Here is a 257,462-nt window from a genome sequence, read left to right as displayed (position 1 = left end):
TCGCTGAACACTGAATTTGACTCTGCTACACATCCATTAACAAAGGCCCATAATGGTCATAAATTTAGCGATTCCTGATTTCCCTGTTGCACGCTGATCAAATGGTAAGTGAGTTTCTCATTAAGATGGTCCGATTTACACTTAAAACCTGAAACCAGCTGTGCACACAGTTTCAGAGCTACTATTCCTCACTGCCCCCCAAAGGCAAACTACAGGCTCATTTTACGCTTTATTATGGACGTTAAAACTAACCGTACTCCTGCACGGTGTGCTGCTGAAACATAAAGAATAAAGGGATGCTTTGGGGCATTTTTAATGAGACCAATTACAATGACTTTCTTCTTTATAATGCCCTATATTGTTGGTAGCACGGCTGGTGAATGACTATAAAGAGACTAATATGATTAAATTCTTGATTATGGTGTCAATCAAAAGTGACATTTTAGACAAGTATAATTTGTACGTCTCTGCAGCAAATAAGAGGCGTACAAATTTAAAATAGAATTTATTATCATATTAAGACAGAGAAATTGCTAGCTCATAAGTTTATATTTTATAACTGATGCATATTTTTCATCTCTGTTTTTAGTGCTTTCCCTTTCCTTAATGTACAAAAGATTTAGTATCATGCCTGAAAGCTGTATTTTCCAGTGACAGCACAGTGTCTATGTTGGACTCCATTGTTTTCCCCCTCCAAACTCTTCCTCTCCGAAAGTATTATTCCTTGTCTGTCACGGATGACTTGCGATGTCAACAGCACACGGTGGATTTCCTGCCAAGGGTTCTGGATTTCGCGTCTGGCAACAAGATGACCCTGTTGGTTTACACTAAGAGGTCACTCCTGTTGTGCTTTTGATTGTTATCCTAAGTCCCCGGGCTTGCGTCCCTCTGTCACTGATTGATATCTGGGCTGAAGTCCCAAAAGTAAAAGGCTTCTAATGTAAATATGAAGAGTTTATTATGTCGGTAATTAAATTTGTAAGTATTAACAGTCCTCTCATTACAAGATATTTATTTTCCTAAAATGGGCTTTCCAAAGATTATAGAGACGGAATCGTATTTGTGCACCAAAGTGTACCTTTTAAGTGCTTTTTCTCCTTCATTTACATGCATGTCCACTCTTCAAACCCCTACTGTCCCTCTTCTCATCTAATGCTTACCCTCGCATTCCTCACCGCACCAGATGAAGAAGATATAGTTTCATGGAAGTACTCTTTAAAGCACTGCCAGTTTTAGATTACCAAAGAATACATTCTCCACATGGATGACGCTTTGTGCCCATGGACAAATACGCTGTCCACCACTGAGAAAGTCTTTTTGTTGTTGTTTGTTTGCTTTGTGCACAGATGTTTCAAACAATCCAACAGGCACACACTTATTGGGAAGGAAGAACAGCTCTGTGGGTTGGGGTTGGAAGAAACTGCATTTTGAGCTTCATCTGGCAACAAAGAACAAGAATAAGACCACCAAGAAATTGTTGAGGTTTTGTTTTATTCCCACGTCTCCTGCTTTTTAGCTCCTTTGTGTCATTTTAAAGGTTGTTACTTTGACTCGGGGGCTCAAGAGAGACATCTGTAACCACCCCAGTCCCAAATGAACTTCCTACCCTTTCATTTAAATTTCAAACACCTCATAAAGGCATTTGTTTGGCAAGAGCTCAAAACCCAATCACAACTGCTGCCATAAATATCTTGTGATACTTACAAGGCACCAGAGGATCTCATTTGGGAGAAGCTGAAATTGATATGTTTAGCATATCTTGTTCTTTCCTACAGAATTTGTGTTGTTTTTTTTTAACCGCCGCATTTTTTATTCATAAAGGCTATACCCTGAGGGTCAGCAGTCAACTGCATGCAACTGCCTACGTTCTTGTGCTTTCTTTTTCTTTTTAAAGATATTAGATTACGATGAACGAGATTAGAGTAAAAGTATGGCTTTCTTTCATGGTGTTTAAGTAGTTCTCATGGCTCACGGTTTAAATATACGGACAAAAAGATGGCTTTTATTAAATAACAAATCATTGTAAATACTGACATGATCTGGTTTTAATTAACAGTTCTGATTTCTCATCACAGTCATTACTATATGGATTCTAGAAAAATCCTTTCCCTTTAAGCTTCCGAAGGTCCCGTTTGTGTTGGTAACAGATTTTTTCTAAATGTTTTAGCTGAAATTTGTTAGATTTCGTGTGTAATGTTTGCTTTGAAATCCAGGTGTGGCCTAACAGCAGCCAACTTTACATGATCTATGGTCCAGCACAAAATGGTGGTCTGTGGTTCACGCCAAGTCGAGCTGCGTTTTCCAGATGACTGCACAAGTTCTCTCTATGACTGTCCTTCGCGAGAATGTGTTGCGTAAGAATTACAGTAGGTAGGGAGGTGACTTGAAATCTGGAATACAGACGATATTACGCCATAAATGGTCATTTCTCATCATTTCTATGGAATCAAAAATGTTTTGCACAATTGACTTCGGGTGTGATTTCTAGAAGCTGATGAAGCTGTAAGCACACTGGAGAACATCATAAAAGTTGAAACAACTATGAATAGTTTTAATTTTTCAGTTTTAACTATTTATTCATGCACTTACGTGCCCCTGTGGCCTGAATGCATGAAAATAAGGAGTCCTGTTTCTACTCTCAGGCATTTGTCACCTGTGTCACTAATTCTGTTTATAAATGTGTGTGAATGTGTGTGTGAATGGGTGGATGACAGGTTGTGTAAAGCGCTTTGGGGTCCTTAGGGACTAGAAAAGCGCTATACAAATACAGGCCATTTACCATTTACCATATAACTTTAATGAACAGAAGTCCTTGGTGTAGCAAAAGGGTGGAAGCTTTCTGGTTCAGTGGTTTCTTGCAAATATGTGGTTCTTCTTGCTTCGCTGAGCATTGACTTTCAGCTCATGCCAAGGCAGTTTGCAGCTGAGGATGAAACAGGAGATGAAAATTAGCACCTTGAAATCCGAGACTGAGGTTCTCAGACGGATGACATTTAAATGTTATTTGCGGAGGAGCCGCTGCTGCAAGTGGATGGGTTCAAGTTTCTTGCGTTTTTGTGGCGGAGGAGAGTGGAGCAGAAGATTGACAGGTGGATTGGTTCACCGTTTGCAGTAAATGTGAACGCTGCTGAATAACTTGAGAATCGAACCCAGTAAGGTCACAAATATAAGCAGTGTAAATGAGCTTTCTTCTGAAGGGTGTTGGGGCTCAGACTTTGAATTAGGATCGAGATTGGTGATTGATGATTTGAGATTAGAGACTAGAGTTGCTCCCCCATGTTGAAAGTAGACCGCTGAGGTGGTTTGGGCTTCTGTCTATGATGCTTCCTGGGTGCCTCCTAGGTGAAGTGTTTTAAGGCCTTGGGGTGGACCTGAGGCCTCCCGGAGGGATCATATCTTTCAGCACACGTGCAAACATCTCAATATCCCTCTTGAAGACCTGGAGGACGTGGCTGACATGTACCAGGTTGGTTGAAGATCTAAAGCAGCCAAATGAGCAAAGAAATTATCAGAATAAATAAAAATCTTTTTTTTTTTTTTTTTTTAACAAACAACCTATAAGAACACAAATAAACCAAAATAAACAGATAATCAAAAATAAACAAACGGGTGTACCATCTAGTGTGTATATACACACACACACACATACACATACACATCCATATACTTAGACATACATACACATACCTACATACATATTTATTCGCCTATACCCTCATACATACTGACATATACATATATACACATAACAATTCAGAAATGTGGCATACATAATTACAGAGATTCAAACAAAATCGGGTCTCCTTGACAAAATGTAATGTTTCCATTTAACCCAAATATCACTAAATATGTCATATTGGAGTCTATTAATGAAGGTAATTCTTTCCATTTTAAACATCCCATAAACAATCTCATACCAGTCATTTAGTGATGGAATTTTTGCACTAAGCCATTTCTTGGTAATAGTCTTACGGGCAGCCAGACTCAGAATACCATACAACAGCTTGGACGTTTTATCTACATTCATTGAGTATAAATATCCAAACAAAAGTTCATCCCAATTAAAGGGAAGTTGCATACTAAAAATGGTCTGTAACTCAGAATGAATCGATACCCAAAAAGTGTTGATCAATGGGCAGGACCAAAACAAGTGGAAGTGTTTTATTCCTTGGGCCCCACAGTTTCTCCAGCAGCTAGTGATTAGAATAATGTTTACTTTGTGCAGGAGTATTAAAAAACCCACAGAGACTCTTCCTACCAAAACATCTCCATATATTAGAACTAGAAATTCTCCACTGAAAAGCACACTGCTGATACCAAATGTCATTTGAAATTGCTGTATTTGTTTCCCTTTCCCATTTTTTTTTTAATGTAGGTAGTATTCCGCTTCTTAACCTCTTGTATACCCTTATACAGTCTAGAAATCACCTTGAGGCCGGGATCTGCCTGGTAAGCCTTGACAAATATATTCAAAACAGGTAGAGAGAAAAGATCTGTTCTCTTAGGTATAAAGTTATGTAGGTGATGCCTAATTTGAAGAAACCTAAAAAAATCCATTTTGCTTAACTGGTATTGATCTTTTACTGATTGGAAGTCCATAAGAATTCCCTTATCGTAAAACATACAATATGCCATTAAGCCTTGTCCTGCCCATTTTTTATATCTTACATCTAACTTATTGGGTAAAAAATCAAAATCAAAAGCGCACCATCTTAAAATCCTGGCCTCTTCATTCCAATCATTCTTATTAAGAAATTGTAACCAAAGTTTTAAAGGCAAGTTAGTCCATTGGTTTCCTTGATTAATTTGTTTTTTAATGAGTGTCACATCCCCTAAGCTTGCCTGAATTGGAAAACCTCTTAAGGCCACTGTTTCTGTTTCTATTTCTTTCCATCTCGCTTGGTAGTCTACATTACACCAACACACTAATATCCTCAATTGAGCTGAAATATAATAATCTTTCAAACATGGGAACCCCAACCCCCCTTTGTCTTTAGCCAACTGGATAGTTTGGTACTTAATCCGTGGTTTTTTCCCCTGCCATATGAACCTAGAGATTATTTTGTCCCATTCCTGAAATTGTTTATCAGTTATTTCAACTGGGAGTGTTTGGAACAAATAAAGCATCCTGGGCAAGATATTCATTTTATCTGTATCAATACGTGATTCAAAATTTTAAAATGCTAATAAGTTCCATCTTTTAGTATCCTCATTTATTTTATAACACAAAGGATTAAAATTTGCATTATATATCTTAGAGAGATCTTTAGTAATATTTACTCCAAGATACTTCATCTGCTCCGACTCCCAGTTCAAATTGACTTTAGACTTAATTTCCTGATTTGGCTTATAATTAAAAGTTAATATGTGAGTCTTCGATATATTTAGTTTATAACCTGATAGTGAGCTAAAGGTCTCCAGAAGTGATAACAGCTTGGGGAAAGTAATGTTTGGATTTGTCAAGTAAATCAAAATATCATCAGCAAACAAGGAAATCTTATGCTCTCGACCCATGATCTTGACTCCAGTAATATTATTGCTTTGTATAACACTTTGACTCAGGGCCTCTATGAAAAGAGCAAAGAGTGAGGGACTTAAAGGGCAACCCTGACGTGTCCCTCTCTGTAAATTAAAAACATTAGAAAGCACCCCGTTAACTTTAATTCTTGCCCTTGGTGATTTATATAGTGCTTGAATAATCCTGATAAACGATTGATGAAATCCAAACTTGCCCATGACTTTATATAGAAATTCCCAATTAACCCGATCGAAGGCCTTTTCAGCATCTAAGCTCATAAGGACCATCTGAATTTTATTTTTTCCAACATAATCAATAACATGTAATGTTCGGCGAACATTATCTTGCGTTTGTCTCTGCTTAATAAAACCAGTCTGATCCAAGCTAATTATCTGAACAAAAATATTTTCAATTCTTTTGGCAAGGATGTATGTGAATATCTTATAGTCCTGGTTAAGAACACTAATAGGGCGGTAATTTTCACAATCAAGCCTGTCCTTTCCTTCTTTAGCTATTAAGGAAATAGAAGCCTCATTCCAAGATGGGGGAATTACTCCCATCTTTAAAATATAATTGAATGATGTTCTCATCAAGGGAATCAATAACTCTTTCATTTCCTTATACCAATCTGATGGGAATCCATCCGGGCCTGGGAATTTATTAGGTTTTAATTTTGAAATAGCTTTTTTAATTTCAATTTCAGATATGTCCTTGATTAAGATTATATTCTGGTTTTCATTCAGCTTTGGTAAGCAAAGTGAGTCCAAGAAAGATATCATACCTTTAACATCCAGATTGTGTGTATAGTTCTTTGTAAAATTTTAGAAAAGCTAACGGAATGTCTTCCAATTTATACACAATGTTATTTGTTTGAGGATCCTTTATTTCATGTATTATATTTTCTGATTGTTGTTTTTTTAATTTATAGGCCAGTAATTTTGCAGATTTGCCTCCTACCTCATAGTATCTTTGTTGTAAAAAAAAAAGCCATATTTTTTTGTATTTCACTTGAAAAAATTTCATCAATTTCATTTTTCTTCTTTTGTATTTCTAATTTCAAATTTATATTTGTGCTTATTTTATGGGCATCTTCAAGATATTGTAGTTGCGCCTGGAGTTTTCTTAAATGCTCATTTCTCTTCTTTTTTAAGTTAGTACTGTAGCCTATAAGTTTTCCTCGTATAACCGCTTTTAGGGCATCCCATAAAATACTCGGAGAGACTTCTTCATTGTCATTTTCCGCTACATAATCTATTATATCTTGGCTAATTTGCTCTTTCAACGGACATAGAGTACTTGTATTTAATCTCCAAGATGTAACTCTTCTTTCGTGTCCAAGCACTACTTACAGATACAGTGGGGCATGATCCGATAAATCCATCACTCCTATCCTGCAATTGACCACACTGTTAAAGTCTTTTTGACACATAAAGAAATAATCCAATCTAGAATAAAATGAATGTGGGTGAGAAAAAAAGGTATAGTCCTTCTTGATGAGGTTTAATTCTCTCCATACATCTATAAGCCCTAAATACTTTAAAATTAATTTAATATTTTTGGTTATTTTATTTAATCCCGGGGCGTGTGGGTTTGATGAGTCCATAGACGGATTGAGTCGAACATTCCAATCTCCTCCCAAAATTAGAGTACCTTGTGCCTCTACAACAATCATTTCAAAAACCTGTTTAAAAATTTTTAACTCTGATCCTGGGGGAGCATTTATAAGAGTAGTCAGTGTACCCTCCAGATACCCCTTAACTAACACAAACCTCCCCTCCTTATCACCGATTTCTTGAATGCATTCAAAATTTAACCTACTCGAAATTAAAATTACCACACCCCTTTTTGAACTCTGAGGACAGGAAGAAGAATACTGGTTCAATTTCCATTTCTTTAGTTTTTCATGCTCAAACTTCGGTAGGTGAGATTCCTGTAGAAAGGCAACTTCTATTCCTTCTCTTTTTATTTTTGACATAATTTTACTTCTTTTAATATGACTCCCCAAACCATTTACATTAAATGACACTACTTTATTTACCTTACAAGGCATTGTTATACGACCTTATATGATTTTAATCTCTGCACATAGCCAAAAATCGAAAAGTACATCCCGAGTCAGAATAAATAAAATAAAAATCAATAAAATAATAATAATAATCACCCTCTCTTTAGCATTAAGCATTAACTGAGGGGTTTCTAGTTAAATCAACCAACCAAATCTTATCCTGGTGGAGAAAAGAATATATACTTTTGGCAGTACACATAAATCCTATAGACTCCCATTCAAAAAATAAAACAATTAAAATTTAAATTACAGTCATTACAGATATCAGAAGCCACAGTTATAGGCTTAACATTACTTTCAGCAATCATACAAACCAGATACATAGTCATTCAAAGCTTGAACCAAATGAGGTTCCTAAATAAAAACAGAGGTTTACATAATTGGCTTGGCAATGTTCTAGCCTTACCCCGGCATATCCAAAACAGCTTAAATTCCAAATATCCTCCACCTGCTTCGTTGTCTCTGCACTGCCTCGGATCCACGTTGGGAGTTCTGTTACTTTGTGACTCATCTGCTGGTTATTAAAGTACTCACTTTGTTGTAAATGCTGTCTGGTAACATTGGCTTTTCATGTTCCTTTCATGTGTTTTTTTGGCCACAGAGAAAGTGAGGCTAAAGCAGAGGCCCCAGCTGTATCAGGAAACCAGAAACATAACGAGTACAGATGTGGGATGCTCTTCCTCAGCGGGCTATACAGTGACCAATACCAGAGGTCTGATGTGGTTTTTGAATCACCAGCAACACCCACAGTTTTGTATCAGCTGTCTTTGACTGGAAATATGAGTGGTGTTTATCTCAGGGGAGAAAAGAGCAGGAGAGGAGAGAAAACAGAAGAGCACTTACAAAGATTTGCGCACAGCTTGGAGGTGAAAAAGAAACAAGCTGTCAAAACGTTGCCTTTAAATGATGGTGCCAGGGATAAGACAAATAAATGTTCAGCTGCTCTTGAAGACGGAAAATACATTGCACATTCCCGGCCATCGAGAGTCGTAAAAAATATTTCTTTATGTATTACAGATTTTGCAGATAGAAACCTGTGTGGGTTAGCCTGTTCTGGTCAAAATCATTAGGATAGAAAGTTTTATAAATTGTTACTATCATTCACAAAGACAAATAAAATAAAATAAAATATACAGCTGTCAGATGGTTACATACATTTATAATGGGCATGAATATCACAGTTTTAATCATTTCTTTGAAGTGTTTTCTAAGATGGAATGATTGTACAAGCGTATATGTGTGTAACACCTCAACCAGGTGTTTTTGCTATCCCTCAGCAAGCTTCTGGCATAATTCTTCTATGCATAATTGTTTGGTTTCCTGGTGTAGCTTTTAAAGATAGTCCAAAAATTTCAATAGGGGCATTGGGAGAGCAAAAAACTTGACGTTAGCCTGCTTTATCCATTCCAAAACCAGGTTTTGTGCTTTTGATATAATTCCTGTTTCAAGCATTTAGCTGTTTATTTGAGGTAAAGTTGAAGAATCTGGAGGTAGTCGTCCTTCTTCATTATTCCAGTATCATTAGCAGCAGAACAGCTCCAGAGCATAATGTTACTACCACCGTACCTAATGGCTGCTATCCGGTTGTGAAGTCTGACGTCACTAGCCGTGTCTGGGCCTAAACTCCGCTGCAGGTCCATATATCAAACGATCACTATGGCATTACTGAGAGTTGAAAAACTGTCTAAAGTCTTTCGTCTTTAATAAAATGATCAGCGTTCTGCTCCAGGTGTAACAATTGAGTTTAACATCCAGGCATCCATGAAAACGGAATTTATGACATTTAACGGAGTTAGAAGTTAGCAGGAAGTTAGCTCGCTAGCTTCTATCTAAATACAATATAGCATGTCCTGACTGCGGGGTTTTGGAAACAAATTAAAACGTACAGCTCTGTTATCACTTCCAACATAAATGAAGACAGAAAACTAAACAGCAGTGACGTTTGTAGGGTTACTGAAGTTTGGCTAGCTGGTATATAATGATGTGCTACGTGACCGCTAGCGACACAGGTATGTTAGCATAATATAAACAAGCTAACTTTTTTCCCACTCGATAAAAGTTAACGTGAGTTTTCTCGGTGGTCAGGAACAAATGCAATCGCATGGCTGGATGCTGTAAAAGGACCAAACTTCAGCCAGGAGAACAACTGAGATAATCCATCCACAATACGAGGTTAGTCATTCATATACTGCTGCATGGGCTGGGCTGTAGTTACATCCTAAGGTTTTAAAAACTGAGCTTAAATAAATGATTAGCAGTAATAAAAGCCGAGGGAGGTCAACAGTGATCACTGACTGTTTTAGGAGCTTTTTGAGATTAAATAGAAGAAAATACATAACATTAAACACGTTAACAACACAAAAGCCATATTAAACGCAGACTACTTTAGGCCCGGAAGTAGGATCCGTCACGTCATCACTTAACGACCGGATAGTGTTCTTGGGTTTGACCTTTACTCCTCCAAACATACCTCTTGTCATTGTGGCCAAATAGCTTGATCTCTGTCAGGTCTCCAGCAACCATTTGGCTTGTCCATGTGTAACTTTAATTTCAGTCAACCTTAAAGGAATCCATTTTAAAACAATGGCTACTTTTTAGGTTGGATGGTGATGTAAATCTCACTTTACTGTGGACAGTGAGGTAAGTGTCAAAGCAGTTTTCTGGATAGACAGACTGACACCAAACAGAGAAAGACAGAGAACTTAAATACACAGGGAAAGTGAAACTAAATACAGTGAACATGGAGACACCTGACTCTGACTGTGGCTACATTCACACTGCAGGAGAAAGCGCATCAAATCCAACTTTTTTGACCCTATGCGACCCATATCCGATCATGGTATGACAGTTTGAAAAGCACAAATCCAATATTTTCAAATCTGACCTAGGTCACTTTCGTATGTGGTACTGAATCCAATAAATATCTGATGTTTTAGAAAGCGACTGCTGTTTGAATGGTCATGTCGCATTAAATCCGTCTTTTACATCATTGACACAAGACGGACGCCAATTATCAGCGCCGGAGAAGACAAACCTCTGCACAGAGGTAGCAGCCACTGCTCCAAACAAAGCCATTGTTAAAGCACGGGCTCTCTTTTTTCTCAGTGTCCTTCTTTCTCTAATTAATTTGTCAAAATTCTGTCGATTACGACTATGCAGAAATTGATAGACTGCTGCAACAACACCTACTAGCTCTGTGGCCGTCATTTTTACTTCCATAAACAGAGAGCGTTGTGTGTGATGTCGTCTTTTGCACATGCGGGTTGCTTTGAAGGCCATGAACCGTTCACTCTAGAGCGGGTTTGGTGTCACATTTTATTTGTAGTGTGAACAACCAGACAAAAAAAAAATCGGATTCGATCAAAAAAATCGGAATTAAGCATTAAGACCTGCAGTGTGAACGTAGCTTAAGATGTGGATTTAAAATGGTGGACTGACGAGGAGCGTGAACATTGTAGAAACATACAGAGGGGGAAAGGAACTGGAGATATGAACATAACTAAGAGAGGAACACAGGGTGAAAACACAAGGGGAACTAAATCAAAAAGCAACTAACATGGCAAACTAGACAGAAGAGAAAGAGCTTTAAATAACTACATGACTTGAGCATAAACAATGAATGTCAAAATACAAGAAACTCAAATCACTGGGTCACACAACACAGGACCGTGACAGTTTCCAGTTCATGGCAGGCTTGATTCTTGGTGGTTCCTGGGTTGTTCCTAAACATCCTAACTAATTTTCTCTCATATAAAGGTGATAGTGTGAGCCTTCTACTAGACCACAGCAAAAGTGCTGACACAGCCAAACAACTTGTACTTATTTACAGTTGTTTGAAATGATCTTTGAATCTGCAATTAGTTGTTTAGAAATGGCTCCAAAAGGCCTCCCCAACTCATGCAAATCTACAATTCTCCTTCTTGGCTTATCACTGAGTTCTTTGGACTTTCCCATTGTTCTGAGTATCGATCAATCCAACGAGTCTAGTCAAATAAATCTTTTTTTTAATCCTGTCAAAGAGAAAATACCAGACGTACTTAATCATGATCACTAACAAGTAGTTAATATGGTTAAAATACATTGTAGAAAGTGAATGCATGCATATTTCTGAACCTCTGAAGTCATTAAAGATACAGGGAGTGCAGAATTATTAGGCAAATGAGTATTTTGTCCACATCATCCTCTTCATGCATGTTGTCTTACTCCAAGCTGTATAGGCTCGAAAGCCTACTACCAATTAAGCATATTAGGTGATGTGCATCTCTGTAATGAGAAGGGGTGTGGTCTAATGACATCAACACCCTATATCAGGTGTGCATAATTATTAGGCAACGTCCTTTCCTTTGGCAAAATGGGTCAAAAGAAGGACTTGACAGGCTCAGAAAAGTCAAAAATAGTGAGATATCTTGCAGAGGGATGCAGCAGTCTCAACATTGCAAAGCTTCTGAAGCGTGATCATCGAACAATCAAGCGTTTCATTCAAAATAGTCAACAGGGTCGCAAGAAGCGTGTGGAAAAACCAAGGTGCAAAATAACTGCCCATGAACTGAGAAAAGTCAAGCGTGCAGCTGCCAAGATGCCACTTGCCACCAGTTTGGCCATATTTCAGAGCTGCAACATCACTGGAGTGCCCAAAAGCACAAGGTGTGCAATACTCAGAGACATGGCCAAGGTAAGAAAGGCTGAAAGACGACCACCACTGAACAAGACACACAAGCTGAAACATCAAGACTGGGCCAAGAAATATCTCAAGACTGATTTTTCTAAGGTTTTATGGACTGATGAAATGAGAGTGAGTCTTGATGGGCCAGATGGATGGGCCCGTGGCTGGATTGGTAAAGGGCAGAGAGCTCCAGTCCGACTCCGACGCCAGCAAGGTGGAGGTGGAGTACTGGTTTGGGCTGGTATCATCAAAGATGAGCTTGTGGGGCCCTTTTCGGGTTGAGGATGGAGTCAAGCTCAACTCCCAGTCCTACTGCCAGTTTCTGGAAGACACTTCTTCAAGCAGTGGTACAGGAAGAAGTCTGCATCCTTCAAGAAAAACATGACTTTCATGCAGGACAATGCTCCATCACACGCGTCCAAGTACTCCACAGCGTGGCTGGCAAGAAAGGGTATAAAAGAAGAAAAACTAATGACATGGCCACCTTGTTCACCTGATCTGAACCCCATTGAGAACCTGTGGTCCATCATCAAATGTGAGATTTACAAGGAGGGAAAACAGTACACCTCTCTGAACAGTGTCTGGGAGGCTGTGGTTGCTGCTGCACGCAATGTTGATGGTGAACAGATCAAAACACTGACAGAATCCATGGATGGCAGGCTTTTGAGTGTCCTTGCAAAGAAAGGTGGCTATAATGGTCGCTGATTTGTTTTTGTTTTGTTTTTGAATGTCAGAAATGTATATTTGTGAATGTGGAGATGTTATATTGGTGTCACTGGTAAAAATAAATAATTGAAATGGGTATATATTTGTTTTTTGTTAAGTTGCCTAATAATTATGCACAGTAATAGTCACCTGCACACACAGATATCCCCCTAAAATAGCTAAAACTAAAAACAAACTAAAAACTACTTCCAAAAACATTCAGCTTTGATATTAATGAGTTTTTTGGGTTCATTGAGAACATGGTTGTTGTTCAATAATAAAATTATTCCTCAAAAATACAACTTGCCTAATAATTCTGCACTCCCTGTATATGCTGAACAATCAAGACACCCTAGAAGAATAATGCTTCAAAGAAATAATTGACAGCCCTAAATTACCTTGATATGAATCCCTATGATAACTGTGTGTAATCATCTGATCACAAATGTATCTACCTTAACAGGAATAAAGGTAAGTGAGCAACCAGTTTTAGTGTGAACCAGCTCACCAGAAGATTGTTTATTTAAAGATAAGAGCAATTTCCTGGCAAACTGGTGATGCAGCATAAGTCAGTTGTGCGTTCTGAGAAAATTGTGAAAGTAAATCAGATTGTTTATGATTGTGTGACTATCTGGATTTGTCTTGCTATAACTGTTGTTCAACTGGTTGTCTAACTGCCTTAGTGACTGACAGTCCAAACGGACAAATTCCTCCTCAGAGTCACAAACAATGAGTCACTCTACTAAGCTAGCACTTCTGATGACTTATAGGTTTTCTCCTTACTAAGGCACATATCAGATACATCAGCTGCATCTCAGTTACATAACCCAGACATATAGTCAGACCAGACATTTTTGTTGTTAGACCGTGAGTTATTTCCTCCAGTGTGCGAGCCCCAGGTGTCTGATCACAATAGCGAGTCAGCATATCAACTGTGTGTCATAACACAGCGTAATTAACCGCCAGAGTCTGGCACACACAGAAAGTCGACTCTCTTAAAGATCTTCTGACACGCCAAGCCCTCCAACTACTGTGGCTAAATTAACCTACAGCTGGATCTCACAGCTGGAACTATATGCAGATGCTCCCATTTCTCCAGGCATACACACAAGCACACACAGACACATTAATACACAAAAGCTGTGCAAAAGATAAACAACCTTCTCCGTCTTTACACATACTTGAAAGCAAAAACAAAACACACGACTTTCCAAAACGCAGGTGACTCCTCTTACTCATTTGCAAACCGCCGTGGAGCACTCACGCAAACATCCATGCCACCCACATTCATAGTTCGAAGAAAAAATTAGAAGCATTCAAGACGAGAAAGTGAAAAGCTCGCATGTGGGAACTTGCAGGAAGTCCATTAGATGCTGAGTAAGTGAAAAAATGGCGTTAATAAATAATTAGTGCAATGAAAGTGCGTGAGCAGCTCAGGGCAGTGTAAGTGTTATTGGGGTTTTTTTGTTTTTAGAAATAGATATAAGCTAATATTGTTGATATGGAGTGAGGATAGATGAACTACTATTCTTTCCTTGAATTTCTTGTTGCATCGCATCTGTCTGTGCAAAGCATGAAGCGGTCCAGCGTACTGTTGCAACCAGCTCAGCCTGTTCTCATTCCCAGGGTGTCATACATGTCTTTTGGCATATCAGAATTCCACACAAGTTGTCCTTTGACATCTGTGTCATGACTCACCAGGTGTATGGCAGTTGTGAAGTGGGTCTTTCAAATGCGTAAAATCGCAAAGGTCCACTTGTCTTGATATTTAAACAGACTCGTCCAGGGTTTATGTTGCGAGGAGGCATATTTAAAGTAAACAGCAATTTTTTCCTAAACCAAAAGGAGAAAACAGAGCAAACAAAGTGGGAAAAGGAAGCTCCCAAATGTCTCCTGGATGACAAACTTTTCCCAGTCATCCCGGTCAACTATTTTACACACACTTTCACCTCTTCAAAAGAGGATTACTACCTCTCTGCTACCGTGTTCCCCCCTTTTACCTGTTTTAAAACTTCATGTAATGCATGGCTGTTGTTGTCATCCCACCTCTTTAAGAACTACAACATTGTCGTTTGCTGTTTTTATCAGCTTTAACACGATATAAATGAACTTTCTTTCTCATGCTTGTAGATTATACTTCCAAACCTTAACTTTGTTTGATTGGAAAGAGTCAGGTGTCAGGTCCCGATGAACTTTACAGATAACTACTTTGGGCTGCTCCCTTGTTCTCAAAGGTAGCTTCACATGTTGATTTTGGCAGATCAAATGCTTTTCCTGATGCAACTTCAAGGAATTTGTGTCACCTCCCAGAAAGCTTGTCTTATGCAAATGTTTAAACTGCTTCTGATTAACTTTACAGATACTGAATAATTATTCAGGTGTCTTAGCAGCCTTAAACTAAAACTCTGACATGATATGCAGCAGACCAACCAAGCCGCCTCATGTTTTGATGTTTTATGTTATCCTGATTATTTTACATTAGTTTTCGCATTCTGATATATTTTAGAATTTATTTATGTATTTAATGTAATTACTCTTAGTCTTGGGTGTTGTTTATGTTTCTGCAGCACTATTGTGCTGAAGAAATTAGTAGTTTAACATCTAGCTCACTAGTGTTGACAAAATGAGTCCCGTTTCTTAGGGTTTGCTGCGGTGAAATGCATGTATTCTTCTTACAGGCCCACTCCCTGGGGGGCCTTGAAAAGCAAGGGAACCCTATGTACTTTTGGCTGCTCCCTTTGTTCCTAAAGAGATTGCCACAGTGGCTTGCATGTTTGATTTGGTACAGATATTAGGGTGGATGCCCTTCTTGGAACAACCCTTCCTTTTAGCAAGGACTGGGAGTGGCACTAGGAGTACACTATTGTGACTCCCCTGAGGCTTGAATTGTGACTCCACCCGGCCTTGAACCGGGTTCTTTTTCATCTAAGGCGAATGAATGACATTGAACCACTGAAAAGACAATTGACATTTTTGGCATTTAAAGTGGAGACATGCTTCTCATGTAGGTGTCAAATAGGGACAAAATATATAGCATACAACAACAAGTTGACAATATCAAGGATTTGTACAGTTAAAACAAAGGTGATAGAATCTAACAGTCAAAGACTACGGTGAGTAAGTAACTGCCTTCTGTTAATCGGGATTATTACCAGGACAAATACGATGTTAAAGACAAAAGATTCTATCTTCTGAGTCCATCTCAGTATTATTCATCACTGTCCATGTGGCTAAAACTGTATTGTCACATTAAATAAGTACCAAAAACTGTTTTATTTTACTCAGCGGATTTGGTATGGACCAGATCCACTGAGTAAAATCCCTTGGACCTTATCCCCTTTTCTATTCTTTTGTTTTTAGCTAACCTTCCCAGCTCTTTGACGTAGCGTAGCTCTACCTGTTCTTCATCTGGCTCTTATGTTCTCTTGTGTATCGGAACAACAGCTAATCTGTTCTCTTACTTTTCCATATTTTTGTTTAGCTTAGGCATTTATAAGCATAGAAGTATCAAACACACAACTGTTACTCTGTTTCCATCTTCCAAAAGTTAGTGCAACAAGATTAGGAGCATTTTTTTAACTTTGGACATAGTGAGGACATGCTGTTCCTTCCTGCATCTCATGTTAATTACAAGCTAGCTGCGATTCCAGCTGCAGACACGACAGTGACATTAATTCTCGCGTCTAACGTTTGGAACCATACCAAATGAGCGCATTTCTCAAAGCTTTTGAACTATTTTGACTTTATAAATGAACATAAATATGAATTTGTAAGGCCACGTCAACACTGAGGATGTATGTTAGCAGATCTAACAGTGGGTGTGTGCACACATGTCTGTCCCCTCTTGGTAAGTGTGTATCACAGGCATGCGTCTGGGGATCTGTGTTGAAGGGAGGTCAAACCTCGGTCCGGGTAATTTGCCACAGATGAAACTTGATTCCAGTCCAGGGGACGAGTGCAAGTAAACGTTTCAAAGCTGCAGGAAATCTATTAGCACCTGGTGGGACTCTCCGCACACCCTACTCCATCCCTGCTCCCCCTCCCTACCTCCTTCTATCCCTTACTCTGCCGCCTCACCTCTCCACTCTCCACCCTAGTTAATAAAGCCACACAAGACCACCACACTCCTGCTGTGCCACTAAAGCCAGGGGATTAGTGAGTGTGTGCTTGTGCACATGTGTCTGTCTGTGGCGTGTGGCAAAGCATGCATTTAATGCCTGTAATATGTGGACCTCAAAAAGAGCATGTAATGTATCTGGACCTGTCTTTTTTACACACGTGGAGCCAGTTAGCAGGGAATGAGGTGCCAGACAAGCATGCAGCAGCTGCCACATGAGAAACAATAGCTCATGATGCAGGCACAGTAGGTTGCTGTCACTGCTGAATGCTGACTCTAGGTCAGATAAGATGTCCTGCTAAACCTGGTGGGACGATGTTCGTAGTGTCCGGGGAAAGAGAATTATGGTCAGCTTCACCACAAATATACAGCTAGATGCTCAAAGGAGGAGAAAAAAATGTCACACTGTTTTTTCATAACAACTGGATTTCACATTAAACATTTAGATGAGAAGATATGGAAATATTTATGATACTCATGCCAAATCTTCTTCTGCACTCAAGCAATTCCAACAGAACTTGTTAGATATTCTTACAAACCCATCGGTTAGACCTAATCCTAATGATCAGAGCCATGCAACGCATTTCCATCTATTTCACGATCCACTCCAGAGACAAATACCCGTTCACACTTTTTATTTATTTCTCTGGACTGTGGGAGGAAGTCAGAGTACCCAGGCACCATTTAACTTAACATGCATGTTGGGCAGAACATGCACACTCCACACAGGAAGGCACTCCGGACCCTTCATTACCTGAAAATCAATTTCTTTTTGGGGGGAAACACTCAACATACATCACATAGTGTAAATAATGAGTGCACGGTTCATTAAATACATTTTCACTAGTAAATTTTCAACTGTTTTCAGTATGAACTGCATTGTCACGTGTTAAAATGGAACGCTTGAAAACTAGGGAAGACTGAGTCATCCATTGGGAAATGTTTGTGCTCGTGTCTGAGTCAGACTTTGCACCTGCAACATGCCAATAAGCAAGCACACCTCGCTTAAATACATAAACAAGGCATTTGTGAGTTAACTTTAATTAATAAAGGTGTTATCTTTTCAGTTATACCGAATGCCAGTCACTCAAAACTGTTTCACTTATTGTAATCACTAAGGTATGTGTCTGTCACTTTGTACTCACATGGCTCATAACGTTTTCTAAGATGAAGCCTCAGATGAGGGTCAAATGAAAAAGATTTTTCTGCCTAATGCTGGGCAGACACTGTGCGATTTTTTTCAGTTGCGCGATTCAGCTCCTACTCAAACTGTACGGTTGACTCGCAGGGGTTAGATGTTCATAGGTCATGATGCAGGGTCTCACACTATACGGCCCGATGCTCTGATGTGACCTAAGTGCTCACACTGTGCGTCCATAAAATGAAGGTTATAACAGAAATTCTGTCGCTCGCTCTCCCTCTCTGTCTTTCAATCACACAGACACGCACACCACCACCATCAACTTTGCTAAATTGCTAATGAAAAACATTGATCAGGCAGCTGTGATTGAGCAGCAGTGTAGATCCAACTATTTTCACGGTTGTTGTGGTCGTGATAATTTTGTGAGGCCACATCGAAAAGGCTCGGATGAGCTTTCCAAAGTTCTACAAGATGTGCCTCCATCGCTTGTGTCCAGATCACACGCTGCACTGCCGTGCTGCTCCGTCTTTTTCGCTGACATTTGTGTTTGCGCGTGCGCAGTGTGACAAACTGCGGTGACACCCTCACGACGGTCGCAACGGTCGTGACACCCTCACGACCAAGTGATTGATGATCGGGAGCTGGTCGTGGGATGTTAATCGCATCTCGTTACCCCACGTATACTATACGATGCACGACGCACGATGAAGGCCAAAATCGGGCCGATCGCCAAAACGGTCGCACGACTCAAAAATCGGCTCAAAATGGGCCAAAAATCGCACAGTGTAAGCCCAGCATTAAGATATTTTGGCATAGAGATCCCATAATTATAATTGTGCATTTTATCCTGGGGCAAGTAATCTGGGTGGTGTTTCCAACTGCTGATACAACTTGTGACAGTTTGGGTGTGCTTTCAAAATGTTTTTGTTAAATGCAATTGCTGATATTTTCCGCGTAAATTTTCTCTCTCTGTTGCTAAATGCTGACTCCAGGTCAGATAATGTGTCCTGCTGAAGCTGCTGGGATGATGTTGGTAGTCCACAGGCAAAACTAGGTACACAAACACAGCCCTAACCCTGATTAGACCTCATCCGAATGAGAATACCTTTATGTTAAAACATAACATTTCAAAGGAACACAGGATCCTCTTGCTGTGAGGCACTTTTGATTTTTTGCTCAAGGGCACCTGTTACTGCCTCTTCTTCTTTGGGAAATCTCTACATACTGTAGGTAGTATGATATATACAATAAGCATGTAGTTCATTAGATAAATATTCACTGGTAAATTTGTAACTATTTTCAGTTTGAATTTCACTGTCTTGTGCTAGAATGGAAAGAATGAACTCGAGGGAACACTGAGTCAGTGGGAAATACTTGTGCTGATGTCTGAGTGACAGTTTGAAATAATGCCTGCAGCATGCAAACAAGCAAGGTATTCATCATTTACGTTGCGAGCGCTTAAAGCTATTTATCTTTCTGTGATCAGGAAGATATATGTCTTCCACTTATGCAATTTTTTTTTATTGCACGTCGGCCTGAGTTTTAAGATCAAAGCGTGCTATGTTGTTAGATCCAATCAGTAATTTTTTTTTCTCATACATGTCGTTCTCCATGGTGGCTTAACTGGTTTTATGTTTTGTTTTGATTTGTTTTTTCTTGGTTATTTTGAACCACCTAGATAACGAAAAACCTGACAGCAGATACTGAGCCGTCAGAGCTTATTAATCGACCCATTTTTATAAAAGCAGACAAACTGAAAAAAATTTGTTTGAAAAGAATTGGAAAATTCTGCATTAGAACACTGGCTAACTCAAACGTAGTCTTTAAGCATAATTAACTCTACAGCTTCTTTTTTCCTGCAGTGAAAAAATCAGATAATTTAAGTCAACTGAGTCTGTGGAGAGTTTGGGCGGTCGTGAGCACGCTCGCCTGCTCACCAGCTAGCTCGTGTTCAGGGTCCGACCTAATTGGGTTTATGTGCGGGAATGTTTTCCAAAGCCACACTTGTGAAATACCTCCACATCTGCTGCCCATTAGCGGTGGACATAACACACAACAGAGAGAGGAAAGCCCCCAACCCATTGATTCATTGGACCGCAGCCCGACTTTTATTGCAGCAGAGAAAAAAAGGTTCGCTGCAACACAACGAACGCTGCATTACCCATCTCTATTTCTTCCTCCCCAGTTCTCTATTTCATCTGGTTTTTTGTTCATTTATTTATTCATTTTTATTTTGGACATTTAATCTTTCTATCTATTTGCTATTCCCATGAACAACATCTTGCTCTCTTTATCTTGAAATTAGAGTTCCTGCACCAGTCTTTTCTCCTCAGGTGCAGCCAACCATCAACTTTTCACACCTATATTGTCTTCCTATTTTCATCAAACAGCTCTTATTTCCCACACCCGCTTCCCAACTCTGTGAGCTTCAGTGTCTAGTTTTTCGATAGCTATTTATCTATGTCGACATTACTTCCATCTCTTTCTTCTTGTCACTCCCCAGGGCAAGGACGTCCTTCTGTTTAATCCCATGGTGAGCATGAGGAGAAACTAGCAAGGGGGTCTGACAGCCCCCTGACCCCTCATCTGTCATCTGCAAGGGGAAAAGCACCCTCCTAATTGGGGAAAAGCGTTGAGGGGTTGTGGGGCTGGTATGGAGGTTGTTATTCTAGTGTTGGCGGGGTCAGAGGTGAAAAGGGGGTGATCACACCGGTGATTAGCCTCCTTCATGTGCAGGAATGGAGGGAAGCATGGACAGGGGGAGTGTTTGTTGAGCAGCTGGGGTGTAAAGTAATTAGAGAGAAATGGGTAAAGCCCTGCAATAAGCATGGCCAGTGCAGCAAATGATACCGCCCTGGTTCAGGGCACGGGGTTGTAAATAACAGAGGTGATGGCTGATGAGGCTCAACGCTGATAAGTTGAGTCCAGGTACAGATAAAAGCAAGAATAATCCAAGCCAAACTATGAACACCAAATATTTGCATGCATATGTACACATATGATCAAAGTGTGCATCACTGAGCACTTTATTCCCACTAAAAACTTTAACACTGTGAGATTTCATGTAGCAGTTCACTGAAAAAGGGTTATTAATATTGCTATTGTAGCCCTTTGAACTACTTCCTCCCAAATGCTCAGAATATCAGTAATCAGAGACCTGGAGCTTCCAGCTGGATAAGCAAATTAGCTGTGTTTAAAAAGCATTTATCTTAGACAGCAGTGTGCTGGCATTATGCTGCAAGCAGTCGAATGAGTCTCCTTTTAACGAATGCAGTGTGAGCAGACAATTTGAAAAAGCACCTTTCCTCCCTGAATCCACTTGATGAGCAACGCTACCAATCTCTGAAGGTCTCTCTGCTCTGCACTTCCCCTGTCCACACCTCTTTACTTGACTCAGCAGGCCATTAAATGGATGTGTGTTTATGTAGGCATAAATGGAGAGAGCAAGAGTAAAAAACAAAAAAGACAGCCGTATATACTCACACGTGATATGTAAATAATATGTAACATGTAAGAAAACTACGTCTTTGATACCTAAGTGGTATAATTTTCACTATATGCATCTATGTGTATGGCGATGTTTAACTCTGCAAAAATTAGAATTAACAAATGAAAAATTTATTTACAGACAAAAATGAATCAATTTCTGTCACATTATATAAAGGCATCTGTGCCTAAATAAATTTTAATTTCAATTACGCTCAGTTTAATGAAAGATGAGTTTATTTATTAAGTAATTTTCTAACTTTCCCCCCTTTTTTGATTTGACACGTTCAATCCTCCATATAGGAAAATAAAAATAAAATTTTACCATTTCAACCTCAGCGTTTGATCGGGAAAATAAGCCCATTTGGTGTTTGGGGTTTTTTTTTTTAAACAAAAGTAGAGATTGAGATCTAATAGGAAGAAGAAAATTGTTTCAATCAATAATCACATTTGTTTCTTTTCTGCCTGGAAGCGTATTTTCTTAATGTGGCAGAACCAAAGGACTCGAGAAAGATCAAGGTTGCAATTATTATCGTTATCTCCCCTGGATGACATTGGCGTGCTGGAATTTAAGGGCGATCTCACATCAGCTTGAAGTCATCTGAGAATTATCTTGCTATCAGATAAAAAAAAAGTAGCTTGTGAACACGCTGTCATGAACTGGGCCATGTAGTTTCTGGCAGTTGTGAAGTTTATGTCAGTTACACTGATTGCGTCTTAAACTTGTATTTAAATAAAACGATCATATACATCATACATAACATCTCCTGCTCTCATTAACAGTGCTGCAGAATGACTGACATCTTGGATTCCTCAGCACCAGGCCTGGAGTGAAAAAAATAAATTGTGGAAGGCAATACTCCCATTGCTTTGGTCTGTTATGAAAGCGCACTCCAACTTCCAACATCTCCTCCCTCGATGCATAATCAGCTGTCAAACCTAACTTATTCACGCAAGGCTTGTGAAGCACATGGGACAGGGCGCGCTGTAATTCAAAAGGTACCAATCTACAGAAATTTCCTCCAAGACAGATTTCGAGTGTCTGGATTTCTTCTTTGCTCTACCACTGATTGACAGGTTGTGTGCATGCTGAACAGCGCACCTACACGCCTGCTGCCAGGGCCTACAGAGTTCCAGTTTGAAGCCCCCTGAGCGCACGCATACACACACCTCTACACCTGCTGGTACACTTTTGTACCACATACGCATACGAAAGGCAAGCAAAGGGACCAAAGAGAAATAAAATGACCTGCACGCGTCTTAATGAGGGAGGGCTGGGCGTCTGGCATTTACCTCAAACCATTTCTTCCCCCTCCTGCTCTCTCTGGAGGGCTTTAAGTCTGCCGCCTGTTAACGGCTGAAGTGTGGATTTCCTGTCAAATAAGGGTTAGAGCCCAACAAAAGTTCTGTACTCTAGTACCTAAATAGGATCACTTCCAGCTGCCCCACCTAAACACACACATTTCATGTCTTATAACGTCCCTATAGGGATTTATACTGTTCCTGTGGTGCTCAGTGTTGTCTTTATAGTGACCTTATTGTACCTTTATGGCACTTTTAAACTCCAGTGATCAGTGCAACAATAATAAAGATAGAGAACATTAGAAAGTTCTATGCTGCATTTTGCTCCAGCCAATCGTATCCCTTTATAAAGCAAATAATATAGTTGTTAGGACTGTGTAAGGTCACTTTACAATGTGCTATTACCATACGCCATGACTCTTGGAACTGTTTTCACCTCATATATATTTTTATCCTGTCTGATTCGCTCAGTCCCTGACAGATATTTTTCATTTTTGTAATTTGACTTCCCTGAGAACAATTGACCCTGTATGCCTTTGAAAGAAGATGCTCTCCCGTGATGGCGAGTCCGTGCAAATTTGGTGGCATGTTTGTCACTGTGAGGAGCACATTCATCATAGAGACAGTTATGATACGGACATGCACTGACACGCTGAATGACTGAAGAAACTCAGTGTTTTTGTATCAATTGGCTGGAGTTCAGAGATAAAGTATTTGCTGCAGTTTCAGTGTCTTGCTTCAGGGAATTTAAGTGAACTATTTCTTCCTTGTTTTATGTATTCTTTTATGTCTGTGCACTGTGTCTGGTACATTAGGTATTTTGCAACTGGCTAATCCACAGAGGATGCAATCAATACCTTGTGCCAAGATCTCTTTGACGCAACATGTAAAGAATCCCATCTGCCTTTTTGGCTGAGCCACACTGAGGCAAGTGAGGAGGGACAGAAAAGGGGATCTTTCAAGAAAAAGCTCTTGCCTCATGATCACCAGACCAATAAAGGTCCTTTAATTATTTTTGCATGGCCTCAAGACAACACACTATGGCCACTTCAGCCTCAGTGCTCCACTGATGTAAAAGGGTGAACAGCTTCTACCAAGTAGCACTGGAGCCCCCCAGGGGTGTGTTCTGAGCCCCCTGCTGTACTCTCTGTACACATATGACTGTGTGGCCACTACCAGCTCCACCACCATCATCAAGTTTGCTGACGACACCGTCGTGGTGGGCCTGATCTCTGATAACAACGAGACGGCCTACCTGAAGGAGATTAGGAATCTGGAGAACTGGTGCCAGAGGAACAACCTCCTTCTAAACGTCAGTAAGACAAAGGAGCTGATAGTGGACTTCAGCACTAAGCAGGAGAGGAACTACCAGACCCCCGTCATCAACGAGTGCCCAGTGGAGAGAGTGGACAGCTTCAAATACCTCGGAGTTCACATCACGCAGGACCTGTCATGGTCCTGTCACATCAACACCGTGGTGAAAAAGGCCCGACAGCGTCTCTACCACCTCAGACGCTTGAGAGACTTCCAACTGCCCTCCAAGGTGCTCAGGAACTTTTACTCGTGCACCATAGAGAGCATCCTGGCGGGAAACATCTTAACCTGGTTCGGGAACAGCACCATGCAGGACAGACGAGCTCTACAGAGGGTTGTGCGGTCAGCTGAGCGCACCATCCGCTCCGAGCTCCCTGACCTGCACTCAATCTACAGCAGGCGGTGCTGGACCAAGGCCAGGAAGATCGTGAAGGACCTCAGCCATCCCAACAACAGACTGTTCTCTCTGCTGAGGTCAGGAAAGCGATTCCGCTCCCTGAAGACCAACACAGAGAGACTGAGGAGGAGCTTCTTCCCGCAGGCGATACGGTCTCTCAATCACACCACCACACAGTACTGACCCACACATACAGTTCTTACACACACACTGGACTTTCTGGACTTTGTTTTTGCACAACACTGGTCACTATATTCTTCATTTCCGGTTAATACTTGTACAGCTGCTGTTATTGTGTATATATTTATTTATATTTAGATTTCTTCATACATTCTTATATAGTTCTATATTGTGTATTGTGTATTTTGTTGTACAGTTATTTTATTTTCAACTTTAATTTATATATTTATCTTTATCTTATTCTTCCCAGTTAAATTTACCCTTCATTCTAATTTGTGTTGTACAGTTATTTCATTTTTAACCGTAATTTATATTTTATTCCTTCCTAGTTAAATTTACCCTTTTTAATTTTTCATGTTTATTTCCTATCTTATTCATAGCCTTTTCCTTTTTTGTTTTCTTTAGGTCACGAGCAGTTGTCCAAGCATTTCACTACATATCGTACTGTGTATGACTGTGTACGTGACAAATAAAATTTGAATTTGAATTTGAATTTGAATTTGTATCATTTTATCTTTTACCTTAATCACAACAATTTAGCCATAGATCATGAATAAAGGTCCTCACCTTGGCCATGCAGAGTAGTGTTAGATCATAATTAGTTGCAGTCACGGATTTCTCAGCAGCAGATGGTCCAAGTGCAAAAGTTAGTGAGTTGTCTGTTTTTGGAAATGATGCATAAAGTATTTTTAAATGTAGCTACTAAAAAATTGTTAATAAATGAGTTTAATGTAGTCGAGTAATAAGTAGTTTATATGAACTTATAAATAAATAAAAATAGACTGCATCCTGCATGTCGATGGCAGATTAACAGCAGATCTATAAAGCAATATTAAGTTATTTCTTTACAATTTATAAACTTCTTTTTAAAGTTAAAGGTTAAATTCTACACAGCAACCACCAAATGAGTTGCCAAAAACGGATTATATGTAACATTAATTCGTTTTTCTTTTCCTTATTTATTGGTTGACAGTAGAATGAATGTAATCCATTGCTTCCGTTTAAAATTGGAAATTAAAAAAAGAACGGCATCTGGTTTTAATTTGAAATGATTAACCGGAAGTCGTGCTATTTGCCCTGCTGCGCTTGACAGCAGAGAGACGCTGATAGTACAAACTTGAGAAAAAGGGGGTTGACCCGAGGACGTGTGGGTTTTTGGGAAGGTGACATCTGTGTGAGGAAGCTAAGTCTTCTGCTCACCATCAGCCACTCAGAACTTCAAACAAGCTCCGAGTGCGTCGCTCTCTTAATCCGGATTCTAACTTGCACCCAAATCTTTAACCATGAGGACATACGTTTGGATTTATCAGGCTTTGCTCTGTGTTCTGCTCACTATTGTGGATACAGGTAGGACTTGAACGGTTCCAGTGGATGATAAATATCTGCACGAACTGGCTGAAATCTGATTGTTTTCCGTCTCTGCTTTTCATGCTTTCAAGTGAGAAATGAATAGAGAAATTGAGAATTAATTAGTGAGAGTGAAGAAACTTGCAGGGGAAAAATTAAAAGTTGGAAATGGGAAAGGTGGAGAAATTCTGTGTTATTTTTTTTAAAAGGGGGATTCTGACAGTCGTGATTTTTGCTTGAAGTTTGTAGCTGCACTTCGTTTTGTACAAATAATCAGTTTTTAATTGCACACCATGACACTTCGTGCTATTGAATGACCTTGATCACAGACCTCCTTCAGAAAAGTTCCTGAGAAAATAATAATGACTTACGTTGTTGTTTTTTGGTTTGTTTATTTGTTGTTGTTGTTGGTTTTTAGAAGGAATCAACTTTTTATAACCTTTGCGCTCTTTAAGACTTTGAATGAAATCATCACTCTTTTCACTTTACCTGCTGCTCTAACAGCAAATAGCTCAAGAGTTCACATTGGTGTGATTAAAGTTTCTGTAATTAAGACGGGATCTACAAGTTTCTGCCTCCACATTGAGGACGTGCACGGTTCTAAATTCCAGCTTCAAACCCGTTCCAGCGCACTTTTTTGGAATGACTCTGCTTCTTTGTCATGAAAATCTTTCATTGGTCGTGGTCCTTTTAGTAATAGACACTCCTGTGTCTGTTGGGCTTATGCCAGCTATAGAGAGGATGCCAGACAGCCTGGGGTTCACACACGGCAACCGGTCTTGTAAACGAGCACCGTGCGGGCTGCTCCTATGTTCACCAAGCGCTGATTATCTGGGGGCTGTCCAGAGTCACATCCGCCCCGCTGACATCTGACCACTGAATCCGTAGTTACCACCTCCAGGGGTGCCGACCCTGACATCTGACCGGCCCGGAGGTGAGGGGAAAGTAATGCGCGGCCCGGACTTTGGCTGGCCCTTTCGTGCGTTTCTAGAGAGAGAGATGGAAAAGGTGTGTGTGCGTATATGTGTGAGGGAGGGGAGGTGTGTGTGTGTGTGTGTGTGTGTGTGGAGGGTTTAACATCTGGCTGCTGAGCCCACTACCACATTTTGCGCTCTCTGAAGCAGATGTAATGTCTGCGTAATTCCCAGACAGAGGCGCACCTTTAACCTGTTACTTTCCTGTTGTTCATGTAATACAGATTTTCGTCTGCACTGTCCTAACATTTATATTCTTTATAATGATTATTATTATTACAAAGTGAGGTATTGTTACATAGGAAAGCGTGACTAAAACGCTTATCCAGCTGAGAGTTAAATTCTTTGCTCAAGGGCACCTAAGTGGAAGTTTCTGAGGTCAGAGTGTCGGCATTTCACCTTAGCTATCTGCATTTTTCAAGCTCAGCTAGATACTCCGAGCTGTTCCTCTAACCTGCAGCTGCCTCTTCTTATTAAATCTGATGTCTTTCACTCACTGAGCACCTTTTATTATAATCTTCAACCTCAGCAAATGTTTAGGATTTGGAGATAGCAGAAAGCTGAGTGCAAGGAGAGGAAGAGACTAAGTGAAATCTAATTGAGCAGCTTGGCCAGACATCAGGGCTGAAACAACACTGTGATGCGTGCCAGATGTGGTCCAGTGGAGCCCAAAAACATTAATAACACGTCCTCCCCGAAAACCATTTTCAACCACGAGGAGCCTCTAAACGCTCCACAGTTTACAATATCCTAAGTACACACACAGCGCCATGTGTCGGATCTTGGCACAGGAGCGTGTAGCTGTAATTCAGTAGCATAAGATCTTCCGGTGTGATTTATGTTGCACTTGCTCTTAATTGTAAACTCGAAACTATTGTGAGCAGACACACAACCCATCTAAAGATGTTCAGAAGCGTCTTTTACAGAAAGGTTTCATACCGCTGAAAGACGGGATCTTAACTTTTTCCAGTCCGTAAAAATGAATGATTTGCATCACTAGGGGGATTTAGGCTTTAAAATATGGTTTTGTCCTGCTTTTGAACCCAGTTGGAGCTCATATGCATCATGCCACATTGTTCCGATAGTAGAATTTCCTTTTGATGTACTTCTTTCTAGGAAAAAGCTCTCAACAAATGCCTATAAATAAAGCAAGAATGAATTGTGTATTTGAAGCGTTTCCATTTTTCCACATGAGCATCCAGCCAATTGCCAATAGCTGAGAGACTATGCATAAAATTTGATACATAAAATTTTACTATATTGTAGAAATTATGAGTGATGTTAAAGTTTTCCTATGAAACAAGATCTGCCCCACCCCCCGTTGGTTTTGTTTTTTTGGCTGCCCAATCTGCTCATTTAAAGCACCTCAGACTGATGCAGGGCTTTGCTTCCGGCCACTTTTCATACTGATTTTTTATCCTGAAACATAACCTGACTTACCTGTTACTTCAGCTGAGGCTGCACATTGTATCTAAAGAATTGCAGAACAGCTGAGCTTGGAACAGCTCCGGACTTGCACAAAACACTTCAGTGTGTGGATGCTGACGTGCCAGCAAACACAAGGCTTGAAGCAAACTATATTTGAAGGATGTTTTCATCATCAGCTGGCCACCCAGTTTACTGGATGATGGGGAAATAATTTCATCTTTTCTCCCTGTTTGATGCCAACTCGCTGAAACCAGCCGTCACGCTGCCTGATAACCTCAATGGTGACACCATGAGAAAACTTTAGTTCTTGGCAGTAGTCCTTAATAACAGCACTAATATTAGAGCAGTGCATGACTAAGGTTTTATACTTTGTTAATGAAGATGCAGTATAGAAACCAAGATCCCTGGCCCACATCAAGAACAGTGGTTACAAATTGGCATACACAATTTGTGATCCATCCGATTACCAGAACGGCCCAAATGCTATTAATACCCCTGAGTGGAGTGAGGCTTTAAATGCTAATGGCTTCAAAGAACAATGCCACCTCAATGTCTTATAAGCAGCTTTCACAGAGCTGAACATTGTGCATTCTCATACGAAGATATCTGTGACCAGTCTTCAGGTGCAGAACAAAATATGTGGTGCTAGAAGCTTTGTGTTTTCTGCTTGTAGTCCAAGCAGTACTGAGCATCACCTTTAAGTGGACCTTGGTTACAGGCAGGTAAATATTCAATGTAGACAACAAAAGAGGGATTACATTTGCCAGCCCTAAAATAGTATTATCCCCAGGGGTCATCGGACTGATGACTCCTGATGATGGGCTGATGGGTTCCCAGACTGACCACTGATTAAATCAGTCCTTGCCAGCCAGCACTTATACAGTGTTCACAAGGACGCCAATGTTTAAGGCTTACGTGCAGTCATATTAGAAGACCCTGAAAAAAATCTCTGGGGCAAAAGTAGTTGCCAGCTATATATTATCAAAGTCCAACAATAAAACAAAATTGGTTTACAAGTTAGATATGCAACTTTTATGGCGATATTAATGATATTTAACCTCTTAAAATCCAAAAGATGAGCAGTGATTTCATCTAGGGTTAAGGATAAGGTTTCAGCCAGATGCTAAACTATGAAATGTTGTCATTGTAAATTAAAAGCCTTGGCTTTTAATCGAGGATGCTTAAAAAGATGTTAAAAACCAGAGAGCAACTCCCATATGAGGTGATCCTTGGTGTAAACAGGCTTATTATCTGATCTAATGGATGTTTTAACATGTGCAGATCTCATGTTGTGTCCTTGTGTTTTGCAGGTTGCTGCAGAAAGTCTCGTCAGTTATTACAGAGGTATGAAAAGACTGAAAGCCACATGCTGGTTTGCACAGACTGTCCTCAGCTCCCATTGATACGAACCAGCAACTCAGAGGAACGCTGTGCCCGGAAATGCAAAGTGAAGAAAAACTTCAACTGCAGGTGAATTATATTTTGTTCCTGTGTTTATCTGATTTCCCGCACATGGTTTTTTTTTATAACCAGGTTTCCTCAATCCTCTTGTTGTCCTTCTGGTATTTACACATTTTTCTTGTTTTATCAGTTGTTTATCTCTCAACTACTTCCTGGGTGTTTTTCAGAGCCTTTAACTTTCAGCGGCACAGCAAGAAATGCCACTTGCTTCCTTTTGACCGTTTCACCAACAATGTGCAGAAGCAGGCCAGCATCAACTTTACTTTATACGAAAAAAAAGGTAAATGGCAAAGCCCCAAAAATAATTCGATGTAATTCGCTTTTGTTTTTTTGTTTTTTTCTCATGAGAACATTCAGGTGCGGGGAGGTATTTACACGGGCAAAATGTGTAATTGCTGATTGCTCCTCAGTTTTTTAAGTCTTTGGTTTCTCTGTTGATGGAATAAAAGGAACCGAGCCACCTCTCCCCCCCACTGTTTAATCACCCCAGCGGGGAAAGTCGCATGCAAAAGCACGTCAAAGACCTAAGTGGAATATAAACAACAAAAAATCATTGCTTACAGTCAGAGCGCAAAGCTCTCTCAAGAGTCAGCTATGGAATCTAGCACTTTAGACTGCGCTACAGAATTTACAAAAGCTCCCCCCGGTGACATTTAATGAACTTTAGGGAGTCGTCTGTTTAGGGAATAACACACAAGCTGGGATCTACTAAATGCTGGCTGTGAAAAAACAAAAATACAAAATGTACCATATATGGGAAAATAAATTCCAGGAGGTCAAGGCTGTAAAGGCAAATTAACTTTTAATTGCAGGAATTATATCTGAATTAACACATATACTTTTTTATGCCTTTGCTGTTATTTAGATTACATAAGGGAGTGTATCACTGGCACCATGGACAACTACAGAGGAAGGAGGTCATGGACAAAGTCAAATATCACTTGCCAAGCTTGGTCAGATAATAACATCAATGAGCACACGTAAGTCATCTCTCTTTTTTTAAATTTATGCCTTTATTGGTGAGCAATCACAGATACAGAGAAGGAAATGCAACTGAAAGGGAGCAGCGCAGCCCCATCTGGAACCTACCATTTCGGCTGATGTGATTTACGCTATAATTGGGATGCTCCGAGTCCCGTCTTTTACACAGGGAAGTCAATAGCAAGTGCATTTTTCCATTCAGATCGTGTTCGAGGAAGAAGAGTTACTTGTGATGCCTTACTCAGCTGTACACCAGAGGGTTTTTTTAAGGAAGAGAACATGTTAATCATTCACTTCCCCTTACCAGATTCTTGTAGATTTGAAACAACAGGCTTCAAAGCTTGCGTCTCTAATCTCCATGCTTCCACCACCTTCCTGGATGCTCCTTCTCTGTGTCTGACACTGAACAGGCCTCGGAAGCTGATTTATTGATGTTCAGTTCATCCCCTTGCACCTCTGGGGTTAAGGGAAGGCGGAGGCTCAGAGACAGTTGAACGTTTATCCAGAGTTAAGTCAGATTTCTTTCAACACATGTAGCCACCTCCTCCCCGGTGGGGCTGTTTATTTTTTTTGGAGCACTCCAGACCATCAGGTGTATCCCCGAAGATGTTTTCTCCCAGGCACAGCAAGGCAAAATCAGTGAATTTGCAAAGATGGTTCTGTGCCAGGGCCTCATTAGTGGTGCTCGTTAGTTATAAGATATTTTAACTGCAGCTAAGGCGGCGGGGTGGGGGTAATAATAACCGTTTGAAGAAGTGCAGTGTGAAAAAAAGTAGAATGGAGGTAAAAATGAAAGAAAGAAGGTGCAAAGACTTATAGACTGAAGTCATGTTCTGTCTGATGTCCAGCTGAGCTCACAAAGCCACAATATTACTGAGAGAAAATACAAGGTCAGTAATACAATCAAGAGAATGAAATGTTGATCCATTTTTACCCCCCTTCTTCCACATTCCCCTTAAGTCCTATTTTCATTTCAAGAAGCAGTTATTCACATTCTGAATCCTTTGTCATTGTTTATTTGGCACATGGTCCCAGTCTCCTTCTCAGTTAGAAGGGGACTTCTACCGTTTTGACTTTCGGAGGGTCACAGGGAGCTTACTTAAGGAAGATTTAGTGGGTTACCTAACATGGGACTATCCCGCTGTGTGAGAATTACCACCATAATGAACCACGCACCATTTGAGTTTCAGGTAACTATTATTTTCACGCTTGACTGATCAGTGTGGGGCAGGGGTGATTTCTCAGGAGGTTCCCTTCCCGGAAAGGGACTTCCACCTGTTATCTATATTTAGTGTTTGAACCAAGGCTCCGAAAGAAATGTGCACTGATGTCCAGCCAAGCGTGGAGAATGGAATATTTTTCTTCGTATTAATAATAATAGATAATATTGTAATCATTTATCTGTACCCCTAGGGACTTTCTTTTGTTTTTCTACTAATTTTTCCAATGGGATGTCAGTGAATGCTCTCAGCTACAGGCACACGCATAGTTACAGCTTTGATTTATGATTTTCTTGAATGGAAAATATTTAGCATCTTAGTAGTTTAACCTTTGAAAGTTTAACCTTTCAAAACATAGGGAAAAAGAGATTAGCAACACGCTGCACAGAGATTAATTATTCTAAAAAACAGGGAACTATTTTTCTGTTTTCGAAAACATTTATTTAACCTCCTAGGACCTGGCATCCATAAATGTGGACATCACATTTTGGGTTGTCTAGACCAAAATACTAAATTTTGCTCTACAAGGGCCTCATATCCACTTACGAGGACATTATACTGCCACTGTTCTACTGAAATTTTAAACAAATATCCTCATATGTGGATCTCATTTTTCTCAGAAACAAAAATCGGGTAAAAAAAAAATTTGGTAATTCTTTGTTTTTACATTCATCGGGTCCCAATATGTCCAAATATCAAAGAGAAATTAAAAATGCATGCCATGGAAGAGTTCAGGTCTTAGGAGGTTATCAGTGCGGTAGCTAAAATTGTTAGCTAATCATTTGGCAGCTAAAATTGTTAGCTAATCATATGGAAACTGATAAAACCAGTGAGAGTAAAAAATAGTCTTTGGCTGAAATAGATAAAAGTATGCATTAGTAGTTGGCTAACAGTAGACCTATCCACGAAGTAAAAATTAATAGGCCTCAGTTAGAATGCTAAATGATACATTTCATGATAGTGCTATTATTAAAGAAAGACTGAACAAGTATGGCTAGCAGCTAAAATTGTTAGCTAATAATATGGAAACCGATTAAACCAGTGAGAGTACAAAATAGTCTTTGGTTGAAATGGATAAAAGTATGCATTAGTAGTTGGCTAACAGTAGACCTATCCACAAAGTAAAAATTAATAGGCGTCAGTTAGAATGTTAAATTATACATTTCATGATAGTGCTATTACAGAAAGACTGAACAAGTATGGCTAGCAGCTAAAATTGTTAGCTAATCATATGGAAACCGCAGTGGTTTTGCAAAGGGGTATCTGAACAAACAACAAGACTTCTTAAAAGGCATCTGAGACCAAAGAGGAGACTTTGTCCAAAATGCAAGCTAGCAAGAAACTAGCAACAAAACCTCATACTGATTGTCAAGCAAAATGGTGGTGATGATGGGGGCTCTTGAAGCCACAGCACCTAGGCACCTTGCAGGCTGCGACTCAACTATGAACTTCTCAGTATATCAATTAATTCAAGAGTCAAATATGAGACCATCTGTATGACAGCCAATGCTTGTCTGAAACAACAACAACAATCTGAAGCATAGCAGCAAATCTACAACAGAAAAGCTGAAAAAGAAAAAAAAATCAAGGTGTTACCATGGCCCAGTCAAAGTCCAGATCTCAACCTGAGTGAAATGCTGTGGCGAGTCCTTAAGAGAGCTGTACATAAACTGCAAAACTCAATGAAGTGAAGCAACACTGTAAAGAAGGGTGAGCCAAAATTCCTCCACAACAATATGAGAGACTGATAAAGTTATACAGAGTTGTTGTTGCTAAAGGTGGTTCTGCAAGCTACTTAATGGTGGAGTGTAGTTAGTTTTTCACAAGACTGCATAGATTCTTGTGACTACAGTGAGTTTGCTTACCATACAAATTGGAAACAGAAAAATACAGCTGTGCATGGTTGATTTAATTATTAATTAATGAGCAATGCTGTAGGCGTAGATGTGCTGGTTCACAGATGTTGTCACATTTGGATAGCGTCAGGCCAAGCCAGACTAAGCTGTAGCCATATTTAAAAGATGAGACTGAGTTCTCATACCCTCTCTGAAGTAGCAAATTTCTTTAATTTTATATCATTTCCTTTCGGCACAGAGTTTCCCATTGCACCTTGCTTCCAGAAGTAATTATTTATGCACAAAGATAAATTGTGTCTTGGTCTGCTTGCTTTAATCTCCGACTGCTTTATTCTTCGGATGCTCTAGTACTAAATCACAGCATTGTTCCACCAGGTGTGGGTATTGATAGACATTTTGCAGCAGTTACTTCAGGTCTAGATTTCATCTTGAGTGTTATCCCAAATCCAGCCAATATGTTTAGTCGTCCCCGAGAATGAAGCATGTGCACATAGTGTCTGCCTGTGCTCCGCTGGGAACAGATTTTGGCAAGGAGATGAATAGCTGGTCAACATCTGTTAGCACAACATCATTATGACTAACTTGCTCCCATGCTGGGTCCTTTTTACGGCGCTTCAGCAGATGCAGACTTTTCTTTCTTTTTGCAAAGTGAGTAACCTTGTAATTCCATTTATAAATTAAGGATGTTGTATTATGATCGAGATACAGTCTATTGAGCTTTTGATTTACACTCAGCAGATGTGAGTTTTGGCCCGTGGAAACTGCTGCTTTGGAGGGGAACAAGTGTTTTTGTTTTAGTTTGGGCTACATGCATAAGTGAGAACTTGGTGTATGGCCTGTTATATTTTGACACATGTAGGTAAAACTATGCATTTTAATGGTCCTCCCTTTCGTTCTCCTTTGCACTCAGCTTCTCTTGACCAAGTCAGATGCCTGTGATTTCTCCCACCTCTGGGCTGACTGATGTTGTACATTATTAGAGAAATCTTGCATAAGCCTCTGGGCACAAAGGGGAAAGCAGAGCAGACTCCCTTAAGAGTCATTGCCTGAGGTAGTTTTTAGACAAGCTGCTAAAGGGAGGGTGGCCTCTACCTCTTTTACTTTTTTTAATTGTTCCTGCAAGTTGTTTCTTACGTCATTAGTTAAACAATGAACTTATTCCCTTTTGCTCACTCCATTAAGATTTTTGTGTGTACTGGAATCAGTCTCTTCACTTGTTTCTTTTCACCTTTTCTTCTGCCTTGCTTCAATGTCTCCCTGGGTGGGAGGGGGGATAGTGGTCGGCATGTATCAGGGAGTTGCTGACATACCGGCTTTTGGTCGCCTTGCCATGAAAGAAGACAAATTTCCCACACTGTCGATTTAGTATGGGAATCCCCGGACTGTACAGACTTGCTTGGACGGTCCGGGTTCTGTTTCTTAAAGTCTTGTTCACTACATGGAGCCATTGGGGATTAGGTTTAAACATGTTCACAGGGCAGCCAGCAAAAGACCTGCATGGGATGCTCCAAGTGGTGCATAACGGTGTTCTGTGCTATTGGAGATTGCTGTGCTGTGACAGTTTCGCTGCTTCATACTTGAAGGAGGGGAGATGTGGTTGGAGTCACTAAGGTGATTGTGCAGGAGGTGCAAATCTGGCTAAAGCAGGCATATTGATGCCTTATTTGCATAAGATTGCTGCGAGAGGATGTAAAATGTAACCCGGTCTTGCTATCGTATTTCACAGAGCGGAGGCATACGCCGTAATGTAAATGCCTTTTGAATTTATTTGGGTTGTTACTGAGAGCACTAGCGTGCAGGTGTGGTACTGTAAACAAAACCAGAGCAGTCAAGTGTGCAAGTACTCCCAGAAATGTATTTATACAGCTTACAGTATCAGGTAACACTTTCAGTTATGTGTGTCTACACCCCTGTAGGTTTTATCCAGATAGGTACCCAACGCAAGACCTGAGGCACAACTTCTGTCGGAATCCTAACAACGATCCCGGTGGTCCGTGGTGCTACACCACAGATCCCAATGTACGAGCTGAGGAGTGTGGCATACCACAGTGTTCAGAAGGTGAGACCCATGAAGTATTAGCACTAGAAAATAAGATTTAAACAAATAAAACCAAAGGAGATTTATCCGTTGCGTGGTTCATTTTTTTCTAAAAGACACGATTCTTTTTCGATTTCCTTCATAGGCAAAAGAACATTTTGATAACTGTTGCTTCTTTGTTGACAGATGTCTGCATGACATGTAACGGGGAGGATTACCGGGGCAAAATGGACCATACAGAGAGTGGCAAAGAGTGCCAGAGATGGGACTCGGCAAGGCCTCACAAACACCCCTTCCAGCCCAAGAAGTAAGCTGCAGATCACATAGTAATCTTTCTCACAGATAACAACAGCACACATCCATGACACAGGCTTAAAAAAGAGAGGTAAATCTCATGATTTGTTATGGCTTACTTAAATCCACCTTCTTTTTTTAACATTCTCTGTCCCTCTTTTCAGGTATCGGGACAAAGATTTAAAGGACAACTACTGTAGGAACCCGAATAACCGCCTCCGTCCTTGGTGTTACACCATGGATCCCAAAACTCCATGGGAGTACTGTAACATCACTGTGTGTGGTAAGAGACTGTGCACTGTATATACTCCAAATCTGAGGCTAGGGCTTTGAGGACAAAGTCTTCAAACAAACTGAGAGCAACAAATTATTGTTTTACTCGGATTTATGACTTTATATTGGTTCAAAATGCATTACCCTTGCAGCATTTATGTGTCACACATGTAAGAATGTAATACAGGATTCAGAAGTGAACATATGATTGAGCAAGCTTTGGTTTTTGGATTTGGTTTTTACCACAAGCAAGTTGTTTAAATGTTCAACAGGGAATCGATACATACAAGTTTTGGTGTCTTTGGAGCAGTTGTGGTCAACTGAGCTAAAAAAAAAAAATGGTCCCCTTCTCCCCAGCAAAGTCTCAGGAGACTTTTGTTTATCCGGATGGTGTTTTCATGTGGGCGTTTGCTCCAAGTCATTCTACCTCAGCAAGGGACATTAAATAGGCTGTTTGCAAGAGGGCAGTTATAACTTCACAAAGCTTGAAGTGTTTTACTGAAGCCATTTAGGGCTATAAAGTGGAGGACTACAATAGAGGCTGTTATGCCAAAATACCGCACATTGCAATCGGAAAGTCTAAAAGTTGTTTCAGTGGTGTAAACATTGATTGCAAAATGATGCAATTTTATAGAGAAATTAGAGAAAAGACCTGAAATAATGCACAAAGAGCAAAACAGTTGCATATGCTTCCTTACAGGGCATGTTGGGTAAAGGGATGATTTGTTGAACAGGAGAATGATGGATGTGAATTATATTGCGTGGCCATAAAAGTAACACTTTTTTGGTGGGCTCTTATTTTGATGCCTTAACTTTCACATTATGGCTGTTGCCATCTGCCGTGATTTCCCACAATCCAAGATTAGACAAGAGATCGTAGTTTTACGCTAGCAAAGCACATTCGTATGAGTGCATCTAACAGACAGTAGTATCTTTGTTCTTGGTGGTAAATACAATATACTTAGAACAGACTTCTTGTACAGTCTTTTAGTACAAGTAAGAACACTCTGAAACATATTTGTTGTCAGATATTTGCATAAAGATTATGTTAAAAAAAAAAGGTCCTCCCAAACTCTAGCAGACAGATAGAAGTGTACTTGGCACCTGTTTGTGGCTTACATCGGCCAAGCCCCTTGTAATGCATAACCTTGAGCCTTTATACAATTTAAACAGATGAGCAGCACGGTGGAATCGTTGCCTCACAGCAAGAAGGTCCTTCCACCGTCAGGAGTTTGCATGTTTTTCTCATGTTTGCATGGTCTTCTCTCCGGGTACTCTGGCTTCCTGCCTCAGTCCAACGACATGCAGTTAGTGGGGTTAGGTTAATTAGTAACTCTAAATAGCCCATAGGTGTGAATGTGAGTGCAAATTGTTGTCTGTCTATGTTAGCCCTGCAGCACTGGCGACCTGTCCAGGGTGTACACTGCCTCTCGCCCTAAGACAAGTGGGACAGGCTCCCCCCCATCCCCTCGGCGAGCCAAAGAGAATGGATGGATGAATGGAGTTATATTTTTAAAAAAAGGCCCATATATTTGTCACAAAGGGGAAAATTATATATATAAAGTTTGTTTTTGTTTTTTTACACCAGGCAGTAAACATGACGTTAAGCATGTTAACATGTGTGCCTTTGACTGATTCATTTTTGGACCCAGGAATTGCAGTTTTTGGCATCTTTGCGTTGCCTCCAGAAGTTGGATCTAAAATGTTAAACAGTGAGCTTAAGAGGTGCTAGTAGAGATATTTGCTTTGACAGTTCCTACTGATTCCAGGTTTTGCACTAAGGAAACCCTTCTGGGGTCATTCTCTGATCAAAAATGACTGTCCTGGAAGATGGAGAAGGTGGAAATCTGAGTGATACTAGGTATGAATGTGCATTTTATAACAGACAGGTATAGCTAACTGGGTTGTGCAGATGAACCATTTGCCCAAAGTCTTCTCCAGGGGCCTGGGTTATAGTCCACGCTGGACCCTTTATTGCACGTTGTTCCACCCACTCTCTCTCCCTATAAATATATGTATATATAATTCAGTAATTAAAGTATGTGTCTGTTATACACTGTTGTATTCTGGATGTTAGTTAAACTTTTTTTTTTTAGTTTTGTCCCATACGGGGACAAGTATATATAACATGTTGCCTTTATATATAATTGAAAAGACAGAGGGAAAATGAAATCAATGGAAATTAGAAAAGATGTTGCGAAATTGGAGAATTTGCATTGAAATATTCCCATATGCACACCCACAACCTCACAGAGCATCTCTCTTTGTCTCTGTCAGACACATACACGCATTGACTTTACTGTACAGGTTATGATTTACAGCGAGCATCTGCATTTGTCCAGATGTGTGTATCCCTCAATGCCTGCCCTTAGAAAGATAAAAACCACTGACCTGTGCTACACTGTGCACACAGATACTGGCATGCATTACATCAAGCCAAAGAATCCTTTTGCACACGCCTTCTCGTTTCAACCTCGAAACATTCCCTCGCCTCCTCCATCTTCCCCCATCCCATTTGTCAAAGGCTAAAGAAACAAAGACAGAAATCTGGAAATTGCTCACTGTGTAGTGCTACCCCTGCACTGCTATGCGGAACACCAGAATTCCATCTAAAGATGTTTGGAATAGTCTGCCAGTGGATAATATCGACCAAATCAGACTGGGTTTGTTGCCATTTTCTTTAGTTGGCCTGCAATAGAGAAATTCACAGGAATCATAATGTCAGTGTTTAATTTTGAAGCAAAGGTATAAATAAGATCAGGCTTCGAGCTCTGCGACTTGTTCTGTCAGCAAGTTAACCAACTTCTCATTGTTGTGGATGTCCATACGTGAAAGAATGTCAGGCACCACTGGTATGAACACACAGTAAGTTTCTATTACTATACAAGCAGGGGGAAGGGCTACTGTTTTTGATCATCTGCCTCTAGGTTAAACATGACACATTCTTGTAGGGATTAATATTCTCCTCCTTCTCTTCCTCCCTCATTCCTGACTACAGTTTGCTTTTTCAGTGACTTTCTCTTTTTTTGCATGCTTCCACCTTACAATGACATTTATCTGTTTCAGGTTCAGACCCTACCGAGGACTCCGATGTTGAAGTAACAACTTCCTGTGTCCAGGGAAAGGGCACAGACTACCAAGGCACAATGAATGTCACCCCGGAAGGTGTGACATGCCAGCGCTGGGATTCCCAGTTCCCACATAGCCACTCATTTCTTCCGCAGAACTACAAATGCAAGTGAGTAACAGCTGCTTCATAGCTGCTGACAACATGGATTCACTTCTCTCAGGAATGTCAAGAAGAGTACTTGATCATTGGCATCATCATTTAAATTGTAGTTTGTGTGTGTGTTATAGAGACCTCAGAGAGAATTACTGTCGCAATCCTGATGGTGCAGATTACCCATGGTGCTTCACTACAAACCCTAATCAGAGGATAGCCAATTGCACCCACATCCCCAGATGTGGTGCAGAGGCTACACAAAAAGCAGGTAAATTCTATGAAAATTAATTTCTGAGAATTGCTCAGTGTTTTGGGGAATGCAGTTGTTTGCTTTGTATAAAAAAGGGAGTAACAGCAAGCACAGCCAATCGTGTTTATTTAGTGTTTTAAAAAATGTATTGTAAAAACAACTTAGAGTCTTGTCATCACTTTTGAGTAAAGGTTATGGCTCAAAGCCCGGTTCATTTGACATAAAGCCAAAATCGGCTTTGTTAAATCTTTTTTTGTTATATCAGTTTAAAGAAATACATTCTAAAGTGTTCAATGTTGTTGCTTTTAGACAGGGCCAGATTGCTTTCTTCAGTCTTTAATTTTGAGAATATATATTTGCAAAAGTGTCGATCTTTTCTTCTAAAATTACTAGAATATTTTAAAAGTAAATAACAAAGTACATTCAATCAATTACTAGGAAATTTCCATGTTGAATTCCAAACTACAGATGTTTTAAAAGAGATGTCATGCTTTTGTAAAGTAGAAGAATACTGCTCTCATAAGACTGAGCCACTTGGCAAAGGGCTGCCCAACGAATTCCATTTCATGCAAGAATAACAACACCAGACTTTGGCAATAGCTGCTCGTTGTCATTTCCCATGTTTCTCTGCTTTGCATTTTGTAGAACACACACGTCTCAAAGCAGCCAGTCAGTTTGCAACTAAAGACCCTTCTCTGATTCTATTTAAGACCAGAAATAATGAGATTTGGGAGACACCGTTTACACAGAGACCCATAATATTAAATGGTCCAAACCACAAAGACAAGCATAGACCCAAATTCTTTCTCTGTCTCTGCAAGTACATGAATTTGTGTTTGTGAGTATTCCACCAACATGAAGAGGTGTTTAACCAGCTGTTGGGCTCACTAAGCTTCAGCGCTTTAACAAAGTCATCTGAATAATTTTATCCTGTTCTATCTCAGAGTGTTATGAAGAGAATGGAGAGACTTATCGGGGCACTTTATCCATAACTCGATCGGGGATTCCCTGTGCAGACTGGTCACATCACATAAACAGGTAATGAAATAATTTGTTCTGCAAAGACTTTTGTTGCATTTCTGTTGTTGGCTCCCAGTGCAACTCCAGCCGTACCGAGCAACCCTGCAACTGTTTCCTAGAGAGATTGACATTCTTTTCAGCTCACTTGATGAGTGTTTGTTGATAACTTAGCTCCCATTGCCTTGTGAAAATCCCTTTCAAATGAATGAGGCTAAGCACTGAAAACAAACAGCAAGAGGAAATCAGGGGTTCCACAGGGGTCAATACCAGGTCCAATTATTATTCATCTAGCTGACGAGAGGAAACCCGAGGGTGCTCTCAAAGTGACCCATACTGGGGGAAAGACTGCCCGCTCCAAGGCCGTTACTTCACGCTGAAGTCAGCCTGTTGGAATTACTTAATTTACAGGAATTTTAAAAGCCAAAATGGCACAGACAGATGGACATGTTCCAGAGCCGACCCTTGACCCCAGGAAGTGCTTTCTTAGGAAAGTAGATCAAAGCCAATCAGCTCCCTCCCGTAGAATGCAGCCAGCGAGTCTACTCTGTTCAAGGCTCAGGGTCATACTAGGAAACATGCTCAGAGCTACAACATTGTTTAACATTCTCCTGGGAAGTAGAATTGTCTTCACCCCCTTACAAATTATCAGTTGATTAGAATCCTTTTTGTGTGCGCGTGTCTGAACTCTTACCAAGTAACTGTTTTTTTACGGGTATTGTGGATGGCTTAGATGACACACAATTAGATATAAATTCCTACAAATCAGAAGCAAAACTGCATCATTCCATAGAGGATGTGGTTCCTGCTGGTCTGAACCCTGCTGAACGCTTAGACTGCATACTTTTGAACTCCCATGAGCACTCTTCGCAAAACTCTGCGTTTCCTTCTACAGGCTAAGCAGCAAATGTTGAGGATTCATTGCATTATAGGAGAGCCAGAGTCAGAATTTTCTAGGCATTCCATGGTTACTTTCGTGTGTATGTAATATATGTGCCTGACAGCATTTGTGCAACTCCGTGTACACATGTGCCCACCTTTATGAGATATGACCCAGTATTAGTTTTTGTCTTTCTGCAAAATAACACATGGGATATGATAATCTGTATTTGTGTGTTTTACAGTGGGGATTCTCACTCTACGGTGTCCCATGTAGGGCTGGAGAAGAACTACTGCAGGAACCCAGATCGCGACAGACACGGCGCTTGGTGTTACACCAGTCCAAATAACCGCCTGGCCTGGGATTACTGTAAACTAAAACACTGTGAGTTCCTTAAATAAACATTTACCCTATGTAAGTTTCGGTAAGTAGATAATATCTGTGTTTACCCAAGTAGAATGAGAATGAAAGATATCTGTGTATGTGTGTATGTAAATGTGTAGTCAGTGCCAATATATAAGCTTTGAGAGCCAAAGACCAACAGGACCACAACTCATCCATACTAATACTAAATACTCACACATACTAAACAAGTGTGATATAACTGTTGACTTTCCAGAACAGATGGATGTTTATTATATCATCCGGTGGTTTGGAGGCCACAGCTTTGAAGCCACAAATATTTAATTTTGCCATATTGGGCTTTTTGATGTTGGATGTGATGATATTTGGATGAGAAGGCAGACCTGCAGAGCTGCCAGCTAACACTAGCTTGGTTTGTAATTGGTTCTGTAATTCACTATATTAAATGAGATGCTATTATTTGGCTAATGACAACAAGCTTAAAGTAAAAACTATGTACCCGAGTGACTTTAACTGCAGCCAAACCCAAACATAGCAAAACAGCATCATTTCTGGCAGCCAACTCCTTCCTAATGCTTACATTTAAGTCATAAATTTGATGTTTATAACTTGGGTAATATATAAAAAGAAACACCGCCATACAGTCAGTGTAAATGTTAGCTATTAGCCATCAAATCATTTTCATTCTTTGCTGTAAATGTGTTTATTTTAGCTTCAAAGTTGGGCATTTAACATGGGAGTGTATGCATGCACAATGTAATAGATGGATCACTTTTGAAACCTCAAGATGAGTGATCACCATCTTGGTTATGAAAAAAGATGTGATTATAAAGGGTGGGTCTGACTTAAACCACAAGCTTATTGGCTAAAAAGTTTTAGCTAATGACTTTCTGTACTGGGTTCATTTTTCATACCCAGAAGCTACATCCATGTTTTGTACCCTCTTTGGCCTTTGCGGATTGATTGGCTTTCTGAACCTGTCTTAAGTGGCCATTAGAGCAACTGCAGTTTTTGGCACTTGGGCATTACCTTCTTTTAAAAGCTTTAAAGGCTGCTTAGGAATATATGTCCCTATTTAATTTTGTGCTAAGCTAACCAGCAAGGCTGTGTTAGGTAGCCTGTAACACCCAGGAGAGAAGCATTGCTCGCAAATCAATAACATGGCTGTCTTTAAAGGCAGAGAAGCTTGTTATGAAACTGAGGGGTACTAAATGTGCTTCCTTTTTATCAAACAAAGAAGAAGTTTTCAGAGCCTTTGGGACTGTTTAAATGGGACATCTGAAAGAACATGTAATGACATTTAGAACAGAAGAAGTGCTGATATGTGGGTGTAGTACATTGAAATAACACAAGTGATTTAGCTTCGTAGCGTTTACTGACTTCAACCAAAATATCATAATTGTTTTCTTGCACAGCTTTCTGGGCAGCTTACGTAATCTGTTCGCTGTGGTTTAGTCCAATTGGCAGAGAATACACGATGCTCAAACAGCAAACAGATGCGAAAGTCTGTTGCCATTTCATTTGAGAAAACACACACTTGGGCCACTGGACCCTGCATGTTCTTCGGCTGGTTTCAGTGAAGCTGCATTGAATATTTTCCATAATGTAAAACACGTCTTCCGTGAAGTTTTAAGGTCTCGAGCAAATCTATTTGTTGCGGTTGCTGACTAATATAGCCTCCAGCAATTATTTAGATCCAGAGATAAGCCTTTATAAAGTATAAAAGGCTGTCATATTTACTCAGGTTTCATGTTTTGTATGTTCCCTGCTGCTGTGGGGTGTATGTTCATATTGTACTTTGCTTTACTTACATCAGGTGATTCAGCTACAAAGGCTCCTCAGACAAATAGTGAGTATGTCTTTTTCTTTCTTTTTACCAAAAATGGTCCTCCTTCTCATGTGCTTATCTCTGATCTCCTTCCTTTCCTCTGTAACTCTCTCTCTCTCTGTAGATCAAGTCAGTCTGTTGATATTTGCCTAACTGAACAAATAGTTTCCTTTTGAAGTTTTGATAAATATTTTCCAATGGAAATGTTAAAAAAACTACATCTGTCTAACACACAGTATCAATTATATCTCCTTGCTTAGTTCAAACGAGGCCCAAGATATCATGCTTTGTGCACATAAACACCAGAATAGTTGGAGGACATCAAGTGCGAGGTACAGATGGCAGCTGGGTTGTAAGCATCCAAAGACAGTAAGTGTTTTCCAGTCTTTGTTCTTTAGAAGCCTAGACCTTCATCCATGTTTATGCTGTGTACTGTGATTGATCCATTTTTCCTTCTTACCTTTTCCTAGGAAGGTCCATTTGTGTGGTGGCTCACTAATCAGAGAGAACTGGGTTTTGACAGACCAGCAGTGCTTCACCTCCTGGTAATTTCTCTCCCTTTTCAGACTTTACTTTACTTTCTTTCTTTAAAAATGCTTCCATTGCTGCTTCTATCTATAATTGCTTAAAGGCTGCACAGCGTACTGCCAGACAGACTTGACCTGAGATAGGGACCGCATGTTTTGGACTGCTGTTTAACCTGCAGTTGCTTATGTCAGAACTAATCATATTGTCCTTTTGCAATGTCTCTGTCATGTGTAGTACTGGCTTTGATTTAAAAAAAAAAAGATCCCTTTTTTCTGTAGTAATCTGCAATGCTGCAAGTAATACATATGGTGTAGATCAGCAGCTTTTAGCAGATATTTTGATTTAGCGGGGAGCCTCGAGGTGCTTGAGGCCTTGCCTTTTTTTTGGCTTTTTTCTCTATGAAAAAAATACACATTTGCCATTCAGGAAATGTTATTTTAAGAAAGTAAGTGTATTTTTGAAAAATATCAAGAGCTAGTGGAATGTGTTAACTAAAAAAAAAAGTAGTATTTGTAAAGACAGTTTTGTGAGATTTGTTTAAAAGAGAGGCTGCTCTAGATCTGGGCAGGATTTCCTATTGAATCCGGTCAGTTGAATCATCGTTTGGCTGTAATCCACTGTAAGACTCAAAAAAACTGTATGACTCTGTCTTACACTGACTCTTGTAATCATCAGCGTTCCAGATCTCCGGGATTACAGTGTGCAGGTCGGTCTGCATCACCTCGATGAGTCTAAAAACCGACCGCGACTACGAGTCTCTCGCCTGATCTGTGGCCCAGACGGCTCCAACCTAGTAATGTTGAAGCTAGCAGAGTAAGTGCTCAGTTAGTGGCTAGTGTCAGCTGATTTATGCTTCTAGTTAAAGAAAAAGACAGTGATAGAAAATACTGTGAGTGCTTTAAATTTAAAAAGAAAGGTCGTGCAACTTGCTTTGGCTTTTATTTGTGATGATTTCTGTTGGTTCTAGTCCTGCCCCTGTGTCTGAAGGTGCATCCACCATTCATCTTCCCGTGAAAGACTGTCGCATCCCTGAAGGCACCAACTGCACCATGTATGGATGGGGGGAAACCAAAAGTACTGCCTTCTTTCAACCACATGCTGTTTTCCATGTTATTTTTTAATGACAAAAAAACCCACTGTTCCTTTTACAAATTGCTTATTGTGTTTTTTGTATCCTTCTCTGTGCAGATACTGGACACGATGAAGCCCTTAACTCTGTAATCATGCCGATGGTGGACAACGACATGTGCTCGCACATCAAAGAAGACGCCGGGGAAAGCAGAATATGTGCTGGCGGGAAAAGGGGAGAAGGCGTGTGTGATGTAAGGATCTCAAATCGCCAAATGCATCCTGAAGCAAAACAACATGGATGTGAACTGAATGCTCGGTGCTTAAAGGATCATTTCACCACAATTGTGTAACAAACACCATTTATTGGAACTACTTTCTACTGAAGAAATAGTTCCCTTTGTTGAGCAGCAGGTGTTTTAAAGAGCCAAATAACACCTAAGCCTTTTGAAGCCAGTAAGGCTTAAATGGAAAAATATGTTTGTTTTGTGGGTGAACTGATATTTTAAGCATTATATTATTATCATTATTATTATTATTATTACTATAGACTTGCTTTGGTGTAATTATTGCTAATCCACAGTCTGTCTTTATTTTGTTCTTGCAGAGGGACTACGGTGGCCCACTGGTTTGCCAGGAACATGAGCGCAAAGTCATAATTGGTGTGAGCATCCAAAGGACAAAATGTGCCTCATCACAGCCAGCACTTTTTGTTAATGTTGCTTTCTACTCAGAGTGGATATACAAAGTCTTCAGACTTTACCCGAATGTGTAAAGAAACTAATGGAGTGGTGTGAAAAGCAACCCACAGGGGACTACCATAGCTTGCAAGAGCTGACAGAGGAACTTGGGCCACAAATCTCCAACATGGATTATTGGGTGGCATACAGAAAACGACTGTATGATAGTGACAAGTTTGGATTTTATGGTGGAATCTGTCGCCATCTGTAGATGACATAAACTAGAAATTGGAGACTGGATGCATCTAATTGGTTCTCACCCATTCTTCGATTTTGCAAATGAGGAGATCTCGGCATTTTCGAAATCAAAGTCTTGTGCACATAAACGGAGTGCAAATTGTTTTTTTTGACATGTTCAGAATTTCTGAAGCCATGCAAACAATGACAGTGAGGAGGACACTTGTGATTCAGTATTATCTCCTGGAATATACTTGAACCCAACTCTTTGGTGGTTATCACTTTAGGTAGCCTTCATTGACTGGGACCTTTTCTTTTTTTTAGATGAAGAAGAAGAATTTTTTTAAGTGTCGAGCTGGTCTTTTTACCTTAAACACAAGCGATGTGGATTGACATAAATGTGGCCTTCATGACATAAAAAGGTACTTATCTGGTATTAAGGTGATTATCACAGCAACTAAAGGTGTCCATGTCCCAGAAAAGAAAATATATGCGTGAAAATGTCATTACAATCTGCCTATTATGTTCCCTTTGTGAAAATAGCCTTTCAGCCTGGCAGTGCTAATTGTGTGCAGTAGCTGAACTACCTTTTCCCCAGTTAGCTGTAACTATTAGTTTTCCCCATGAGAGGGTCTAAGTAAGACTGAGCAAACTGCTCCAAATCTTATGCTAATATTTGTAGCATGAGAGAAAGAAGAGCCATGCCAAATATAACATGGCTATTTGGTCTCCAGTTTGGAGGGAACTGTGGCCCCTGGCGGGCTGTGTGTGGTCAGTAGGATATTTTATAGGTTTTGGGGTTTTTTTGTTTCATGGAAAGCGACTCTGTATGTGGATACCTGCAGATTTGTTTTGTTTCTGCTGTGCTGTATAAATTTATAGGTCTTATAGATCTGGAATATTTTTGGGTCACTCGGTAATGTCAGATTGGCTTATTTGTGCTTAAGTATGTTTAATATTTAAAGAGACTGGTTGCTTCTAAGTAATGTATATTTATTTTTCTAAATGAAAAAAACTGTTCCAAAACGAATTTGTAATTCCACATGATATTTTGATGATAATTTCTTGTTTCGAAGAATTACAGACTTTTAAATAACTGTGGCGTAAACCTGACATTTAAATAACACAGACCAGAGCAGAATATTAGGTACAATATGCCTCATATGGCCAAACTTTAAAATCAAGGATCTTTGTTTCATGGTATTATTTTGCCCACAGGTAAATTTTGAATCTAGGAGGATGGGGGATATTTTCTTAAGGCAGTGATAGTTGAAATGGGGTGAAGGAGACAGACTACAATTTAAGTTCACATTCACTCCTACAGCCAATTTAGCATCTCCAGTTAACCTAATATGGAGGAAGAGGAAGCTGGAGCACACGGCGAAAACCTACTCAGGTACAGGCTGGCTGGTTGATTTGAACCTGGGATGTTCTTGCTGTAGCACAACTACTGCAACCACTCTTCTATACTTTATTTTAGCTCATAAAAGGACCTGACAAGAGACAAGAGTTGCCGATTAATCCAGTTTTCGCTCATATTAATAAAGCTTCTTTGGGCTGATCCCCACTACAGCGGATGGATATGCATATCTGATTTGACACATTTTCCTGCACCCTCTGAGGGATTTGTGTGTCCTCTCAAGCTCAAACCAGTGATCTTTTGTCTGTTAGGTGAATATGTTAGTCACATTTTTTTCTTTAACATTGATATTAGTTATTAATGGTGTTCCACGCAAAGGGATAAACAAGATGAACAAAATCATCAGGGGAGGGGAAAATCCCTACATGAAAAATCAGAGCATAATTGACTTTTGACACTTTCAACTTAGCATTACACAGATTAGAAAAAATAAATATGTGGTTTGCTTACAAGACTCTCATTCCCACAACTTTAGAATAACCAGAACCTAACCTAATGATGCCCCAAGTGGCCTTGTGTTTCTCAGCTATCAGCAGCAAAGTAGCTGTGGGGATGTTTGTGCATGTCGCAACAGCATTTAAAACCTAAAATTCTAACTCTCAGTTCTAAGATAACTGCTGTAAATATCATGTTGGAAATGTTACAGTAGAGTCACAAAAAATGATATATTTGGCTGTAAGTCAATGGGTTTTATGTTCTAACCAGTGAGTAAGTCATTTGGCCAGGATTCACAGGAATTCTTGTAAAGAAACAAACGGTATTCAGTATCATTGTATGAATGCAAGCCTTTAATAGTCTCACACAGGTTTCCAATCAAAGTGAAGGTCTGTAAAGTGGCTAATTTATGGAAAGGTAACTTCCTGAAAGGCTGATTAAACAGCTAAAACCAATACTCATGTGGCAGATCATGAACCACAACGAATGCTCTTAAGGTGCCGTTGCTGTTATTTAATTTTCCCTAATATAAAAAGCCTCATACAAATTGTAATTTTTGTAAATATCATACTTGAGTATTTTTATTCCTTGATCATTCTGTTCAAATGTTTGTATACTGTAAAATATAACAGCTGCTATTTTGTGTTAGTGATTTGTTTCATATTGGTGATCTTTCCCAAAATTTGTAACCCTTTGTAATTTTCCTATTTTAATAAACACCTTAACATTACACTAAGCTGTATCCGTCTTAGCGCTTGACATATTCCTTTGCGGAATATGTTGCGAGGAACATGCCAGAAACACCATCTCTGAGTCTGTTTACTCCATCTTTTGGCAGTTTGGTCCTTATATCAGTCAGAGAAGCAAATTCTAGTGTATAATAAATACTCTTAAGTGGCTAAAGCAACGGGGGTCATACATACAACAAGGGAAGGAGATAAATAATAACATGTCAGGAACATTTGGATAACAAATTTGGACATCCCAGACTAGAGTGAGGTTCAGTTGAACTTGGATGTGCTTTTCAGCAATTCCTAAAGTTTTAGTTGCTCAATATGAGATAAGATACAGCGAATCCTCCAGATGTAAGATTAATATTTCTGTCAAATTAGTATATGAAGGCTTTTAAAGTAGTGCACTAAGTATTCAGGTTTATTGCTTAAGAAAAAGAAAGCAGTACAACAGATAAAACTACCACATGAAAGCCTTGTAACAAGAATTGGGCATGCCCGCTGCTGTAGACTTTACATACTATTCACTTTGTAATACTGTAGGAGGTCAGAATGGATTTAGTTTTATTTTTCATTAAATATCAGTAGATAAGTAATCTATGAGATCCTGAATTCATGGATACATTTCTCCATCCAGAAAAGGTTAAAACAGCTGAAGAGTTTAGAAGAGGAAATGCTAGCAACCAAAAATATTGGGAAGCACAAGGGCACAATGGGTGCAATCCATATAAAAATGTATCTTGTAAGAAAACCATAGGATATTTTACTATATAAGCACAAACTGTAAAGAAATCACTGGAGCTGAAAAAAAAAAAAACTCTTATAAAAGGTCAAATACTGATCTCTGAAATGTGTCATAAATTAGCATAAAAACACTTGAAAACTGCATGTAAATTAAATACATGTGTTCAGTACCTGCTGTTAAAAATTCATATGCAGTCATCCTAAAACTTGCCTCAATTTATGCAAGATTGGTGGATGTTTCAGAAACAGTCACAACACAAACGTGGAGATATCATTTGACTATCTGGCTTCGTGATGTTATATTCCAGTGGGGGTCATTTCGCCAGTAGGCCACTTCCATGCTGCTGACCAAGCTTTTTGTATTCTGAACCCAATCTTTCCCCTGCTGACCAATTATCAGGAAACTCAGAGACTTACTGTCTCCTCACTGTAGTAAAGGGATATAAAGGAACTCAATGCCTCTGCCCTGTTGCAGTCGTAAAAAGTGATACCGAGCGGAGCAGATATCAGGTCGCATTTAAACTTTAGGGTTTTTTTTAGGGATTCTCCCACCGGCTTTTCCTGGACTGAAATCTTGGAAGTGTTCCTTACGCTCCTACACTGACACAAATGTCAAGCCTAACAATATAAAGGAGATCACGTCCATATCATCGTGTGGTAACCTTAAATGATCCATGGAGCAATCGTTTATGTAGGAGTCAAGAAGTCTTTAAAACTGATATATAACTGAGGAGCACAGCAAAGTATTCATTAAAGATTATACTCAGAGATTAAAATGTATCTCTTAATAATCTCTGTCAGTACTAAACTCTACCTTCTTTAACTTGAACCTAACTTTATTGTCCTTGTTGCCCAGCAACAAGAACAATAAAGCTTTCTTCCAAGAAAAAGTTTATTATCATCCTCATCTTATCTATTTTCTCATCCCTTCTGGTGCTATAAAGTCACATTAAGTTTGCTTCATTGCAAATGGGTTTAGTGAATTAATTTAATTATCTTACCAATCAAAAATTACATTGCATGCTAACAGCACAGACCTAAGGAAAAGTGATGAGTCGAGCTGCAGTGCAATTAAGAGGCAAAGGGTGGAAAGGACAACATTGTTGGGTCCATACTTTGTCTCCCTCTACTGGTTGAAAAGTGTCCCTTCAGTCGAGCAATTAAGCAGCAGTCAAAAGCTCTTCCCGCTGATCCACTGGTCTCATTATCAGTCCATGTAGAGATGCTGATTCACATCCGGGACCAACAGAAACTGCTCATTTGTTTGAAACTGACTCCAGGTAAACGGCATTCCCTGCTGGTTCCACTGTTGAATCACAGGGCAGTCTGCCCCCCCTGTCTTTGTTGCCAAAGGGCAGGTTCTCCTCATGTCTGTGTGGTGGGGAACCAGTGGAAAACTGTATCCATCTCTGTGGAGATCCAGAGGAGTTTTGTCTATGTTTTGCATGTCACTCGGCAGATGGGGAAATGAGGATGTCGGACATTCAGAATTCCTCACGGCTGTACGTCAAGGGGGAAAAGATTATTTTCTTTAATTTCTGAAAAGTTATTGCATAGAAATTAAGATAGTACAGTATGTACTTAGGAACAATTGAGAGTAGTGATTTTAAGTGATATTGTGATCCAACAGGCAGGCTTTACCCTACACCTACCCTATTGTTCATATTTAAACGAATAAACACATAAATAGTGAATAGAGTTTACCATCCCTACAAATCCCAAATGACTTGTGAAATCGACATAAATTTATTACATGTTTAACGTATGGCTTCATAGATAGGCAACTTTATATGATGACCAACAGACAGGTAGGAGGGAAAATATTAGAATAATACCTTTTTTGTGCAACCTTAAATTAGTTCATAATCAGGATCATTGGATTCTTAATAGATTTTTAGCAGTTTAGTAAATTCAAACCCAAGCCCATCACAGGGAATGAAACTTTTTATAACATGTACTCTCATCACTGACCTTTATATCATATTCAGCTAAACTACAATCAAGCTAATCTCCAGCTTCTTTAACATCATTCTTAAATACTCTCTATCAATATGAATAAAAATTAAATTGAATGAAAATCCTCATAATCAAACAGAGAGAAAGATTATTAAAGACAGTGATTTGGTCAAAGACAGTTTTCCTGGTTCTCACCTGTTTCTGTTGGGAAGAAGCAGCAATTTTGCAGCTTCCTTGCAACAGTGCTGTACGAGGAGCTGTCCGCATTGATTTTTGCCATTCCAGTAGCCTTGGAAACCGCATAAACAAAGTTTAAATACCACAATGTCACCAGACGTTTGTTAAAAACACAGAAATCTCATTTGGAAATTGCCTAGCATTGCCTAGAAATTGCCTAGAAAACTATGCTCGGAAAAACATTCACAGCGGCATGTTTTAAGGGCTCTAAAGTAGATATCACTGGTTTGCACAGTACCTGTTGAGATGTGAAGCTGTATGTCATTGTTGGATTCACAGGAACAAAGTCACTTTGCTTTTCAAAGTCTTCAGCTGCTACAAAGAAACACATTTTAACATCTATGAGGCAAGAATCGATGTGTTCAGGAGGACTTTCCATTACCAGTGTGTTCAGCTCCATTTATTATTGTCCAGTGGTCAAATTATACACATTCTTAACACATCCTTGCCACCCACACTCAGCTCCCAAGTATGTGTGCATCACACACAGACACACACTCACACTTACTCTGCGTACTACCTCTCTGCTTGGCTTCTCTTCTCCATTTAGCACGTCTGTTAGAAAACCAGACCTTTGAGGGACAGAAGCCACACCTCAGGAACAGACAGCTTAAATGTATATGAATTTCGTGATGCTAAAATTGATGAAAAGTCTACCTTGATGGTGTCCTCGGGAAGTTTAATTTCAGCAGATAGCTTCTCTCTTGTGTACATGTCAGCATACTGGCTGCGAGAGAATTCTGATTCAACACAGAGAAATAGATCTTTAACTATTACTGAGTCTAAAAATTATGCATTGTGTTAGTTTGAAATAGCTGTAGAGGTTTTAAGTCACCTTGCTCAAGTGCTCTGCTCTGCTCTGGCGTAAAGGTGGTGCGGATTCTGTGCTGCACACCTTTGGATTTCTGTTTTTTACTGCACTCTGTCTCAAACTTCTCAAACTTCTTTGCTTCTTCTTGAGCCAGAGAATACAAATCTGCACATATGGAAACACACAGACTACATGCAGTTAATATTTATACATTTATGTGTTAAATTGTCATGTTCAGTGATAAAAAATTCTGATCAAACTCGATAGTCTTCCTAAACCGTTATAAATGACTTCTCCAAGGACCAAGTTACTTACCCTGCTCAACCCTGACATCAGCGTTGAGGTCCATCCACGATGGTCCGCGGTCCAAGTGGATCTTTCTTAAAATCCTATTTATGGACGACACCTTGCAGAACACAGTGTGCACAAAACACCATCAAGTGCTGGAATCGTTTCAGTGTAGTTAAAGTACATTTGAATTTGAATCTTACTTACGCTGGGGACGTTGGAGGCCTTGCATATCCGCGCCGCTGCGAGACGTTTTCGGATTTCCCAAGCAAAAATAGTCGGATTTTCCCTTTTGCACTGGATGATCGTGGAGATGACACCGGGGGTGAGAAGTCGGGGGCGGCTCCCACCGATGGTCTTGGGTTCCAGGAGTCCTGTGCGCCGGTAGCGGCTCAGGATCTTACTGACGCACCCGTTGGACACCTAAAGATGCAAGTGAGCTCCACTGTGTTAAACAAGAATAATCCGTTGATGCTGCATTTAACATAACATCGCAAAAGCTTATTTTTTCGAAATCCAAAGTTGTTGTTTTTTTTTTGTTGTTGTTTTTGTTTATCACTATTCAGGTTACCGTACCCTGAGTATCCTGGAGATCTGGCTTGGACGGACTCCCTCCAAGGCCAGCTGAATCATTTTTCGTCTCTTGGGTTGTGGGAGCGGTCTTCCGTTGAGAAACATTCCTCCTAACTGGTTGACATTTCCACCACCTTATCACAACACATACTAAATTGGTTATTTTTTCTAATTAACCGAATACAACGAGTCCACTAAAATGTCTTACTGTCGTTCATATATAAAATCCATATTCACTGATTTGTAACGAATATAAATAAGTGGTTAAAAAATGAAAATGAACCTTTATTTTCCAGATCAGTGTTCGTTCCGCACATCTCTCCTTGCTCCCAGCCTTGATGATGAAACTGAAGTCAAAACTATAAGAACTTTTTTCCAGAGAGGGGGGGAGACCTTGGACTGCAATGTGAAGAATGCGATAAATTAGAATTAACGAAATTGTCGCGGTAACTCCACTCCAGTCTGGTGAACGAATTACAGTGAGAGGAATCCCACCCTTCAGCAGCAATTTATAGACCTGCACACCTCAACATGACGTGGTGATCCGATTCCTGAAATGTAAATAGTCTACTGCTTTGAAAGAGAATGTGCGTGTTAAAGGCTGGACATGTGCTTCAAGTTGGTGCGTTTAAGCGGCCAGAATCTTCGGACATAGAACAATATCCTAGCTTTAAAACCACCTGTATTCTGATCCTTTTCGGCGATTCACAAAGCACGTTTCAAGTAGCCTATTTTAAAAGCAAATGCAGACGGGGGAAGACCAAGTGAGTGATAGGAATGTATTTTGTAGAAGAATTTCCCACAAAGCGTTCCGGCAAGCCAAAATTAGAGCTCGGTTTTTGTTGTTATAATAACATCTAGACATGTCATAGTGTGAAACATCCAATCAGATATAACCTACCCCCACATCATGTCAGCATCTTTGCACCATCTACTAGTGGGATATTACACACTGCACACTTGGGCAAAGCTGATGCCACCTGAGCGCACTTTACTAAATTTCTTGGCAATGTCTGATCATCTAAAGCGTCACAAACAAATAGATTAAGTCTGTTTTTAACGTCTAGTAGCCCGTGCACTGCTCCAGCAGCTGACACACAAAAGAGTAATATCCGAGCTTGGGAACTCAAAGAGCTTCCTTTTGCGCAGTAGCTGGTTGCAGTCTTAATTAGACAATGCAGTTTTCAGCGCAGCACACTTCAGTCCTTCTCTTTTCTGCTTTGGCTCTTCTTAATGTAACGAAAATACATACCTAACCGTCTTGTTTCAAAGAAACTACATGGTCAACATCAGTGTGTTTCTCATACTTTAGTGGGTCACGTGACTTGAACATCCTCTCCTAGGTTAAGTGGCTCAGATTAAAATGATCTCTGGTCTCCTTTCATAAAACAAACATTTGGAAATCTGCTCCTATGACGACTGCCATATGGTAAAGTGCTTTTGATAAATCATAAATCCATCACAAAGTCTCTTTATTACATTTTCTTTCAAAACGTGAACAAATAGACTCCTATATGGGCGCAAGGAAAGGGCCAATTGGGGGACCTCTTTTTATGCAGAAGAGGGAGGCTAAAACAACCCTCACAGATGTTCCTTGGGCAGCCAGCAGATAAAAATACGTTGTAAACGTTTCAAAGGGAAATATTTGACGAGCAAATATTAGCCTATGTGAAAACCCACACGAGGCTCGTCTTTTGGTCTGTTTAATGACTAATTGAATCATTAGTTGGGTCCACACAGATCGAAGTGCCACCGAAATAAAGGCTTAGATTTTAAAATGCCATATGGCCCAAATTATACATTAACCACGAGTTAGAGGATAATAATACTGTGTGTACAATCAGCCAGGTTGGATAGAGGACAGCCATTTTTGGACACCATCATCTCCTTGCCAACCGACACAAAGAACGACCAGGGCGACGGTTTCTATTTATTACCAGCGAGTCAGCGTGGTCATTGATTTATAGTACTTTACTGCACATACAGTGTGTGCCAAACGAGAATAATTAAAGAACTTATGCTGTGTTGTTAAGACAGCAACACGTTTTCGTTGTGCGTAAATTTTAGTATGTGCTCGCCAGGGGAAGGGGTGAGTTTCAGCGCTTAAATAGTGCCACGGACAATATATACGTTGTAGTTATATGCCATAGATCTTTGTCTTGTGTATAAAAACTTGCGTATTGGTGCTTTACTGCTTTACTGTGTCCTAAAGCGTTTAGAACTGTGAAAAACTCAGCCGCGTAAAAAGGTTACCACAACCTCTCCAAAGCGCACCGAGTAGCTGTGTGCGCAACGAACTCGTTTTCATGGTCAGTTTCCTCCATCCTGTTACGAGATGGCAACGCGATTCAAGGAATGTTGACCTTTTTGAATTTTAAGATCGTAAATGTTCCCGCATTCTGTGAATGGAGGTGATTGTTTTAGTTTTTAATCATTGTTAGATATCCTACATGCGGTTGCATGGCCGCAGATAGCAGGATAAAAGACGGAAACAGTCTGTCTTAACATGGCATTAAGTGTAAATGTGACTTAAATGCTTATTTTTATTTGATTTGATTTTTTACTTGACGGAACTAAAAAAAACTAATGCTGATTATATTTTTAACAGCTTAAATTTGGAAAATACACGCGTTATTCACACATTTTATGCAAGGTAAGTCATTCTTGCAATGCTTCATGTTCCACATGACCAGGTTTCCCAACATTTAGTCGCAACCTAACCCCCCCACTTTTTAATCATTAGGATTTGATTTATTTATTTTTTTTACATTTTCATAGATCCCCAAACCAAACTTTATGCAAACGAAAATAAATCACTATTTATCCTTTTTTAAACACGTTTTAATATAAATATACATTTTGCGCTTTGTTTCTTCTGTGTTCTGCAGCACGGACACAGAAAATGATAAATATATTTTTATCTGGATTTCCCCCTTAAACCTTGTGCAGCTTTGCCATATCAAAGCATGCTCAATAACATTTGATTTTTTTTTTTTTAATTGTAATATACCTAAACGATTAAAAATAACAACAAAAATACAAGCATTTTTAGATCGTCAATTCTATGATTTGATTTAGTTCAAAGGGTTTGATTTCACAATGGTTTAAAGCATCAAAAGTTTTATTAGCAGCTCCAATTTAACGGTCACCAGCTGCCCAAGAACACAGTGTTCTGGCGCTGGCCTGCCTTTGTTTTGTTCTGTTTTGTCAATAAACCAGTTGAACCTTTATATGTTCTATGCTTGGGTGAGCTCGTGTGTGTGTGTTGGACAATATTTAGCTGTCAACAAGCTAGTAAAAACTTCCCTTGCAATCACTGATTGACTGACCTGAACATACAGACTACCAGGTTTAAGACTTGGTGATACTATTTATAGGACGTAAAATGAACGTGAAATGTGTATATATGTACACACAACATACAAGAAGATGAATACAAATTGAAATCAGATATACATGAATCAAACACAGCATTAAAACTACTGATAGGGGAAGTAAGCACTGACCTATTTTGAGGCAATGTTAGGTTAGTAAATATTAGTTTCTCCCATTCATGTGGATTTTACATTAATATCACCACACACTACTTACACTACTTACCTAAACAATGCTGACTTTGGACCACTGTCTATCTATCTATCTATCTATCTATGGAGAAGGATGACTGTCCTGCCAACTTGAATACTAACTAGAGTTTTAAAAAGCCCATAACGGAGATTAACCTTTACATGAAATATATAAATATACGTAAATGCATGAATTATAATTATAGTGAAAAGTGAGAATAATGGGGTAATTGTCCAAGTTTCTAGCAATACCTTGAAAACTGTTAAAAACTTATCTTCAAGACATTTTTTTACTCTGCTGCACATCCTGCAGACTGCTGACAGTATTTTAAATAATGGAGTCAGCATCGCTGTTGGGGAGATTATCATTTCTAAATTACCCCGTATGTTTTTTCAAATAATACTCCTTTATTTATTTAAAAAGGACGTCATGTCAGTATAACTCAGTCTACATATACACCAATGCATCAGCATAGCCCAGTATTCATGTTACTTAGAGGGAAAATCCAGCTGTGGTCACCCACACTCATCATGAGCATGAATGTCATGGTAATTCTGGGCTTTAAATGGTTTCTTTGAACTGCTTTTTTCCAGCATGAAATGTTTGCTCAGCTTACATCTTTAACATTAGAAAGCAAGAATGTGGTGTACAAGTTTGACTATTTGACTATATTTTAGATTTTCACTAATCCACAGTATACATATAGTTCTTTACAGTAAAATTATACATGCGGGCTTAAATATGTACATACCTCAAACAAGCTAATGGCAACATTCTGGCTGGATATTTGACTACCCTTCTTGTCTAAATTGGTCAAGTTCATTCAAATTGGTTGGTTTCCTGACATGGACTTAACTTTTAAGCACAGATTTTCAGTTGTGCTGAAGCTGGAGCTTTGAGACATCCATTCCAGAAATGTAATGCTAGACTGCATTACTTATTTCAAAACCAGTTTTGATGTGTTGTTGGAACACCCAAATGTGTTCAAGTTTCACCCATCTAGATTTTGAATTGAGGTAAAGTTAAAGAATCTGGGGGTAGTCCTCCTTCTTCATTACTCCATCCACTTTGTGCAATGTACCAGTAAAACTTTTCTCTAAAAGGCATTTGGCTTGTCCACATGTGCAGCTGCAACATTCAGTCAAGCTTGGCGGTGTTGATTTTAGACCAGAGTCTCCTTTCTTGGTCGATACAGCCCATGGAAAACTTGCTTCAGTGTGGACAGTGACCCTAGTGTTCCAGCAGTTTCCAGTTCATGGCAGCCTTGAGCTCTGATTGTTTGTGGGATGTTCCCGAACATCCTAACAAATGCCCTTCCATCTAAGGGTGAGAGTCCAGGTCTTCCTCCAGACTTTGACAAAGTGGTGAAACAACCAACTAACTTGTACTTATGTACAGCTGTTTGAACTGATGATCTTCAAATCTACAGTTGTTTAGAATTAGCTCCAAGAAACCTTTCCAATGTCTAAACGAAACACCCAATTCTTATTTTAGTCATAAAACATGTTTGCTGTACAATCATTCCCCTCTGAAAAAAAGAACAGTTCAAACAGTTAAAGCCCAAAACTATCATGATAGTGATGAAAATGAAGAGTGTTTACAAATGGAAAAGCACTCTCTAGATCTGCATAATCAGTCATTAAAGTATGCAATTTCATAACTGCCTATATCACACTGCTCATATACAGAACACAGGTGACAAACCGAAGTGAAAAAAACAAAACCTTTATGCTTGGCATTCTGTTGGAGACATTTTAGCAGCATAGTTTGATTCCACTTCTTCCCTCCCTACTGCAAATCAGTACAAGGAATTTCTGAGAGATTGTGTTTATTCATTGATGTAATTGAAGGATGTGATATATTCAGATATTCTGATGGTTTCTTCCAGTATGATTAAACTGGAGAATCAATACAGGCAGTTTGGCCTTTTATTTGAAATATCACTTACACAGACCACTATCACACCAAGACTAAGCATGTCCTTCACGACATCCACAAACCTTCTCTTTGGTTTTCCTCTGTTCCTCCTGCCTGTCAGCTTCATATTCAATATCTCCAGTATATCCACTATCCTTCCTCTGCAAATGCCCAAACCTTCTCAGTCTTGCCACTCTAAAGCTAAAATTTGTGAATATATCTGCGTTATTTCACTGTTATTATTGTTTATAATACATATTCTTTGTTTCCATCGACCAACCTTTAATGTATTTTATTTGTCACTTTGGAGGTGTGTGACGAAATTGACGTTTTTCCGACACGGCTTGAAGGCAGCGTTATCTGGGGTAACACTGTGCTGACGTGTCGTACCTCTTGCACCGGAAGTCTTTATTTCAAGTCGCTTACGCGGTCAAAAAGCATCTCCATTAACTTCCATTGACGCTGGTCTCCAGACCCGGAAGTATTTTCACGTGCGTGGCAAAGTGTGTTTCCGGTATAACGTGTGTGTTGATCGGTGTTCAGCCTTTTTCTCTTGGCTTTCATTAGAACAGTCACTCACCTCAGAGTCCCAGCTCACTTGCCTGGTTACCCGTTAACGGCGTTGAATCTCAAACCGGTGGACATGGCATCTGTTTCGGGACCAGCTCAGACAGCCTCTGCTTCGGCTCCTCCTCTGCAAAGAGGAATCGTGAAGATGGTAAAGAGCCTAACGTGGATATGTGTACACACTGCGTGAGTGTAGGGAGGCAGCTAGTTAGCTCAGGGACCCAAGGGCTAATAAAGGCTCATAAAACTCATATAGCCTTAAGTGATCTTATTTGACGTTACAAATAATACGATCTGTTGAATGCATCTGTTGACAATGTGGTGCTGACAAGTTTAAATAACTATCTTAGGCGATTCGCCACTAAATCTGTTAGCCTGCTAGTAAGCAGAAGGAAACATTAGCATGGTCGCTATCTTGATAGTTAGCTGGAAACTATTTGGTTAGAAATTCAAAGTTTATTGGAATTGAGTTGTTTTAAAAACCCACTGACTGGTTTGAGTCACATTTTCTTGTAGACGAATTACCTAGGAACTACTGCATTTTAGTAACGTGGGAGCTGTAACGACACCAGATGTTTAGTTTCTCAGCTAACGGCTATGCTAGCCAATAGCTAACTTATATTTACTTTAACGCAACTGGTTACTTATATGAACAAAGTTCGTTGTGTCTGTAAACACTGTCCACTTTGTGTTGAGCAGTAGCGCAGACTAAACCAGTTTAATCAATGCTTCCCAGACTAGCGTATAAACTAAGTTGAGAAACTCCTGTCCTCTAGTTGCCGTTTCGCGTTTTGTCACGGTTTCCTGCGGGTTCCGCTGAAACATCTTCTAGCTTCAAAGTGTCTGTTAATAACGGCGGGGCTCCAGACATTGTAAGATAGTAGCTGGCTGATGTGTCCCGTCAGCTGAAGCCACAGACGAGGGATTTTCTCGGTGTGCTGGTTAAAACCAGCCAGAGAAAACTGACACGTAGCTGCAGTTTTCTTGCCCCCTATAATCTGCCATTCATCTCGGTTGTGTGTAACCTATGTTTGTCCATATGTTGCTTAGGGTTGAGTCATGGGAAACTTTATTCAGTGTCAGTTTTTTTTCTCGTGTATTTTCAGTTTCAGCCTGGGCACTTCTGCTATCTTACTTTGTTTAAAACAATTTTCATATATATAATTGGTACATACAGATCCGTTTAAGCACCTCTCATGATGACAGTTTCATGGTGTGTTTCAATTAAGTCATTTAACATTTGAATGAGCTGACAAAATTAATAAGTTAGTGTTGTTGTTTGTTTGTTTTTTCAACTGCCCTTTGTGGCCCATACAGACCTCCGTACTTGAAACAAACAGACAAAAAACTACTGTCCAATTTCTGCACTCTATTAAAGAACGATGCTTCCCAGTCTTTTAATTTATTTAAATAGGACCAAATCACAACAACAGCCTTTGAAAACACTGAAAGAAGTTGATGCATTATGGTGCATGACAAGAAGTCTGAACAACTGTTTTTTTGTTATGAAGGAGTTTGTATTTGAGAAAGGTGATCAGTGAGTCAGGCAGAAAATTCAGGGTGTAACTGTCTGTTACTCGTTACAGCTACACCTCTGTTTTGCCTTTACTTGTAGGGAGTGGAGTCGGTTAGTGGGAGCACCTTTGATTTGATTTATCTAGAGCAGATCTTAGATCAACAACACCCAGTGATGCTTCCTGCAGACACCCTGGGGAGTTAGCAGATAAAGGTTGTTTGCTCAGATTTGTGTAAATGCCATGGTTGTCAAACCCGACAGGAGGTTATCTTTATTTAAAAAATATATCGTCTGTGCCATCACATGGGCTGATCTCGCCTTGCATTTGAATGACAGTCACCATAGTAACGTAGTACGAAGCTCCTTTCCAGTCAATTGTACAGGCACATTAGCATCCACACTGTTGATTTCCTCTTTTGCTGACTAATTGTATTTAATGTCACACCAATTTAAATAATTCCACAGCTTTTATTCACATCTGTGTGTGTGTGAAATTATTATGGTTTAAGAGCAGAATCTGTGGTGTTTTTAACCAATATTCGTACTTTTGCTTCTGTCGTACCGAACTGACCATTTATATTGTCTTCTTTGCCAGGTCTTGTCAGGCTGTGCCATCATAGTTCGGGGTCAGCCTCGAGGTGGCCCACCCCCAGAGCGTCAGATCAATCTCAGCAATATCCGAGCTGGGGCCTTGGCCCGCCGAGCCGCACAGGGCCAGCCCGACAGCAAGGACACCCCTGATGAGGTGAGTGGTTCTGTTGGTTTGTGTTTATATTTATGTTTGACACATATCAGTGTCAGTATGTTACCAATAATGGTGTGTCGTGGAAAAATCAGAGTCAGTGTGTTAAAGAGTAAGTGCAGGTCATATGCTTAATGAAATTTAAAGGACCTGCATTTGTTGATTTGGCTGGTTTCTCACATAAAGGAAATGTGCACACTTGCTGAGACATTGACCAAATGAATCAAGTCATTTGCATGTGCATCAGGGACATAGCATTAGTACACAATTTTAATTGTTTCAGTGACATATTTAAGAAGGGGCCAGCATTAGTGTGGCTATTTTCATGTCAATACAACACACCTTTATGCTGGTCTTGTGGCTGTGAACCTTGGAGGCTAAAGGAAGTTTAAGCTGTAGGTGGTTCCCCAACATGTTTTATCCAAAAGAAAGGATTGGATTTGTACCTGAGCCAGTATGTCTTTACTATTTGTTTACATCTACTGATACTGACATCTACTGATGAGTCAAATGTCACCTTTTCTTGTCTGCAATGTAGCCATGGGCCTTCCAAGCCAGAGAGTTCCTGCGGAAGAAGCTAATCGGCAAAGAAGTGTGCTTCACAGTGGAATACAAGAATATGCACAGGGAATACGGCATGGTCTACCTGGGGAAAGGTGTAGTGCCATTTCTTAAACTACAATTATGCTTCTTTTTAAAATTGTAACTTTAGTTTGTATTTCTATTATAAAGCCATGTCATTATGTGGAAAACATAGGTTGCTTGCAATTTTCTGATGGTACATTGCGGTAGACTAGTGATGGTAATACATTTTCTTTGTCTTTCTTTTTATTTTAGACACAACAGGTGAAAACATTGCTGAGTCCTTAGTGTCCGAAGGCCTTGCCACAGTCCGCAGGGAAGGATTCAGAGGGAACAAGTAAGATTTTTGGTTCTATTCTTTCTGTTATGTATTAGTGTTTGTTTTAAGAGTTTCATTTTTTATGATTTTTGGAATCTTAAACATAGTTGTTTTTTTTAACCAGTTGGGAGACTTTTTTTTTTTTTTTTTTGCATGTAGCTTCTGTGTATGTTTTAATTATGTTGAGAAAAAAAAGGCACCATAGCATTGCAGCTGTGTAAAAGTAATTGTCATAAAAGTATGTAAGTATGTAGTTGAGATCACAGGCATGGCTGACACATGATTAGACAGTACTCGTGAATACTTCTCGTGGGACACAGTGTCAACACGTTTAGGTGTTGCTGCCCATCCGATCCCATTGCATTGTGGCTGATGCAGAATTTATAATAAGAGTTTAAAAAGTACACTTACTGGATAATATATGTATTTTTTTTAAATCAGAATATTTGAAAAACAAATCGCCCATAATGAGTAATAAACTTTTCTGTTATTGTTTAAAAAGTGCAGTATGTAAGTGAGTGAGGGAAGACACACCTGCAGAAATAAGATTCAAGAAAACTATCCACTCACAATGAGTTCTTCGACTGCTTTCAAGAATGTTTTGTTTATACAACATATGTTTGGGATGTGATATGGTTAAAATGTCAGGGTGATGGTAGCAGGAGTTACTCGAGTCTGTCAAGGTCAGTGCAGACGGCCTATTCAGAAAGACCAGATAGAAATGTACCTGATACATCCTTCTTCTGTGCTCAAATTGTTTTGAGGCTTGTTTTGTCTTGTCTTGTCTGGTTATTGATTATAATTGTTGTATCAATGAGTGCTCTACATCTCTAAACCCTATGTTACGTCTATGAAAGCTTTAGCTTGGTAGTGAAAGCAAAAGTAAATAATTACTCAGAATCTTCTCCAGCCAGATGACAGCACAGCAGGTCTAGACCTGATCCAAGTTGGTAATTTCACAATTCTAATGAATGGTTTTGTTTTTTTCAAAGACATGGTCTAATTTGATCTGGATGGATATAAGATATCCTTTATAAGATAAAGATGTCATCTATGTGCAGAGACTAAAACTAGGAACTAGAAACTAAAATGAGGATGTTTTAAAAATAATGTGGCCATTTGTTTTATTAACTGAGAGAAACATTACTGGCATCATCAGTCTGCTAACATGACAGCATTGTCATTCAGACTGGGTCACTTTTAGTCCTTTCAGCTTCATTGCTTACATGCAAATGATCCGTGGCAACATGCATTATATAACACTGGCTCCAGTAAAGAGTAGACAGACTTTCAAACATTAGGTCTTTATGGCTTTGTCATCAAGACAAAACGAAAGTGTGTATGTTTATACAACAGCGCTTTAAGACAGGGAAATCAGAAGCATACAAGAGATGAATGTTTTTATCTAAATGACGAGGTAGAACGTTAGGGTGTACATGCTTTTGCCACTTAGGGTGTTCTCCAAGGTGGTTGGCATCTCAAAGATACACGAGAGACATGTTCAGTCCCAGTCTTGTGCATTTTATCTGCTGCTGTGACTGCAGGCGGTTTAGATGTTTGCTGTGCTGAAAGTGACTGAGCACCCTGGTAACTTTGCCATAACAGTAGCATAGACTATCCTATGATGTCAGATGTAGTAACATTTTTGCATACATGAAGCTTTCAGGTGGCATCTGCATAGAGTGCGTGCTATGTACAATTTTAGTTGGTTGTATTTTATGTGTTAGGGTGCCATAATCAAATATGTTGGCACAACAAACCATAAGTGGGTCATTATATATGTAACTGATATTGTAGATTTGTTCCACTTAAAGATTGCTGGCTCAGTCAGTGCTATTAAAGTAATTTTGATGTCAGAGAGTTTAATTTGCATCTAAACACTTCGCACTTGGAACAGGGAGGAAATCACTTTTGGCAACATGAGGTAATCTTCTTGCTAAGGATTATCGCAGTACAAAACTGGAAAATCCGTAGGGAGATATACATAAGTCCTCAACTAGTTAGACTGTAGAGAATTGAGATGGAGCCAAAGTATCCCAGATGGTGGCAGCATTACCCTGCTGCTATATCAGTGTCCCTCTGAAACTCTTTTCTGCCACATTGCCCTTAGGCAGTAATTCTCTAAATACACTTGCACATGCAGAGCTATAGGACAGAGTGCTGTATATCCCCCCCAGTGGCAGTATTTGCACATTACACACATTACAAGCAATTTGACTCACGCTGCTACATTTATATCTTCCAATATGAACAGAGATGATGTGACTATTTTGCAACTAATGACCTATTTCAAGCATTCTGCGCAATGGCCTAGAACAAGCACTAATGTAAATTATGCTTAAAGTGTAAGCTGGCATCATTTGGCCAAAGGGGGAACCCATTATTCAGGAAGGACTCGAGGCCTCAGTTTTTTGCGAGTGCACTAACCAACAGTATCATTGCTCTTCATGACTGGCTACATTGATCATACAAACTATGGTGTGATAATTATGGAGCTGATGATAATGATGATGGCTTTGGACAGTGCAGTTAAACATGTGCTCAGAAACTGAAGCTGCAGCTTAGCCTGTTCACAAATTTGGTGCACAGCAGTACACCATGTTAGGATGGTACTGTATTTAATGACACTTTTTGTAATGCTACCAGCGCCATTTATAAGAAAACTATGACTATTCTGTTTTTTTTCCTTTCTTTTTCTCCTTTAGAAGTTAGAATTGAAATATGTGTTTAGCTTTCATATCGAAGCTAACAGATTCATCATTTGAATGATTTTTGCTTTGACTTGATCAGTCGTAGAAAATGCTGTCTGTAGTGCTTAACCATAAGGGGACTGTATTGAGTTCAGTCATCAGTCTCGTCTTTTTAGTGTTGCATCTTAGCCTCTGTCACTATGTCTGCCTGCTTTTTCTTTGTAAATTGGTAATCTGTTTACAAAGAAAAGCTAGACCCTGAAAATTGGTTAGATTCCAGTGTGTTGCACTTTCCTTGTGAAATATTAAAGCCACAGGATGAAGGGGGAGCTCGACTTATTGGTTTATAAAGCCCACCCATCAGAGCCCCCCCCCCGTTGCTTCTTTTTAACTGGAGCCCCAGAGGAGTACTGGTTGAGGGGTGTAACTGTCTGAGGGATAAGCTGTTTTTCTTCTAGGTCTCACTATTCACAGGGAGTGGAACCCTTCCAGTCAAGTACACCAGGGAACACGACTTACTATAACCTCTTCGAACTGTATGAAGACTAGAGGGAACCGTTTACTAAAGTTCCGCATTTTTGTATCTGTTTATGGTATTTTGGGTTGCACAAGGGAGACATGAGGTGATGAAAGATTTAGCCTACAGCATGTTCAAATATAAGGGAATTGGAAAGCTTCTTGGCCCTTGTTTCTCCAGCAGTCTTGCTCAGTATTTCGCTCTCTCACCCGTCAATATCTGTTTTGATTTGAAGTAGTGTTGGTTGGAAGAGTTGCTGACCTAAAAAGAAAGCGGTCTATTTGGAGACATGGATAAGTTTGCTATCGTCTTCCTCCACACATGAAGTTATTTCTATATCTTAACCAATCTCTGCTTATGAGTTGCTCTCCTTTTATTTTGTGGCTTTATTATTTTTCTTCAGTCTGCATTCCTTGATTGCATTCTTAGTTTCTCTTTCTGTATCTTTGTAGGTTTCTGTTCCCGTCTGGTTCTTAAATACTAAGTAGCTTAAACAAAATGGACTTCTTACAGAAAAGTTTCACCATTGTTGCTCAGTAAGCAAGAAACTGTTTCAATTCAATCTGAAGTTTGTAGCTAAATCAGTGTAGAGGGGAAAGTGAACTTGACTGCATTTTGGGCGCATGGCCAAAAGCCCAATTAAGTGCACACAGCTGGAGATGGGGGGGGGGGGGGGGGATATTGTGTGTCCGTATGTGTGTGGCATTTTAAATGCGAGCCACTTTGTTGGCTCTGCAAAGTGAAGCAAGATGCGAAAAATTTCAATTTCTCTGTTTATTTTTAAAAACCTCTTGTCACAGACCGCAACTCCCAGTCGGTCGGCCTTTGCTTCTTGGAAAAACAAAAACCCGCCGGCCAATTGAAGTTCTGAATAATTAAAGTTGTGCGAGGCCTCTCAAATGGCATTAGGCTGCACAATTTAGGAAGCCAGCATGGAATTAATTATGGCGTTTGTAGCCAGCTGCGTGGCTGCTTTTGAAGGAGCTGTTAAACACTGTTATTGTCGCTTCACAAAATGCTCAGATACATTTTTAAGCAGTTGTAATCTGGTCATCAGCTGGTTGCCAATAATACAAGAGTGCAGTTTTTTTTGGAACCGGCACTTAATTTAACAAAGCTAAAAACCATTGCAAGCACGTACGGTCCTTTTCTTTTTTTTAATTATCACTTTTGCATAGCTTGTGACAGTTTTGTTGTGTGGGAATAAAAAACCTCCAGTTGGGGCTGTAGTTCTGTGAATTTGCGATGAAGCCAACATGACAGAAGTCAGTTGTTGTAATTGTAGTTATTGTTATGGTAATTTTTTGGCCTACTGGTATAGAGCTTTGAATCGACAGCCGGCATAAGAGAAGCATGTTGAACTTAACAAGGGTAGCGACTCTACAATCAAAACCTTTTCCTGCTTGTTAAATACAATGTGTGTGTGTCTCTCTAACCAGTGTGAAATTAATTGCAGCTTGTTAACACGCTGAGCCAGTGGTGGTTGTCAGAACGGTTTTATGGTGCTCAAAGACCCGCTAATCTTTGTAGGTGCTGTTTGTAACATGTAACAATATTTAACTCAAGCTGTTACAGCTTTAATGCACCTGTGTTCTTTAACAGAAATCATTTAAATTTCAAGGTTGGTGAGAAGCCACATATAAAGTAGTGCCGCAGTGGCAAGGTTTCATGCTGCATTGCGTTTTCACCGAAGGGAATCTTTTATAGTTGCCATGGAGTTTTTCGTTTTGGTCTCGCGGTTTGTTAAAATTAGAGAAACTCAACTGCCCCTGCAGTGATGAGCCCACACACTGCGGCTGCATTCAAGTTCTCATAGAATAGAGGGCTTGTCAATTGGCAAAATATCTCTCCCATAGTTTTCCACATATTTAAAATTGCATCACAAAGCTCATATAGAGAAAAGTTAGCGATGTTATTTCTTGCATATACATTTAGCACCATACAGATTTTACAGCTTTAAGAGCGCTCAAAATTTTGAAAAGTGTTTTTTGTGGGTGTTCATTTTTTGGTTTTGGTTTTTTCAGTCCAGAGCAGGCCAGACTGTGTGACTTGGAGGACCAGTCAAAGGCCTCTAAGAAGGGTTTGTGGAGCGAGGGTGGTGGCGCGCAGACTATCCGCAACATCAAGTACACCATAGAGAATCCCCGCAACTTTGTCGACTCCTTGCACCAGAAACCTATCAATGGTAAGGAATATTAGATGGACTTTTACCTCACTCTTGAAAAATGAATGTTTGGCCTATGAAGAAAAACAATACATGAAAATGTAAAAAGAGATTACATACATAACCTCTGTTTGTTTATTTGGATCATGGGCCTCATGAGCACTACATGTTGAATTGTACTAAATAACTTTAGAGCAGGAAAGTTTGGGCAGTGCTGTTTTTTCCCTTTAATATTGTGATCTGTAAGATTCTTCAGAAAAACTGATCTTATTTAAAGTTAAGACTCTTAGATCATATCTTTATAAGGCAGCAGAAATCAGTTGATGTGGGCTTGGATGTTTTGTCCTGAATATCCACTTCATGGCATGTAAGGGCACACACTGTCTCGCTCTTCACCAGCTCATTCCTTTGGCCCTCATCTCGACCTATTCGAGGTGTAATGTGCCACTCTATTTCGAGAAGAGTGCCGGTAACAGTGGTTAAGCTCATTTCACCACCCTTCTGCGGAATAGAAAAATGAACAAGGGGCACTTTTTCTTTCTTTCATTTCTTATTCTTGCCATTTATGAGAATCTCAGGGCTATTTTAAAATTGGAGGCAGCAATCCAGTTGAAGTATTCTACACACAAAAAATAGCTGTTTAAAAATGGGTATGCCAGTTTCTCTCATCTGCTCATGCTACTCCCTGTTCCCATTGACATGCATGTAACACCTGTACATTCACATGTTCTATAGAGAGAAACCTTTAAGACACTGAGTGAGCCGATCGCAGAAGATTATTTAGGTGTGAAATTCCTTTTTTTAACAGTTACCTAAAAACCTGTCTAGATTAAATGCCCCTGCATTGAAGTCTGTTGTAATGCATATAAATTGGTTGTTTTTTTTCCCCCCACACAAAGAATTATGAAAGAAGTATGTACTGGGAAATTATGAAGCATACATTCAAGCTGACCACAGTCAAAGTGCTTTATTCATGTAGTGTCAGTTCAACAACAAAAGTGATCTCAAGGGAGTTTAAATTAGAGGTGGGAATCACCATACATCCCACGATACGATATTATCACAATACTTAATGCACGATACGATATTATTGCAATTTTTTAAAAATATTTTGCGATATTCAGATTCTGTACATAAAGGTAAACTTTATCAATATTCATTTTATCTAATAACAAAGTCTCACACTCAGTCTTTCTCTCATTTCAGTCAGTTTTATTGTTGACAAACTGAACGGTTTGTATTACAGTCTAGTCCAACTTAACTGAATGCAACCATCTGGTACAATTAAATGGTAAATGGCCTGTATTTATATAGCGCTTTTCTAGTCCCTAAGGACCCCAAAGCGCTTTACATATCCAGTCATCCACCCATTCACGCACACATTCACACACTGGTGATAGCAAGCTACATTGTAGCCACAAGCACCCTGGGGCGCACTGACAGAGGCGAGGCTGCCGGACACTGGCGCCACCGGGCCATCTGACCACCACCAGTAGGCAACGGGTGAAGTGTCTTGCCCAAGGACACAACGACCGAGACTGTCCAAGCCGGGGCTCGAACCGGCAACCTTCCGATTACAAGGCGAACTCCCAACTCTTGAGCCACGAACCACGAACGATTATAGCTATTCTGAACTATGCAATTTGTGAAAACTATGCAGCCCCTTCAGCAACTGAAGAATTTGAAAGTAAATTAAAACAAAATATAATTTTACATTTTACATAATGTAAAGTTACATAATTTTACATTAAATAAAAAAGTTTTAAACTAAAATATCGATTTCTGCTGTACCTGTATCGATACATTATTAGCAAACAAAGTATCACGATACTACACAGTATCGATTTTTTTCCCCCACCCCTAGTTTAAATTATAAGGTAAAAACACCAATCATCAGACAGTCCCCCATGAAGTGACATGTGGTGACAGTGGAGAAGAAGAACTCTTAACAAGGAAGAGCAGACAGACAGAACAGGCTCTCATTTTTTGCAAATACTCGAAATAAAGAGGATTAAAAAACAGACTGCGAGAGACAGTGGATTAAAGCTGGTTAATTATAACTTTAGTATTATTATTATCATTGTTATTATTTCAAGCAGTTTTGTATTCTTGATTATTTACATGACTCTTCATTAGCTTATCATACATTTATTAAACAAAAGTGTGTTTTATAAGATAATTTGTTGGCATTTTTGCCTTTGTTGGATAGTGAAACAGTGAAGATAGACAGGAAGATGAGGAAAGAGGGGTGCAAGACATGCTGCAAAGGGCCACGGGCGGGACTCAAACCTGGGCCGCTGCTCTCTGAGCTAAATGGGCGCCTAACAAAAGTGTCTTTTAAAGGGTTTAGTTCATTCATACACAACTTAGAGAAAAGGTAAATAATACAGAACACATAATTAAAAAAAAAAAAGCGAATTAATTGCTCTATTACCACACTATGGCGTGAAGGAGAGGTGAATGAGACGTCCCTCTGCAGCCTGAACTTACAGCGCTTTCTAAATTCAAGATTGTTCAGAGTCACCTGACCTAGCCCCTAACTTCAAGGTTTATAAAAGAAAAAAGTTTTAAGGTTAGTGCGTCTGTCTCCTGAGCTCACATGAGAAGCTGTTTCCAAAGGTTAGGTTTGTGATGAGAAAAGCTCTTAAATTCAGTTCTCAATTTAACATTAGAAGAGATGGTAATATGGGAGAAATGTGATCTCCTTTTTCCGGTTAGTACTTTTTGTACAGCATGTTGAGTCAACTAAAGATTTTTAGGACAACCAGATGACTGGGAATTACAGCAGTGAAAATAAGTAATGATAGAGTAGTTTTTCAGCGTCCCTCCGAAACAGGATGTTCCTAATTTTGACAGCATTGCACAGATGAAAGAAGGTATTTCTAGTGATTTGTTAAATGTGTGTATCGGGGAACATATGCTGGTCAAACTTGACTCCAAGATTCCACAAAGTTGTCATATCATGTTAATTATATTTTTTGCAAAATCATTCGAAGCAGCAGTTTATGAACACGATGTTACTTTTAAGGGTGTGAAAAGTATTCCAGTTCATTTTAACCAACATGAGCTCAAACTGATCACAGCCTTTTGATGTCAAAAAGAAGGAAGTGTTCTTCCTTTAAATCTAGAGTAGTGGGTTTTGGATGAAATGTGACTTTGATGTGGAGTTCAGTCTGTGACTTTCTCCTCTCAGAGGACAACTCTTTTCAGTCACACTGTTCATTAAATCATTGGGTTGTGTGTGCCTGGTTCCTGTTTTGAGTTCAATAACAATCACTCATTGAGCTTTCTAAAAGCAATTGGATTGCACCCTGGATCACTAATAATTCACTCCTAGATTTCCATCTTTTAAACTCTACATTTTCCTAAGCCAGCAGTTGCGTGATTTAGTTTTGTGTAGTTCACAACAGTTACATTTAACTTTAAGAACTTGAGGTATTTAAGCACATCATAATTTGACACACAATCTTTGATTTTACATTATGTTGTCTCTTCTCCCTTTAGCCATCATCGAGCACGTGCGGGATGGAAGCGTTGTTCGTGCCTTGCTGCTCCCAGACTACTATCTGGTCACTGTTATGCTGTCTGGTATTAAGGTAACCACCACTTATTTGCTGCACATACAATTACATGTTACATAGTGTGGTTTTATTTGCTTTAAACAATTAAGTCTCTGCAGTTTCTGCAAGGAGATTGAAGTAACAGCATGTAGTTAAATAAAAGCCACCCAGCTATTTTTTTTGGTGGTTTTTGACGGTTCCTTCCAAAACCCCCACCCTTTTTTATTTCTTTTTTTTTTTTTACATAAGTAATGTCTCTTTCTGTCACTTCCTTTAGTCTGTTTATTCTAGCAGTGGTGTTCTTGCACATTTGCCCATTAGTCTCTTTCATCAAGTCCAGCTTTGCCAATAGATCACTTAAGATAAATAATGTTTTTCATCCCCCACTTGAAGACATTTCATTCATTTCAAGGTGTTCTTCGCCTCATTGTTCAAAGACTTGTCTGCTTGTGTCGCCCATGGCGCTTATATTTGTCTGGTATTTTGCCACGCTTCAGACATGATTAGAGATAACATGCACATCAAGGTGACAACAGTTAAGAAGACGGCAGGCACAGTGAAAAGAGTTTCTTGCAAAGTGTATTTAATCAGTTATACATTTTAATGCACAAATACTTGGAAAACATACACTGATTAGTGCATGGGTAATCTATATTTCTTTTTCCGTTTCTCTTCCTCTCAGTGTCCCACATTCAAGAGGGAAGGAGATGGTACAGAAACGCCAGAGCCATTCGCAGCAGAGGCCAGATTCTTCACTGAATCCCGTCTTCTTCAGCGAGACGTTCAAATCATCCTGGAGAGCTGCCCCAACCAGATCATACTGGGCACCATCCTTCACCCGGTAAAACACCGGAATCAGTACCTAGTGGTGACATTGTTAATTCTTGGCTTTTCGTTTTATTCCTTTTGGGTTTTTTTTGACCGTGCTCATTTGATTTTGTCTCAGAATGGTAACATCACAGAACTCCTGCTGAAAGAAGGGTTTGCACGCTGTGTGGACTGGTCCATGGCTGTTTACACCCAGGGAGCTGAAAAACTCAGAGCTGCTGAACGGTACGCAACAGAAAATACATTTTGACACAAGCCAAATTCGATTTAATCACCTGTTTTTAGTGTTTTCCAGCCAACTGGATATTTCTAGTCACTTGATTAAATCATATCTCCTGATATCTGACTAATGATGAGTATTTTATATTTTTATTTGAAATTTTATTTGTTGTTGTCTTTCCAGATCTGCTAAAGAGCGCAAGGTTCGGATCTGGAAAGACTATGTGGCGCCGACAGCCAACTTGGATCAGAAGGACAGGCAATTTGTAGCTAAGGTGAGGACTTAAAGTGGTAATTTGTAGTCTTATTAAGAAGGGGCTTGTTATGAGGATCATTTTGCTTCATCGGGGGGGGAGCGAGAGCATGTGTAGAGTGTAAATCTTTGTGCATGACATGAAGGCATTGTTAAGTATGTGTAAGACTTAAATTTGGTTGTAAAAGGAAGCGAGAAAGGCAGCTTCACTTGGATTCACAAGTTGATGCCTTCTGCTGCATTTCCAATTTTCTCTCGGTATCGCAGCAAAAGCACGAGCACTCTGATGCTTGTAATGAATTATCTCTTCCTGACACTTCTTGCTTTCACGTTTACACACCCCAATGAATATATAGGGAGAAAAGATCCCCTCAGTAAAGGTACAAGGAATGCTTAACAGCAACCTTGAAGCAATCCCCAGGCAAATTAGTGCCAAATTGCTGGCGTGTGCTGTAGCAGCGGCACAGAACGACCCCAAAAGCCAACAACTAGAGATATTAGCTTTGGAGGTTATTGGCCCGGCCCTCGGGAGAAAAGAAACATCCATAATATCAAGTACAGTGGGAGTGCAGTCCATCCTAAATGTCAGCACATACCGGTTCAAACCAAATAAGATTGACTCCTTGATACATTTGGTAATATAGCTTAACCTTGTTGTCACAATGAGATAACACATTACAGGGCACTTTAATGCAGTAAAGCAACTCTAGCCTTAAAGCGTCAGCTTTAAATGTGGCCCCTTCTGAGCATTTTGGCTAGTTGCCCCCATACCTTCCCCTTAGTAAATATATATATTTTTCTCTCTGGAAACGCTTAATAAAAAGAAAAAAGTTGAGCCTTTTGGAAGTTTCTTTTGTCTGCATTTGCTCCCTCCAGACCCCAAACTTTTAAGACCCTTAAAAATTCATACCCGGCCTAAGGGTTACATAAAAGGTGTTGCTTTGGCAATCTGCTTACAGAATGAATTTGATAAACTGCACAAGCATATAGAAGGCACCAAAAGAAAACTATGAGCATGTATATTTTTTTTCCTGAGTCAGAGGGAAGAGGATTGAGAGAGGATAAAACATTTATATTATCGGTGCGAGCTGCGTTTAGATCTCTGTGAACCCCCTCAGTAAAAGAGGGCTGAATGTGGGCAGTGTGCAAGTGAGGGAACATTTGGTGGTGAGCTCAGGGGAGTGTATGAAAAGCAGGCACAGAGAATATAAAAAAGTGAGAGGTAGAGGGTTAAAGAAGACACTGAAAGGGTAGGTTTGTGTGGATGTGTATAGGATGAAAAGGAAATGAGTAGTCAGTCTTTTTTTCTTTTTATTTATTTATTTATTTTGGCCTCCTGCAGTGCACTGCTCATGCCCCCAGTTAAACTTTGATGCACTTTTGAATTTTTTCTCAGGATGTTTCTTTGTCCTTTACTTACCTTGCAGCTTAAGCTTGCTCAGTGTCAGCTGCTGCTATGTTAGCCAGTTTATTTGGGCATTAGTTTAGATATCGTACTTTGTGGATGTGGTGACTCGTCTGGGTGATCTCCTTTAAAGTGCAACTTCTTTCTATAACTTAAATGCTGTCTGTTATAGCTTGCAAAGTAATTCCAGTGAGTGATAAGCCTCTGAGATGGCAGGAGGACCACGCAGGTCTAAAAATGTTCCCTTAAAAATTGATTTGATGGAAAGTGTCTTGTTGACCCTGCAGCTAGTTGAACTGTTTTAACCCTAAGTACATACCGGGCAGGCTAAAGTTACGCAGGCCCGTCACTCCCCTTCTGCACTCGTCCCTGTTACTTTTGTCGGCACCTAATGCTGCAGTGCAGCCACTCTCACAAGGACACTTTTATCCATCAATCCCATCATCATACACTCCTCCCCTCTCCTCATCCACTCTGCTTTTCACTTCTTATTACCTGAGTGATGGATAGAGTGGAGAGACGCAGCGGTTCCAATCCCCACAAGTCAATCCTGCTGACGCATCTTCCTTTTTGACTGTCTCGACTCTTTCTCCCCCTCCTCTGCTGGGACTAAAGAATAGGAATGTAGGCCATGTCCCAATAGTACCCCCTTTCTCCCCCAGGTAACCATTGACTTGCAAGGTGATAGACAAAGGGTGACGTACTGTAAAGCCCTTTGCCAAGCTCATCAGCGGCTTGTCAGGAAGACTGCTGGTGATGAGCTCATCCAAATCCATAAGAATCATATGTATAAGGTATCTGGATTTACTGCTCTCCAGCTGGGAGTTTTAGTAGTTGCATAAAGATTTTCTGATCGGTGTTGGGAGTAAAAAGGCTTATGCGTGTGCTGTTAAATGTAATGAGGCATAGGTGCAAAATACAATTAGTAAGTATGGCTTAATACTGTGTGTAAGACAGAAAGGTGACATGTGCACTGCCTTTAAACCAAGTCAGACAAACTGGGCTTAATATCTGACAGCTTCTTAAAATAACAAAACAAAATGACACATTTGGAGAGAAAGGCTTGCAGGTTAAACTCTAAAGTTGAGCAGCAGTAAAGTAAGAAAACAAAAAAACATCCCTGCTAGAGCAGGGGTGGGCAATCTCAGTCCACGAGGGCCGGTGTCTCTACAGGTTTTAGATGTGTCCTCGAACCAACACAGCTGATTTAAATGGCTACATTAGCTCCTCAACATGTCCTGAAGTTCTCCAGAGGCCTGGTAACGAACTAATCATGTGATTCAGGTGTGTTGACCCAAGGTGAGATCTAAAACCTGCAGGGACACCGGCCCTCGTGGACTGAGATTGCACACCCCTGGGCTAGAGTCCCTCTAAAGCAGGGGTTGGGAACTCCAGGCCTCGAGAGCCGGTGTCCTGCAGGTTTTAGATCTCACCCTGGGTCAACACACCTGAATCACATGATTAGTTCGTTACCAGGCCTCTGGAGAACTTCAAGACATGTTGAGGAGGTCGTTTAGCCACTTAAATCAGCTGTTTTGGATGAAGGACACATCTAAGGACACCGGCCCTCGAGGCCTGGAGTTCCCTACCCCTGCTGTTTAGTGTTTTTGTTTAACAGCATTGTGCAAATTAAGTGCTTGTCATATCTATGTGATATGCTTGTTATCCCTATATGCAGCTTTGATGGCATTTAAACCTTTATGTTAAACCATGGCATTTGGATCAAATCCACTGGTGTCCACATGGAACACAGTGCATTGGTGATGTGAGGCAAGTAATGACCAAGTCCTGGCTAAGCCCACATGTGGCCATGTGGTTAAAACCAACTGAATAAACGTGAGAGTCAACCAGCACTTTCCCCGATAGTAGCCAAGATTCTCCTTGCGCTATGACTGATCTTGACCACTGCAGATGTCATGTCATTACTAGGCAGAGGGTGGCAGTAGATCCCCACCGTTCGAGTAGCAGAATAGACCAGTGAGTCATGCTGCCAGCCTGTTTGTCTCTTCTGCCTGCTCGCTCAACCCTCGTGGCAGCTAACTTTCCAAAGAGTTTTTGCTCTATTTTTCGATCTATTCTCCATCTTTTCCTCTGTCTCTGTTCCTGTGATATTTGCTGTGAGATTACACTCTATCTCCCTGGCTCGCTCCAGCTTTCTGTTCGTCTATCTTGGTGTGTGTTGATCTGTCCTCCTTCGCCTCGCTCCTCTCACCTCCTCCAGCTGATAATTAGCCAGTAAATGCTGAGCCATTTTTATTCTGCTCCCGCCACGTTCTCTCTCTTGCACTTTATTTACTTGGGCAGGCCACAAAATGACCTTGTTACAGTGTGAATGCATGTAGGCTGGTATGTGTGCGCGCGCGTCTATGTGCACGCACGCGTCCCCTCGCACTTACTCATTACACCTCTCCCCTTCTCCGTCTCTCTCCCTCCTGCTCCCTAAGTCTCTGTATCTCTCCCACTCAGCTCAGTGATTAGTGTATGATGTATTTTGGCTGCTTTTGCAGGCAGCCTATTTAGCATGTGGGCTGGTCTAATTTCTGTTCTCTGGTGGCAAAATGCAACGGCAGTCTGATTTGTTTTCATGGAATAATGAATCTCCCAATGAGCCTAATATACCTGGATTTGTGTCTGCAGTATCGACATAAAGTTTCAACTTTTTCTCAGTTTTTGGTTGGTTTGTTTTTCTACCACAGCTGCAGCCACACAAACACCCACGCAGTCCAAATTGTGGTTGATACATCGCTCAGACCTGCATCTCTCATTTTGAGGACTTTTGTGCCCGGCCTACATATGAACTCCACTTTGAGTGATGATGAGGCCATTTAATGCATGTGTGGGTGGCTACATGTGTAGGGCGATTGATTTCTCAGTCTGTTGCAAGTGGCCTACTTAAAGGCTCTGGGTTTGGATGCCTTCTCCGTCTAAATCACATTATACCCTCAATCTGTCTTCCAACTAAAGTGAGCACATTGGACGCCACATATATAGACTGTGCTGTGTTAGAAATATTTGCTTCACCCTTCATTTTTAATGACTTGACATGAGTACACATTTCTCTGAGATTCATAATTTATCATCTATGTCAGTAGATTTCAGATTTCCCTCTGAAGTTCTGAGTGCTTTTGTGATGTTCTGTCATTGGGAAGAAATGCTGTAGTTCTAAGCTATCACTTTTGAACATCCACACATACTTCTGAACTGTACTTCCCTAAACTCCCATTGGAACAGAGAGAAATAACATTTAAATGCCAGACATAAATTAGTCTGTGTATTTAGTTACACTTCTAAAGGTCTGCAGAACAAAATGCTGCCAGCCAGTAGTCGAGTAGACAACTGCGTAATGCTCTGCCAGTCTATCTTAAACACGATGTTTGTGGTTTAGAGCTTTTTTTCCACACGCACTCTTGTCTCCCTCCTCTACCCTCCCTCCTTGCCTGCTGTCAATCCCCCAGATTGCAGAACGTCCTCGCCCTGTCCTCCAAACCTAGCTGGCCTACTGGGATGCCTTAGCTTGCTAACTTACTCATTCACTCAAGGATCGCTCTTTCTTACCTCCCTCTTGTTGCCTCCTGCTCATGACAGCACACAGTGTGCTCTGTCACTCTCTCTCTGCCTTTGAACAGATCTCTTCCTCTCCATTTATCCTTTACCTGCTCCTTCACTTCCCATCTTTCTGTCAGTCTATCTGCTTACTCACTCAACAAAATGCAATGCCATTCTTTTTCTTACTCCAGCACCCCCACTGCCCTGCACATAGGTTTGTAATTACCCCAAGGTTTTAAGTCTTTGGACCCTTAAATTGATTTCTAATTGAGTTTCATGTTCTTATTTTTGTGCTGTATGCTCACCTAATCACATTCCCGAAGTTTTTTTTTTTTTTGGGTGGTTGTTTTTATTTTAATCGTTCCCGCTCCTCTGTTCTTCTATTCCTTGTAGGTGATGCAGGTGGTCAACGCTGACGCCATGGTGGTCAAGCTCAACTCTGGCGAATACAAGACCATCCACCTGTCCAGCATTCGGCCCCCAAGGAATGAGGGAGAGGTACAAAAAAAAAAAAATCTATCTGCTTTTAAAGTTTGCACAGCTTTGCTTGCAATGAGGAGCTACTTGAAATTGAAGGAGTGAGTGAATGTAGTTGAATGAGTGAGAGCTTTGTGGTCAGCCAGCATCTGGTGTCAAGGTATTTTCCACCTAAGCTTAGTTACTTAAAAGCTGCACAACTATAAATATCTGTCCGCCTCTTTGTGTTCTCGTGGCCTCTCTTCTTTTCTTGCACGTCAGTCTAAATTCTTTCCAAAAGACTGTGGATTTAAGTCTGACCACTTGGTGGCGCCCCTGCAGTTGGGGCATAAGCAGATACAGTGAAACAGTAGTACACACCCAGTGGTTGCAGCACTGCAGAGAGTGAGGCAGATCGATTTTTTTTCTTTTTTCTTTTTCCCCTTCCACACTCGCTTTCCTCAGAATCACTTCAAGACTGAAAACACACAAGTACATGCTTACACACGTATATTTGGGGACACCTGGGAAAAATACTAATTGATACAATATATGGTGTCCTTAAAAGACGAAACAAAACAAAGACTGCAATGACCTGGAGTCTGTTGTGCTCGATGTCTCTCATTCCTTACCTCCTGAGCACTCATCAGGGAAATTAGTGTTGGAGATGAAATCTTTTGCATTACTGTGCAACAAAAACATGCATTGCTTATATTTCCAGGTGACTGACGTGCATTTATTTTTGAGAAAGAACCAATCAAAGCATTTTATTTGACTGCGCTTACTTATCACAGGTTTGACCATCGTGCTTTCAGTCAGCACACCGTTTCGTGTCATATCCTTTTATATAAGCTTGTATTACATTTTCCTCCTCTAAAGGTACGAGGCAAAGGGGGTGTGGCGCTTTTGTCTAGGCAGCGGTTGTAAAAGTCAGCTTACAGACTATCTGCAATAACCCTTTTGTTTTTCTTCTGTTTTGGTTGTTTTGGTTTTTATTGACTCCCTCTTTGTGCATTCTGTCTGTTTTATGGCGTGCGCTTTCCTGTCTTTTCCCTTTTTATTGTCTTCTAAGTTTGGTTTTTATTCTCTGTCCTCGTCCTATTCTCGCAACTCGCTCTCTCTCCCCACCCCTGGCATTGTTGGTGCCTCCCATCATTAAGACACTAGTACTTTGTGTCTTCCCTCCCTCCCGTCTTCCTTCTGCTCTCTTCTCCCTCTTCTCCACAGTCACTTTCTGCTGTCCTTTCCCTCCGGGTGTGCTCAGTGTGGTCAGATTGTTGACCTGTGCCGTTGCCCTTCGTGTGTATTTATTCTCCTTAGTTATCTGTGGTTGTAACAAGCTTGTGGGCAAAAGCTTCTCCATTTTGTCTCTCTCCTCTTCTCTCGTTTCCTGCATTACACAGCATTTGCTCCTAACTTTTCTCAGTGTCTCTCTTTACTCTTGTCTGTCGCTCTTTTTTTCCTCTTTTTTTGCCTGCACCAGATGCTTCAACAGTATGTGTTTTGTGCTTCATTACACTGTCGTATGTTACAGGGAGCCTGGGAGAGTGAGCCCAGATGTGAACGTTTGTGTGCATTGTATTGGTGTTACATCGGCACAGTGCTGTATTGCTTTTATCGCACTTCATGCATGTTTAATTGTGTGGTCGTGTGTCAGATTATTGTGCAAATACCCATATTCATCAAAATTTGTTTGGTTTGGGTCTTGCCTCACTGAGCTACTAGAGTGAAATTTGTAGCAGGCTGGATAAAATTTGACTGAGTATAATGTACTAGCTCAGAGTACTTGTTATTACCCATTAGATTATTGTCTCCTGTTGTTTATAGAAGGATTATATAATAACACAATAATTACACTTAAACTTAGTCTTCCTAATCTAAACAATAAAGTAAGAACTACCTAAAAATTCCTTTCCATGTTAAAAACATGGAGATTTTTTTTAATTGAATTGTATATGTCAGAGTTGTTTTGTCACACACGAAGCCGTCTATGTGGAAAAGTCGGACCATATTCTCAGTTTTGATGTTGTTGCATGTAAACTGCTGCTATGTTTTAGTTTTAAATGAGGGTAGTTTGCGGTGCTGCTGCTGGTGTCATTTGTTAGGTTGTTATTTCTGTCTGTGAGCTAAAGAGCTGCCTGCATGTCTCTAATGCTGTTGACTTAGCTTTGAATGTTGTCGCTATGGCAGCAATACAGAGTTTTGATAGGTTTGCAGAGACTTTGATGAGCCCTTTGACTTTAAGGTAGAATATAGCAAGTAAGGGAAAAAAAATGCCTGTGCATGCAATAGGGAATTTTATGTCCTGTCTCATTTGCAAACTGGCCCCTGTGTCTGACCACTAAATTAGGCAAGTAAGCTGTTATCTTAAGTGAGCAGGAGAACTTAATTTCATGCCCTGTCCACACACCTTTACAGACGCAGATGTAGCAGTTCCCCTTCACTTATTAGAAGCCATTCTGGACATTGTAATTTTACATTCATTACTGTTGCTTGAATGATTTAGAAAGCCCCAAAAATATTGTTTGACACCTCAGAATACCGGTGCTCATCTGTATTCTCAAGCTCATAGCTAAAAGTTGCCAGGAGGATGGATCCACACTGAAAAAGCCTAATTTTGTCAACTTCTTACCTGTGGAGGTGATTCTTAGCTTTAGATTTGTAAAGGGAGACGTCAGGGCAGGTATGTCTCAATCAGGTCCACGCACACTGACATCATGTTGGCTAACATCACCAGTGAACTGTCTTCTTGCTTACAGTGCAGCAGGCAGTCATAAAGACATTGCCACAGTTTGAGGTGCAGCTTCAAAACACACACACAAACAGACATGCTTGGTTAAGCTGCATTAGCCTATGTCAGGAAACATCTTGGAAATTGGCGTCAGAGTGTCTGCAAACTGATTATAATAAGAAGTGATATATATGGCTGTGTTAGCACTGCAGTCTGCAAGCTTCAAGGAAACAAACTCAGCAGTTACACTCATACATTGTAACTTAAATGTCACATTATTCATTACTATATAATGTTGACATGATATTGTATCTAAACCGACGAGTAGGATATTTGCTTATAGGTTCTTTAGATTTATTACAGTCGTTCTCAAATCGTGACCATGGCCTATATTTACCTGGCAGAACAATTCATTGTGAGTGAACATGCTTTAAATTTAGCTTGCTTTTCATTACTTTGATGTTGTTTTTCTTCTTAAGTACTTACGATGTCATCCCATATTACCAAACTAAAATTTTTTTGAAGAGATTTACTATTAGATTCAAGCGTGCTTGGCCCAGCCCGAGTTTTCACATTTTTCTTCCTTAGGAACTCTTGTGTGATTTTGGCAGTGTGCTTTGGATCGTTATTATGCTGGAATATTTCTCTTCAGCCAAGCTTCTGGAGACTGAGAGTCATCTCATCACCCAGTTTTTCACTATATCCACAGGCATTCATCCCACCATTTTTAAATGTAATTTCCCTAGCACCTTTTGCACTTCTGCAGCCTCTTGTCATCACGATCCCATCTCCAAGCTCTCCATGTTCAGATCAGACTATGATAAAAGTCATGCTACCAATTGTTATCGGCTTCTTTTCATGTTCTTATTTTACTGTTGATGTCATCCAAAGAGATTTGCACCTTTGAGTGCAAAGAATCTTTTGGAGCTAGATTGTGCAGGCATTTTTCTGCTGGTCATTTTAGATAAGTGAGAATATTCAAAGGTTAGTATATAACCATGTCTATGCAGATGGCATGATGGGAAATTGTGTTTAAATGATCAGTTTTCTTCTCTCTTTTTTCAGTGCTCACAGATACACTTTAGTTGCATTCACTTACTACTTTGCGACCTGTATTTTCACTGTAGTCATTCTGAAATGTTTGTTTTTGATTTCTCATAACAGGAAATCTGCAACAACTTAGAAATAATACAGTTATTAAGAGGTGATACGGTTTGAATCATTTGGCATTTAAGTGATGTTGCACAGGGATGTGCTTGTTTTTGTCGTTCATACACCGTATGAGTGTTGTGTTCTGTAGAGGTCTGTCGGGATTGTGTCGTGCCAGTTGTCATTATTATCTTTGTCTGTCTGGATGTGTATGTGCCCTGTTGAACTTGGTATTCTGCAACAATGCCATTTATGTTTGTGTGTCAGGTTGTGTGTACTTTATTGGAGTATGGAGACCAGATGCGATGTACCAGTGCACTGATGAACTGTGACAGTTCCTGCCAAGTCCCTCTCCTCCTCCCATCTTCTGTGGGTCGCTTTAGTGTCCTAATGCCACATCTCCCCCTGTCCTCTCTGATGACTATGCTAATTGTGCTCAGACTGACAGATTAGTTGACCAATGGCGTCTGTTTGCAGAAAAAAATAGGATACAGAGTTCCTCACTTGTTTTTTTTTTTTTCTTCTTTTCTTTCTTTGTTTGATTTTGGTTCCTTTCCTCCCCAGTGTTATTTTGAGCTTGGGAGTTGGAGTCAGCTTTTTCTTCTCTCTATTTTCCTCTCTCCTTTCTCTTTCCTTTTTTTGGCTTTCTTTCTCCATTTCCTTTCATGTGCAGTAGGACAAACCCAGTGTAAACACGAGTGGGGAGATACGTCTATACCACAGAGTGACTCACTGTTACGCCCACTCACTCACACTCATTGTGTTTGGATGTGTTTGTGTGTTTCTGCTTCGATGATACGTGCATCAAGTCTCAAATGTTTGCGTATGCGTGTCTCTTTGTTCATTTTAATGTATCTGTGTGCTTATGCAGTTTAAGTAGGGTTAAGGACGGTGTTGACGGAGCACAGAGAGCAGTTAACTCACTGTTCTTATACTGTATACAGCAGCATGATGAATATGGCTCTTACATACCGCTCTCCCTACTTGTCCAACCTCTCCGCAGTTCACCTCAGCCAGATTGTTCAAACCTGTGGTGAAACCGCCATATTTACCAAAGTGCTAATCACTGTGGCTTGTTTCTCTAAAAATTCAGTACATGCAAAACATGTGGGCAGAATATGACCTTTGAAGTACTTGGAAGTCACAGTTATAGTCAGAGTTATTTGACGTACTATTTTTGAACAATACTTAGAAGGCAGAGTGGTTTACCACTGATTGACATGACAATGACAGTCAGAATGTCGAGGTCTTTTTAAAAAAAAAATGTTACAGTTGTTAAACTAATTACCAATTGTAGCATAATGATTGTTCAATAAAAAAAAGACACAATTTCAAAGGAAGCTTGAGAATTCAATTAATTATTCAAAGTGTATGTGGAGATGAGGCCTATATGGGAGTGTTTGTTGATTTTCATTGGTTTTCCAGAACCGCACATAATTTTTGAAAATTAGATACAGATTCTTTAAAAAAAAGTCATGCTCGTACAGATTTTGTAAAGAATTACAGAGATACAGCTGTATAATTACCAAATCTTTCAGCATAAAGGCTCATTTGCTGTTGGCTGTGTTTTTGTGTTCGACACTTTATCTTCTCCCACTCGGCTCATTGTTTTGGTTTCCTCCCTCTCTCCCTCCTCCTGACTTCTGTCCTCATCCTCAAAATCTTGTGTCAAGCAGTGTGTGCGCTCGGAGCGTGCCTAAAAGCCTAGCAAGAAATGCTTTGACCTCAAGATTGGTAGCATGATGACAAGGGAGGAGGGTCACCCCACCCGTGATTCACTTATGCGCCACTGGCTGGGTGAGGCACACCGGGAACTGCTAGTACCCTTCTTCTCTTTTATTATTTATTTAATTATTTATTTATTTTGCTTTTCCTACTTTTTAGATGTCTGTACTTTAAAAGTAGAGGCTTAGCTTCCTTTTGTTTCTGTGTGAGCACAAGAGGGGCCGATATTTAAAAAGCTGCATTAGAAGATTATCTGAAAGATGTAGGTTAAAGTACTGATTTGCACCTCTTGAACAGGATTTGTTTAGATAAGAGTCATTTATAAGCTTTGTGGGGCTTTCTCTTTGAGATAGGTGCAGTGTTATCTGGCGCTGAACTTTTAGAAGTTGAATGACTTTGGCTTTATTGGCTTAAAAAAAAAGTGGAAAAAAGACATGGAGAGCTCCAGCTACTCAGTCTGTCCATCACTCTGTCCGTCTGCAGGGCAAGTTCGACCGTCTGCTTCAGAAGCTTTTTTTTTTTTTTTTTTTTTAAACAAAAGCACATTAAGTTGCAGTGTAGCTCTCTTATTCAGGCAGCAAGTGTGATGATTTAAGTTGTTAAGTTGCAGTTGGTGTTTGACATTCTTATTAATAGCAGAACAATCTGAACATGGGCTGAAACCTGTCCCAGCTGTCCCAGTATATTTACCCGTGTGGTAGCAGCTAATCATGAGTCGAGAGGCTGTTTGTTTTGGTGGCGCTGCGGGTAATTTCACTGTGAAATACAGGTTTGTTTGTTGTGTCTGTTGTGAAATCAATTCAAGTCTGTTTAGCAATGACTTATTCATATCCTGCATGAATTTTGGATTGTACACTATAACGAGCAATAATTTTTCTTTCTCTCTCTCTCTCTCTTTTTTTTTTTGTAGTGCTATCTCTCCACCCCAGCCTACCTCAGCAATTTATTGTTTATGCATGCATATTTTAGTAATGTTAATGGGCATACAATATTAAATGCTGACTGTTTGTCTAAGCCTCCCTGTGCAGAGCTTAATAAAAAAAACAGTGCCCATCTTGTCTGGGACACACATGCAAACCCCCAAAAACTAAGCCCCAGAGATCACGTACAAAAGATTTTTAAAACAGCGATCTGAAAACAAACTAAATAATCCCTCCCACATAAGAGAACCCGTAAACAAAATTGAAGTGCTGTCAAGAGCCTGCCAAACCAACAGGCGGCGATATAATCTAAACCCTAAAGCCATGTTGGCCAATCAGAAGCCTGTCAACATGTCAATGCTGCAGAGTTTCTGATTATCTTAACCCCGGAAGGAGTTATCCAAAAGGTCTGTTTTCAGTGACCTAAAATTGTTTTGGCGTGTGGAAAAAAGGCCAAAATGCAGGGGAGGGAAAAAAGAGAAACAATGGTGTTATAAAAACACACAAAACCCAGAAAAAAAAACCAAGTGTTCATGAAGAAAGGGCCCCAAGCCCAATACTGTACACTTCCCCCAACACCAAAGCCAAGCATCACAAAGTGTGACATGCTCCTGAGTCATGATTTCACCCCAGAAGCTGCAGATGCTCCCAGCACGAGCATCCACACATTTGCAGCCCAGTACTCTGCAGCCCTGTGACACTGTACAAGTCAGCCAGAGCCATGCCTCTGCAATCGTCAGACACGATTCCTGAGCTGTAGCGGGTAATTTAGAATGAAGGGAATTTACCCCAAATAGAACAAAACTCCCCCCGAGGACACTGAGAGCAAACTGTTCTTAGTGGGTTATGGCTGAGACAAAGCAGTGACACTCTCCTCTCTCTGCAACCTTCCTGCAGCTGCATAATAGCGGTTTATGGTAGAGTCTGACCAGTAGTGGACTTTTGAGGCCAATACAGTATTTATGGGGAATAAAAACAGTACTGTGTAGATGCCACCACTGTCTACATATTGCACTTTCAATATATGGGATATTGAAAATACATTTTGTGAACTTTTATTAAAGCAACTTTACCCACTAAGGCAGTGCTTCATTCCACACCACTTTATTTTCAGTTGACAGCTGAATGTGCTGTGGGCAGCACTGAGAATGTTGGTGTAGTAGCTGCTCGATTGGAAAATCTATGAGATCACGCATTTTCCAAATTAATCTGGGAATGACAGCTGGGATGGGCTCTGGCCCAGTTGGATAAGTGGGAGAAAGATGGATGGATATACTTTTTTTTTTTTTTTTTTTTTTAATAGTTAAGCATCGTCTTCTGTGAATAACTGCATAAATGATTAAATAAATGTTTCTGTATTTGAGTTGTATTTATGAAGACACCTGTATCTCTGTAGCCTGCTATTGTTATCATTTGAATATCAAATGATAATATTAGATTGTTTGGGTGTGGGTGATGTCGGTTTCTCCACTCCAAAGTTGAAGACTTGTACTCATCAAGGCAAATAGCTTTATGTTATGCTTGTTTGGCAGGGAGAGACATTTATTTTGAAAATCTTTGAATTGCGCTAAAATTGTCCACAAAGTTGTTAGGCCTTGTTGTGCAGCATAGCACAAGTTAGACTGCAGTAACGTTGGGCCGCACTGATAATACTGGGCAGTTGTTGCAGTCATTAGGCATTAGCGCTTCCTTGTCTCACTAAAGCGCTGGCTGTTTTTGTTTAAGAAATAGCTTTCCCCTTCAATTTCTCGCTTAGCATGGTGGTGACAAGAATACTATCAGCCAAGGTGAGTTTTAAGGCAAGGTTAAAGTTGTCCAGTGGATAATGCCGGACATGGGCATTGGTTTGGAGAATGATTGCCTGTGTGTTCTTCACTACCGCCTGTTTGTGGTTTTTTTTTTTAGTTGTAACATTTCCTCTGATTGTCTCATCTTCTTGTTTTCCGACTCTTTCACCTTTCCACATTCCACTCAGTCTAGCTCTGTTCCCCGTAGACGTTCTAAAAGATGCAGGAGAAGTACCTTTTGTCCTCTTGGTCTACTTCTTCAGTCCTTGTGCCTAATTGGCATAGAGTGCTGACATTTACACTCTTGGCCCTCAGTGACATGGCTACCTTTACACCGTGAAACAGCTTATTAGTTAGAAATGAGTCTTCCTCCTTTCTCACTCTTCTCAAGCCCATTCTTTGCTCTTCTCCATTGAAGTTATCTTGTTGTTTTGTATCCGTCTCTATCAGAATCCCAGTGTAAACACCATTATCTTGGAACTGTCTTAATGTTGAGTTAATGTGGCGTGATATGACATTAAGGAAAATATGCTCCAAATGATTTATTTCACCCCAGCAACGTCAGTCATTCTCATCCCCAGAAGTTGGATGACTGTGTCTGCAGCTCAGGCACTAAATGCAGGAGGCTTGGCTGGCAATGGTCCTAAGAGGCCCCATTATCCCAGTGCAACTGACTTGGTAGGGATGAAATTCCCAGGCGATTTGCCCCGACTGACACAAAATGAAAGACATTGGCTCCTGTCTGAGTGGTAAAGGGATTTCCACTTGGAATACTTGAGATTAGCCCTGAAGTTTGATCCTGCACAGACTCCACTAGTGAAAGTAGAAGGGAAGGAAGCAACAAATATTGAAATTCCATTATGGTTAAAGAAAGGCTATTTGAAGGTAGATTAGGTTATTCCCATTATGTGCCAGGGCAGTTGAGCGTATTTCTTTTGAGGACGTTTTGATTTTTTTCTTCCTTTTCACCAGTAAAGTTTGCCCCACCCTCTAACAAGACTAGTTTTAAACCGTAATGCCTTAGTGCCATAGGCATGCACGCATTCTCATACATCCTTTGCTCCCCATGTGTCTCATTCCACATCCATCTGCCCAGCTGTGTGCCACACCTGGCAGCTCGGAACAACTGGAGAGTCATTAAAAATGAATGAACCCCATTGAAGACAGACGGAAATGAGGAATTAATCCAAGCCTGTGTGCTCATTTGAAGGAGACTCAGTTCTGTTTGTATGACAGATAATGATGGCGCTCATAGAAGAGCGTGGGAGGGGCAGGGGTGGCGAGCACACTGGTATTGTCATTCATAGCCTCCTTTCTCCTGTTAGTGTCTGTCGTACTTTCCCACTGCATCATTGTCATTTTGTGCATTCAGTTTTTTCCCTCTTCTTTTTCTCATACCCTCACAAAAACTACACCTGTCACTCTGCGTTTGTGCGTCCGTTTCTATTACACACGTGCATTTATTCACTCTGGGAGCAACACAAAACCTCAGCCTCCTTTGAAAATGCAAATGGGTTCTATTTGTGGCCGGCTGCTGTCACAGAGTGGGCGATCGTGTTGAGGGAAGTTTTTGTCTGCAGCTGTGTGTGTGTAAGTGTGTTTGCAAGAATTGGGCTCCATTGGTCAAAATATCTTTGTGTGAATGCGCAAATGATTAAAAGACCACCTTATTAGAATACTTTTTTTATCTGAGTAAAAAGCATGTGGTCATTGTTTTGATAGGGTTTGAAGAATCAGTATTTCTAAAGTGTAATAAACAAAAAACAAATATTCTGAACATTCATTTACCTTTAAAAAGGTGCGAATAATGTTTTATTTTTAACAAGTAACAGGTGTTTTTACCTGTGGTGCCCAAACTTTTGCAAGTTCGTGTAAATGAAAATGTTCCAGCTCACCTCTGAACATGTTTCTCTTTGCCTTGGTACTTTCGTGTCTTTTTACTTTGATAATGCTACATTTGATTATTTCTTTGTGTAATGTGTCAGCACTGAAAGTAGCAGATGCTTTTGTCAAGAGGAAGATGTGCAACACTCTTAATTTTTCCATTAGTTCCGGGGACTGTAATGGAAAGTGAAAAAGAGACAAATAAGTTGAAAAAATGTTTTCTCTCTGTCTGTATGCTTGAGATCAGAGTTGGTGCATGTTCTTTTATGAGAGGTTGTAGAAAGTGCAATATGAATAACTTTCTCCTTCCCCATCCTTCTTTCTCTTTTCATTTTCTCCTGTCCTCCCCTCATCTTGATCCTGACCTCCTTCATCACTTATCAATCTCTTCAGGAGAAGAACAAGGACAAAGACAAACGCTTCCGCCCGCTCTATGACATCCCCTACATGTTTGAGGCCCGGGAGTTCCTGAGGAAGAAGCTCATTGGTAAAAAGGTAAGAACCACTGAGAGTCACACAAACACACCTGCATTCACCAGTTTTGCCTTGTGTATGTGTGTGTGTGTGAGATATTGTGTGAATCAAAATGAATACCTCTTATCAGCTTTAAGAAATTAAACAATAGTTGTAATGTAGCTGCTCCAACACCCTTTCCCTCCCAGTGATATCCAAATACATTTCAAGTTAGATAGCTATTTCTCTCAATCTCTTAGTGTGAATACCAAATACTCCTGGTAGATGCCCTAGGGCTTGGTGTTGCTCCATTTAAACAAGCAATGTTGATTTCCCCCTCTTGTGTCTATTGATCCACCGGGTCTGTACACCCTGGGGGAGGGAGCTGGGGCTGCTATGATTTACACACATCTGACCCAGCAGAAACCAGCAGTGAACTGAAGAGCACTCCAGAGAACGCACCATCGCTTGAGCATTTTATCTAGTTTATTAAAGTGAAATTGAGCTGATAAATGAAAGATGGTTTTGTGAATCTTACCAAAACGACATTTTTATCCGTCTCATACGTACAGGTTAGTTTTTGGAGATGGGTCCCCTAAGTAAAACCGATTAATTAGATCTATGAAGCGTAATATACCTGCTCAAGACTCCACGCAACACCCAAAACCTTCCAGTGAATGAAGAGGTTTATTCAAAGTACCTATCAAGAAAGAAAGAAAGCGTATTAAATGGAGATATTGCCAGCCTCAGAACTGACAAACAAATGAATGCTTGAGGTTCAAATGGCACACGGGCGCTTTTAATAATGATGAAAGGGAAGATGTTGGATTTAATTATCAGTCTATCGATAAATAGCGACTGAGCGGGGAGCTAATAAACGTCTGTAAGACTTAATTAATTCTAACCGGGACACATTCAGACTAATTCACAGCAATTCAGAGTACCAGCGACATCAACTGCGATCCTAAGGCATCTGATTTTTCTTTTTTTTCTTTTTTTTTTTTGTCGGCTCGTCTCAGTTAGAGTCAACACGGCTCTGCTGCGCCCCAGCACAAGCTGCTATTTTGGGGTGTTACCCTACTTTTCAGGTGATCTGCCAGCAACGTCGAAGCACGTTCAGACGGGTAGAGTCAGTTATTAGTGATGCAGTTATGCAGTTAGAGGTCATCAAGAAAAAAAAAAGACTTTTATTGTTCCCTGGGCAGCTTTAAATGTTGTTGATTAAAGTCATTAACTTAATATGGCTTAAGAATCTGTGTAGCGCATCTTTTAACTTTTTCAAAATAAAGAACTAATTCATCTGCCCTTTTTTTCACTCTGTCACATTTAATTTTCACAAACTTAATGAAAAGCAAACATTTGTGAACATGTACAGGGCTTGCCGGGACATCCTCTTAGGTGTGGTTAAGGACTTTTGTGCTGGTCTCCTCTCAACTCCTTTGTATAAAGCTTATACTTTACTCTTTTAGACACACAAGTCCATCTCAATTAATGAATTAAACACCATAAAGATGGCAGTTATTGTCTTGGACACTCTCAGGAACCAGATTATGACTTTTTTAAAAATGCAAATAATTAAATGACATTATTCATACATCAAATTCCACAAACAATTGCATTGAACTTATCAATTTTGGAAGCTTGAGCATATTTCTGAATGAGCTTTACTACAGCTGCGCCTCAGAGGACTTGTATAAAGAGGTGTATAGTAGACTCCAAGCTGAGCTGTATTTACATCAACTTTACACGCGAAGTTTGCATGCCAGCAATTTGCTTGTGGAACTCTAACTTTCTTCTCTGGCGATGATTAGTTTTTTTTTTTTTGTTTTTTTTTTTATTGGACGCATGAGCCACATTCTTCATTTTCACCATGATGAAATGCAAATAAAATGATTCCAAGAATAGCACAAAAAAGTTCTTATGTGTAGACAGAGAAGATTGAAATTGTGTTGCAACATAAATAACATTTCAGAGATTTTCAGTGCTTCAGTCTGTTTGACCATTGCAACGTCATGGTTACCATATCAGGAGACGGAATAGTGATTTGATTATTAAACTCAAGAAGCAAAGACCAGAAGGGTGAGGGATTAGATAAAGCGTGGAAACAAGGATGACCAAAGAATCATTCATCTTCCTAATTGCCGATTTCTTTAGACATTAATGTCACTAACAAATGCAGTTCTTTTCAGGACTTGCATTTTACATTTAACCAAAAATCTGTGACCTGGATGTCCTTCACAGTCCATCCTAATTCCTTCATGATTCAGATTCACAGCCTTCTCGCATCTGCCTTTTTTACTTATGTAATTAAAACACTAGGTTAGTTTTATGTCTTTATGCTAAATGATTGGTCTGTAAGATTGGAATTGTTCTCCATTTTTGCCTTTTAGTGTATAACTCTGCATCTTTCATATGTACGCTACACCTACATTGTTTTCATTGTGCTACAGTGGCAATTTTCCCACCTCCAGTGGCAGTAATGCATGGAGAGAAGGCGGCAGACCCAGAGCTTTTGTCCATTGCCTGAGCCAAATAATGGTTTATGTTTTCCCATAAAGATAAGTTTAAAACTTGTCAGATGCACAGGGGCCGTATAATAATAGGGCCATGATGGAAAAGATTGCAGAAATTTACATGGAAATGCAGTTGCGAGCACAGATTGATGGAAACTGTCATTATGCGCAATCACCCTGACAAAATGACTTCCCCAGATAGAAGTTAACTCATAAATTCAATACTGTTTTGCAATTGACTTCCAAAATTTTGGAGCTTAGACCTCAACAAATCCATCCTTTGTGTGCTTTGTGAAGTCTCAGCATGTATTTCCAGTGGTACGAGAATGTACCAAACAATTGTAGCGATTTAATGGGGCCAAACTACAACAGCCTTACAATAAATGGAGCCAACATGTCACCCACACCTTCATACTTGTTCAACTGAGTTAAAAAATAAAATAAAAAATGGCAGTGCAGGCTGATAAACACAAAAACACGCACCCACTCAAAGCCAAAAGCCAATAGAGTTACTTTTGGCATTCCGTGTGAGAGTGAGATTCATATCTCTGTCCCAGCCTCTCATCACAGTCATTTTAATCATACTCATTAATGTTGTTGTTGTTTTTTTTTTTTTTTTTTTAATGACAGAAAATTCAGCCGTAAGCCGGCTTCTGCGACTGAAGTGCGAATAATGATCGCGCTGTTTATTTGTGGTGTTTGTGTTTGGAAAGATGAGCGTGCGGGTAGGGGGAATAAAAAGATGTGACAGTGTTGTGATAAATATGCACGTGTCACCTAATGTCATGTTGACTATAAAGGCTTGTCTGTAGGGCGTGTCTACCAAACAGTAGCTCATGTGTTTATGGTGCATGGACATGCATATAGATGATGTCACAATACATATACACTTAATTTAGAGCTTATGACGTATATGTAAACATGCATCAGAACCCTCACTCGTGCGCTGTAGCCTTTAACTGTTTAGTCATGCAAGTACAAATGGCATGCAACTCAGAACATGTGACATTACTCATATCAGTCTGCACTGTCTTTATACTAAGTTTGATTTCACGGTGTTTCTTGCTTAGACCCACGGGTGTTTCAAAAGTCAACTCAGCTAAAGCCTTACTGTTTCTCTCTAAGCCTCTGGCAAATCGCTATTTTGTAGTATTTATCGCAGAGGAAAGTACGCATGATTGTGTGTGCGTCAAAAGGAGTTAGTGTCTTAAGTGTGTTGACTATGCATGTTTTCACAGGATTGAATCACTGGCTCTGTTTGCCCAGTGTATTCAAATGAATCCTGGCTGATCCAATCACATGTACACAGCTCTAAATGCAGGTGGAAGCACCGCTTCATGACACGTTGAAAGATTTGATCACTCAAGGTATAGCTGGAAGTGGTGGCCATTAAGGATCTGTTTGTCTGCATGCAAAATCAACCTTGACCACTTAATCAGTGCTATAATATGTGCAGGGCGCAAAGAACTCCCACAGAACATTTAATACCCGAGGCAAATTACCATCTCTCTTGCTACAGTATCATCCAATAGCTTTCGCTACATGGCATTTCTCTTAAGATCTGCCCTCGTGCTTCCCTTCTCTGTTAAGTTGAAGATCATTTCAAAGAGTTAACTTCATAGAAAGTGCAGTTAAGTGACATATTCTTAGTTAGCGTATTGTCTGTCTTGTCTTAATGTTGGTTTATGTTGGTTTATAATGGAGCACTGTAACAAAAAAATAATTTCCCCCAGGGATCAATAAAGTATTCTGATTCTGATCTGATTGCTGTCAAAACAGTTTGACTCAAACTGTATTTTTTTTCTTTTTTAAAAGAACTTTGTACAGTTCTGCTGCTTTAGGCTATGGTTCATTTAATCAAAGACTGACTCTAGAGTGGTGGCTTAATTAGTAAAAATTTAAACAAGAGAACAAAAATGATGACTGACTAGCTTAAAACTGAGAAACACTATAAATTAAGCATAATCTATGTGATGAGAGTAAACACTATCCATATAAATATTGCATGTCTCTTTAAAAGCTACTTGTAATTGTTAACTATCTTCTTCAACACTCAAAATGTACATTTTGCTTGAAATCTGTGGCAGTTTGCAAACATATAGTGCCAGATTAGCTTGTACATTGTGACTAATGCTAGCAGTACTAACACCAGTAGCCTTGTTTCTTAGCAGGTGCAGAATGTGGTTACGCATTGCTGCAGCTGAGTGGTTGAATGTCTGCTGACATAGCCTACATAAAAGCTTTTACTTCTATATTAGAGTACTGAAGAGATTCAGAGACCAGGGTAGACAACTGCCATCGTGCCTTAATAAAATATATAATAAATTGGATAAATATGCTAAAATGGATGTATGGAGTATGAATAATTACTTTAACCGACTTATATTTCCGTTGCCTAGACAACTAATCATGCACGTCCCTACTCTGAAGACATCCCTTTATGACTTTGACTGCATGTTTTTCATACTGCTGAATGAATTTAGAACTGTATATATAGCATATGCCACCATATTCCTCACCATTTGATTAGTATTGACGTTAGATTCCCCCAAGTGTGTACTTATAGGCTCTTTGAAGTGAGTTAGGTTTAAGTGGAGAGCTCTAGCCCATTTGCCAGCACTACAGCTTCCTCTCTCCTCACTAGTGAATCAATAACAGAGCAACTCTGGAATGTTGCCTTCCTCCTGTTTCTTTATTGTTCCAAAGACACAAGGTTAAACCGTTTGTCACATTGTATCATTTTTAGAAATAGTTACTCAGCCGTACCTGACTTTTGAAGGAACAAGAGTTGTTCTTTACCTGCTGTGTTGAACCCCCCAAAAATGATGATGGGGGAATATTTTTGAGCACAAATCCAACCCACGAGGCTTTAATGTTAATCAATGTTACCCTGGCCTACTTGTGGTGTCAAGTTGGATGCAGGTATGCAAGTGTGCAGATGCATGCTGCGATCCAGCAAGGAGAGGAGTTTAGTCGACCCACTTATTGTCATCCTGTCTCAGAACAATGAGCTCCAAGGAGACAGATTTGGAGCAGACTCCAAGACCACAGTTTCCCTTGAAATTTTGCTTGAGAAAGCCCCACGTTTATCCTGTCTTCCTTTTGCTTTCTGACACAAATGCAGACAAAGATTTGACCTCAATATTGTTGGGGGGTAAATTGGAAGTTCCTGCTTCATGTCTTCCCTGAAAGAAGCAGAGGATGTGATTCCCTCTAACTGCAGATCTGTCAGATAACAGTAGGTGTATTTCAGCATCATCTCGAACAGGTGTTGACCAACGCTAATGGTCCCTTCCAGTCACAAGGTTGAACTATCATATCGACCTCTGCTTCTCCTTTAAGCCCAAGAGCGCAATACATTACGGGAATTGGAAAACAAGCAGATTTCCCTGTGACTAAACCTGCTAGAACGTGACTAAGCATTAACCAGCAGTCTCAGTGTGCTCAGCTCAATACCCTAATGCCAGCGCTCTGGTTTAGGAGAATAAAGCTATATTAAATGCTTTTTTTCCCCCTTCTTTCTGTTAAACCCCTATTCCTCATCTCTATAAGGAGAGCGTGGGGCTTTTGATCTTTTATAAAGCATATCTAATATCCATATTCAAAAGACTGCTTTTTTCCCTTCTTTTTTTTTTGCCCAAGCAGAGGCTATAACTCTCTGAGGCAAAAATGAATTGGTTCAATACCTTTTGAGCAGCTCCTGCAACTAGACATTTTTGAGTTTCATATTGACACATGCTAATTTCCTTTAATTTTAATCATGTTTACATTAAGACTTTGAAACTAAAACTTGATGATTTTTGTTTTTTAAATGTGACAAATAGTAGAAGGTGTTGGAATTTTTCAGTAACTCCTTCTATCTCATATCCAAGAACTTCTTCTGAGCTATCCCTTTATGGTAGGCTATAAATACACTAAGGCATTTTCTTTTTCTCCTTTCTTGATGTCACTCTACGTCTTTCTGACTGACTGTCTTGGTCTTTCTCATTTATATCGCCACCCCCATTGAAATGGCAGTGCTTGCATGGTGACATAATCCCAAAAAGCTTGATGTGGCTAACTTTATAAGTAGTGCTTCTTGTGCGCCTGGGTCTCAGCCTCAGCAGAAAAAAAGTAGAATGGAAATGTTGCATTAAGCCACTTATCAGGGTTGAGCACATTCGGATAATCCTGCGTGCTCAAAGTGGCTCCTGTTATGCAGCTGCTTGTGTAGTACTGTTAGCGACAGAGTTTCCCCCTCTTATTGGTGTGCACATCAGTGTGTGAATGAATTGAGAATGTTGTGTGTGTGTGTGTGTGCGCAATGTGGTATTTGATGCAGTGTGTGTAAGTGAATGTGAAAGTTGGTTTGGGAAAAGCTTGAGGTATGTGTGTTCAAGCAGACGCAAAGCAGGTAGTCAAAGCGTCATCAGGTCCCATGGCTGAAAACCCAGATGGGGCTCCCTCTTCCTCTTCCTTTACTCCCCCCTCGTCCTCTCTGTATTGTGCTGTCCCAGTATTTTCTTTCTTTCTTTTTTTTTCAGCACAGCTCACTTCATTAAATGATAGCCAGCTGTGATTATAGCCTGCTAAAACACAGCAGCAACCTAAGCAACTCTCTTGCACACAAACGGTTGTTCACTCACCCACACAGTCTCCCTTCTCTTACAGTACCTTCATACCTCATTTTTTTCCGTATTGCACTAATTTTCTTAATTATCCCTCTTTCTTTCTCCTCCATTTTTTTTCTCTTCGAAGCTTAAAAATGTCCAGTCTTTTATATACGATAGTCTCTTGTGTGTTGCCAACATCCAGGTGCAGGTGAGGCTGTTCTAACACCTGTGTGTATTCCTGCATGTCGAACAACCCCACACCCACCGCTTTCTTTTTTTATCACCTTGGTATGCATGCTGCAACAACTGAACTGTGAAATTTCCACTAAAAGCTTTAGCACTGTTAAATGCAGTCTTTGATTACAAATGAATCTTTACAAGTTTTTAAGTGTGTATTTGTTGCCATGTCCATTTTAAATAGTTGCAAAAAGAACAAGCTGTGAGGAGCTGGGTAGATAGACCGTGCAAGCAACGACATGTTTTTTTCTTTTCTTTTCTTTTTTTAGCTAGAGCAAAAATTAATCACCTACATGCTATTGGGATAAGCTGCCTGTCACTGTGCTCCTGTCTGGAAACCCCATCATGCAGAACCCATACTGGGCTTCTCACAACATGGTACCTTTCCCATATCACAGCTTAGCATAAGTTATCTGTAATAGCCTTTCACTTAAGACCATCGCAAATGGAGCTCATTCTAGGAAGCTCGACAACCCCACAGTCACGAGCCTGTCATTATGTTGCGTTATTGGCAAAGGTTGTTTGCACTGAATGCTAATTCGACTTAGTCTTCATGCATCCGTGCTGGTAACAGTCATGGCATAAGGCATTATTTTTTATTATTTGCACAAAGATCCATTTGGGCAGATGAAATCATTAGATTCAGGTATTTAAGGTTAAGTTCACTGAGCTGGTCAAAACTTACCAATTCATATGCTTATGATAGATAATAGGATTTATCATTTCATCCTATGTCCTTAAAATCAATAAAATGTCTTAAATTCACTTGGATATGAGTCTTGAATATTTTAGTCATGACCCCACAAGATTTTACAGCACACAGTGCTGCTATTTTAGCCATCTCTATACATTTAGCTTACACAATGACTGCATTAATAACTGCTTGCTTGCTACTTCAACTTAATCGGTCACAGTGGGTTTTTTTTTTTTTTTTTTTTTAAATGTTTATGAAAATGTATAAAGGGAAAAATACAGTAAACGGTAACAGCAAGATGATAAGATAAAGGACATTGCTAACTTAACAGTTGTAGCTTACCCGTTTAAAAAAATATTAGAATTACAGAAATTCTCAGCAGGCCTGGTTTAGGCCCAGTGGGCCACCAGGCTTACAGCACACTGGTGTAAAGCTCAGTCTAAGATGCAAGTTTAAAGATAAATAGCTCGAGAATAAGAATTTCTCTTGGTGGTTAAAGTCGATGCCTGGAAATCCTTAGAAAACAAACTGCTTTGTATGCCAAAGTTTTTCCAAACTTCTTCACTGTCGACATCTCTCCATTGAAAATTTGGCATTATATTAAAATTAAAGTGGTATTAAAAAGACCTTTCTTATACCCTTAGACACAGAATGAAGCTGTGACATTTGATCATTGTGAATTCCGAATGTTCTTTAAGCCCACTGTGTTGGCCATTATTCAACATCGTAACTCAGAAGCAGAAAGGAAGATTTGATTTTTCGTACTGAACTAGTGACCCGTCTTTAGACTTAGGGGATTGCGGTGTAGTTTTTCTGTGCCGCAAGGTTGAAGATGCAAAATTTTTGCAGCAACATCCATTTTTCCCCTCTCTCTTGTGGCTACAGCCTTACGTTGTTTCAGAATGACCTCATTGGCTAGGCATGTGAACACAGAACTCACATTTGATAAGCCAATTTTTTTTTTTTTTTTTACTGCAGAATACAAATTTGCAAAAAACAAAAAAACAACAACTATTACTCGAAGTCTTTTTGAAATCCTCTTCACGCTAAACCCTTTGCCAGTATACACGCAGAAACGCCAGTATATAGTAAAAAGAAAAACAAGTATTTTGTTCCTTTGGCAGAGTTGACTGAATATTCCCATGTTGCTTGTCGCCTCTGCAGAACAAACGCATTTTGTCTCTCACTTCTCCTACTGTCCTTATCACTCCCCCACTTTCTAATCCATCCACTGCCTCTCCCCCTCTGTTTCACTCTCCTCTGGGGGGTTCTTATAGATGGCTCTGCCTTATCAGAAGATCTGGTAGATGGCCTGTGGAGAATAGGCCTGGAACTCCTCTAATCTAACATTGCTGGTCAGAGTTATAATCTGTCACCTTGCTTAATGGGGAACCACTGGAATTTCAGATACAGAGCTTATAGCATCCAGCATTACATTTTGCTTGGATGTTGAAATCTCCCCCAGTCTCCTCTTTCTGTGTTGGATTTCTCCTTTTTACTATTTCCTGTTTCTTCTGATTCCTGCACTCGGGGTCTTGTGTCACATTGCTTTGGCTTTTATTCTTCTTCTCCCACGCCTAACCATGGATATGGGCATGGTCATTAAGAACAATTTCACACAAAACCAGTACAAAATTTTTATTTTCTATTTTTTTTTATTTTATTATTTTTTTATTTTCTCCTTTCTGAAATTACAGTTGCAGTTACTGTTGAACAGCACGGCACTCTTCTTTTCCCCTGTTCACGTCGCTACATACTCGTTCTGTCCATCTAACGACAGGCCAACGTTGTTCTTTCATGTCCCTGTAATAGGCCTGCCTCCATTGTCTGTTGGACTCATGTCTATGCTTTGGCGCTGTGATGCAAAGTCAAATTCCCACATTCTTTTTTCCTTTTTTTAATATTCCTCCGTCTTATCACACTTGTCTGACAAGGTTGAGACGTAGCTCTTAAACTACCGATGGTGTATACTGGTATGGCTGCATCCCTGCTGTTACTGCTGTCTGCCTGTGTCTAGCCCGCAAAGCAGGCTTTCCCTGTCTCCTGCCTGCACATGCACGCAGCTGAGTGACAAAATTGTATCTTCGGGGTGGGTGGATTGGAGTCTATCCCCAGGGAGCTGTGTTGAGAACACACAGTGTGGGGTCATTTGGGTTCTATCACTGTTGTGTGTGTGTGTGTGTGTGTGTGTGTGTGTGCGCGCGCGCGTGTGTGCGTGTTGTCCCAAACACCCACTGTGTGTTAATACTCCTCCTCTGGGGAGATCTGCAGTACTTGCTGATGTGATTCACACTGACTAGGGGTGACCTTGAGAACTGGGACAAATGAAAAGACCCTGATACACATACATAAGCCAGAACACACTTCTCACACTAATTATTACCATAACCGTTGTTGCCATCACTTTGTCTCTCTACTCTTGGTATATTGTTTGACCTCTGCCTTATGTTCCCCCTTTCAGGTCAACGTGACAGTGGACTACATCAGAGCAGCTACTGGTCCAGGAGAAGGCACGCCTGCCTTCCCAGAGCGTACCTGTGCTACAGTCACAATTGGCGGCATGTAAGTCATGCACCACACTGAGTCGCCTGCTTTATATTCTTTTCTACCGTTTTAATCCCCTTTTCCATTAATACCTACTCGGGTCGGCTCGCCACGGTTTTCAGGGTTTTCCATTAGGTGATAGTACCTGGTACCAGGTACCTTCTCCCCTGGGGTTCCAAGCGATCTGAGGCGATCACCAGAGTATGCCACCAATTGGCTAGTCAGTGTCATCACTCGATGAATCATGGCTTCACATGGAAATGGATACACAGAAACAACACTGTGGTCTCAGAGTCTCAGGAAAAGCCACAGTATGAGAGGTATATTGATGTCTCGACGTCCACCTTTTGGATGTGGCGTTCGCGTTGTGTACTAATTATGTCATAGGACACACTCGGCTGCGTTACTATAACAAACCCACACACATTAGGTGGTACTCAATTGCAATGGAAAACGAGTTGAGGCGAGCCGTGCCGCATCGAGTCACGCCGAATCAATCCGAGTTGGTACTGATGGAGAATGGCTCGAGATAATCCAGCAATATGAAACAAGAAAGGCTAAGTAAAACATGGAAGTATAGAAAAACTGCAAATCAAAATACTTTAGGTTTGTTCGGTTGTCTTTAGTGTGCAGTAGGAGACCACTGAGCCAACCTTATTGGGAGATCACACAGCACGTAATTTATCAGTGTAAATTATTTCACTAACACATTTCTATTTTGTTAGTACAGCTGCTTCCCTATTAAACCCTTTAAAAGTCAGGTTAATCTGTTGTAAAATGACACAAAATATTCATTTTTAAATCCATATTACTCGTAATCTCACCATCAATCATAAAGTAACCTGAAAGTGTTTCTTTGTCTTTTAAGTTCATATTAAAAAAAAGAAGAAAAAGGTCACCTCAGTGCAAGCAATTATTTTCTATCTACAAACTCTGCTTTGAAGGAATTCGGGTCATCCGTCTGAAACATGTATTTTACACAGTACCAAAGATATGAGGACACATACCTACTACTACAACTGTTCAGAGGTTCAAATTTAATCAGAGAGGCGCTTTAATGCCGCAGTGCTTGAAATGAAACGTCAGAAGCCTGTTCTCACTCAAAAAAAATAAATAATAAAAAAAAAAGTTAAAAGCCACACTTATCTTCTGGTTCCCTCTGTTTATATCACTCAACACATCAAGCACATGCGCACATGGAGACGTAGATGCCTTCTTTTCATCAAACCAGCCGTCCTGTGTTTGGTAGTGCATGTCCGTACAGAGGTCAGGTCAAACCAGAACCAGCAACTCTGCTTCAGATGGAACAGTTGGTGAGGCTCCCCATGAGGCCTGAGGTCAGGGCCTGATTTGGTCAGCAGGGCAGAGGATTTTGACCTTGTATGAGCTATTCTTGTGGTAATGGACTCGAGACTCGGTAGCTTGTTTACGAAGAATTGCGTTTTGCTGGAAACTTAGCGGGTGGCTATTTGTTCGAAATCACTCCACGAGACACTCATGCACAGTACACTTAAGATCTAATAGTCTTGGAGAACTTTTGGAGTCTTGTGCGAGTTAAGATTGTCTAAAGTGCTTCCATCGTTTCACGTCATCCAATATCAATTCGATTATAAGACCATCTGTTGAGGGACCTTTTGTTCCCTTTGTCCATGAAAATGTTTTTCTGTGGCTTTGTTTCTTGTGTCGCTATTGCTTGCAGAAAGTAAAATGGGGATCAAATGCCTAAAACCTTTTCATACATAGTTTAAAGACGATTGCTTTCAGGCTATTGCCCATTTAGCGGCATTATTTCCAACAGAAGAATTTTAAAATATAGAAAAGGAACCGTTTAACTGGCATCAACAAGGGCTGAATGATTGCGTCAGTCTCCATGCCTGCACCATGTTGACAAATACTCTGAAGAGTTTCTTTCTGTCCCTTCATTTCTTTCTCCCATGGTTTAGCTAGAACACTGATGTCCAAGGGCTAGCAACTAAGTGCTACATTAAGCAGCACAATGTCCCCGTCTTTCTGCCTTCAATCCTCTCTTCCCTACATCAGTATCACACGGTAGAAGGGGTTAGTCAAGTGTGCATTGTCAACATTTAAGTGACCTTTGTTTGTAAGCAAACCCCCCCCCGTTGAGCTAGCTCCCTTTAGAGCTCCTTTGTGAAGCCGAGGGGTTTTGCTTGTTTTTTTGTTTTTAATTAAACTAATCTTTCTTTCTCTGTTCTGTTCCCCAGCAACATAGCAGAGGCTCTCGTAAGTAAAGGCCTTGCCACAGTCATCAGATACAGACAAGATGATGACCAGCGCTCCTCCCACTATGACGAACTGCTTGCCGCAGAGGCACGGTGAGGAACACACGCTCCTTCACACAAAGCACTCTCCGTCTACCTTTTACTTGAACTTAACGCTGCTGTGCACGTGGCATGAAGGGGGGCTGGGGGGTCTTTGAAATGATTAATTCTCAGAAATACACATTTTTTGCTTCAAACGAAACATGCTTGTGACGCACATGTGTGCACTCTCTCTTTTGACCTTGAGAGATTTTGCTTTTGTGAAATGTAGGAGACTAAAAAAAATGACCTTGAGGCTTTTTTCCTCCTTCAGTTTTCTTTTGAATTTGCTGTTAAATGCTGCACTGCAAAGGTGAAGTAATTCAATTTCTCAGAGTGTATTTTAGCGTCACCACCGTCATAAGTTCCAGCGTGTCACAGCTATTGCTGCTTTTTCCTGCAGAAACATGTCATTACCCTCACATATTGAATCATGCATGCATATTTGCCCTTTCCTTTTTTATTTTACATGCCAAGGGACATAAACACACGTCTTCCCATGTGCTAGACATTAAATCAGAGGCTCTTTACACAGGGCCTAAGAATAATTATATGGAGATGCTGAGGAGAGATTTAGTACAGGCTTTATTACTCTGCCACAGATTAGGATCTGCTTGCTATAGGTAGAGCAAATGCAGCCACAGCCTCTTGGTTTAACTCTTTCTCCTCTTTCTTTCGTGTGTCACTGCCCAGTTGCCCTGTTTTTCTCCTTTCTCACCTGATTCCCGCTTTCCTTCTTCCTTTGCGCATTTTGTCCTTAGTTCTGCACCTTAGCTAGTTTTGTCCTTCTTTGGTCTAGCTCTCCTCTTTTCCCATTTCCTTTTCTCTCTACCCCTTCTCTTTTTCTTCTTCTCTCCCTTTCTCTCTGTCCCTGGTGGGGTTCTATTAGAGTTGATGGGAGGTTTCTTTCTGTGGCCTTGACTTTATTTTTAGTTTCCACTGCACAAGGCTAGTGGCCCAGAGCCTTCAAAGGAACCTCCTCCTGGCTGTTAAATGCACATGTATACATGCTCATATGAATGTACACAGTCAATCCTTAAAGGCAGTGCTTTTGCATCCCAGTGACCCAGTTGTGGCATGTTCGCCCCCACTTCGCAGTTGCAGCCTCAGGCCATCTTCATTTTATTTGTCCCTGGAGCTGTGGTAACCATCACTAAAAACTGCTAGCTGACTCTCTATAAAAGCATCTCTCAATTTCTCCTCATTTTCGCTGGTATAACTGTAATTTTTCTTCCATTATTATTCTTCTGCCATCATTTTGACTTTTCATCTCAAACATATAGATTATCTGGCTGAGAGGAGGAAAAAAATCCTCCCACTAGTGCTTTCAGTTGTGCTGTAATGGCAGTTCAGGGAAAGAAAACTGAATGAATTTATATTCTACTTCTACAAATCCACAGTAGCTCTCCATGTATCTACAGTGATGACAAAGAAAGAGCTTTTGTTTCTCCAGGTCTAATAAACCTCCAGTCTTATGCTTTTTCCATCTAATAAAGCCATTGAGCTATGCTTGAGAGACATGTGTTTATAGCTTAACCCTTTTACTGCAGGGCCATCAAAAATGGGAAAGGGCTGCACAGCAAGAAGGAGGTTCCCATCCACAGAGTGGCTGACATCTCTGGGGTGAGTATGTTTTTGTGTATAAATGGATACAGATTGGCAGATTCTGTGTAAAGCGGAATAAAAATGTATGTACGCTGATTAACATGTAGTCATGCAGACTCATTTGCATACAACCTGAAGATACATCAGGCCAGTGATTCTCAGAAGACGCTCTCTAATCCTTGACTCACCCCTATAAGTGTCCTCTAAAAATATGCAGCATCATTAATAGAATCATCAGCGAGACTTGGTCCTAGCTTGTTTACGTGTGCCCAGGGGCTTGATAGAGGCATCGTTTGGCTAATGAAGCCTGATTGAGAGTGCTTACCAAATGAGCATCAGTGTGAGGAAAAGTATTTCAGTAACAAGTGATGGGTGATTGGTGCACTTTCCCCCCCTGTTTTTCTTTTCTTTTTAAAAATCATGCATTTTTCCTCGCAGTTTTTCAAATTTTTATCATCACGTCTTTCTGTCTTCTGTTCACCCTGTCGTCGCTGTCGCGCTCACTTTAATATAAAAATAGATTTTTTGTATTTTATTCATTAAAGATATGTAGTTTTATTTATGTGGAGTTTATGGCAATCATCCTTTCATTTATGATTGTGTTTGTCCGATTGCTTTTAAGTACAGGATTCAGACTGTGCAAAAATGGCTGTAATTGAAAGGGTTAATTCTTCTTTTTGTTAAACCCTTTTAATTAAAGCTGAAAGCAATCACATTTTGATTGCCTCATTTGAAACCCATTGTGTGTATAGAAGCAAAATTCTTAACACTGTGCTTGTCGACTCCCCGTCTCTTATAGATTTTGACAAGACACTTAACAAGTGGAAACTGAACTTCAGAAACATTAACACCTCATTGTCTCTCTCACTATTGTAGTACTCTTGTTTGCTCCGGAGAGACATTTTGTTAAATTAATTAGTCTGTATTTCTTTTCTTTTTTTTCTTACTCATAGATTCTGTATTTTTATTCGTGGACTCTAGAGTAGCTTTGCATGATTCACAGTTCAAAATCATGCCTATTTATCTTATAATGGGCTGTGATGCAGTTACCCAGTTTATTCTGTATCTGCAGACAACTGTGTTTATATAGATTTGGCCAGACACACTCATTGGACACTTCAAGTTCACTTGCTAATGCCCGGTTGTATCCTTCTTTATCTTCAGAACTACCTTCACTCTTTGGCGCAGATTCAACAAGATGTTAGAAGCGTTCCTCTGAAATTTTGGTTCATTTTCACATGATGGAATATCACAGTTGGTGCAGATTTGTTCGCCACATCCTGGAGGTTCTCTCTTGGTGGCTGTGGAGGTCATTATCATGTTCAAGAAACCAGTTTGAGATGATTTGAGCCTTGTCGCTTGATCCATTATCTTGCTGGGAGCAGCCACCAGGAGATGGGAACACTGTAGTCATAAAAGATAATAAAGGGACCAAAGTGTGCCCAAAATTCTATTCATAGAATAGCAGCCTGAACCACTGATACAGGGTAGGAGGGATCTATGCTTTCATGTTGTTTACACCAAATTCTCCCCTCCTGTTGCCTGAATCGCACAATAGGCAATCAAGACTTACCGAGCCAAGTAACTTTTCACCCCCCCAATCTTCTGTTTAGTGAGCCAGTGCAAATTGTAGCTTCAGTTACCTGTTCATAGCTGTCAGGAGCTGCCAGTGTGGTCGTCTGCTGCTGTAGCCCAACTGCTTGTATTGTCTCTTCAGATATTCTCTTCTGCATACCTTAAATTAACGTTGGCTATTTAAATTACTGCTTTCACATGGAAGCTTTTTAAACCCCAAAGGTAGCTGTGCAGTAAAATCCCAGTAGATCAGAAGTTCTTGAATTACGCACACCAGCCCGTCTCGTGACTTACATCAACTTTCATCCCCATTCAGTCACCTTCTCCTTGTTTACATAGCTAAATGAATTAAGTTGCCGCCATGTGATTGGCTGATTTAGATATTTGTGGCAACGAGCAGTAGTTAAAAAGCTATACCTAACCAAGTGGCCAGTGAGGGTATAAGCTCTGCTCTAATGATGCATTTGAAGGAATCATTAAAGCTCTTTAACGCCAACTGGACTTCAGAGTCTGGCTAATAAGTCATTAATATGTGGCTGTGTATAAGTGCTCTCAGATGTTTTGCTCTTCTACGTTGTCATCATTGTAGGCTCATTGTGTCAGCAGCACAAATAAATTACCGGCAGTCCCTGTAAAAATAATTATGACAGGGAATTGTTGTGCTGACTGAGCAGCTCTTATATTTCATCTGGGAGGTTTAATGCAATTCCTGCTTATAAACCTCCACCCAACTTAACTGGCTAAACTGACCACATTTAATATGTGGCAATGACTTGGAAGTGGTTGCACGGGGAGGTGCTCAATAATTAACTATAACAGTAGTAAGAAAATTATTATAGGCCACACAGAGAATTGCACATCACACTCGTTAAATTCTGTCCCATTAAGCCCACAAAGGTCGGAGCCGTCCTTGCATTTTTAGCGCGATTGTGCTCCATCATGTGTTTATGTGTGACATGCACATGAGTGCTGTGCAGAGCCCCTCTATAGCATTTCTGTCACTTTCAAATAAGAGATGCATGATTTGCAGCACCAGCTAGGATTGATGCCAGTGGGCGTGAGCGCACGCGCGTGCATGCACATGCACAGTTGTTGTTTGGCTAGGCTAATGTAATGAGCATTCTAATAAAAGGACCAAAATAGCAACATTGCAACTCCACACCTCAGCATCCATCCACTTTCTTCACGCTGTTTTTTTTCTTTTTTTCTTTTTAATTTGGTATACGCCTACATGCAACTGCGGACATACACGGGCACCCTCACACACACAAGCACTCACACACTTCTTACATGCTTCTATACGTCAGCATCCTTTGGTGGTACAGGTTTACTGAAAGGGATTATGTACATTGAGTGGGATGCAGTCACAAATAGAGCAAGGATGGGTTTATAAATGTATTGTGTAGGAGATGTACAGAGGTAGTGGGAGGAGAGTAGATACAGCACTTGACTCACCTCATGCCTTTAAAGGTTGCATAATGAGGTCCTCTCCTTTCCCATGTCTCTTCATTTCTTTCTTTCTTTTTCGGAACCAAGTTAGACTGCACAGCCCACACACTGCAGGTGCTGTAAATGTGTGTACGAGCAAGCGTGCAGTTCTGACGTCTCCCACCGAGGGGGTTATTTTGGATTGCAGTGGGTGCAGTTCAGGTGGTACATCTTATGACTGAAGCACATACCCTTTACTCGAATACTCAAAAACCCTGGTGACGCGCGTTGCATGGTTTTTCTCGTCCGTCTTTTCTGTTGCTGCTTTATGTCTAGTGTAGCATTCTCTAAAAAAGGAACGGGATTATTGATATTTGTGGTTTTGAACCGCTCTGACCCTCGCATAAACTCGCAATAACAGTGGGAGAACACGTTTTCGCTCTGACTTTACTCGTTTTAGCTCCGTCCTTTCCTCTGAGGCTTCGTGCCTACTCCCATGTCCACACTGCCACACACTGGGCAGTGACTCACTGGTCTGTTGTGCCTACATGCTCATGCCTGGAGTAGACGCATATTAAATTATTTTTTTTTATCGTTTACAAATCTTCCGCCGCCACTACATCACTGAACCGGCTTCAATACACATGATTTGGCTCTGCTTGTAATTTTGGCCCAAGCACACCACTAAGCTAGTGACTCACCCTTGAAAACAGAGACTGAAACGGGAAAAGAGAGTATTTTTTATTTATTTATCTTTTTAATTGGGTGGATCTGATCGACGTGTAAAAATATCTGAATTAAGCACACACATTATGTTGTCTATTAACCTATTTACGCTGTGTCTTGTCTACATAGCTATTTCAAATTTGAAATGTTTTGGTTTTTTTATTCCTTCTCAAAAAGTCCAGCTGTGACTTAAATTGACGATGCCATTTCTCTTTCTTTCTTTGCTGGTCAGGAGACACAGAAAGCCAAGCAGTTCCTGCCCTTCCTGCAGAGGGCTGGCCGGTCAGAGGCTGTGGTAGAATACGTCTTCAGCGGCTCGCGCTTAAAGCTGTACATGCCAAAAGAAACCTGCCTCATCACATTCCTCCTTGCCGGTGGGTATCTTTTACCTTTCTGCCGTGAAGGTCATTTAATTTTGTGTCATCTAATTGAGTCACATCTGGGTCTTGGTGGGTATTAGTTTCTTCTATGATAAAATTCCTCACCATGTCTTTCAGTAACAGAGAAGAATTATTTTCATTTAGATTGCAGCCAGTGCAGATAGTCAGCGTCACATAAGGACACCGGATGATGCAGGGGGCAAAGGTTTAGGCTCTTCCCACTCCTCTCAGCAGCCAACCTTGAGAGGGCACAGAGGTAGCTGGGTGTGTTCCAGCCCCAGCCCACCATCTTTCAGAACACCAGTGTTGGCGTGAAACATGTGCCCCCTTTAGCCTCGCCTCCCCCCTTCTGGTGTTCTGCCAAGTTTGAAATGGACTCCCTCTCTGCTCTCCACTTGGTAGTAATCTTCATTAGAAACTGGCTACTGTTTCAAGATGAAGTGAGGTTTAAACTCCAGGTTTTTAGTGCTACACTTTATAATTTCTTCCGTGCTTCAAGTACAAAACACGCCTTTTTGTCATCCTCTTTTACCTTAAGTATGTGGCAAGGTATGTTGTGAAAACTGCAGTATATGTTCACAGTTAGAAAAGAAGAAGAAGTGGTAAACGAAGAATAAACTAACCTGAAAAGCAGCAACACAGAGAAGAATCGAAAATAAATAAACTGCTGCTGCAGTTGCTTCATTGACTGATTAATCCCAATATATGAAACTAAACTATATACAGAAGAGTGACCAAGGGGAGAAAAACAGAGAATTTTGCTGGTTCTTTCTGCTAACATGTAAGGATGTGGCGGATTTCTTTGCAAATATCACAAATCTTTTGGCGTCTCAGATAATAAAAGTAAAAATACATGTGAAAAATATCCCACAGCTATCCCACAAATATCGCTATTGTTTGACATTTTATAGAGAATAAAATTCAGAGATTAATCTCACGTGTCCTACCTTTTGTAGACCTTTATATTATTTTCAGTGAGAACAGCAGATGCAGATGGGATGAAATAGGGACTGCTTGATAGCAGGTCCAGTCATTTATTTCAGTTCCCCGACGGTGTTGACAGTTGGTGCTAGTAATAAAAACACAGAGACTGTATCTCTAGCAGCCACCAATGATTTGTGCATCCTTCCAGATCATGGGTGGTAGCAAGAAGGCTTACCCTTTACACAGATAATGCTCTTTTTGCAATCAAACTGTGTTTCAGTCCATCTTCATTTCAGGCAGACATTTACTCGCTAAACAGTTCCTCTTCATTTCCAGTAGAACAAACACAATATATTTCTGTCAAGACAGCCAGATTCAGTTTAATTATGCGTGGCTGACTTGTTGATGCATTCATTAATTTTGTAATTTTGTGTCTGATTGTCTTGCGATCCACTGATGGCTTTTTAAATTGCATTGTTCTGTCCACTGCCTGCACCAGGATACATGTAAATGACCCCATCAAAAGAAGCCATCTGTACACAGGACCGTGTGTTTGTTGTTTTGGTCTTGCTTTTCTCGCTAGCTAAATGCCCATAATGTAAACTCAGACTGATGTTTACATGGTATACTTTTGAAATGATTTTATTCAATCAAAGATTATTAGAAAATCTTAGGAACTGCATTAGTGCTGATGGGCACTGAGCTGACTTGATTAAAGCTGTTCCCAGAAGATGACCCATGATGTCTTTAATACACACATTTGGTTGGATTAACCCTGATTGATAAAAATGATTCATTTCCCTGCCTAGTTAATGTATTTAGCTTCTCTTTCATTTAGTCCTCTGCATGAATTCAAGAGCTTACATGTGCACTTATTCTTGTTGTCTCATTTCTATTCTGTTTCTTCTATTTCATATTATTTTTCTCCTCATCTTTAATGGTGGGCACCAGTTCCTTTCATCTATGTTGTGCATGGTTTTCTTTATGCGATAACAAATTTTAAACAGTTAGCCATACATGAAATGAAGCCCCACAGCACAAAGGACACCTTATTATCGCAGTACCTTTTAATCTCCAAGTGCGTCATATCTCTTTCCTCTTTCTCTTTCCTGTCAAAGTTATCTTGCAATGTTTTATTCGCACATCTGCACCAAGGGCTGTGGAAAATGACACGCACAATAAATTGGCTGCCCTCAAGCCTGTCGTGTTTATCTGTGTATGAAACTGCAGGGGCCCTTTGGACCTTTTTTCTTCAGGCTATTGCATATTTGTGACGGAAAATAAAATTTTCAGAGGAAATCTTTATTCATTTTTCCAATATGTTCAGCTAGTTTGAAAGGACTTACCGTTAATGTATGTCACGTAAGAGTCGGTCATAAAAGGAGATAATTGTATACATGACAAAAGCCTTTCTGGCACTAATTTGTGCAGATTTAATATTTATATTTTAAAGCTGTGCGATTGGAAGTTGTAACTTGATATCGAAATTTAAGCTCCTATTTATGCTGCATGGTACATATGTGATGTGTCGGAACAGTTACTCTAAGCCTTTATAGTCTATTATGTCTCATTACCATAACCATAAAGTTTTACAGCTGTGTCATTTTATGCTTTCGTAGGGTTAAGTATCATCATTACTCATCACCCCATTAATTATGGATAAAAGGTTAAAGTATGTTTTCTATATGCAGAGTCCCCTTGTTTAGTAATTTGCTCCGAGTGCTATGTAAATATTCACTACATGCAAATAAAAAGGAAATCATTCAAAGGATGCTGCTTTTAAAACCTGCCCTGCATTAGTCATCTGTTTCATTAGCTGCATTTTCTTCATACTGTATTCATCAAGGCCAAATTTTTATTCTTTAACAGTGTTGTGGGAGGGCATTTAAGAACAAAGTGTTTACAGTAGCACTGCAAATGAAATCATCCCAAGGCAGTAAGTGATGTAACGCCGCAATTCAATATTACAATACCAAAACACAATTTAAGATCTCCCGGCCTGCTTAGCCAGCAGCATTTTTATTCTTTTGTTTTAGCCATACTTATTTGTCCCGGTTTAACACGGAACCCTGCTGACTACTGCAAGGAAATTGGTTCTCCAGCGAGGTGCCTCAAAAGGCCCGGTGTCTCCTTCCTTTTCCAGAGTTTTCCTTGATGTAGAAAGACAGTTGAGCAAAGAAAGTACAGCAGCAAGTGAAGCCCATGCTTCAAACAAGACCGGAGGTGTGCTTCAGGGGTAGTTCCCCTTTAGTCTCCTGAAGCACTTTGCCTTACTTTTCTTCTTCTTTCACTCTCTGGCTGGGCACTGTCACTCCAATATGTAAGTTTGATAAAGGGTAAAGGAGTCATCCAGTTTCTAAGAGATGGGGGTACTGTATAGGAAAGGGATTTAAGGGTGTGGTGAGGGGGTCTCGATGGATGATGAAAGGAAGAGCAGAAGTAAGATGTGGAGGCTGGAAGGACATGGAGGTTAACAAAAAGGGGATACGGTAAAAAGGAGACATAAAAAAGCAATTCATGTAAGGTGAATGGGAGTAAAAGATGGTTTAAACAAAGGTGGACAAAGTGGTGAAAAGGATGTAAAAGTTCATTGTCTTCAGTGGATTTCAGAGTTTGAGTTCAGAGCAGGTGAAGTGCACTTCCAGAGTTACTTGTTGTAAAGTTATGAGCAGCAGACTGTCAAAAAGATGAACCAGCGATCAGACGGGCACAAAGATTTCCAGTGTCAGCAAGGAACATTAGCCATCACACAGTGTTTGGTTTAGTGCAGACAAAGACTGCCCTAAACACCCGTGTGTTGGTGGTACACTTTAGGCATTGTCTGAGGGCAGATTTATAAAAATAAATAAAAACAGAAAAATAAATGAGGTAGAAAATTTCAAGACACACTATCTTAAAATGTGAAAAAAAAAAAGAAACATAATCCCAACATAGTCAGGAGAGTATGCACAATAAAATGCTGTTGTGCCCTTCAGTAGAACCCAACCGATATATTGGCTAATATTAGCTACTTGCCAGTATGTTGGTATCAGCATTTCTAGCGACACATAAATTAAAAAGGAAAAAACCAAAGAAGATATGGAAGAAACACTCTTTAACCTGGTTATCAGCATGAAACAGTGATTTTCCTGATGTTGCATCACATGCTTGAAATATCACAAAAGCAACAGCATTGTCACATCATCTTAGTAAGATTCATGAAAAGCTATAACATTTTAGTGAAACCAATTTGTATATCTGATAAGGAAAGAAAAGATCAGCTAATATGTCTATATATTTTTAAATCACCAAATATTGGTATCAATTTTAACAATGCAGCAGTGATCAGGCTTTACTATGGATCAGGTAGATGGCTGCCCTTCCCTGAGCCTGGTTCTGCAGGAGGTTTCTTCTTATTAAAAGGGAGTTTTTTTCCTTCCAACTGTTGCTAAATGCTTGCTCAGAGGGGGTTGTTTGATTGTAGGGCTGTTCTCTGTACTAAGGTAGGGTCTCCACCTTACAATATAAAGCATCTTGAGGCGACTGCTATTGTGAATCAGCGCTTTATAAATAGAACTGTATTGATCTGAAGGCCCCGAAAACACAGATAAAGACACTTGCTGCTATGGAAGCACGGTGGTGCAAACATGCTATGAAGAAGACCCTCTGCCTGTAAATGGAGGGACAACATTGTTTATTGTACACAAACAAATATAAAATATAATTATACATACTAAATTTCCTAAATCCTAACTGATCCATGCAAAATGCAATGTGTGCTCTAGAGGAACGGCTCTAACACTGCCTAAGCTTTGTCTGAGGTAATGAGGCCTTACATTTGAAAGCCGTGGTGAGGCGGAAAGACGGATTCAGAGGATGAAAGAGAGTCAAACAATCCAAAGATTTTCCCTAATAGCACGCTCTCGTGATCTTACCATCAGCTGCCTGCACTCTGTGGCTTGGCCACCTGTGTGTTTACCCTCAGGTAAACTTTGGCTTGGCTTTTTTGCATTAATGGAAGTGAAGGATGAGGTGGACATATTCAAATAGGAGAATTTTACCTTATAGTTGCACACGGGGACGGACAGCAAGGATTAATGAGATGATAAAAGGGGTTATTGAGGAAAGGATTTTAGAGCTAAATTCACACACACGCTTAGGCATGAACCTCCTAGTTGTTTGTTTGCCTGTTGCAAGGCTACAGTGGGGCAAAAAAGTATTTAGTCAGCCACCGATTGTGCAAGTTCCCCCACCTAAAATGATGACAGAGGTCAGTAATTTGCACCAGAGGTACACTTCAACTGTGAGAGACAGAATGTGGGAAAAAAAAATCCATGAATCCACATGGTAGGATTTGTAAAGAATTTATTCGTAAATCAGGGTGGAAAATAAGTATTTGGTCAATAACAAAAATACAACTCAATACTTTGTAACATAACCTTTGTTGGCAATAACAGAGGTCAAACGTTTACTATAGGTCTTTACCAGGTTTGCACACACAGTAGCTGGTATTTTGGCCCATTCCTCCATGCAGATCTTCTCGAGAGCAGTGATGTTCTGGGGCTGTCGCCGAGCAACACGGACTTTCAACTCCCGCCACAGATTTTCTATGGGGTTGAGGTCTGGAGACTGGCTAGGCCACTCCAGGACTTTCAAATGCTTCTTACGGAGCCACTCCTTTGTTGCCCGGGCGGTGTGTTTTGGATCATTGTCATGTTGGAAGACCCAGCCTCGTTTCATCTTCAAAGTTCTCACTGATGGAAGGAGGTTTTGGCTCAAAATCTCACGATACATGGCCCCATTCATTCTGTCCTTAACACGGATCAGTCGTCCTGTCCCCTTGGCAGAAAAACAGCCCCATAGCATGATGTTTCCACCCCCATGCTTCACAGTAGGTATGGTGTTCTTGGGATGCAACTCAGTATTCTTCTTCCTCCAAACACGACGAGTTGAGTTTATACCAAAAAGTTCTACTTTGGTTTCATCTGACCACATGGCATTCTCCCAATCCTCTGCTGTATCATCCATGTGCTCTCTGGCAAACTTCAGACGGGCCTGGACATGCACTGGCTTCAGCAGCGGAACACGTCTGGCACTGCGGGATTTGATTCCCTGCCGTTGTAGTGTGTTACTGATGGTGACCTTTGTTACTTTGGTCCCAGCTCTCTGCAGGTCATTCACCAGGTCCCCCCGTGTGGTTCTGGGATCTTTGCTCACCGTTCTCATGATCATTTTGACCCCACGGGATGAGATCTTGCGTGGAGCCCCAGATCGAGGGAGATTATCAGTGGTCTTGTATGTCTTCCATTTTCTGATGATTGCTCCCACAGTTGATTTTTTCACACCAAGCTGCTTGCCTATTGTAGATTCACTCTTCCCAGTCTGGTGCAGGTCTACAATACTTTTCCTGGTGTCCTTCGAAAGCTCTTTGGTCTTGACCATGGCGGAGTTTGGAGTCTGACTGTTTGAGGCTGTGGACAGGTGTCTTTTATACAGATGATGAGTTCAAACAGGTGCCATTCATACAGGTAACAAGTGGGGGACAGAAAAGCGTCTTACAGAAGACGTTACAGGTCTGTGAGAGCCAGAGATTTTCCTTGTTTGAGGTGACCAAATACTTATTTTCCACCCTAATTTACGAATAAATTCTTTACAAATCCTACCATGTGAATTCATGGATTTTTTTTTTCACATTCTGTCTCTCACAGTTGAAGTGTACCTCTGGTGCAAATTACTGACCTCTGTCATCATTTTAAGTGGGGGAACTTGCACAATCGGTGGCTGACTAAATACTTTTTTGCCCCACTGTAATTATAACCTGCCAAGAGCCTGTCAAAAATTAAGAATTAGTGACTTCATAAAATAAAACGATAGACAGTAATAGCATTCATACTGAGCTGCCTTTATCTTTTAAGCATCCATTTATACCTGCAGACATGCCAAAAACAGTACATCTGGCAGGGTATGTGTAAAAAGTCGAAGGCTAATCAGCATGCCGGTTACCAGCTTAGGGATTTGTGGCGTGTTATTTGTTTGCATAAACTGCATGATGACACTAGTGCATGACAGCCACGAGAGGCACATGTCTTTAGGAAGATACTTGTCATTTTTCATCATTACCAGTGGAAGAGAAGTTGATCCACCACTGTGATCTCTAGTCACCTGAAAGCTCACCGAATTCCACAGTAAAGTTTTTGGGAGGAATTTTAACTAGGTTACTAGATGCTGGCAGTGTACATAATATTTGTCACTTATATATCCAGATTGGTTCTTTTAGGTGAACTGTAATGATTTGGAAATAATAATTATTCTTTTAAGTGTTCATATTAAACAAATACGCAGCTAAAGTTTGACATTTTTGAAATTACGTTAATCTTGTTGTTGTTGTACGCTGTACGACAGGATCACTATTACCTTCATGTCTTCCTGTGAAGAATGAGATTGGTTCAAGGTCGTTAGCTTGGTTTATAACAAAGATTTAAAGCAGGGTAAATGCTTAGCTTTATATAAAAGATAGATGTAGCCACTGTGACCCTCACATTTGTTTTTATCCTGTTTTTGAGTCTTTAAGTGTGACATTTTGACAGTGTTCAGCTTGTTTGTTTGTTTTTTTTTTTAGCATGACAATGAGCAAGGTTTGGATGTGAAGCAAAGGAAACTGATCACTCATAAGTTATTTTAATCCTTTACAAAGCTGCCAAATCCATTTTGCTGTAGTTAGGATAATAGTTTTTTTTTTTTAAGTAAGTTATTCTATAGTGAATATGAATTTAAACTAGAGACTGAGACTATAAACTCAGTAGGGTGGGTTTTTACTGAGGTAATGCATCAGGAGAGAAGTAGTCATTTTCTCTGTACTGTGCAAAAGTCTTGAGCCTCACGTCATTTCTTTGTATTTTGCTAGGAAAATGGAAAAGAGATAGAAATAAAGTATAGAAGTATAAGTTCTAACAAACTGGAAAGTCAATATTTGGTAAGACCACCTTGACATCTTAAAGTCTCTTAGGCAGGCTTTCTTGTAATTTAAGTAGTCTTTAGGACGGATTTACAAGGCTTTTTGAAGGATATGCAACTCTTCTTTGGATGTTTGCTGCCTTTTGATTCCACACTGCTTTAACATTGTTAAGGTCCAGGGTGGGGAGGTCAATCCATGACTATTACATTGTCCAGGTTTGCTTTCACTGCATCGGCAGCAAGTTAAAAATTTGAAAATTAAATCATTGCCAATTAGGCCCTTTCCAGACATTTGACTGAACTTTTATGCATTCCTAATTCTATTCTAAGCCCCAAACCGCGACAGAGCCTCCACCATGTTTACCAGATGGCATTTGACCCTCACTTTTGTACTTCTCTCCTGATATTGTCCATACTTACTGATAGCTATTTGGACCAAAAATGTTTACATTTGGATTAATCACTCCACAAGATCGATTGCCACCGATTTTCAGTTCCGTCCTTGTGTAATTTGGCACTCCTCAGCCTTTTTTCCTCCCTGCTTTCTTTCGTTGAGATTGGCTTCTTGACAGACACCCTTCAGAACATTTCTGATGATGCTTCAACAAACAGCAGATAAACAGACAGGTCCTGTGTCAGGTTTTTTCCCTGTTTCTTAAAGCCATGACTTTCAGATGCTGCTCATCTGCTGTAAAGCCTGGAGAACTGTTGCTCAAAACCACTTTACAAAATACACAAAAGTCTGTTTACAGTTTATTTTGCTTTTAATGATTCGATCTAAACCATAAACAATCTGCCTTTAATTCAAGGTCTATCTTTAATCTGGCTATTTTAAACTAGTGCAGCGGCCCCTTGGAAAGAATACAGGTTCAAAGCACTTGAGCAGTGGATTCATTTTTCAGATCTACAGTCTGTGGTTGTATTTTGTTTAGTATGCACAGCCCACACAGCAACACAAACATATGTTGAAGTTTTAATATCTTGGCTTTAATGTAAGCGACTCGTGATTTTTATTTTTATTTTTTCTTCTTCTTCTTCTTCTCTGAAATGACAGTGGGCACAGAGAGTACTGTTAATGCTTAAACGAATGAGATTGTCATCTTTCTTGGTTGTACGACAAACAGTTGTCAAGAGAAAGCTGAAGTGGTTTAGCTTGCGTGTGTACGTTTCTGCCACAAGGTTAGAAGATTGACTTTGGTTCCATACATCTTATGTGCGAGCCCTTTTTATCGATTTATAGCAGAACGTATAGAAACAGTTGCGCCTCGTGTGGAGAATGATTGTGGCAGAGAATGATGGAGAATTTGTGAGGACTTGTCTGGATGGAGGGATAGTGTTTTGGTGCGAGGCAAAGGAGCTTAAAGCGTGTGTGTGTGTGTGTGTGTGTGTGTATATATATGACTAAGCAGGAAAGGTGTTTTTAGCTAAGGGGGCAGGCAGTATTTCATCAGTCATGTTGCTCACCCCAAATCACAGATTAAAAACATCTTCACCACAGGGCCACCCCACCCGTCTCTGAGCCTGAGCTCTGCAGAAGGGAAGGAGGAGGAAGCGAGGCGGGGGGTGGGGTGGGCAGGGATTGGGGGTGATACAAAACCACAGCATTACTAAATGAAACTGCTGATAGCTTGTCATCTTTTACGAGTCGAGTTGCAGCATTTGGAAACGACAAATAAATTCTTTAATCTGCTCATTCGATTGTGCGTTAATTTGTTCCAAAATGAACCAGTCATTCATTACTAACAGTCCTTCCAGATCTGTCTCTAAAGTCTGGCTGAGACATTTAAAAATGCAAAATCCAATGCCCGTGTCTTACACATCAAATCTAATGATTGATGGTGGATTGACAAGTAGGCAGGCACTGCAGGCAATAATGAGGAGCAGCTGTACAGCAGAATCTGTGTGTGTGTGTGTTGTTGTTTTTTTTTTTGCTTTCGTATATAGTGTGATGTCAGGACGATCAGTGTATGTCTTGTTTGTCTCGGAGATAAGATGGATATCCTGCAGTTTGACCTAGATGTTTATCGGGGTGTCAGGCGTGAGTTATGTATCGTGGCGCAGGTTAAAATTGGCTATGCTAAGTGACTCCCTGGTTCGGTCTAAATGCTGCAGGGAGGAGACTACAGTATGTGTGAGTAAGTCGCAGGATATTGAGTGCAGTTAGGTCATTTGAGGGGACAATGCAGTGTGTATTTGTTTGCAGATACGTCTGACTCGATTAGGGGGACTTCTCATTCAGGATGCATGATTAGTGTTTAAGAAATTCTAGCTACTTGTTAGAGGTTTGCTTTTCTTTGAGTATTAATGTTTTTTAAGCTCTTTAGTTGGTTTGAAATCGTCTTCCCTGCATGCCTGGAAATTCCTTGTACTTTGTGTACTTATACAATTAAACCAGACTTCTTTGTCTGTTACATTAATGTGTCGTCTTTTCTGTGGATTATGCTAGGGGGGTGGGGGTAAAACCCTACATTTCCAGCCCTTATCATAGCTTCGGCCAATTCGAGCAGAAACTCAAATATCTCTCCCTCTCCAATTATTTCATATACCAATTTTTGCTAACGGCTTGCAGTATTTGCAAGCTGTTAACAACCTTTCCTCTTGTCTTTTTCTCCCCCCCCCCCCTCGGCATCCCTTACCTCTCCTCCTGTCTTTGTTCAGGCAGTGTTGTAGCTACAGTGTCCCTTGTGGAAGTCCTGTCCTGGTCCACTTCTATAAATACTTTCAAATGATCTTGGCCATCAGTGTCTCCTCCTCCTACTCCTTCTCTCTGTTTTACTGGAGGCTTTATTTTCTTTATGTTCTTGTTAATGTTTGAAAATAGACAAATACTTTGGAGAATATGCACAACAACTATGATACTACTGAACTATTGTATGCTATAATTTAAAAAAAACCCAGATGTTTCTTAATTTTAAATATATTTATTGTTAGTCTTTGGCATTTCATAGCTTTAAACTGTCTGACAGTCAAGTATATTGTAATTTAAACATCATGACCTTGAATTACTCAGGAACATGATATTTGAGCTGCAGTGAAACGATGCAAACTTCACTGTAAAAGAGAAATTCTCACGTGTCTGTTTGGCTTTAAAGCTAGCTGTTGGACACTTTAAGTCTTGCAGAAGGTTGACTCAACAGTTCTTCGTAACCCTTGGGTGCTGACTGTCCTGTGGCCTCATTTTTGCCTTTCCTGGGCCATTTTCCCTTCCCTGCCAGTGTGAATGCGCTGATGTCTTCTGTTCTTGTTCTCATAAATGGGACATGGTCACACAGGGAACAGAAAGTACTAAACAAAAAGATGAGATTAAAAAAAAGTCAGTTGGTCCTTCAGTCCAGTCTTTTTCTACTTCTATACATGAACAGTAATGTTAATCTTTTGGCAGTTAGAAAGTTTATAATGACTTCTTAGAAAGGACAAATAAATAAAATAACCTTATAAACTGCAGTAGCCAGTGTTTACACACTTTATAGGTTCATAGTGTCTTAGATTAATGACCCTGTAAACTAGGGATGGGCATTTCAAGTAACATCATTATTCTTTGAAGACTTAACACCCCTCTAATATAATTGGCCATAGTTGCGATAGACTTGCAGCATGCTATCTTAAGCTGGTGGAGTTCACGCTGGATGTAATTTTGTTCATTTTAAAAGCTGTTAAATGGCTCTCGCTGTGGCCCACACGTTTTATTGGTCTGGGGTCTGGTAGTTAGCAGAGAAACACATTCTTCTTTTTTTATTGTTAAACAGTAGTCCAAAAACAGCTTCTCTATGTGTTACCGCCACCTTTAAGTGGTAGAGGTAGGAAAAATATAAACTCACTGACCACTTTATTAGATAGAACTTTCTACCAGGTTGGATAATGTGAGCTTTGTGACGTGCTATGTTCAGGGTGTGTTGTGGTCTTAAAGGGATGGACATTATCAGCAACAATACTCATGCAGACCTTTACACCACCACCCTCAGTGGGAACTGATACAACACTAGATGGATTCATACGTTCATGTTGTTTATGCTTAATTCTGACCATCTGAATACTGCAGCAGAAATTAAGACTTACCAGACAAGCCAACATTTTTCCAATCTTGGTGAGACTGTTCTTATTCAGGAGTGGTCTTCTGCTGCTGCTGCAACAAGCTGGTCTTCTGCCTACCTTGGCTGTAACAAGTAGTTATTGCACTTACTTTTATTTTCGTATAAGCTCAAAGCTATCCGTTGAAATACTCATACAAGCTAATCTGGCACCAACAACCATGTCACGTTCAAAGTCACTTAAATCCCCTTTCTTGACCGTGTCTGCATCAAGAAATACGTTAACTGCATATTTATATTAACTAGCTTTTAAGCAGGTATACCTAATAAAGTAGCTGCTGATTGCATATTTAAAAACAAATAGTCTCTGAAATAATGCATTTTTGTATATATGAATTTGAAAACATTTATAAAAAAATGGATATAATAAATCTTTAAATTTGAAGGCTTTATTCACCGTATGCAATTCCTCCCTTAATCTAACACACATGAGCTTTTCTGTTCCATACACACTTTCCCCCCCTTCAGTTTTGCACACAATCTCAGCAGCATATACCTCTGCGAATCTCAAATGCCTCTTATAGAAATACATCATCATTCAGAAGTTCTCCAAGGGAACACAAGGAGACCATAAATAATACTTATGAGGACGAGGAGTGAGATTCAAATCCCAGGATAGTATTAGAGGGAGATGGCCAACGCTGAGCACTAAGTCACCAGGATTCCCTAGCACATCTGATTTTACTCTTCTGTCATGTATTTGTGAGTCCATCCTGAGGCAGTATATCTGTCACTCGAGTGAAGCTCATTAAATTAAACCTTGAGTCAAAGAGGGAAGAAAAGACCGTAGGAGAGAGCTGTTGCTTTATTAGCACAGCGCTCGAGGGTTGAACTCCCAACCGAATCTATCATTAGGCTACTCTGCATAAAACAATAGAGCACCAACCTGCTTGTTTTAGTGGTTAAGTGACACTAATTGCTTATTAATTGAAGTATTTGGAGAAAACTGGATGCAAACGAATACGAAAATAAATAAATAAAGCTGTTGTGTTTTTATATTCACCGTTTCCATTTGAATCTTCATCTGAAAGAGATTCCATGAGCGTTCACATCATCATGTATGAAAGGGAATAAAAGGAGGAGGAGGCGTCTCAGTCAATGAAACATATCTTCTCCAGTACAGGTTATACATGTATAATTCAGTATGTGAACCGAGCCTTTTTTTTTTTTTTTTTTTTTTTTTTTTTTTTTTATAAGACTAAGATCCTCGCATACTCATGAACTGAAGGCCGTTTCTGGGGCACCTTTAAATACATAAATTCTCTGTTGCATGCATACATATCTTTTTAGTTTCATACTGGTTGATGTAGATATTCTACAGTACAAGCACCTTTATACCTGCTCTTTCCCTTCACCTCTGCTCTCAGGCTTATTCGTTCCCTTCTCTCTTCTATTTAAAAAAACAACAACAAAGAAGCCTTTGGAAATATAGTAAAGTTCATGTCATAGGATCCAAAGACAAAAATTTATTAGTGTAAATGTTTTTCTACAGAAGTGCTTCATGCACTCAGGTATGACCTCTGACAACCAATTATCCATTTAGCGCAGATCATAGTGCCGCTGGTTAATCTCTGTTTTTCCTCTGACATGCATTTGTACAATTGAGCAGCCAAACAATTTTTGACCTTTTTAAGAGGGACGAGGAACGTGCTTAATGTGGTCTAAGCTGTCAGGAGCGGCTGGAAAATGTGGATGTAATTTGATGGGTTTTTCCTTCTTTTTTCCTCCAAATGATAATTTGACTCAGTCATGCCTTTTTAAAAAAATTTTATTTTATTGTTCTGGCTCTGCGAACCAAATAATGTTAAACCAATTTTTGGCATCTTGCTGTTCTTTTGAGTAGCAGCTGTGCTCACCTTTAACTCCTGCAACTGTTTTGTCTTTGGCCAGGTATTGAATGTCCACGCAGTTCCCGGAATACGCCCGGAGGCGTGCAGGTGGCTGAACCCTTTAGTGACGAGGCCATGCTGTTCACCAAAGAGCTGGTGCTGCAAAGGGAGGTAAGCAATGAAGTGGAACATTTTGGCCCCAGTTCTTATTGTTTCAAAGCCCAGCTCCATGTTGGGCACTTTTGATATTCTGCTGTTCTGGCGCTTAACTTCCTCTGTTTCGCTCTCTTATTCACAGTCTGAGTTTCAGTATCCACTTTGCAGCATTTTAGTTTCACACTCACACTTTAGTTTTACTTTACTTTGAACATAAGATCATTTTGGTTCAGAGATGTGAGAAGAATGTGTGTTGTGCTTTAAACAGCAGATGGGAGAGCAGCTCTTTTAGCTGAATTCTGCTATCGAAAAATCCAAGTTTTTCCTTCCTTCTGTCAAACCTAATATGAAGGCAGTTTGTCCATAGATAGGGCCACTAGCTTTAATAAGCTGATTAAATTGTTTACTCCCAAATGAGCTTTATTACAGGTGCATTAAAGTGTTGGCAAATCTCAACAAGAATTTTGACAGAAGTGGACACAATCCCAATCCACTACCCTCAAAAGCACCTACACACACACACACACACACACACCATCCTCCAGTGCTTATTCCAGTTTACGGAAAACTCACCTGATAGTGGATCAGTGCTCCTGGGCTTTAGAAAACTCCATCCACTGTGTGCCTCTTCATTCACATGCTAATAGGTTTTTATAGGAGGCAGTGAACGGACCAAAGCCATGATGGAACTAGCTATAATCCTGCCACCACTTATCCAGAACACACACACACACACACACACACACACACACACACACACACACACACACACACACACACACACACACACACACACACACACACACACACACACAGTCTCTCCTCTCTCTCTTTTTTTTTTAAACTACTCCTCTCTATTCTTATCTCAGTCTTAAAGGTTTTTTTTTTTTTGCGTAGGGTGGCTAACGCCACTGTCCTCTGATGTTTAATTGTAATGAAAATGGAGCCAGTAGCCACCGTCACAGGTGGACCCGTGTGTGTGTTTGTATGCGTTTGAGAAACCTAGATTTTTCAGAATGCCTGGACTGTTGAAAAAGTGATGCAAACAACTGGGGAATTTGGTAACAGAAGCGCAGAAGTCGAGGAGCAAGTATATGATCTGAATTTTTATTGTTTTTTACAGATGCATGTATGATTAAATCTACAAGAGGCACACTGTCTTCGGAGATTACGTTTTCTTTACAGATTAAATTAAAGTCCCCCTGGAATGAAAATAGAGTTTTTAACCTCGTTCACATATCCATATCCCCCCCCCCCCCCTTTTTTTTTTTAAACTCCCCACATCTGAACATTTTTACCATCAAGCTGCAGTGCAGGTGTGCTGTTTTGGTGCTTTCCTGCACTCTCTGTCCAACCGTGTGTGTGTGTGTGTGTGTGTGTGTGCGCGCGCGCGCATCTGGTTCATTGACACCGTGGACATTTGTATGCCCAAATGATGCCAAAGTCAGCTGCCTATCAAAGCTGTTTTAAGACATGAAATGCTTATTTTGGTTGGGGAAGAAAAATTGACTTTGAGGATTTGCCATCATGTACATAACCTCATCCATCCATACATACAAGCTCGTGCACACACTCTGACACACATTTTCTCCCTTGCCAGTCATTGGTGGTGTCAGCAAGTTTTTCACAGGTAGGTGGGAGTTAGCAGGAAAGACCGAGCCATATAATGAGTCTCGAGCCCAGTGTGGGGGCCGGCTGTTTGGCTGGCTGCACCGACCTCCTGTTTGGGCTAACATGAACACAAACCCAGTCAAACTCTTGAGAGGGACACATTCAATTAGCTAACAATAGAGTTAAGCATTCACACATACGAAAGCTGTCACTTATTAGAAAGAAAGTTAGTAGATGATGAATCACTGAGTAGAAAAGTATTTTAATGACGCAGTCTCATGATGTCTCTTGAATACCTTGAGGGGAAAAAAATCGTTACATTTCGGTGAACAAATTGGCTCAAGTGCACATCTAGCTGTTAGAGAACACATGTGAGAGAAAGCTGGAATGAAGAGGTGACAGGAAATGGAGTCGCTTTATTGAGGCAAGTGAGTAGCTACAGAATTAAACCGATGATAGACAGAACGAAGAACTGGTCCTTGCCCTTGAATCCATCTTTTTCTCCATCTTTCCCATCCCTGCAGATCGCAGCGAGTCTAAATGAAACTGGTTATTAAGGTGTGTCTCACTCCAACGTGAATGTGGATCATTTGATTTCATTAGCATGAGATTCTGCTGTTGGTTCATCTCTGAATAGCATCTGATTGCAGCGGCTTTTGAGGCTCCTCCTAAGGTGGCCTCACGTGAATACCATTTGATTTTGGGTCTCGGTGGCGCAGTCATTTGCATTCATAAAATATTTTTCCTGCTTACGCTGCTCGACAGCCAATTTTAGTTTTCTAGGGCTTTGTTGAGCTAACGATATGTTGACTCAGTGGCCACTACGTTCTCTCACTCCGACACCTCCGTTTTTTGCTCTAATTAGCTATTTCTTTCTCTTTGTGGCCTTGAAATTGAGTTTGGTTGCTGGAATGAGCACGCAGTGCTCTCTGTCTCTTTTTTTCTGTTGTACCACTCTTCTGGTCCCCTTTCAAGAAATAAAATAAATCCTTTCTTGTCTTCAGCGTCCAGTTTGAAATCTTTGCCTGACATTTGCTCCCAGCTTTTTCTCTGCTTAACGCCCATTTCCCTCTACCCCCTCCTTTCCTCAATTTATCTTTAAACTGCTACACGGCTATGTTTTAATTTCTCTTGATACAGACATGCATAATTAATGTGGCACCCAGTGAGGGGAGAGGCCTTGGCTTCCATCTTAGTCTATTTACCCCCTCACCACTACAACTACCGCTGCCACCATCGTCACAGATTTGCCTCTGTGTCTCTCAGTTGTTTTCTTTAAAAAAAAGAAAAAGATTTCTTGCGCTTTCTGATTCCCCTTGTTTAAAAAATAAAAATAAAAAGAAGACTTTTGTGTTTATCAGCTCTGTCTTCCTTTATCCCTCTCCCTTCCTCATACTCTGTGTAGTGTTAATCTCTGACAGACACTGCTCCCGTTCCCAGCGTGGGACCAAAACAGCAGCATAGAATTCTGGGCAAAAAAAAAAAAATGCATCGGTAAACAGCACTCCCCAGACATTTCCTTTTTCTTTTCTGATGTCTTCCATTTAATTTGTCTCACCTCCCACCTTCCATTGACAAAAAAAAGGGAAAAAAGTCAATTCACGAGTCGCTGATTTTTCTTTGTTGTTTTTGCGTGGCATCTTCAAAAGCTCAACCTAACCAGGAGGCAGGGGAACGGAAGAATTTTACTGCATTGACGTTGGTTTTCTGGGATGACTCAGCTAGTCTTGGGATATATTTAGAGTTGTAGTGTTAATAAACAAGATATTAGTTAGTGAAATAATATTTGAACCATCTCGGTGGCTCATTAAAATGCTGCAGGCCCAGTGATCATTCCAGTGAGATGGCTGCCGTGTGATCATCTGCTTGATACATTAGATGATGCATTGTATTTTAAGGCTACTAGCTCTTAGGCTCTGAGGATTGAACCATTTGTTTCTGTTAAAACGCATCTACTTGTGTTCTTTTTTTCTTCTTCTTTTTATTTTATCTTTCAGTGTGTTTGGAGTAATCAACACAGAAAGGATCCCTGATTGGAACTGTTGGTGTTGCATAACTGCCTCACCAGGTGGGAGAGGAGGCAAGAATAAGACGGGAGGGGGGTGCAGGGATGGCGTGTTTGAGCAGGGATAAGAGCAGGCTAAGTGGACAGTAATATGTGATGCTCTCTTCTGCCTACGTATACTGTCACTTCTATTGACCTCATTCAGTCTGGGTGTTCTCATCTAGTGTATACCGCTGACTGCCTACTCAATAACACTTACCTCTGTTTTGCATACATTTTAATAGCCTTTTCTCACATATATCAAGTTGAGAAAAACATGCACATTGACATAAAAAAGGTCCCTATCGTAGTGTGTAACCTCTCTGCCAAAAAAAAAAAAAAATCATACTCTAGATTAACCTGAGGTGAATAAGGAAACACACACCCAATATCAGTGGTCACAACCATGTGTATTGCCAGAGCCAAAGCCTGGAGAAAAGCGAGGGTTGTGCCAGGCAGGGCGTCCCACATAACGTCTGTGCCATCCTCCCTGGCGACTTCTTGGGAAACCAAAGTACCTACCATAGTTTCAGTAACCATCCACAATAGATACAGCATTCAAATACTACAGTTTTATTCACTCGGATGAATTGCCTTCTGTTTGACTAAACCTGAAATAACACACAGTAAAAGCTACACATCATTATTCCAAGTGATTGCACATCTTCTTTCTTCTGAGCTTGAATTACTAGATACTTTGCAGTTTAAGAGAAGCCTTATTTTCATCTTGTACTTGAGCTGTATTTGACAATAAAAAATAGCTGAAAACATAGGAAGATATCAGTAATTTTAGCAAAAGAAATTTGAAAAATGAACCAGCTCTTTAACATCCAAAGTGCTCACACACACACAGACACACACACACAGAGCACTTACTTCAGTTTCTGTGTAGGGGTTCATTCCCTTGGTTTCACGTGGTGTCGCATGCGGTCCTAAACGTGGCCCCCTCGTGCCTAAAAGAGGTCCCCCAAACCCCCCACCCGCATTTTCCACCTTGTGACACGAGCACTGTGTGCATCAGGCTGCCATGGGTGGGGGTTGGCAAAGGCTGCCTTCAGACCTGCAGGAGGTTGTGTTGTGGAGCGTTGATGAGTCACTGTGCCAGCGTGGCAGCACAGATGCCTTGCTAATGCCTGCCTGTGCAGATCTCTCTGCTTTAATAACTGTTCTTGGTGAGCATTTTGATTAAATGCTAATAAACCCAATGCCTTTGTAATATCAAGAGGATTTTTGCCTTCTGCTCGCGTATAAAGGCACACTGTGGCAATTGGTTTATTGAAGTGTTTCTTAGTGTGCCTTTTCTATTTGTCCCTGTACATCTGTGATCATTGCAACTGTGACCACTTAATTTAGCATTCCTCACACATACAACCCCTTCGTGGATCTGACCCCATTTTTATATGTCCTATTTTGCCACACAGCGCCGCAGGACACCATCGAATTTCTTCACGTCTTCCATGCTCTCACATTGATTTCCGATCAAGCTTGAATTATTTTGGCGAGAGGTCGATTACACAAGTGCTGGATCTCACAGCCTTTGACCATGTCTGCTCCTCTCTTGTGCTCTCTCACACACAACTGCCCCCCCACAACTGTTCTGTTGTTTATATTGGCCTTGCCTTTGCTATCTATTTTTGACTCGAGTTTCTTTGTCATACTTCGGCATACTCGTGCTGCGTGTGCGCGTGAGAGATGGAGAAGAAGTATACACGATGAATAATTCATGGTGTGGTTTCCTGGTCAGCGAGACAGACGGTGGGGACGGTGAACTGGCCCTCAGGTCCTTTTTCCCCATCACATGCTGTAGTTAAACAAACCATGATTGCAGAAGGCAGCCCCATATCCAGATTACTGCTGCTTCATAACCACAGACAGGATCTGTCCCCATCCATTCATAACTCTGGCACTAGCCTAGCAGCATGACCAGTTTGGACTATATCCATACAAGAAATATTTAATGCTTCTCCTATCATATGGTAGCTTGTTGCCAAAAGCGGTTGCACACGAGTGTGTTTTATTAGCAAAGAGTAGCGAACGACCCATATGGCGTTTTTAATGGTTTTCATTTAAGAGATGACAGTAAAATAAATCTGAAAGGAAGCACAAAGTGTTAATGTTGTATTTAAATTTGACATAGATATTTAAAACCAATCCGATCTCAGTGCGATTATTTTGTTTCGGTTCTGATAGCAGATAAGTTTCTTACTTGAAAAAACAAACAAACCAATAGCTCTAGCTGCATGACCTCTGCAAACCATGCAAGTTTGCAATTCCCAAAAAAAAAAAAAAGAGGAAAAGTTCAAGCTTGAATCCCACATTATGAGCATAATGCTATTATTCTTGGTTTTAGTTAACTTCTGACCATAAATTTTGTTGCCCACAAAAGCTTGTCTGCATTATATTGGACTAATTGGTGTCACAGGCAGAGTCCAGCTTTTACTTTTGCAGCAGTTTGGAATTTAAGTACCGCTCTGCCTCTTTGTTCCCTGAAAGTAGTGAATTACGGTGCATTCGCGCCATCGCAGACGGGGAGATAAATGGGCTTGAATGGAGATGGAGAGAGAGGTAGAAACCTTCTCTCTGCTTTATGGTCACAACTCGTTTACAAGGGCGACCTTGTGTTTAGTGTGTGTGTGCGAGTCAGTGTGATGAAATTGCAACTTCATCGTCCACCCTGATAAGTATAACGTGCAAACTGTGCTAAGACTGCAACACGGTGCACACAGGGACCCACTGAATCCTCTTAGCCTATCCCCTACATGAAGGGCACTGCAGTGCTCTTCCACGTCAGTGAGGGCAATGGTATAATGCACTCTCTTATTGTCTTTCTCTACACTCCACTTCTTTTTATTCCCACACTACATTTTGCTGCTTCTGGATTTTTAAACATAGAGTTGGGCAAAATGAAGGTATAGGACATGGAGTATCAGTGTGAGTGCTCACATTCATAGACACATTCCTTGAATTATTACTGAACCTAAGGACAGAAGACTGGATGTGTTTCATAAGGAATAGAAGCAGCAGGAAAAGGAAGGGGGGGGGGGGAGGCTTCGGTTGTCTTTGTCGTGTCTTTATTTGCCCTTTCTCTACTTGTACTGGTCCATCTCACTTAAAAGGAAAATAGCCAAACTACATATTGGATTTTGGTCTGGCTGTGAATACCCGAGGCAACCAGCCAGATAGCCAGCGGCTGTGTCAATAAACACGTCACTACTCGTCTTATTGTTTGGCTTCATTTATTCCGCCTTCCAGCTTGTTTGAATTTGTTATTATATCCCACCTGTCTATGCAGCGCTGTCAGGGATATTCAGAGATGGCAAATAAAGAAAATGATAATAAGAGCAGACTGACTGATTGAAATTCAAAAATAGGGCTTGCTGTTTAAAACTCAGAACAGAGCTGATGAAATATATGAATACCTTTTGATCTTTCTTGGATGCTGGTAATCAAAGCAATAGACAAAAGTGCGAAACTTAAACATGATCCTGAGATGATATTTGTAAGGTGAAGTGATAGGCGTGGCATCTCTGGGTCATTTTAAGAAGGTTAATAGGGTTTTGTTTTAATGCTGCTAGTTTCATTCGCTCACTTTGAACACACACAAACGCCCAAATCCTCATGCTGCATTGCCTTCTGAGCTGCTGGGTTGCTAGGCGCTTACCTAAACGCGAACATTGGTTGACACTGTAGCAAAAATGACACGCAGTTGGCATCGGAGGCAAAATTAATAGTGTCACATTTCTTATCAGCAAATATATTATGCTCACAGTTGGGAGAATTCTGAAGCCATTTCCTTCTGAAGCACTCCTGAAATAAATGTCTTATTGACATTTGCACCTGGAATAATACTATAATTTGTTTGGGTCGTCTTGCAGTTTTCTGTGCTGCAGTTTGCTCTTGATAGTGTACAGTTCTAAAAATGGTTTATACTCCGTGTCCTTCACCGTGTGTCAGATGAATCACAGATGAGCCTGCCTGAGGAAATGGCTTCGGGTGCCTATGGTTTATTGATGGTCAGATTGATCCTATTCTGTTGATTCATAACATATTAACAGGTTGAGAGACGGATGCGTATTTATCTTTGTTTCTCCGCCATACATACATCAAATATATAGACTAGTAGTGCATGTATCAACTCTTGCAGCGTTTTGCAATCCATGCCATGTGTAGGGGTTTTGACAAGGAATCATTTGCGTAGAAAATGCCCATAAATCACCAAGATCAATGCAGTTTTTGTGTGCGTGCGACTCTGGTCTCTGTGCTAATGGTTCCCTTGACAACACAGCAGTTGCTACACATCGACATCATCCTGGCTTTAGGTTTAACCACAAGGACGTACAGGCGCAGAAATCAGCAGCCATTATAAAAAGAGACATTCAGTCCTTGTGAGACTTCGAAACTGGAAGAGCTGAGCACTTACTGACATTCACACACACATACAATCCGCTTGTAACCTTCCACACGCCATTAGTATTTTTGTGTCAGCGGTTCATGCCAGTTGTATGTTGCTTGCTTCCTTTAAAAAGTTTCTAAACACCTGTCTCCTGCTTCATTGAGGTCATACGTATCTCGACCAACCGTTTCCTCTTTTCTTTTCCCTCTGGCCTTTTCCTCTGCCTTCACAAAGCTACCATTTATCTGTGCGTGTGTCTGTGTACCCTGGCATGAGAAGGAAGGTAGCTCCAAATGATCTGAATAAGTAAACGGCAAATAAAGGCCATAAAGAGGAGAGACTTGAAGAAGTAATCCTTCACCAGCTTACCCCAGCATAATGTCGGCACACCTGCACCTTTATCCCCATCTCAGCATCGCCTTGCATCTACCTCTCCTCTCATTCCATTTCTTTATATCCCTTACCAACAACAGAGAGGCTATCTCAGTGGCTGTGTCAGCGATCAGCATCTCTTCCCTCCCCCTCCCTTTCCCTCTTTTTCTATGTTTCCCAGAGGACAGTCGGGGGCATAAAGGGAAGAACAAGCCTTGCAAAATCTATTCAAAATCCGAACGGAGATTGGGCTCTCAGCTTTAAATTCAGCCAGATAAAGCTAATGGTAGAAGTGGGCGGCAGGCAGGAGGCTGTGTGTATAAGCATACTTCGATTGAGGCCAACTATAGAAATGTAGTTTCTTTAAACCCCTTTTCTGGCTGAATCTCTCTCTCTCTGAATGTGCAGGGGTGTATGCAGAGTAAGTTCCCAGAAAGGCTGGCGATAGCGCTGCAGTTTCTTAAAATGCTCCCTTTTCCAGCAGAATTTCCCTTAAAGAGAGAGTATTTGCTGATGCTTGTACTGCTTCCAAAGCCTATGGTAATTTATCTTTTTGTGACATTCATTAAGTCATTTTATTAATCTTAGTGGTGGCCGGATGTATACCAGATGTACAGTTAGACAGAGGTTGGGAGTCAGAAATTGAATTAGGAAGACATGGAGTGCTTATATTCCTCTTATTCCCTGATGAAGTCCCGCCTCTCCCAGGTTATCTTCTGTTCTACTGATTTTCAGTTCTCAGTGTGTTTTCCCAAAAGGTTTCTTTCATTGCACATTATCAACAGCTGGGTTCCCTGTTCATACTCCAGAAAAACAAACAAACGAAAAAAAAAAACTAGATTGAAATAGGTTTAGCATTCTCCTACTATGTAATGTTTTGTTAGCCTTTGGTAGTTCTGCATCTGAGACTAATGAAGGCTGTAGTTGTTAGGGAGCTGTGGTCTTGTTAGCGCAGTGGCCTCTGGTGTTTCTACACTGCTGACATTTAGCACCACTATTACAGTGGCCCCTCAAATAATGCCTGTTTGGAACGGGCAGATTGCATGCTTGCTTTGACATGACTACGGCTGTGATAACATGGACTATAGGGGTAGTTTATAGTTACAAACATAGCATACAGTTTGATCTCAATTAGACAAAATGTCAAATGCAGTGAGCGTTTAGCGTTTGCTAACAATCTGATGTGCGATCCTTTAGTGGTGTTGTCGTGCCCAAATTTCAATGCCGAGTTCCCCACAGGTTTTGAATTTACCTGCGGCGGTGGTGGTTGTGGTGATGGTGGTGGGCGGCAGCACAGAGTATGACTGATGTCCACAGAGTCATGCAGTTTACCGAGGGTGTAAGTAACCCCGCATGCAGGCGGTCATTAGTAGAGAAAAGCTAACAGTAAACAGCTTTTACCCAAAGTGTGACGATGGCACTACACATGCTAAGTAGCTCAGAGGAACAATTGAGAAAAGCAGGCACATCTACAGAGACTCCTTCATTTATTAGCCTGACACACCCACAGACAAACGCTTATTTCCACATACATGTTATACTGCCACTCCATATTGTTAATTTGTCACCTCATCACAACTTGTTAGCCACTTTTGGCTGAGAATTGACATCCAGGAACACATAGAACACACACAATCACACACACAGTTATTATCTCCTGGAACAATACTAATAGATGCATGTACTGCTGTGAGCAAACAGTTTGTGCCTCTGCTGCCAACAGAGTAGGATGGTGAATAGTTGCCAAATCTCCTCTACCCTGAGCCTCCTCTATTTCTCCTCTCCCCAACAAAAACCCTAACCTTTCTGTGCCTCCCATTTCTGTTTTAATCTTTACTTTAATCATTTTCCTCTTCTCACTCTGTATATTCTTCCCATGGGCTGAACCACATCCTCTTTTTTTCTTCTTCTCAAATCCCCTTTGCACATTACCACTCTGTGATTTTTCAGTTTTTTTCCCTTTCCTGGGCTCACCAGGCTCTGATGTTTACACTCTTCGAGCACAAACTTGGTTTGAAGTTGTTTTTGTTGCGATAACAACAAAACTATAATTGATGGACAAACACAAGCCTGTCTGCACATATACGCCTTTGATGTGTCCGGTCATGTTTAATTAGCTGGAGTTAGTGGCGAGGGGGAAAGAGAAATATAACTCCCTCGCTAATTATTGGCTCCCCCGTCGGGCAGGAACTCTCATATCAGCCGGGCTGTCGAGGTCACGTACAGCTTCGGGCCACATTGCCCTCGATTCACCTGCTCTCGAAAACATCTTTGATCTGAAGTGCTTTAGAAGTCCCTGAAAAAAGAATCACTGTTCAAGGTATCTGCAGTGCTGACAATCTGGTTGTTCAGTGATGACGCGACGAATCCTACTTCCGGGTCTAAATAGTCTGCGTTTAATATGGCTTTTGTGTTGTTAACATGTTTAATGTTATGTATTTTCTTCTATTTGATCTCAAAAAGCTCCTAAAACAGTCAGTGATCACTGTTGACCTCCCTTGGCTTTTATTACCGCTAATCATTTATTTAAGCTCAGTTTTTAAAACCTTAGGATGTAACTACAGCCCAGCCCATGCAGCAGTATATGAATGACTAACCTCGTATTGTGGATGGATTATCTCAGTTGTTCTCCTGGCTGAAGTTTGGTCCTTTTACAGCATCCTGCCATGCGATTACATTTGTTTCTGACCACCGAGAAAACTCACGTTAACTTTTATCGAGTGGAAAAAAAGTTAGCTTGTTTATATTATGCTAACATACCTGTGTCGCTAGCAGTCACGTAGCACATCATTATATACCAGCTAGCCCAACTTCAGTAACCCTACAAACGTCACTGCTGTTTAGTTTTCTGTCTTCATTTATGCTGGAAGTGATAACAGAGCTGTACTTTTTAATTTGTTTCCAAAACCCCGCAGTCAGGACATGCTATATTGTATTTAGATAGAAGCTAGCGAGCTAACTCCCTGCTAACTTCTAACTCCGTTAAATGTCATAAATTCCGTTTTCATGGATGCCTGGATGTTAAGCTCAATTGTTACACCTGGTAGAGCAGAACACTGATCATTTTATTAAAGATGTTATTTCTTAAACATCAAAATGTTAAAAATTACATTGATTTTTTTTCACCTTCCGCTGACGTTCACTTAGGCTGGTCCCACTGCAGAAGATCTTACAAACTTAAGTTTTTGTGTGTCTTCTGACTTCAATAAACTGCCACTGGGTCTTTTTGCCTGTTTTCTGAGATGACATATGCTTTGATCAGTTTTTATGTGGAGGTGGCATAGTTAGACTGCCACAGGTTCACTCCTACAATCACTCCTACACAAGCACTTTCACATAGACAAACATGCTGTCACGCATCTGTGTTTCAGTTGTTACAGGGAGCCAAATTCAGCCCTAAGATAAGAGAGCAAAAACACACTGGACATCACAGCTTTGCAGAACACGTCACTGCTCTTTTCCCTCTTTAGACCGAACGCTAAACAGATTTATTTGAAATCCGAATTAAAGGGGAGAGAGAGATGTTTGCAAAAATATGGCATTGTTTCCCTGCCACATCAGATCTGCCATTAGATATTTTTTTTCTTCAAAGTAAGGGCTGCATTTTAAGTAGGCATGCTTGGAGATGATGTTTATTTGGGCTGCATTAAATCTTTTGGATGGCATTAGTGCCTGAATCCACTTCCCCATGAAAACAGCTTGCGAGCTTATTCCCCCCCCCTTTCTTTTTTTGAGTATACAGGAGCTGCATTTACATTTTATTCCACTTAGATTAAGTTCTTAGCAAAGTCTGACAATTTTTCAAATACCCCCTACTAAATGTTAAAAACTCAAGTGAGGGGGGAGGGGTGGGTTGGACGCCACTTTGTACAGTGCAGTGGGGCTTAAGCTATAGACTGCAAACAGAGACTGGCTATTGATTAGTTTGATCTTTAAAGATCACTGCTGACCCAACCGCACACACACACTTAAACACATGCTGTATTTTGCTGCAGCGACTGAATAATTTTGGCTCCACGTGAAAGCTGTGTTTCAGCCCCGTTGTTGCACGACGCAGCTTGTCAGTGCTTTCCTCTTGACGTTGCTTTCCTTTGCCATTCTGTGCTCAGCGGTGCACATTTTCTCAGCAAGTCTTTCACATTAGCACACTGCTTGTCATCTTGAAGTCCAGATCAGAGTAAATGCATGAGCCTACAGTTACTACACAGTGAACTCTGAGCTCTTCTTTAAAGTACACAATAGGGGCACAATAGGGGCTTCTTATTTATTGCAATCACATTGTAAATTCTCCTTTCAGCTTCATTGCTCTGTGTTCTTATCCCGCCCCTCTGTCTGCCTCTTTTTCACACTCCTTTTCTTCTTCTTCCCCTACGTTCCTTCTTACATACGACGCTGCTGTCCTCTGACATGCCAAATTGGAGTGTCATAGATAATTTGGATTTTTTGCCCTCACCGTTGAGCTCAGTTCATTCTCTCTCCCTTGTCCGTTGTTGTTGTTTTGTTTTCTTCCCCCCTCCTCAGTTTCTTCTTTTTCTTGTTCAGTACAGGGCACCATTTTCTAACCCCGCTCCCACCCCTCCACGATCACCAAAATGTCTATGCTCAGATACACACATTGTCACCCTTGAAAAGATGAAGTCCCAGAATACTCTCCATAAACTCCATGCACTGCTAGTTGCATTGAGTATCAGTCTTCTGGTTTGCAAGAAAAGCTTCCTTTGTCCTCATTTCTTCCCATGCAGCATAAAAGCAGAGATTTTCTCAGTAACACTTTGTGTATGGGCTTCTTCTGGTCTTTCATGGACTCTTTTGCGTGGAAACGTACAAAGATGGAGGGCAAAAACACAAATGCAGTTCTGAAAAGTCACATTGGTGTTCTAGTTGTGTGGTCCACACATGACAGCATGAATCTAAATGAATGCCTAAATGGCTAAGAAAATTAGAAGAAGTGAAGGACGTCTCACTGCAGTCACTTCACAACACATCTATGCTACAGTATACATGTGGTGTTCTCTTTGGCTTGATAATAAAAGTGTCAAAGTAGTACAAACGTCATTTTCAGAAGATCAAGAATATTGATTATAAAGGAGGTCAGCGGTCAGAACATTTGCTTGGCAGCTTGTGCATATTTCAGCGCTAAACGGGGAGCCGGAGCTCGTTAATACATTTCAGGGTAAACATATCAAAGCAGTCCAGTAAAGATGACATAAAGGCATCTGAACCGCGTGGCTTTGGCTGCTCTTGTGCGTTTCTGTATAAACGTGTTTGTGTGGGTGAGTGAATGAGGTTTGATCCTGAGTGCAGTCTCCTTGGTGATACTGTGCCTGTGATGATGATTTCTCTCCAGGGCGTAAATCTCAACAAGCAGTGAAATTAATGGTCAGTGGCTTCATTCTTTTTTTTTTTCTACCCCCCTCTCTTTGGTGTCTATGTGTGCACGCGTGTGTGTATTTATGTCTTTATTTGTGTTTAGTGTGCGCACAAACACCTCAGCATACCCCACCTCACATATGTCTCAGTCCCCTGTTTGTTGCTCTCAGTGGACATGATTTAGTACACACACAAAAACACACACACACACACCTAAGACTCAACTGTTGGATGGGATCATAAAAGTAAGGCTTCATCGTCTCTTGCTGTTAAGAAAACAGGGATGTTTTTCACCCACCAAAAGGGCAATAAACTCTGTCTCACAGGGAGTAACACACTTGAGCGGTTAGCTCGTGGGGGGAGGAGGAAAAAAAAAAAAGCAGCCCACCTGTCATTCACTCTCGGTTACGGCAGCAAAATCTGTGGGAATTCGACCACGGTGTATGTCAGTCTATTGGCATACACCTATTCAACATTACAGCCTCAACTGCACTAGGCACATTGCCAGCAGGATACTGCGATGAAATTTCTTCTTCTGCCTCTGTTGACCTCAGTAACAACAAATCATATCACCAGCTGGTCACTGAATATGGCTATTTGCATCCATTTTCACACAGCTGAAGCAGATGCACCGGCACGCATCCACTTGCCTTTCCTCTAATCCACATGCACAACTGTCACCATTACCTTCCTTAAACGTTCCTTGATTTTTCAAAATGAATATCTGCAAAGCTCGTAAAATGTATTCTCAGTGTAGCATGCATTCTTCGTGTAGTAATGTTATTAGTAAGGATAATGCAGTAAAGCCAAATGATTAACACAGAGTAAGTTAATAATCCAACTCCCTTAAACCATCAAAATTTTGTCATAATAAGCACGTCCCTGCTTTATTCTTCTGTCTTTGTGCTGTGGTTTGCCGTTTCCACCTTTGACTCTGCTCTCTGTTACAGTCTCTCTATTTGACATTAGGACCCAACAACTCTTTGGCCCTGACTCATGTTGACTCACAAGGCAGCACGCTCACAGGCCTGCTTAGAATATCCTCTCCTCTGCTCCACTAGCACAGTGGCTAGTGTTCACACAGAAATCCTAGAGTATGCACCGTGCAGCACACATCCTTCGCTTCAACCGGGGATTCAAGGCAGTTTGCATACTCGGTTATTAACAGGAGTATATTTTTTAGTACTAACTAATCCATAAAAGAAAAATGCATGGTTAAATGTTGCGCTTATGGATATGCAAATTATGGAGTTATCACAAAAAACAACACTTGAACGTTAAGAAGCAACACCTTTGGATTTTTTGTTGTTGTTGTTTTTTGGGAGACATTTTGCAGATATGTTTTTGAGGAGTTGGCTTTTGCATGGCTGATGCTGTTGATTACAATGGCTGTAGGTGTAGGTTAAAATTAAAGAAATACTTTTACTCGTCCCAGCTTCTATACTGCACGGTAATTAACATGAGGAAAAAAACCTAATTAAAAGATTGCATCAAAATAATTGGGTTTTTGAAATGTCCTGCAATCCCCTTTTAGTTTAAAATGAACTCCTTTAGTCTTTTTTTTTTTAATTGAATAGAGGAGCGAGTATGTTTACTTTCCAGCAGGTTTAAGTACTTTGACCTTTGACACTGAAAGCATACACACCTCGTCCCTGCTATTCCATTTCATTCCTTTCTGCTTTTATATTCCTGAGTATCTCTTACTCAAGCACAGTGGTCCATTTCTTGTATCAGCACTTCTCATCTGCTGCACTCTGCTACGTAACCCACCCCCCCTCCTCACACACACATACTCTCCTTGTGGTGCAGATCAGGCCATTCACCAATCATGCGAGAGCCATGACGGCCAAGTTATATATCCCCTATTCCATCTGTAGCTGGCACTCTTGCATCACATTTGCTCTGTTTCCTCTTCCCCAAGTGCCTTTGCTTTTGCTTTCTTTCACTCTTCCTGAATTCCTTTCCCCTCTTTTGGTAGCTCCATTTCCATCTTTTCCTCATTTTCAGGTTAGTTTTTTTTTCAATTGCTTTTCCTCCATTTTTTTTCCTTTCTCCCACCATGCTTATCTTTCTTTGTGTCTTTTAATTAACCTCTTCTCATCACTTCCATGTTGTCTTCTGTATTTCTTTTAGTCTCCCACCACATCGAGTTCTGCCACATTTTTCTGCGTACTTATTTTCTGTGATTGCTTTCTGCTCTTTGCTTATTATACTTGTCTGTTTATCAATTTTTACCAAATTTCCACCTTCCCAATAACTTATTTTAAGTAATCTGTCACGAAATCTCACTTAAAATGTCTTTGATATATCTTAGTTTCTATATCATTACCTCTTCTTTGTCCTCTAAGTCATCTCCCTCCCTGCCCTACAGGCTCGGTGAGCTGTGGTTAAATAGGTTCATCTTACCCTGCTTCCTCTTTCAAATGGCTTCATGATTGCTAATGAAGCTCATAAACAGGAAAAGGAAAAACATGATGTGGAGGAGGAAGGGATGTGGAGAAGTGTTTTCCATGGAGACGGGCTCTTCACCGACTGGCAAGCTGATTGGCTGATTGATGACCCTGTAGCCATTTTGACCGATTAGCATGATGGAGCCTTTTATAGCACAGTGCAGCCTAATATGTGATCACATTGCACAGCATACTTTCTCTTTCTACTTCTGGGTTGAACAGTGTGATGAAGCATAAGCCCCATCCTGCTATACCTCACTGGGGCAAAGGAGGTGTAATATAGCACTGCCAAGCATATGATAGACTGTCATAACAGAGCTAAATGCGTAATATGGTGCTTACATCTGTCCAGTTAGTTACAATCCATCTAATCCCACAACATTATCTATTTAAAAAGAGCGTGCTGATCCTGCTTTCTTACACTTGTTTGAACATTCCTCTCACACGTGTCCCATTAGAGACAATCGGGAGCTCATTGTCTGGATTTGCATAGTTATCAAAACAATTACAAGTAAACAAAAGATGTGGGAGACAACGGCATGCAAACTGAGATATGAGAATTAGCTAGAAATGGTCAGTACAAGATGAAGTGGTCACATTAACTCTTCAATTTAAATAATTCAACTTGCTATCTTTTCTTTCTGTTGCATTTCTATACGTATCCCAGCACACTACAAAATGAATATATGGCAGAAAAAGCAGGGTAGGATAGCAAGAACTGTTGCTGATTTGATCTCATTTTTGTCCAGGTGGCCTGTCTGGACAGCCCTGGATGCACTGCAGTAGGTTAGTTTTTCTCAAGTTAGTCATATCGGAACATAAAATCTATTCTTTTGCATTGTGTATCAGGAGATTCTTTCCTTTTGGGCTGCCTCTAAATATTTCCAGCTCTCATCGTTTTTGTCTTGTTTTATTTTTTTTCTCCAGATGTCTCTTTTCATTGGGATGGTTATATCATACCCCTGTAATGTACAATGTTAGACCTCTAAATTATACATGCTCCTATTCTACAACAATTTGATGTTTCCAAGCACAAGACATCTGCTAAAACATTTGTAAAAAGGTGTGCTTTGCTGTGTCCTTCAGCAGTCTTTTTTGACCTCCATTTCTTACACCAGCACACTTCATCTCCATCTTGTCCGTTTCAAATTTTTAGGAACTGGACTTTTTACCCCTTCAAATAAACATCAGTCTGCTCTTCTGTTAGCCTCTATTGCATATTGAGCTGATATGCTCTCAGCTTTTGTCACACTCCTTTTTTTTGTTTAATATTTAACCTCTGTCGCTATACTTCCTGTGACACAAAGTTTGAAATGTCACATTGTCGAAGAGAGAAGTTCAGATATTTTAGGTGCTCACCTCACAAGTACTACTTTTAACCAGCTTTTTATTTGCCACGCTTACTTATTATGTAAACAGGTGTTGTGAACTTCACTACCAGCCATAAGCTTCGCTCCCAGTACACATCTGTGACTGTGGATCTTTTCACGTCTTCGTTCTAATAATGTTTTGATTAGCTAAGGAGTATCTATGCTGGTTGTGATGATTATGATCAACACAACTCCCACGGAGATCTTTTGTAGTATTCTCTTGGTCATCTCTCACCCACATGTTGCCCACTCCAAGCATGGTATGTTGCTGTTTACTGAAATGTTCTCCCAGTGTACTGCACACCACCTTCTCTTTTACATTTTAACAAACAGAGCTCGAGACACAGTATTGTCATTAAATAAGAGGAAAAAGAAACATTCACAGAAAATGTTGGCGGGTCTTTAATGCCCCTCGGCCGAATTCCAGAAAGACAAAATACGTGGTTTACCTGTCTCACAATACTACAGGCGGTGTTTCCTATCCACGGTGTATCATTTTTTGTTCGAACTGTGTGGCTTTATTATGATTGAGAGGGGTGATATTGTTGAAGATGAAAAATGCACAGTTAACAGTGAGACCCAAATGCATTTGTCACCATAAAAAGACCCCATACTGATTGATGAAGCCCCAACAGCTGGAAATGTAATGAAAAGAGATATGAAGATCTATATTTTTTGGCAAAGTGCACCTTTTTCACTCATTACGTTTGTGATTAATAAGACTACCTTGCAATAGAGAAAATGAGGTAGGTAACACAGATTGGATTCTTGAAGCATTATATCATGAGCATTTCAATTAAAGTATTTGTAATGGCACTGCTGTATGTCTCTTTGACTAGACCATCAGTTCTTTTTAACCTGTTAACATGTTTGTTGAACTTAAACTTTCATCAAATGCGTGCTTTGATCAGCCACAGGCTGATAAAAGCATCATGACAGTCACTCATGTAAAAGTAAGCGAAAAATAAAAAAAAGCAGATTGTTGCTGTAAATAATATAATGGGACGTTTGGAGGGATATTTTAAAAAAACCCATCCACTTGTGCACCATGATTCATTCTGCCTGACTCATTCAGCACACTTAGAGTTAAAGTATAGCTGCAGCATCTTACTGCAGTGTCTAAAGCATTTGGCTGATTGTTACAGTATACGCCAGGAAAAGAAGAGAAAGGGGGGGGAAAAACATCTCTTTCTAATACTTTTTTTTTTCTTCCAAAAATCCTTTTTATTGCATTTATAACATTTGGCACAGTACAAATTCTTGGTGCTTTTACAAGATAAACCTGTAAAGATCAACACTGACCTTTTTTTTTTTTTCCCCGGATTTTGTTAAAGAAAGTCTTCTCTGTATAAATATTCTTTTTTCTTATCACTGCATTCTCTGTAGCATGGTGTAAAAATCACACAGAATGCCCTCTGTTAAAACAAGACTACCCTCATTTTTCAAAGTCAAGACAGCATCTTAAACAACTCATTATTTTAAATAGAAGTTACAAGTTAGAAAATAGTTTCAATTTCTTTTTAATATACGTTTCTCTATCACCAACCCATGGTAATTTTAGTTCGTCCATATATATATATTTATTTATAAGCATGTACAACAAGAAATCATCAGTCTTTTAAGTTTTGCACTCTGTACAAAAGTATGTCCTGTCCTTTTTTCGTTGTGCATTCTATTGCATGATTTTAAATGAGGAAAGGACAAGGGGCGTGTGAAAGAGGGGTGAGTAGGAGCTAGGAAACTGGGAAAAGGGGTGAGATCCTTTTGGAGGGGCCTTTTTAAATCTGAGTCTCCTGTACCTTCTCCTTGTTGTGAGTTTTTACGACATAGGGCTCAGCCATTGCTGTGATGGCACTGGGCAAGGTTCGCGGCAAAGAGTTCCCAACATTGTTGTCTGTCCATTTAGCCCCATGGCCAGTCGGTTTATAGGTATTATATTTGGGCTTTAGAGTGCTGTAGTCCACCATATGAGAGCTGTAGTCCAGTTTATGTGGACTGTAATCCAGTTTAGGTCTCTGAGTTTGTGGACTGAAGTCAGACTTGAAGGCGCTGTAATCCACTTTGTGGGGGCTGAAGTCAGTCTTGAAGGCGCTGTAATCTGTTGCAGTTTTATGTGGGGTGTAGTGGTCCTTAGCTTTGTAGGTACTGTCTGTTTTAGATCTCTGGGCACTGTACTCTGTTTTGGATTTAGGCTGAGTGCTGTAGTCGGGTTTAAATGGGCTGTAATCAGGTTTAGGTCTTGGGTGTGTACCAAAATCAGGTTTGAATGGACTATATTCAGTTTTAGGTCTATGTTGTGTGTTGTAGTCTGATTTTAATGGGCTGTAGTCATGTTTAGGTTTCGGCTGAGTGCTATAGTCCCGTTTGAATGGACTGAAGTCACTCTTCTGCCTGGGATGAGTGCTATAATCTAGTTTGAATGGGCTGTAGTCTGATTTAGTTTTTGGATGAGTACCAAAGTCTGGCTTGAAAGGGCTGTATTCTGCTTTAGGTTTGTGGGTGCTATATTCTGGTCTAAATGGGCTGCAGTCAGGCTTTGGTCTGTGAAGGCTAAAATCCGGCGTAGATTTGTGTGTGTTGTAATCTGTGATGGTTTTGTGGCTGCTAAAGTCCATATTTGGCTTATATGTGGTATACTCAGCCTTTGGCTTGTGAAGTGTGAAATCAGGCTGGGGTTTGTATTCAGCCTTGGGTTTGTGAAAGCTGTAGTCAGTCTTGTGGCTGATAAAGTCCAACTTGTGTATGCTGTTATGGTCTCGGATTTCAGGCAATGTGAGAGCTGACTCTTGGGCTGCAGATGCTGGTGGTGGAAGGTCCTCCTCATCCACCTGAATAATCTCAACAGTGCGGGCAGCTGCCACAGTGCTCCTCTGCTGGTGGCGCTTTCTCAATTTGTAGAAGGCAATGAGCATGACAGCAGCCAATAGTGTCACTGCCACAAAGCAGCCTATTATAATCTTAGTAGTCTTCATCACTTCATCAAGGCTAGGCCCAGACTTGCCTGGTTTGTTAGTCGATTGAATTCCTGGCAACACAGATGGTTTAGCTGCCCCTGGTGGACTGTCGGTGTTTTGTAACAGTACAGTTGGGGTGGAGATGAAGACTGGTTGAAAGACAGAAGGAGAGGCAGTTGTAGTTGTTGTCCCTAGGCCTACTCCTCCCCCAGCAACACCAGCGCCTGCAGCAGCTGCAGTGGTTGTTGTAGTTTTAGGTTTGGGCATCTCAGTGGTTGGCCCCAAGACCTCCACGGTCACTGTGGTAAAGTAACTTAAGTTGGATGTATTAAGCTCAGCTGCACTCACATTGAGGTAGGCTGAGGCATTAGAGTTCCCAGCTGCATTGGAGACCATGCAGGTATAGGTGCCTGTGTCTACTGCAAGGACATTTGAGAAATTAAGGGTACCATCATTGAGGACTGATATTCTCGGGTGACTAGAGGCATGTGTCAGTATAGTGCCGTTGGGTAGGAGCCAGCGCACTGAAGACATTGGAGCTGTGCGGCATCGAAGCTCAGCCACTCGCCCTGCTGAGATGTTCAAGTCCCTTGGTGCATCAGCAATGAATGGTGCAGAACACTGGACTGCAGCACCCTCACCTCGGTCCACGTCCACCAGCTGTCGACCTCTCATGCTCGCAGGGGAGTGACAACGTCCACAGCAAGTTGAATTAGTAGGGATGTACTCCCTTAGCCAGCGTGCTAACCATACAGCCTCACAACCACAGTTCCAAGGGTTATGGTGGAGGTGGAGCTCCACCAGGTACCTGAGCGGGGAGAACAAATCATGTGGCACAGCGCTCAGATTGTTATGGGCAAGATTAAGCTCCACCAGTGAAGATAGGTCATCGAAAGCATTGCGCTCTATTACTGTGATTTGAGAGTTCATCACCCATAGCTTTTTCAATGAGCGCAGACCTTTGAAAGAGCCTGGTTTTATCATTGGAAAGAGATTTTCAGAAATCTCTAGCTCCTCGAGGCCTTTGAGGGGACTTAGGTTTGGCATATCACCCCTTATGTTGCACATTCCCAGGTTGAGGTACTTGAGATTTTGTAGGCCCTCAAAAGCTCCTTCTGAGATGTACTCCAGTTTCCTTAACTCTCCCAGGTCCAGTCGCATGAGTGAGGGTACCCGGTTGAAGGCATAGGAAGGAATACTTTCAATGGGGTTGTTCCTCAACCATAGTTCTCTTAGTTTGGATAGGTATTCAAAGGCCCCACTGGGCACCACCGTCAACCGGTTGTCAAACAGCTCCAGTGTGTTGAGGCTGGTGAGTCCATTAAACGCGCCCACCTCAATCTGCCGAATGGCATTTCGCCCAAGCTGGAGCACCTCAAGGTGGTGCAGATGGCGGAAGGAGTCAGCCTGCACCGCCTCAATGGCGTTTTCCATTAGATTGAGGTGTCGCGTGTTGGCAGGAATCCCAGGGGGGACACGGGTGAGGCCACGACGGGTGCAAACCACTTTCCCCTGCTGATTACTACAAGAACACTGCGGTGGACAGCCCTGGGGTCCTTGAGACACCGCCGCCCCCGCCAAGGCCAGGGAGGCGCTGCTCCACGCTTGCACCATCAGGAAGACTACACAGAGCAGGGCGGCTTTCCTGGCACGATGCACAGCTACCCGCCCCAGGAGACTCATGATGTGGCACGTTCATAATTCAGCATCATCTGGGGGGGAGGATGGGGATGTTTGGGGCTGGTGTTTTGGGGGTGTGGGTGCAAGGAAATTAGCTGTTTGGCTAGCAGTACTGTTTATGGGGCCAAAGTAATAAGGTTAAGGGAACTGATGTGGGCAAGGGGAGAGCAAGGGTTTAGGTGGTTGCTAAGGGGCAAGAGGACTTGACCTGTCCTCAGTTAAGGGGTGATTTTATTTCCATGAACTGTGCTCAGGGGCAGAAAGAAATGGGGTGGTGGAGAGGACTGGCTTTTCTGAAATATGTGTATGAGAAGAACATGATGGCAAATTAAGCAACCAAAAACCGTATTACAAGACAGAGGGGAGGGGAGGGTGTTACAAATTGATGCAGAGAGGGTTTGAAACACTAGACACCTACCTCAAGTTATTATTACAGGTCCTTGAACTGAGATATATAGCTTCCCTCCTTTTTGCAATCAGAAAGAGCTGATGTATTCGCATCAGATGTATTTATATCCAAGAGCAGCAAAGAAAACCTTTTATGTTTGCCCTGTCAAAACGGGCATCAGTGCCAAAGAGCTTAAACAAGATGAGCCCTTTTGTAAATCCATACATCCAAAGAGAAAGGTTCGAAGGCCCTTTTGTGAATGTTTTTCTTCCTTTACGTGCCGATTACCAAGAAAAAAAAAAAAGGAGGGGGGAAACGACTGTAGCTAGGAATCCAGTCAGGCTCCCAAAGCAGCAGTGCTCCCTTGCTCGCTCTTCGCTGTCGGCTCCTCTTCTCTTGCTTGTCCTTGGAATCCGACAGTTGATCCCCCCGTTAAACACCTTAGCCAGGTCTCCATAGTCCAGGCAACCACAGAGATGCACACGCACTATTGTTTTTTGTTTTGTGCAACAAAACCCAAGGCAGGAAACAACAAAAGGAGGGAGGGAGGTAGAAGAAATTACAATTACAGAAGGATAAAAAAAAACAAAAAAAAATCCAGTCCTTTCCAGTGTTCTATGTTTTTTGTTTGTAGTGGAAAGGAGGGGTTAAAAAAACAGGAAAAAAAACAGTCCTCCTTATCTGTATTCCTCTTTTCACTTTTTAGTAGTCAATCAGTTGGTCGGTTGGTCAGTCTGACAGCCCTTCTCCCTCTCTTGCACTCTTTTCTTTGCTCCCCTTTTCAACGCAGTGTCATGTCCACTTGATTCTTCTTTATTTTATTTTTTCTCTCCTTTCCTCCTGGGGAGCTCTTGGCAGCAGTTGAAAAGGCTAGGCGACACACACAGCCTTCATTATCTTCTTTCTCCTCTTAACTAGCCACATGCTCCAGCCTCAGCAGCCGCGGTGGCGACAGCAGCAATTGCGAACGCACACACACCATCCCCACGAAGCATACAGCAGCAGTAGCGAGCACACACACAGCAGCAGCTGCAGCCTGCCTCCCGTGCACTTCCCAATAATCCGTCAGTTTCTTCAGAGGGGGAGTGGGGTGGGGGATGGAAGGGGGTGCTGGGAGGAGTGGGGGTATTGTAGCTGGGTTGATCGAGGTGGGTTAGAGGGAGGAGGGATGGCGCGCAGTTTCTCCTTCCTCTCTCTGGGTTGTTTCTTTTTTCTTCTTGTTTCCAGTTCTTTTCTTTCTTTTTTTTTCTCCCCCTCCTTTTCTTGTGGTGATCAGCACCCCCTCGCAAATGCAGCGTCCAACTGGGAGAGGAGCAAGGCAGAGAAGGCAAGCGCTGGGCAAGCGCGGCTTACAGGCGTGACGTTAACAGCAGCGTCGATGTGGAAAGGATCCGTTGTAGCAGCGAAAGAGAGAGCGTGCACCGTCTCTCTATCTCCCACTCTCTCTCTCTTTCTCTCACACACACCCTCTCTTGCTCTCCCTCACACCCTCTTTCTCTCCCTGCCTCCCTCACACTCTCTGCAGTGTCCTGAGGTATTTGGGTGAGCTCAAAGCACTCAGACCTTTTTAGAGATCTACCTCTTCAAAAACCAGTTTGCTCCTGCTGTCCTTCGCTCTCCTTTTTTTTTTTTTTTTTTTTTTTTTTTTTTTTTAATGCTCATAGTCTCTTGTTCTGTGGCTTTCTGTGGCTTTTGTGGCTTAGGGGAATGGACAGGCTGTCCAAGCACAAGTCAGAGATGGACAGTGGCATCCCCACAGCAACCATATTTTAACCCCCTCGTACCCAGCAGTACTCCAAACATTCCAACGACTCTGGCAAAGCTTTCCAGTTTTGCTTTGGTGGTAAGGAAAGGCTGATGGGTCACCGCTTCTCTCACTTTCTAGTTTCCTCTCTTTTATCATGCTCTCTCTCTCTCTATCTTTTCTCAGCCCCCTCACTCTTTATCTTTGTTTTCCTTTCACTTGAGCTCTCTTTGCTCTCACTCTTTTTGCCTCGTCCTTTCGTGAAAAATAGAGGAACATGAATGGACTGCTGACGCATCCTGCTTGGAGCGGTGCTTGGGTTTGATGCAGTGTGTTATGTGCATTAACTCCCTCCACCCACTCCACCCTCACCCTCCTCACTATCTTTCCCACTTTGCTCACTCCTGATCTGTCATTGTGTCACTCTTCTGGCTGGCTATTTTTTTTTTTACATGAAGCCTCTTAGAAGTTCAAGTTTACACAACTTTTTTGGTCACCAAATTCCATCTTTAGTTTTGTTTCACAGGTTGGAATGAAGTATAATCCCCATTTCTTGCTTCAGCTCCAGGAAATTAAAAGTTTACTTTGTTAAATCCATAATCAGATACTTTTACTCAACTCGGGACTGCAGTAGGACTTCAGAAGTGACTCTAAAATCAAAGAATTTCTTTAAAAGAATACTGGAAAATAAATACTGGAAAGTGAAGTACATTGTATATAATGGAGACTCTCCATCCTCTTCCACGTCATACGCCTCTGAAGGTAGTTAGAGCACTTTAAACAGGCAGGCCTTAACCCTCAATTTGAGCACAAACTGTCGCCCCGGAAAGCACACAGCCATAAAGGTCATGTTAAAAGAGGCACAATAGAGAAAACAAGACAAGCTTTACCTTCCTGATGAAAGTGGGAGAGGTAGAACAAATGAAGCAGACTGTCCTGTAACCCTCTACCTCAAATGATTTGCACCAGCCTCATGCCCATTAAACAAGGTAGCAGTGTGGGTAATTTATGCTTGGTAAAGCTAGCTGTGACACTGCTGCTAGGTGTGTGCATTCGTGTCCAAGGTAGAGAGTAAGCGTGTGAAAAAAGAGAGACAAAAAGAGGGAGGAGAGAAGGCACACGAGCTAGAAAAGGTCACACTGCCTGTAGCGCAGTACGTTATTCCCACTGGCACAGGAGTATAGAGCCAACTCCTATATTATACACACACAGACTTTCTCCTTGACTTCACTGCAGTTGAATATGAACAGGCTTCAATGAAGCACATGTAACAGCGAGGTGGCAGCCACAGGAGTATAGGGGAGATTTTCCAGTATTATGAAAGAAAAGCTATTTCGTCTCCTTTCCTCTGGGATTGCATAGCATCGCAGGCTTGCAGAGCATGATATCGCAGGTGTACTGCAGCTTCTTTAGTGCATTCTCCAAGCAACTGATAATGTGAGATAATGCACTTGCATTTAAACAAGCATGCTGGAGCAGTAAGCTGGACATGGAAGCTCGCAGATGTGATTTTTAGGTACAGAAGTTAAATTTACTACTGTGTACATAACGGCACTCCTTTGTTTGTGTCGGGTGCTGCCTCTGCACTGTTCTTAAGTGTGGTGTACCACTGTTTCATGAGCAAGTGACCCAGAATGGGTTCAGGTTGCGTTTAACCCACCCAGGACAGTACTTCTTGGACTAATGTCTAACCAAAATCATCCACTGACCCGTAGAGTGACCACCACTGCAAGGGCAGCTCTCGCCTCTTGGCCCTTATCTTGTCCATTTCTCTCTTAGCTGTCTTTTAAAAAAAGTTCCTGCTCAATTTTTGTCTTTCCGTGGATATGCCGCTTTCTCAGTACTGATGGAGCCTGGGTCATGCCCTGCCAAATGCTGTAATGCTCCACTGACCAAAAGCGGGCAGCCTTTTGCGTTATAGTTTGATTCTGCCCCAGAATGGCCAAAACAGCCTGATAGCCGGCCAAGCTCTGCAATCACTGCAAGGTTTTCCCCAAGTCCCCCCCCCCCCCCCCGAAAAAACAATCTATATGTGTATTTTTCTCAAGCTGAATCGAGTTTAGTAGTATACTTGAATCTAAATCAGTTGTTTGGTGGTGCAAGCCAATGTTGAAATTGCAAAACTCTCTTTTTGCGGTTCAGATTATGCCAGGATATCCATGGTGGATAGTAGCTAACATCCAGGTCATATAGTGGTCTCATATGTTCACAGTTTAACATGCACTGACTTGACAAGATGGGTGTTGTCAGGCCTCACCTTCTGGACTTGCCGAACGATTACATTTTGATGAGCTGTCAGATACGTGGGACCTTCACGCTGTCATGCCAGGCCCAATCGCCTAGTGTGCGACCCCTGCCCTAACTGCTTCACACAAAGCTCTATGGAGCCAAGCGCTGCACCAGGCCAGGAGGGCACTGGTTGTAGTTTAGGGTGCTGCACGACCTACTTTGGTGCAGTTTGTCCGCCAGCATATTCAAGGGGTATATGTAATCAGTACAGAACCCATCCCCTGGGGTTAGTGCTAGCAAATCTGGGCTACGGCCAGTCACATGTAGGTCGGCAGCCTGTCTGTTAGCGTGCGTGCGTGCGTGCGTGCGTGCGTGTGTGTGTGTGTGTGTCAACCCTGTTTGGATGAATGACCTGCAGTATGGTGTAGCAACAATCACAATGGGATTAAAGGTTGATTGATAGATCTAATGACAATAGCATTGCCTGTGTCATTGCTGGGATCAACAATTCACAGCCCTTTGTAATCCACATATGTTTTTCTGTCAGCACGTGTAAGTCAGAAAACATTTCTCAAGGAGACAAGGGGCACACTGTTTTTACAATTTGCTTTGTGCTTGAGAGCTATTATAAATTTTATTCATTTATTTCTCTGTGTTTATGAATGGGCATGTCCTCTGAGTATTGAGTAATGTCCCAGTGATCTATATCATAGTAGTGACCACCCTAACATAGTATTAGTTTTAAGTCAGTTTATTCTAGGCCATCATCCTGTACCTTAGTATGTGCTCATAAGGACACCCTAAACTCTGTGATGCTGACCTTGAGATAAAGGCCCTATTATTGGGCAGTTTGTTTTCCATTTTCATTTTAATTTCTAGGAATTAATTCTGCTAGAGATTACGTGCAATACACTTGCACTCTCTCTCTCTCACACGCACACACACACATGCAGTGCTATCAGTGTCCCAGTGAAGGCTTAAACTGCTTGGTGGGGATTTTTTTTTTCTTTTCAGTTTATTGGTTTTCTCATCACAAAGAGACACACACAAATCATATGCCAGCGTATCAAGAGATTATAATAGGCAGTAGGGTTTATTAGTGGCTTCCTCTTCCATCTGTTCAGGTCGTTGTTTCATCGCAGTACCTGATCTGTCTTGCTAATTTGCTTTCACTGACCTTGTGTGGCCTCCAGTCAATACAGCATAGGAATATTGATCACCTTGTGCTGTATCCCACATATTAACACTGTTGCATTTTCATGGAATATGGTTTGGTGGCATATTTCTTTGAAACGGTTTAAGCAGGCAGGGAACTTAATCAAGCAAAGAAAAGTGGTTGAACATTTTTTTCTTAGTAACTATTTTGCTTTTACTTTAAGACATTAGACTTTTACTGTTTTTGACTTTTCTGGCTACTTTTAATCACTCTTTTCTTTCTACCTGTCCTGCTTCTCATTTTCTTTGTTACTTTTAACACTGCTTTTGTTCTTTTTATGTTTCCTGGAAGTCTTATTTCTCCCTGTTTTGCTTTTGCTCTCACTCTCCTACTCTAAATGAATACAGTTTACAGTGTTTTTCACGACTGGTATTTGCAGGCTTGTCTCACATTAATTGTGTTTGCTCATTCATTTTATGCTCTATATGTGTCTGTGACATTGTGGGTGCTCTCTCAAGCGAGGGCAATATCAGGTCATAGCAACTGAAGGCACAGAGTAAAAGATGGGCTTTTTTATGATCCAGTGTTTTTCAGCATTTGAGCTTTGCTAGCAGCCATTGTCTCCAGACTAATGGGCTTCATTATGGTTAGCTGTGTTCGTACTGGCTGCCAGAGCAGGGATTAGCCCTAGTGCTGTGATAGCTGGAAGCAGAAGAGAAGATATTGTTAGGTTAGCACTGGTAACCCAATCAGCGTGAGCCAAGATAGCTATAGGATAGATAGCAGGAGATGCTTCATGCACATTTGGATAAGACTGTTGAACCTTTTTAATTTTGATTTTTCATTTCATTTTACCGGTTAAAGCCATATTCACTCAGAATAGAATTTTTAATTAAGTGCTAATTATAAATACTGATATTCCATATTAAACTTGTCTTAGTATAATGTGCCAAGCATGAGCTAAAATGCCCTTGGTTCCCCATGTTTTCCTCACCATATGCTAATGCCCTCCATGACCCGCCTTGGCCACGTCATTAGTCAGCTGGCCCCATTAGGATTCATAGAGCATCCCTGTATGCGCGTTCATCACAGTGTTGCCTTGCCAACTGCCAGGTGAAAGAAATTGATTTCTCTGAGCAATGTGAAGGTAAAAAACATACTAATTCACCACAGAGAGATGAGCTTAATATCCTATAATATTTTACTTCTAAAGACCCTGAGATCCACCTCCCTCTCCTCCATTACTTAGGTCAAAACAGAAACAGTGTTGTAAGATGTTATTGTGAAACATTACATTCTCCTATTTTGGATTTTGAATTAGTTGTTGTTCATTAAATTGTTTTGGTTTTAAAATCAAATTAGAGCTATACCAGGAATTATGCACTGTATTTATAGCATATAACATACTGAAAATAGTTTGCCTTTAAATGCACATATCTCTCTATATGATCGAAATAAATCCATTACTAACATGTAATGTGGTCATGAACGACTATGCCATCATCTGAGTCATACTTTATTAAAATTTCATCTCCAATTACAAAGTAGCTGCATTTGTTTTCTGCGGTGCCCCTCTTCTTAAAATCATAGTAGCTGCTGCTGTCTTTGATGTTGATCTACGACAGGGGTAATCACAAGGATCTGTGTAGCGCTCTAAGGGAGAATTACAGGCAGTTTATGTTCACCATTGTCATCATAGTGCACAGCATCATGCCCCAAAATAAACTCGCCACTGCCGCCTTGTCGTTTTTCTGCCAATTTTTGGAATCTTACGTTTGCAGTGTAGCTGGCGGGGTCAGGGTGGAGGCACACGTGTGCAAACAGGTCAGTCTCTGTAGGCGTCTTCATGATACATCAATGCCAGAAGCACAGGTAGCCCTTCATGGTGCAGAGGGAATTTTGATGCAAGACTCGGGTAAGATCAGTTGTGCAGAAAACTTGGGAAAAACTTCCACGGTCACTCTTTTCGACTTCCTGCTTCAGTGGTGAAGCAGTGGTTTTTCTGAGCAGGAGGAACAGCACGTATTGTTTGCAAGGCGGCTGCAGTGTGCTTCAAGCGGATGATGTGGACACGGTGCCATGATGACCATAACAATTGCTTTTATTCCTACTAAAGTCTGTTACAGTACAGACCGAGTGATGGCAAAAAAACAAACAAGTTTTCATTTATCCAGCAGATAAAAGGTGTCCATGTTGAGGCCAGTATTCCTTTTTCCCCCAATGGTTTTCTAGTTCTGTGTTTGTGTTTACAAACCTTTTCATTTTGCCCCACACCAGATATCTTGGTGCAGACTACACATGATATTAAAGGCTGCTTTTCAGTGGCTTTCCAGCGATGGAAAGCAGATGATAGGTAGGTAGGGAGTAAACACAGTCTGTTTCTAATATGCATCCAATTTGGATTTCATTACCGATAGTTGCCATTCTACTTTATCTGTGTTCAAATGAACCCTGATCTGCCATGTGAACATAATGAGAATCACACACTTTATATATTTAAGTATACTTTAAGGAGCTCTGAGGTCATTGTTGTGAGGGAGTCATTTTACTTGTAGAAAAGAAAAGTGGTATGTTAGAATGAGTGTGTGTACAGGAGATGATTTTTGTGTGTTGTCTTGAATGTTGACAACTCGCCACCAAGCCAAGTATTTTTCCCGTGGAGCATTCTGTCTCTCTGCCCTCTTTTTTTTTTTTTTTTTTTCTTTGCATTTTTTTCCTCTTGGTACGGAGGATTTGAGAAGCCTAGCTAAGTGTGTCTAATCTATGAGTGCATCCAGCACAGCATCAAATGCTTGGTGTACCTGCGGCATCCAACAATACTTAAGCAGCTGTTTGCCCAAGCAGGTTGGAGACAATGCTGGATGGGAAGGGCTGAAAATTGAGAAAGGGACACCTGAGTGGACGTTAACATTATTGCTAAATGAGCGTGGAAGCATTAGAGAGAAAAAGTAATGAGAGGAAAAGCAAATATTTGGGATGAAAGAAAGAACGCTGGGGGAAAAAATGGAAAGGAATACTGTTTCAAGGAAAAACCACATCCAGCTCATACACACTGTACAAATGGACTTGGTCCCATCTAAACTCCCGTTCCCGTGGCATTGCTTAAATTTGTTTTCTTTAGCAATGCAATCAGGGACTTCCCCCAAAGGTAAGCTGGGGTGGTGGTAGTGGTGGTGGTGGTGAGGGGTCTTGGCTATGAAAATAGGGAGGGAGGAAGCATCAGGCAGCACTTTCTAAATTGAAGTCAATAACACAACAGTCAGTTCTGTCAGAACCAGGTCCTCCCACACAGTCCACTTACAGCCAGTAAGAAGAGCTGAGGTTAGGATGCCAATTTGAGTGCTTGAAATTACCACAACCCATGGCAACATGTGTTTATATAGGTAAAAGCAAGTGAGGAAATGTTGGTGTGCACGTCAGAAATTTGATGTCCAAGAAAACAAAATCTCAATCTCCCACTCAGGTTTGACATTTTTTCAACAGTACTTGAATCTTAAGTAGCGTTGTGGTCTTGAGTAAGAAGAAAATCTGCAGAACTTGGAAACATTGGGAAAAATTAACAAGCTCAACCAAATGCTCAAGCCTTCTACACGCAAGTGATTTCACTCTACATCTGGCCCTCGTACGAAATCTTGCTAATGCAGCCATATTTGAGACACATGCACACACAGCTTTATTTTGCCTTTAATCCCTTTTCACATGTTAGCACTTCTACATAGCTTTAGGGGATTAAAACGGGTATGGCTAGCTTTCCCTGAGCATGTGTAGGAAAGCGAAATGGGTGACTGGTAAATGGTAGACATCTGGCTGACATGACGTGCCAGTGTGTCGATGCAAGTGTGCTAAGCTTACATGCTTATGAATCTGATGACGGCTACGTAATGTTACTGACATATTTGCACAGCATGGAACGAGCACGATTTGTTTGGGAGCTAGCACTTTTTGTTCACTTTTGCTGAGCAGAACGCTAAAAAAGAGTCGGTTAACAGCAGTTTTAATACCCTGTGTTCCCATTAGTGTGCTGAAGTGCATATGTGCGTTTTGCAGGCCAATTTTCAGTTTCTGGTATGTCAGAATTTTAAGTGCATGCATATAAATACTGCTTGTTTGAGGGTTATTTTATTTTATTTCATCCTTGTGTGACAGAATGTGTTGTTAGCTAAAGGTTATCCGTGTGGTGGATTCTGTCTCAAACACAATCACATACAGTGATGCAATGAGATGTTTAAATTTCGCATGATAGCGGGGGAATAGGCTTACTGAAGAGTGAGGCTTTTCTTTAACCATGGGGATTTTGACTTTTTAAGCATGCTGAGAATTGCCTTTGGATGTTACCATTGCACATGTAAAGCTGTCATGCTTACTATGTCATACTAGCGTGCATACCATTATCTCGTGCTTTTGTCTCTTGTAGTTCTTGGGGGGTTTGGTTTGTTTTTGCTCTTTTTAAACATCCAGATATATTATAGATCCACGTTGTACACGGGCCACTGCCTACTAGTCCCCCTACCAGGTTGCATTCTGTCTGCTCTGTCAGGCCTTTGAATGATAGCATCAGTCTAGGTCACTCACACCCTGGTTGTGTTTATTGGTGAGTGGCCCTGTTATTCTCTCTCTCTCCCCCCCACCCCCCCACCCCACCCCTCCCCACCACACCCACAAACACACACACACACACACACACACACACACACACACACACACACACACTACACTAACATAGAGACCTGGTTTGACACATGGATGAACAGTGGTAATTTCCCAAGGTGGACATTGATTTAACTTTCATTTTCTCGTCTCTCTTTGTTTGGCATCTCGCTGAAAGTTATCATTTTGAATTGAAAAATTTACCTCATTCCAAGCAGGCCTTTTTCTATTATTTTAATTTACTGTATAATATGAAAGATCTGAATTTCATATAGTGATAAGGGCAAAAAAAATTGTAGTGATTAGAAATGCTACAGGGGTTCTCAGTAAGTTTCTGCTTTTGAGATGCGTAATGTCATTATCACAGTCCATAAAGGAACACGTGCACATGCCACTGACCTCTCTTACATCTAACTGGCTATAAAATGTTAACTCAGATGTATGTATGTAAGTTTTAAATGAGGGGCCTGCAGATGTTTTTTTGTTTTTTTTTCCACACATGGCTTTGCTGACACTCGAACTGCTCTAGTTTCCTGACACTTTTCTGCCATCCATTAGTTTGTTGCTCAGCTTTACTCAGGAATAAATTACTGAGTAAATAAAATGAATAAAGCCACTAAGATGCCGAAGTTCTAATTTTCTTAGGAGAAAATATTTGATCTCACCACTTTTGTTCCCCCCATCAATTAAAAATAACATAAACCAAACGCCTATGTACATGGGGTCTTCTTAAAATGTAGCTCAACCAGTAAGTCTGGGAAGCATGAGTGTTGACCTGGCCACAAAATTGCCTAAATAGCTTGTGATCAGTGTTGGGGAGTAACCGAATACATGGACTGGCGTTACGTATTTAAAATACGAAATATGAGTAACTGTATTCTGTTACAGTTACTGTTTAAAAAGGTGGTATTCAGAATACAGTTACTTTGTTGAAATAAATGGATTACACGGCGGTCTTTTCCTGTTTCATATGTTAGGCTATGCCCTCTCTATTTTTGGTAACACGCCGGTGGAAACCCAAACAAAACACGCATTAAGAGGCTCTAATGCCTGGGTCTCAATCTCACAGCCCATGTCAAGAGCAAGCATGTAAATATAATAATAACCACTGCAGCCAAAAAGAGTGCCTGATGAGTCCAGTTGTAAGTAAGCTATTAAGACTCGATTGTATACTATGTTCGTGTTTTCCTCCGAAACAATAAGTTCGGTTGGAGCAGCCTTTCAACGCCTCTCTCTCTCTTGCTAGCAAAGTTGACCCAGACAACAAAGTAAAGCTAGTTTTTGGCTACGAGCCTGACCCGAGTTATCAGCCAGAGGTCCCTTTACTACAGTTCGGAGCTGCGGACCTGTTTTATATATGCGCGAGAAAAGTGCAGCCTTACCTAATGTCCACCCCACTGTTACTCATATTATAGTAAGATTTAAAAATCTAGTTGGTATTGGTATGGCAAGTAACCTTCAGTAATAGTAATAAATTACACAGCAAGAGTACATTCATGTAGTTGTAAAAAGCATGATAATATATTAAGTAATCCGAAGTATTCAGAATACGTTACTCTCATTGAGTAATGTAACGGAATATGTTACAAAATACATTTTGAGGTATGTATTCTGTAATCTGGAGTGAAATACATTTTAAAAGTAACCATCCCAACACTGCTTGTGACTCTGACACTGTGGAATGGTAGTTTGGTGTCTGCTTTTGCCTGTGGCCGCATTGTTGAAATTGAATTTGAAGAGTGTGTGCACTACTGTCTGTTTTGAATCAAGTGTTATCCATCCTGTTTGGAAGCATAATTGTAATATCACACACCTGGTGGTGTTAAAAGCACTTCTGCTGGAAATGGTACCTTGTAAGCCAAGTGTTTCAAAGTGCATAATTGTGTGCTGTTCGTATTGTTTTCTGCAGAGTTTAATAGATTTTTACTATAAATAATGGATTTTTTTTTTTTTAAACATACAGTTGCAGTCAGAAGTTTACATACACTTATCATGGACATGGATGTGATGGTAATTTTCAGCTTTTAATCACTTCTTTGAACTGTTGTTCTTCCAGGGTGAAATGACAGTACAGCATACATTTTTATGGAATTACAAGTTGAAATTTGTTTTCGATTTCCTCTAATCTACACAGGGCGAAAGTATACATACAGGCTCAGACGTTTACATACACCCACACTAATATTTGGTTAAGTGTCCGTTAACGCTTAGTGCACCTCAACTGGATGCTTTTAGTTGCCAAGCTTGTTCAGGGTGGAGATTTTTGCCTCTTTTTATGGTAGAATTGGTTAGTTTGTAGCACCGGTCTGGCTTCTAAGTGTTTTCCAGTAGGGTTCAGGTCTGGGTTGTTTGCCACTGTAGTGCGTTATTGTGGTTGTTTTAAAATCAAAAAGTTTCCCTATTCTTGCCTAATATAAAATTTCCGCTTCAGAAATGAGGACAGCTTTTATTAATAATAATAATAATAATAATAATAATAATAATAATAATAATAATAATAATAATAATAATTTTTTACACTATTATTTTTCTGATACCTAACAGCTGTATATTAAACTGAACTATGTGCAGTCCATAAACTCATGCTATATATTACTAATAAGGCAAGGCAAGGCAAGGCAAGTTTATTTGTATAGCACAATTCAACAACAAGGTGATTCAAAGTGCTTTACAGAGACATTAGAAACAAGAACAAATAAAAAGCATGATTTAAAATTGATTAATAATTAATAATAGTAATATTACTGATACTCTGGTATATACTTTAAGTCAAATCAGCTAGGGCCTGGCCATATTATACCGTTCACGGTAATACCGATATAATGTAAGGCAATGATAAAAAAAAAAAAAAGAAATATCGCGAAAGAATATGGAATAGGGGAGACCGGGGATAGTTGTAACATTTTTGACATTTCTGTCTGTAAATTGAAGCTCTTTTAAGGTAGTGGATTCAAAGTGTAATGCAAAGTATTTACATGTCTCTGCTATTAAATGGTGCAGCTATTTTCTCTGCAACACAATTACCCATTGCATGGTATGGTCTCAAACACAAAGAGTGAAATGTTACAATTAACCCCATAGTCTGGGTTAGTTGTAACATATCCTGGGGTGAAATGTAACACAATGAAATAAGGGTACTAACAAAACATTAACATGTAATCTTTGTTTATTCAACACATGAATGCACTTACATCCATTTATGTAGCTCTGTGTGTGTGTGTGTGTGACAGAATGCAGAAATCTAGCTTTTGAACATATTCCATATATACATATTAGTCTTCCTTGAGTTTGGCCTCTTTGGCTCAGTGGGCATTATAACCTACAACTCTTGCACCAATTTTGAGCATAACAATGAAGCTGAAAAAATGTAGTTGTTCACCAGCATCGCAATTCCATTACTTTTTATCATGGCTTACCTTGGTGTGGTTTGCAGAGTGCTTCAGAAAGATGAGGAAATCTGTTTCTTGCACCCATCCTGATTTATTTCCATTACCAGTACTTCCTACTGGTCCATCTCTGACACAGAGGTCTGCATAATGTATGTGTGGGAACACAAACAGTGGAGGAATTGTCTTGCCAATGGCATTAACCGCATATACAAATGCGACCAGTGAACCTCTCTCTGCTGATGTCGTTGCCCCAACTTGTTTAATAGAAGTTAAAGTAATAGTGTGGTACGTTTTAACATCTGCGTTATTGTTACAACTGACCCAGACTCCTATAGCCATGAACTAGCTAACATTACAGCCAATGGCTAAAACATTAGCACTAAAGACCTACACAGAATATATCCCCATAGACATACAAATAACATAATTTAAGTTTGATGAGTTTAGCTGCAAAGCAGATAATGCTATTACAAATTGAAATAAAGTAGAAAAACTTACTTTTTGGCATACAAATTACTTTTTTTTTCATGTTAAATTGTCTGTGTTTGACAAAATGTGCTGATTTTTCACATGTGATAGCAGAACTGAGTTGGGCATGCACAGGATGAGTCACATCATTTGAAACTTAGCCCTGATTGGAGAAATTGGAAGTGTTACAACTGACCCATGTTACAACTATCCCCAGTCTCCCCTATTGCAGTTTAAAAAAAAAAAAAAATGAGGAAAGTGATGATTGGACAAAAGTCACAGCAATAAAATGATGTCAGCCTGAAACTTACCTTAAATATTAAGAATCGCCCGGAGAAGCTAAATTGTCTTTCTGTGGATATAGTTGCTATAGTTGCATAGTTCCCTATGCAGTGTGTTCGGGAGTGCAGGCGGTAAGCAGTTGTAACGGGTTCAAACTCAAATTGGCGATTTAAAAAAAAAAAAAAAAAAAAAAAAAAAGCACTGTTGTCCAAGAATTTGTGCTTTTCCAAGTATGGCCCAAATATTTACTATATGTGCTAACTCAATATGAGCAAAGTTACTAGCATGAGACAACCTAACCTTCCATTTAGCTGATCTGTCTTTGAGTACTGTGTACCTAAAGGTGGAACTGCTAATGAAGTCCAGGTGCAAGGGTGGCTCTTATCTCATTTATTTGACACACGCTGATTAGATAAACTCCTGTGTGCAGGGTACTAGTCAGACTGGTCAAACCGCACAGCTGAAGATGGAAAATTGAGAACAAATTATATTTGCCAATGAATCATCGTTTGCAGGCCAGCAACAGACTAACTGCATGGCTCATAAGTAAGCATGACTTGATTCAATCTGTCCTACCCCCTCCATCTTGCGCTCACACACAATCACACACCAACACCCACCTCAATTCCCTATCTAATTTGTTTGATCGTCACTTGCCATTTATGTGATTGAATATGCGACGAGCTTGAATTGGATTGGCAAAACTGACGGATGATTATGCAATGATTTGTCTCAAGAGGTGCTCTCTTTTATGCGGCTGAATGGCGTCATATCATTTCCGATTTTATATATGTGATCTCTGGCTACCTGTTTCCACGAAAGATTCATTTTAACTGGCTTTAATGTGATCTCTAATAGTTGCCACACTGCAGTCTTGTGTATAATTTTCCACTTAAACCTGACTGTGCTTTTATGGCAGCCCTTTAGAAATGACATGTGAATCTAGAATAAACGTGTTCAGAGCAGGAGCGTCTTCCTTCTGCCCAACTCCTGGTGGCCTCCAACCTGTAATATCGACTCTTTAATGCAACACTAGTCTATAGCAAACAGGAGTACCTCTTCAGCAGCTCATCGCTACCACTCTTCTCGCACTCAAACTTCAACCTCTGCCTAACAACTCTCCAACCAGCCCCGCAACTAGGCACTGCCTCTCCATTTGACAAGCACACAGAAATTGACAAAAAGCCATGTTGAAAAATCCTCTGTCGGCGCTTTTCCTCCCCTTTTTCTCACTCTCGTTCTTATACTCTGTCAGCACAAGCATGGTCTGGGAGGACAGAAATGGCTTTTTGAGTGACACAGGCTGGCTATGCCATTTGCCTTGTCAACTAGTGAAAGAGGATAGAAAAAGAGGTAGAGACAAATGATGATGGCCTGGCCGTGATTGCCCCGTGCCCCATCTCTCTGTCACTTGCCATCTCTTCCCCCCTGAGGTCATTGAGCCATAATAACGTCGCCACTATGCCGGTAGGTGTAGAAGTGTTTGTCTCAGTGCCTTGGAAGTTTTTTTTTTTGTTGTTGTTGTTGGGTTTTTTCCCCCTCCCTTCTTCACTCGCAATATAACTTTGTATTAAAGATTTTTTGTCGGTACGCTGAACACTTTTTCAGTTATTACTTGGAAATTATATCTCTCTTGAAGTGAGAGGAAATTCAAGTAGGTACTTTGGGCCAGTCATAAATAATGAACCAAACCGCCTCACAATTTCTTTCTGTTGATCACCATGTCTAAGTGTTGCCTGGTCTCGTGGGGATGTTGCTATTGCTGTCAGTCTGCACTCTTTTTCTGTCTTCCATCTAGCCTCCGTTCATCTGTTCTTTAAGGCTGTCGTCGTCTACAACTGGCAGTGCTTTAAGATGTCCAGTAACACCACTGTTTTCCTGACAGATCACTATCATTGCACTCTGTTGCAGTTGGGTCACTGCAGCCACAGAATCATAAATATTTAAAATTCCATTATGAAATCTTAAATTGATTCATAAAGCTGCTGCAAGTGGAGTGAAGAAACAGCTGCTCGTGTGATGGATATTACTGCAGAGTATCACTGTAGAGATGTTTCATAAGTCATTGTCTTTTACTTTTACATGTATGTCATCGCCCATAGTGATAAGCCGCATTGGGTGGAAATAGTAAATGGGATTGAGTGTTGTTAATGAGTCATCTACCCCATAGAGTACATCACGCTTATAAATCGAGCCAGTGCTGAGGCTTTTTCTTTTATGGTGGGGGGTAGGGGGGTTCTTCCCCCATGAGAATGTATCCACTGTTAACGACACTGGGGAGAAAAAAACATAGTTTTGTAATGTAGTGGAGGAAAGAGTGGTTTTTTTTTTTGTTTTTTTTTCATTGTAAAGCGAGCAGCTTTACAATTGTGTGTTTGAAAGCTGAAAAAAAAAGAAAAACCTCCATGTGATTAAATTACAGTTGCATTAAATCATTTTCATGATTAGAGCCGTTACCTGCAGTTTATATTATACAATGAGCTGCACTGGTCAGCTGAACAATATGAGCTACCACTTTAGCGTTTACCTTTTATTCTCCTTGTTATTGTTATAGGTTTTTTTGAACCTCCTATATTTCTTTGTTGCTATACTGTTCATTGCTCATTGATTGCAGAATAGTGGCTTTACTTCATTGGTTATGCAGTCAAAGGTGTACGTGTGAATGGATCTGGAAAAACCACGCTGTCATTTTCTGAGGTAATGTGGCTTAATGTGGTCTCCAATCATTTCGACCACCCCTGAATGTGCTCAATGCGGCTTGACTGCTCCCGCCAAGCTTTTCACTGCTTTAGGCAGCGACTTGAAGATTTGAACTGCTGTGGGTTTCCTGTACCCTTGGGTCTTGACAAGCTGAGCATCTCAACACACAGCACAGTGTAGCTCTGGGAACTAAGTGAAAAATGCTTAAAAACAAAAGGACAATATCCAGTGTTGGCAGAGAGGCTCTTTTTTTTTTGTAAAACCCCTTTGTATCTATTCACAGCTATGGTAGCTACATCATGGTGTTATATTGACAGAAAAGAAAATTGTTGTAAACTAATGATTTTCACAGATGTGTGTGTGTGTGTGTGTGTGTGTGCTTTTAACAACCATTCAATAACTTAGAGCTCAGTTCAATTTGTTTCCCCACCTGTACCCTCACGACACCCAGTTAAGGGGAATTATATGATATTAGCAATTTTACAAATGTAGCTCAATATTCATCGACCCGAATGCCATGTCCCCCCTTCCTTAAAAATGAGATGGATTGTAGTTATTGCTGTTATTGATTTTAATAACCAGGCTGTTAGGGCCAGTGTGGAGCTTTGCTCTTTCTCAGCTATGTCTTGTGCTATGCAAGGACTGTGCTGTTCTTTCATCTGGATAACAAATAATCTATAAACTAATTTAGCTACAGGTTTAGCATGATTAGTTTTCCTGACCCTTGCAGTGTTACCTTTTTATCTTCAAGCCCTCTTTGAAGCTGTCGCTTTTATCATATATACTTTGTTAACCCTTTTTTCCCGTTACACACAATTCAAAAAAGCAACCCTTCCATTCAAAAATGTAATGAATTTCATAGCAAAATGGGGTTTTTTTTGTTATAAGTAATGCAATATTCATTTGTAACTGTTTCAGATTGTGGATTTTGAAAGATTTGTTTGTTACTCAAGGGATCAACCATCCTGACAACATTACTGAGCTATCAGACCAGATTTGGCAACATACACTGATGCTGCACCTTCTTGGGTCATCATTACTCTGGCAAAGGTTTTATGCTGCACAGTATTGCTGACCCTTTGATTGTATTGGGGCCACGGGTTCTGTGATTTGTAACTGTTGCACATGTATTGGCTTTGAGGTGAAATCAAAGAAAAACCATCACAAAGATCAACGAGCATCATGAAGGCCTGCAGGGTCCAACCAGGCTGCATTTCAATTTCATGCAGTTTACTACAACCTTTTCATGAATCTGATTAATGTTACAAAAGGCACTATTCGGTCTTAGATTCACTAAATTCAATGGTAAGATCTACTACTTGTTGAAGGGCTCTTTATGGCAAAGTAGCTGCCACCATGATAGAGTGATTCAAGTCATTCTTTGGTTTCTCATGTGAAGTCGCTGGAAAAAAGATGGATTTGTTTTTGATAATACTTCAGTTAAAATGCTATGTGTAGTCAGCAATACACAGTATGATAGTCTACAGTAGATTGTTTTGGAGGACAGCAGCAGATTCTGCCCTGATCGATTCCTTGTTGACCTTTGATTTCTTTCTCTCAGTCTTTACTCTGACACGTTTTCTATGAACTCTTAGTTTTTCAAAGCCGTTCTCTAAAAAGAAAAGCTGTTCTTCTTATAATTAACTTTGTCAGTGCAGCCAGTCACTTAGACTGTGAACAGAACTCTGGCTTTAATCCTTTTCTCCCCACTTTTTTTTCCCCTTTCGAGATGCACGACAGACAGAACCATCTGCATTTAAACTGGGGTATAGTAGACAAAACAAAGACAATAATGCGGTCTGTATGCATTGTTTGTGAAATTCATGCAAAGGCAGAATTGCTCTGACCCTTTGGGGCATTGACATTGGACCTCTGGGAGCATCCTGTATTGTTGGGTGCCAAGACATTAACAGTTTGCTCTGGTGACGTCCACTGTGGGTTAGGCTTGTTCTAGCATATCCTACGTATGCTCAGTTGGATTGGGATCTGGGGATTGTAGAGGGTAGATGTTTCTGAGCAGTTCTTGGTGTATGATGGGGCACGTTGTCCATCTGGGGGAGGCTGACACTGCCTGTGTTTGGAGAAGTGTGGAACATGTTAAAGTTAGATCCACATTAAAGTTGGATCAAGGTTTACATTGATTACATTTTCAATGTTTAACATGTTATCTGTCAGTGGTTTTTATATTGTGGCTAATCAAATCATTTCCTACCACTTATTCGTATCTAGGTGGTAGGGGGCAGGAGTCTAAGTTGAGATGCCTCCAGCTCTTCAGGGGAAAGTGAGGCAAGCTGAGAGATATAATCTCTTCAACATACCCTGGGTCTGCTCCTTCTTCTCTTCTCAGTTGGCTGTATCTACTATATTTCCACGAGGCTTTATAGTTACAATCCAGAACCACCTTATTAAATGACTACTTATGAAATAGGTTAAAACTGTGTTCTTGTTTTTCTCCATTTTCAACAAATACCACATGATGTGAAGAGAGTTGATCTGTGCTTGAAAGGCAAGTGATGCCAGGGCCTAATAACAGACTCATTAAAAAATAACATGTAAGACTTCTATGTTATCGTTTCTCCCATCTTTTTTACCTGAATAGTATTAGTATCACGTGGCTTACTATTCCCATGTTTCTGTTTCTCCTATTCAACTCTTTCCACCAGCTTTCCTTCATTCACGTCTACCATTAGAGTAGTGATGCATGGGAAATGTCAGTTATCTATTGATGAAAGGAAAACTCTTTAATTGGCATCAGGCAGGTTTTAATGATGGGGATCATGCTTGCTTGCTTGACTGTTAATGGCTCTGGCCATTTGAAAAACTGTTTGACTTTTCCCCAACCACCTCACCGATAGACAGCAGCCTGCCACTGACAGTGATGCATGGGACCCCCTGAGTCACATTGATCACCCTTGGGAGAGTCAACACACTCACAAAGACGCACACAAACACATTCCTGTCCAGCTGGTATGTTATAGCTCGATGCAAGCAACACCAGCCGTTGCAGAAATAGGTCACAACTCCCAAAGAACAAATGTTAACCTTTATTTCTACAGGATGCTGAGTTTGTACATTGACATTGTAAAGCAGCATAAAGCCCTTTTCAGACATGTACCTCACTTGTCTGTTAAAATGACAGCATTCTTCTACGGTAATGACTTCACGGTTTAATTCAGATATACGCAGTAGATGAGGAAGAGAGCCATGCAAAAATATGCATTTTTCTCATACTTGCCTCTCTGTGAACCCTGTCTTCACAGTCCCAGTTCGGCCGAATGATAAAATCTCTGTCCAAGTCAGCCAAAAGGCTGCAAAGGTCCTCTGAAGTCTGCTGATGCCTGGCCTTTTTTCTTAGTCTTTTCTTTCACCGGGGAGTCGTAATCGTGTCCTTTTATGCTTCAGAATCTGGCATCACAAGTTCACCCGCTTCTCCTTAGATTTGAAAGAAATTGACTGTTTGCTTCAGGAACAGGATGTCAGGCCAGGGTGAAGCACTCAAATCTGAAAGACCGGAGCGTACGCTAGTTGATTTCCTGTAGTGCCAGTAAAAGATTTGTTTTCCTCAAAGCAGCTATGTCTATAACTGTAGATGCTGGGCATGTAAGGAAGTAGAGTGAGTGAGTCCCCAAAGTCCTTCTGGCACCAAATTGTTTAGACAGCCAGATTGAGACTCACTCGAGCTCTGCAGTGAGCACTCTGGACAGCAATATCCTGCCAGGGTGAAGCCAATCCTCACCTTACACCATACAGCAAATTGACTGTTTCTTTCTTTCTTTTAACATTTCCACCTATTTGAAGTTCTTGCACAGAAACAAGTCATTTATAGCTGTACAAACAAGCCCTTCCTTTTTTGATCCCTTTATACTACAGATATGTTTACATATTTAAACAATTAATAATACAGAATCGTTTTTCTGTCATGCTCCTCTTACCCATTTATCCTGACCCTGTGATCTGACAATTATTGAACTAACCTAGTTTGGAATTTGTTGGTGCCAGAGCTTTAGCTGTACAGTCAATAACCCACAGCCATAGGCATCCCACATCAGAAAATGTTTGTTGTTTTCAGGCTACCATTGTCTGTATTACAGCCGTGGATATGTTAAAAAATAATAAACAGAGTAAGTTTAGAAAAAATGTAGCCTATTAATATTTGCAGATATTAATAAAAGAACAGAAGTAACATCAATATGTTTCCGACATTTGATGGTTGGAGACCTATTTTACCCACTCTTCCTCTCATTACATTTTTTTTATGAAGTGTGGACTACATAAATCATCACTTTGGTCACTCACCTGTGTTTGAAATTGGCTGATGTTCTTTCCATGTGAAGATTATTTATTTATTTATTTTTAATTATAGGCCCCCGTTAACAAAGTATTTAGATCTCTGCCTGATCGGTGCCATTAAGCAATCAATAGTGGTTTGTTTAATTCATTCATTTATTCTTGTCTGTCTTTCTTGCTCTCTCTCTCTCTTTCTCTCTCTCTGGCTGTCGTTCTTTTAAAGGTGATCTATATTTATAGATTTCTCCTGGAACCAGTTAGCTTTTTCCTCTCCTGATTCCACCACAGTAACCCGCTAACATACATAACCTGTTTTAAACTCAGGGAACCTTTGTTTTCACCAGTGGATAGGTTTTAAACACTAAAAAGAGGTGGCTTTTCTTAAAATTGCCTCATTTATCTGTAAGGAACTGTAGTAGGATTGCCTGCCCAAAAAAAAGAATTTAATTTGAGGGTTTTGCAAATTCCCCTGTTTCCCAGGCATGCTGTGTTACTGTTTCCCATTAACAGCAGTTTAGGGACCTCCATTACTGTACTAACAGTAATGGACTAAGGAATAATTTTTTACAGGTTGACGGTGGCCACAACACTAGAGACATGATGCTAGCACATCCTAGCACGTTTACAGCTTATCCACACTAAAATACTAATCCCAGGTGTCTCATACTTACTTGCGCTCGCACATGTTAAAGTTCCCTTTTACATGCTGTTGCTTTAGTAAGTAATCACAACTATAAAACATATTATGTATAATTTAACTTAGTAGCAGCTTTTTCTTTATTTGTCGACAGCTGGGTTCAGTTAGCAGTTTTGATAAATGACCTGCTCAAACTGTATACCTTTATGAAACTTTAATTGAGGTGTAAATCTGAACAAATTTCTGTGTGTATGTCTGGCTTGGCCGTGCACATGTGCCATATAAGCTCCTTGTGCCCTCTTAGAAAAATGATCAATATAAGCGGGAATGCGTGGGGAATTATTGAGAGATGATGGACTTTTGTTGGATTGGGGTGCTCTACCCACAAATGGAGTCTTCACGCAAGAGTGGGCTCGGAGCACTGAAGCTGACCAATTCAAAGCTTGGCTTTTTCTCCTTAAATCCTCATGTGTCCATGAAAAGGACAGTTTGTCCTTTTCATGTGACATTCATGACTCTGAATTAAGTGTCTGAAGGCTGTGATTTCTTTTAAGTGAATAGGGAAGGTTTGGAATATGAAATAAGGTATAGGGATTATCTGATTACTCCTTTCCCCCCCTGCCCACTTTGCACCTCAATGTAGGGCTTAGGACAACTCATTGCTCTAAGAAGGTTTGATGTTTTTGCCCCTGCACACAAAGGAGAACACACATACGTGCGCATTACACACCTCCGCATCACTTCTTCAATCTTCACCAAGGCTCAGTTTGATAGATGGCTTATTCTGCTGGATGAGCAAAGGGTATGTGGGAGTGACTTAAGCGTTCCTTTTTGTTTCTAACACAGATTCTATCCATTTGCTTGCCTCATTCTTTCTGAGTCAAGGTCACGAGGGACATTAAAAGATATGTGGACAAAAAGTGATGCTATTAATCAACGTTACAGTAGAATTGCTACTTAAGAACTATTGATTGTTTTTTTGTTTTTTCTCTGGTTGGTTGTTTTTTTGTTTTTTTAACTCCCCCCCCCCCCCACCCCCCCAATGAATATATTTTATAGATACAGACACTCAGAGACTTGAGTCTGCAGCTAAGTGGTAGAGTACTACCACTATAAAAGCAACCACCTTCTAGTGGCTCAATGAAAATAAAGAAAGACATTCCTAAATGTCTGCCAGTTTGGTTTTCCGGTGTTCTGTGCATTACAGAGCCCTCTTTGATAAACAGACTTTTTGACTCATTTTCCTCTCTGGCAGCCGCTCACACACAGCAGCGGCGGCCTAGAGTACACTCTGAACATACACTATATTTGTTAGTGACAAAGCCTCGGGCTTTAAACTTTTATGACCAAAACTGGTCATTTCACTCATAAATGTAAATCTCTATGGTGATAACTGTGATCTCAGTAATTGGATCATGCACTAAAACTGAGATGTAAGTTGTGACAGAGCTGCTGTCAGTGATGATTGAAAGCTCTGATTAGTAGATTATTCTCTTGTGTGCCTTGCATAAATGCCTACAGGAAGCTGTTTTGGATGCATAGCACATAATGCATTGCTAAAACAAGCTTTTTACCCGCCACGTTCGACCTCATAGGGTCTAAAACGGCTCACAGAGAAATGGGCACACCCTGTTCTCTGTACCTTGTGCTTATTTAGCCACTGGCGTTTTTCCCTCCAGGTGTTTAAAACATCTTTTGTTTGGATCCCTTTGCATGCCAGGTTTTACACTGCCAGCCCACTGTATTCCTTCATTTTCTTTTTAGTGTGGGTTTGGCCCTGACATGATGTGTCACCAACTGCGGTTTAGTTTTGTTGTTTTTTTTCTCCTCACTTTCAAACAGCTAAGTGAATTCAATCTTCTGCAGTTTTAAAACATGCCCTTGGGCCATGGTTTCACTTCAGTTGTACCAAATGGCTTTGTGTTTTGTACTGGTCAACGAGTGCACATGTGTATTTACTTGCACACACACACACGCACACACACGCTTAGCTTTGTGCGTATGCGTAGTTTGCTTTTTCTTTTCTGTCCACTGTGTCGACACAATCCCAGCGTTTATGAGATTACCAGAGCCCATTTGTGTTCCGACGGGAGCCATCTTGGCTCAGATGAGGCCTCCGCTGGGAACCATCTGGGCTCTACTCAAAGCAGTTTCCACTCCGCCTCCCCTGTCCTCTGCACATTGTGACCAAAGCTATTTACTTTGAAGGAAAGAAGAACTTTGAATTCTGTCTGTGTCTTTGTGAAACTCTTGATGCTTTAGATCTGCCTGGTGAAATGTCAGTTCAGTTTTACATATGCTTTCATGTTTTTGTGGTCACTCAATATACGCATTTGTTGTTTATTTTGACTTCAGTCAGGGAATAACATTCTTAATAATCATTTTCTATTGATTGACTAATTAAAGTTGAACTGTCCGGGTATAGTCCTTTTGATTATGACAGGCTGGCGTGTGTGATTGTAGCCTGCTGTCTTTGCTGGTGCTTTCCATTCAGCTCATGTATCCTGTAATATTACTGACATTTCTCAGTAGGTCTGTTTGGTGGTTATTAATGCTATGTGCTGTTACAGCATCCCTGTAGGCAAAGACAAGAGTCATCTTGTCGTCATCAGCTCAGGCAGGCTCATTTTCTTTGCATAAGGTTGGCAGTATGTGGTAAATGAAGTTTCCCATGTAAGTGGTCCAGGAAAGCACACAGACGAATTTGTTGTTGTGACTGAAAAAGTGTTTTCTTAGGATCACTTTGTTTTCCTTTTGCTTTTTTTTTTTTTTAACATCAGTTCTCGTTACAGATGGTTGATCCGACTTACTCGACTGCGTATTTTCTCCTCACGTTGGTGATATTCATCACATTTAATAGTTTCTACACGGCCTGGAGAATTATATTTTCCTCCAAAATATGATAATTAGAGAATAATTGTGGATTATGATTCTCTGAGGCAATAGAACATTCCAGTGTATAATTCCCCCCGTGGAAATATTATTCCATCTCTTAGTGTGCCTGTCTTTATAGCTCAGATCGAGATATTTTTTTTTCATAACTGAATGTTTGCTAGAATCTCCTGCCAAGTAAAGGACCGGTCAGAGTTAAAGAAAAATGGGTAGCCAAAAGGCTTTCATTCATTCTGTTGAGCACACTAGAGTTGCCCTTGTATCTCCTGGTTTGTGCTTTTTGTTTTTTTTGCCCCCCACAGCGAGCATAAACACTTTTTGCTTTGGAGCTTTGCGTGCTCCGATCATAACTTCTAGACAACTTCTAGTCGAGTTTCTATTTTTCCTTCAAATTGGATTTTTTCCCAGCTATGAGTGTTGCTTTTAGTTGTCAGCATTGTTTTATTTTTGTTTTTGCATTTGCTGCGTTAATGGAAGCTGGTAACAGTTAAGTTGGCTCTTTTCTTCCAGCACTCGCCCACTTCCCCATTTGACATTTGGATACTCAGAGGACCGGTGCTGCTCTTATAGCCTAGTTATGTAACTGCTTCTCCACTTAGAGGAGGAAAAAAAAAGATAAAATGGGGTTAGTATCTGAGATGGCAGCGAGGAAGACAGAAAGACAGTAATGAAGATTTTACAGAGGCGGATGAGGTACGAGTGAATTTAGACTCCATTGCTGTCCTGGGAGGGCAGGCCAATGTTTTAGCTGCTTGTTTTACATGTTAAAAACAAGTACTGCTGTGTTTTTATTAGTTGGTAGGAAACAGGTTGTTTTCTGTAAATATGAAATTGTTCAGCATAGTTTGCCAAGTTTGAAAACAAGAGCCTCATTGATATGCCACTGTACCAAGTAGAGATGGACCGATCCGATATTACGTATCGGTATCGGTCCGATACTGACCTAAATTACTGGATCGGATATCGGAGAAAAATAAAAAATGTAATCCGATCCATTAAATATCACGAAAGCACCTCACAAAACTTGCAACACGCCGTAACTCACCTCAGAACGTTAGCACGTCGGAGCAGTATGCATCACGTGATAGAGCGGCTGTGGCATGCGGGACCTGTCGGTGGTCTGGATAGCATGTGGAGCTTCGCTAGCAACCTGGCATTTCATCTCCGACAAAGTTATCCCCGAGAGAAGTAAAGCAAGTGTGTAAGTCCATCTCTGAATGTTTGTAAAGCATTCCTGCGTTAAGCTTAACAAGCGATATATGGAGCGACTGCCTCTTCTTGCTGCTACTTCAATCATGAAACTGCTTAATGATCAGTTGATCGGCTTTTCTGTCGCGAGTCCGTCTCTCTTGTTTGTTTTTGGCCCACTTTGCACCAGAAAGAGTAAACCAGCGGCTGAGCAACAGCAGCACGTTTAAGCTTGATAAGCTGTTGTTAGAATTTATTTAATATTACTTTCTACTCCAGGATCTTTTTCTACGTAGCTGACGGCTGGTAACTGTGCAGGGGCGGATCTAGTAAAGTTTAGCCAGGGGGGCCGATAGGGCATTAACAGGGAAAAGGGGGCACAAAGACATACTTTTCTTTCTTATTCTCATTTAAAATGTCTAGCTTTTAATAAATAATTATCCAAATCTTACACCCAAAGTTTTAATTTGATGTAAAATGAATAGAAGTCAATTACTGTATATAGTAACTATTAAGTCTAATATACCCTAGTAAGCTATAGTACTTTTTCCTTTGGGAAGGTACCATCTGTGCAGTCTGCAATTTTGTTGAAGAAAGATGTTGAATCTATTTAATATTTCTTGAAAAATAATTGGTCCAAAGACATGCAGCTTGTGGGGATAGGTTAATTGGATAATCCAAATTGTCACTAGGTGTGAATGTGCGAATGAATGTGAGTGTGAATGGTTGTCTGTCCCTGTGTGTTAGCCCTGTGACAGACTGGCGACCTGTCCAGGGTGTACCCCGCCTCTCGCCCTATGACAGCTGGGATAGGCTCCAGCGCCCCCCGCGACCCTGAAAAAGGATAAGCGGAAGCGAATGGATGGATGGATGGATGAAAAATAATTGATTTCTGTGCATTTTTTTTCACACTGCATCAAATTAAGGTTGATTACGTCGATTATATCTGCCGATACCGATATCTGCCGATATCGGTATCGGCAGATATCCAAATTTATGATATCGGTATCGGACATAAAAAAGTGGTATCGTGCCATCTCTAGTACCAAGTGGTGTTACATTACATTATATCGCTTTTGAACAAACCCTTGATGAAAACGCTTTATCCAAATATAACTGGATCCAGAAAGTGGAAATATGTGTCCCACTGTTATATGAATGCTTGTCAATTTTATGCTTAATAAAAGAACAGATTATACATTCAGTAATAAAAGCTTCTTTTTTTAACTTCAGCTGAGAACAAGGCAGAGCAGTTTACAAACTTAATTCCCCTCAGATTTCCCTTGTGAGTGCAGGGCTAAGCAGTCCAAGTCTTAATCGCTTGACTACGTCCTATCTCCTCAGCACACCTGCCCTCTCACTTTCTCGCTGACTTTAGGCTTTAGAGTAAAGAAAAATGCTATTGATTTTTTCTTTGTCCTTTTTCTTTCGCCTCCTGGTCGTCCATCATTTATGAAACAAAAAGTAATGAATAGATAATTAGCCTGAATAGGCAGAATTTGGTTATAGTCCATCACGGGCAATGTTGTGAAATCTTTCCTACTTTGTCAGCAGGGTTAGCTAATTTGGGTGCCCTCATTTGTTTACTTAAGGGAATGGCAACTTAGCTGTCACTAATTGAAAATGATTTGCGTTGTTTAAAAAAAAAAATAGGATGAAGAAATGTGGGCTCTTAATTAAGGTTGAAGTGCATATGCAACACTAATTTAAAGCCTCTAATAGCCTCCACTGTTTGTGCAGGCCAATCACAGGCCCAGTGATTTCTAAATAGACACGTTATTGAAAGCTGACAGTCATGCTTAATTGAAAATGTCAAACACTCAAGTTATTCTGAAAGTGTACTTAGACGAGCAGTCGCTGCTGGTGCGGGCGGGGCTTTCTCTGGTTATAAAAGTACTGACCAAGACCAGATTCATTGGGAAGTCCACAACAGTGGAATGAAACAGGATCTGCATATGTGTGTGTGTGTGTGGTACTGAATCAATAGAAAGCTCACAGGTCTTCATTCATGTTTCTATTTAAGAACAGTGATGTCTCCTCAGGGGGACCCCCTTCCTCCTATTGCTGTAAACGAATCTCAAACTTAATCTTGATACAGAACATTAACTGAGCCTCTTTTCTTTCTCTCGTTCCTCCCTCCCTCCCCCCTTCTCCTCTTGTGGTTTTCCAGGTGGAAGTTGAAGTGGAAAGCATGGACAAAGCAGGGAACTTCATTGGCTGGCTGCACATTGAAGGTGTGAATCTGTCTGTGGCACTGGTAGAAAATGCTCTGTCCAAGGTGCACTTCACAGCGGAGCGCAGTGCCTACTACAAAACCCTGGTTGCAGCAGAGGAGGGGTGCCGACAGAGGAAAGAGAAGGTAGGTTTGATTTAGATGCTACAAGAGCTCTACTGCACAACCTACAAAACAATGAGTCCCAAATGGCATTAAACTGGCCCTCAAAAAGCTTTCAAATGTTAATTGCACAGTAAACTTCATTTAACCAAAGCTAGCTATCTTTAGGTTCAAAATTGCTGATGGAAGTAAATCTCAAGATGTCATCTGGCTTAGCAGCAGCATCAGTGCTTGATTTACTGGCTTTCCCATCTCTGAGCCATAGTGACTTAGGGTCTGCCTGCCTGTGGCCATATTGTCCTGTGTCCATGTGTGGGCTATTTCTTCCATCGCAGATCCAGCAGCTCTTTTTTCCGCCTTCAACATCAGTGCCAGTAATACATTTATTAGTAGAGGTGCTGTCTGGAGAAATGATAATCCTTCAGAAGTGAGTGGAGAAAAATAAAAAGCTTTTTGTTCAAATAATGCTGAGAAATTGCACTAAGTCACCCCGGTGGCAATATAAATGTGACTAAAGTGCATTAATAAGATGCAGTGCTAAAAGTTAAAGTTACAGTGTTCTGAAAATACTCCGTCTGCTTCTGCAAATAGCCACATATTTGCAGTTATCATTGAAGCTGTCTTTTCTCAGTGGGAAATCTGTGATGGATAGAGGCCTCTCTCACAGTGATCCTGATCTCGCCCTGCATTTTCATTATGGCTCCGCGACTCACCCCTGGCAGATGCACGAGGTGCCCAGCCAGCTGTCATCATTGTCCTCTTTCTCTCTATCTGTGTAACTTATTTCTTTTGCTCATGCCTCTCCTCCTCTCGCTCTTCCACTTGCGTCCACCCATTTGGGTCCTTGAGGAGACACAAATGCATCTTCTCCCCATATAAATGTGATGTAGTGCCGGAGCCAAGAAGGGGTTGCGTTCTTTTTCCCCTCCTCTGAATCTATCATGTTCACAGTGAGTGTGTTCCTACTCTTGTGTCTTCCCTGCTCTCAGCTCTCCTCTTTTTCTTCCAATTACTCTCTGTCTAGGTCTTCCATTTCTCACAACTCTGAATAGAGTGGTGCGCAGGTGAACCTTTTGTCTGACATTAAAAAAAAAAAAGAAAAAAAAAGAGGCAAAAAAAAAGGAAAAACATCTTGCCAGTGATGTGAGCACACAGACGCTGCCATGTTAAATCTAACTGCAGCATGAAGGCGCATTCCTGACACCTCCGATAACAATTTCACTACCGGTTTCCAAACCCCCTTGCAGTGTTGAGACAGATTGACTTTCACCACAAGGTTTTGACTTGAGCTAACCTGAGCGCGGACAGGGCCGTGAGGAAAGGCAACAGAATGGGGCCTGAATTGACCAGACAGACGGTGATTATGTTTGATGTTAGTTTGCCAAAGGCACCGGTGGACAAATCAACCTCAGCCTGATTTGTTTGTGCATGTGTGTAGTGGAAAGTGTGTTGTGTTAGCAGGGCACGGGGCAGTTAGTTGTATTTGTGTGTGAATGCATACTATGCAACTTGAAGGCAGATAAGGTGGGACTTGTGTTCTAATTAACCCATAGAGACCATCTTGAGGGAAAAAAAAGCTAAGAGCATGCATTTTTTTCCCCGCCTTTCTTTCTCTTTTGAAGTTAAGGTGGTTGGTCTTTGTGTGTAGGCTGAGGCTCAGTATTGTAGCTTGTATCCCTTCCCATCGCCCTCCCTCTTTTCCTCTTTTCTCATTGCCCTCTCTTTATTGTCCCTGCGGCAGTAGATATGGAAGACATCATTGGTACTGCTGCGTCAGGCGTCTCTCTGAGAAAACAAGGTTGTCATAATGAAGAGGGTCCCATGTGTGCGTGTATGCATGCACACACTCATTAAGAAAAGCGTCGGTGGTCCAGCAGGACATCGAGGGGGAGGGACTCAGGCTTGCTGCAGTAGCATCCTGAACCAAAACTGCTTAGTTCGAGTGACTTAAGCGAATATGAGATTTTGCTACAATGAGGCCATTGGGACAAAGTGATTGTCTTCTAAATGAAGCCTTCCAAAGGGTTTGGAGAAGACTCCTTTTCTCAGAGCTCAGCGCATTTTGATCTTGCACATCAGCATCTCTTGGAACAATATCTGGAGCAGTCCTGGGAGCAAATCCATCTCACACAACATGCAGAAGGCTTAAGTTGTAGACCTGGAATTGCTCCAAAGCCTGTTTCCCCATTACATTTATCTGTGCCTCGACTATTGTTTACATAAATCTCTAAAGTGTGTCCCCCTGTAAGAATGATCATCACGCTATCAGCACTAACATTCCTATAATTCAGTGAAAAAGACCGACCCAGGGACACAGTATAAACTTATCTTGTGGTGTTTTAACAATGATTTGATCGCTGCCAAGCCGTGGTCACGCCCCCTCCTTAAATCTCCTCTGTGGTTTAACAAAGTAGTCTGGTGTATATTCAAAATCTCCTTTGGTTATAAAAACAAACTCTCGCTCAGCAGTCATCTGTGTAAACAAGACTCATTGCAAAGAGGGTGCATTTTGTCTTTGTAATAAGACAGATCTCTTTGCAGCTAGTCATATTATGTTCCACGACTATCTTTCTGCAGCTCAGAGAAATGAATTGTACAAAATGGTAGTTTGGCTCGGTGGATTGGTAACAGCAGAGTCTTTGACAGGGGAAATGTTGGCTGTAGCTTTCATTGAAGTTCCCTAAAGACTGAACAGGTGTGGGAGCCGGCTCGTCGATATGTAGTTGTGCCTCGGGACTTTCCGATTTCAGAAACAGAAAAATGAAATAAAATACTTAGAAATTAAGAGATGGGTTCACGAGAGGGGAAATCAATTTAGACTCCCAGAAGCTCTTGGCTGTGCTCTGCTAGTCAGAGCTCTTCGCAGATGTGCAGTGTTATTTTTTGTGTGTGTATTTATTTGTGAATATTCTATTAAGGCCTACCTTTACTTAAAAAAAAAAAAAAAGAAAAAAAAAAAGGCAACCAAGTAGCTATAAATTGGACGAGGACAGAAACATGTTCGTAATTGGAGTGGCCTCATTATGAAAAGATGAATCAACAATCGGTGCTCACAAAACAGAAGTGTGCTTTCTGTTGGGCAAGCGTTTTCCCCCCCCCCCCCTTTTCTTTGCTGCTATAATTACCCAACCTTGAAGGAGATTCATACACTCCGATGGCTCTCAGAGTGGGTAAAAGAAGATGGAAAAGAAAAGGCATGGAAAAAAGGGCAAAAGAGGATATGACAAACCCTGTTAAAGATATTTCATGTCATAGGAATCTTCTCCTTTCATCACTACCCGCCCCTTTCCTTCAGTCCTACTTGGCCCTCTTCACAGACCACTCTCCTTCTTTTAATCTCTTCTGTTTTCTCACATCCTTACCCTTCCTTCTGCTTTATTTTTCTCGTCTCTGTCCTTCAACTAATAATCAAATTCCAGTCATGCCCCTGGCATCTTTAGATGCTTTACAGTTTTTGGATCATGCGGGACAGTTCCTTGGCCTGGACTCTGTTCAGAATGAATCAGGACCTGCAGCAGTTGTACCCTTTTCGAAGGGGGGGGGAGGGACCTTTGGAAACATAAACCCAGGATCTGGTGCTGCCGTTCCTAATACTTCACCCGTCCATCAACAGCATCCGTCAAAAGCACTTGAAGCGGCATCATTCTGACAGTGAGCCAGGTGACGTGTCCTTGGAGCAGCCTGATTGACGTACATAAACTTGTTTCAGCATTCTTTTCTTTTTTTCTTTTTTTACCCCAAGTGGTCCCCAGACTTGGAAGTCCAGCCGACTTAGCTGTCACTTTGCCAAAGGCCCTGTTCACAAGTATAGATTACCACATGACCCAGGTCATCCGTTTTTACTGTGCAAAGCAGATCACAGAACTCGAGTTTGCTGCTATTGGCTGACTAACATTGTTTGCATGTCTGATTATATTGGTACAGTGCAATTTTCTAGATCTTTATTTTGGTTCAGTTGCTTCTTGCTTACTCTGAAAGGTCAGTTGGTAGCTCACAGTGGAAGCCAAACATCTCAGTGTGCTTTTTTTATGAGTTGTTTTTTTTCTCCTGTTTTCAAAGACGGTGCAAAAACCTGTCCCTGTCTTGCTTTCTAAGCTGTGTCTTCTCTGCAGTCAGCACATCACACACCTGGCTAAACAGGAACACACTGTGGATGAATCAAGATAATTGGGCTTTTAGCAAAGCTAATTAGCTTTTGTCCCTGAGTTCATGCTGTAGGAAGTTTACCTCTAGTCGGCTGAATTCACTCAAAGGATTTATATGGTTAGCGTTCTCTCGTTTGTTTGCATAAAATTCTAGATGTTGTTGTATATTTCCCCTTCAGTGAAATTAGATAAAATGTGTGCATTTAAAAAAAAAAAAATTGCTGTAGTGTGAAGGATTTTTTATCACCTATGTACCATAATAATTCTCAGTCTTCTGTTAATAATCTACATAAAATTTCATACTGCCGCCTTTGTTTGGTTTCCATGGATGACAGTCCCTATTCTATTAATACCACGCTCAGTGCTTTCTTAAGCCCTGAAGCCACTGAAATCCTTCCAGGGTTGAATTTTTTTTTATTTCCTCTATCCTTTCACATTTTCTTGGCCTCTCATAGTGAAATAACCTATGGCAGCCACCAGGCAATATAATGGAAAAACGCTGGGGATTAACATTAAAGTAAGGTCATCTGTAGAGTCTTGAAGTGAAATAAATTTGGTTCTTTCTATGACTGACTCTAAAATTGTTTCTCAAATTTGGGTCTTTTTTTTTTTTGCCAAATCCCTTTGCTGCTCTCGCAAATTATTTCCTCTTAACTTGAGCCATTTTTGGTCCGAGTCCCTGGCTGTCATGTCTCTGCAAAGAGAGTTTTTGGCTAATGTGAAATAATTAGTGCCGTTACATTCCTCTCACAAGTTGCATTAGAGTGTGTAAAGAATTAAAATATAATGGCATTTGGAGGCACACGGAATGATTGCACAACTGTATTACCGTTCCAGGCATACCTCTCGAATATCTCTCCAATGTATTGCTTATTGCTGTCATTGTTGCCTTGTGATTTAACAAATGAAGGCTGTGTGGCGTCGAGACGGGAACAATGACCATGACATGGGCAATCACAGAAAGTGATACTTCCTTAATGACTGGGCTCGACACCTGTCCAGACCACTTGAGAGGGAACGAGAATGGCAGCCGAGGAAACTGCTTCTCGGGCCTGGTTAGAAATGACATACCTGTGTTTCAGGGAAGTCATTCTTACCGGGCTGACGTTTTAAGTTTTTCTCGCCACTTTTTTTGAGTCTCTTCTTTTTAGTGTAGTCCACTATCTTGCCTGTTTCTTAATTATGTTAAAATCCATACTCTTTGTTGTCTCGGTGGATGGAATTTTCTTCTTTTCTAAATGTCTCCTGTAATCCCACAAAGGTTTGTTTTATTAAAGATTATACCTGAAGACTTTAGTCCGTACCATATGGATTTGCATTTCTTCTTCTCTGATTTCTTGTCTTCTTTGTGTGCAGTATACTTTGTGCCTCGAGACTGCGATATGATAATGAAATAATTTAAAATCTTTACTTATGTAGCGCTGTGTAATATATCTTTGCAGCTTGTGGGATATGGTGAAGGTCATGAGCGCATACAGCTTGTTTGCATTTCCTCGGCTGCTTTTGGAACGATTTCAGAAGAGTCCATTACGAGAATTTCAATGGGTGAACTTGAATGAAAGGCACTTTGTCTGGTCGTATGCCGCAAATGCCAGAAAACATCCTCATCTTAATTTGAGACATTTTTACCTCAGGCAGTGTTGGTTACGAGGCAGTTACACCCCCCCCCCCCCCCCCCCCTCTTTTTATTGTTTCTGCTTTTTTTTTTAACTCTATTTAAAGGCCTCAGATTTATACTAAAGACTTTGAGGAACGCATTGTATACAATGTGCAGCTCATGCATAATGCAGGTGTTTAAAGACCTGCGTGAGCACCCAGACATGTTATGTACCAGTAAATCACAGAGGCGAACAGTACATTTTCAATCTGCAGTGCTGTTTGAATGTGAGCATGGGATGTCGCGTACAAGCAATCAGAATGCAGGGATTTACAAATCATTTAAAATCTATATACAGTTGCCTGGTGAGTATTGTTTTCTATTTATATGATACATGAAGCAATGTACAGAGGCTCTTTTAATCACCCCCAAAAATAAAATAAAAAATAATGGAAAAATGAAAGGGGGGGGAAGTGGTGACATCGCAATGATAGAGGGCCAGGAAACCATTATGTCACAGGCAATTTGCATTTTTTTGCTCTTTAAGAGATGAGTAGCTAAAACTGTGCCAAAAGTCACAGTGCATCATCTCACCCGTGGGCAAACTATCGATGCAAGTCTAGCTTGTGCTGGTAATATATCGTCCACAGAATTAGAAAGTCCAGCACAACAGCGCTCCCTTGTCTGATAACTGCTATACCCCAAGGACCCTGCTTCCCTCACCATCACGTCCGTTGCTTGGAACACAGTGTCGTAGCTGCAAGTAGCAATGACCAAGTTAGTACAGTTTGATGACTCATGGTGCAGCAGTCCTCAGCCTACTGTGGGCAAATCACCTTTTGTGTCTTCATTCAGGAATTCAGATGTGTTTTGTGCTCCATTCACAAAAGGTGTTCATGTTTATTATACACCACAATGTATCTGTACTAAAAACTAACCAAGTGTGTGCTTGGATAATAACTGGAATCATATAAACAGGCCTCAGAGCAGGGGTGTCAAACCCCCTTTTAGTTCATGGTCCACTTGCAGCCTAATTTGATCTTAAGTAGACCAGACCAGTAAAACTATTTTCTAATTTATAAAACTCAAGATAAACAGGCTGAGATATTTCTTTTGGAAAGGGAAAACATCTCAGTGTTTTCGCATTACAAAGAAATCCTGCTGTAATCAGTCAAAGAAGCCGTCATCACTGCTTCCTGGGATTAACCACTCTCTAAGAAATAAATCTGTAAAACTACATTTAAAAGTACTGGCAGCTCATTACTGTGAATTTGTGCCATAATTTAAAAATGTAGAGTGAGTGGTGGGGGAGGCAAACTTGTGATGTTTAATGCTTTTAATTAAAACTTATTTATTTGTATTATGTTATCAATTTCTTTGGTGTAGTGTGGGTGATGTGTTTATCTGTAGGAAGGCTGTAAAACCTACAATTATTCAGACCACTGATTCAAATAGAAGTAACTGTTTAGACTCTTGTGATGTGATTCATTTTTAAGGTCAGAGTACTGTGGAAAAATCCAGTATTTGCACTTTACTCTTAGAATTTTCACATTTCAGGTGGGCTAGATTGGATCCTGTGGTGATCTTGTTCTGGACCCCGAGCTATTAGTTTGACATCTCTGTGTTAGTTTGCATAAATCTAACTGAGCACTAAAAAATGTGTTTGTAATAAGTCAAGTCAAAGTTAATTTTATAGCATGTTTTAAACAACCTCTGTCGGCAGATTCTTAACTATATACTGTACTCAACTGTAATAAGTGTTTTATGTTAATTACTTATTATATCATTTCACATACTGGAAATGATTGGGCAGTATAGAAGCAAACTGAAGGTTGAAGGCTTTGGTGGCATGTGTGAAAGGACAGTAAGATCACAGCAGGGGGGACATCATTCCCTGCAGGGTGGTTACTATGGGAGTAGTGACCCATTTGAGACCTCCCATCTTTGGATAAGATGGAGCGAACCTTGCATTCTATTATCTACTACAGATTCCCAGGCATCCGTCTCTGTCTGCATTGTGCCTTCACATTCATACGTGCACAATGTGTGCAGATGTGCGTTTTGAATGTGACTGCATACCATTTCCTTTTTGTTTGTTTACTACTGTAAGCCAGTGTGTATGCCCGTGTGAGTGCACGGCTGCCTTCATCCTCCCTCTCCGCACTATACGCACAAAATGAACCACCTACCACACAAAAGCAAAGAGCTGACAGAGCCTTTTTTTTCTTTCTTTCTTTCTTTTTTTTTTGTATAGCTAAGAGATTACATAATATGATTGAGTGTGCTGTGTACACATCTGCACACATACACACAAACTTTGTTGCAGATGGAGGGAGGTGCCACACGTGCACGCACCATACTCTCACCGTCTCTTTCCTGCTTAGTCAAACACACTTTGAGCCCGTGCAGACAGACGGTGCACGCACAGATGTACACATGCACGCTCTCTCCGGAGACACCACCCCCACTTTAGTCGGCAAGCTGGACCCTCGGTGCCCTGAGGCAGAGACAGACAGACAGAAGAAGAGATCAGTGGACCCAGTGATGTGTGTGTTATTTACACCCCAACTCCCAGTTTTCTCTCTCTCTCTCTCTAACTCTCTTTCTCATTTTCCCGGTCTTCATCTTCCTTTTCCCCAATTCAAAGCTGCAAATTCAGCACTCTGTCAGCTCTGCTCGCAGTCTTGTGAAATCACATACTAACATTCTTTCCATCTTTATTTGCTTCATTCTCCATTTGACACAAAGGCTGCACCCCGTGCTCACATTCTTCTTTTTCTTCTTTTTTTTTTCTCCTCGCGTTTTTTTTAATGAGCAAGAAGCTACCCCAGTGACATCTGAGCAGTCCCACCTTCTGCTTGGCGAATTATATATTTACGTGAGTTGCAGGATAACACGCAGTCTTTGAAAATGTCATCTGAAAAATGCATCCAGGACATCAGGCCAATCCTAAGGAGCCCACACCCTCATATGAAATATTCTACTTGATGAAGCATATAAACAGGAAGTGGGCCTTTTTTGTTTCGCACAACATTTTCTATGTGTATTTGTGCAACTGTGTTCCAGCAGCCTGCACGTGATTTCATTAGTTTGCATCTTTTCTTCAACTGTGTTCGTGATGATTATTTTGCATGTAATCCTATACATTTGTTTATGTACGTCTGTCTCTGTGTCATTGGCCACACGATTTCTTTCTCCAGTCATGCACAAGATACTTATGCCCTCCTAGCGGAGGACCTCGCAGGCAGGTTTGCGGCTCCCTCTGCTTCATCAGTGTAGAAATGACTCAGGCGCCCAGCCTCCCATCACTTCGCTCTAGTCTTAGGATGAAGGTTTGAGGCCATGAGATCACAGAGGGTTGCTCAAAAGGGAGAGTGGAGGTGATGCACTGACAGAGAGCATAACATGATATGACACAGTGCGTTGCATTATGGCTGATTAACACATGCTCAGCTCTGTCACCCGCAATAGAAAAACACAAAGGTCTACCCATCTGCCTCTCTGCACTCTCCCTGCCTCTTATATCTTGGGGCTTCCCTTCTTTTTTTCCCCTCTCCTTTGCCCCAGTTACTCCGCCATCTTTGCTGATTAAAGTAAGTGTGAAGGACATGCACTGACTTCAGTTGGGCTACTGAATTATTTGCTGTCTTTTTTTTTTTTTTTTTGGGGGGGGGGGGGGGGTTAGTCCCTCCTGGGACACTGTAAGGAGACACTTTTCCACTTGATTTGCCGAGCACTACTTGTGGCTGACTGCCTTCTACCTTCACCAGAATGAGTGCATGCAATAAGAGCAATGAGCCTTGAATTTTAACGCAGACATATTTGACCTTAGACTGGAGAGCATTGATTGGTCAGTTGTGCTTAATGCAGTATTATGAGTGTTTCCTTAACTGTTACGCATTTACTTCAAACTACCCGTGTGAAAAACTATGCCTTTTTATAGAACCCTTTAAATATCTTCTTTGAGAAACTTTAGGCTTTAAATACTTTGAATAGTTTAGAGGACTGGATTCAGTTAGATGATAACCGAAGTGAGCATGGATTTGCTGTGCCTTGTACAAACCACTCTTATCGTGTTTTTTGATAATGCCATTCGTTTGAACGTCCATTAGCAGCACTGGCATTTTCTCCGTAGATGACTGACATTTATGTATTTTTGGGAGTCATCAGGCAGATTAATCAGAAAGATTTACGCTGCACATTTTTTTGCCCCGCTTCAGGTGTCCTCTCTAATCGTCCTTATTTAATCAGGAAAAAGAGCAAAACAGGGTGGGCTATTTACGATCGCACTAAAAATAAGACATGCAAGTAATAGTCATTTACACACACTTTGACATTTTTTAGGGCCCCTGCTCGCAGCCACACTTAACTCTATTTACTATGGGTCGGCAGAGAAACACCCCTCCCTTACGTTTCCCCCCGCCTGCCTCTCTGCTTCCCTTGCTTTTTTCTGTTGTCTAATGAAATGCTAAATATTTGTTTCTTGAGGGTAGCATTTAAATGCTGGTCCTGCGCTGGTTGGGATCTGCATATCCTGTTCCACTTAATGAGTTCCAGTTATATTAGTTTCCAAGCATTAAGATGAGACTTTTTGACATTTCCCTGCTGGCCTTGTTGTCACACAAACAGGTTATGACATGTACTTGTCCCCTTTGACACCTCTGACTTGCTGAATTTGCATTTCTATTTACACATATTAGCCACAACAAGAACACCTGCCTAAATACTTCCCTTGTTCCACCAGAGGAGTTCTTGCCCGTCCTGTCGTGTCTTGCAGGAGGCAGATCCTTCTGGGTATGTGAGTTGTGCTGGTTTCAGTGCACTCCACAGATGTTTGATAAGTTGGGGATCTGGGGAGTTTGGGGTCAGGGTCAGTGCCTTGAGCTCTTTCTTTTTCCTTAGCTGTTTTTGTGTCACAGGTTTCACACAAATGCTAGGACTAGGGTTTTGCAGCAAAAAATTGCAATGTAATAAGAATATCGGTGTTATACGTGTTGCTTGTCGGTATTTTCGATGTTGTGGCTGATCAGTGTTTGATTACTGCGTTGCTGCTGTTGTCATGCCAATATGCAAAGTGTTCCTTTAGCATCTTCTCGGATGAGACGGATCAGAGCCGTCTTTGTTTTGTTTTTTTCAGCCACAAATGGAGAGAAGCAGCTTACTGTATAGCCGCTGTGGAAGCAAACGCCTCATCAGTTCTCCTTATTACCTGCACACAGACACGGAGTCCTCTACACATTGGCATACTCCCCTTGGTTGAGCAGCCAATTCTGTTCCTAAATGAATTTGCTTATTCTTTTTCTCCATTTGCCTCATGACCGCCTCCCCAGTTCTATATTTCTCTCACTTTATCCCCCTCTTCTACTCCTTTTCTGTTGCACTGATTCATTTCCAGCGACAACAGCACAGCTGATTTTACTGTCAATTTCTGAGCCTGTCTTTGTGACCAAATATGGTCTTACAGGCACCTACTTTACTGGGAATTACTGCTCTTTTGGCATTTGCTTAATGCAGTACAGTCAGTACTGTGCAAGATGACCAGAAAACTTTTCAGGTGTGTAACTGAGATCAAAGGAGTTGGAAGAACTCACTGGCTTTGCAGCTAACGTGTTCCGCTCACAGTACAGTCTGTAGTTTCCTCTTGCCTCAGTGCCTACACACTATCATCCCCATCTTTCTCATCTTTAATTCAACCTGTTTGTCTTTGACTTCCTTCTTCCCCTTTTGACTTTTTGCAGTCTAGGCTCTGAATTAGATATCTTATTTGTCATTTCTCCCTTACTTTACCCGTACTCTAACAAAGTACATTATTACTATTATTTTTAATTGATTTAATTTCTTGATGTGTGATGATTTCTAACAATATTATTTTTGATCCCTACACTTCCCAGGTTACAGTTTCTCTAACTGCCATTGTATGTTGACTTCCTGTATGTTTTGTCACTTGTGCTGTATCAGTACAGGGCCAATTTGAGCTACATTTCTGCCGCTACCAGCTCTAAGACTGTCTGAATGAATACTGATTGTCATTGTGCAACCAATTATAGGAAGGGAAGTTGAAGGTTGTGGACCTTAAGGTTATCAGACCAGGTATTGTGTGCATTTTGCTCTCATCAGTGGCTTCAGATTGACTCCTAACATAATCGTTCCGTTGCTCTCGCCTTTCATAAATTTTTGTAGTCATTATTTCTCTGCACCCTCTTTTCTGTCACTTGTGAGCAACTTTTTTTAAACCCATGTGTTACATTTTTGATAGACCCATCCATGTCACCACCATAATTATTCAAATGACTGTCAAGAGCATGAATGTTGCCATATTTTCTATGCATTTACACGTAGTTATTCTTTGACTGACCCTTAGGGGCATGACTGGCATATTATGCTTCATCAGTTAAACTAGGCGTGGGATTGGAGCGTGTGCAAGGTGCCTGAAATAACTTTATTCCCACCTTGCTTTGCTGCCTGATTTTACAGACTTGACACCTTTTTTTTTTTTTTTGAGACCCAGGTTGGAAATAATTTTTGATTCATTCCAGGACATTCTTTTTAATTATTATAATTCTCAGTAGTCTTCCTTTGTAATTTAGGCCTGTCCACTTCTACTGTGTTCAGAATCCTTGCTTGCCAGCCTGCAGGAAAACCCCTCTAAATCTAGAGAATGGGAACACTCTGCTAGTTTTGGGAGTGAGTTTTTGTGCATTTTACGGACCCGCTGTTTGTTTGTGTGTGTGTGTGTGTGTGTGTGTGTGTGTGTGTGTGTGTGTGTGTGTGTGTGTGTTTTTTTCCTTCTCTCCTCTCTTGCCTTAGGGAGAGACTGTTACATAAACAGGCTCTCGTCATCCCCACATTTTGATTCCCGCTGTTGTACCAGCCTCTTTTCATACTGCATTTTTCTCTCTCTCTCCCGTTTTCAATTATTTAATGACTTTTCACCATATGTCTCCACACACTATGTGTTTATTTCCTACTTCCTCAGTGTGCCAGTAAGGGTCACCCTGAAGCTCTTTGCATGGTTCAAAAGTATACTTGGAATTCAGACATACAGCTGCTGAGAAAGCGTACACTTTATATTACTGTAATATGGGAATGATCTCTGTAGCTTGAGCACAAACTGAGAAATGTTTCATGATGTTTTAAAATTGTATTTTGCTGCAGCCATGTCAGCTTTAGGTGTAGCATTTAGTTTTCCTGCCAAATTCTTCAAATGAACAGTTTTCTCCAAAAGAGCAGACAACGCACAGGATAGATTTTCAGCTGTTATGCACAGGCTTTGTTTGTATTAGGCAAAAACCCTGTCGTGTAGTACAAGATAAAGTGTTTAGCAACCACTTTTTCATTCACTTAGTATTTTACTGGTGATGTGTTCTGCAAGCCATCAGGCCAAGCCACTCGGGTTCTTTTTCTCCACTGCTATAAATGCAGTCAAGGAATTTACAACAGAATCTATTTGACCAATCTCCTAATCACTAAGCGTTCCCGTTTAAAATGTGAGGAGATATGGGGGGGGGGGGGGGGGGGGTCTGTGAATGTTGTGTATTATGCCTTTTTTACCACTTTGTCAGCTTGGAGATTTGCTCTGGCACGTGCAGATGACAATGCCTGCCATGGCGCTGCTGATAGAAGTGCTCATAATCTCACTTTTGTAAATGGAACATCAGATATTCAGGGGAACAACATCAGAACAGTTATTCAGAGACATTTACGTTTTTTACCTCTGATTTCACTCAAATCTGAATGTTATGCCCTTAATATCCTCCCCCTTTCAATTTATTTCTCTCCTGTCTAGTTCTTACTTCTCTTTTTGCTTTCCATTGCTGTTCCTCACCGCGCCGCCTCTCCGTCTCTACTCTACATTACTCCTGTTCCCTTATTTCTCACTAACAATGATCAGGATTCTTCTACAGAGAAAAACAGACTAGGGAGGATGTTGCCACCCTGTGTAAAGGCAGTTGTCATGGCAACACTTTGGCAATCCAGGACGGCCTAGCCTGTTAATTAAAAAGTTGATTAATTGTCTTTTAATTGCATACTTGTACACTGTAAAACCAAAGTAGTCCTTTTTCTTAATCACTCTATACTTGTCTTTCCTTATTCTCTTCTTGCTCTTGTTCCTTTAAGCTTTTCTATAGTTTCCAGTGATCAGGCAGAGAGCATGCTCTCACGGACAGTAATCCAGTTGAGCTTATAAACATCTTATGGAGGAGGCTTGAAAGACAGAGCAGGGAGAGGGGATGAGCTGAAAGGATGTGCAGTCACTGTTAATTTCAACCCCCACCCCCCACCTTTTTTTTTTCCTGCACACAGAAGCACCATGCAGGTAATGCTATAGAAAGTAAACTTGACACATTTGGCCTCAAGGTCATACCAAGGACAGTTACTAGGGAAATCAACACAGAGAGGTGAAAGCTGTGTGCCCTGGGAGGGCTGGCCAGAAGAGATATTAGAGATATATAATATATTAGAAAATATTATTTTATATTACTAAGTATTCATAATTATGTAGCTATAGCACTGCGTGTTCAATGTAGGGAAAGGAAAGCAAACACTTTGCGTTTTGGTTGGTAATACGTTAATTTATAAATTTGGTATAAGCTCAAGTGTTAGTGTTAACAGATGCATTAAGTAAAGGTTTGTTATAATTTGAAAATAAAATTAATTTTCCATCGTTAAGTTGATTATCTCTACATCCAACACTATGCCCATTTTGCTGGTGCCTCATTAAGGCACTACCAGCAGCTTCACATGGCACAGTGCTGGCACTGTTACATTGTCTTCACAACAGTTTCTTTTTCATGTGTTTCTTTTATCTGGTCCTCCTCGTGGTAACTTTGTCCTTGTTTGTTTCTTTCTTGCCCACTCCGTAACCCTGATGCTGTTATACTCGTGTGGTGTTTGTGCAAATTGCCAACCTGAAAATACCAGTCTTTGACTAACAAATACCATTACTCATTATTTCCTTATTGTTATTGAAGGAATTTTTTGTTTTGTTTTGTTTTTCATTATAATTAACAAGACTATTTTATAGAGCCAACATTAAGGATACAGGGCAGCTGTGGAGGATGCAGAGTTCATTTGGCAAACAATTGCAAAATTAGTGCATGATTCATGGTTCAGGCAACTTACTGAACCAAAACCTCAGAATTTGTAATTGTGGCCCTCTTTTCCAGCAGCACTTCTTCCTTTTTTAAATCAAAGTTATCATGAAATAGTGAGACAAAGTGTTTGTCTTTCTCACAACTTAATTACTGTATCACTCCCTTTTTTCTGTCCCTTCTCGCTCTTTGTCTAAACCTTTGAAGATTTTTCTGTATCATGTTCTTGGAGCTCGTTGACTTTAATTGCATGCCTGTTCCCCAGCGATGCCTTTGTTTGCTCTGATCTTGTGCGGCTTGATCATCTTTTAATGGCCTCCGAAAGACACAGAAACTGCTCGAGTTAAAGAAACAGCCCACTTGACATAAGGCTCCATATACTAGAGGGACTACCTCCAGGGACCATGGGTTTGTTGATGTTGTCGTCTCGTGTGTGTGTGTGTGTGTGTGCGTGTGTGCGAACACGCTTCTGTGAATGTCATCTGTAAACAACGCCTGGATCGATCTCGCAGCTGTCTGTCTTTTCATACATGGTGAGTAGGGTGGCACCCGTGTGCAGGGTAGCTCAGGTGTAGGTTTTTGTGCGTGCACGCAGATCGCTCTTGATTTCATATGCACCCACATTCTCTGTTTCTATGGTAACGCCATGCCCCCCTTCAGTTTACATGCTCATACCACCAATCTCTGTCAGGTGTAACTTGGTGTTTGTTGCTAATAGTACTTTGTCAGCGGTCTGACAGACCTACTCCCACCACCCACCCGAACACACACGCACACGTCTAAGTGGATCAATTTGTGTCAATTTAAAAAGTGTAACAAGTTGCCACCATGATAGCCTTAGGTCGTCTCCAAGCCCTTGACTGCTGTTTGCACGTCCGTGCACACGTATGTGTATGTGTGGGGGTCATATTAGCCGTGTAAAGCTGGGGTTGAGTAGCCTTGCCGCCTGCCTGCTGCCTCTTTGATGGGAGAACATCTGTTGGCTGTGATATGAAGCTTGGGAGTATCTCTTTCTCTCTCCCTCTCTCCTTCACTTGCTCTTCCGTTTCTGTTATGAATTCCCCAGCTGCTCGGCTCCCTCCCTTCACGTAAAAAACCCTGTCCCAGACCACCTGTGCAGTTTTAATGCATAATTTATCTGCTAAGTAACCACATCCGAGAGACTCATCTCTCCATCCGTCTCATCCTTTCCCTCTATGCCCTCATTGAGGTTTGGCTTGGGATGTCGACGTGGACCCCGGTTTCCTAATATTCCCGTTAAAGCAGATTAGGATTGATTAGGTTTCATTGGTGGGCAGTGTATCCAAGTGTTGAAATCAGCAGCCAGTAGTGTCAGCTCGAGTCAAGAAGAATTTTGGAACTTCAGTTTAACAAGACTTCAGTTTCACCTCTGGCAGCAGAACAAGAAGCCACGCAACACCTATTTTGACCTCTTTATTGGCAAGCATCAACTAGACGATCGATTTACATATCTTATTGATTATTCTTCAACCTTTGCAAGAGGTGCCATGTCGAATCCTAAGGCAGAATACTTTTGTTGGACTCCTATACTTTTATACTATTGTATATTAAGATATGTCTCCAATCTTAATATACTGGTGCTGTATGACTCCAGTTTTTACAGCTTGTCATACGCCTGTATGCAGCTGACATGTTTTGTTACCATACCCACTTACGTGGCCTTGCAGGCCCAAAAGCAGTCGTATTGCATTAGCCCATTGTGACAGAAACGGTGTTGTTACCACATTGTAGCTTAACCTGGACCAATTTTTCCCAGGGCTACAGTCATGTATTATGTCTGAGTATGGCAAGGAAGAAATGACAAGGAATATTGCAAAGCAAGTCCCTCAACCTCTAAATCAGTTTTTTATTCTCCTGTCCTGCTTACTTAGACCACCAAGACAAGGTGAGCCATGAAGGTTAATGTACCATCAACAACCCCTCTTAACCTTGAACACTGTCTTTTTTTATGCTCCATGTGATGTATTGGGTTAGTGTCTTTTTAGTTTAGTGTTCAAGAGCAATTGAGCTTTCGCAGCACCTGTCAGTCAAGTAGCTGTCCAGTCAAGATCAATAATGACATTTTTCATGTGGAGGCTACTCCATTTGAATTGGAAGTTGTCAGAGACACAGCAGTGACCCTGAACTTGTAGTGTTGCCTTACATTATGATCATTGCACTACAAATGAACTCTTAAACAGTCAGTAAATCAAAGTGGTGGAGTCTGGTAGAATGCCCGTCAGTCGAGCTGTTTTCTACCTTGATCAGCTCCGAGTATCTCCTTGTTAGACATTGTTCTGAAAAGAGAAGTGAAAAAAGTTTGCACTTTCACCATTTCAGTGATACCAAAAATAAATTGCTCTCCTTGAATAATCGTAAAATGAGTCAAGTCTTTTGTACAAGTTTTGGGGGAGTCGCCCTAAAATAAGATCAATATTAAACAAGAGTTTTCTTAATTTGGAGATTGCATTTGATAAAGCAGAGGGTTGTCAGATTCCTGAGAACTATAAAATTTACCCTACTTTATGCAGAATGTGCTGAAATGTTTGTGGTCTTGTGCTGTGAGGCTAGCCCAGTATTTAAAGTTCCCTTTTGTTTAAAGTGGGTGTTTCACAGTTAATCAGCCCTAAGAGTGTTAGGCAGCCCAGTTCAAACTGCTGGACTTTCTGAAAGTCTGTTTCCGCTGCCACATAGGAAAGAAATTTGTGACAAATGAGAACGAGTTCATAGCATCTCCCAACCACAGAAAATCTGTCGAACAGCCAAGAATTACAGCTGTCACAGATGATGAGCTCAAGATGACTGCGTCAGCTGTCAGCAAAATGATTCTCAGAGTGTGAGTAAAGTCGTCTTTTTAAAAACAGCTGCTGGGAAAGAAGTCGGGGTGACACATATTCAAGATCATTTTAAAGTCCTCCAACTGGCATTAGATTGTTATAACTATAGTAGACCATCACTTCACCTTTTGTATTAAACATGATTATTATTATTATCATTATCCATGCATCCACTTTCTTAACTGCGTGTGCAGGTCAGGGTCATGGAGGAGGATTCTGTCATAGAGGTAAAAGTGGGACTGGCAGTGAGCTGAACACATTGCCAGTCCCTCACAAGGCTGACACAGAGACTGACAACCACGCACATTCATGTGCAGATTTACTCTGATTTAGGGTCACCAGTTATACTACAGCTATACTAATTACCCAGTGAACAAAAGGACAGGGAGAGCATGCAAACTGCTGACCACTGCACCACCATGCGAGTTTGTTGCTCTTGATTTACTTCTATAAGTGCAACAACAACAAACTTGGGTTAAAACTACACGTTTTATGCTTATAAACTAGATACTTTTGAAAATTCACTTCTCTCTTTTGGAGGATTCTGTTTAGTTATGGCAGATGCGACGAGGCAGCTTGTATCTCGGTTGCCCCCATATCATGCTGTACTTCAGCTGCGAAGACCCCCTCATTGCAGCGCCTTTGCTCGTGCACAAATGATGCCGGCATAATGCCGCCGCAGTCCTAAGATGGCATGCCAGCATGACATTGTAACTCAACAGTGTTGGTGTCTAGTGTGGCGTGTCCTGCCATGCTGGCTTTCCCTTTCACACAGACAATGATTCTGCTTTGTGACTGCCTCTGCTGCTAGCTTTAAGGCGCAACAAAAAGCACCCTTCCCAATCCCATCCCAGTACCTTTTACACAGAAGCGGCGAGGTGGAGGAAGAACAGCCCCACCTTGAATAGGCTAGTGGCGGCTGTCCATCTTGTTGGTCATTCTCCAGCTCTAATGACTTTGTCAATATAGAAACATTGTTAAAGAACAGAAAATCCAGGCCTGTCCACCTTTCTGCCAACCTGACCCAGTCATTAACATAAGACTGTTGCTGATTTCTAATGAGCTCTTTCTCACTTTTTATGCAAATCAGATTCCTCTCTGCTCCTAATTTAGGAGCAAGCTTTTAGAGTTTTAAGGCAACATCTTGTCAACACAATCTAGCTCTTCGTTTTAATACAGTATCCAGTAACAACCATCCACGTATTATTGTTTGACAGTCTTAAGAAATGAAAATGAATCTTAAAGCAAAACTGTTTTCTTATGTGCAGCATAAAGGCTTTTGATGTGAAAGAGAAAAAACGTGCCCTCCAATTGAGTTAATGAACCTTTGTCGCTAAAGGGAGATTCATCAGGGATATAATGGGGCTAAATTGATTCACAAAGTGCACTTGCATGAACAACGTGCTCCTATTGATTTCAATTGTTCTTCAAGTCTGATTGGGTAATGAATAAATAATGAAACTTTGTAAAACACATGTAATAAGATAGACCACCAAGATTTTATTATCTTAATCACATTAGCCCTAGCTTCAGCTAGTTTGCAGCATTCTTTCCGAGGGACGCCTGTTTGCTCCAGGTTGCGTGGGCTGAGCCCTCTAGTCTCCTGAAGTGTGTTAGACTCAGATGGCAGTGCTTCCTCTGAGTGTCATGTATTTGTGAGTGCCATATATGAGGGCAAGACTTGTAAAGCTACTGAATTTGTTGCACAGATAATATTCTTTTCGAATGTGATTGCATTTATGCCTCAAATAAGTGTGATGTTCTCAATTTGGTGGAGAAAGTGAGTTGTATGAAATGAAACACTTTTTTTCTCTTAGAGATTTGTTTCCAAGCAATTTGCATCTAAATGAGGCATATTTGAGATGTTTACTTTTTAATGTTACTGCACTGTTTTCTTCTAACATCTGGAGGTGAGGCCTTGTTTTTTTTCTTTGCTTCTCAATCTTGTATTTGCATTTGTCTGGCGTATTAGACCCTTGCTATGATAAAAATTTGGGGTGTTTGTTTGCGTAAAAAAAGTGTACACTTTGTAGCAATGGTGATTTTAGTCTTAACAGACCATACACAATCACATACACACACACACACACTCTACTACAATTGACACACTGCCACATTTAATCAGTGTTCAAACCAGCCCTCACACCCTCGTTCTGGCACTACGTGTGTGTTCAGTCATCCATCTGTCTGTGTATTCATCCACCTGTGCTTGAATGTGTGAATCTATGAATGTTGCACCATTGCTTAGTCTTTCTGGACTGCGGCAGTCTTCTTCAGATTAGAAATATTCAGATAAATTGACTCTAAGCTAATCAGCAGACCTCTTAATTATCCAGAGCAGAGCTGCACTTAACTGTCAAAGAGGTACTCTTCAGCCAGAGAGGTGTCTTGGGTGCCAGGCTTAGAAAATAAGGCTTGCCACTATTGCACTGCTGTAAAAACCTGGCCATGACAGCTCATTTTTCTTCGGAGCTGTTGGGGTTTCGTTTTGGGTTTTTCTTTTTGTTATTATTATTTTTTTTTATACAGCCTTTCGCTACTTAATCAGCATTTGGCAATTAAACATTACACTGGCTAATGCCAAAGCTTCTCAGCTCGATAAGCAGAATTTCTTTATTTTTTTGGTCAGTTTTATCATGTGCGGTTAAAGTGATTAGAAAAATAAAAGAGTTGGCATATTCGTTTGTAGCCAAAACCAAGGAAGCAGGATAATGGAAGATTAACAGAATGAAAGTTAGAGGAAACAACAAAAAAATCCAGCTGGAAATTGGAAATCAGCTAATCCCTAACACACATGCTTCAACAATTTTTCCAGCTTTTTTTTTTCTTTTTTTAAATGTGATTCTGATAGTCACTCTGAGCGCAACCTTTCCCCATCACCACATTACCCCACTGGACTCACTTGTCACTCACTTGGGTGTAAGTGTGTTTTGTCATTCAAGAGTTGTGAAGGTCAGCCTAACCTTCCATCTCTCAGCTTGGGCTCCATTATTAGGACTTGTGCTTTCAACATGAGCTAAATGGCCTGCCGCTTTTCTTTTTCTTTTTTTTTTTTATCCCTTTTCCCCATAATTCTATCTCTCTCCTCTCGTCCCCTCTTTCACTCTCTCATTGTCTGTGGCAGCTTGGTGGCTCTAGCGTCTGGCTGCAGTTGCAGAGCAGCAGCAGAAGCAGCAGTCACATACCTGCATTCAAGTGGAACAAACAGGATGGTTGGCTGCTCACGGAAGGTCATCAGCCCTGGGCACAGTGTGTGCACGCTTGTGTGTTTGTGTGCATATATTTCAAAAAAAATTTTTTATGGCTTTAAAAAGTGACAGAGCTCTTTCTTCTTTCTAATGATGTACTCGAATGATGCAGAATAAATTTTCATCTTGCTGTAATCACACTGATCACTCGTGTCTTTTATCCGTATTGGCCACAAATAATAAATATGTTAACATATGACCTTCTGCCCTCATTCAATTATGCAGCAACAAAGGGAAAAACGGGGATCTGATGTTTTCTTTTAGCAGAAATCTGCTTCCGAAGTGGACACCAACTTGCTATCAGCCTAAAACTGCTGCAGTGACATCTGCCAGGCTAATGAATGGTGACACTCTAATCTTTGTCTTCCCTAATTGGTGCTGCAGGTTTGATCAAAAGCCAAGTCATGCTAGCTCAGTTGCAATATGGTAATCATGTTTATTACTAGACTCTGTGTATTCCAGCATTTGTAAGTGTGCACATAAAGTCTGCATATCTAAAATAGCTATGCTATCCTAATATTGGTTGATCTTGGGGAGTTTGTTTTCAGCCCTAAGTGACCTTAATCAACCTCTACCCCCAGAATTTCTACCTGTCTACATTCTTTCTGTCTTATTTCCTTTCTCCCAAAGCTGCAAAGCTGTAAGCTATGCACAATTAACTGTGTGGTGCTTCAAAACTGTTATCTGGTGGCAGGCTGCAAATACATCAATTCTGCAGTCAAGTTGGGCAGTTTAACTCTGGGGGCATTCGTGGAGCTGCAGTTTTGGCACTTGCATGTTCCATTTTTCAGGCCCTTTACTATTTGCTCAACAAAACCATCAATTGCCCCAGCCTTAAAATATGCCTTCAGACGATAAAGAAACCATGTGCCCCCCACAGTATGATGGTGTGAACAGATTTAGGTCCCCTCGGCATGAATAAAACCTGGGCCATATCAACGAGGTACAGGATCATCTTAGCGCGCAGAGGAGCGCATGTTATACTAAAGCCTCAGGTGTGATTACCACGTGCATCTTGGCAGATGAGCCAAGACAGAGTGGAAAAAATGACAACAGTAAAACCAGCTAATCTAATTAGCTGAAAGATACTGTGCACTGAAATAATTAGCCAGAATCTAATTGGCTGATATCAGTGTGCTGTTAAAAATCTGCCTGCTTCATTTTCTTCTTTTTCAGTAACCTTTAAAAGTAAACAGTTCCCAAATAGCCTGCAGAAATGTGCAGTAACAAGCAGTCGGGCTACAGCTATACAAGAAGTTGGAGCAGTATGAAGCTCAGCTGTACTTGTTGACTTTTGAGATCCCCACGTAACCTCTCCTCCTGTTTCACAATGATCCATCAACAGGGAGCTGATTAGCTCGCTTTCATCCTAACAGTCTTGTGTTTATGCATGTGTTTAATGCTATTACTGTACCTGAAGCTGTATACAGACATGCTGCTTTTCCCTTTAGCCGCCTGCTCTTTCTGGTGCATCCCCTTCTTTATGTAAACACACATACACGCGCGGGCTTGCTGACATCCATGCAGTTTGATATGTGGCCCAAGGCAAAGCACTTCTCTCTAATGAGCCTCCTGCCCTCCGTTTCTCCTGGGGAGCCGAAAGAGGACTAACCTTGATGCAGCTTAGAAAGGATGTAACCTGCTTACACGCATCCTCATAAATTGCTGTGCTCGTGAAGGAACCTAATTGACAACATTCTTTACCGAGGGAGTGATATTATCGCCGACATTACATGGCTAATCTTAACTTGATCCTCGGTCCACCTTTAATCCTTAACCCTAAAACAGGGGTGGGCAACTCGAGGGCTGGTGTCCCTGCAGGTTTTAGATGTGTCCTTGAACCAACACAGCTGATTTAAATGGCTAAATTAGCTCCTCAACGGCTGTATCCCAATTCAGGGTCTGCAGCCTTAACGGTCCACACGGGCCGCGTACTCAAAGACCGCTAAGGCCGGAAGTGAGAGGCTTGTGAAATGGGACGGTCTAGCCCCTGTCGCGCTGCCCAGGTTGCCTAGCAACCATGACACTAACAGCTGGAAACGTTTCATACAGCTTTGTTTGACAGAAATGAAGGACAAAATCTTTTGTTCATTTGTTTGTTTGTTTCTACATGAGCTTTGATTTGATAAGTATCTGAGGCTGAGACCACGGGACTGTGAAATCATGATTATTGGGCTTCACTTCTGTACTGAACAGTCATTTAAGATTAGCTAGTAAATAACAATTAGCTAATGTTGTTCATGAGACTTAAGTCATCTCACTTTGGTAATGTAAATCTAATATGGCCAATTTTAAAGTTACAATTTCAATCATTATTAGTTATTACAGCAGTGAATGAACTCTGTTTCAAATCCTGAGCTTCAGTAAAGATTCAAGCTGCATTTATTTATATTATTTATATTTCCTGTCACCTTAAATCTTCACTCAAAGACAGGTTTCTTTGACACTGTATATATAACTGTGTTATATATATGAGAGACAAATGTTGTTCTTTTAATATGTTGGCATGACTAAATTTGTCTCAGTGCTTACTTTAAATATCCATAAAATCCTCACATTCTCTGCAAGATTAACATCAACTATTGAACGGCGTATATTTTAAAGTAAAGGCTTTAAAACCAAGTTAGTACAAACATCGCTAATGTCACATAACTTTGCTGACATGTGGCCAACAGTAATGTTTTAATGTTCTTCGTTATTAAACATTCGCACATAAATAAGTGACATAATATTCAGTACTTACTTTTAAAAGTTTACTCTTCGGCTGCCCGTCTTCCGCCGTTTTTTCTCTCCGGAAAAATTATCCACACCCACCGCTGCGCTATGCATTCTGGGATATGTTGGGCCACGAAGTCTACACCGCCACATCCTTAAAATTCAGTGAAATGAAGGACGCATTTGAGGGCCGCATTTCGGCCTTTAAGGCTGCAGACCCTGAATTGGGATACAGCCAACATGTCCTGAAGTTCCCCAGAGGCCTGGTAACGAACTAATCATGTGATTCAGGTGTGTTGACCCAAGGTGAGATCTAAAACCTGCAGGACACCGGCCCTCGAGGCCTGGAATTGCCCACCCCTGCCCTAAAACAACTGCTGGAAGACGTGAGGAAGATCTTTGCAAATATGTGTTCAGAAACATCTTTGTAGTATTATGTGAGGTCAGAAATCTGTCATAGGAGTGATGGACTGTCCCATATGCTGGCAGCATCAAGGGTTTGAAATTGGACCAAAAATAATTAGTGAAAACGAATGTTGCTTTGCTGTTGCTTGTGCAGTCTCATTCAGTAGTCTCATGCTGTTATAAATCTCGGGCCACTGGTGCAGCATGTACGAATTCTCATTGCATGAATTTCTATCCCTGAAAAATGTTTGGCACATTAAGCTTGACCTATCTGATCTCCATGTTTGTGTTGCATTGACATGTCTTTTTTTAAAACATTTTTTTACTACTTGTATGTGTTGTAGGTCTGGGCCAATTATGAGGAGAAACCAGTGGAGGAGGTCGTGCATCTTTCAGAGGAGAAGGAGCGCGTGGCAAACTACAAACCAGTCTATGTCACTGAAATCACCGACACCCTGCACTTCTACGCCCAGGATGTAGAGACAGGTACCTCGAGATGGTCGTGTGCATGAGTGAGGGAGTGCGTGAAAATTCATTTTTGTTCACTTAGTTTTCCAAGTATATAATTTTCGACTTGGCCTAAAGCGGCAGCTTGCAAAACCAGACAAACAGACTCCAGTGAATATAAAATTTGATAGAGTAACCAATGAGAATTCGTTTAGAAAAGTTGAAATTGCTTTATAAACATGCTGTTTTACTTCAAGCTGCAGATTTTTTTCTGTCAGCTTTTGCAGCTTCACACTAAATACCACTATCTACACCAGCTCCCAACAGCGGTGGCAAGCAAGGACTTTGCATTTTATTCCCTTTTAACACCAGACTGACTTTATGAATGACAATTATCTCTACTACTCAGACATTCGGCTCATCCCCTGCTGCAGCATCCCTCCCACCAGGAGACAAAACAAAGGACGTCCCGCTTATTATTACTACTAAATGATAGGAATAAATCACTACATCCCCTCCTGTCACCATTGATGTTTGCAGTTTTTTTTTTTTAAGTCAAATGGAGTCTTACAATCTAATCTACTCTCTCTATGATAACAAAAAGTTTGCCATTTAAAGCTCGGATAGGCAATTTGTTTGAAATTTTTGTGGTTTAAAAAATTTTTTTTTATGATGATCCACCGTGAAGCAATGTGGGGGGACTAGACTCCAGCACATCTGCTGGCCTTTGATTTTGGGCTTTAGAAAATCCAGCCAATCATAGAACTCTTGAGATCAGATCAGATGAGTAGTGTGAACACAAAAGTCTGAATAGGAAGTAAGGCATACATGCTCAATTGGATGAGCAGAGGTAGTGGGTTTCAAGTCTTGTGTGAAGCCAAAAAACAACATGGAATTTGTTTTAGTTCATATGAAACGCGGCACTTGTACTTGTGCATCTCAAAAAAGTTCATTTTTTTTGGGCTACAATGAGGTATAAGCCATAATGATCCAAATCAAAACACAAAAAAGGCTTGAAATACGTAAGTATGTGCTTATCTGCTTTGAAGGGTTTAGAATAGAGGCGAGAGCGCTTCAGGGGTGGGTTGTCTATTTTAAATTCTGTCTATGTAGCTTTAATTATTGCCATGACACAATTTTGCATTTAGAAACATGCAAATACATTAAAAGCTGCATTGACAAACTAGCTGGAACAGATCTGAATCCTTTATGCCAATCACTATCCCTTCATCGTCTGCCAGTTTGTAGGAGCAACTCAGGATTCTGAGGTTTTCCTCTGTCTCTCTGCCGCCCCCCACATCTGTCTTCACTGGCAGTCGCCTGGTAGAGGCCATGAAATTGACTTTGGCCACCTTTTAATTTGCCTCACTGTCATCATTAATTAATTTGCCTTCATTTACTGCCAATCTAAGCCTAAGCATCACACGCATCTTAATAATCCAATCATTTATGACCGTGAAAAACATTTAGCTCACAATTGTTTGTATAACCTTTCTGTACATTGAAAGCTTCGGGTATTGTGACATGCGCTCAACAATATTTTCTATCAGCTGTAGATTCAAATCTAAAGCCTTTTCACTGCCTCTGGCTACTTCAGCTTCACTTTCCTGCAAGTCAGGACTAATGTTCAGGTTGAGTGAGTTGTTTTTGGGTTTTTTTTTTATCACTGATCTTAATTGGGTGTCTCTGTGAAGATGCTGAAATATATGATACATGGCACATTAACCTGAAACTAGGGTTAATGCTTTCAGCATCCTTTATTTTCAGTTGGGTGGGGTGGGATAGAAGCAAAAATATATTACACAATATCTAAAACTGAGTAGGAGTTCATGGTCTTGTGGGAAACAGAATGTACTCAAGCTACACATAAAAGAGCAAATCAAAGCATTTTTATTGATTTTTAGCATATTTCTCATAAGTTCTTTATACCTATAAACGAACCTGGGGAAATGGAAGATGCAAGGTATTTACAACTTCAACGTTTTTTTTACGGGGTAGAATCTAAAGTGTTGCATTTAAAGAAATTGTACACAATCTGCTTTTTTTTTTTTTTTTTTTTTTAAACATTGCTGCTCTCAGTGCATTTTGACAGGGGAGCTTTGAGTTATTTAATCTTTTCTCATATAAAGCCTTGATTTTTAGATGATCCAGCAGTGCTAGGGCTTTTTTTATTTATTTTTTTCCCTCTTAATTGGCTCGTGTTCTTCTACCAAGAGACTTACGTGCTACTTTAAAAAAAATGTTATTCTCAGCAGGGAAGAAAAACCTGACCGGTCTTCACCCTCTGCTTTCCTCTCCTCATCTCCCTCTCCTTCATGTTGTTTGCCCCTCCCCTCCTTCCTCCATCTCCTTTTCTCCCTTGGTTTCTTTCATTTTCGCTGACGCTCCCTCAAAGCTACATTAAGTCATACCAACCTCTTGAAGAGAACATCAAAGTGTTAGGGCCTGTAAAATCATACAAGCTGAGTGCTTTATCATTACATGCCCCCACTTCCACCCCAAAAAATTTTCTGAAAAGGACTTTTATATACTCAGATAAGCTTGGAAGTGGAGGCAGAATTTTTTAATATTCTTGTGATTGCAACTGATGACAACATACCACCTAACATAAATGCATAAGTGAAAGAGTGATTATAGCATCTGTCCCACTATCAATGTCTGAAAACATCTGGAATAGCAGGCTTTTTTCTACATATGTGCTCGCTACTGCCCTGATTCCAATCTATAGGTAATAACATGTGTCAAGTAAGGTCATATGAAACAGGAATTAACCGGATGAGTAAACACTGAGTTGAATTTATATATACCAACAGATGTATTTAAAATTTAACATAGTAGTATACCTGACATTCCCATCCATCAGCGTTTCACACACGTTTTTATAACAGGGGCTGTAAAACAACATGACTTTGACTTTGACTAGTAGGACTTTTTTTTTTTTTTTTTTTTTTTTTTTTAGTAGGACTAGTAGGACTTTAGTATTTAGCAGTAGTGTAGATATTAATACCAATGAACAGTCGGGCAGAAAAAGATGTTTTAAGTCCAATATAATGAGAAGATGATGCATGTATTAAAAAGATAAAGCAAGAGAACACACACACACACACACACACAATCGGTCGGGTTACAGTCATTAATATTTAGATGCAGTTTCCAAACCATTAACCCTGTGGGAGTTGTGGCTATCTAATAGGATGGAATGTATTTATTTATTTATTGTGGCCTGCTGTGATCAGTGGGTATTGAAAAGCTTTCACAGCTGTTGCTGTACTTTAAAAAAAATGTGTGTGTGTATATAATATAGATTTTTTTTTTTCCCTAAACGAAGGAAATTTGGTTTATAATTCCTTTTATTCTCCTGGGCCCCTCTGTATCTGCACTGTATTTTACCCCTTTTCCCATTTTAATTATTCCCATTTATAATTAAATAAGGATATAAGGGCTTGTTTTTTCTCTCTCCTTTTCAGTATATGAAAATCTTTACACAGACTCGATAAGTGATTAATTTCACGTTAGGAGTGGTTTTCCAAGTCACCAAGAAGCTTGAGCGAGAAGCTCTTTAATCCTCAGTTTATTTTAAGGGTCTTTATCGCTCATTGTTTCGTGCCCCCCACCTCTCCCAGTACACACAGACACACACACACATCTCTCTGCTTTGTACTGCTGTGTCTTCCCCCACCCCCTATTTTCCTTGTGCATGTTGCTTCCTCTCCGGAGGCTATATGTAATTACTGTCAGAGGGGGGCCTGCATAGATCTGTGTGACCTTGGACATTGAAAGACAAAGGCCACTCCAGGCACAGGGGAAGGAAGTGACTCTGTGCCGTACAATATTGCTAGTTTACCACTATGCTGGAGAGTCTATGTAATTTAAACACTTGCTAAATATATTCTTGCACTCTTGATAGGTATGAATATGAAGTGGGCATGTGTGTATAAATGTATATTGGACACCGTAGTGACTAAATATTTCATTTCAAACCTTGTTTACAGAAAATCTACCTGACCAAAACACTACAGCCTAGGAAAGTTGGTTACATTGTTGTCCATTCATATAGCTTTCACAGTGAGAGGAATTGATGTGATTACAAGCAATACAAAGACTACAAAGACATATTTGTATGCTGGTTTCCAATAAGCCAAATGTGCATAACCAAGATGGTGACAGAAGTAGACATTTTGAAGTGTTTCTATCACTCACTACATTGCAAAGACCTTTTCATGATATGACTTCTGTCAGTGGCAAAACTAAAAAAGCAATAAAACACAAACATGAGCAGAAAATGCACGTTACTGGTTGTTCCATGTATTTTTGACACCAAGTGGAGATGTAGACATGGATCTGAAAAGCTCTGCTCAGGTTTATAATGCACTCTACCAACACAGTGGCATAAACGAGACCTTAAGTGCCCATACTAAGGACTGAGTGTTCCAAGGAGCAGGCGTATCCAGCTGGTAGATCCTAATAAACATCTGTAGCCATGGCCAGTCAGCAGCTGCTTAGATATCCTTCACAGAAAAGGGGCCCATACGCTAGCTGCACGTCTGGGGCATTGCGCGTGTAGGAGACTTCAGTCCTCGGCAGTAATGTGCCAACATAATAGCCTCCACCACCCATTGTGTTGACCGCTGTAAGGTAAGAAGCTTCCCTCAATGAGTGGGAACCTGGGAAACAAAGAGCTGCTTTCCTTTTTTCTCCTTTTCTTTTCTTTTCTTTCCAATCCAACTGGATGCACAAAGGCTGTACATAACAAAGTGAATTAAGCTACTCTCATCAACAAACAGCTGGGGAGAAAAGCCAGTACCCCCCAAGAGTGGGGCATATATAAGCAGGCTAACTGTAGCTATAGTGATTTGAAAACTTCAAACAGGAACTATGGCAGATACAACATGTAGTTCACACATCCCTTTTGCTTCTGAGAAAGCCAGCAAAAAAGATAATTTTGAGAGAATGTGCCTTCAAGTCAGCACACTTCAAAGGAGCCCTGAGAGCCTCTGAAATGATGGGCAAATTGCAGGAGGCATGCTAGAGGCTTAAAAGCAGGGTGCAGCTGATGGGCTTCCTTTATAAACCTTCTCATAAGCCTATGCTGGCCAATTGGCATGTTTCCAAAGCCCACTTGCCCAGCCAAAATTGAAGCCAAACGCACATCGGCAGTGAAAAATGTTTTACCACTATATAGCAAATGGTGTAGGATGCATAACACATCTGAAACAGAGCACTGCAATGAAATGACGCCATCTCTCAAACACTATATCAGCACTATGGTACCCAGAGAGCTGAAGCTGTCCATCTAAGTGTGGCATTTCTAGCTAGTTCTCGCTTATTGTGGCACACTGGGCCAGTATGGGTTCTTTAGATCTCGGTGTCTTTGGCCGTGGATGAATCGGCTCATATCAGTTGGCCAGACTTGGAGCACGGCATGGAAGAGGCTACAATCACAACCAGCCCTAAAACCTTTGACAGTAACTTTGTGGCAAACTGTTTATCCCAGAAATGTCTCATCTCTCCAAACCACACTCAAATAGAGCCCCAGCTACACTACTACATGTGGGCGGGCTTCATGGGGTGTTGGGAAAGACGGCGGCTTACTGATGGGACTGCCACTGACCATGACGCCTGTGCAGCAGGGAGAATGACATCCTCATCATACTCGATGTCATCAGGTTCTCCTCCTTAGATTTTGTGAACTGGGTAGAAGGAGAAACTCTGTACCTGGGTCTTCCACCTGTATCCTTTTACGAAGTGCAAGCTGACTTGAGTTTTATCCAGCAGAGCTGACAGTTCTGATGATCTGTGAAAAATTTGCACATGCTTCACTGCAGTGTTGGAGAGACCGAGCTCAGTTTTAGGGGCTGCCAAGTTGCAGGTGACATTCCAGGAACCGTATAGTTATTTCAAATCAGTGCTTATATAAGCTGGGGTCTACCTGAACATACAGCTTACAGCTGCCACAACACCATTTATTCTGTCTTGTAAACTTGTGTAGAATAGATGTTTAATCTGTGACACACTGTTTAATATTACTGCATTGGTTTTCCCAAGCCACAGATTGTGTTACTGGGCAAAAGACTTGTCTCTGCCTAGCTAGTGACCTCCCCCTGATTTGGCCTTAACGCACTTGTCACATCCACGGTACTGGGCTGCTAGGCCTGGCCCCGACTGACAAACACACATTTTCTGCTCACCCCAAGCCTCAGCTGCAGCGCGGTTGGCGGTACATCCTGTCTACCGCTTGTTTCCTGGCACCCATACAGCCTCATAATGAGTGGAGTCGTTCCCCCCAACCAGGTGCCACTCCGTCCACATTATTCACACTTCTACCTTTTACACACAGCAGCTGTTCATCACCTAATGATGCTGGACCCAGCTACTGTTGGAGCAATGCAGGCAGAACAACACTGTCTGGCTGGACTTCAGACCAAGTCCTTTCCTGCTTTTTGAAATGGAATTTCATTATTTTTACAATTTAGGTTCAATTTATTTTTTCCATTGCTTTTTTTTTTAGTTCAAGTAGATTTTTTTTGGGCTAGTTCCCTTTTTATTCACTGTGTTGATTTCAATAAGAGAACATAAGAATTACTATAGCGTTTCATATGAATTAGGGTGAGTGGCCTCATAATTAGATGTCATGTCAAGGCAGCCAAGTGATGACTACTCTACAGAGTACAGCTTACTAAAAAAAAAAAGGCAAGAGTGCACTGAAAAAGGCTTTTGTGTGTGTTTTGGATGAAATGTCTAATTTTAACACTGTGTGCCAGAGTCAGCCAGGGGTTAAGATAATTAACTTCTGTGCCAGTGCCATATCATACTGTTTGTTTGGGTTTTCCCCCCCAAAGCATTAGATTTAACAAAGTAATTTTTGTTAAGCATGAGTTCTCTGTTGAACAGTCTTATTAAAGTTTGAAGTAGAGAAATTGCAGAAATTTAGCAGTGGAAAATAACAACTTTCAGGCATTACTCTGATGGGTACATTAATGATTGTAGTAAACCTTTTTTTGGTTCAATAAAATTACAAAGTAAATGATTTTATAATTATACTAAGTGTATGTGACTACAACTATGTTTGAGCTTCAGCTACTTGTTTCCAATACAATACTAGCTTTAATTTCAAATTCAGTCTAATTAGAGTTTTGCCATTAAAACAAAATGGACCATACTCTGAAAAAAGAAAAGTAGTTATTTCTGTGGCCTCTGTATCCCTGTTCTCCTCCCTTTTTATGTCTAATATTTAATTCAGCTGAAGTGTGTACAAGACCTTGTTGTAGTCCAATTCGACCATAAACTGAACAAAGTAACCAAGCTAGGAAATGAAAGTTGCAGGAGAAGAAGCACCCGATGCGGCTTGTTTTTCACTTTTCCAGCTCCCTGCCACTGCAGCAGATGCAATATTTAGAGGTCAAGTCCCGCCAAGATGATCTTCCGCCTCCCAAGGCATTCATTATTAAATCAGATGCGCAACTTAGCTTCTAAAAGGTCAGCTCACCTGTCGGTTTGAGGTGGGGTGCATTTGCTTTTCAGGTGGAAAATAAGCATGTTTGTCCACACTCATAGTAAGCACGATTTGCACTAATGTCAACTTCGAGGTCGATTACCTAAAGCCGAATGGCAGAATGGTACTTTTCACAGTGGTGAGCCACTTGCAGGTCTAAATCTGGATCTCATCAACTCTACCAAATGTGGGCAAAAATGTGCAAATATGTGCACATTTGGGGAATAAGGACCTTCTTATATAAACTCCCCACAATCAAATCCAGGCATTAGCTGCAGTCAATGAGACTCGACAGGTGGTAGAGAGAAGAACAGAAGAGACTGATGCAAAAAGAGAGCCACAGATGCTTTCTCTCTCAGTGATGGCTTTTCCAATTACAGAAATGGTAATTTGCCGTTCAAAAAAAACCAAAAAAACTACTCCAGTCTGGCAGGAAGTGAAAAATGGAAGAGAGTTATTGCTGGTGGAGTATCACAAGACATAATCCATATCCCGTTCTAGAGGGAGTGGAGCAGCAGTTGTCAGGTGGGGCGATCATTTGTTTTTCTAGCTTGACCTCCTTCGACATGCTGCAGATGCTCAGAATATTTTAAAGATCAGCCAGGAAGGGGATTAAATGGCCTTTTTCCTATTTTGCCTTTCTTTTACACACTGTCTGCAGGTGATTGCCTTACAGGTTCTTTGTTGACCAAACACGGGGGCCAATGATCTCATAACAGCTTTGCAGTGTGCTTGCTCTCACTGCAGGCCTTCCAAGCCAGTACGCTGTATACTGAGGCTGTGTTTTGTTGTTTGTCATTGCTGCCTTTTTACCTTGAAATTGTTGCTCGCATGTCCTGAAACACAGCCATTCCTCTACCCCGAGAGGATGAAGCCTGTCCAAACCTCATGCATATTTAACACCGCAAACTAAGCTCCGTTCAGTGTTTGTGAATCTCTCAGATGGTAGATGATGTACCATCCATGTATCCACACAGTCTTTGACTAGCCAGGCAGGGGGCACAACAAAGGTTCTGCAGCATTTTCAACATGAGCGAGAATGCTGATGTAAAAAAAAAAAAGAAAAGAGAATGCTGAGGGGGAAAAAGGCTTTTGGGGTAATTGTGTGTCTCCTCTAGATCTTACCATCCATTTTGCTTTTATAAATCTGACTGAGCTGTAGCTAGGTTTATGTGTCTGGATCTCCTCCAGTCAGTTATTTCCCTGGCAGTTATCTTTTCATAGATGCTCTCGGCTTTGACTCCTAATTTTGTCATTCTTATAAACCAGGAAATTGGAAGGCTTTCATAGGTAGCCATTGCTCTCCTGGCCTGAGCTCCTTTCATATTGTGATTATTTACCGTTCTGTGGGTTTAATGCCTTTTGTAAACAGCTTAATAGAATTCAGTGGAGCCTTGGGATGCGTAGTGAAAGGGCACTTGATTTGCTGTTTTTGTTTGTTTTTTTTGTTTTTTGTTTTCCCTCGCCTTTGTTCACACACCGTGTGCCACAAAAAAATAAAATATGATCATAACTAACCTGTAACATGTCAGTCTCTCTCCCCTCTCTCTTTTTCGCTCACCTTTTTGGTTGTTTTCTTGTTTTAAAGCCTAATTGTTCCCTCGCTATTCTGTGGGCATTCAAAATGTAATTACATATGATTTACAAACAGCTGCATCCATAACGGTGAATAAACAAATTACAGAACGAGGGAGGGGGTGGGAAATAAACAACAGATGAATAAAGAGATGAAGACAGAAAGAAATTGGCCGCCATAAGACACAGTCAGTGGTTTGGCTGCTTTTTAGATCGTCACTTTGGCTCTCCATTCAACGCAAAATGAGCACTCACGCTTGACATGGTTTACCCAATCTGCACGCAGATATTTAGTTGTCTTCATGCCAACGTAAAATGGGAATCTTGTGCTGTAATGCAGCGTTTCCTCGCTGTCCTTCCATGCTAATGCGACTCTTCCTATTCATTCAGAATTTCCGCACTTGCGTAAGCTTTTATTCAATTCACCCCAGATGGCAAATTACTTCTGTCAGGGCTCACCTGCAGTTTGTGAAGTTCATTTTAGCTTTCTTCCACACTGATTGCAGTCAGAGGAGACCTAATTGTAGGTATTTGTGTGTAATTCCTTGCACATCCACCTTATTTCCATGTGCATTTTGTTGTTGTTGTTGTTGTTGCTTTTGTTATTATTGGTGTTGTGATTTGCACCTTGACAGTACACTGATGCTCTTCTATGGACAAGCATAGACTTAAACCTGGACATATGGATGGAGTGTTTCTGAACTTAGATCCAAGAATTCTGCACTCCTAATTAGACCTTCAAATCCCAACACGGAATAATGATAATGCGCGAGTCCCACACTGCATACTAAATTGAACACACCTTGCAGTCTGCAGATGTGGAAATGAACATTATTGAGTGCTCTGTCGGTGTCAGTTTGCAACTCTATCAGGTTGAGACTGAGATAAGAAAGTTCTGGAGCTCAACTGTGATGCAAGAAAATGCATCTGGTAAATAAGGATGTATTATAGTCTTCATTATTCTCTTTCTAGAGGATAAGAATCAGGAGGTGAATATGAATATGTTAATTTTCTTCTTCTTCCAAACATCAGGGAAAATAGAACCCTTAGCTCAAACTGTACCAAACAGCAGTGTACACGAGGAAATAAAGGTGATGGGCACTAAAAGGCCCACCTGCAGAGTGAGATTTGTTTAGGAAGTCTGCATAATTATGCTCATGCTAAAATCTGTGATATGGTGGTCTCATAAGCTCCAGCTTCCAGTTCAAACTGTAAATAATCCATTCTGTTGCTCGGTATTGTAAATACCATTTACATCAATAAAGCATTTTCAATTAAATGCACACACATTCGCACGCACTAACTTTTTTAATTTGCTTAATAAATCAAGGAGGTGGCTGACTGTGGAAGCTGTAGTCCACTGCAATATTAGTTATTCTGCACCAAGCCACAGTGGTAAAGCTGGAGTATAATGATGCAACCACCCCGCCTGTGTGCGTGCGTGTGTGTTTGGTCCATATGATGCAAGTTGTTTAGAAAGCAATTCATCTGATGTGTTTTCTAAAAACTGCTTTCTCTACAAAATGCTGAGGATGGGTCTGTTTGGTGTGTTGATGCTTCTTCCCCACCTCTCTGCTGCATTCATTAGCAATTGCTGTACCAGTGGGTGGCTAGTGATGTGTCGGACACCCCCACCTTGACCGCCCCCCACCCCCCCTCCTCACAATCAAACTGAGCTCCCAACTTTTCTTACACACTCCCACAATCCCTTTGTATCCCTCGTTGGTGTTTTTCTCCAGGTTTGACAGCATGCAAATGAAGGTTTCCTGTCTGCTGTTGGTTTGCAGCTTGCCTGCCTGTCTCGGCACAGATAACCGTGGGAAAAACAGCATCATTATTTGTGTTTTCTTGTTCGCCACAAGCATAAATAATTTTAGGTGTTAATGACAACTCGCAGCAGTACATAAGTAAAAAAAAAAAAATAAAAATAATTTTTTTTTTTTTTAAAAAGGTGCGTGCAGTGCCTGCCTCCAAGCTGTTTGATAGTAACATGCATAAGCAGCACCTACTAATTTTGCACGCAGATACATGCACACGCTGACTGCATTTATTTTCACACAAGAAAACAGGTTAGTGGGAGAAAACATGTTTTTGTAATACCCCAGTTATACTGTAAAATAAAAGTACACATGTACAAGGTGAGAAATTGGGTTTCTACCCAAGGCTGACATGCTAGGTTCTTCTATCCATGCGGTTTAAAAATATCCGGATCTGCTATTGTAAGACTGGGAGTAAGTGTATGCGTAGATGCAGTATTGTCACACAAAATATTGATATGAATGTTATGTTTACCGCTTACTACGTGATTTTTATTGGGGGGAGGAAAGGAAGCTATTTGCAGTATTTTCGAAAGCATCTCTGCTTTCCTTGAATAACCTCCAACATTTTCACAGTGCTGTATGTGTAATGCAATTTTGTTTTTGCCTCAGTTTCCTTTCCCATTGTATGAATTTATGTTTTTAAAGATGCTCCATTGCACATGATTCTGGTGCTCCTGCCCACAAACCCCCTCCAGGTGGTAGATCAGTGAAAATGGCCTCTAAAAATACCACCATGGAAATTTATATGGGCCACTTTACTAAACTAGCTGCTGTAATTGCTTCCACACTCTTCATACAGCTCTACACACAAGACGCACAGCCACTTGCGAACACTAATAGACATGCGTGTGTAAACATGCTCTGCAATACACAAATAAATATACTGTACATAATACACAAACACCAGAAAAGTGGCTCTCTTGGAGATGCACATACTTAGTGGTGTTCACAATCAGCTCCCCAATTGCAACTGATGGGTGCAAATCAGGCTGCCACTTACTGCAGTCATTGGATCCATGAAGCCCTGACTCATAATCTGATTTCTCAAGCTCCCGCCATATCGACAGCCCCATTCTCGCCGTGAATCCACCATAATAGGTCTCCCTCGCATGATATAATGGCTTGATAGGCCATAAAGACCCACTGGGAGAGCTGGCTTGCTTAATTTAAAATTCTGTTTCTCTAACAGAGTCAAGACATAACAAGAGAAGCAGGTTGTTTTTGGGTTGTTTTGGTATCTGTATCTGAAGGCGTTAATGTTTTGTTTTTGTTTTTTGTTTTTTTCCCCCACTGAGCCACCAGTCGTGCTTAAGTGTTGAAAAAAATAAGCCTGATTTAAATTTGACTAATCTTACATTCAAGGTCATCGTCTTGTGCACCTCTGGACGGGTTTCAGCGTGGCTATTATTTTTAGATCTCTCAGTAGAAGTCATGTCCCCTTGCACTTCTGCCTCTGTGATTCACCTCCAATATGTCAAAAAAGGGCTATCCTTCAACTTGATTTTCATTTTGAAGAAGTGGAAGCAAAGATTGCATTTGAAAGGCCAAAAGAATTCCTGCTTTTTCAGTGCATTCAGAGCATAGGATGGCAGACTGGAACCCACCATAATCAGATTGTTTGTATTCCTCAAATGTAAAAAGGCTGATGCGGTATTGTCGTCGTCGTGCCAGGCAGGCGGCACAGACACCCAAGTTTGTGAATGCGATAATTCGAGAACAAGCCAACGTACAATTTTCAAATTGATACCATCTATTTTTCTGATTCATACAGAATCTGTTCTGCTAGAAATCTCAGGGAAGTTTGAATTTTGGTAACCTCAAGGTCAAGGTCAGAGGTCAAGATTTCTGAAAGTCTTATGTGTTTTCAGAACTTTTTGAGCACACCTATTGTGTCTGTCTATATGAATCAAGGCATAAAGTACATTCTCTAAAGCAGTGATTTAATTTAACTTGAACTGAAGTATCTTATTGTACTCGAGCATGCAGGAATGCTTTTAATTTATTCATAACAAAAAGGAAAATGATTATTAGAAGTTGCACCATTCGGTTATGAAGGGAATAAACAAGCCGACAGAAAAATACTCACTCTCACAAGAAGCATCATAATGCCTCACAAAGCTGCGCCGGACTTGATTTCATTTATATTCATACAATTATTTAGGAGCCCTGCATGGGGTAAGATACACGTGTTCATTTTCTGCCGCTGCCTCAGGATCCACCCTCCATCAGTCACATACTGCCAGCAGCTGAAGGGAGGAATCACAGCACCTCTGTATAGGATTTGAATGAATTTTAGGTCCATTTTACACACAGATGTTACATATTTTTAGTTGCTGCTGCATCAAGAGTGGAAAGTCCCATTTTTAGTCGGGTGAAATGCAAATGGAGAAAAGACTGAAACCACAACAATGTTAAAAACTGGCCACTGGCATGTAATGAGTATAATTTGAAGAAAACTCAAATTACATTTGGAATTGTAAGTTGAACTCCAGTCCTCACCTGTTATCTCACATGCATTTCCTATCAGGAAGTCAGCTGGAGAATCTGATGGAGACCATGAGAGCAGAAATCGCCGCCCAGCCACCAGTGGAAGGATCCTACTCTCCACGCCGGGGAGACTACTGTATAGCCAAGTTTGCTGATGGTGAATGGTGAGCATGCGTTATAGTTCCTCTGATGTTAGCAGCCTCATAGCAACCTTATCAACATTGTCAGGTCATCTTATGACAAACAGGAAGGATTAAGACGTCTCTCCTTTGACACAAGGGTTATTAGCTGCTGTTCTTCAGTATTATAAAAAACATTACATTCAGTTTTCTAGGCAGTGATATGAATGATGCAGTGCATGTATAAATAGTTCGATCGGTGCAGGTTTTCTTTTCTCAATGAATAATCACCCAATTTTGACAGCACCGGTCAGGAGTGACACTGACCTTATTATGTGGATCAGGTGTCAGCTGATGTGATTGATGGTATCTGGTTTCTTCATCAGTGTCATCACATAATACAATGGATGGCCAACTTATTGATGGATTTTACCACAATACTCGGTATCAACAGATGCCCCGAGGGAAGAAAAAAAGAACTTGATGGTGGCGCGTGATTTATCAGCTGAGGGAAGAAACTCGAAACTAAACATTTATTTTATACATTTTTGTGAGGTACAATATGTGCTTGCACACTGTAGTTATTTCCCTCACAGGAACACCTGACATTTCATTTTTACCTTGTCTCTATTTAAGCCTGTGTCGACTGCAGACACCCACAGGGTGTAATTAGTTCAATGCCACTGCTTTGGCCCTTCAGAATCAGCAGTAGCTTGACAGTAGCTCACATACACACTTCTTCATCATCTCCTCACTGGATGTTCGTAGTTTACAGATGGTTATGGGACAGATAGAAGTCACAGTGATCGAGGGAGGGAGAGGGAGTCTGTCAAGAAGGTGACGGTGAAAAAAGACCACAAAACTGATTAAAAACCAAATGTTCCCCCAACCCAGGTGCTGTCCTTTCGTTCTTCCATCCCTCCTTCCATCTTCCTGTCCTGTTTTTTCGGGGCAGGGCTCAAATTTATAGCAAACCATCTGCTGTAAACCTTTCACTTCTTTAACCTGTTTTTTGTGGAAAAAAGTCTGTCAGGAACCCCACTTTAGGTGGAAAATATCTGATATCTTTGTCATTTTTTATTATTTATCAGCAAGCTAATTACATTCATTGTTCTCTGTATCCGTATCGAAGTATTTTGTGATGCATGCGGAATGTCCTCCTTTCATTCGGGGAGTAATTAGAAATTTGTCGCCTTACAAGGCCTCTCGGAATACCACAGAGTCAAAGTGAATTGGGGGGAAAAAGAGCGAATAAGAAAAACTGTTCATTAGTCACTCGTCACTTTGTCTTTTGCTCTTCTCATTCCTGTTCTTTGTGCCCATTGCTGTTGTCTTCCTGTTAATCACTTATTCAGTTTTAACTTTGTGCTCTCGTTTCTGTCTTTGCCCATGTGGACCTAATTATTTGACTTTTTCCTGCTGTCCTTGGTGTGCAGCCAATTTTTCTTCCTCACGCTCATTTGTTAAAGTTAAGAGTCAGCGATGGTCAGATGAAACGACACAAGTGTGAGGGAAAACAAGTTCTTATGTTGCGTCTGTATGAATTGAAGAATTCACAGGAAGGATTTAGCCACTGTTGAGGCATTTTGTTGTTTTGTTTTCAAGGGTTTTTTTTCCCCCTTTAATTTAACCCTGATTAGTATGTCCTTGTAATAACAAGTTTATTTTCATTCGGATTGTCGGATACGCTTGAAAATATAACCGTTACAAAGTGAAACTGCTGGGTTTTTTGATTAGCACTAATGCACTGACGTTATTTGCTACAAGGCAAAAATAGGTTTAAATTTCTCTCTTTTATTGCATGGAGCCCCCCGTGCAATTCGCACAGCCCTGCTATGTCCTGATAGATCCCCTTTGTCCCACCTCACCCCGCCTCCTCTTCCACTCCTCTCCTCCGATCACAACAGACAGATCCTCCAACACATTCTCCCCAGGGAAATAAGCACAGAATCATTTACTCATCTCCTTTTCCTCTTGTGCCCTCTGTCTTCATCTGTTTCCCCTGTGCTGTATACTCTCTCTCTCTCTGCTCCCCGCTACCCCTTCCCTCTGTCTCTCTCTCAATTATTTTTTATTTTTTTGCTGTTACAGGTACAGAGCCAGAGTGGAGAAAGTTGAGTCACCGGCAAAGGTCCATGTCTTCTACATTGACTATGGCAACGTGAGTAACTTTGTGACGATGAATTTGACTGACGTGTACATTCTTGTCTTTGTCCCTTAATGATGGATTATCATCATTAGAATATAAAACAAAGTGCTGGTGTTCAGGGCTCAAAACATATGCACAGTAGCAGTGCTTTTTCCTGGCCAAACCCAACAGCCAGAAGGAGTTTAGTAACTGAAGAGGGATTTTTTTTTCCCATTATTATCCATCTATTCAGTCACCAGTTGTTTGCTTGTTCCCATATTTATTCAGCTGGAGTTTTTCTTTTGATGTGACTGAAGCAGACTGCTTTTATTCATTCTGTAACTATGACAAAAACAGAGCTGCCCCCCTCTCTGAGGATTCTCATTCAGTGACTCCGTGATGACGAAGGCACTACATCCTCACATACGCGTTACAATTGCGTCTCTGCCCACGTGCGTACACATGCTTTCGCATCACCATACCACCAAGTGGCTCATTCAGCCAACCCCCACCCCCGCGACCACCCTGCGGAGTTTTCCCATGATGCAGTGGAGCGGCACAGTGTGTGACTGACCTCAGAGCAGGGGACACATCGAGGTTTGGTTGGCAGATGTGATGCATCCTGGCATGTTGCTGAAAGTGTGATTCTCCGAGGCTGACCCGGCACACAGAAAGGGGAAAAAAATCAAGCTGCTATGTACCTCATTCTTTGTAGTTTTGCGTCATTTCAGTTTGGGTCAATCTGGCCTTGATTTTTATGGCTCAGGCTATTAGCTGATAATATTGCAACCTCGCTCGGGAACAGGTCAGTACCTGAATTATTACGTGATCATTAGAAAACACAGCAGAACACTTTTGGCATTTCATTTTTAAAGCCCGCGTTCAAAGTGCTGTCAAACCAGAATATGGCGGCGATAAATCTTAACATTTTAGCCATAATAAATGTTCAAGGTTTTCTCTGTCTAGACTGTACAGACCAGTGAACACATTAGCCTAAGATATGGGGGTCATTAAATTAACTCCCCACTTCTAACGGCCATATTTGTCTGACTTTCCACCACAGTGTAGCCTGTGGTGATCAGTGATTGGTTATTGCTCACGTGTGCCCTACCTGTGTTGATATATCAAGTTTAGTGCTTCATAACATTGACATACAGTGCATACTTTTAATTTTTATACATTTTTTAAAAAGATCTGGGAGCCAAGTCAAAGCACAGCACTGAACTAACAATCGGTATTGTGAACATGCATAAAACTGTTGTTTTTATGGACTTTTCTGTGACATTTTAAAGGGGACCTATTGTACTTGCTTTCTGTCATAGATGTATTGTTACATTAGTGGATGTTCATATTAAACATGGCCAAAGTTTTTAAATAATCTACAAGCAGTCACTGTGAGCCAAAACCTCAGGCTTCAGACAACTTATTATTACTTTTTGCTTTGGATGATGTCAGTGAGAGCAAATGCACTTAATAAAGATCTCCCACGCACAGCTCTGGCCCCACCGACCCACTCTTCAAACCTTTTGTTTCTGAAGGCTAGCCAATTAGGGGAAAGCTGGTTTAAAGGCAAGGGGAACAGAGGTAAAATGGCTTGTTTTACAATACTCCACTATAGTAGCTTAGAGTCGAGTTCAAGAATAGAAAATCTGGTTTTGGGAATGAATACAGCAGGTCCCATGTAATGTCAGTGCAAAACAAATGAATTCAACCTGAAATGTCTATCATAGGCACTTTAAAGATTCATTTTTGTGATTTGGTGTTGGAAGCATTTGTTGGTGACAATCAATTTGACATGTATTGCTTTCTTTACTCTTAGCTCGTAGCTAAACTAGAGAGCAAATCTAGTTTAAGCTACGTTCACGCTACATTTTGACCCTATGTGACCCATATCCAATCATGGTATGACAGTGTGAACGGCACAAATCCGATATGGGTCACTTTCGTATGTGGTACTGAATCCGATACATATCCGATGTTTTAGAAAGCGGCTGCTGTTTGAACGGTCAAGTCGCATTAAATCCGTCTTTTACGTCACTGACACAAGACAGACGCCAATTATCAGCTCTGGAGAAGTGCCCGAGAAGACATCGCGAACGCTTCCTGGCCATCCAGCGTAGATGTCAGTGAAACTGCTGGGAAGACAACGTTGGAGAAACGTGAACATTTTATTTATAGATTCTGACAGAAATCTGCAACTATCCTTTGAAGCCCTGCTCCTCTCTTAAACAGCAATAAGAATAATTATTAGGTTATTTACATTATTATGTAAATAACAAAATAACTTAAAGCAAAAATTGGGAAATGTAAAGTCCGAACTCTTTATATTAAGGGCCATCTATCAAACAATACTGTTTGCTCTGGGTCTAAACAGAGCGCGTTGTGTGTGACGTCTTCTTTTGCGCATGCGGGCCGCTTTGAGGGTTCGCACTAGGGCGCGTTTGCTGTCACATTTTATTTGTAGTGTGAACAAGCAGACACAAAAATCGGATTTGATCAAAAAATTGGAATTGAGCATTAAGACCTGCAGTGTACAGATGTACAGATGGCACAATTGATACAATATTATTTGAGAGATGGGGGCTGGAATGCCAGAAATTAATAAGCAGACAATGATAACAAGCTATGTTTTTTTGTGTGGGTCATATAGGTAACAGTTCACTATCTCAAAATGTGAAACTCATAAACAGTTTAAGGTTTAAAATCTGTACTGTTTGGAAATACCATTGAGGCTTCACTGATCCTGTAACTGACCTAATTTCTTAAAAAATGGAAATAAAACAAACTCCATTTTTATGTGATTGCAATTGATGGGGCAGCTTGTAATGAACTTGTTTTGTATTGATTGTTATTTTTGTCCTTCTTTCATATTCAGAGGGAAGTTGTGTCATCCACCCGTCTGGCTCCCATACCTCCGGCCTTCAGCACCAGGACCCTGCCAGTACAGGCCACCGAGTATACCTTCGCCTTCATCCAGGTCCCCCAGGACGTAAGTGCACAGACGAGCACGCGCGCAGAGCTGAGATATGTGTCGCAGCTGAAAGCTTCAAAATTAACTTTGAGATATCGGCTTCTTCAGTCTCATTTTCTGCCAGCGTTTGAAAGTCGACTTTCCTGGCAAGACATGACAACTGTTTGAGTTTCACTTATCACACGGGGCGATAAGTCTGCAACTGACAGACGGGGTTGAGTTGTCATTCCAGGCGAGTGTTAGTGAAAATTATGCTCATACATAATGCATATTGTACAAGGCAGACACAACAATGACAAACACCAAGTCATTGATTTACTTGTTTGCACCAGATTTGAATATAATTGGGTGCCCAGACATGGTTTTATTAACAGTTTGATAGGATGGATTTCGATATACACGCTGCTTCAGCAGCCCGAACTTTCTCATGTTACAGAGCGATTAAAAGCCTTCCAGTTGCTTTGTGTGTTTGTGTACTTGGACGTCCATCTGACCATCTGATAGCAGAGCACCAGTGCATTTTTTTTCCTCCACGGCACTAATCTTCTTGTTTACATCTGAGTGTGTTTTCTCAACCTCCAGTGACCACTGGTGTGTGTTTATGTCTCAGTATGTGTGTGAGTGACTGTGTTTTGCGCGTGTCATGGGGGGTCAACCGATTGGTAGCGTTTTGAGCGAGCAGCATCCCGAATAGAAATAAAACAGAAGCATGTTTTCGTTTGATATGTGCCCGATTGGCGCATTCGAGTGAGTGTTTACAGGGTTTGGATTTCACTTAACTCGGTGTGCGGAGCATTTGCGTGTTTTCACAAAATAATATGATCACACACATTTACAGTAAACAGAGTCTAAATGTTTAGGACGGCTGTGGAATCATTTTTACGGTCAGTTTAGAGGCTGTAGTCTGCGATGCACTATTAAATGCATTTGCATTTAATAGTGCATCGCAGATTATCAAATGCACTTAACAGTGTAAGCAAAAGAGGCTCCATTTATTCTAAAACATGGCAACCCTTTGAAGGAACTGTTTTGTTTTGTGCATCAGTGAGACAGCCTGTTGCGTTATACAGTCAAATTGCAAATTTGATATCATTATGTTTGAAAATGTAGCGTAAAGTATTTTTAATGGGCTTGTGAATGTGAGGAAACATAGCAGAGTATCAATCAAATCCACATCGGCACCCCCTTTAAAAACCACTGGATAGATTAGCACAGGGATGTCAAACATAAGGCCCGGGGGCGAAAATCAACCCACCAAATAGTCTAGTCTGGCCCAGTGGACATCTGATAAAAATACAGTTTACAATAAGTTTATAAATAAGTCTAAAATGTAAAGTTTTAGAGCTTTTCCTGCTGATGAAGACCTCTCACCAAAGTAACCTCATAATAGATAAATGATGAAAAAAAATGTTCACAGAAATAAAGAAAGAAAGAAAAAGAGATTATACAATGACAGGACGGTCTGTGCAATGAGCTAACAGATTCTTTTTTGTCATGTCACATATTTATTCCTCACAATTAAAGCTCAAAACAACATTTTTTTCCATTTAGAAATTTTTAAAAACAGACATTGTGTGAAATTGATTTTTTTTTTTTTCATATATATTAAAATTTGTCAGGGATTAAATTTGTAGTTAAACTTGTTTATACTGTGGGCTGGACGTGGCCTACAGTATCAAATTTGTTTAATATCCCTGGCATCGTCAATATTTAAGCGTAACCTAATATATCGTTGGATGTGAAAACAGAATCACTTTCACTAAAAAGGAAGAAAAAGAAGAAAAAGTGCATGTGTTCACAAGCAGGTGGTACCAGGGTGCATGCTGTCACCTGTCTCATGAGTCAGTGATGAAGTGGCCCATCTGTTGATCCAGCCCAGGGGACAGAGGCATCACCTACACCTTACAGCCTGCAGACACACACACATACGCGCACAAAGCTAAACCACATGTTGGAGGTTGACATGCACCTTACCCCTCTCTGTCAGTCTGCATCTGTTCTTTCCTATTTCTCTTTTCATTTTCCTCTTCTCTTGTGTCCGCCATCTGTTTTTTCTGAAGCCTTTTACTACGTCACTCAAACTGACAGCACGTGACAGCCCACAACCCCTTTTGTACCACACCTTTGCTGCTGCACTTGAAAAAAGCTTGCTGCCTTTGTCTTGCAATCTGCAACCTGACACCTTTACACAAGATGTTCACCATCCCGAGTCATTCATTGTCAGTCGTATATCTTTCTTAACACAGTTCTGCCAGTAGCATAAGATCATTCTCCTGCCTCCTAATGCCTTTTCATATAGCGAAAATATCTTTGTAGGGGGGGAAATGCCAAGGTACACTCTCACTGTTCTGCTGTTATGAAGGAATAACACTTCTAACTTAAAGTTTTTATTTGGAAAGAGGCACAGCGTGTTATTTCCATGACATCTCACTCCAGCAGCATCTACCACACATTTATCAGTAATTAATCCAGTTTTCTCGTGTGCATCATGAACTCTCAGCTGCCTTGCCATTTTCTTTAGTTTGCCTTTTCAGCTAATTAAAACTTTTTTTGCTAAGACTGTTCTTGTAGAAAAGATGAACACCCAAGTTATTTCTTTTAACAAATGCCAGAAAGAAGCACTCCAACCAAAATAGCCACTTTCTAATGGTAGTGGCTTATAAACAAGCCTACTATTCCATCCAATTACTCAATCACGTACTAAACTGCATCGCTTACACTGGACTGCTATCGATCTCTTCTCATTAACAGATGTGCAAATTAAGCGGTGGAAAAAATACACTTTTTCTTTTTTTGGGGGGGGAGCTAAAATTCCAAAGCAAAGCTCATTAGACAAAACTGTAGAACACCTGCTGACACTACGCATCTATTTTATTCTTTTCAAAATTTGCTTCAAAAAATTTTCGCAAAGAAGACAAATAATTTTTGCTTCAAAAAGAAAAAAAAGGTGCTTTGTGCCGGGACAAGATGTAACATTATCTTGTCTGAGAAGTTTGGCTTGTGTTGTTTTTATTAAAAATTACATTTTCTTCATAGCATTTTAATATCGCTCAAAGCAAGTCATTTTAAAAAAGAAGTGTCTTGGTATCCGAATGTAAGCTGAGGTGCAAATGCAAACATTGTTGCCCTCAAGTGCTTCAGAAATGTCTGTTCTACACACAGTGGATGAGAGCGGGTCACTGAAAGGCACTCATTAATTTTGTATCGTCTCTTCACGAGTGTCAGTGCAATTCCTCTTCTATAGTAGTCTCTCTCTGCGTTTTTCCCTTTCCTCCTGTATCAGCTGTCTCTCTTATCTCCCTCACTCTCTTACTTTCTGACACACACTGACTCGCTCTTCCTCTTTTCCCCTCTCTCAATGTTGCCTCGAGCTTCCCTGCAGCGCCTGTGACAAGTTGGCCAGGGGGAGAGCGGGGACAAAAAAGGCCCTTAGTTTTGTGCCTAGAACAAGCTTCCCTGCTCACACACACGCACACACTCGCACACACGCACATAACCCAAGGGCGGCTAGTTCGAAGGGGGTTGCCATGGAGACAAGACCAGGGCGAGAAAGAAGGGAAGCGAAGAGATGGATGGAGTAGGGGAGAGATGGATGATAGCCAGGGACTGATTTTTGTTTCTAAGTGTCTTCTTGCCTTTGAAGTTGTGGCTCCTTTTTTTTTTTCTTTTTTTTTTTTTCCCCCCCACCCCGATTGCTGGAGGACGTGAGGTCAGGATTGATCTGCAGCTGTTCCACCTCCTTCTTTACCATATGTTCAAACAAATGCTGGCCTTTCACATTTGAGAAGGTTAGGAATTAGAAGAGGTAACTACCTGAGGAATAAGAAGAAAGGAGAAGACGACTGATCTAGATGAGGAGAAGGTTCAATAGGAGTCTAACCGTAGATGCTTCAGACAGACTAAAGCCTCTTCAGCTGGTTGAGTAGATAACTGTCATTTGTATAACTGACATGAATGAGGTGGTGTTATTATTGTCCAGTAGGGTTTTTCCCCCCCATTTACCAGTGTTTGTTTCCAACAGAATGATGTTACAGTTTGGCTGGTGCACATCTACACTGCTTCAATCAGTCTCTAGATTGCATTTGTGAGCTATCAGTAGTGATAACCTACTTAATTATCTCTTTCATCTTTTTTTCTTTTATTTTCTCTGTCCCCTCTTATTCATTTCTTCTATTATCAACTCAATTTTCATTTTTTCACTCTTTAATCCAACATCCATTTCTACCCAATTGTTTCCCTCTTGCACCACCTTCCATTCCTTCCTCATCTTTTCTTAAAATCTTCTCGCTTCTTCAGGAGGACGCCCGTGCTGATGTGGTGGACTGCGTGGTGCGAGACATCCAGAACAGCCAGTGCCTGTTGAATGTGGAGTACTCGGGTGCCACCTGCCCACACGTCACAATACAGTTTGGGGACACCAAGGACGACGTGGGCCTCGGCTTGGTCAAAGAGGGCTTAGTCATGGTGGATGTCCGTAAGGAGAAGCATCTGCAGAAGATGGTAAGTGAGGAGAGGAGATGTGATGCTGGTGACGCAAGCTCTCACTGTTAGATTAAAAAAAAAACAAATTCCTTGTTGTTTCTGTTGTTTCCATGCTGCTTCTCTCCCTTGGTGAATTGGCTGCTGTTATGTTTAGGCAACCAGACCTATTCTCAGTCTAAGTTAATTAGTCTTCTGGTCTCAACAGGGCCATAGATGTGGTAGTCATGTAATTACATAGCTGATATTTATAGGTAGCGTTAAGATTTATAGTACTGCTGCTTTTATCAGTTCCACTACTGTAATGTTTGGGTTGAGTTTGTTTTGTTTTTAGACTTTTTTTTCTTCTTGTGGAAAATAAGACATTCATGATGTGTTAAACAGAGAGAACCTGAAAGAGCTTTGTTTGAAATCAAAAAGTTAAATCCACCTCTGTTTGTGTGCAGTGAGCTGACGCGCTGAATGATACTCTGACCTTTTCACATTTGAATTTCTGAAAATACTTCTAGCCAAATAATCAGCTGACTAATGGTTCCTTTTAATTTTAGTTACCCATATTCAATGAGGTAGGCAGTTGAAAACTGCGTTTATCCACCTGGATGTAATTCACTAGGTGTTTCAACAGGCTGCTTGTTTTGCCAGTAAAGTTTAAATGTTTGTTTCTTCCTGCTGTAAAATCCCGCAGCATGTGAAACTGAAAGCCGCCTTCACCTCTCTAAAAAAGCTAGAACCATTCAAGATTGGGAATAGCAAAAACGCATCATCATTTCTCCATGGCTGACATCTGAACCACTTTTCAATAATACAGTCTTAAATAATTTAGCCCCTGTGCCTGTTTAAAACTAGTCCTTGCTGCCCATCTTTAATGGTTTCAATGCAGTTCAACTTTGCAAACAGCGGCCGACAGTTATTCATAGTTTGTGGTTTGGGTGAGATGTGAATTGTGTGTTTTTGCTTAAGATGAATTAACAGTTATGGACTGCCTCCCAGGAAACAAGGCAGCGAGAGAAATATGATGTCACTGAATTTGGATCTCAGCAGTGTTCACTGTTGACAATAGTGCAAGTTTGTTGGACTGCAGTTTTAGATACACAGTGAATGTTTGGCGTTCTCACTGGCGAATGACCCGATTGCATATTATTTCACATTACGAGGTCTTTTGCTTCCTAGCAGTTAAGTAATCACCACGTTTCGGTGCTAGTTTGTCATGGAGAATTTCTCGATACATGAAAGCTAGTACTACACTGGAAGGCTGCAGATTTTCTAAATGTAAACACTGTGGCACAAAGGACTTAATGCTTATCTCATCTCACTTGTCAAACGCAAGTCTCACAATACACATTAAAACACCTACACTTTGCCTCAGACGGTGGCCATTTTGTCAAACCACGAAGCATCACTCATGTGCTTTTCTCTCATTATGCTAATTCTCCTCGTAGACTCAAAGCCACTCTGTACATGAAAGATAAAGAAACATGGAGGATATTTATTCCTGCTGCAATTACTCCTTCTGCACAAGCGCAATATTAGTCACTCTTATTTATTTCAAAATTAAAGCTCACAAAGGAACAGAGTAATGTGTCCACCAGAGTGTAATCGCTCATAAATATAATCAGATTCTATATTAATCTAAATTAGAAGCTACTGGGAAGAAGAGACTTGTCAACGCAGTGTTTCAAACAATTTATTTACTCTCCCATCCCGCCTTAGTCAATAAAGCACTGTGCATCGTTGTGAGAGTGTTTTGAACTCTGACCTCCCAAGAATAGCCAGCAGCCGTAATGCAGTCTCTGGTTAATGGTCCCTTTAGACAAAGGACGGTGATTAAAACCTCCCAGCAGTTCAACTAATAGGCTTATAGACTCCACAGATTTAGGTTTTGTTGGATCAAACAGTTCCTCTTTAGTATGCAACAGCTGTGCCTCCACATGCATTTGCCTCTTCTGTGCTGGCTTCAGACAAATATTTTGATGTGGAGAAAGCCTAACAAGCAGCAGTGTTGCCAAAGTGTTTACAAGTGTGTGTTAAGTCAAGCTCTACAGCTTTCTTGTTGATAATTCCACCCATCAAGTCGGCTTCCAAGCTCAAAGCCATCTTCCACATTCTCTTCTTCGTGAAAACAAACTCGAGTAGGATCAGACGACCTCTGAAACATCTAAACGTGGTGAATTGTGCGTCTGAGTCACACTATATGTGGGCTTATTTGCTAGACTTCTGTTTGTTGTTCTGCTCTTTATAGCATTATTAGAAATGATGAGCATCTATCGGTTTGTTGGGTGACAGAAAATCAACAATTGATTAAATGTCTTTGGTTGGCCATTTGTTTTGTTTTTTAGCCAAAAAGAATAACGTGTTAAGTAACCAAATATTGTGGAAATGAATTGATAATTAAAATACGAATGAGTTTTAGCCTGAAAGAGAACCATTAGTTTTTATAGTTTTAATCACAAATCAAAGCTGCTCAAAGTCAAACTGTTGTACAGTTCCCATTTCCCTCTTTCTTGTAGGCTGCTCAGGATGAATGTGTTCACCTTACTTTACATTTTGCTGCAGTGAACTTGGACTGTTGATGGAGAGTAATTTGTGTGCAAGGTGCATTGTGGCTGGGAGATTCATGAGCTCAACTGTGCCTGCTGCTAGCACGACAACAGAAAACGTTATCTTGAAGGTGCAATAGAGCCAAAAAAATGTACTAAAGTACAACTTCTTGGTGACCTCTGGATCATTCTTCCCCTATATAGAAATTCTCCCAAAGCTCAGTAGTGTAGTATCCAAGCATTCTTGCTTTGCACTCTGTGCTCTTTTACTCCTCCCTTCTGCCTTTTCATGCAGCTAGACTATCAGCCTCCTTGTAAAAATGACTTTTGTCCTTTCTATTTGTTCCATTTTGTCTCTGTTCTTTAGTCATTATCCATGCCTGGGCATTGGAACACGGTCATTGTAATCTGTACTCTAGTGCTAAAGCATTACGTAACAGATGGGCTGTAATGTTCACTGGCACTTCAGCAACCATTAATAGTCAGTCATAAGTGCACGGAAGGTTAACACCAGTCTTTGAGGATGGCAGTGTCGCAATAGAGCAAAAGCAGGAAGGAAAATTCATCCATTTGGGTCTTTATTTATTTTTTCAAATGCCTCTCTGCCTTAAGCCCTTCTTTAGTAGATGCTCACTATGCACACCATATGGACAGCTATCACATCTGCTGTATAGCAGTGTCATGAAAAGGTATAAACATTGTGAAAGTGTAGGTGAAATGATGATCATATACCAGCTGCTTCATCTTAAATCTCTAGTTCCACTTTAAAGGAAGGCGAGAAAGAGGAAATGGGAAAATCAGATGGAAGATACTGAGCCTAATTATGATCAATAGAAAGTTCTTAATAAAGAACTTACCCACTGATGTCCTTGGAAAATAAAGCACCAATTCATATAATATGAAAATGATCCAAAGCGACAGACTAACCTGAATCAGAACAGCTGTAAATATTTTAAACTGTTAACAACTGTTAATATTCACCCTCATAACATACTGGATGTGCGTAATCAAGAGATTTTAATCTCATAGTGTAATCTGTCACATGCATATGGCATATCATGTGTAGTCCATCTGCTCATGTGTTTTTATTAAGCTTTTATATTTAGATTATCTTTGTAGCTGTCTGTTCTTGGACTCTATCACTGTTCTGACATTTTAAATTCAGCTATAGAGCTCGACATTGTGCACGCTTCTGTGGTAACAAAGAGGTGTTTGTGTACTGCTGTGCTCTGACTGTTAGGTAAATTTGGCCACAGTTCGTAGAAGAAGCCAGCTGTACATGTTTTCATCAAATTAGTATCATTAATGAGCAGTAAAGCTGAACAGCCACGTTATGGTTGCCTTTGGTAGCAATATTTAGAGCGATGTGTCATTTGGTCTGATTGCCCCTGTTGGCAACTGCTGTCACTGAGATGAAGAAAATTTGTATCTCTTTACTTCAGTGTAAAATGGAGCATTTGTGTCATTTTCTCTGACAGTAAAAGTGTAGAGGGAAAAAGGCATCGGGATGCACGAGAAAACAATTTTCCATCCAGTTATAAACGCTTAAGAATGACAATGCTGTTCACTTTGGCAAACAAGAGATAATGAATGTTTGCCAAATGTCCTGTTGGAAGGTTCTGTGTACAAAGAAAGTGACTTTTTTTAAAAACACACATTTAGATCCTCTCTCATGCGCTAACCTGAGACTTGAACACAGACTTCAAGGCACAAGAGATATACTTAGCCAGCCTTAAATCGTCCTGGCACCATCAACTATCCACTCGCAGAAGGGCAGCTTTCCACACTGGTGCCCACTTAACAGACTTCTGTTTCTTTTTTCACCCTTTTTATTGTCTTTCTCAACTCACTGTTCACCTTATCTTTTTAGTTTTTTCCACTCCATCCCTTCTTTCTTGTTCCACACCTACGCAGTCCATTCCTCTGAATTCTTGTATATACCAGTGCCTCATTTCTGATTGTCATATTTCTCCCCATGTGTTCTGTTTTCAACTTTTAGTATATTTATGTTATCCTGGGCCCGAGCCATGTCATTTAGATGTCAATGGCGAGGTGCCTCATTTGGCTTTTGCTGATGTGCTGATTTGCATTTCGTCTTTCAGTGCTGTGTCATGATGAGCAAGAATCCCCGGGAATTATAGTGGAGAAGAGCTCAGATCAAACCTGCTGGTGGCCTCATAATGAGCTGTGATTCAAAATGCAGTTATGTGCAATTATTTGCAACTTACCTCAGATGTTTCTGTCCTTCAAACCCACACAAGGTCGATAATAATGCCCACAAGTTGCATGACAGATATATTATTTTCTTTCTACCTGATTGGGCGCACAAGTAATAAGTGCCTGGAGCAGATATTTTTAGCTACTGCACAGAACTTCACACTCGCACTTAATATTTCTTTATCCAAGTTGTAATGAGCCTGTCATGGCAGCTCAAGTGGAAGATGTCTGTGTGGTTAGGAGCGCTGTCGTTTGTGCTCTGCTGCTTTTCACCAGTGTTTTCTGTCAGCAGCTGCCAACAAATATGACTGATTCAAACTGTGGCGGGCCACGGTGCCGACTGTCTCACTCGGTCACCTCATCTAACCGAAGTCTGTGCTGGCCCCCAAAGTTCATTAGTGTTACAAGCTAATAATCTCCAGTTTACTAATTACAACTCAATTACAAATACAGAAGCGTCTGCCTTCACCACCATAATTATTATCAATCACCAACAGCCAAGCTGGAGTATCGACTTCGCTTCCACCTTGTTCCCCACAGAAAGGATTAAGATACCTTAACCTAATGTATATAAAGATGGAGAGAAGATCTTTACCTAAATGTTTTCGTGAGTGTGTCGGCAGAAGGTGGACTGTGGGGGAAACAGCTGTGAGGTGGCCTATTCAAAGTGAAAGCTATAATTACCAGGAACCCCTCAGGAAATATGGTTTTATTTTTTGCCTTTTATCTTCTTGCTCTGTATTCTTGCCGTATTCACACTGATGCTTTGCTTTTACCGTATGAATTTTGAGCAGCTGACTTTATAGTTGTGAAAAGCTTTGATGGCCCAGAAGAGACGCCTGTAAGCGGAAGCTCACATGATGTGAGGTTTGTTTATTCAGACTTTTTTTTTTCCCTTTTCCTTACACAAAGGGCCTCTTGGGTAGTGTAGTTTTCTTACAACTTGCTATAGTCCCCAGTGTTAGCTAGTAGGACAGAATAATTGTGTTAATGGAGTTTGAAAATGTAGATAAAGAGGGAGCCGAATGTGGGGAAATCAGGAAAGAGGGTCACACGTGCAGAGGGCTGCCTCCAGGGATCGCCTCTTCCATTTATCAAACCACGATTGCCCCTTTAGTCTCCAGTCAAGGGTCTCATGTGGTGAGCACCTCTGCTGCCATGCTGTTAAGGCACTGCTTTGGACATTGAAGATATGCCTCCTGGGAGTGTTGTTGCCTCTGTAGAGTAGGTTCTTTGTAACAAATTGAGGCCTGGTGGGCAAACCACGTTTCATGTAACACTGTTCCCCAAGAACAGGAGTCACATATGTAGCTGTCCCTCATGTATTTGACATGGAGGAAAACAATAGTAAAACACACAAGTGCAAACCTGGGTGATGAATACCAAAGATAAATAGTAATGTAGTAAAATTTGTGTTTGTGAAATTGTAATAAAAATGCCAATAAGATTAAACGAAGAATAACAAAAAATAGCAGGTTGGAGTTTGTGTGGCCGAGTACAGAAAGTAGGTACCCCACAGTGTATCAGATTTCCGCCGCCTCCGCCCCCAACCCAAAAAGTCGTCACCGTGTCATTTATAAATGGCTTTTAGCCATATCCAGTCCACCAGTTGACTGATTTTTCAGGTTGATGCCCTCGCTTTTCAACCCCCAACGCCTGTCACAGCCCATCAAGAGCCTCTTCATCCCCCCAAAACCCACAGGGCACACATAAACACCCCCCCACTGAGTGTCACGGGTGTGTTACAGCATAACCGTGCTCCACCAATGGCTCAATACCTAATTTACAAGTAGAGTTAGAGATGGGGCCTTTTAATGGACATTTTCTGCTCCCCGTTATTGACTGCATACACACTAGCATGCACTTTCCTCCCCTGCTGGCACTGCTCTGAGGGTCTTTTTTTTTTTTTTTTTTTGTGTACATGTCCTAACTGACACGCGCCACTTCACAGATGCCATTCCTTCTGCAGATGTGTACACACACACACACACACTGTTACGCGCCATCCTCCCTCCTAAGACCCCGGGGTGAGTACAGGAGGGGAGCAGAGGCACCAGGCTGTTTTAATTTATTCTGTTTTGTGATATGACCTTGCTGGGAAAAATAAAATGGTACTGGAGAAGAGCAAAATGTTCTTGCACAACTTTTATGAGAGTAAATTTGCACGTTAGGGTGAGATGCAGTGGTGTTATTGCATATTTACAAGAGCAGTTCCTTCCAGAACATCTGGGAGAGCACTAGACACTGTTTGCATTTGCATTTGTTGTATGTGCTGGGGGTACACGAATGTGTCCTCTTTAACTCCACGAACCTACGCTGGTGGGCTTGTCATGCCACGTTCCCAACAAAGCATCTGATCTCATCCGACAGCCATGCTGGGGGGACCAGCATGTAACAGGACGTAGTCTTAGTTTGCAGCAGACAGGGGCAATGACACTCATGCACTCGATGGAAAGGAAAGCGGTGTGCTGTGATTTCTAACACGAGATAAAACGATGGGTCATCGCAAAATGGAGTTTTGCTAATTTCATTTTATCTCGATTATCAGGTTTTAATAAGTGTTGCAGGCCAACAAGGGTAGTCTGGTAGCTCATTATTTGGCACTGTTGCCTCATAGCATGAGGGACCTAAGTTAAATACCCAGCTGGGTTATGTCTACTTCAGAAGCTTCAATTTCTCCTGCTTAGTTAATGCCAGAGCATTCACGGAAAAGACAGGATTTGAATCTGAAGAGTTTCACTTTGTGGGCAAAATAAACAAATAAGCCAACAAAAATAGTTAATTGTAAGCGTTTGATCATTTGTGCAGCCCTAGTAGAAAGTAAAGAAAGGATTAGGAGAAATAAAAGCCACACACAAAAAATTAATTGCCAGACATTGTAGATCTACTTTGTTTTACATCCATTATTAAGAAAATAAATAAAAAATCTGATTCAGTGTCTTTCTATCTTGTCTTTACATAAGCACCACTGTATTCCTTCAGTCCTGACACATGACAAACCTTCAAGGAGTCCCTCCCTTGTTAGCTATGCGTGGACATGTTGATTGAAAGATGTCTCATAGGACAGTCCATTGCTTAACAGTAGGGCTGAACGATTATGGAAAATAATCTAATTGCGATTTTTTTGCCCCAATATTGCGATTGCGATGCGATATGCGATTATTTTTTAAGGTCTTTGTCTTCTGTATTATTAAACAAAGACAAGCAATACATCATATAGTATGGCCAATACTATATTACATTAATTTTAAACTGTTCTTTCCTGGAAGACAGACCTCTGTTATGATGACATGAGGTGATGCATGAATTGATGACTGACATTTTTATTTAACTTCTTCAATCACAACAGTATATTTGAACATACACAATAGTTTATTTTTAGCTTACAAACATCTGAGCATAAAGTGCTGACAAGGAACCCTGGTGTAAACATTAAAATGAAAGTCAGTACAATGTGCAGATTGCAGAAATATACATTAAAAAAAATCAGTGGCTTTACCACACTCAGTTTTTCGACATCTGTGAACTACTAGACAGTCATTCAATTAAAAAATAATATTAAATAAATAAAACTAATAAATAAAAAATACACACATCTTACTGATCTTTGCAGTCAGTAACATTACACATAAAGTGCAAACATAATAGCAATTGTATAAACACACACACAAACACGCCTTTAAAATTTAAAGGCGTGAAATTGGACGGTCTAGCCTTCTGAATCAGAAGGCTAGTTCTGATTAGCGTCACCGCTGTCTCGGTGGAGTTTAATAAACTCGGCCGTCTGCTTCTTGCTATCTAAAATATAACCAGACACTGGTGTAAATTCTCGACTGTCTCATACTTCTGTTTAATAAGTTTTCTGTTTGACGTTTAGTCAGCTGTGTGAAAACCAAGGAGGAACCCACCCGGGGGATTAATAAAGTTTTATTTTATCTAATCTAATAACTTTAATCTCAGCCAAACCGATTTACTCACGAACAAACAAAACACTGAAAAAAGCCCAACAATAACATTTTTAGGTTGTCTAAGTGACTTATATATTACGTTTAACCCGAGCAGCGAAACTCCGCGGTGATCTGAAAATGATGTGCCGGGAGTTGTGCCGTTCTCGGCCGCATCAGTAACCCTCGAGCTCCCGGCTAGCTGTCGAGCTGGTGGGTAGCAGACGCCTCTGAAAACGTCGAAGCACTTTTGCAAATATGGGATATCTTGATAAACCGAGCAGATATTTGATGTTTACACAACTACTTTCTCGCCTGAAAATATTTTAAAAGTTTATTTTGTGACCCAGAAAGATTAGTATGAGTAATTTTAAAACTTAGTAGCGGCCGCCATTGCTGGAAACTGGAGTTTGGCTGGGCCGCGCTATGAATTCTGGGATATGGTAGTAATTTGGACAGCCTTCGGCGCGTCGCTGTGACGTAATCGGTCTACAAATGCGGCCTCAGGAGGATGCAGCCCATGAATTTGGACATGTCCAGAGTATAATCGCAGCCTTTGCGGTTAGAAAATTGCACTTGATCATGTCGCGATATTATCGCAAATGCGATATATCGTTCAGCCCTACTTAACAGAGCATTCTCAACTGGAAACACCCTGAGCTGCGGACATGAAAGCTATTATTTTCTGGAAGAAGCTCTGATGACGATTCGTCTGCTGCAGAGTTTTTTGTTTGCAGTGTAGTCAAAAGGAGGCTGTGATGGCAGGCGGGGGGGACATGAAACAAGACGAAATAAGGATTGATAGAGTGGGATGAAAAAAAACGAGCAAAGCAGCAACAAAGAAATAGTGACAAAAGGCTGTTAGTGGCAGTTTTTATGTTGGAGTTTGACTGCATGTGTCTGAGAGGCTGTGCGCCTGATCATCATTGCTGCTAATGAGAAAAGTGCAACATGCACAGAGGACACGCCTCATTGTTCCCTTTCCACTCGGGTGGTTTTTAAGTCCTGTGACATCCCATATCGTCAGCGAGGACCACGTGAACACAACCGGGCACCGAAACGTCAATTAGTCACTTGTTTTTCATACACACGCCATCCAAAAATCTGACTAAATCTGGTTTTACTTTAGCATTTTCACGTGCTGTGAAATTCAAAGTCGACGCAGCTCACCTACGCACCAGACGTGCACAACCTGTCACAAAAGTGCCGCGTTAGCGCTCGCTCCGATCCACCACTTTCACACCGCATTTAGCAGAACACCACCTGGGCATGGCATGCTGGCCAGTGCGGGGAAATGCACGGTCTCCCTCCCTCGCTGCCTCTCTCACTCTCGCAGATTCACAGCCAGTCAGATACACAGATTAGTGCCAAACCGCCAGACCGACACCACCTGTCGTTCATCTTACGAGAAGCATCACACTTACACAAAGTCTCCCACCAAGTCTTGCATGAGAAAGTTACCTGCATACATTAACGCTGAGTCAAAACGTATTTTCAGATCCTTCCCCTTTGGTGCGAATGCGAGTATCAGATAGATGTTTTTAGTCTCAGTCTTTTACAGTAGAACTTTCTTGTTGCAAGTAATTGCAAAGAATGAAATCACATGCATTCAGGAGCACTCCCACGTACGCTGCAGCCTCCTTAGCCAACAACATATTCTCTGGTGCCAGCATCCATAGCCACTGCTCACCGTTAATGGCATCTGTCTGGCATATGGGAGCTCTGTAGGGTCATCCAGACAAGCTCACTGTCGCCCGCAGCCTTCTGCTACCTGAACCCTCTACAAACTCTGCATTTTCTTTCCTTTTCTTATTGGACTTCTTTACTTTACGTGCCATCATTTCCACATTTCTCTTCCTCCTCCATCTATATGATGACACCCTTGTTTGCTATAAAGATAAATATTCCCTTTCTTTGCCTCTCCAGACGAGTTTTACATCACTTTGTGTCACAAATGAGCCATTGTGCCTCTCTACTGGAGCCAATAGAAAAGCTATGAAAAGAAGGATCCGGGACAGGATACGTGCAGCCGTTCGAAATCCAAAGTCTGTCATCATTTGTGTTCAGTGAAGTGAAGTGAGGGGAACAGTGAAAGATGAGGGTGAGCCAGGAAAGGCACCCTCCCGACCACTGTACAAAGAGGCCCACCATGATAATTTCAGTATGGCAGCATATCATCTGTGCATATTGTGCTGTAGTGCTCTTGACTTTGCATCTTTCACAGAATACTTATCATTTGGATTCAGCCTCTCAGCTCTATGGAGTTTGGAAAAAGTGCAGATGGAATACATTTCCTCTAAAGTTGAGCTCTTTTTGGGGTTTGCCATTTGTCCTCACAAATGCAATTCTCTCTTTTGTGTTTATATATTGCCTAATCCACTTTGGCGCGTATGAGACCCTCTTCCCCATCATGTTAGCTTCCCCTAGCTGTCCAAGTGTTGCACTGGGAAAGACTGCTGTGAGCACTGAGAGCTCTCCTCCAAAGCCCAAATGGCATCACTGGCCTTTTGTGTCTGTGAAATATCTTCGGCTGGGTCTTCCATATGGTGACATCTGCCTGATGGGACCAAGATGCCAGATCCCAATGCCTTCCAAAAACAAAAAAAATCTCTCCTTTAGCTGGCTTTGACGGATGACTTGTGCAGCCACAGCACTTTCCTCAGCCGCTCACTTACATGTGCACGCGCTCACACAGACAGACAGGTCTGTTATCTTGGCTGTGCCATATGCAGCGCAGCTATCAAATCAACCTATGTGCACAAGCTAGCTAAGCAATTAAACTCCCGAGCCTCATCCACACTCGACTGTTTTAACATCTGGCATCCTTGTTCTAGATGTGTATGTGCCAACCAGCTCTTCTGCTCTTATAATCACCTTCAAAACATGCTGAAAAACGGAGTCTTTTATGTGGAAATACAATGACTTCTCTTTCAATTGACTTTTGATTTCTTTGTGTTCTTTCATTTAAGTTGTTTTCTTTTTACTGTCATGGTTATGTCTGCCACTATGTCAGAAAAGACAGGAATGAACAAATTCATGCATGCATCGTACAGATAGTGCTTATTCGGTAGATGTGGTGCAACCTCTTATTTGTGTTTGTGTACCTCGTGCATAATTTTATCCAATATTGTGAGTGGTGGAGGACATCTCGTTCCAGGGGTCTGTTGCTTGAGCTTTTCAAGGTCCAAACATCCACTTACACTGTACCCACCTAAGCAAACTGGCTCTCTATCCCCCCCCCATGACTCATCACTGGTTCATTCAATGAGGCTAAATGGCTGTTCTAGCAGAAGCAGTCAATATGCTCAACACTGCACATTGGTTTGCTCTTCTCTCCTCCAACTCCTGTATAATCCTCTCCATACTCTCAATATGTGCATATTACCTTTGAGTAGATGTTTTTAAAGCAGCACTTCTATTGAGCAAATGGATAGCGTGGAAAGAGTTTCTATATACAGTATGTGGCAGAACTATCTGGGGACTTTACAGCTTGAATAATACTTTAAACTTGTACTCTTTGTTTTTATTTCATATTAGTTTTATTTATCACAGATTAGAAAGTTTAGATTTAAAGATTTTATCAAAAAAATACACCCTGAGATGGCACATGCTCAAGTTTCTAGCCTAGACTCAGTTGCTTTACCATAATGTCATAGCTTAATTCCGCTTTTTAAGGCATCGGGTTTTAGCATTTAAGTTCATTTGCAGACTTTGATAGTTCATTGTTGCATAGCCTTTGGTGAATAAACATCAGGTTGGCTGTATTTGCTATTTACAAGTTGATTCAATGTTATCTCTTGGCTCTAAGTTGAGATAACAAATAATTATGATTACTTGATACCTTTTCTTCTTTTTTTTTTTTTTTAAAGAAAACAGCAGATCTGTATCTTCGGTTCCTTTTTACACTATTGTATGTTTCTAATTAGCTGAATTGATTTTGCGCTTCTGGTTGAGAAAAAGCTCGATTCAACTAAACCTGCCGGAGCCTATCGGAGAGTCAGTGAGTGAGGCTGTCGTTACAAAGTGCCGTGCAGTGTTGTTTTTATAGTTGTAGCTGATTAATTGCACAGCACCTACAGTATCCGTTACAATGCTTTTTGTTTAGCAAACAGTTGCTATAGTTAGCTATACAGTACTGCTCATAGCTGACTCTTTCCTTGTTAGTTTTCACTGTTCCACAACCTTACTGTAAAAACAAAACAAAAACAAGACAACTGGTTTTGTACAAAAAGAGGAAAAAAAACACCAAAGGAGAACACCTTGAAGGTGTCTTACAAATGCACTTGTTTAAAAAAAAAAATCTTCTGCACACCATCGACGTGTTGGCCCAAGGCTGGAAGGCATGAGTATGAGAGTCACTCTTATCTTGAGTGACTTAGCATGAAGTGATGCCACTCCCATTGGTGGATTAACTCAGTTACAGAAAGCGTTGCACTGGAACATGACGTCGGGAGCTCCGTGTGCTTCCTTTGCATGTTTGTGTGATCTGCATCGCCCGCAGTAGCATAACCACTTTGTGTCTGCGTGTTGTTTCGATCTCGTTGATCTTCAGAGAACATTGCGCTCCTTCCATCTAGTGCTGAAGGGGAGGGTGAGCGAGTACCCTTCTTTATAAAAAGTGAACTTTGTGCAAAAAAAAAAAAAAACTTGTAAATTTCCATGTATGCAGGTAAAAGAAATGTCTCAGGGGCAGAACAGGTTGAAAGGATGCATTGATTCACCTTAATCCTTTAAAATCCGACGGGTGACGCAGGGATGTGATATGCTAATGACTTGTCTCTTTCTGCCTCAGGTGACAGAGTACCTGAACAGTCAAGAATCTGCCAAGAGTGCCAGGGTAAGTCACTTCATCCCAGCCACCATCTTATTGTCTGTCGTTTTCTATTTCTTTTTCCTTTTTTTTTTTCCACTTTTCCGTCGCCTCCTCCTGTAGTTTGTCTGCCTCTTTGAGAAATCTACTGATGCCAAAACAAGAATACATTACAACACTAATTACTCTCCCTTGGAAACTATCAGAGAGAAAGTGTATCCTCTCCTCGCTGCTTTTTCTCTTTCTCAAGATGTCACACATTACATTGGCAGTCCGCATTGTCCCATATGGACTGCTGCCCACAGTCTGTGCAGGTCCGTTCTTTGAAAGTAGGGGGTGGGGATTTGTGCAAAAGAGTGCAGTGGGGATAGTGAGGAAGGAATGAATAGGATTTAGGGTCTAGCACACTGGGCTCTCATGTTGGAATGAGTCGAGTCGGAGTTTTGACATAACAATCCGCCGCAAATGTATTTATTCTGTGACCAGTAAACTGTGCGGCCAGCCAAGTGAAACTGGCAGCAAAAGATTGGAAAGCAACCCAGGAAATGTAAAAACAATAAGTGCTTTCAGACCAGAGAGTTCTAGGGACTAGTTGGTGGGGGGTTACAATTTAATGTGTAGTGCTATCTCGCGCTATGTGTAGCACAGATGGACGGGGAGGGCTGCGAGAGTCCAGCTCTCCAGACGCACTGCGAGTGCCATTGTTTACTTTCTCGTAATACTGTTTCAATTTCTTTTTCTCTATACATCGCTTCACTGTGTGTGGGGTTCCTTAGGTAGTGAGTGGAAATGGGATTTTCACTTAGAGTGAACATCATATTGAACTTCCTCCTTCACATATAAAGCCTGGAGACCATTGATGGTTCATTTCTGTGTTTTGTTGTGTTGTGTTTTTTTTCCCCCCTTACACAGCTGATGTTTAGACTTCATAACATGTCCAAATTGCCACACTTGTGTCTAGGTCAAGTGCTGTATACGCTCAAAGGTTCCTTTTCTACTGAAGTTTCTACTTCCTCCATTCCAAAAGCATCTGTGTACTGATGATATCATAAATATGCACAAGAAACTAGAAAGTCATTGCCTTTTTTTGGCAATAATGAACTAAAACATATTCATCCTGCTGCTTTTAAAAGTCACCAGTGCACTATATATGACTCGTTCCTCCATAAGAGTGATGCATATATATCAGCATATCAAAGATATATGTGGTTTGACGATTATTTGGACAGTTTGCACAGGCGGAGACCACCGTCACTAATCTCTGAAGCGCACTGGGTCATTTTGTTCTATAAGCAGGCCTGAAATATTCAGAAAAGAGCTTCTATGGTTTCTCCTAGTAAGTTATTTTTAAGGATTAAAGAGTTTAAACTACATTACCCAACTTCTTCAGGAAATCTGAATCCTGATCCTTTAAAACATAAATAAATAGAAGCCACTTGAACCTCGTCTCTTGTGACAAGGGGTCGTCCCAGCGGTTAGCGCCGCACGTTTTTCAACAGATGCCCTTCCTGACACAACCGCAAAGGGGATTAGTGTCTTTAGCTTGACTTGAACCATCAACCTTTCACTTGTCAAACACGGCTCTACGGGGCCATCCTTTAAAAGAAAAATAAACTGATTTTTAGTAGCAGGACAGAGATGTGAACAATTGGACACATTTATGGTTATGGTCTTTATGTTGAGGAGTAACAAAAAAAAAAGACATTATGTAAAAATAATAGAGGAGTAATAAAGGTCTGTTCAGATAAGTCCTGTTGACAAGGGCTGAAACCTGGAGACTTTGACAGTACAAAAAAGAAAAAGCCTTTCACAAGAGCCCCAGGAGCATGCAATAGACACTTGGATGTCGCTTTGTTTACTCTTGTAAAGCATGATGGCTCTACATTCTAAAAGAATCAGTCCCTCCTGTGCCGCTTTAGCTACCCGGCGGTTATACAGCATGTCCAGACAATGAGTCAGTCAGAGGTGGAATTGACTGTAATCACAATCGGAGTTACTGCCATGTTTTCAGGGTGTCAGGGAGGAGCAGGAAAAAAAGGCAGCGGAGTGCGAAACGGGGAAACGGCTTCATTCATTTCATTCATCCTAATAACTACTGCTAATTAGCACAGTCGCTAATTAGGTATGAATCACAGCATTAACAGCTGAACGCGCATGCTTCTGAGAGCCATAAAAGGAGCATCCCAGACAGCAGACCTGCGCATATACACACAAACACCTCCAGACCGGACGGCTTCTACGGCTTTTAAAAAGGCAGTAACTAACTGGGTGCTGTTCCAAAGTGCGCACACTCTTTGCCAACCACGTCGCGGTAAAGCCCACATTCAGGCAAACGAGATGGTTTATGGGGCAGTGCAGGATTGTCAGTGTAATGGAATAGGAGAAGTAATAGACGTGGTGGCGTTTGAGGCACTGCGAACCTCCTGGATACGCAGGTCCGATTAAATGGTGATGGAGATGATGATGATGCTGGCTCTTCGCACTGGTCTGTGAAAGCACTGAGCTCTCTCTGTGTGTTGCACTGTAGCTCTCTCTTCCCTTTAGCTTCTTTTTCTTTTTTCTTGTCCATTTAACATGCAATGTGCTGGAGAGGTTATTGGAAGTTCCATTCAAAGCAATGGGGCATTTTCACCACATTGTGCAGTTATCTGTGTCAGTATGGTCAATGAGATCTGTCTCTGTCCTCCCATCAGCTCAACATTTGGCGCTATGGAGACTTCCGTGCCGACGACGCAGACGAGTTTGGTTACAGCCGTTAAAGAAAGGAAAGATAAAAGAAGATGCACAAAAAAGAGAACAGACCATCCATTAAACACCATTCCAAAGACCAACGTGGACGGCAAGTGATGCTTTGGACAGAAGACGAACTAAACAACAAGCTCGCGACTCACTCTTCCCTCATATTTAGCATTTCAACCCTCCCATCTGGCTTTTCTTCTTCTCTTACATCTTGTCCTCCTGCTAGCCCCAGTAGCTCCATATAGAGCATGCTAGCAAAGCTATAAGAAAAAAATAATTATCATGCAAGAATCACTTTCCTTTCGTCCTTTAGTTTCCCTAATCAGCGCCTGCACTATTGCCGGTCCGTTATTTGCCACACTATCCTCTCAGCAGTACCTGTGTGAATGATAATAAGTGATGCCTACGTATGTGTTTCAGCCAGTCATCGACTTTGCTCTCTGACACTCTAGCCCAAGCCCTGCTTTCCTCTTTACTCGGAAGGGAACGTCTGTTTCGCAGGAAAAAGCTCAATTTTTTTAATCTTTGTTTTTTTAAGCAACAAATGCTTCCCTAATGAATTTCTTGTAAATGTGAGGATATGTTGAAAGGTGTATATTGCTTTGTTTTAGAAAAGTGCTGTAGGTGAAGCCACACAGACTTGAAAAGAAAAAAACAAACAAACAAAAAAAAAAAGGATGAATTATTTTTGTCTTCAGTGTATATCTGTGTGATTATGACATTTGCAGATGTTTTTGTGGGGAGTGTTTCGTCGTTTATTCACTGTCACACTTTTATGACCAGTAAATATCGATGCCTTCACGTGGCATTTTATCATCTCTTCTTCTGTAAAGTTTACATTCTGATAACGGTAATGATCCTGTCTCTGGCAGTCTCTTCTCTTCCTGTCTCTGTATGCCATGGCAGATACAGTGTTTGAATTTGTTTCCACATAATGGACCTTTGCATTCTATTAAAAATCTGATGAATAAAAAATAAGCAAATTAAACGTGGGTTTTTGTTATGTTTTCCTCAAATAAAAATGAAAGAATGCGAAAATGCAACCTGAAACAAAGTCCTTTAGACATAAAGCTCAGGATTTCAGGTTTTTTTTATGAAACACTTGTGCCAAAATTTAAGAGCACTTCAATGCAGATAAAAGGTTTTGTTTCCTGTAAAACACCACAATCCAGCAAAGGTCTTTCACTAAAAGCTTGACAGTTTGGGGTTTTTTAATTTCTTTTTTTAACCACAAAATTTGCAATTAGTGATGCTAATTTGTCTAAGCTTGAGCTTGTTTAACATTCACCTCCAAAATCTTTCAAATGTATCACTTCCTGCTCAGCTACTGCTAACAAACGGGCTGTAAAATCAACTGTTTTCACTTAAAAGTTTAAAGTTTATGTAAGTCGTGCAGAAGCACAGCTACTGAATTTACATGAAGTGATTTTTTTTAAAGTACAGGTTTGAAGTGTTTCCTGCCCGTTTAAAAACAAAAAACAATTCTCAAAAATAATTTTTAAAATAAAACCTTTTCGTGCACTGGATTGGATCCATCCCATTGGCTGAAACAAAATATATCTGTATTGGAAGAGAATTTGTAGCCTCTTTGCGACAACAGTCCAATTTGAAGATTTATCTACAATCAAGGCCAAAGTTATTTTTTTTATCCTTTTAAAATGTTTTATTTTACTTTCATTAGTTTTAGTCTTCTTCATTATTGAACATGGAGGGTGTTTGTCAGGGGCAGAATTTAGACAAAGAGTTTACCCAATATGTTCCAATAAACGTCCGTCTAAGCCTCGTCAGGCATGGTGTTTTGTCAGATGTGACCAAAATTGACTAAAACCTCTAAATTGTTGTTTTACTTGAGTTAAATTAGTAGCATATCAGGGTGGTTAGCGCTGTCTGTCTCTTCACAACAAGAAAGCGCTAATAAAACTAGTTAAAAAAGAGAGCAGCAGCATAGCTTTGTGCTGAGAAACTGCACTACAGATGTCATGCTTGCTTTGAGAGAGTTGATGGAGAAGCAGAAAGGTGTGTTTGTGGATCTAGAGAAAGCATATGATGAGCTGCCAAGACCCAAACTGTATGAGGAAGTCCGGAGTGGCAGAGAAGTATGTGAGGGTGGTGCAGGAGATGTATGGAAGACAGAGTGGAGAAGAGATGGATGAAGTTAAGCTACAGACTGACAGATTAGGTCAGGCAGGAGTGTCTGTGGATAATGATGTTTACAGGTGACATTTGACCTGCAGGGAGAAGGTGGAGGTATGCTCTGGAGAGAGAAGAAAGGTCAGAACCAAGAGAAAAAACATGCGAATGAAGACGAGACGGATATAACAGGGAAGCCACAAGTAGAGGTAGCAGTAAAATAACAGGGGCCAGCAAGATCTATGGTTTGGAGACTGTTACACTGAAAAAATGACAGGAGGGGGGGTACTTACTCATCAGTCACTAAAGTATCTGCTGGGAGTGATGAGCTCTGAGCCTAGACACTAAACTCTTAACAATATTCTGCTTCTGTTGAAAATAAATATAAAATAAAAATCAGTTCAAAGGTGAATTGTCTGAGTTAAATGGGAAATGAAGGTAACACTTGATATCTTTGCTGAGGCAGAGGTTTCTATAAAAGTAGATCCATTATATTAATTTTCAGCTCCATATAGTCTTTTTTATTTTTATTGCGGGACTCTTAACAGTGTAAGTCTTTGCCTGACTCATAGTTTTAGCTCTGGATCTTTAAGGGGACCCTGCCTTTGTGGCTTCCACAAACAGTGCAGTCATTCCACTCCCTTTTAATCCTATTGCACATAACTGTAGCTGCCATTCAGCTGGGGGCGCTTGCGAGCTAGTCTTTCATTACTAGGAGCTAAACAGCTAAAATGATTAATTACACATGCACTTAAAGAATGCCTAATATATGGCACTAATTAAATAGAAAATTACATTCCCCTTATTAAATTAACTCTGTTTCGGTAAAGAATATCAAAATAAATAAATAAAAGTGTGCTTATTAACAGTTACATGAAGTAAACGGACAAAAATTATCTAAAGGAAAAAAATACAAATATTATCATTATTATCTCTTAAATGAAAGACCAAAAAATATAAAAACACCGCTATCAATGTGCACATAATCGGGTAACAATAGTTCAGCAGTTTTAATCCAACACAAGGAAGAAAACCATTTCTTTTCATCTAAAGTTTCCACGTACGGATTAGGATGCTTAAAAGGACTTAAAACAACAGGTCTTGAGTGTAAATATGCCAACGTAATTATTTGAAACCACATTAATAAGTCAGTGAAATTGTAAAAGCATATATAAACATAGACAATTGAAATAATAGTCGGTATACCTCATGGTTGGACACATCAGCAGCAGGTTGAACCACTCAGACACCTGTCACACGCAGAATTTCTTTTCCTTTTTCGGCGAATTCTCTGTCAATCCTGGAGGTTGTTGTGCGGTAAACTCCCTGAAATACTCATCTGACTCTTCTTTGTTTTTGATCTTTTTTCTTGAGGTTATCTTTATCGGCTTTTGCCTGCAACTTGACAAAAAATAATATAAAGGGTCTATAATACAGTGCCCATAAACATTTAATGTAGCCTGCCATATAAATAAATGCTCTACTCCACATTAAATGACTGTTAATCATAAAGCACTCATGCTTTGCCAAATCTTACATAAACCACATCATTGCCTCCTCAAATCACCATACATATGGTTTAAAGCCTATTTCCCGAAGAGCAAACCTAACAAGGATACTGCAATAATAAGAATTCAGCAGCGCTTTGCATTAGCAGGTCAGTCACCCTGACAAAATAGGTATTTAACACACTGAAAACTGTGAAGCAGACACTTGATTTCCAGTGGGCTTCGGTTTACAAGCTTTTAATGACAGCTCTGTTTGTCATTAAAAGAAGTGCATCCAGACCTGCATAAGAAAAAAACCTCATCGCTCTCTTTAAATCAACACTTTCACTGAATTTCATAGGAATTTATTTTCAGGGCAGATTTTAGTGTTTAAATAACTCACAAAACAAACGGCCACATTATTCCCAGCGCTAGAAAAAGCTTGAATCATTGTGTCATGACCTGGCTGAAAAGCCATGGAAAGGCACACAAAGGGAAGGAAAATATCTTGAGATTCTGAGTCAGTGGCGAGGCGCCGCGAGTGTGGATTAGTGACGAGCGAGATGTTGGATAGCACAAAGAAAACACAGATTAAGCAAGGGAGGGAGCTGAGGAAACACTGGGCCCAAGTGTCACCGATTGTCCTGATGGTCTGCTATTCCCACCTACTGCATCACAGAAATAGATAACATAGGCAGCACAGACAGGCAAGCAGACCATCGCTGCTGCTCAATAAAAAGCCAGTCCTTTAGTCCAAATGAAATCCCACTTGTCCGTTTCTGCAGCCAAAAACGTCACACGTTTTTAAAGAATGTATTATTACTGCTAGAGTTTATTAATAAAAGGCAAATGCTAGAAAATATTTTTGACTGAGTCTTTGAAGAGGCACATTTTTGACGGGCAGAAGCCTAGGCAGGGGATCATGGATAAGTAGAAAAAGAAAACATCTGTGCTGATTAAATCTGTACTGGCTGAAGAGACACATTCATGATACATTTGTTTGTCGAGGTGTAGTATGAAACCTCGACTCACTGCTCATTTGCTAGCACTGGGTTGGACGGCTTTCCCCTTCATAAACGCTTTAATTCTTCATGAGACAGATTCCTGAGAGATTTTGGTTCATATTTACATGATAGAATCACACAGTTGCTGCAGATTTGTTGCATTTCCTTCCAGGACATGAATCTCCTGTTCCATCACATCCCAAAGGTGCTGTTTTCGATTGTGATCCTGTGACTGTAAGTTCAAGAAAAGTTGTTATCCTGCTGAAAGCAGTCGTTAGAACACGGGTTCTCCGTGGTCATAAAGCTGCTGGTGTAGGCTGTGGCATTTAAAAGCTGCTCACTGTGTGGTCTTCTGCTGTTTGCACTTTGACCTGTTGTGCATTCAGAGATGCTCATCTGCACGCTTTGGCTGCATTGAGCTTCAGCAGCTCATCTTTATGTATCTAAAAGAACTGAGTTGCTGCAATGTTTATATTTTGCCATCCACCAAGTAGTATTTAGTGAGGGTATGTTTTAGGTCAGGGGTCGGCAACCCTGGGCACGAAGGGTTAACTGATGGCACAACCATAGCTGGACTGGCCATTTGCCCGGTGGGCCGATGTGATTTTTTGTTTTTATGGGTCGATGTTTTTTGTTTGTTGTTTGGGGTTTTATTTTGTAACGGTATAAACAATGAAAGGTGGTGGATTGGCCAGATGCTGGCCGATGTGTAAAAATAACTCAGTTGTTTGGTGGTGGCTATGGCGGAGCTTCCACAGAGGGCAGCAGGTGGATGAGGGAAAGTGGAGGCAGGAGGAGGAGAGATCCGAGGCGGCCGCCGGTCCGAGTGTCAGGTGAACTGAACTTCAGGTAAGAAGTTATGACCTGCAGTCTATCTGGGTCAGATATAAACCAAGTTTAGGTGGAGTTTATTTTCGTTGTGCTGACTTTTTACAGTCAGTTACAATAACTCGTACTGCGTGCTAGCTAGCATGACGGAGTTTCTATACAGCTGGGTGGGTGCTATGATGTTACTGATAGTGAACTTTATTTTATTCATAAGGTTAGTTAGTAGAGTTGCCAACCGTCCCGCAAAAAATGGAATCGTCCCGCATTCAGAGAAAATATTACGCGTTTCGTATTGAGCTGAAAAGAAATAGTTTGTCCCGGACTTCAGCTAGAATGGAAAAAGACAGAAAGCTGGAGTTATTCTGCGTCTTTACACTGTCAGCTGCCTCTTCTTCTCTCATTCTCTCCCCTCCCTCTCCTGTTGCTACTTGAAACTGATCAATGATCAGCTGATCGGCTTTTCTCTCGTTTGTTTATCTCCCACTTTGCGCCAGAAAGAAGAACCCAGCGGATGTCGCTCTAAACAACAGCAGCACATTTAAGCTTGATCAGCTGTTGTTAGAATTTATTTCATATTAATTTCTAGTATCAGCTGATGTTTGCTGGAGCCACAGCTGTAAAGCTGCTGGTCATGATATCGGTTTGGATATCCTGGTGAGAGGGAAACATGAAGATGAAACCAGGAGATGTTCTTACTGAATCATCAGAGCTGAACACGTGATGGAGAAACAGGTTTACCTTTTAGGTCACATGAATTAGTTGAAGGGAAGTTATGAACTGTTTCTGAGAGACAAATAACACCAGGATCCTTTTCAGCTGGTAACTGTGCAGGGGCGGGTCTAGCAAAGTTTTGCCAGGGGGGCCAGGTAGGGCATTAACAGGGAAAGGGGGGCACAAAGAAATACTTTTCTGTCTTATTCTCATTTAAAATGTCTCGCTTTTATTAAATAATTATATGAATCTTACAACCAAAGTTTTTATCTGATGTAAAATGTATAGAAATCATACATATACCAACAAGACTGTACATCACTGTCACAACAGCGTTTGTTTTAATTGTTGTGAGGAGACCATAAATAGCATTTGCATTTTCTGTTGTACAGTTCATTTTTTTGTTTCAAAATAGCTGATAACTATTCGCTGACAGCTGCCAACATCTGCGAACAAATATAATTCTGTAAAGTTGTTCTATATAGTGTGTAGAGCGTTATTAAATTTATTGCTAATGCAATTATATGGCACATCATCAAAAAGGTTGCCGACCCCTGTTTTAGGTTGTGTGAGCATCTGGCTGTAACAAAAATGATGATGTCATTGCTTTACATATAGCTGCTTTACTGGCTATAAAAAACCCAAAAAGTATTAAAGCATTCTCACAAGTTAATGCAAAGAGAGGCTGAGTAATCATTGAACTGAAAATTATTATATATAAGTGTGTAACTTTGGACTCGGGGCATATGATTTACAGAGCAGATACGTATGCTGTAGCAGAAAAACAATATGCAGTTTAATTTCAGATGGCTTTTAGAATGAAAAACAACTGCGGTGGGAACAAACCGGCTTGGCTGTTTTCTTCTTGAGATTAAAAACTCTGACGGAGTGACCGAACTGCTTTGAAAGAGGGCGACAATAATAGAAGTTTGCCTACTCAACATTCAAATTGTGTTTTTAAGACACACCTCCAGCCTGGAAGATATGTTTTTCAATTAGACATGGCAGCGGTACTTTTATTTTATATGGCTCTTTCTGACACACGGTTTAAGTTTTTACTTTACATGTAAGAACCGAAGGCGTGAATTACTATTCATGAGTAAACACTGTATTGTATCTGTTAGAAAGCGCATACACCGAAGTGTTAAACGGTTTCGAATATATGTGTGGAATTGAAAGCTGAGGCTGGTACAAATAAAAAGTGCTGCCAGCATTTCTCCCCTCTGGATGCCAGTTATAATTTCAAGGTGCTACATAGCAGTCAGCAGCCACCAAATCAAAGATGGCCCAGGCAATTTATCACTGGTGTTCATGTCCAATTACCACAAGTTGGGATGAGAAATATGCTCTAAGGGCAATTAAGAATCCTGTCTGTGCTGTGAGCTGACTCGTGGACTCGGTACGATGTCTTTGTCTTTTACATCCACGTCCTTTCTCTGTCTTTTTTTGTCACAAACTATTCATCGTCCTTTATACTTTGTCTCCCCATGTGCCTGATTGGTTTGCCTCTCAGAGCTGATGAGATAGCAACTGGGCCACGTGCTAAAGAAGAAAAGGAAAGCAAAGAAAGCGACCGTGCACGATATGAAAAGTGGTTGTCTGTTTGAGTTGTAAGTTAAGCCCTCTGATTTCATCTCCTCTCTGTTTGTAAAGCTGTCATAGTTGAAACTACGCCCAGCGGACGTAGCAGCCAGATTACAGAGAACTGTTGTCAGCAAATTGTTTGCTTAGAAATGTCGATTATACGGCGTCTTCCACAGCATCTGAGGCAGCCGAATCAGAAGTGTCTCAACACCAATTAAACCATGAAATGTTGCCTTGTTTTTGAAGGTATTTGTAAGAGAAAAGCAGGCATCACAGAGGTCCTTTCTCAATCAGGCAAATAATGTTCTTCCTGTGATCTCGCCGCGTGCGCACAACAACAGTGCCGGAAAGACACAAAAGAAATCAATGATTTGATGTGAACAAAAAGCAACAGTAGAGGAAATATGTTTTTTTTATGAACCAAAGACATGTTTTCCTCTGAGGGGTCTGAGGAGAAAATAAATCTTAATAATTCACAAAGCAGGAGAAAGAAGGAAGAAAGGAATCGAAAGCAAGCAAAGAAAGAAGAGACATGTAAAGGAAAACAACAATGGAGACAAATAGGAAGAGAGTAAGGAATTGGGGACATGATGCCAAACACATGAAATAGCTCATGCATCACCCCAATGATGGACTGCTTTACAACATTAGCTTCTTTTAAGACTCCTCTTTTAACAAGCTGGAATCTAAAATCTGAACTTCATTTGATTTCATTTAATCTTCCGAACTGTTAATTTACTGTTCATGCCACCTAATTTTATGCCTCCCCTCGCTAAAAATATTGCACTGCTTCCCTGCCTTTCCTTATCTCAGAGTAACACCCGCTCACGTCCTGCCCTCTTGTCCTCCAGTGGTCCAGTTTGGTATCCGGTATTCACCTGCTTTAGTCCCTTCAGGCTGGCAGCCATCACCGCACTGGCCAGCTCACATTCAGACAGCTCTTCGTGGATGTATTTATAATTTTAGGCATGGGATCCACTCTGTAAGGGCTTCTCCTGTCTGTCTGGCAGTTATGAATGACACTTTGTTAACACATCACACAGTGCTACACACATTGCCAAAAGGGATACTGCAGTTATTGGGAGGTAGTAGCAGTGTTAATTAGTGGTCGGTATCTAAAAGCAGCATTCATGATTTCAGGACAAGCTGTGCATAAAGGGTCAGTGAGAATTACAATGAAATGGACTAATCATCTTATTTCCGTGCCATATGGCTGTTTATATATATATATAGTTTCACAGCAAACTTTTGATGTGTGCATTCTTTCATTGTGTTTCTGTATCTTTTTGTGTATTATTGTCTCCTGCATCTACTAATTAATCTCCTTTTATGTTTCAGTGAACGTCTTCCTCTGTTTTTCGGTGACTTACCCCTCGTTTGCACCTTAAAGCTGTCCAAAAGAAAGGACGCCCTCTGTCGCTTCGAAGGTTTTACATTTAAGGACATGAAAAAAATAATCTGGTTCGCAACAGGTGTTTTTTAAATGATTTAACCCTTGTGTGGTGTTCGTATTTTTGTTACTCAGCCAGTGTTCATGGGTCTGGTGGACCCGCTAGAGTTTTGGCTTTCCAAATTAACACTATCAAACAATTTTATGTTAAATTACTCAACAGATGTTTACTTCATCCCAATTACAAGACATATGAACAGCAAACATGGTTAATTTTTTCCCTTTACCTTTGTTAGATCACATTTATGAATTAATGTGCTTCTCGTTTTTCTTTTATATAAAATGTTATAAATAAATCAGTTATAATCAAGTGGAGTGAGTGGAAAGACACAACACATTTACACGTGAAAAAATAATTAATTGTTTAATTTTTCTTTTGAAAAAAACTGAACACGGGTCTCACAGACCCGAACACCATACAAGGGTTAAATAAAACCAGAGATGAACAGCAAAACAAGACATATTACATTGTGCCATCACTTATTAATGAAAAACCAAAGCCAGAATGCAGAAGCAGTGTGTAGGTTCTTTACCCTACAATAGAAAGCGCCTTGACGCAAAAGAAGAATCAAGTCCAGTCGTGAAACAGAAAGTACACTGTTACATTTGGTGCTGTATAAATAACAAAAAACTAACAATTTGAAGTTCATCAAGGGGAAAACCATCAAGGCAGTTGGAAATCTTATCAGGAGTGGGCATTCCAGCAAATTCTCCCCAAATTCAGACCATTCATTGGTCAGAGAAAGTGCAAAAAACCCAAGAGCTACATCTCAGACTGCAGACCTCAGTTAGCATGTTAAACGTTAAAGTTCCTGACAGTATAATTAGAAAAAAAGATTTAAAAAGTATGCTTTGTTTAAAAGTGCTGGCAGGAGAAAGCATCTACCCTTTAAAAAGAGCACTGCAGCATGGCTTAGTTTTGTTGTATCTAATTAACCCACAGGAACAATGTCCTTTGAACAGATGAGACCAAAGTGGAGATGTTTGGAAATAATCCTCAGCACCACATTTGGAGAAAACCAAACACAGCATATCAGCATAAACCACTCATACCAATTGTCAAGCACAGTGCTGGAGGGGTATTAATTTGGAATTGTGTTGCAGCCACAGCATCTGGGCACCTTGCAGTCAGTGAGTTGACCAAGAACTCTTCTTCATACCAAAGCATTCTACAGTCAACAGTCTGACAGCTAAAGCGTGTCCAAAATTGGGTCATGCAACAGGAGAATTATACCAAGCACAGCAGCAAATCTACAATAGAATGGCTGAAAAAGAAAAGAATCATAGTGTTGCAATAATTCAGGCAAGGTCCAGACCTCCAGCTGGCTGAATGCATCAGAGAGCTGTGCATTAATGAATACTTGCAAATCTAAAAGAACTGTGCAAAGAACAATGTCAGAGACCGATAAAGATGAAATACAGTCTACTTTCTGTTTCACGATTTTATGCAGAAGTCTGTGAGGCTCTGGACTTGATTCTTCTTTTCTTCCAAGAAAAAATGTCGCTCTGTAGAAAACCCTCTTGACCTTTGTAGTCCAGAATTTTTTTTTCTTCACCCAAAAGTCTTGTGCTAATTTAGGGTGAATTTTACTTTGAACACCTGCTTGAATTTCGGAAATCTCACCTTGAAAGCGCTCTCTGACAGATTTGCTTTTACTTTCACAGTCCCCTCAATCCTCGCACAGGCGGACAACTCTAAATGAAACTAAATGGATGTTCTCTTATCAACTCGGAGCCGCACGTGAATCGTTTCGTGCATGAATTAACTGAATTAGCTGGCCAGGAAGCGTTCAGTTGAAGAGTGTCCAATTACTTCAGAACCCTTGCAATTTGGGCACTTTGTGTTAAATGGCCAAATTGAAGTTGAGACACGGCATTTTAAAGCATCCATCATTTTATTTCATTTTGAATGTGCTGAACAAACTAAAAATAACAAACTGTTAAAAGCAGCACATTTGATCAAATGCCCACAAACAAAACATAATGCAAATTGAGTAAAGAAAAAAAACAAAAAACAACACGTTACATCAACAATAAGCTGGTTATATATCACGCATGGTTTTATATGAGGCATGAATCAGCTTTGAGAGATGTATCACAGGCACAGACCTGCATTTAGCTTTTAGTGGTTTCAGTAACAGCTACAAAGAAACCTGACTTTTAATGTGCATTAGCAGATGGTGTTGTAAAGTGACTCAGCATTTGGGCCATTTACTATACAGCTTAAAAATGATGGTGAAAAAAATAAATACATTTATGCACAATAATAAAATAAGTTGGGGAGATGTGGGGCAATTCATCACAAGTTTGCTGTTTTGTATTAGGAGTTCAAAAATACTAGCATTTCACTGTGTCATGCAGTCAAGTGTTCCGTCTTTGCAGGCTAACACATCCTGTTTTTGATGTAACCTCACCGTTTTATTAGTTGACCTGCATAAAGCGAATGCTTTTAGTATTTGATGTGGTTTACCGGTCAGGATGTGTGGATGAATGAATTCCACAACAACTCTCAGGTGTGACGTAAAAGCTGTTCGAAATACTGAAGTAAAATTAATTTTGTTTAAAAAAGGCACCGCCTCTTTTAAACAGAAAAAGAAGCCCCACTTTTCTCCATTCGCTGCATTGCGAGCATATTTTACGTGTGTGTTTTAAACCTGTGAAGTAAAACATAATGTTGCCATTTTGTTGCCCGGCGGTTCACTACGGTTTTATCAACACAAATTTGCCACCATCGGTGATGAAATCTACCCTGGAGAAGATTTTATTGGGGATTCTAGCTGCTTTATCCCCGAATGATTTCAAGAGCATTAGACTTACTCTGTACATCATCACATCACACCACAGATAACGACGGCACACAATCGCAGGAGATTCAACCCACTTCCCTTCCTGCAGTTCAGGATTCCACTGAACTACCTTTTCTCTTTTTTCCCTCCCAAATGCTTCTCTTTATTTTTATTGTGTTCTTTTATCCCACCAGTGAACTTCTTTAGATCAAACTGCTGTCTGATTTAAAGTTGGTTTACCTGCAGCGAACAGCTGCCGGTCCAACTGTGAAGTGCAAACTATATATAGCTATTATTTCCTTTGAGCTCCTTTGCACTCCTCATCATCTCATTTTCTGACAATTCAGATGAGAGTGGGAGTCAAATCAGCTTTCTGTGCAACACATGTTACTTATAAATCCTCAGCTTGCCATGTATTTGTCATCTTATTCAGTGACTGTGAGAGCTAGAAGAAAGAGCTGTTTGGCATCAGACGTGTGACTCACCAAAGCCCCCTGAAGTTTCACTGCCAATAACCACAATGAATTGCAAAAAAAATGGAAGCGTGTTTTGGTATCAAACTACTTGGTCAAACAGCTCCACTAGTTTCAAGCGCCTAACTGTTCCAATAAAGAGTATTTTGGTTGTATATTATAATACAGCCAGAGCTATCTTTGGAAAATATCTCAGTATATAATTAGCAGTTAGTGATAATACCTTTATTACCTTAATTCTTTTATCAATTTTCAAAATCTAGCAATTATGAAGAATTTTTAAATTGAACTACTAATAACAAAACTGCCTGATGAAAGCTGAGGCAACACTGAATGCTACCTTCTGGTGTCTGAGTGCTTTCAGAGCCCAGTTAAGATGATAAAAATACTAATGTTCTTAAAGCTGTGTCTACACTGAAAGAGATTGCTCGTCACACATCGCTTTGAAGCTGACGGCTGGTCGCTTGCAGAGATTCCAGGCTCCGGTTGCCTAGGTAACCTTCTAATGCATTTTCTATCAGGTCATGTGTCAGTCACAGATATTCTTCACTTAGTCGTCTGGAAATTGAGAAAGGTTTATCTCCGGTCCCGCCCACTTTGTATCGTCAGCGGTTATTTCCCCGTAATCGTTTTAAGACACCAAATGTCACTCTCTTTATGTGACCTCTGGTAAGCCTGTCGCTACAAATCGCTTCCCGTGTGGATGCGGCTTAAGGGACTAGATGATCACTCCCTGGAAACCCCTGGTTGCTTGGGAAAAATGTCACATAGCGTAAGCCAACAACCACTAACGAATTAGGAAATCACTGAAAAAAAAAAGTGTGGATACTGGAGGTTGGTGGCTGTGTGACTGTGAAACTGATTGCCGGACAGTGACTACCTGGCAACCACAGCTTGGGAAAAATGTTGATTCCCCAACCAGTTGTTAGTGGAAACTGGGGACAAAGAGGTAACTGATACTCCACCAAAAACCTTGTGAAGGCGTCTGTTGTTAGCGGATTGTTACAGTTGTTTTTAGTTTGTAGGGACACTCACCAACTATTTGCCGAGGAGTAGTGATACAGTGAAAAGTGACAATTCATTTTCAAAGTGAAAGTTGTCTCTTTTGAAATGTGATGGTTGCTACAGTTACATTATCACTTAGAGAGCTGTGGGAGATTGTCTGCAGACAAGTTGAGCTTCCAGTTTGGATTTGGGAGACAGACACTATTCTCTACTTTTAAGATTAGGCTTAAAACTTTCCTTTTTGCTAAAGTATATAGTTAGGCCTGGATCAGGTGACCCTAATCCCTCCCTTAGTTATGCTGCAATAGGCGTAGGCTTCTGGGGGATTCCCATGATGCATTGAGTATTTCTTCTTCGGTCACCTTTTTCACTCACTATTTGTTAATAGACCTCTCTCCATTGAATCGTACTTGTTATTAATCTCTTGCTCTCTTCTGCAGCATGTCTTTTATCCTGTCTTCCTTCTTTCTCACCAACCAGTGGGGACAGATGGCCGCCCCTCCCTGAACCTGGTTCTGTCGGAGGTTTCTTCCTATTACAAGGGAGTTTTTCCTTCCCACTGTCGCCAAAGTGCTTGCTCATAGAGGCTAATATGATTGTTGGGTTTTTCTCTATGTGTTATTGTAGGGTCTACCGTACAAAATAAAGCAGCTTGAGGCGACTGATGTTGTGATTTGTAAAAATAAAACTGAATTAAATTGAAAGTCGGGGTCCTCTAGCAACCCATAACAACCACTCACCAACCAGTTGGGGAATACACATTTTTCCCAGTGAATGGAAGTTGCCAGACTGTATCTGCCCAGCCTGTGTGATTGAAGCCCAAAGGATAATTAATTTCTGAATAGTTCAAGTTGTCCTGGATATTAGGTCTTCTTTCCAGCTAGCAAAGTGGCTGCTCCAGATGATTAAATTAATATTTTAGGAAAGCTGCAGGGAGCTTGATGTTTTGAACATAGGATGTGTGTATGACTGTGTTACAGCACTTACCTAGATAGCTGTTGTTGATGCGCAGAGACAGATAACACTACACAAAACCCACCTTCTTAAAAAAATCAAAATAACACAGTAGTATTCCACTGAAACATCTTCGCGATACAAACGCTTGTTTGAAGGGCATCACGGGGCACTTAAATAAATCATTTTTCTGTGTAGCCGATAGAAAAAAATAAGATGATACCAGTCCTTTTTCTAACTTCTAATTGGGAGGGCAGCTACAAATCACATACAAAGGCACCGACTTCTTTTGATGTAAAGGTACAAAACTATACAAAAGCACAGAGGTCAGAAGCTGGTCTGTGAACCGTGCAACTCTTATAGAGAATCAATGTGCAAATCCTGATTCCTGCAGTTGCTGGTGTTCTTAAGCCTCTGAGAAACCATCTTACAGCTGTTCAATATGGATTGGAACAAATTAGTTTTTAAAGCATTCATTTGGTCAAGTTTCTCAATACTAATCTAGGTACTTTTGAATTTATTGGGCTTTTTAAAATACTAATATATAAAAAGGGTGATCTGAGAGAAAGAACACACCAGTATCTGGACAGGGGCTCATCCACAATCTGGCATGTCATTTCTTCTAAACTCTGGGCTGCATCGCTCACACGTTTCCCACCTACTTTTCCAGCAGCCCAGCCTAAACACAGTAAGCTAAAAAAATTTATGTGGTCAACAGTGTGCAGAAAGATCGTGGAGAGGGTAAAGCCTGTGATATAAACATGTAATATGGCCACAGTTTACTGCTTTAATTCGTTCCCTAGACAAATCTATTCAGTCATTTGTGAACTACTGTGTTGAAGCTGTTACGTCTGGTTCAGTTTGGGTAAGAAGGAAAAACAGCCGAGTCCGTGTAGGTGACAAACATAGTGATTTTATTACACACTTCTAAGACAGAAGCATGGGAAGACAAGCGTACAGCCACAGATCTCCGCCGGGCGGCGGCTCTCCATATCTTTTATATTATTCATGATGAGGTCACACAGACCTTACTGGAAATGATATCAAGTCCCCACAATCCCAAAAGTCTTCCTTATATAGACATCAGATGGTACTTTTAGAGAAAAACAAGTGTGTGATCTGTTGTGCATTTTGTGAAACTGTGAGTCCACTAGAGAGGATGTCCTGAGACGACCTCCCTTTGTTAATAAGTGTGTATGTGAGGGAACGTGCGTGTGTTACATAAGTGCGTGCATGTGATTACAGGCCGGCGTACGTGCAGAACTACACGCAGGCGGGCCAGGGCCCAACAGAACTAGTGGGTCTGTATGGTGTGACTGCACTAAAGTGCAACAACTTTATATAAACAGTCAGTGTGCATTAATATTTGCTCAAAGTAACACAGATGTAATTAAAAGATTATACTGTCAACAGATTCAACAATGGTAAATGATTAATGATTGATACTTCTGATTCTAACTGTGATCATAAGAATACAAAATAAAATATCTCCTGGTCACAAAGCACATTGATATTTGCATATTTACAGGGGGGGAAAAAAAAGATTCTCCTGAAATCATTGTCCTTTCTTAATGCTGTCATGGATGTTGCTATTCTTTATCAATAAAACGTTGTAATTAAACCGGCTCAGGAAAAGTGGCTATGGGAATCAAATGTACGATACTTGTGGGAGGTTTTGTTTGCCTTCTCATTCTCATCAAGAAGCCATCTGTGAACTTTTCTCTTCCTCAATCGAACACCAGTAAAGTTAATAAACTAACAGGCATTGCACTTAGCCCTGGGATCGACTCCGTGGTTAATGTCCCCACCAGGCAAGTAGTAGTCACATTTGGCCGTAGGGCTCCTCAGCTTGTCTTAAGCTTTATCTTTCATCATATTTAATTTAATTCACACTTAACTGCTGCTCACAGAAGTGGATTTATTAATTTAAAAAAGCTTTTTTTTGCAAGTCAGTCTCTTTTACTTGCTCATTATTCTGAAATAAAGTGAATTTACAGTTTTGAATACACAAAGGAGGGAGTGGAGAAGCAGGTTAAGTCGTAGAATAATCCTTAAAAATACTGTGCAATAACAACCTTCTTGAAGAATTACTGCTTCGCGGAAAACACTCTGGAGAGCCAGAATTTAAGTTTAATTAGGTAGACATTGTCCAGAATATATAGATTTACATGTAATTCCTTTTCAGGTTTTAGCGTAATCCAGCTTCTTAACATTTCACCACCCCAGAGTATTTTTTTCTTTCCTTGTAAGCTCCTATTACAACAGCGGGTCCATTCCATTGTAGGTCCCAGATAGTGATGAAGTTGCTGTGAGTGGACACAGAAATGGGGATTTGCGTAATTTAATTAAACCTGTTGAGCTGTCCGAGGCTTGCTTTTGTGCATTATATTCAAATGCGATCACAAGTACAGAGCAAAGAATTTCGTTTGTGCCTGCAATTCAGAAAAAGTAGGGGCAATCGGCAAAATTTGTCAAACCAACATTTTTGCATGTCTTAGTATCCCTAACAAAGAGAAGGTTTATCACAGCCGCACAGTATGCTGCTGACATTTTAACTCATGTAGTCAGTCGGTAAACTGAGCCCTCGGGATGCCCTTCACCACGAAAGGCCGTTAACAGGCCAACAACAGCATAGTGTCAAAACAACTTCAAAGGGCTGCGTTGGTGTGAATGCTGCTGTGGGCATGTTTTTGATGAAACTATAAGGCCAATTTGAAGACCTTTTAGATGTAAATACTCTGTTGTATTAAATATGTTGTAGCAAATAACCTAACAGAAAAGGCTTTGCTGTTCGAGAGAGCTCTCGAGGGGTCTGAGCAGCAACAGCAATTCTCCCTGAAGAGCTAATCATCACCTCGTTCATAAACGCTACTATGAAAAGTTTTCCTACCTACGGTTGGGTTTTGTTTCAAAACCAATCCCCTGCCTGTGCCTGTGTGGGTTTTCTCCAAGAGCTCTGGTTTCTTATACCATCAAATAACAGTGCAGATTAAAACTGCCTCTCTCAGCCCAGGACGTTCAGCATTCCGGCTCACAAACTAAAACACTATAACCCTACTGTGATATCAATAGAAACTTTGAAACAAAGAAAAATGTTGCCTTGTTAAATGTGTGGGTAGAATGTCCTGCTCTTATCTCCCTTTATGTCATTTATGCCTCAGTTAGGTCTAAGAAGCTGAAGGTGGCCCAAAACAATAAATAGCAACTGCCAATATAAGAGGTATCTGTAGGTGACTATTTTATTTGAGGAAATCAGATTTATATTCAGTCAAGATCAAATGTGGCCCATAGGCCAAATATTTATTGATAACCGGGGACTCGGAAATAGTTTTTAATCCAGATGTGCCAAGCTAAGGTTAATCAACGCAGCTGGTTTCTTGGGGCTTCAGCAACTTTAAACTAGAGAGTGGGATCATGAACTAATCTGAAAAGTGTTTACTGAGGTTATAAATGGAGTGAGAAATACGGGTCGTTTTCTTTCGGATATCTATACGAAGGACTTCTTTTTGCAACCAGAGGAGTCTCCCCCTGTTGTCCTTTAAAAGCAATGAATGTTGCCTTCACTTTGCAGGCAACCGAAGGAACCTTCCTTTTTTTATGTACAAGCTGTGACGGCAACTCGAGTTAGTCTGCAATATCACTGCCTACTATTTTGGAATGTAAACCAGACATCTACAGAAATTGTGAGCATATGTGCATTATGAACACCATCTCGGAGTCTTGTAGATATATAACGTGTCAGAAAATTGCTTTCATTAAAATCTTAACTGCTCTAAAGTTTAAAGGAAGAAAAAGCTCAGTGCTAGATGGCATACTACTTTCTATTTTGCCCAGCTGCCTGGCCAACACAGTACTTCCAAAGTACCAGGTCCAAGTGATTGAAAAAGCCACGCTGTCATTGCCATTCCCACCCACTCTGCATCATTTGGATGTGAATTCAAAGAGAAGGGAACTCCAGGGTCTTCACTAAACAATTTAGCGCTGATCCACGCAGACGCACAGATCCACTTGGACGTTCAGTACAGTAGTCTATCACCGCGTAAGCGTGACACTAATGCACATGCTGACGGGTTGTTTGGACATTATATAATCCATCAGCGCAGTATGACTGCGACAGGTGTGGGTTCCGCTTAGTTTGAATACACCGAAGGTCCTCAGTGGGTGAGTGAATAAAAGACTGTGAAAAGAAATGGTGAAAAAGGAAGACTTATTCATACAAATCATTCTCTGACTCCAGGTTTTGGGAGACTGCAGTGCAATTTAAAAAGAGGCCTCCAAGGACGGCGAGCAATAATTTGCTCACAGATTAATCATGTATCCAATAGGGCAAAGATTCCTCTGAGGCTCAGAGAAGCAATAATAATCCAGATAATATTTATCAGATTGCACTGCTATTTAGACTCTCCAAACATCATTCAGACCTCCTGTCAAACATCTTTGTGTTTTTATTCTGCATGTAAGTGTTATGCGCTTATGTGTGTGCCAGGACATATTCCTTTGGACATGTTATTTCCTAGCGGTGTTTCAGCAGCAGCCCTTTTCTGTAAATGTGACTCATGTTGTCCTGTACTTGCACTCAAAAGGAGACAGTTTTGTTGTTTGCTTTTCTTCCCCCAGCACAACGTTTCCTTTTTAAGTATTTACTTTTGTGTGTCCACATTCCTACTATACCCCTAGTTGGCAGATGACTCCATCTTACCACTAGACTGATTTTAAGTGACTGACTGACTGTTTTTTTTTTTTAATAAATGCTGCAGCAAGCACAAACACTTGAGAAGAAAAGGAGATTTTCTACTGGAAAAAAATGTTCTTTTCCATAGAACGTTATTTGGAATGAGCTCTAGTTGGTTGGTGAATCAAAATAAAAATCATCATCCTTGTATTGATTTTACTTTTGCTGAGGAGACTGATGCTGACAGCTTTTATGTGTAAAAAAAAACTTAATAAGGATAGATGTTTTCACAAAGACTGGAGGAGTTGATTTTCAGTGTTCCTGTATCAAGCAACAATAGAAAGTATTTTTTCCTTTTAAACCAAAGCAATTGGTCTCTGCAGTTTCCAAGCGCAGTGCTATTACAATAACAGAAGAGATGATGAAACACAGCAGTAAACACCTCCAAACTTTCCTCTTACTGGCACAAAATTCAAAATGAGCACATATATATCTCGTTGCCTCAGTTTTAATATTTGATGTTTTGTCTTTGTACAATTTTCACAGATTCGAAAAAGATTGTATTTTTTGTACAAAAAATGGTTTTTGCACAAAAGATGTCAATGAGTTAAAATACTTTTAGGTTTGATGTTGCTGTCTAGAATTAACAGTTTAAAAAATGGATTTAAATCTGTATGCAGTATATCTATATTTAGAATTACATATTTTCCGCTGATGCGTGTACCTGCGCTGGTGCAAAGTTCTGCTTTGATGCCTTTTGAAGACCACTTGTCAAAATTGACAGCTAAGCATGATATACAGCAGAAAAGGAGTTTGCATGTTCTCCATGTGCCTACATGGGTTCTATTGTTCCAATACTTCACGTTACATCAGCATGCCTTGGATGTGGACCTTGCTAAACCAGGCAATATTTAGGCCAGTATGGCTTTACTTATATGTCTCTTGCTAATATTCTAATCAGACTTTAGTCTAAGGGAGACCCTTACTAGATGCATGCTGTGACTGGGATTCAATCATCAACCCATTATTCCAAAGGCAGTGATGTTGCCACTACTATGCATTGCTACATATATATATTTATATACATAAAGTAATATGGAGTGAAAAGGACAAGTAACTCAAATTCAGCACTCAAATGTACTTTATTACTACGCCCACCTTTTTACTTCAGTTAAGAGCCAGCTTTTTCCCCCAAATACTTTGAAAGGTAAAAGCTGCTTAGTTTAAATACACAGTGTGGGTTTCCATGGCATTTTCCAAGACAGGTTTAATTATGCACCGTGTGTATAATTTAACACAATATACCCTCAACAATCTACATGGCTGCACCTGTACAGGCATCCAGGCTTGAGAACACAAATTAACCTGTCTTTGATTAGAAAGTGGTAACTGCTCCATGTTGAATCCTGAAATGCAAACTGAAAAGGAAGGAGGACTGAGAGGAAGCTGGAGGAAGTTGGAGCACAAAAAAGGCCACCCCCCCCTTCACACACACACACACACACACACACACACACACACACACACACACACACACACACACACACACACACACCAATGCACGGATACACACACTCATGCAGATGATAAGCAGTGCATGCTCTGCTCTGCTGTCTTCTCCTTTAGCACCTTGTTAGAGGAAGCCCTCCACTGAAGTGACATCACGCACCAGAGGGTGCGAGAATCTTGTTACTAGAGCACGATGGCTGCATCTTTCCCTGAACCTCGCAGTGCTTTCGGTACACTGGCAAGCCAAGCATACACAAGTATAGTTCGTGGCACTCATGCGTACACATTAGAAAAGCACAATGACATTGTTCTTCTGCGGCCTCTTCCTGCCCTCCAGCTTGCATCCACAGTCACCAACATGTTCAGCACTGCACCATATGTGCATATATGCATGCCTCCTCACACCTCAGT

General features: G+C 40.6%; 4 protein-coding genes across 6 annotated transcripts; 2 read left to right on the top strand and 2 right to left on the bottom strand.

The window, feature by feature from the left end:
• Positions 1-26,028: 26,028 nt before the first annotated feature.
• On the top strand, positions 26,029-49,419 carry LOC101486965 (hepatocyte growth factor). 3 transcript variants are annotated; one of them, XR_013093786.1, is made up of 18 exons: positions 26,029-26,235; positions 29,948-30,107; positions 30,266-30,378; positions 30,964-31,078; positions 36,072-36,214; positions 36,380-36,500; positions 36,652-36,770; positions 39,827-39,998; positions 40,100-40,251; positions 41,178-41,271; positions 42,375-42,514; positions 44,310-44,342; positions 44,582-44,690; positions 44,792-44,866; positions 45,525-45,662; positions 45,817-45,900; positions 46,038-46,171; positions 46,525-46,658. XR_013093786.1 is itself a non-coding variant. In XM_004548294.3 (18 exons), exons 1-18 carry the CDS (start codon positions 26,172-26,174, stop codon positions 46,690-46,692), a joined length of 2,139 nt encoding a protein of 712 aa, XP_004548351.2. In that variant the 5' UTR covers positions 26,029-26,171; the 3' UTR covers positions 46,693-49,419. The 3 variants fall into 3 exon arrangements, 2 of the variants coding, with proteins under 2 accessions (XP_004548351.2, XP_004548350.2); XM_004548294.3 differs by having other exon boundaries at positions 40,118-40,251; positions 45,817-45,923; positions 46,525-49,419; XM_004548293.3 differs by having other exon boundaries at positions 45,817-45,923; positions 46,525-49,419.
• A 407-nt stretch (positions 49,420-49,826) lies between these two features.
• On the bottom strand, positions 49,827-54,417 carry pax4 (paired box 4). Its single transcript, XM_076875846.1, has 10 exons — positions 54,313-54,417; positions 54,033-54,163; positions 53,664-53,879; positions 53,484-53,574; positions 53,193-53,333; positions 53,015-53,097; positions 52,866-52,929; positions 52,596-52,672; positions 52,316-52,409; positions 49,827-51,664 (listed from the first exon to the last, which is right to left on the bottom strand). The coding sequence occupies exons 1-10, from the start codon at positions 54,344-54,346 to the stop codon at positions 51,372-51,374; spliced, it is 1,224 nt and encodes a 407-aa protein (XP_076731961.1). The 5' UTR covers positions 54,347-54,417; the 3' UTR covers positions 49,827-51,371.
• A 5,575-nt stretch (positions 54,418-59,992) lies between these two features.
• Positions 59,993-237,446, top strand: snd1 (staphylococcal nuclease and tudor domain containing 1). The gene is made up of 24 exons (XM_014409598.4): positions 59,993-60,231; positions 62,192-62,341; positions 62,877-62,994; positions 63,176-63,257; positions 68,471-68,631; positions 72,115-72,206; positions 72,853-73,011; positions 73,117-73,223; positions 73,402-73,492; positions 78,815-78,919; positions 89,467-89,568; positions 100,024-100,124; positions 102,329-102,439; positions 103,975-104,047; positions 107,991-108,132; positions 121,974-122,083; positions 172,490-172,678; positions 197,038-197,179; positions 210,555-210,678; positions 212,725-212,794; positions 215,637-215,750; positions 220,029-220,232; positions 233,702-233,746; positions 236,413-237,446. The coding sequence occupies exons 1-24, from the start codon at positions 60,157-60,159 to the stop codon at positions 236,476-236,478; spliced, it is 2,733 nt and encodes a 910-aa protein (XP_014265084.1). The 5' UTR covers positions 59,993-60,156; the 3' UTR covers positions 236,479-237,446.
• On the bottom strand, positions 140,877-146,230 carry lrrc4.1 (leucine rich repeat containing 4.1). The gene has a single exon (XM_004548295.5). It carries the CDS (start codon positions 144,313-144,315, stop codon positions 141,457-141,459), a length of 2,859 nt encoding a protein of 952 aa, XP_004548352.1. The 5' UTR covers positions 144,316-146,230; the 3' UTR covers positions 140,877-141,456.
• Positions 237,447-257,462: the final 20,016 nt, after the last annotated feature.

The sequence above is a fragment of the Maylandia zebra genome, linkage group LG17 (assembly GCF_041146795.1).
Source record: "Maylandia zebra isolate NMK-2024a linkage group LG17, Mzebra_GT3a, whole genome shotgun sequence".
NCBI classification, from domain to species: Eukaryota; Metazoa; Chordata; class Actinopteri; order Cichliformes; family Cichlidae; genus Maylandia; species Maylandia zebra.
The sequence above is the reverse complement of the archived record's forward strand: the minus strand, read 5'-3'. Positions and strand labels throughout refer to the sequence as shown.

Bases quoted from the DNA above. Each gene is read 5' to 3' on its own strand.
- snd1 (XM_014409598.4), top strand. From the start codon at position 60,157: ATGGCATCTGTTTCGGGACCAGCTCAGACAGCCTCTGCTTCGGCTCCT. The intron at 104,048-107,990 runs GTGAGTATGTTT...TTTGCTGGTCAG, and splicing joins GAGTGGCTGACATCTCTGGG to GAGACACAGAAAGCCAAGCA. The intron at 172,679-197,037 runs GTAGGTTTGATT...TATGTGTTGTAG, and splicing joins GCCGACAGAGGAAAGAGAAG to GTCTGGGCCAATTATGAGGA.
- LOC101486965 (XM_004548293.3), top strand. From the start codon at position 26,172: ATGAGGACATACGTTTGGATTTATCAGGCTTTGCTCTGTGTTCTGCTC. The intron at 40,252-41,177 runs GTAAATTCTATG...GTTCTATCTCAG, and splicing joins AGAGGCTACACAAAAAGCAG to AGTGTTATGAAGAGAATGGA. The intron at 45,924-46,037 runs GTACTGCCTTCT...TTCTCTGTGCAG, and splicing joins TGGATGGGGGGAAACCAAAA to ATACTGGACACGATGAAGCC.
- pax4 (XM_076875846.1), bottom strand. From the start codon at position 54,346: ATGTGCGGAACGAACACTGATCTGGAAAATAAAG. The intron at 52,930-53,014 runs GTAGACTTTTCA...TGTCCCTCAAAG, and splicing joins TTCCCGAGGACACCATCAAG to GTCTGGTTTTCTAACAGACG. The intron at 51,665-52,315 runs GTGAGAACCAGG...CTTGACGTACAG, and splicing joins CTTCTTCCCAACAGAAACAG to CCGTGAGGAATTCTGAATGT.
- lrrc4.1 (XM_004548295.5), bottom strand. From the start codon at position 144,315: ATGAGTCTCCTGGGGCGGGTAGCTGTGCATCGTGCCAGGAAAGCCGCC.